General features: G+C 36.8%; 12 protein-coding genes across 20 annotated transcripts in view; 3 read left to right on the plus strand and 9 right to left on the minus strand.

Moving 5' to 3' along the window:
- The first annotated feature begins 12078 nt into the window (after positions 1 to 12078).
- Positions 12079 to 72288, plus strand: mcama (melanoma cell adhesion molecule a). Of its 2 annotated transcripts, none has more exons than XM_084413079.1 (16): positions 12079 to 12191; positions 51964 to 52088; positions 53300 to 53525; positions 53637 to 53707; positions 53804 to 53891; positions 56924 to 57103; positions 58274 to 58401; positions 60573 to 60720; positions 61643 to 61758; positions 61871 to 62012; positions 64158 to 64288; positions 64378 to 64519; positions 65236 to 65274; positions 66169 to 66298; positions 67799 to 67928; positions 68041 to 72288. In XM_084413079.1, the coding sequence occupies exons 1-16, from the start codon at positions 12110 to 12112 to the stop codon at positions 68059 to 68061; spliced, it is 1899 nt and encodes a 632-aa protein (XP_084269205.1). In that variant the 5' UTR covers positions 12079 to 12109; the 3' UTR covers positions 68062 to 72288. The 2 variants fall into 2 exon arrangements, with proteins under 2 accessions (XP_084269205.1, XP_084269206.1); XM_084413080.1 differs by having other exon boundaries at positions 67814 to 67928.
- Positions 72289 to 75886: 3598 nt separating this feature from the next.
- Positions 75887 to 80215, plus strand: tlcd5b (TLC domain containing 5b). The gene is made up of 3 exons (XM_084415094.1): positions 75887 to 76094; positions 77119 to 77321; positions 79451 to 80215. The coding sequence occupies exons 2-3, from the start codon at positions 77126 to 77128 to the stop codon at positions 79981 to 79983; spliced, it is 729 nt and encodes a 242-aa protein (XP_084271220.1). The 5' UTR covers positions 75887 to 76094; positions 77119 to 77125; the 3' UTR covers positions 79984 to 80215.
- Positions 80216 to 82569: 2354 nt separating this feature from the next.
- arhgef12b (Rho guanine nucleotide exchange factor (GEF) 12b) lies at positions 82570 to 165652 on the plus strand. 3 transcript variants are annotated; one of them, XM_084414020.1, is made up of 39 exons: positions 82583 to 84053; positions 117274 to 117294; positions 120261 to 120355; positions 131458 to 131556; positions 131918 to 131967; positions 133296 to 133353; positions 133483 to 133676; positions 135421 to 135540; positions 137239 to 137373; positions 137461 to 137586; positions 137663 to 137755; positions 139829 to 139939; positions 140126 to 140218; positions 140305 to 140347; positions 141395 to 141527; positions 141641 to 141778; positions 144714 to 144746; positions 145889 to 146006; positions 146100 to 146205; positions 147101 to 147307; positions 148873 to 149017; positions 150221 to 150256; positions 151012 to 151166; positions 151674 to 151820; positions 151915 to 152000; positions 152391 to 152516; positions 152653 to 152767; positions 154302 to 154402; positions 154481 to 154558; positions 154676 to 154751; positions 156012 to 156179; positions 156334 to 156421; positions 158910 to 158987; positions 159065 to 159159; positions 159463 to 159750; positions 160907 to 161149; positions 162229 to 162455; positions 163977 to 164052; positions 164170 to 165652. In XM_084414020.1, the coding sequence occupies exons 1-39, from the start codon at positions 84022 to 84024 to the stop codon at positions 164178 to 164180; spliced, it is 4344 nt and encodes a 1447-aa protein (XP_084270146.1). In that variant the 5' UTR covers positions 82583 to 84021; the 3' UTR covers positions 164181 to 165652. The 3 variants fall into 3 exon arrangements, with proteins under 3 accessions (XP_084270145.1, XP_084270146.1, XP_084270144.1); XM_084414018.1 differs by having other exon boundaries at positions 164213 to 165484; XM_084414019.1 differs by lacking the exon at positions 117274 to 117294 and having other exon boundaries at positions 82570 to 84053; positions 164213 to 165484.
- Positions 165623 to 173391, minus strand: cenatac (centrosomal AT-AC splicing factor). Of its 3 annotated transcripts, XM_084414024.1 has the most exons (12): positions 173355 to 173391; positions 172564 to 172728; positions 171327 to 171490; positions 171155 to 171253; positions 170966 to 171032; positions 170814 to 170876; positions 170537 to 170598; positions 168926 to 169046; positions 168801 to 168831; positions 168109 to 168192; positions 166039 to 166171; positions 165623 to 165958 (listed from the first exon to the last, which is right to left on the minus strand). In XM_084414024.1, the coding sequence occupies exons 2-12, from the start codon at positions 172678 to 172680 to the stop codon at positions 165853 to 165855; spliced, it is 1047 nt and encodes a 348-aa protein (XP_084270150.1). In that variant the 5' UTR covers positions 172681 to 172728; positions 173355 to 173391; the 3' UTR covers positions 165623 to 165852. The 3 variants fall into 3 exon arrangements, with proteins under 3 accessions (XP_084270150.1, XP_084270149.1, XP_084270148.1); XM_084414023.1 differs by lacking the exon at positions 173355 to 173391 and having other exon boundaries at positions 168926 to 169043; positions 172564 to 172754; XM_084414022.1 differs by lacking the exon at positions 173355 to 173391 and having other exon boundaries at positions 172564 to 172736.
- A 3759-nt stretch (positions 173392 to 177150) lies between these two features.
- Positions 177151 to 185396, minus strand: foxr1 (forkhead box R1). Its single transcript, XM_084412791.1, has 6 exons — positions 185036 to 185396; positions 184831 to 184950; positions 180090 to 180319; positions 179742 to 180010; positions 177464 to 177696; positions 177151 to 177393 (listed from the first exon to the last, which is right to left on the minus strand). The coding sequence occupies exons 1-6, from the start codon at positions 185154 to 185156 to the stop codon at positions 177365 to 177367; spliced, it is 1002 nt and encodes a 333-aa protein (XP_084268917.1). The 5' UTR covers positions 185157 to 185396; the 3' UTR covers positions 177151 to 177364.
- Positions 185397 to 185776: 380 nt separating this feature from the next.
- upk2 (uroplakin 2) lies at positions 185777 to 189030 on the minus strand. The gene is made up of 5 exons (XM_084414279.1): positions 188925 to 189030; positions 188642 to 188791; positions 188478 to 188562; positions 186309 to 186367; positions 185777 to 186135 (listed from the first exon to the last, which is right to left on the minus strand). Exons 1-5 carry the CDS (start codon positions 188974 to 188976, stop codon positions 186002 to 186004), a joined length of 480 nt encoding a protein of 159 aa, XP_084270405.1. The 5' UTR covers positions 188977 to 189030; the 3' UTR covers positions 185777 to 186001.
- Positions 189031 to 192718: 3688 nt separating this feature from the next.
- Positions 192719 to 208619, minus strand: pou2f3 (POU class 2 homeobox 3). The gene is made up of 13 exons (XM_084414609.1): positions 208561 to 208619; positions 208117 to 208173; positions 206177 to 206211; positions 205577 to 205678; positions 204348 to 204453; positions 204152 to 204240; positions 201251 to 201424; positions 199375 to 199516; positions 199114 to 199247; positions 197503 to 197667; positions 195311 to 195353; positions 195104 to 195218; positions 192719 to 193691 (listed from the first exon to the last, which is right to left on the minus strand). The coding sequence occupies exons 2-13, from the start codon at positions 208163 to 208165 to the stop codon at positions 193652 to 193654; spliced, it is 1194 nt and encodes a 397-aa protein (XP_084270735.1). The 5' UTR covers positions 208166 to 208173; positions 208561 to 208619; the 3' UTR covers positions 192719 to 193651.
- A 7643-nt stretch (positions 208620 to 216262) lies between these two features.
- oafb (OAF homolog b) lies at positions 216263 to 227604 on the minus strand. Its single transcript, XM_084412827.1, has 4 exons — positions 227012 to 227604; positions 222143 to 222277; positions 221680 to 221860; positions 216263 to 218117 (listed from the first exon to the last, which is right to left on the minus strand). Exons 1-4 carry the CDS (start codon positions 227234 to 227236, stop codon positions 217855 to 217857), a joined length of 804 nt encoding a protein of 267 aa, XP_084268953.1. The 5' UTR covers positions 227237 to 227604; the 3' UTR covers positions 216263 to 217854.
- Positions 227605 to 232269: 4665 nt separating this feature from the next.
- pde9ab (phosphodiesterase 9ab) lies at positions 232270 to 245224 on the minus strand. The gene is made up of 20 exons (XM_084415511.1): positions 245166 to 245224; positions 244857 to 244988; positions 243310 to 243380; positions 242851 to 242928; positions 242698 to 242741; positions 242502 to 242556; positions 242304 to 242374; positions 242108 to 242195; positions 241945 to 242026; positions 241753 to 241827; positions 240270 to 240356; positions 240085 to 240189; positions 239910 to 239992; positions 235282 to 235438; positions 233863 to 233976; positions 233667 to 233771; positions 233231 to 233359; positions 233050 to 233145; positions 232883 to 232952; positions 232270 to 232576 (listed from the first exon to the last, which is right to left on the minus strand). The coding sequence occupies exons 2-19, from the start codon at positions 244923 to 244925 to the stop codon at positions 232902 to 232904; spliced, it is 1560 nt and encodes a 519-aa protein (XP_084271637.1). The 5' UTR covers positions 244926 to 244988; positions 245166 to 245224; the 3' UTR covers positions 232270 to 232576; positions 232883 to 232901.
- A 1677-nt stretch (positions 245225 to 246901) lies between these two features.
- Positions 246902 to 260072, minus strand: slc37a2 (solute carrier family 37 member 2). 2 transcript variants are annotated; one of them, XM_084414604.1, is made up of 18 exons: positions 259396 to 260072; positions 258606 to 258687; positions 258333 to 258423; positions 257740 to 257818; positions 257525 to 257660; positions 257015 to 257091; positions 255574 to 255740; positions 255433 to 255470; positions 253927 to 254064; positions 251662 to 251752; positions 251484 to 251546; positions 251320 to 251405; positions 250797 to 250845; positions 250293 to 250366; positions 250028 to 250106; positions 249722 to 249819; positions 249519 to 249583; positions 246902 to 247273 (listed from the first exon to the last, which is right to left on the minus strand). In XM_084414604.1, exons 1-18 carry the CDS (start codon positions 259449 to 259451, stop codon positions 247258 to 247260), a joined length of 1485 nt encoding a protein of 494 aa, XP_084270730.1. In that variant the 5' UTR covers positions 259452 to 260072; the 3' UTR covers positions 246902 to 247257. The 2 variants fall into 2 exon arrangements, with proteins under 2 accessions (XP_084270730.1, XP_084270731.1); XM_084414605.1 differs by having other exon boundaries at positions 249471 to 249583; positions 259396 to 260000.
- Positions 260073 to 262861: 2789 nt separating this feature from the next.
- On the minus strand, positions 262862 to 278620 carry ccdc15 (coiled-coil domain containing 15). Of its 2 annotated transcripts, none has more exons than XM_084413354.1 (10): positions 278127 to 278620; positions 277120 to 277269; positions 275913 to 276089; positions 275411 to 275527; positions 275146 to 275322; positions 270652 to 270756; positions 268002 to 268105; positions 266624 to 266818; positions 265272 to 265420; positions 262862 to 263176 (listed from the first exon to the last, which is right to left on the minus strand). In XM_084413354.1, the coding sequence occupies exons 1-10, from the start codon at positions 278328 to 278330 to the stop codon at positions 263058 to 263060; spliced, it is 1497 nt and encodes a 498-aa protein (XP_084269480.1). In that variant the 5' UTR covers positions 278331 to 278620; the 3' UTR covers positions 262862 to 263057. The 2 variants fall into 2 exon arrangements, with proteins under 2 accessions (XP_084269480.1, XP_084269479.1); XM_084413353.1 differs by having other exon boundaries at positions 275907 to 276089; positions 278127 to 278584.
- A 3090-nt stretch (positions 278621 to 281710) lies between these two features.
- hepacamb (hepatic and glial cell adhesion molecule b) overlaps positions 281711 to 288358 on the minus strand; it is a 10611-nt gene continuing 3963 nt past the window's right edge. Inside the window, exons 2-7 of one of the 2 annotated variants that reach the window (XM_084413758.1) lie at positions 286963 to 287304; positions 286578 to 286859; positions 286348 to 286441; positions 286168 to 286253; positions 282957 to 283027; positions 281711 to 282617 (exon numbers count right to left, since the gene is read on the minus strand). In XM_084413758.1, coding sequence (XP_084269884.1) covers positions 282288 to 282617; positions 282957 to 283027; positions 286168 to 286253; positions 286348 to 286441; positions 286578 to 286859; positions 286963 to 287304 — 1205 coding nt within the window. In that variant the 3' untranslated portion in view covers positions 281711 to 282287. The remainder of the gene's footprint in view (positions 282618 to 282956; positions 283028 to 286167; positions 286254 to 286347; positions 286442 to 286577; positions 286860 to 286962; positions 287305 to 288358) is intronic. The other variant, XM_084413759.1, reaches the window with a different exon arrangement.

Here is a 288358-nt window from a genome sequence, read left to right on the forward strand (position 1 = left end):
GCTTTACAGACATCATGAAATCAACATCATGAAAATGTCTGTTAGCTTTGAGGTCATCTATATGCTATTGTAATCCTAAAACCTGACAAATTTCACTTTAAGCAGAGATTATTTTACATTTTACAGACTTTTTTTCTGGCAAAACAAATCAAAATATTGATTGCTCATGCAGATGGTTGAAGGTTTGTTCACACCAACACGAATGTTCATCACAAAAATCACTCTCTGACAGTAGGTGGCGCTTATAGAAAAGCAGAAATACTTTAGTACACCGTTTCCGACACATACTCGTTACTGAGAAGTCCAACAGTATTTACATTATCATAGTTTTATGTAACGAGGCTCTTGTCATGTGACCAAAAGCGCAAATCGTATTGGTTGGCCAGCTTTATTCACACACACGCAAAAAAACATTGTCACGATGGAATGCGAATGTTCGTATTGGTTTGAATTAACAGATGCATTTCATTCATTTATTCAAATTAATGTTTATCACACTGAATTTTCCCACTGAACATTTGTCTTGGTGTGAACAGGCCTGTAATCTTAAATCTGTGTTATCTTGTTCCAAGCTTCACACTGTTCATACTGGGTTAGTAAAATAACCCTGGTCAAGTTTCAAGATTTTACACTTTAAATTTATAAAACAACATTCCTAATTGCATATTTAAAATGTAAAGAAAAAACATTATTTGGACAAGTAGCCTAATAATGATCAATAATCCACCTAGTTGCATTTAAGTGTTTTTGGATTGGATTTACGTGTTTGCATCAATTATTAATATTTTCAACTGTTTTTCTTAGACACTAACACTAAACACAGTGGATGAACGTTTCTGCAACTGTGCAAAATTACTGTATACAGCAATTTAGGATTAGCATTGCACAGTTAGCAGGGCTAGCATACAGCAGGCATTAACAAATAAACAGAATAGAGCTAATGGTTGTATTGAATTCTGTCATGTAGAGTTGAACTTTATTCTTTACATTTTTTATGCAGTCTCAAAGAGAAAATGGGAAAAAAGTTCAAGAATTTTACTACATGACATAAGCTCATGGTATGTTAGCCGTGAGCAGCGATATATGAAGAACCTGCTAACTGTGGCTTCGGCTGTTTGATATGCAGCCAGTGCCAAATTCTGCATTTGTAGTTTCATTGAGCCAGTCTAATTTATCTGAGCTCAGTCAGTAGTCTGAATGAGATTGAGTGTGTAGAGGTGCAGTTCACAAAGCCCAAAGCACAACGCACTAATGACCGCCAGTGCCTGCAGGCCCCTCTGCAGCACTTACAGCAATCTGACTGCTCCACACACTGTAATATTAGCCATATTTGTTTGCTGAATTTGTCATCTCCTGGGCTTTGTGGCAGACCATGTCCCCCGAACAGCTGAGCTCTAATTGCTTTTCTCGCTTGGTGCTCATGGCCCTCGCCGAAGGCAGGGTTCTGCTGATTTTGTTACCCTTGTCAATTGGGGAAATTGGGGACCTTGTCTCAAGCATCTCAGAGGAGCCCACGGGTTGACCTGTGCCTGCAGCTTTCTCCTTTTCTCCTCTAATGGGTTAAAGCAAGAGCTGTGCAGGACACCAGTCAGCATGTATGTACTGTACTGCACGCTGTGTTTTATAATTAAATGCTTTAGCTGTTTGAATCTTTATTTATTCATCAGTAATAACAATATTATTTTTAATTATTATTATATTTATTATTAGTAATTGTTATTTTTATTATTATTAACAACAATGTTATTTTTAATTATTTAACTATAATAATTAATGGTAAATTATTTATTAGTAGTAATAATAACAATAATATATATTTATTATATGTATTATTATTTTTAATGGTTTATTATTAATACAACTATTATTATTGAATACTATTAATACTACTATTATTTATCATCATTATATTATTTATTTATTATTTTTATTATTATTGATATTTATTTAGTTATAAATTCAATAATAACAGTATTATTTATATTATTACTATATTTATTATTAGTAATTGTTTATTTTATTATTATTATAATTATTAATGATAAATTATTTATTATTATTAATACTAATAACAATACTATTTATTTATTATATTTCTTATTGTTGTTAATAGTTAATCATTACTACTACTATTTATCATCATCATCATATTTATTTATTTGTTTATTTATTTGAATGAATTTTTATTAGTGGCTATGGCAAGCTCATACATTTACTCACCCTCATGTCGTTCCAAACCTATATGACAAACCTTATGAATCTTTCTTTTGCGTAACATAAAAGAAGACGTTTTGAAGAATGTTGGTAACCAAATAGTTTTTGTGACCATTGACTTCCATTATATGGACAAAACAACACTGAGACATTTCTCAAAGTACCCTCTTTTTTTCTTTTTCTTTTTTATAAACTTTTTTATTCATTACAAATTTGAAACCATATAAATACACCACAGACACACACACACAAAAAAATCATCGCCCCCACTTAAACTACACATATAATTGCATACAACATATACATATCAAACACTCTTTCCCACCCATGCCCAATAGGACCCTGTACACAAGGAGAAGAAAAATGATAATAATAATAATTCACAAACTCAAAGAAACAACTTAATTCCATCAATTAAGGTCAACTACACATTGACATTTTCTTCTTTTTCAAAGTACCTTCTTTTATGTACCATCTGGAAAATGAGGTATTTTTTTGGGTGAACTATCCATCTTGGGTGAACTATCCAACTATCCAAGCAAGCAGCACTCAAATTTTCTTCTGAAAAATCTAGTTATATAGTTGTGGCGGTTGTTGAGGCTTTTCTTGATGTCAGTGTTGTGATTACACAAGTGAAGGAAGGAGAATTGACAGCTACATCACTATAACAAATTTTGAGTAATGAAGCATGTCCTTTCTTTTGTACCCCAGCGTAGCATGGATAAGTGATTTGTATGAGTCTCAACGATCATAGAGAAACGTTTCCTCTTCTTACAAATCACCATTGTGAGAAATCAAGTGTGAGTTCAAGGTTATGGGAGACTACAGTAGTGAGGTGAATTTAAACTGTCCATCAACCCAGTGAAGATTAAAAGGTGCCAATACTCCTGTTTAATACTTCATATTGCCCTCTAAGTAGCCACCTGGGTCCCTATACAACATCCTGCCGTCAGTCTCAAGAAACCACCAGGACTCTAGGGTCTACCATTACCAATGCCCTGCCCACTTCCCTTTGTGGTTTTCTGCCTTCTGCCACATTCAACCAATCAGAAAGTAGCATGTCAGTGGTGGTCCTCCACAGTGATTCATTAGCCAAATATTGCCACTTCGGGGGATGCTATGGCAACGGCTGCTACAAGAGGTCAACCAACACCATCCTTTCCCTCCTAACACACACACACACACACACACACAGAAAAACCTCCAGAGACTGACTTTCACCCCTTTATCAGTCACACTTATATCTACTGAGATGCACTTATGTGGTCACAAGAAACATGGACTGTGACACTGTCAATAGAGGTTTGTTGAGAAGCAAAATGTCAGAGAGGAAATTTTAAATCAATATAGTTGATTACAAACAAAATGATCAAATCAATGCTGAATAGATTGCCTGCATATTGCTTATGGCGTACTAATATTATTTGTAAAAAATAGAATGTAAAAGAGTATACATTATGCAATGATACTCCTTTCAAACTGTAGTATGCATTGTTGTCACATGATGACCTCAGTATGCAAGAGGCATGGTTATCAATAAAAATGGTTATTTTGCATTTGTAATACAATTTTGTTTTAAAATATTACTATTAGTAGTATATTTGTATTTAGCCAATTTAGATATTTATTCAAAAAGAATACGTTTAAAATGGCGGTTGAACTTATAATCTGGTTCATTCCTCACATTGGAAATTGAAGGTCAATCAAGTTCATTGCATTGTGGGATACAGTATTCCCCACAGTGCACTTAAGCGACACACTTAGGCAAATGCTGTAGGTCATTCCTGAAAATTTGCATACTTCGCACAGTGAAAATACTGCATACTGCAGAAATAGTAACTATAGTAAATAGACACTAGTGCTCTGGTAACATTATTTGGAATGGCATATTGCCATTACCATACCATTAACACTAGCATATGAGAAAAATATGACTCATATTTTTTAACAGTTTTGTAGTTTTTCCCATTTTTCCATTCTTCCCGCTCTAAGCCTCTTACGAGTAGAAAAAGTATCCAGCAATTCCAACAATTCATAAGTATTTTGGCAAATTTAAATTAATTTGTACAATCGTACGTTTTTGTACGATTTGCTTATGCCCCACTGAGGGATAGGTTAAAGGATGGACCGTCATGCTTTCTTTAAAATCATATTTTTCCCTATGAGTCAAATCATACAAAATTAACATGAAATGGCCATTTTGTAAAATGGCTATGTTTTCTCATGAGATGTGGTTGGCACTTCTATAGCTTATGAATTGGAAGCTGTAAATAGATCAATTTCCTAAAGAACTCACCACCATAAGTCTAATGATCCAATCCACCACCTTTAGCCATAACACCATGGATTTTCCTTCATATCTTGCCTCAGCAAGCCATAAAATAGTAAATACAATCCTTACTGCTGCACAGAAACCCAGACATGAATACAAAAATAACCTTTTATACCTAGAGGTCATGGAGGAGGGGTTTGGGGCAGAATTGTTCTCTCTTGGTCAAACTCTCATATTTCCTCTTAACATTTGGCTGGGGTGAGTCTGACACCCCTGTTGTGACACGTACTGCTCTTCAGTCTGTGAAACTGGAGCTGGTGGGCATGACAGTCATGAGATGGAGAATAGCCAGTCTAATCACATTACCCACAATCACTGGCTTTTATCGGAAACGCTTGGTGTCGTGAAGTAATATGGCTGGATATTTTCTGGAGTAATGGTGTTACACCCATAACCTGCCCTATTGCCATGGCAGTGGCCAAATGCTTCTGTGAATAAGAAGAAAGAACGCTCTTTAACAATCAGATTGGTGTTCTGACCTATAAGGCAGCTACAGGCTTGGAAGGCAGAATGAAAAGAAAACGGAATATTTTTGACTTGGTGTCATTGAGAGATGATACCAGTAGATGTGATATTTGCACAAAGGGGTGGTGTTAGGTGACTGTATACCCAGGTTGGGACTGCAGGTGGCCGGTGGGCATGGAATCTAGTCTTTGTGAGGTCAAATTAGATTCCACACACACACACACACACACACACACACACACACACACACACACACACACACACACACACACACACACACACACACACACACACACACACACACACACACACACACACACACACACACACACACACACACACACACACACACACACACACACACACACACACACACACACACACACACACACACACACACACACACACACGCTCGCTGCATCATTACCATAACTGAACCAATGCAGTGGGAGGTCTCATTCAACCACATAAATCTTAAGAGATAATAATAAAAGCCTTGCTTGGTTCTGACTGCATACGTGATGAACCTGGATGATTTACAAAAAAAAAAAAAAAGATCTTCCACAGCTGTCTTATTTTTCTTTGTTGGGAACTGTGAAGACATTTAAAGGGCCAGTTCCTCCCAAAATGCAAATTCTGCCATAATTTACTCACCCTCATGTCGTTTCAAACCCACATGAATTTCGTGGAAATGTTTTGCAAGCTGTTCTTTTCCATAGTGAAAGTATGCAGTGATTTGCTGTCAAGCACCAAAAAGTAGAAAAAAAGCACGGCCTTAAATAGGGTCCATGCAACTTGTGCACTTGATCTAAAGTGCAAGCTCAGTCGTGACATGAGAATAACTACTAGCAAGAATGTGTAACTTACTGTCCTTGGCAAAGTAAACTGATGTTGAATAGATAGAATGTGCATACCTGTGGATCAGGGAAACCTCTCTTAACCCCAGATATCAGTCCAGCAGTGACAGCAGAGATCCAAATAACCCCCAGTAACTGCTTACACTATAGAATTACATACGTAAAATACATATAGTGGCCTCAAAAAGTGTTTGGACAAAAAAGATACACTTCAGATATCTTAATCTCAATGCATTAGATACAGAATATCAAACCAAATGAGCTGTCCTCAGAACTAACTTTACTTTTCTTTATATTTCTCAGTGACTTTTAATGAACTGGTCTGAATGTGGTTTTGTGGGCTAAACAATAATTTTTTTTTATTTAATTTTGAAGAGTATAATCATTTAAAACCGAACAAACTTCTTTTGGTGAATTGTTCTGCTTAAAATGTACTTGTACTATTTCTTTAAAATAAAAATAACTTTAACCTGTTAGCTGTTAGCCTGTTACAAATAGTATGTCACAAATTCTGTTTAATGAACAGAACTTAATTGAAAACCATCATCTTTTTAATATATTTTGTTATATAATGCAATTACATTAATAGTTCATTATGTGTGGCTTAAGTGTCCAAATACACAACTAAAAATCCATTGCATTCTATGTAAATGAATCCAGATAGTGCACAAAGTTTCGTTTGACTCTTCAGTCATGCTGCGACATGAAAAAACAGCATGCTGGCAAACAAAATGTTTTGATACAGACAAACAACAAGTTTTCATCACTTTATGCAAGACCTCTGACTCTATGTCATCATACAATTGTTGCTTGTTCAAGCTATAATCCTTAAAAAAAATTGTTTTGCAATGTTAGTTTGTGACATTTACATGTGTCTGTAGAAGATTGGAAGTAGTGGCACCTGTCTATTCATGGAGTCTTAAAGGGATAGTGCACCCCCCCCCCCCCCCCCCCCCCCAAAAAAAAAATCTGTTTTTTTTTTTAGTCAATGGATTCCAATTTTTTTATCTGCTTTTGTGTTCCAAAGAAGAAAGATGTGTGAAGATGATTACATTGACAGCATTTTCATTTCATCTCTTCAATATTGTTTCATATCTATTTCTTAAAATCAAGCTTTTAATGTTGTTTATATGTCTATGTGGTGTTTTTAATATGCTTTAAGACAAGCCATGTGCAAAGTCATAAATCAACACCATTGCTGAGTATTTTCTACTTAAAACTGCAGTGAACCAAAGACAGTCTCAAAAAAGCGGTTTGAAAACGCCCTTGTTCTCTATACGTCACAAATATGTAGTAACCAGTCCCACCAACATGCGGGCTTTAGCATATCATTACTATGCTGCGAAGCAGGGGTGACTCAAGAGAAGCCATACAGGTTATCCCTGTATATTTTTCTGTTGATATGAAAAATCAGGTACATTTAGCAAAATAGCGGGTCAATATATGTATATGATGTATATTGCGATGTTATATATGCCTTTCTCCACTGGCGTTCTAAGTTGGTCAAAGCGTTTCTAAGGATACTGATTTTTAGAAGACTGAGATGGTGAACGGAAACATGGTTTGTGTAACAATGACAACACATTATTAGCTGCTTGATAGCGTAGTCAAGGAAAAGGTTGATCATATTAATTACCGTAATGTGTGAGAGCGATACATAAAACGCACTTCCATTCTGAACCATTGACTTATAGACGAGCTTGTATAATTCCTTCTTCCGCTTCTTCTTCTGAATCAGTTTCTGGTTCAGACATATATGCTGAATAAAAACAGTATTTCCACTTGCCATTGTGCAACATTTACTACAGTAAAGTTAAGTGAGTGGATAAGGTAGTCCGAGCTGGTGTGAGTGAGTGGAGGCGGGGCTAATTTGCAGATTCATGAATCCCTGTATACTAAATGAAGCAAGGATGTAGAGTTACATTCAAGCTATTTTAAAGCAACACTAAATAACTTTTCCTCTTCGGTCGCCCTACAGGTTGGAAGCGGAATTGTTCATTACCGCTGTCGTAAATAATTTAGCTTACCGCAGCCTACTGTCGCACACACGCTCGCTGTTTATCCAGCAGCGGCTTTGGAATGAACGATGTCCACAGACAAGGTAGAGTATGTTGCATGATTTTTTGAAAGTATGATGTATTGCAACATCAGAAACGAAGAAAAACAAAATAATGACTATTGTAACACTTGCCGTAAAGCAAGTCAAATTTGTAAATTTGTCTCATTCGAACTACAGAAACGCTACCCGATCTGGCAAACTTGCATAGTGCGGTTATAGCAGATATAGGGCCGCAAAGTGAATGCAGAAGTACCTTTCACCCTGTTACGACTTGATTAACCACTGAAACGATTTTGGAAACATTATTTCAAGGTAAAAAAAAAAGGTCTTTAGTGTTGCTTTAAAGCATGAAGATTTTTTTTTTTTTTTTTTAATAATTTTCACAGGAAAAAAAAGGTTTAGATATGTAATTTTGGTGATCAAAGATGAGTTTTAAGGGATACAATTATTGACTAGGGGGACTTTAAGATATGTTAACTATCTCTTTAAGATATGTTTGTCAATAATATTTTCTCTGCGAATCAACCCACATCTTCTGTCTGCTGGAACCTGTTACACTGCTATGAGACACACAGATGCTGGTTAGATTAAGTAACTTGGACAAGATTTAAAGTCCCTGTGAACCGGAAGTTGCAAATGACTTTTCTCCAGTGTTGTGACGTATTTCCAAGTGAAACGGAATACTTTAGCGCTCCTCCTCTCCATCTCTGCTCATAGCAGGCTAACGGTTTGAGGGGAGTGGTTAAGCGTTTTCAACCCAAGCCGTCAAACTGACGTCATCAGAAAAGGAACGCCTTTCCAGACCGGAAGTAACTTTTCAGATTTTGATTAAAGATTACGACGGCAAACAATTTTTTTCTGTGTATTAACTTGCACGGATTAATTGTTCACCACAAGACTAGTAATATACCCTGGAAATCCAGTGTTCTCGCGAGAGAGTAATGATGCTCATTAAATATGCCCTTGGGCCCGAGCTGCACCAATCACATCGGGTTATCTGATATAGGCGGGCCAGAGACGAGCTAAACAGATGACGACAGCGCTGTGATGTAGAAGTCATTAGTAAACATTGCAAGATGGCTATGGATGAACAGCAGTTGTTTGAAATGGCTTTGGCCGCTACAATAAACGAGTTAGACTTGGCTTTTTATCTAAAAGGGGAACAGAAGACAGCGCTCAAATCGTTCCTTTGCAAGAAGGCCGTTTTTGCTGTTTTGCCGACCGGATACAGCAAGAGTCTAATCTACCAGTTAGCTCCGCTGGTAGCTTAGCGTATGGGGCTTGTTGTGATTGGTCGTAGTGTTATCCAATTGCGTGCAGTGAGATTTTCAAATGCATTAGTCAATGACAGACCATTAATCTTTCAGATTTAGGTCTGGATTTCCAGGCTACTAGTAATATGCGCTAACAAAGTAAATAGGGTCAATTTTGATTTCATGTCGACTTTAAAAGGAAATATGCAACAATTTAGGGGAGAGGGAACAGAGACATCCAGTGAAAGAATGCAGGGATTGTTTTAAGGATGAATAATGTATATATAAATGTGACAGTGAAATTGTATTTCTTCCTTTAGAGTGAAAGAGAATGATTGTGGACAAGAAGATGGAACGTAGAAGAGGGAAGGGAGGGAGCACAGAGAGAGAGAGAGAGAGAGAGATCTGAATTCTGAACATCAAAGCTGTACGATTCTCTTTTTTTCCCCTCTTTGGTCATATATGATTTCCTTCAGCGGCCTCAAAGCACACTTATAAGTGTGAGGGCTCCGTGTGTGGAGCCCCTCAATAATACTGACCTGGATTTGGTTCACTGCCAGCTTTTATTCTAATTGCAGCTCAAGTGCACTCTGTTAGTCTTAAAATATTTAAAAATAGAGAGACTTTTCAATTTTCAATTACATGAATGTTACACTTCACTCAAAATGAGATTATGCTCCAAGTTTTCAGATTTGATTAAAGGGATAATTCATCCAACACTGACATTTTTTGATATCATTTACTCACCCTCATGTTGAGGTGTCAAGAACCATCAAACCACCATAAAAGTAGTCCATATGATTTATGTGTAATATTACAAGTCTTCTACAGTTAGTAGCTTTGTGTGAGGAATATAACAAAATTCAAGCTGATTCATTCATAATCTTTCTCCGAAAAGGACATAAGCTTGAAAACACGAACCTCAAACGTAAACCTGACTGTTTTTTTGACCAAATGTCATGATTTTGATGTTCATCTTGCATTATTTGATTATGTATTCTGTGTGTGCTGATGTTGATAAATTGGTTTGATATGAAACGCTTATATTTCCTATTTATGTTCATAATACAGAGTGATTGTTTCGCTTCAGAACAACTGGGTTTGTTTCATGTTACCTTTATGTCCTTTTTGGAGCTTGAAAATTTCCATTGCCATAATATGGACAAAAACAGTTAAATCATTCTTCAAATAACATCTTTTGTCTTATACAGAAGAAAGAAAGTCAGGTTTGGATTGACATGAAAGTGAGTAAATCCCTTTTAATTACAGTGTTTCTTACACAAAGTTATGCATGACTTAAAATAATTTGGATTTTTTTATAACATGCCCTGATCACAATATGATTTCGTCGTTTGAAAAAAGCAGCGTGAACATGCAAAATGTCTCTGTGTTTTATTGAAGAACGGAGGTTATACAAGTATTGAACATCAGGCTAAGTAATGACAGAATTTTCATTTCATTTTTTAATCCATCTATCTCTTTAAAGGTTATTGAAGATCTTAATAAAAATGGGCTTTATTGCTGCTCCTTTTATGCTGCACTCTCATCTTCGAGCTCATATATATTGTCGAAAAAAGACAAATCTGTTTACCTTATTTCCCCTCAAGAACTAAATGAGCACTTGAGCTCATGAATGAATGTTGTGTTTTATGGCCCAGTTTTGAGTAAAAGGCGCATGGAATGATGGCAGGAGGCTGGGTAGACAGCTGGAGGGACAGCCCTCCTCTGGCCCGCTCCCTCTCTCTCTCTCTCTCTCTCTACACACACACACACACACACACACACACCCCTCCCTCCAGCAGCTGTTAGCTAAGGTGATAGAGGAGTGGTGATAGCAGTAGAGGTTGTTAACAACCTGCATGCTGACACATTGGGTTAGAAGTCCCTCTCCTAAACCAACACACAACCATCAGCAACACCTCCTTTCCAGAACAATGTGAACCATTTTTCTCTCTCTCATGGAGAGAAGTCTTTTTCATTAAATAATAATACAATTCTGGCTCCAGGAAAAATTCCTGACCAGAGACTTGCCAGAAAATGATCATTTAAATTATACAATTATTTTGTGTATTAGAAGTAGTTACACTATGGCTTTAAGTCATTGTTTAATCCAGTGGTCTCAAACTCGATTCCTGGAGGGCCACAGCTCTGCACAGTTTAGCTCCAACCAGCTCCAACTCACACCTGCAAGGAAGTTTCTAGTAATCCTGAAGACCTTGATTAGTTGGATCAGGTGTGTTTGATTAGGGTTGGAGCAAAACTGTGCAGAGCTGTGGCCCTCCAGGAATTGAGTTTGAGATCACTGGCTTAATCAGTCAAATGATTTTACAATCTGATATCAGAGCAGTATTAAATTATATCTATCAGAAATTGCACTACAATTATTCAAAACCAGTAGGCTATTATTCATGTAGCTACTACCAACGAGAACAAACACAAATAGCACATAATCAATTATATAAAGGCCCTCCTTACAAACAACTGTGTTTACCATGGTATCAGATGGCAATTATTAATACTGTGGTACTGACCAAAATACAATGGTATTTACTTTAACTAAAAAAACATGTCAATGTCAATACACATGCTATTAACACGGCACCATGTCCAAAACATTCAAGGAAGGCACTTTTTGCTAGGATATCACATATAAACATTAAGGCGTACACTAGCCTATTTCACGCGCGGGCAAACATAACCTATAATGAGACAAAAACATATGATTTAAACCAGATTTATTTTGTAGGGTGGGGAGCATTAATTGAATGTCCCAAATTTCCTCCCACTCGCAGTGGGACAGTAGCCTACAATAGTGAACAGAAAGGGAGCATTTGCAACTCGACTCCATCTCCCTCCCTCCCTCCCTCCCTCCCTCTCTCGCGCTCCTCCTGGCCAAAACTGCTGAGCCCCTCTAGTGCGCTTCATTCAGATGGATAACTTGAGAAACATGGCTCTGCCAAACACTTCACTTTTACTGTTTCTTCTTCAACTGTGCGCTATTGCGTGGCAAGGTAAGTCAATTTCACCTCATCTTTCCTTGCGGCGCTGTTTTTTGTTGTGGTTTAATTTCATGAGAAACTTTTGGAGCGTTACGACCGCGCGCGTTTGAATGGGATGCATGCGATTGTTTTAGGATGCTGCAGTTATACTGTACCACATTGTGCGGTGTTTAAAACATTCTGTTTGTAATAGCCTACAGGAATATCGTCTGTTTAAAGTTACTTAGATCACATTTGTAAAGCGTTTTTACCTTGGCTTTGGTATTCGCGTCAGAAAAGTCTGAAGTTTCTCATCAAAACACACCGCACGTGAGCTAATAAATACGTTAAGCTTGTTCAAACATAGAGAATTTATACTAAAAATACATAGTACTTGTTTGTACAGTAATACAATATTGCTTTTAAATGAGCAAAGTTCATTTTTCTCATTTTCCTTTCATTTTCGTATGCTGAATTTGCAGAAAACTGTACGTAAACTGTTAAAACTGGCATTGATACAAAACCAGCAGGTGGACTAAGTGCTTTAAAACAGTGATTTTTTTTTCTTTCTAAAACATCCTACGTTTGGCATTTCTTAAAATATTGAATCTTATTACCCTATTTCATCTAGTAATGCAAAGCAAATATGTATTTAACAAAGCAAATATTTAAAGAGGTTTCATGTTAATAACTAGCCAATTTGCAGTTTCCTCTGGTGTTATGAAGTGGTTCAGATCATGGGACTGGTCACAAATACAGGCTTTGTGTGTCTGTTCTCAGATACAGTCTGTGGAACTCATGTATAGAGGGCTCAAAAATCTGATGATATGAGAGATTCTCACAGTGATAAGTAAGCTGTTCACAATATGCTACTCAGTTGTATAATCATACGTTTGTAGACCTAGATCCTCAAAACATAAAGCTTATATCTGTGCAAATTGCCCTACATGACCTAGACGACTACCGAACCAGCCCTTCTCATTAGGGAACAGATGATGGACCCCCACTGCATAATCCTCTCCTTGTCCATCTATATCTATCCCCTGTTGTGTTATCCGACTACTTTTTTGTCCATCCTTTTACACTGTTTTCCGCCTTCGTCGCTTTTTCTCTTTCTCTCCCAACATATTTTGTTCAGTGGATCAGGACTCTCCTATAATGCTGGTTCTTGCAAAGATTCTTAACAAGCCCTTTTCCTACCTTCTGTTCACCCTTGTGTTAATAAGGTCCCTCCAGTTCCCCAGCAGATGAACCAAAGCTGTCTGTCCTGGGATTACTGAACACCCCGTCAGATAACTGCCCCTATGATTAAGAGGGGTCACCTTGCTCCCTCAATGTGAGGGGGTGATTTTTCATCTAAGAACTTGACATTGAAAGTGTCATCCTTGCAATTTATAGTGACTGATGTGGATGATAGAATATGTACTGAAAAAAGGCGTTGATTTAAAAAAAAAAAAAAAAACTTTTTTGTGTAGATTGTCACACGAATAACCATTTATTTTGATTACCGTAAGCATAAAAGACCCAATATTGAAACAATATCAAATGATAGTGTATATAATAACATTATATATTAATATCACTCACACACACACAGAAAAACCTCTGTGTGTATATATATATTAATAGTAGTCATAGTGTTAATAATATGAAATATTATTAGGTCAAAATTATTAAATTATAAAAATAATTATACATTTATTAGTCATTTAATTGTTTAATAGTATTTTTTTCCCTTTTGTGTAAACTGATAACCTGTTTATTTTAATGAACAGTATCAAATATCATATTATTAATATTCATTTTATAAAAATTTTAATACTATTTCTGTCATTATATTATTCATGAAACCGCCATATTGGTCTGCTTTCACGGCCACAGCAAAAGTCCAAGAGAAACATCTTCATATCAAGGCCCCGTCAATCAAAAGTGAAAACCGGAGCTCTAGTGAAAATCCTAATATAGGACATCCGCCAAAATATGCATTTTTATCCAGATGTCCGTACTCATTCCCTTAAGTTCGTGTGAGCTGCATTGTGTGCCAGTGACAAAGATGCCTTGCCTTAGACTTCCTGCTTCCCATAGCAGCCCGTGACCCACAGTAGTGGCGATACAATTGAGTGGCTGTTTGTGGTTTGAAGGGGTTTCTATGCCCACAATCTTGGGTTGAGCCCCTGTCTGTCACTCTTGACAGTGAATGTCATGTAAAAGCCTGTGGGCTTATTGTTTTGGCCTGGCAGAAGGTGGAAATCAGGGAAGACCTCTATAGGGATAATCTGCATTGTTGTTTTGCAGTTCAGCTTCAGTGAGCAACAACATGTGGATTAGATGAAGATTGAGACCCTTACATATTGGAGTTTAAACTGTCGGTATTTGCAACTATGTGGTGCTGAGTATATTGTTCATGCACAATTGTGTGTTATGGGTTTGGAATATGAAACATCCCTGATGCATATTGAATCTGATTGATGGGAAGGTTCATCTCAAGTTTAAGAGTTAATCTCTTATCTAATCTAATCACACTGAGCCTTTAATGATTCTTACCAGCAGGGGGCAGCAAGAAGGCAATTACCTGAACAAAACTAAACACTTGTGTTACTGAGTAAACATGTATGCATGCAACAAATATGCATTGTATTTGTAGAAGGTCTGTTTGATTGCATGCTTTGAATTGTGCACTTGTTTCTTACACCATAACTCACATTTACTGCACTATCACTGCACATATTTTCCTTTCGAAGTTCAGTTTGAGGTATGCAGTGCTAATTCATAGTGTTTAACTGTAGATTCTATCAGTATCACATTTAGTCAAAAAGACATTAGCGTGTACTTGGATTTACATCTAGTTTCCTTTACCTCAGTCAGATCATTTCTTCCTTATTGTGACATGATCATGACATGAAGTGAAACAGTTTATCGAAAAGAGAAATTTTAGGCCAGGGACTTGATTGGTTGAGGGAGTCGAATGTAAGAAAGGGGTGGGGTTTAAGAAGTCCAGCATACATCACCACAGAGAAGTCTGTTGTTTCACTGTTAGATCCAGTTATGATATTTTGATTAAAAATTACAAGGTCAAAACATTTTTATAATAATGAAACATATGTAAGCAGCGTGAATCAATTTTGTATTTTCTGTGCCACCAAATGGAATCGCAAAAATAATGACTGTTTTAATGCAGGTTTCCTGAACCGTCACCCTGTCTGCCATTGGTTGGCCAACATACAGTGGCTGAGTAATTGAAAGCCCTCATCTTAAGGAAGCCCTGCATAAATAGGCTGTTTAGACGACTTTGTTCGTGGGCGTTTGCATAAGATGTGTTATTACATTTAAACACAACTAGATCGAGTGCAACAGAATGGAACAGAATACATTTTTATAAAAATAGAGCTTTTTTTAATGTGACATGCCATGTTAAAATTACACAAGACCTGATGAGAAGTCCATCTCAATATTTCGCTGTACTGTAAAACAATTCTTACCAGGTAAATCACTAATACATTAACAAATTTTTAACAAATGAGACCTTATTGTAAAGTGTTACCATATAAAGTACTTGGATGCATCCAAACCGACACTAATGAGTCATTCATTAAAGGGATACTTCACTTTTTTTGGAAATAGGCTCATTTTACAACTCCCCCAGAGTTAAACAGTTGAGTTTTAACGTTTTCGAATCCATTCAGCCGATCTCCGGGTCTGGCGGTACCACTTTTAGCATAGCTTAGCATAGATCATTGAATCGGACAAGACCATTAGCATCTCTCTCAAAAAAATGACCAAAGAGTTTCGATATTTTTCCTATTTAAAACTTGACTCTTCTCTTTAAAACTTTGCTGCCGTACCATGAGTCCAGCAGGCGTAATGATATGACGCAGGGCCTGAAAATAGTCCCCAGCTCTGTAACTTCAACGTGACCGGGACTAAGTTTGTCTAACCTATTAGACCTATTTTCAGGCGCTGCGTCATATCATTACGCCTGCTGGACTCATGGTACGGCAGCAAAGTTTCTTGATTATTACACAGGAATGAGAGTATAGTTCCTAGCCATATCAGCCTAGAAAATTGCTACTTTTCATTTTCCGTCTGTCTTAGTACACGATGTAACTACAGAAGAGTCAAGTTTTAAATAGGAAAAATATTTTGAGAGATGCTAATGGTCTTGTCCGATTCAATGATCTATGCTAAGCTATGCTAAAAGTGGTACCGCCAGACCCGGAGATCGGCTGAATGGATTCGAAAACGGTAAAACTCAACTGTTTAACTCTGGGGGTGTTGTAAAATGAGCCTATTTCCAAAAAAAGTGGAGTATCCCTTTAATGTTCACCCTGGTAAACCACAAAAATTCACTGTATATGAATCACTGAAAGGTCAGGCAGTAACTATGGTGACCATTCAATATTTTACACCTGTTAACAAAAGAATCATCCCATCAAATCCACTAGACCCCTTCAGTGCTCAACCACAGAACAGCCTTTTACTTTCAAACATAATTCAGTATTTATCAAAATCTCTTTTGATCATATCCCTGAAGTCAAGGTTTTGATCCTTCTTCTAAGATTTCCCTGAAGTGATGAGCTGAGACAGGCTAGACGACAGCACCGCAGGCCAAATTCTTGAAGTCACCCGCTTTGAATTCAGCCAAAACAATGGCATGAGATTCCTCAGTTAAATGCCTGTATGTATCAGTAGTAGGAAGCAGAATGGGGGGATGGTAGTTGGAGGTGTACGTGAGATCCACAGGTGAGTTTACAGGGTTAGATCACTATCTGATAGAGGTTGCTCTTATCAAAGCCTTTTGCCTTGCCAATTGAGTCACTGAAAGGAAAAGCCTCTGTGTTTGTCATCTAGTCTTCATCTGAGCTGTATTTGAACAAGGAGATAGGCTACCTTTAAAGCAATGACTGTTTCAAGAATGAAGAAAACTTTGTCTAGTCATTTTGCGAAGGAATCCAGTCTGGCTGCTCCTCATTTTTTGTTGGCTTACTTTTTACAATATTAGTGTGGTCTGGGAAATGTGTCAAACTTGCTGTGGCCACGAGGCCGTCGGAGCTGCCAGCGGGTCTCATGTTACTTTATTCAATGATCTGTGTAGATTCTTGCATTTTCAGGGACGTTCAGAGTGGCACAATCTGCCATCGTAGCAACATTTTGATCCAACTAAAGAGTAGATGTGTAAAAACCCTGGACTTATAGTGATGGCATGTTTATCAGAGTCAGATGTGGAGACTGACCACATTAATGAAGCGTGAGAATGAATAACAATCATCCAAGTGCAACGAAGGGGGTGAAGAATTTACAGTGGACGGATGCCAGCTCTTTTTGCCCCTCTCCCTCACTTTCTCACAGAATGTGTTTTTATTTTTTATTTTAGAAAGCTGTAAAATGAATCCAAAATTAGATTGGTCACACTCAAATTGTCCCAGTTTTTTTTTTTTTTTTTTTTACAGGCTGTTCAGTATAAAAATAAAAAGAGCAATTTCTCTTAAAGGCATAGTTCAAATGAAACTTCTGTCACCATTTACACACTAATCTATTTGACTTACTTTATTTTGTTGTAACACAAAATGAGATATTTTGCTGAATGTCCAGGCTGCTGCTTTGCATAAAATGGAAGTGAATGAGGACGGATGACGTCAAGCTCCAGAAGCAAGAAAACACCATAAAGTGGGCCATATGACTTAGCCTGACTACGTCAGACTTCGTACTTCCGCTCAATTTCATTTCGCTTCTGTACTCAGTCTGAGACAGCGTCAGAGCTTTCTGTTTTACACCGGTCTGAAAACAGCCGGGCCAATCAACGAACAGAGGGCGGGCTGAGAGGCGTGACGTAGACGCTGATTGTACCGTGGTGGATGCGTAGATTTACTTCACATAATCTGCAAAAGTCGTTCACAGCCATGTTCACTCCGGTATTTCACTCGATGGTTTTGTTTTCGCATCATACATGTGTTTACAGTGGAAGTTAGATGCGGCTGAGCATGCGCATAACACACGCCATAACCAAACGTTATGTGATTGGCTTACGGGTAACCAATGATTTTAAACTTCAGACAAGCGCCCCCTAGCAAGAGAGAAAACACTTCTCTATTATGCCATTCCAGACTCTGTCTACGAAGCAAAGTGAAGTAGCAGAGTCTGGTATTACCAGGCTACATATGACTTGTCTATATACAGTATATGTAGTGGTCTGCTCCTTACACAAAGCTTTTAGAATATTATTCATGTAATATCATTAAATTTCTTGTCCGAAACCAAAAATTATGGACACTCTGGCATGAAAATCACCACTGAAAATGATTCTTTTAAATTATACTTCATTGGTATTTTCTACACAAATTGTAAAATTATAATATTTGTCTAAATTATTACAAGGTAAAATCACATTTGTGATGAATAAACTGAACAAGTGGTATGGATGCTTATGGTTATATGTTTTTTTGTTTTGTTTTTTTTGGAGCTTGACAAGTCTCTTCACCAACGTTAAAAAGTTTGGGTCAGTAGGATCCAAGGCTATTATAGTTTTGCATTTTTAAATTAGTTTTTATTTTAATATCATTTTCAAATTTCCTATAAATTTCAGTTTAGTTTTAGTTAGTTTCATTAATGGTTTTTTATTTTGTGAACACATTTCTATTTAGTTTTTATATATTTAGTTTCAGGTTTAGTTTAAGTAATTATAGTTTAGCAGAGTTAACAGAACACCTCCTGTTAAAGAAATGTAATTTCAGCAAAGTTTAGTGTTTGCAGTTTACAGTTAACTCTTGTGAAAACCTCTTAATAATACAAATAAAATAATTGTTTGAGGATGAACAAAGAACCAAACAAATGCAACTAAAAAGTCACAATTATTCATTCATACTCATTCATATTAAAAATGAAATCTTGTTAAACATGGTGTATGAAAAAGATATGCTATGATTATTATGATTATTAAAGGTTATTTCTATGATTAATCCTTTCAAACATGTATTGATCCATTTATGCTTTTTGTCTATTGCATCGTTTAAAATCATATACTCTAGTTATACTCATTCTCATACATTTAGTATACTTCTACTCTGACAACTGTACGTCTATTTCTGGGCTATAGACATGCTATTTGTTTTTTCCGTTTTCTGCTCAGTGTGGTATCTTGACTAATATGTGTGGTAGGCCTATCTTGTTTTGGCTAGTTTCACATTAGATGGTTATCTTACCTGGAATTAAGGTACAGCTATATTTGCATAAGGTCTAGACATAATACTTATTTGGCCATTTCTGCTTCTTAGGGCTGGTTCACACAGAAAGCGATTTTGCTTTGAAAAACGGAAAAAAGACGCGGGGAGTGGAATGGAGAAAAAGCGCAAGGTCTCGATACACGTCTTTTAAAAGTTAAGAACGTATTTTAACTTGAGTGGCGCATTTTTAGAACGTCGTGTCATGCACGTGATGCTGCAAAATACGCGAGACTCGAGCGCAACGGTCATACATTGAAAAATAAAATAGCGCAGTGGAATGGAAAAAGTGATTTTCCGGTACAGAATGAGAGCTTATTAATTACGAAAAGATTCATTATTTTTGCTAATTATTATTTTGTTTCAGTTGGTTTTTCAGTAACTGTTGTTAGTTTCGTTTAGTTTTAGTTTTTCATTTATGTTGCAATTTCTATTTTATTTCAGTTTACGAAAAGGTTTTTTGACCAATAGTTTTAGTCTTAGTTTCAGTTTTCGTTTACGAAAATAACCTTGGTAGGATCTTTACATTTATTCACCCATGCATTAAATTGATCAAAAGTGACAGTAAAGATATTTATAATGTTACCCAAAAATCGTACTTTCTAAATCATGGTTTCCACATAAATATTTAGCAGCACAACTGTTTTCAACATTGATAATAATAAGAAATGTTTCTTGAGCACCAAATCAGCATTTTAGAATTATTTCGGAAGGATCTTGTGACACTGAAGAAGACCGTGAGACATTAAAACTTTTGATGGTAGTGTACATGATTTTGTTTTATGGAAAAGAGCAGTTTGGACATTTTTTTTTAATATCTACTTTGTGTTTCACAGAAGAAAGGAAAGTCACACCAGTTTGAAATGACATGAGTAGATTCATTTCTAGGTGAACTATCCCTTTAACATTGAAAAATGTAATTATTAGACTGCTGACTATTACTTGCTCTGTTCTTTTATTTGAAATGGAAGGAGGACATTTTCCCCACCAATAACATTCATAAATAATCTCCTTTTGGATCAATAGCAATTATATGCTTCATGCAACAGTGTTAAGGACACAGCTGTAGACAGTTTTTTTAATGGCATTAAAATAAATGGGAAAAACAGTATGTACTGATAAAAGGCTTAATTTTGCACACCATGTCCCTTGTGATTCTGTGGCTTTATCTCATTATTATTCTCCAGACTTATAACCAGCTTAGCGCACCCTTCCAAAATGCACTATTTAATTGGTTGAACGCAGCCCGTCACTTTTGGAGAGCCCCATCTGTGGGACACGTCACTGGCCAGGAACCGATTCGGGATCTGGCAGAAATCCTCACAATGCAAATGGGATTTCGGAAGTCCTCGTATAATGTTTTCTCCAAAATCTCCCTCTAAATCACTGCCTCTCATCCACCCCTCTGCCTTTATCACTTTCCATCTCTCTTTCTCTCTCTGTTTACCATAAAATCCACAGACAGCTGCAAACACCTGGTGGCTAACTCATTCTTGAGGAGGCAGATGTGGATTTTTTTTTTTTCTGGATGCGTGTGAGTTAGTAGGTTGCTCATGTTACAGAAATCATACACCACAATAGTAGCACCTCGAGTCTTGCTGTCTGCCCCCATCCCCCACGATCTTGGACGCCTCCTCCCACATCTCCCTCATGCTCGCATGCCCTTCACTCAGGCTTGGCTACCGGCCCATTCAAAGGGAGCTAGGGGCTTCAGGCCCTTCATGTGTTTTACTTTCTCCAAAATCTTTATTGATTTTTGCAGGCATACCTGCAGTCGCTGTGTTTGTGTTTCAGGTGGTTTCAAGGTAATTCTCAGTGGTCCTGCCAAATAACCTATGAAGACTGTTTACTTTGAGTGATGTTATTAGTTAACTTGATTTTTGTATTTGTGGTATTTTGGAAGAAACTACGAGTGGGGTTTTGCCAGGCCATTGTTAAGCAGTTAAATGTTTTTTTTTAGTACGTTGGTGGCTGGTTGCTTGCCTTAAAGGGACAGTCAACCCCCAAAATGAAAATTCTGTCATGATTTACTCACTTTTTTTGTCCATATAATTGTAGTCAATGTGAAACCAAAACTATTTAGATATCATTTATGGGTGGACTATCTCTTTAAGAAGAACCACTTATGACTGTTTCCAAAAAAAAAACTTAAGTCTACAGAAGCCAATTAAATTTTTTTTTTTCATGACTGGACTTTTTTTTTTTAAACACATCTTCTATGATGAGCATTATTTTAAATTTGAGCATTAAAATGTGACAATTGTCAGGGGGATATACCTGTCCTGATATTATAATGAAGAAAAAAACGTCAGATTTATAAATGAAACTCTTAAATAAAACCTACTTTGGCAAACTTTGACCTGCAAATGCGACCATCAAATAAAAATAATGAGGATTTTATAAAAAAATCAACATGAAGTTGAAGTAGTAAGAAGGTGCATGTTTTTTAAACTGGACTTTTAAGTGGACACCCTTAATTTCTTCTGAAACAAACATTTTGCAGTTCTGTTTGGTGCTGTTATCGTGGCAGAAATTACACACCTTTAAATATATCATCATAAGCTCTTCAGGTGTTAGTGGCATGTGATCCTGCACACGTCCTATTATGTGGTAGAATGGCACAAGATGTATTTCAGTGCTTTTTGAAATTTGATCAAGCCATATGTCATCCTGCGTCTCTACACGAGTATCTTTCTTGACAAAAAAGCTGTCGAGACATTCATTGTGCTTTTCTGCTGATTACTGAAGGCAAAAATTCCTCAAGAACCACCACACCCTTTACATCTCTTTGTCCTCCAGCATGTTATACTCTGTTACCATCTTGTCCATACTTTCTTTCTTTCCTTCTCATTTATAAAACAAGTCTTCTAATTATTCCTAAGAAATATGCAGGAACGTGCAGAATTCTTAGTCAAACTTAATTGGAAAAAATTAAAAATATCTAAATTGAAGGAATACAAATAGTCCACAAAATCTGGGACATCTGACCAGATCTTCTAATAAAAGAAACCCCAAAAAATGTGCAGTCTTGTTTTTTGGCCCAGTTTGTCCAGAATTTCCACCTTTTGTTGTACAGTATTTATCAAGAATATTTATTTGAGTGCATCACTAATATAATGTGTTATCTTTTAACTTGTCTTTGCTTTTAAACATCTTGTATATATTCAGCACCATATGTTGTTGGAGACACCAGATTGTGTGGGCAAATTATCTTTTGGCTGAAGAGTGATGAGTCCACTGTCTGATAAATATCATAGTGGTAAAGGTTAGCGCTCACTTATTTCAGTCAAATCATTGAAACAGAAGTAAACAGAATGTTCTTCATCTTTGAAATGTCATCCAGAACCACACGAACAGTTTGCCCTTTCTCTCCAAGAGATGCATCTTGTTGGAGTTGGATTTTGGGGGGTGTGCAAGGGCACAAAAGTAGGCTTTCGTTTCATCAAATATATATTAATACAGATGTTCCCTGTCTGGGATAAACTGCTCTTTTCTGACCAGAACACTGTCATATTGAAAACCCAGATGCTCTGCAGCAGTTCAAACTTGCTGCTCTTTGAGACTAATTCATGCTCAGTTTCTCGTTTTCAAACTCTAAACAGCATTCTGTAGAAGAAACTGTGTAGCTGATCAGAGATCTGTTGAAGGGGTAATATCTCCCAACACCCACAGTGGTGGCACTGTGCCAACATTCTGCCATCAGCAGTCCTCTTTTCATTCTTTCCTCTACTCCCCGTAGATCTGATAATCAAGCATAGTGGGTTGATACTGGCAGATCCAGTACCTAGATATGAGTGTGTGCATATGCACATGCATATTCAATAATGTACTCCCACAATTCATAGCCCTACTCAAACCCTGCTGTTGTGCTAAAGCAGGTCTTTGTAGTTGCTCTCAGCTGGAAATATGACTGGTAATAAAGGCCTGTATGTAATTTGGTGCCATTGGACTGTAATTTATAGACATTCTTTAGGAACAAAGTCAATAAGCCTTTGCTTTACCCATTGTATGCGTTTGGACATAGTAAATATATACTAACAAATCTGTAACACCTTTTTTCAGATTCTGTTGTCAAATTTAAGCTGAAGCGTGCAATTTCTATCAGCAATTGGTTGGACAAACTAGTAAACAAAGCGTTTGTAAATGTAAACGTATGTAAGGTATTTTTCATAGCACCACGGAGCCATTTTTTTCACATTTCAGGAGTCACCCTACGAGTAGCTTACTTTTAGATGTATAGTTCGTCTTTAGAAATTGTTATTTTTTAGAAGATTTAGCTAACTATGGTAATGGTCGCAAGTTCCATCGTTACCAACAAAGTTGACCGATTTGGCGTTTCCAGAAACCATAATTCGAACAAACATTCGCAAATAGCGTCAAAACTTACGTGGTTGTAACTACAGCTCTCGAGCTGAGGATAGAAGCACAGTTTAGCCGCGTTTCCAGAAATTACCCAGAACAGTTTGTCCCAGGAACTCCCCCCCACCATCAGTGGCGTAACTTTGTTTTAAAAAGTTGGTGGGTCAATGCTAACACAATGCTAAATCATAAATCAGATGTATGTACAATAACATTACGATGTCCAGCAATCGATTTAAATAGTACATTGGGATTAATTTGTCGTTTAATGAGGTTCTAATCCATACTCGTATATATATATATATTTTTTTTTATCAAAACCGATTATGTTTATCAGTGGTTGTATATCAGGCAGGGACACGTTTGTGTGCATTTGGTTTTGTAATTTCACCGGAACGAATAGAGAGTCTCCACAACGGATTGAAGCGCGCGTCCGAGTGAAGACTGTGCGCGAGCCACAAGAGAACACAGTATCCGCGCCACTGATCGCAGCGGCAACGAGCACTTTGATCACTTGATTTAAAAAACAACACATTTCAGCGCTAGATCGCCTCTTATTTAACAAACGAACTAAATGAATGCTCTGCTAGTTAACTGGAGATGTTTTATTTATTTGTATTGGTACATTCGTGCCGTGAGATGTTTCAAAAGTGGTGGGGACAATATCGACCTTAGCAAAAAGTGGTGGGGACATGTCCCACCGGTCCCACCCGCAATTTACGCCTATGTCCCCCATACCTGTTGCTGTCAGGTTTCCATCGCAGTCTAAAGTACCGCGAAGATTAGGCAAATTAGTCCGGTGACATAGGACGGCGTGGTACTTTCCAGTTCGCGCTGGATTTCATCCTCTGAATTTAAGCTTAATAAAGCCTGAACCTTGTCGTTGGTCCATCGGTCGTATTTTTTAAACTGCATTGCTGATTCGAATAGCAGACAACTCTGACTGCAACATGACTTTTAAAAATGGTGGTTGAAATATAATGCTGCGTGGAGTCAACCAATCAAAATGCTGTGTGAACTCAACCAATCAGCATGTTCAGCACCCAGGTCCCACCCCTGAAAGTTTCTGAACTTTGAAAAAGTACTACCTCACCAGCAGGGACTTTCTGCGGGGGCATGTTTTTACCCGGAATGTTTTAGACCCTGGTTCCTGCGGTCGAAACACACCGAGTACCACCCCACAGTTCCTAGTTCCTGGGGAAAGTTCCTGCAGTGGAAACACGGCTAAATAGATTTTGCTCTTGGGTTTTCACAATAAATTCTGTCTACATATTGTGTAAAATTTTATTTGCGGTCATTAAATTATTGTGTTATTTTGTATTGTGTTCATCCAGATATTGGTCAATGGATGAACCAATATAAATAATAGCATTAAAACCCATAATAGCATTAAAACCCATTAAAGAACTCTAAGTGTGACTAAGTGCAACAGACATTTTGGTTTATTAGGGTTAGGGTTATTAAAGCCATTATTTTTTTATCTTGTTAACGTGGTATTTGGCGTAGTCTTTACTCACGTATAAATGCGGTTCATTTCATTCAGTCAGCAGTTTTCTCCACGTAACATAATTTTTCTCACATGCTGCTGTAACAAACTGAGAACCACTGTCGTTTTGCTTTAATTGTTGTTTGATTCATCGCAGGTTCCCTCATATGTCATACTCCGGGGTTCCCGTACGCATTTATGCACATGTGCAAACCTAAAAAATTACGCTGATTGTTGAAATGCTAAAATCTAAAAATATTAAAGTGTATATATAGGTATTTATACCATGGTCTGGGTGAATACTCGATTCTGATTGGCTGCAGGGTGTCCATTAAAAAGTGATAGAATACACCTAGTAAAGGAGTTCTGGTGAAACTGACTGTTTACCGTTCGAAATTAATAAATAAATGCGCTGGCTACATCAGCTGTGAGTAACCATAGCAACAGGCAGTCAAAGTATCCGTTTACAATTTATTGTATCAAAACAAACATCTAGTTAGCCGTTATACACTAGCCTACCTGTGTGTTTTAATTATAGGTTAAAAAAAACGAAAGTGTAACGCCCATGGCTAGACAAGCCTATAACTTACATGAAAAAAAATACGTTAACTTTCTGGCTCGTAAGTTAGCTAAACTGAAGGGTTCTACGAGCTGAGCGGACTATAAATATCTCCGGTTGCTAAATAAACTGCCAGGCGTAACCAGGGAAACCAAGTTATTGTTTGTAAAAACTTTAGATTTCGATTGTAAAACTAATTAAAATATAAACTAATGTTTTAAAAATGTGTTATTTGGCAAGTGACCATGGTATAAGCGGGTTAATGCCCTTCGAGGTGTCCATTGTCAGGTATTAATGGACGGTTGCCTCCACCGTCGTCCATTAATACCTGACAATGGACACCTCATCGGGCATTAACCCTTACTTGAAAGATATAGAATGTACTGAATGTTAGCTTTCTTATTGTGCCCAAGAGCACTATCTATTTGAGTCCACGTCATTTTAACAAGAAACTGTGCTTCTATCCACAGCTCGAGAGCTGTAGTTCCAACCACGTAAGTTTGCGACGTAACTATTGTTTTGGGAAATGCCAAATCATTCAACTAAGTTGGAAACAACGGCATTTGCGACTATGGTTGACTAATGATGTTTTTGGGAAACGCACCCCAGAATGTAACCTAAGTTGAATTTTCAGAATTTGCTATTGAATTTTACAAATAATTACAAAGAAATGGCATTTAATACATTAAATTAAATGTGAAATTTTGAAGTGGAAAGATTGAAATGATACTTTCTTGTAAAACCTACTTCTTAATCTTTGTTTTATTTTCAACTCTGAAGAATAATATTTTTTCAATATATTTTACAACATATTTGCTTGGAAACTAGTAGTGGCTAGTGGCAAAACTGTACTAGTACAAATGGTGGTTAATTCTGCATGGTGGATAAATGTAGTGAATGCACTGTGACCATCAGCTGTCTGAGTACATTTAAAAAGTACGCTAGCAGAAATCAGACAAAGACCAAAAGGATCATTAATGACAGAATGCCATATTTTACAGCAGCAACCTCAAACCGCCAAAAACTGGATGGTTGCAGCAAGCCTATATATCAATAGTTGACAGTGGCCATTTTACTTCCAAGGTTCCCCCTGGATTCTGGATGCAACTTTTGCTATTCGATCCTCTGTTGACATGATCATTTTATCTGGCACTGAAAGGTAACATTATACACCAAATATTTTACACTGAGGCCAGGGATGGTCTTTGTGGTGAGGTAATTTTTTAAACTATAGGAGATACACAAACGTTACGCAACAAATTTGGCAATTAGTGTGAACATACTATTCTGCTGGATGGATTCACTGTAATTTATTTAAACGCTGTGTACCTTAAAATTCCTGGCCTTTTGGATTGTTAATATGAACTAAAGTGCCATTTATAACAGAGAAAGACAGACAATGTTAACATTTCATAAGCTAGGCACCAGGCAGTATTACTCACATGGAAATGGTTACCAGTCAGAACAGCTGGATTCAGCCAAAGGAGACGTCTTACTCAAGCCTTTTATTCACTGTGAGCATATCAGACCAGACATGGCATGCAGAATTATGTCAAAGCCATTGCAAAGAATTGAGTTTCCATGTACAGATCAGACTGTTCAGATTGTTCTATCCAACTTATGCTGATCAAAACTGACAGCTCAGACATTTTAGCTTTGCTTCTAAGAAAGAAAAATCACAAATGAGATCTCTTTGTCTCAAATGAGACTACATGAAGAGCAGATTTAGATCGCATGAGTCTTCAGAAGAAAAATTGGAGTTTTCAATATGAACATACAAATTTGTCATCAAATTCTTCAAAGAACGAATGATCTGAGTTTTGCTATCCACATTTATTTTATAGCTCTATATTTCTCATAAGGATTTTTGGGAAAAAAACATCTGATGTTGACCTTTAACCTCTTTAACCATTGCTCTCACGTCTCTTGTTTTGCAGCTTCACGCGCATGACACAGCATTCTAAAAACACGGCACTCAAGTTAAAATAAGTTCAACTTTTAAAATACGCATTTCTATTTTAACTTTTTTGTTTCACTGACCTGCAGCTCGTGTTTTTAACACGTTCTTTGTGAACCGTCCCTAAGGCTGCATTTATTTGAGCAAAAATACAATTGAAAAGTTTCAGTTATGAATTCCCTTATGAACTGCTCAGTATATCAGTGCAAAAACCTGCATATTCATTAACCACCCACAATCCATTTTAACTAGGAGCTAAAGAGCAGCATTAAGTCAGTGTATCATTCCTTTCGAACATGCCTCCTTTTTATGGAAATGAGGCTTACGTTATTTAAAATACAGTTTGTTTGTTTACAGCAGCGTTTATTCATCAAATGGTGATCAAATGAAGGAGAAGAGCATTATATCCAGGAACTTCAAAGTTATATTTTTTCGTTTTTGCCTTTGATAGGGTAGTTCATGGAGAGGCAGAAAGCAATAAAAGAAAAGGGAGGGGAACAGAATCAGGAAAAGACTACAAATGGGACACGAACTTCAGCAACTGAAGGGCTTATGCACTATATGTCGAAACTTTGTCCACAAGGCTTAAAAGAGCATAATCAGCCGATTCCTTTTAAATGAACTCCATGAACATCAAACAAAAGTTAGATTAAGAAAGGTCATTGACAGAAGTGAAATTGAGTATTAGCAGAGGAGATGAATGACAAAAATCAACAGATGCAGCTGTCCCTCAGCTACCACGTGTTTCCCTCCTAAACCTTGAAGGAGACCCTTGTTTTTTGGACACTAATATACTGTTCATCTTTACGCTACCTCAACCAGGTGGTGTCGAAACACTCGTGGATGCATTTAAAGTATTCATGTCAGGCTTAATCAAATACATGACTGGATAACAGCAACAGGGAGCACTGAGTTGAGCTCACCCATGTTGACAGAATTCATTTTAGAAGAGTAACTCAGTAGAGCTGTGAATAGGTTATATGGGCTGGGAATATGTTACAGTAAAATAGGTCCATCAGTGGAATAGAGAGTTATATAAATCCTTGTTGATAGTGAATACGTGCAGTCGTTGAGAGTATATCCTTTCCCTCACAAATTATACAGACACCATGGCGCAGGACTTCCTAAAGTGGGAAGCCTTCTTGGTTGGTCTTGGGGCCTGTATTTATGTCTGATGTCTTTTGTCTTTAACCTATCACCCTATAAGTGTCTGCTTACTGAGTCGCTCTCATGGGCCTCTTTTTGTCCCTTAGGGGCCAGATTTATGATCTGCCTCAAAATTTGCCTCACGAGTCTGGACTCTTCCTTATTACATACACACTTTATGCTTGCAAAGGTTCAAGTAACTGGATTGAGTGCAGTGTGATTTTATTTTTCATAAAAACTTTGCAAAAAATAGCAGCTTTCAATAAAAAGGTCAATAGCATGTAAGACTGTATTATAAAGAATAAATTGTAAAAGAAAAATCTGGTTTAAATGTAGTTAAAAAAAACTAAAAATTTCTTTGAAAGTGCAATGACTTGAAAAGGTTACACAGTGTAACCATCAAGTCAAAAAGTAGTTATATATTTGCTTTATACCTTGGTAAAACAAATATATTGACCTTGGTATTTTTGATAAATGAAAAGATCCGAACAAAAAAATGAGCATGTGACATCATGTGACCCTCATATCGCCTGACACTCTATTACAACTTGAAAGTATGTGCATATTGTGTGTCTTGGCTGGAATATGACCTCACACCTTTACTATCAGGTACTGCTATCTGATGTGAAATATGATATGCTGGACAGAGCTGAATGGTTCTGCTCTCACAAAGGCAATAGATCTTTCATTTTGACATATTTCTTTAGTAAATGACAGGGTCCCATGTGTGTCATCATGGATGGGGTTGTTGTGATATCTGCCCTCTACAGACCAGCTATCCCATTCCCAATATAGTATCTATCATTGTGCTGGACTGAACACTTTTCCTCTTGGTTTGGTTGGAGCACTGCCACATGTACAGACCCAGAGGGTTATTGTGAAAACTTAACTGATCACAAATCAGCATGAAAGAGCAAAGTCTATTAAAACCTTCTCATCTGTTTTTTTTTTGAGGTTTTACCTTCTTTTTGTGCAAATGTTAAACAGGCTGTAACCTTTGTGGTCTGCATCCTATTTAATTTAATTAAGGTTGCTCATAAATGTAATTTATATGCGCTTAGACACTGAAACAAAGACTTTTAAGGGCTTTGAAATCCCATAATCAAATGGTTGCAAATTTCTGATGTGTAAATGAAAGAACAAATTAAACACTTTTTTATTGTTATTTGTTGTTGTATTAGCATTATGTTCGAATAAAAAGAGAAATTGTGGCGTTTAAATATTGCTGAAATCTTCAATGTTACTGCTACCCTTGACCCAATTGAAGGCAATATTGAATTATTCCAAAGACCGTCCCATAACCATTAATTCATTATAAAAGTCAACACAAACGGCTTGGATTCAAAGATTGATTACAATGATAATGTTATAGCAGCTGCATCTTTCTTGACTCAACTTGAAATCCACTCAGTGTTGTAGATTTATCTGAGTAAAGAGAGGAGATTGTTGTCACATACCCTCTCTCCAGCAAGACTATCTGCTAAATATGAATTGTATGAAGACTGAATTTTATTTAGTCCTGTAGGCCTACATGGAATCTGCGACAAAGTTCCACATATTTTCACAGAGCATGTCCACCAGACATTGTGTTTTATGTGTAATAATAATTTATAATTGAATAAAACCAGTTGTTTGTAGATGTTAACATTTCCCAGTGTATACCAGCACTCCAAACTCCACCAATCTACCATTAATCAGACAAATGATTGTCCCACCCCAGACTCCTGCCAAACAATGTTTAAAATTTCATTGAAATCAACCTGAATTGCTTATGTATAGTAGTCTCTGAATATTAAAAATAAATTGGTTTAATTTAATACAAAATAATTGTAATTACACAGTAATTATCATTAATTACACTGTTTTAAATAAATGTAAAATGATCATACTTTCAGCTACATTACTATAGTAGGTCAGCTTTTATTTTTGTTTAAAATATCCACAAATTTTTTTCCCACAATTAGTGCAAGAAGTGTTCAGATTTATTGTGGGCCTTAACATCAGTAACACTCAGCATCACTTAGCTAAGTGTATTGCTTTCTTTATGAATAAATCATTCAAAGTCTCATGCAGGCTCTGAAAAGCCTTGTTAAGACTGTCAAGTGTTACCATATTGACATAAGAGAGCACCCTCCATATGACATACATGATTAACACCTGATTAATTATTCATTTTTTCTGGAGGGAGCACAGCTAGTAGCTGCTGATCCCTGTCACATGAAGAATTTTATCCAGTGGTTGTTCGGACACAGCTTAGTGTTTTGTAAAAAAAAAAAATCATATCCATTTTTTTCTCTGTTAGAGAGTCTACGGAAGTGGAAATGAAGTCCTGAGCTAATTCTGATGCATGATCATAAAGACAAAAAGCCATTTTGTTATAGCCTGGGCCCTGGCGTATGGATTTCTGTAAAGGCCAACAAGTAGTTCAGGATGAGTCAGTGTGAGAGTACTCACAGCACAGCAAGCCGGCTCCGCCTCCAACCGACTGGCATCTGCTCTCACAGCTGACGCCAGGAACTCCAACACCAACATAACCAAAACAAACACACAACGTGATCAAGCATTTCATTATTGAGATGAGGGAAACAGGTACAGGACTCTCACTCTCCTGTGGGAAACTGGAGTGGAACCCATTTGAAGGAAAGCTAACTCTTTAGCTATTTAACTGTGCAAACTTCGCTGGATGTTCAGGGTTAGAAACAGCTCTATCATCTATAGCCTGCTCCCTGCTGTCTATTATTATTCTCTTATGTGCACCAAGGCTGCATTTATTTGTTTAAGAATACAGTAAAAAGTGAAAAAATTCAAAACTGATTTGGTTTTAATATATGGACAAAATTATTTATTCCTGTGATGGCAAAGCTCAGCCTTTACTCCAGTCTTCAGTGTCACATGATCCTTTGGAAATCATTCTAATATGCTGATTTGCAGCTCAAGAAACATTTCTTATGATTATCAATGTTGTTTTGCTGCTTAATATGTTTGTGGAAACCATAATACAATATTTGTTTAATAGAGATAACATTCAGAAGAACAGCATTTAATATAGTTTTTTTGTAACAGTGCATCCTTGTGGAGTAAAATTAATAATAATAATTAAAAAGTCTTTGACAACTGACAGCACACTTCTGAATGGCAGCGCGTGTAAATAGTGCATTTAATTGATAAGATTAACAATGAACATACATTATGGTGGTGATGCATAACTAAAATTTCATCCGTCTACAAAAGTAGTCCCACTTCAAAATGACAATGTAGGTAAAGTTAAAGCTCATAAACATAATTACTAAAGAATTCATGTGCTTTCCGCTATGCATCACTATGCAACACAAACTGAGTGATGGTTTTCTGTAGCAATTGTGAACAGGCCACAGATGCTGTTGATAGAGGTTACCTTAAATCTTTTTAGCTTGAAGCTTTGCTTTAAAATGAAAATCCCTTCCCTCATTTAAAGTCATTGGGCCTGTTTACACCTGGTCACTTCATGCATTTTCTCTGATTGGATAGCCATCCGATTGTTAAAAAAGACCAGGTGTAAATGCCCACCGAAACGCTTTCACGGCGGATTTAACTGCATTCACTCAAACCACTTCAGGAGGTGTAAGAGTAATGTAGAGTAAAGAGCGTGTTATGCCAGCTACCGGTCACATATATGACAGCAACATCCATCGTCACAGATATGACCTGCCACAGATGAGCATCTCTTCAGCAACACACTGTCGCAAATGAAACTGAAAGTTCCACATCGCATCCGGAAACTCAACACACAGTCAAATGCATTAAAAGTAGTAAGCGCTATATTCTCTCACCAGTGCTGATGCCGCTCTTTCTCCTATTGCAGTCTTTGATCTTGAAATTAGCTAATGATAAATAAAATACAGCTCATATCTGGTCCTTTTGTTGTGTGAAATCCATTCAATTTCCATATAGTACGGGAATTGATTATCGGATTTATATTCATTTTGCGGAGTTACATTTATGTGGCCAAGTGTAAATGGAGCAGTTTTAACAAATCAGATAGCTATCCGATAAAAAACAAACAAAAAAACGTATGAAGTAACCAGGTGTAAACAGAGATCCAGCAGGTTAAAATGTTCATTTTTGCAGTTAGAGGACTGTGCAGGCCCCATTGCACTACATTACAAACTTATTTTCCCTGATGGTTTCTTCGAACACATAACTCCCCGCTGCTGAATCACTAAAGCAAAAGCAACATCTTCTTCATGTCTGAATTTCAATGACCTGTTTAGAGTGAGTATTTGACTCTTTTTGATAAGCATTTGCCATTAAAACAAATCAGATTTCAGATGTATGGTTAGTGAACAATTAATCAAATGAATATAAATATACAGTAATTAAAATTCCAAAGTCCACAGGTCTTGGAGAATGAAACACTGAAGAAGAAAAAGATTTCTTTCAGCCAAATCCCAAACAGCTCTTTGGATCCACTCAATTTCAGCAGGGTGGCAAATGAATTTGACGCTGGGATTGACAGAGTCTAAATGAACTGGCGAGACTTCACAGGAAGACCTCCAAGACAAATGCCAGCCATATTTTATAATGGTTTTGAATGGCACCAAACCACATAGCTGAGGATATATATTGCAGGACTGTAGATGAGCCATTCTAATGCACCAGGTCTGGCACAGATACCACCAGAATTCCATGCTAATTTTTTTAGTTTCTCAGCAGCTTCTACCTTACGATCAGAATGGCTCTGCTCTTTAGAAAGACATCTGAATTTGAATTTTGAAGGACATTATTCCGCTTTCACCCCAGACAAAGGAACGATATGACGTGGAGTGCGGGTCGCTTTGGCCCACAGATCAAGGTGATTGGTGTTATCTTTGAACCTGACGTTTGAGAGAGATAACTAAATATCACATGCCTCTCCGTTCTCTCAGTATTAGCTGGTGTTAAAAGATCAGCTATTGAACGAAGTAACGTGAAATTGTTCAGAGTGCAAATGCTCAAACAATTCTATGCAAATGACTGTATTGTGATGTATGATATAATATAGAATAAAAATGTGTAGTTTTCTGTTTCTAAACGTACATAGTCTACAAAATGTGGTACCTTAACAACTAGAAGCTAAGGAAATCTGAAAAGTTATTTCATGTGCAAAACGTGCCACTAGTGCTGCTTCATTATGGCAAAAAATAAGCACGGTTATTTCGGTCAATATTGTAATCACGATTATTTAACACGATTAGTGTTGGTGAGATGAACAGTCTTAAACGAGTTTAAAAAAAAAGTCACAATAGCGATATAAAGTATATTTTGCTGGAAATAAGGTTGCTATGATATTAAACATTTAGATATCAGTGAAATTTCAAAATTCTAGATACCAATTTTGATGCAACAGCAGAAACTAATACTAGGCTAACTAATATAAGTAATATATTATTCTTTAAACAATTATTGAAGAAAAGTGAACAATACAATAAAAACAATAGGACAAATACAGTAGAAAAAAATGTTTAATAAGAAATTTAATAAAGTAGAATATATAAAACTAAGATATCATTATAATTTGACGAAGGATTTAGACTTAAAATAATTAAAAGTAGCATTCTGCGGTTGGAGAGTGTTGTGATATAAACTACATTAAATCATTAACAAGATTAACGATCGATCAAGCAACAAATTAAACTCAAATGAAAATTTCTGAAATTTCAGAACTTTTGTCGCATGACTCCCGTCGCTTGACACGCCTACATTCTGTCGCTAACGGTCACTGTCGCCGGAAGTCGCCAGCTCTCCTTTGAAAATGAATAGGATCATGTCGTTTTGTCGCTACTTGTCGCTGGCTCATTAATCGCTTTCATAATCGTTTAAAGACAAAATCGAAATTGAAGGTTGTTTGTTGCTATGGTGTTAAGGGTAGTTGCTAGGTTGCTGCTAGGATGTTCTGCGTGGTTGCTAGTGTGTTGTTACGAAGTTAAGGGTCATAGCAGGTGCTTTTCAAGATTTCTGTCTGGTTGCTAGGGCATTGCTAGGTTATTGCTATAGGGTGGTTTCTAGGGTGTTGCCAAGGTGTTGCTATAGAGTTTAGGGTGGTTACAAGGTTGTTGCTAGGATATGCTGGGTAGTTGCTTGGGCATTGCTAAGATGTTGCTATAGATTTAAGGGTGGTTGCAAGGTGTTGCTAGGATGTGCTGGGTGGTTGCTAAGGAGTTGTTATAGAATTAAGGTTGGTTTTCTGGTTATTTGCTTAATTTTATTCATCTATCTTCATGGGTGTTAAAAATAAGACAGCAGGTTTGTCATGTATGCTGTGCATATATTTTTAAATAAGAAATAAAAAATTATATATAAAAGTGTTAACGGGGGTTGCAAGGTTGTTGCTTGGATGTGCTGGGTGGTTGCCAGGGCGTTGCTCTGGTGTCGCTATAGAGTTATGGAAGTGGTTGCAGTGTTGTTGCTAGGGTGTTCTGGGTTGTTGCTAGGTCCTTGCAGAAGCTTTGCTATTAGGTTAAGAGCTATTGGGTTAAGGCAAGGTTGTTGCTTGGATGTGCGTGATGGTTGCTAGGGCATTTCTAAGGTGTTGCTATAGGGTTAAGGGTGGTTTCAATGTTGTTGCTAGGGTGTTCTGGGTTGATAAGGCATTGCTAAAGCTGTTACTGTTGAGTTATGGGTGGGTGCAATGTTTTTGTGGTTGCTAGGAGATTATAACATACCCCAAGCCCACCCTATGATGTTTTGATCTCAAGATATGCTTGGGGTTCCTCCTGCAATGTAAGTTGATGTTTGGATGTTTTATCCTTTGCCAGGTGAAACGATAAGGATCAAGCTAGAGCTTAAGTTTTCTGAATGTTTGGGAAAAAAAAGGAAGTGATTGACAATGAGATGTAATCAGTGTAATACAGGTAGAATGTACAAACAGCATTTACCAGTATCAACTCTGCTGTTTTTCCACGATGGTGCCACATCCAGTTAAGCAGGATGGAAACATGAGCTGGAGCGCAGCCAAATTGTTAAATCTTTGTTTCTAGTGCTAAAACACCTGCTGCCATGAGCCCAGTGGGGACACCGGGCAGTTCCGGATTCCAGGACAGCGGTGCCGTGAGAGAGACCATGAATGAGCTGGAGGTTTTCAAGCCTCCACTGCTCAGAAGACACATGAGTTTTCCTTTGGCTACAGCTTTGTAAGAGAAATAAAGATAAAAGCGGAAAATAGGGAACTGTGCTTGTCACTCATGGTGTGTGGTCCCACCCCCTGCCTGTCCACTGGCTTTCTCACCAATCCCACAAATCACTTGACAAATGGACAAGCAACAGGTGTCACAAGGGAAACTCCTTTTGCCCAGCTGTGACTGTCCTTTACATGGGAATCAGAAGGATGAGGCCATTGTTTGCCACTGTGTGTCATGTCAGGGTCACCCTTCCTCTGGTACTCAGAGCTTAAATGCAGTGTTTATCCGATAAACCTCTTTCACAGTGAGTCTGAAACGTAGTAAACACAGCAAAACCTGAACAGAAGCTTTTCTCAAGGCTATTGATGCCTCAGTGTGACAAGACAAGCACTGTTGATGTTAGTTATGATATTTCTTTTTATTTCACTATATAGGCCTATATTATGGGATATTATAAAACAAAAGAGTTCATATTTTGAGAAAATACTTTGTAAGAAATATTTTGACTTTTAAATTTGAGACCCCTGTTTAATTTCATTCTGTTGTGCTCTATTTATCAGTTAGAAGCGCTGTTTTTAAGCCCTGAAATGCATGTTATGTCTGTGTTTTTGAACAATGAGAATAGAGATGAGATTTCTGTGTAAGTCTGTGTTGTAATGAAAAACAGTGTGAGTTTGTTGTGAGTACAGATGGGGCTCTGCTCTTGTTTTATCAGTGTGTTTCTGAAGTCTGTTGCGCTCTGAGCTGGAGGGGACAAGAGTTCACAGTGTGGGCGTTTAATGAAATGAACTTAGCTCCGGGAAGAGCAGCATTAAGAAAAAAACAATCATTTATCTTGTTGCTCTCACCTTGGGGCACTGAGTTAATGTATAGAGATCACCCTGAAATCTCTGTTCGTCCAAGACAAACCTGCGGGGCACCGAGAGCAGAAGCCGGAAACAGCCGTAATGTATCCTGTTTCGACTGGTTTGTTTTTGTATGAATGTGACCACTGCATTGAGAACCCTCAGTGATTAACTTAATCACAAGTAGCCTACTCCCAATCCTGACTCTTCCCAGAGGCTATGGTTTGTCTGAACTTGCACTAGAAAATAACACAAAATCATGTTAGAATCATTTTTTTGTAATTGTTCTCATGGACAGAATAATGAAGCCATCTCAAACCAATTAAAATCACATAGAACTAGATATTTTATATTTCTAAAGACGTTGTAATTGGTGTTTGCTTGTGCAAAACTCGCAGCCATGATGATAAGGTGTTAGTCAGGTCGTTGCTGTGCAGCTGCAATGTTGTTTTTAGCTTGTCACTTCTCAAGTTAATTCTAGTGAGGACAGTTTCAAGAAGTAAGAAATGTAAATGGTCCTTGCATGTACAAACATTGTGCAATGAGTTATGTGCTGACTTTTAACTCCTTCCCCGTCGTCGTTTTTGAAAAAAGGTTGCCAGCCAGCGCCAGCATTTTTGATCATTTTCACAAAAATGTCATGGCCCTCAGAATATTTTGTTGTATGAATATCTGAACATGCAATACATCAAAAGAAAGAAGAGACCCTCTGCTTTAAAAGCAGGCAGCTTCATGCATTGTTTAAAAAACAAAACAATGAATGTGGGTAAGTTTCATAAAAACGCATCATTTTGAGCAAAAAGCTAAGAAAATTGCGTTTTTGTCAATGACTTCGTCTGGATTCAGAACGATGATCAAAAAATAGATGGAGCAGATCGAGTCCATCACCACTCACAGTCCTATAGCTCATGCTGGGTCGACATTTCATTCGTTAGTGGTATAATTGGTATATATATCACGTTATTATACTTATGAATCTGCTTACATATGCTATCGCTTGTGTCTGCTTCTTTTGTTCCAGAATATGCGCAATAGCGCCCCCTTCTGTATCAGTGAAAATACAGAAAGCTGTAAAATTCCGTCAATGGCGGGGAAGCGTTGTCTCATAAATGATGGAAAATTACATCAATGGTGGTAAAAGAGTTAATACTTGAGGTTAAAGGTCCTTGCACACTGAGTCTGAAATTCTCACACGTTAAAAAATAAATACGACCTCACGTTGTTTCAATGAAGTTTAGGCTACACACTGCCTCTGAAATTTTCGTCCGTCATAAAGAAATTCGGATCGGGTTCGATTTTCTGCGTTTTCCGCATCCATAGCAAGCATTTTCAAAGGTGTTTTGACAATTCAGAGCCGAATGACGAATACAATAAAACGCATATACGGAAATTTCGGACGCAGTGTGCAGGGACCTTAAGGGTTTTGAACAATTCCTAAGTATGAGTAATAATAACAGTCCATCAGGAACACAAACCACTGACGCTGTCGAACTCATTCTTTCAATTGTTCTGGATAAATTGGGCTGAACAAACTGAAGCCATGCAGCTCAAACCTATTAATATACAGTAACATGGAATGAAAGAGTAGAGTCAGAAGTGGTGAAGGAGACTCTGAATGAGAGGGTCTGGCAGGGCCGTGGGTGGGGTACGGCACGGAGGGTGGAGCAGGCAGCCGTGAGCTCATTAGAGACGGAGTGAACCTGTGATCACTCAGTAATTCTCTTTGAGGGCATTAGACTGGCTCTGCAGGGGGTGGCAGCAGCCCGGCACAGCGCCCGCCCGCTTCGGTACAGTTAAACCCCCATCCCGGCCGGAGCTCTCTGAAGGGTGTGATGAAAGGCATGATGGAATACGGATCTGTCTTTGTTGTGGGCTTGTTAATATTTGTCAGAATATTGAGGAGGATTGGGGGTTAACGCACACGCGATCGCCTTGATACCTCGAGCGACAGAGAGCCTAATGATTGACTGGGCTGATGTGTACAAGGACCCTAGTTGGCTCCAATTCCAAATTTCAGACAATTTTTTTATCTTCTAGTCACTTTCAACTTCATAATGCTGTTCCACATGAAAGCTGCAACTCATAAAAGTCGCACTAGGGTTGTTATGAAATATACAGTAGAGCAGAAGCATTGACTTTTTTTTTTCACGCTGTGAGCGTGGTATTCTGTTATTTTTGGACCGAATGTCTCTGCCAGTGGAGGGTTCCTCACACCCTTTTCCTTTCTTACTGCTTGCCAATCCATCACCCTTTTAAGCACACTCTTTCAGACAAGGCGGCCCTTTGTTAAAGTCCAGCTCATCACGAGAGTTGACGCGATACAGGGCCGCTATTTATAGAGCTGTAATAACAGAGGGTCAGAGCTGCAGATATAGGTTTTTGTCTTAAGTCTCATTTTACCTGACCTTCTCTGTTTAATGTCAGCAAAGCTTATCCTCCATGGTGTGATTTTTACGACAAGATAACATGAAAAACACCCCCACCTTTCCTCTGAAATGCCAAGTTTATTTTATTTTTTGAATGTCTTCACAGACCTGAATATACAACACTTCTATTTTGATGACTGCTTTTAGTATTTTTACTGTATTATATTCAAATAGCTAGCCCTGATTTCTATGTAAATGTTCAAAGAACTGTTCTTATATAGAAACTACACTATCACATTTAACCCCGAAATCAAAAAAAAAAAAAAAAAAAAAGATGTATAAGAAGAAATAATATTTTGCCTAAAGAAATTATAGAAACTAAACTACAGCTATATAAAGCTATATTTAAATTATTTATATTACTTTTCAAACGTTTGGAGTCAGTAAGATTTTTTTTATATGAAAGAAGTCTTTTATGTTCATCAAGGCTGCATTTATTGGATCAAAGATACTGTAAAAACAGTAATATTGTAAAATATTACTACAATTAGATATTTTTAATTATAATATTTGTTCTTGTGATGGCAAAACTGAATTTTCAGTGTCTTCAGTGTCACATGATCCTTCTGAAATCATTCTAACATGCTTCTAATATGCTGCTTAATGTTTTTGTGGATTCAGGATTCTTTGATGAATAGAAAGTTCAAAATTACATCATTTATTTGAAATTGAAATCTTTTACATTATAAATGTTTGTACTGTCACTTTTGATTAATTTAATGTCTTCTTGCTGAATAAAAGTATTAATTTCTTATAAATCTATAGTTATTCTATATATATATATATATATATATAGAGAGAGAGAGAGAGAGAGAGAGAGAGAGAGAGAGAGAGAGCATATGCTAATTATTGAATAATTATTGAATATATGGCAGCACGTTTTGTGTGTTTAAAAACCATCAATGTGTTCTTCAGAAAATTTAAAATATAGTTTTGCATCACATTGCTTTCTTCTTTCACATTGAATAAAGAAACATCGAGTCTAAATTGCTCACACTCGCGTCGTGGGACAGGAAAGTGGAAATGCATTTTAACATGGAATTCTCACTTGTGGTTCTACCCCATTGGGCAAATAGCTTCACCCTCATCAGGGGCTTGTAATAGAGCAGTTATTATTTAATGTGCCTGGGGGGTTATTCCTGATTGGCCCTCTTTGTTATGTTAATTAGGTTTTGATTGGCCTCTTGGGATCAGATGTGGCGTTCAACTGGATCAGCCTATAACGGCACAGAGCATCGCCCCAGAACCTGACACTGCACTGAATAATAGTGTGTAGAGATCACAAAGCATTCTGAAGCCAACTTGATTTTATCGTGCTTCAAGTGTTTTCACTGTAATGATTTTGGCTTGAATGCACAATTTTTACTGAATGCACCACCATCATAAATCTGCTATGTGTCTCGACGGACACTCAGTGGAGAGAATATTGATCCAGCAGCATATTTACAGTGTGTAGTCTGTAAATAAAACATTAATTTACCTCTTGAAGGGGCTTCAGCTTGCATACAGGCTGCTGAAATATTCATGAGGAGGCGTGCTGCACCAGAGGGAGTAATTTCGCGCTTTTAAAAAACAACGATCTCAGCAATGTTTGTGCAAAACTTGTCGTGACAAACAGCAAATTAGCGATGCATTAAGTCTGGCTTGTTATGACAGGAATTCAAAATGCTAATGATGATGAGGCAAACTGCCCTGTTGCTACTGTAAATGTTTCATTGATCTTTGTATATTAAAGGGACAGTTCACCCAAACAATTTAAATTCTTTCATTTTCAATACTTTATTTTGAGAAATGTCAATGGTCGCCAAAACTGTTTGGTGACCAACATTAAAAGACAGGTTTAATGGGTTGGGTGATTTATGATTTCACTTTTCGCTGTTTGAGCATAAACAACATCTGCAAAGTTACGAAGCTCAAAGTTCAAAGCAAATGGAGATATTTTCTTTTGAAGAAATTGCTTTTTAAGGACTCCAACAAACGGCTGGTAGGGACTACACGAGCTTCCTCCCGGGTTAGTGACATCACTAACCTTAAAATTTACATAAACTCCGCCCCCGGGAACGCGATTTATAGATTATCATGAAAGAATATGCTAATCAGTGACTAGAAGATAACTACACATAAGCTACATGAATTCATCAACAAACCATTCAGAAATGTTGTCTACATGTTGTCAATTCTTCTTGAGTCTCTCCATCATTGTCCGACTACGGTTTGAACATAAAAGGCAAAACGTTTTTTATATTTTCAGTGCTTGTCTGTGTGACGTAATCGGAGCTGCTGCTGGTAACACACAAACACACATGAGCTCTTGAAGCTCCGCCCTCTGTGCCGGAAGCAGCAGCTCATTTGCATTTTTGCTCACCCTCAAAAAGTAACAATTTTAACTGTGGGGTAAAAATATATGTGGGGCATTTTGAGCTAAAACTTCACATACACACTCTGGGGACATCAGAGACTTATTTTACATCTTGTGAAAAGGGCATTATACCACCCCTTTAAAGCAAAGTGTTTGTGTGACTGTGCACTTTTCAGATCTTTGATTTTTGCTTGTGCACGTAAACGTGAGCTGTGAAGTGATGCACTGCTCTGCAGGGTTTAGAGGATCTGGCCTGACAGTGGGCCGCTCAGACGGATTTGTGTGTTTGACCGAGGAGAGAGGCAGCAAACACTGAATGGCCGTCTCACTCTGGAAGCTCCATCGTGAAGGATTTGTGCCAGTTCCCGCTTCACAAAAAGAGATCAGTTTAGGAGGCCTCACAGCTCAATGTGTGTGCATACGTGCATGGGTGTGCATTGCATTGTGGGAAATTTGTTATATGTACTAATGTTAGATTTGAATGTGCGTGTTAGTATAAGATGCATCTTCAAGATATACATCGTTCATTGTGTTATAGTTGATGTGCGCTGGTGGAGATTGTGTGTTATACTTTATTTTAAGGTGATATAGTTATTTTACTATACTATTACTTTTAGTAATATTAATTAACTACATGTACTCACTATAGAGTTAGGGTTAGGGTTTGATTTAGGGTTGGTTACTTGTAATCATGCATAATTTACTGTTATTACTATAGTAAGTACATGTAGTAACGTGTTACTATGTCACTTTAAGATAAAGTGTTGCCCAACTATTTTCTTGTTATGAACAGTACCATGAATGGCTGATATTAAAATTCTGTAAGTTTGTCTAAATACACAAAAAATAAAACATTAAAAAGTAAAATCAGTCAAAATCAGAGTACATATAAGAGTGTTTTAAATTATTAGTTTACTTTAAAATGATAGTTCACCCAAAAATGACAACTCTGTCATTGTTTACTCACCCTCATGCCGTTCCAAACCTGTATGACTTACTCTCTTCTGCGGAACATAAAAGAAGATTGGAATGCATTAACTTCCACAATTTTGTGTTCCACAAAAAAAAGAAAGAAATTCATACAGGTTAAATTGTGGGTGAATAAATTTGAAATTTATTTGTAAATGGCAGTATCAGAGCTGAGGTCATTGGTCACATTACAATACCAACATGATGGTATAGTATGTCTGGATTGAATACATACTACATGCATGCATACTTATAAAACATAGTTTATTACCGTCAGGATGTTAGTTCTTCATCAAATGCAGTACATTGACAGTTTGTGATTTTGTTTGCATTTCCCCTGTTAAGTCATTGACTCAGTGTGCAGTGAGGCAGTAAATGCCCTGATATACTTCAAGCGAAATCGAAAAATGATATGACGTCATATCAAACAAAATCAGGCCAAAACGAAGTTAGTTTTGTTTTTGTTTCAGGAGTTCAAAGTGGAAAAGTTCATTTAGGCTGGTAAACGCCTTCAAACTACCATTGGCCCCTGGCGATTACGTAATAATAACGTGCGCCTTCTTTCACGTGGAACTCTTCTCTGGTTCATTTCTTCTGTTCAGTCCGTCAAGGTCACATGTCCGCGGGTAAAAACACGATAGTAGATAGTAGAAAAGTTGTACTTCTGATGAAATGAGACACTGACACTATTTTTCATGTTTAATACTGTAAAGCTGCATGCTTTTAAGCATTCTATTGTATAAAGTGCTATATAAATAAACGTGACGTGACTTTACGAGAGTGCCGAATTGCAGAGCTTGTGCAAACATATCCACGTTGCTATGATCAGATGCTTTTCTGAAACTTTCTTTAAAAAAAAAATGCTTGTTGTTTTCTGATTTTTGTTGTGTGTTTATTTTGTTATTGAGAGGAAAGCACGCAGCACATATTTACATATTCATCGCTGACCATCGCTGCGCACGTATTTCAAACTTCTTTTTACCTTTCGCCTTGAGTATATCGGGGCCTTAAGATAGTTAACCTTCGGTGTTGGACTCAGCCAGTGTGTGTGTTCTCTTTGATCCCAGGTGCATGTGGGGTGTGACAGGTGATTCCCTCCCTGCCACAGAGCTGGTCACGCTTGCCTTTCTCCAGCACTCTTCAACCTTTCTCTCGCAAAGCTTACGGATTCCCAACCCAACACACTTTAAAGAGGCAGATGAAAGATCCTTGATTTAGAAAGTCTGAAGGTATAGATTAGCAAACTTTACTCAGATTTTAAGATCAAACGCCAGCTATTGACACAGAGATAGTCCAAGATTAGTGAATCCTTCAATAGGCAGGTTATCTTTGAGAAAACAGTTGAATACAGAGGTTCATTTGGTGCCCAGTCATTCTAATGTGATCTATATGGGAGGTCTATTGTGACACATTAGTGCCAGAGGGGGAGGGTGGGCACCATGTTGAAAACCAGCCTGTTCACAGCTTGGCTAACAGAACACAACCCAGAGGTATAGTTAAATGGATAGTTCAGCCAAAAATGAAAATTCACTTTTATCCCAGCTAACGAAAATATGTTCTAAGAACGTTTTCTAACATTCCCAATGTTATTTCTGAACATTCAAAATGTCCATTTTATTAAATGTTTTTAAAAAATGTCTTGGTTATGTGAATTTGAAGGGAACGTTACTTTTGAATGTTCTCTGAACTTTCTGAAATAAATATTAACATTTAAAAAAACGTTTAAAAATCTCCAGGAACGATGTATAAATAATGTTTTTGTGCCAGCATTTTGAGAACATTAACTTTGAATGATGTTCTTCGTTACTGGAAGAGCGTTCGTTCATAACTTTGTGAGAACCTTGCCACAACATTATCTAAAGTTCTGAGAACTTTCCCCGTTAGCTGGGATGTCATTCCAAACATGTATGACTTTCTTTTTTCTGTGGAACACAAGAGTTTTACTGTTCTTTCCCATATAGTGAAATGGATGGTGATTGACACTCATATTCCAAGTCAGTCCCTCCAGTTTTTCGCGATTCCACGATCGCTGAATACAACGCAAAATCAATAAAATGTCGCATTTTTTTGCAATCCTGCATAATTCCCAATTTAACCACAAAATAATCACAAAAATGAAAAAGACCTCACAAAACATAAAATTATAATCACCCAATTGAAATATCTCTAGTTTAATTAAAGTTTCAATGCATTTTTACGTGGATACAGATGTTGCGGGAAAAGGGGAAACTCCTTTTCCTCGATTTACTGAAGCATTTTGCAGCTGCACAGCACAGCTAGCACAGTGAGTGTCTGGCTCACTCATTGGCTGTGCTGCGGCAACTGCACATCCAATGGCGCGGGCGCCAATGAGCTAGCATCATGCCATTACACGTCAGAGCCCGCCAAGGGGGCGCGGCCTTAGCCTAGCAGGTTTAACGACTGAAGCGACAACTTGCCAGGTTACTATAGTGCGGCCGGCTACGCAATACTCGTTCCCTACTCTCAGGGAACTGAGGTTACGATAGTAACCGAGTAGTTCCCTTTCGAACGGTCACTTCGTATTGCGTAGCTATACGCAGTGGGGACGCCATGCAAAACGCCGCACTATAAGTAACTGGTTGCCTACTGCAGCTCAGGACCCCTCAACTCAGGATTTACACACAGTTCTACAGTATAAATGACTACACCTGCTGTTAATATTTACATAGGTCAGGTAGAAAAATTGCCCATAGGTTGTTTTAAAAGTTAATTTGATGAGAATTTGATTAGACCAAAATAAACAGGCTTTATGCATTTTGTTTGTGATTTGTGTCATGTATGACTATTGTGCATCTGACATAATACTATTATGGTAAATGTGATGTCCTAATTATAAAATATAAAAATTGCAAATTTTTTCACAAATTTCTGGAAATTACCACCACAAAATCAGTCATTTTGATCGCAAAAATCACACAAAAAAATCGTGAAATCCTGGAGGGACTGCCAAGTCTCATGTTTCCATTGTTTCTTGTCTAGCTTTGTTCATGTAACTGCTATTTGTCCACCCATCCATCCATCCACCCATCCATCCACCCATCCATCCATCCATCCATCCATCCACCCATTCAATAACTCACCCACCGACCCATCCATCCATCCACCCACCCGCTTGTCCTTTTGACAAAAATTACAAAAATAAAAATGTATTTGTAATGGTCACTAAATATTGACATCAACTTTAATTTTAGGGTCAAATACTTCTTTAGCTATACTATTGTTTTGAAATGTTTATCACATTGGCAATACAAAGCCCTTTCTATTCAAAAGATAAGTAAGGCCCATTTACTTATCTCAGATCAATGAAGTCTGACTGACTCAAGACTCAAGAGGGAGGGAGTTTGTGTTTGCTTGCTGGGGTTTGCATTTGTCTTTAAGTTTAGGGAGTCACACTGCAATAATAAAAAACAGCTGGAGATGTAATTCATCTCAGCTGAGGCTGAAACAGTAGCTGATCCTCTTTGTTGCTTGAGCAGACAGACTGATGTTGTGACTACTGTCCACTTTTGTGTGGGTAACAGGGACACAATGTATATGTGGCAGTATTATATGGTGGTGAGCCCATTGTTAGGATAATATCTTGGTTTTTAGAGGAACTCAGTTTGAGCTTGTGACCCACAATTCCTTCAACCCTGTGTTCGTATACACAGACACACACACTAGCTAGTCATCATCCTGTGAAAACAATGTGGTTTCAGGCATCCTTACTCTTGTTATTTGAAACTCTGTCAGCACGTCCAAATATTCACCGGTGGTTTCCAGACGTGGGTTTGCGCGGGATAGGCCAACTGCCCCGATAGTTAATAACACAGCGCAGCGGTTTGACATACGTGGGCTTTAGGTATCTGTCTTTTCTCTGTCTCAGTGTTTCATTATATGACATGAAACATATTTTTTGATCCAGATCTGTTAATTGATTCAAAAATACATTCAGATTTCCTATATACAATAACTTTAACATTCTCTTCTATGATTTTGTAAACTGACCTCAAAAAGTAGCCTAGTTCAGCATAATCCTTTCTTTTTTTCTTTTTTTTAACAAAACACGTCATCAGAGAAAAGAAGAGATGTTGTTGCATGAGTGTGGGGAAGTTATTTTGATAGAATATTATTAGGTACATTAATTTTAACAAAATAATTGTGTGCAAGCAAAAAATCATTTATAATAAATACTGCAATATTCCATAAAATATTCATTTTGTTGATCCATCTCTGTATATTTTAGTACTATACTTTCATGTACTAAACTTATTACTTATATTTGATAATATTTTTAGTTTCGTTTTTTTATATAATTTTCCCACCCTGTTTGTATCATAAAAAAAGAAAGAAAAAAAAAGACAAGGCAAGGTTAGTTCAGGTTGTAACACTGTATGCATAAATTGTAATCATATTTATGAATGGATCATTTATGATATTTGTAAAAACCAGATGAATCCAACATGAATACAAAGAGTACATTCCTCAGAACTTAGAAGAAGATTTAAAAGGTTTTTTCTTTTTCTTTATTGTGGACACTCTTTCTCTCTCTCAGATTAGAAAACATCATGTAGGTCTTTGCCTCAAATCTCGTCTGACAAGATATTCTCCACCTTTGGTAATCTGATTATCTGGCCGTGACGTTTAAGGGAAAATCATTGTTAACCTGTTTGTGCCAGGCAATTTCAAAATGTTTGTTGGAGAAGATAAGGAAAGCACATCTTGAGGCACACAATGAACTTCTGTTCACCTTCATGTTTACCTGAAGACTTAAACAAGAACAAATGTGAGATATTTCAGGATGTTCAAAGCTTAGATAAGAGAGAAGAAGAGATTTGCGCCCCAGGTGTGGGAACAATGGCTTGTATCTGAAGGCCATGGGTGGATGGACGCAGTCGGGGGGCTCAGTGAAGCTGTGCTAAAGGACAGAGAGGTCTAAGCAAATAGGGCCAGCGTCTTGGTCACAATGAGTGGGGCGGCTGGTCTCGGTTGGGCTGGGGTGGGGTGGTGAGAGAGAAAGGCAGCAGCCCTGAAAATGGGGTGTGAATGCAGAATGGGACCAGCGGGATGTGACTGTGAGTTTAATAAGGCTTTGTGTGTGTGGAGGTTCACTTAGCTGTACCTTAGGGAACAAATTGTCGACAGAAGTTGGGAAAACCTGACAAAGCCCTCTTTGAAAACATCCACAAATGTTAAAATGCTTTACAAATGAAGGAAACACTATTTATTTTATTTAAACAATTTAAACATTCTTTTTTTTTAGGGGCAGGATGTGGGATTGGGTTAGTCTGTAGTGACTACGATCAGCGTTATATAGACTAAAATCTATGGTTATGGTATGTCTACATTTAGATATAACTAAACGTATGTGTAGCTCTTCAGATTTTTACTAAAATCATCCATATTATTGCAGACACAGTTTCTCACATTTTATGTTTTATGTAAACTGAGGTTTATGTTTTCATAGTTTTGTTGTGTCCTGTTAGTGACAACTGTGGCTATATTTCAGTCAGATCTAGTGTGAAATACCCCTCTATATATATATGATTTTTTTGCAAGCGACATATAAATCACGAATATTTCATAGTCAATATTTGTATTTAATTGAAAAGAATATTTCTGGGTTGCAACATAATTTACTGCTGAACTAGTACAATGCATCATTGCATAAATTAACTAGCTAGTTTTGTGACTGTTTCCCAAAACCAAGCACAGTAACAGGGTTGCATCTCCATCGTTTGAACCACATTAGTTCAATAATATAGGAAAGTCATTAATAACATCAAGCACAGGTGGTGGAGTAATAACTTCTGCTAATTAATTATTTCTAGATCACTTTTAATGTCAGCTTTAAATGCTTCAACATATAAACATATAGATCGAAATGTATTAAATGGGATGAAAGATATAGAATGTACTGCATGTTGGCTTGCTTATTGCGATCTATGCAAGTCCATATGTCATATTAACATGAAACTATATGCTTCTAACTACAGGTCCAAAGATGTAGTTCCAACCACAAAAGATTGCAATGGTGTTTGCAAATGGTGTTTAAAAACTATGGTTTCGTAAAATGCAGAATCGGTTAACTATGTTAGTAACGACGAAACTTGCAATCAAAGTTGGCTATCGATGCTTTTTGGGAAGGCAACCCCTGAAAAAGTTACTCAAACTGTGAACATGTTTAGCTAGCTATTTGAATAAAAAGAAACGCATAAAGACGCAAGCATTTGAAGGGAAATCTGTCGCCTCCTTGAGGTTTGTTACTAATGCAAGATTGCACATTAGTACGTACTTTGGCCAAACATTTGCATCTGAACTTGCCTAAACCTCGTTAAATTTAGTAATTCATTTTTATTGGACAAAGATACCGATTAATCGTAGGATTTTTGCAGTGTTGAGCTGAAACAAACCATAAGTCTCATCTATCACTCAATCACAAACACACACACACTCAACCCATCTTGGATGTTGTTGACACAGCTAGACCCCTTCCTTCACAGCAGTAGCTGTGCCACTGACCTCACACTGCTGAGGGGAGGGTTGTTGTGTAGCCGCTTCACCCCTGAACCCTCGCCAACGTCTCTCTCCTCCACCAGTCACTCGCCAAGGACGTGGAAATCCCATAATAGCCCGTCTCCACGGCACCCCACCAGTCCAGCTCCCTGCCTCCCAGATGTTTCCAATTAAAAAGGAGGCCTTTCAGTCCGAGCCTATTTTCTGCACGCTGAGAGAAAGAGCAAGAGAGCAGGTTGCAGAGAGATAGAAGGGCTGAAGGGAAGAAAAATGACTTTCTTCTAATACAAAAAGGCCGTTGAGGGCAGAGAGTGACATTTGAAAAGTCACAGTGGCCGGACGCTTGTTTTGAACGCAGATATCTGAGGAATGGAAGATGAGATGATGAATGGGTATCGCTCATGTCTGAGTCAGACAAAGATTGTCAGATTAAAACCAAGCCTGTGGTCACAAAATCTGGGCCTTGTTTTTTAAAAATGCTGTTCTTTCTCTCTGCTTCGCTTAGGGGTGTGCTGCCAAATATAATCATCACACACAAAAGACACATGGTCTGTATTTTTTCAGTTGGTGTGGTGGCAGCCGCCGGCAGGTCTGTGTTTGCCACTCGAAACCTCAATGTTGCCACAATAGAGACAGCCAGATTTTAAATATATGGTTCACCTAAAAATTCATCTACTCACCCTCGTATTTTGGTCTGTTCCTCACACTAAGCTATTGTCTGAGTTCAGAAGAATTGGAATATATTACATTTATTTAAGGTTTATTAATGTAAAAAAAAAAAGTTTTGTTCACCAAGGCTGCATTTATTTGATTAAAGTACAATAAAAACAGTAATTTTGTAAACTATTTTTATGGATTAAAATGCTAAATGTCAAGCTAAATTTTCAGCATTATTATTCCAGTATTCAGTGTCACATGATCCTTCGGAAATCATTCTAATACGGTGATAATAAGAAAACCTCTCTTATTATTATCGATGTTGAAAACAGCTTGATCATTTTGTGGGAACTATACGATGAAAAGAACAGCGTTTATTTGAAATACTTTACTTGCACTTCTAATTGAGTTGATGCAAGTATTATTTTCTTTAAAAAATGAATGAATAAATAAAATCTTACTGATCCCAAATATGTTAAAGTAATAAATGATTTTTATTACTTTAACATATTTTAACATATTTTTATAATTGAACAGGATTTTCAGAATTTTGGGGGGTGAACTATACATTTAAAGGTGAAAGCCACACAACTATTCAATACCTTTTGTCATACATTATAGTAATATATAGTATATTTGTAGTAATATATGTGGTATGTTTGTTGTCATTTAAATAATAAAAAACACCAATGTAATAGAGTAAAAATATATTTTTTTTATGTATTGGGTACATTACAGTAATAAGAATATGGAGGAAAATTAGCTTAAATGTGTTAAACATCACAATGTGACTATGTTCTAAAAAGTAGTTAATTCTGAATTATGCATGGTATTATTCAGTTTTTCATTCTTTTGATTATTGGGTAAAATTGACCAGCTGCATGGTAGAACCATTGCCACGATCAGCTTAGCTCACAATGCTTTTGAGAAACGCAGCAATGGACATGTTTTTGTGAAACAGCTTAAATGCATAATACTATTTTTTCATATAAGACAGTTCTCTTTATGTGTTATGAAGCAAGTTAATGGGCTATGTTTTATTTCTTGATTTCCATGACAATGCTTTTGAGAGCCATAACATGTAATAACTTGCATGGAGAATAACTTGTATGGAGTTAATGATTTTGCCCATTTTCCTATGATTCGGATTTGCTGATGTGGTATGGTGGCCTAGGGCATTCTTCAATCTAATATTGCCAGCCAAGTGAAGCTGTGCCATGTATGGTTTAACTTCCAAAGTCTGCAAGATCAATGAATCTACAAATGTGGGCCATCAGAAGGGCTGCGCCGAATCTGCCTGCAGAATTTAAACATTCTAGTTATGCCTCTCCCACCTATTATGCATTAGTTTACTAAAATATATATTGGCTAATTTGATTATGCTTTCAGCTATCAGTAGAGTATAGTACTCTCATTGTAACATTTTAAATCCATTTTGATAGATTTGCACTGGAATTACACTACACAAACAGTGCCGAAAATAGATGTGTGCGTTGTCTGTATATATCTTCAATCTCAACAGGATAGCATCAAAGACCGATGACTCATTGACTGTCTCATGTCCTCAGTTTGCCCGCATGCAATCTACAGTCATGGAATTCCGCAGAAGTCACATAGACTTATTATTTGTACACAACTAACTACGGAACAACTTTAAATCACTATGCCGCTGCGAAGATAAAAATATAAAACATGATAACATATTCAGCCTAACAACCTGAAAAAACGGAATCACTTGCAATACAGATAAATCACATAATTGACAAGCTTGTACACATCCGTCACCCCATCATGTTTGTTTATCTGCTTTGACTTGATTTCATTTTCAGTTCCGGATAGATGTATTCTTTGTACTCTTTTTATATCCATCCTAAATAATTCCGCCTCACAACAATCCACACAGAACATGCAAAAACGGTCCACAGATCCGGCAGGATCTAGCCATCATTTACAGTCTTCGAATGACCCTGAAGAGATTCAATAAAGAGAGTATTTTATGTTGTTGATCTCATTAATAGGAGTGTAATTGAGTTTTCTCTAAGGCTGTGGCCTAAACATTACTACACAATCTAAAATACATTAAATGCTTGTTAATGTGTTTTTTCATGTGTTGATAAAGCAGCCTTTGTTCTCGCATGGCCTCAAGCACACAGTCTCAATGAGTTTTCTTTGGCAGCATGGGCGGCAGTGGATCTGAGGATGGAGGACACTGTGGAGGTTTACATGGACGAGTCTGCAGAGATCCCTTGCCTGTACACCTTCACCGAGAAACCTGAGATGGTGATGGTGCAGTGGTTTGTGGTGAGTCCCGAAAGCTCTAACGCTCTTTCACAAAAAGTTGATTTACGAATGAAAATTCTTTCATCAGTTACTCACCTTTATGTTGTACCAAATCCATAAGACTTGCTCATCTTCAGAACATACATGCAAAAAGATTTCTGTCCATCCTTTAAAAGTCCACGAAACCAAAACTTTGACAATTCAAAAAGTTCACAAGGACAATATATCGCTTTGAATCGAGCGTTTAACCCAAGTTTTCTGAAGAGACACGATCGCTAAACATAGCTGATCGATGAACAGATTTAAAGGGATAGTTCACCCAAAAATGAAAATTTTGTCATTACTTACTCACCCTCAAGTTGTTCCAAACCATAATGAATTTCTTTCTTCTATTGAACACAAAAGATATTTGAAAAAATATTGGTAATCAGACAGTTGACGGCATCAATTGACTTCCATAGTAAGAAAAAAAAATAATACTATGGAAGTTAATGGGTGCCGTCAACTGTCTGGTTCTCAACATTCTTTCAAATATCTTCTTTTGTGTACAACTGAAGTTAGAAATTCAGACAGGTTTGGAACAACATGAGGATGATTAAAAATGTTGGGTGAACTATCCTTTCAATTTAGACTATTATTCACACATGAACACTGATCAACACACCTAGAGCACATCAAATATGGCAAACCAAAGCTCCGCCGTACTTGTTTGACGCTTGAGTACAAGCTTCATTGGTTCCTGCGGAAGCTCAGAAGTATTTGTGTGACATCACGTCATGCGTGTGAGATTCTATTGACCATATTTGATGCGCTTTATACGCATATCAATGTTTATATGTGAATAAAGCCTGCATTCAATTTGTTCCTCATATAAAGCAGTCGTATCTCTTTAGAAGACTTGGACCGCTCGATTCATAAGAATTACTTTTACAATGTCTTTTTGTACTTTTTAATGTGTGGAAGTTTTGGTTGAGCAGATTTTCAATGGATGGACAAAATCTGTGTTCTAAAGATCAATGATCTTATGGGCTTAGAATGATATGAGGGTCAGTAAATTATGATTTTTTTTATCCCTTTAATTGTGCTGGAAGTGTGCTGTTACTTTTTAAGTGCTCAGACTTTCACCTGGCTGACAATAAATTGAGTACAAATTCCCTTAGACTTACATTGAACGAGGGACTCGAGTCATATCCACAGACCATGTGCTAAGTTTTATTTTCCATCATCCTCAGCGGGAGCGTGAAGGGAATCGGGTGAGGATCTCCTACAGCGATCTGACCATGCAGAAGGTGGACGAGGACACGAGCTACAGTGACCGCATCAGTGTACAACCAAACAGTGATGGAGAAACTCTGATCATTCAGGACGTTAAGCTGTCTGATGAGAGAGAGTTTTTCTGTCAGGTCAGTGGGTTGGCAGCCGGCAATGGAGAGGGAAGGACTCTCCTGAAGGTTTTCGGTAAGTCTTTTCCTCATCTCAGTTGAATATCGTCACTAAATGGTTTAATATGGTTGCTTCTTATATATATATATATATATATATATATAAACGTTAACTTGCTGTTGTCAGATCCTCCAGAGCCTCCTGTCGTTGAAGGTGTCCTCTCTGGAGTCTCTGTGTCCAGTGACTCCCCAGCTAAGGTACATCATGCACTCAAATTCACCCTGTATGCATATGTAATGTTTGTAGCCATTATATATGCTGGGTTTAAGCTGACGCATCTCTTATTTGGTTAGATTGCATCTTGTGAGACCAGAGATGGCTTTCCCAAGCCAAACATCACATGGTACCGTGATCACATCCCCATCCACCCTGCTAATGGATGTGAGTAAGATTAATGTATCCTGTTCCCCATGTACATAACTGTACTGTGTATTTATTAAAGTTATTACAATAACTGGGAAATAACTAGGTACTAACAGTGAACCTAGTGTACCCCTAAATCTAACCTTAACCCATGTACTTACTGTACTTTATATTAACTTGAACTTTCTTAAGTACACTGTAAGTACACATAAGTGCACATGCTGTAAAATAAAGTTAAGTTTTAATATTAATATAATTTTAATATACATTTTTATACTACCGGTCAAAAGTTTGGATTCTGTATGTTTTTCCTATTCTCCTAAAAATTATCTTATGCTCATCAAGGCTGTATTTATTAAATAAAAATACATTACAAACAGAAAGAACATCATTTATTTGAAATCTAAATCTTTTGAAACAATGTAAAAGTCTTTACTGTCACTTTTGACCAATTTAATGTGTCCTTGCCACTTTTTAATGGTATGTACAGTGCTATGCATAAGTTTAGACACCCATGCTAAAGTTGACTAAAAAGAGGAATAAAAAATCATCTTTTGGAAATTGAACTTAATGCCTTAATTTAAAAAATTAGGAAAAATCCAACCTTTAAGGACACCAATTTTCTTTGTGAATAAATAATGTATCGTAAATAAATAAATGTTCTTCCTTAAAATACAGGGTGCATAAGTTTGGACACCCCTATGTTAAATTCCCATAGAGGCAGGCAGATTTTTATTTTTAAGTATTTTTAGTATTTATTTTTATTTTAAAGAAAATTTGTGTCCTTAAAGGTTGGATTTTTCCTAATTTTTTAAATTAAGGCATTAAGTTCAATTTCCAAAAGATGATTTTTTATTCCTCTTTTTAGTCAACTTTAGTATGGGTGTCTAAACTTATGCATAGCACTGTATATAAATATGGAAAATCTAGAAAATACTTAAAATAACGGACCTAATTTATTTTCTTAAAACACATTCCTGGTCTTATTGGCCCTCATTTATCATTCTTGCGTAGAAACGGGCGTATATATTGGCGTAAGATTATGCTTACACTCCTCTCATCGCCTGATTTATGAAGCTGTGCGTACCTTTGAAATCCAGGTGTACGCAATACCTGCCCTTGATAAATGCCGCGGCTGAAAACGAGCGTCATTAGAATAACACGCCCCTATATATTCAAGTCTCCGCTTCCCCCACGCCCTCATTTTACGCCATGGACACACGGAAGACGGCAAAGAAGAGAAACTTCTTTGAGAAAGAGAAAGCGAAACCAGGGAAGTGGAAAGAAACAAAATTGATTTCTAGATTTTTATTATTAATGACGCTTATTGTTATTTAGAAGAATGTCGTTATTATTATTATTATTATTATTATTTAAAAGAAGAAGAATGTCATTTTTATTATTTTGTCAGTCTGAATTTATTTATTTTTTGGTCATTGAAAGCCTTTCATTACTAAACCCTGTGCACACCTGCCGGGCCTAACCCTGGCCTAACCATCGTTTCAAAGAATAGTACAACGGCGAGCGCGTCGAATATAAACGCCTCGTCCGTTTGGGGAGGTGCGCGCGCAGTCTGCGGAGACTCGCGCTGCGGTGCCAGGCGAAAGTATAAACAAGGCTTGAAACGTCAGGTAAAGCGCACAGGCTCGCAACTTAAGGAATACATATGCCTACAATTCAAATGCTTTGGTAAAGTCACACAAATTAAACATTGAAGTCCATGTTGCACAAAAATAAACACTTAAGTTTATAATTACTATGTTGTTGTTTTTTTTTACAGTGGGTCATAATATATCATATCTTTTAGTTTGTCAGTGTGTTTTGTGGTGTTGGGAATTGTTTTTCTGCGCATTCCCGCACTCAAAACGTGCGTACACCACCTCCTGAGCTGGCGTAGGATTTGAGCGTGCCGTACGCCAACGTCCATATTGATAAATCTCAAAGTCACCGTGGTTTTGGGTGTACGCCAGGTGTACGCTGGAAATTTGGTGTACGCACTTTTGATAAATGAGGGCCATTGTGCTTATAAGTTTGAAAGTCCAAAAGATGAAGATGAGTCAAAAGGTTCCAATACGAATGTATTTAATAAAGAAATAAACTCAGATAATCCACGACGTAACAGCGTGTCTACACACAAACAATAACCGACAATGAACTGAGGAAACACAAGAACTTAAGGGTTAAGAGTTTACACGACAACGATATGCTTAAAACTGAGAAGTTTTTCCTTTGTTTTTTTCCTTTGGGTTTTCCATGTACAGACGACACCATTGTCAAAACGATCCTCAATCACACGAATCTGTGAAAATGACTAAAAACCCTGTATTCTGCTGCCAGGCCATTAGATGGCGATGAAACACTATAGACTGAACACGTAATACGCATGTGCACGTTTTTGTTGTTTACACGAAGACCGTTTTCAGAAACTTGCACTTTGAAACCCGTTTTCAAAAGTTTGCGTTTTGCAAAAACGCCATTGTCATGTAAATGAACGGTCAAAACGCAATTTTTTTAAACATTTTTTAGTTGAAAACGGTGTCACGTAAACAGCCGCTAAGTATACAATGATATCAAACTTAAATATGGACAGCTGTGATGATTAAATTAATTCATGGTAACAAACAAGTGGCGAGGAATGTGAACAAAGACAACAGAAAAATAATGACAAGCAAACTAAAAGTCCATGAAAATGAAACTAAACAGACAGATGACTAAATTTTACATTAAGTAATTTTACATTAAGATGCAATAACTTGCTCCAAACCTATAACACTATGCACAGATCTTGAAATTCTAGCTAATACTAATAAGCCCAATTTTTTTTTTTTTTTTTTTGTGGCTAACTATGAAATAGCAGATAAATAAATGGAAAATTTTGTGCCAAATTTCTTTTCTTGTCCGAATTAAAAATAAAAAGCTAAAATCAATCGCTTTACATGCTACAAATGAATTTAGGCATCACAACATTGTAATGTACAGTGTGAAAAATAGTTGCCACTAATGTGTCTGTATGTCTGGTTGTGTGTGTGTGTGTGTGTGTTTTTTCTCAGTGGTGAATGTGGTAACGCTAGTGACAAGAGAATCCAGTGGCCTATATACAGTGCAGAGTGATTTGCATTATAAGGTGACCAAGGAAGACAAAGATGCCCACTTTTCCTGTGAAGTCAGCTACTTTGTCCCAGCAGCTGTCAGGACATCCGAGTCCAAAGGCATCAATATTACAGTTCACTGTAAGTCATTTTATAATTGAGAGTTTCTTTTGATGAAATGGAATGCGATACATCCAATTTTTGTTCTAACCTCACTCTTAGAGAGAAAGGTTCAATGGGTTCTATATTCAATAGGTTTCTTTATTCTTGACCCAGTTTTAAAGAACGCTTTATGCCAAAGAGTTTCTATATAAGGAAAAATGTCTTAAATGATTGAATAATACTGTCACATTACGTGTAGGACAAAGCTCATGGAAACAAGGAATACGTAGAAATAACATTTAATAACCAAACTCTAAGGGAAAACACCAAACACTGACGATAACAGACAAAGACTGAACGAGAACACAAGGTATAAATACACGGACTAACAAGATAACTAATGAGGTGATTGACAATGCACAGGTGATAGGCATGACTAATTAGAACAATCATGGAACACTAGGACACAGGACTGAACCAAAAACACAATGAAGGGGGGAAACACAGATCATACATGTAACAAATACTTTCATGTTTAACGAGTTATTTCAATTTTACTAGTGATAAAGTATGTTTATGAGCTGTTTAGTTAATAAAATGTAATTAAAATGAAAAATAAATTAAAACTAAATACATAAAATGATCACATGATGGTAACCCCTAAAAGTTTCTATATATGAAATGCCTGACAGAACCCTTTAAGGTTCTATATAAAACAAGCTACACAACATTTTGTTGGTTGCTTGGTTTCTGTATCTGTTGCATCATGCTGGATAGCTCCGCCCACTGTGAAATCTCATTGGTCCAAAATCCCACTTTACATCCATGCATTTTAGACATCATATTTGACTTTACTGACATGATTTTATCATTACATGCAATTTTCAGTTTCATTGTAGACAAAACCTATATATGAATCTGATGACAATCTTTGTGCGAACACAAGGCTTAAAGACATGTCTGACATGGTTTTATATGAAAGGACCCATATTTTCCTGTTTCATGTTTTTAATATTTCAGATAGCGTCAGTACGTCACAGGTAATGATAAACTTTGAGTTGTGTTCGTCATGACACAGCTATGAAGGTCTGCTTTGTCAGATTTGACTAAATAATTGATTGTGAGAATTATTTTGCGTTGGTAAGATGCTTATGAATGGATTAAGATTCATGGCCCCTTGGTCTTTGTGTATGTTCGTGTGTCATATAGACCCAACAAGCAGCGTGGAGATATGGAAAGAATCGCCTGAGGGCTTGGTCAAAGAGGGGGACACAGTGGAGATCCGTTGCCAAGGCGATGGGAACCCCCCAGCACCCATCATTTTCAACCGAGAACAAGTGAGAATAGCCTCTTTTTTTCTCTTTTTATTCGGACCCGTTTTTCCTGAATGGGAGGCTGTAAAGCATTGAGAAGAAGCGGACGTAGCAGACGTCTAGCTCAGACAATGTGGTTGATATGCACAGACAGAACAGTGCCATTACTGACTTGCAGCTTTTTGTAAGTGTTATGTATGCATTTGCTTTAATGACACTGGGCCTCATTTATAAAACGCGCATACGCACAGATTTAGGGTACGTTTACACGACAACAATATGCTTAAAACGGAGAAGTTTTTCCTTTGAGTTTTCCGCGTTCAGACGGCACCAGTTTTCAAAACGATCCCCCATTCACACGGATCTGCCAAAACGAATAAAAACCCCTGTATTCTGCTGCCAGGCCATTAGATGGCGATGAAACACTATAGATTGAACACGTAATACGCATGTGCATTACGTCATCGTCTTCAGAGATTCGCGTTTTTTGTTGTTTACACAGAGACCGTTTTCAAAAAATTGCACTTTGAAACCCATTTTCAAAAGTTTGCGTTTTCAGGCAGCCAAAACGCCGTTGTCATGAAAACTAACGGCCAAAACACATAAAAAGTTTTACGTTTTTAGTTGAAAACGGTGTCGTGTAAACAGCCCCTCAATCTTAGGCCCTGTTTACACCTGGTATGAAGATGTGTTTTGGTCAATCGCTTCACAAGTGGACGGAGCTATATACAGGTGTGAACGGGGTCTAAAACGTTTTGAGCTTGTCCACTTTTGACCACTTCCAGAGGTAGTCGAAAACGCATTTGATGCAATTTCATTGCTTTCGTAGTGTAAACGCTCATGTGGTCGAATGCGGTTCAACAGCCACAAAAGACCGCCTTCTGACTTAATGCGTAAACATTATAGGATGCGTGCTAGCCAGACGGGATTCAAACTTTGTCGGCTGGAGACCCAAGTTTGGTTTAAAGATGAAAAATTTACCAAGCACAATGTTCTCTCACCATTCCTGATTTCTAACACACTTTTTCTGACAGTTCGGTGTGGTCTTGGGGCTGTCAGAGCAGAAACAAAAGCTGCTCTCCGTATGTTTTTCTATCGTCTCCTTGCGCATTCATGCAAATTGCACAAGCTTATTTTGTCTAGATCGAAAGATCTGAAAAAGAAAAAAAAAAGTACCCGCCAATAAACCCTCCCTTTGAAGAAATCAGGACAGAAGTGGTTCTGAGAGACATCGAGAGACATCATGGCTTGCAAACGAGCGAAGCATGGCAGTTGCTCAGTGTTTGCATGCACAAATGAACACAAAAGTATTTTTTTAGTTCCTTCATCCGAGCCTCTGAAGAACCAGTGGGGTTATGTGAAGTTCAGACAGATAATCTTTCTCTTAAAGTCGTTCAATACTGTTTATGCATCAGTAAATGAAGCCAGTGACTAAACGATCAACTTCACGTCGTTTCTCTTAGCAGGATGAAAATAATCTTATTTAAACTGTGATTAAAATATATACAGAAAGCGATCAAAGAACAATCCCTTTCCAATCGCCCAAGCTGTCAATCACACAGCGAGAGTTTATCTGGACACTTGCCAAAACTCGTTATGAAATCAATGATGCTGTTACGCTGCACAACGAAGCTCTTACTGTACTTACCTCATGTTTGCATTGGTGAAAGCATTAGTGAGAGTGCAGAAACTGCGTTGCAATGATAAGATCTTCATTCACGCGATCAACAGGCTGTCATCTGCTCAATGCTCATCACTGCAACCTTTTATGTGATGGGAATAGATCTAAATACTTAAAAAACTTCTCACGATTCGTTAATCCCGACAGCTGTAATAGTAAAAACGTATAATAGCTGTAATAGTAAAAGTTTTCGAGAGAGTTCCACGTGTAATGCGAGATGTTTCATATGCAAGCATGTCAGCCAATCACAGCAGTGGGCGTTTACACTGAAGTCTCACAGCAGACACGCCCCTTCAAACAGAGCGTTCAAATCAGAGGCTAAAATCAGGCTAGGAAATATGCCTTTTATTTCTAAATTATAACAACTTTTGATCTAAAAAGCATACTAACATTATAAGGGCACCCCAGGAAACATTCTAAAATAATCAAATAATCCATGCAATGGGACCTTTAAGGGAAATCTTTATCAGTATGATAGACATTCCCACTGTTCTCTGTGTCCTGCTCATAACAGTCAGATGTGGAGCTGGATTCCTATCATGGGCTGCTGGTTCTGAAGGAGGTGTCTCGAGCAGACAGTGATGTGTATGAATGTCACTCTCTGGACCTGGATGCAGTGAACCATGATGAGGTGGTGGACACCCTACAGCTCACTGTGCACTGTGAGTTCTGCTTCTCAATTTTACACACCCTGATTTTGAAACTAGAAATAAATTGCCCACCACCACAATATGATCATCCATTAGAACTAGTATCTTAATAATGTTGAATAACATTTACTATTCTGTTTTTTAAAGAAATTCATACTTTTATTCAGCAAGGATGCATTCAATTTATCAAACATGGCAGATTTGTACGTTATTACAAACAAATATATATTTCATATAAATATTTATCAAAGAATCCTGAAAAAAATAATCAGTTTCCACAAAAATATTAAGCAATAATCATTGACGCTTTCAACAATAATAATAATAATAATAAATGTTTCTTGAGCATCAAATCAACATATTAGAATGATTTCTGAAGAAATAACACTAAAGACTACAAGATATTCCACAACATTACTATTTTACTGTATTTTTGATCAAATAAATGCAGCCCTTTTGAGAATAAGAGAATTCTTTCAAAAAATATTAAAAAAATATTACCATCCCCATACTTTTGAACTGTAGTGTACATTTATCAATTTTGCAGATGCTTTAGTCCAAAGTGAATAACAAATTGGGAGAAAAAAAGCCAAATGTATTAGCAGTGAACTTTTTGTTGAAAAATGAAAAGTTATTCTCTTTATTTTTTTTTTTATTATTCATTTTATATATAATTTCTATATTGTAAAATACATATAGTATTCAAAAATAAATAAATAATAATAATAAAGTAATTATGTTTTGCTGGTGCAATATGAATAAAAATGAATTCTGTCAACACTTACTCACCCTCATTAAATGAAGCTGATATAATTCCTTTCAGTCAATTATTGACCGTTTACAGATGGTACTCAACCAGAACGCTTCATTTGCTGCGACAGGTACAGTTCACAGATGCCTAGGTTTATGTGTATGTGTGTGTGTGTGTGTGCAGATCTGGACCCAGCTGTGGTGATGCCCAAAGACTCCGAGGTCATGCTGAAAGGAGAGAGTCTGACAGCGACCTGCAATGCCCTGTCGTCTTTAGAGACCGCTACTGTGTGGTTTAAGGTAACACTGCAGTGTGGACACATTCATTTAGTCTTCCACATTCTGTTTAGAGCTTCTTTTCACCCCATCTGTTCCTCGCTAAATTTGTTTGCGTGAATTTGTTTGTGTGTAGGAAGGGATTGAGGTCGGAAGAGGACACATAATGCAGCTGCAGGACGCCACATTTGACACAGCTGGACAGTATGACTGTGAAGTGACTGTACCGTCTCTTCCAGGCCTGCTGACCAGCGGTTCTATCCATATCATCGTACAGGGTAAGGAAGAGCTCATCAAGTATTTAAAGGTGGAGTAGGTGATATCTGAAAAACGCTGTTTGAAAGTTGGTTGGACCAACATAACCAGACATGTAGCCAATCAGCATTTGGGGGCGTATTACAGTGGAGGAGAGAGAGCGAGCAAGAGGGAGATTTGAAGGAAGACTGTAGAAAGAGAGATGGCTGAGAGACATTACAAAAGAGAAAAGCTCATAAGAATATCACTGGAAACTGAAAGGATATGATCAGGAAAGAGCTTTAGGACCCGCGTTAATATTAGAAAAAAAGGTTTGTCTTCAAACTGCTGTGCTTTTGACATTTAACATGAACTCTTGTTTGTATTGTCTCTTGTGTATGTATGTCAATTTTTTGTGCTTTCTTGTCGTTCGTTCATCATCTTCGCTTTATTTTTCGTGAAGCCTTATTTCGTTGCGCTTCTGCTACGATAAATAGACAGCCACTCTTGCATTGCGTGTGTAACAGAGGCCAGCTAGTGAGAGTTGTGCAGACTGGTGACTGCTAGAGAATGCAGTGTTTACTGTTTGCTAGTGCACTTGCCTCGCATGCCAGCGATCAGGGTTCGAGACCAACTTGAAACAGGGCAGTTAGGATTGGAGGGTGCGCTTTGGAGGCGGAGCAATGAAGAGAGGCGTGTGTTTGTTTGGGTTGATTTCAAATATCAACAATGTTCAGCAACGACTTCGAGAAAGAACATACTGCACTTTTAGGCCCCGATCACACCTGACGCGTTTTTTGCAGTGAGAGGTGCCTTTTTTCAATTGGTTTACAATGGCAGTGAGGGTTCTGCGCGCTGTTTATGCGCCTGCTGCGCCTCGTGTTTTTGCAGTTGAATAAAAAGCAACTCCGAGCGGAAAAAGCGCCCGACGTCATCGTGTTTTTTTTCCACTGTCCAATCGAATGAATGGAGAGGCGGGCCTTCCATTTTAGTGATGAAAGCTACAGTTGCTTGAACGCCCGGAGAGTGCGATGATGGAGGATAAACATGTGGTGCTCTCGCGGGTTACCAGGAGCTTAACGACTTAAGGAAACGTAACTACCACAATGTTAACAGAAAGTAAATAAAGTTAATAAAAAGCTGATTTGACGTTTACTTGACTGACAGGACAGCTGTTTCAGTGGTTGCCTAGCAACATAAAAAACACAGCGCACTGCTCGTTCTGTGTGACGGGGCAGTGCTGTGCACCTCGTGTTTTCGAATCTGAAAAACGCGTTAGGTGTGATCGGGGCCTTAAGAAGGACCTTTTATGCTTTTTACATTTTCACTAATTTTCTTTAGTGTAACTTGCTGTTTGAGCATGATTTTTTTTTTTGCAAAGTAACAAAGCACAAAGAGTTCGGTCTAGTTTCTAGTTCTAGTTCTGGTTCTGTGTCAGGGTTCGGACGTTCATGCTCCATTTATTTGTCTTCTGTTGTAAGCGGCTAAGTGCACGGAATGAGCATCCAGCGTCAGGCCGTACGCTCTTCTGTCCATGTGTGTGTTTTGTTCTGTGTAGCACGTGGCTCGTGTTTCATCGGCCATGTGCTTTTATGTTGTCCTGTTTTGTGCGGATACACAGTCGGTGAGTGCTCTCATTGGCTGCGTGTTCGTGCCTTGTTTTGTTTCAGCACATGGCGTGTGATCGTGTCTAGCCCTGCGAAGCCTTGTCTTGCTGTTTCCAGCCCAGCCCTGCTGTCAGTCAAATTTCCCCCCTACGGGGTAGTTTCTCTTTAATTTTACAATTAAATAAAAAGCACATTATTTCTGCATCTTGAGTCCTCGCCTCATCCCTTAACCCAACCCTGACGGCCCAAGGCATTCGCAAAAAACTGGCGAGGCCTGGTTGAGTTGCATTAGTAGTGTGTTGAAACCATAGACTGTAAAAAAAAAACTTGAAACTCACAGTTATGGTAAGGGCGTGACATTTCCGAAACACGCTGGAAGCGGTTGACCAATCACAACACACTGGACTAGCTGACCAATGAGAGCACATTGCACTTTTCAGTAGGAGGGGCTTCACAGAGACAGGAACTTAACAGGACTGCATTTTACAGTGTAAAATATATAATTGAACATAATAAAGGGCATAATAAACTGCTGAAAAGAGCTGTACATTTCTAAAGTTGTTACTGGATCTGTTCCTCTAGGTGCGCCTCAGATGAAGGATGCGGAGAGGGAGATTGAGCTGACAGAGAAGGTCGGGGGGTGGTTAAATTTGAGCTGTGAGGTGAGAGGTCACCCTCGACCCGCCATCACTTGGAGCATCACTGGCAGCCAGGTAACACAGATTTCCTCTCAGTCCTCTGCTCGTGTTACACAGCGCTTGGATTGACGCTTTTGTCTTGTATGTGTGTGTTGTACTCTCAGAGCTGGCGTGAGGTTGTTAAAAGAGAGATGGAGGAGCAAGTCCACAGTGTTGTGATGCTTAAAGTTACCACTGACATTGTTGCTATCTGCAATTCAACAAATGACTTTGGAATAGAGACCAAGACCTACAACATCAGGAGCAGTAAGAGTCCATTTTCCTTGTTTACACTGAAAATCAGGAAACATAATCACTATAATTAATGAAAATGAAAATGATCAATTATGTTAAATATAGTATTTTTGATTATACATTCAATGAATTTAAATATAATTGACTAAATGTATTGTATAGTTATACATGTAATATTTATTTTAATATAGGTAGATGTAATATCTATACATACGATTACTGTGTACAATTTTATACATACATTATTAATTTTTTTATATTTTTTATATGATTTATTATTTAAAATTAAATGTATAAAATGACTACAATTATTTAATTTAATATTTGGGTATCTATTTAGATTAATATCATTTATTGGGGATCAAAATTTGTACATACACTACCGTTCAAAAGTTTGGGGTCAGTAAGAACTCTTCTGTTCTTCAAGGCTGCATTTATTTGATAAAAAAATACAGTAAAAACAGTATTATTGTGAAATATTATTACAATTTTAAAATAACTGTTTTCTATTTTAATATATTTTAAAATATTCAGCATCATTACTCCAGTCTTCAGTGTCACATCACCCTTCAGAAATCCTTCTAATATGCTTATTTGGTGCATTTCTTATGTTAAAAACAGATGTAACATAGTAATAAATGTTGCTTTACTGTCACTTGTTTGATTTCACTGGCGATACTGGCAGTTTGGAATCAAAAATGTTAATGTTGTTCTTTGTTTTCGCCCAGTTCCATTCTCCCAGACTCCAACGGCTAGAAAAACTTCAGGTAACATTTATTTTTTTCATCTTCTGTTCATAACACATCATAAGTTTTAAATCAACACCCGGTCCATTTAATCCCTACAAAATCCATCCCAACCAAACAATGAAAGATCATCTTATGTACTTGAATAATTCATAGATTTTATATGGCGAAGCCTCCACAGCAGCTCGGTTAGCTTGGCTCTTCGTGTCGGCCTCTGGGCATATTTAAAATTCTGTGTGAAGAAAAGTCATAGTGCAAAAAAAAGCTAGCAAAAATTGAAGCAGACATTACTTCAGATAGCAGGGGCAGATCTAGCGCTGAATGTTTTCCAAGATGAATGTATAATTAGTTCTATGCGAATATATTAACAAATGTTTTGAAGTGCTGGGCTGCAACTGAGACTGTTAAATTATTATGGTGAACATAGTGGTGGCAGCCTGCTGTTTTATTGAGTAGATTTAACTCATAAAATCCATTCCCAGACAATTGTTTGTCGTCTCTCAGTGTTTATTTATAGCATTTGATGACGCTTCCTCTAAATGGCACTCCTTAATTTTCTTTATTTGACTCTGAGGAATATGAGTCTCTTATTCCATTTTACTAAAACACTTTAATTATATGTTTCATATACCAAACTCGTCTCATTTACAAGGACGTGCGTCCTTAATGTCATGTGGCCCACGTTTTGAATCCAAATGTTCCAGCCATTGTTAAAAAGTGCAGTGTAACGTGCCCTTCAGTGTTCTTTTCGTGATCTGGTATGGGATTTCACTTTTGTATTTTGCCCGAAAGCACATTTATTGCATTTCAGCATGAATTAATCTAGTCTTAATTAGTCTTGTTGAAAGGGTAATTCATTGGTTATTATATGTCAGCCAGTCATGCTAATGTTGACGTCTCTTGTTCTCTTTGCAGTTGATAATAGTGGAGTGATTATTGTGGTGATTATTGTGAGCATCCTGTTGCTGGCCATCCTGGGCAGCGTCTTCTACTTCCTGTATAAAAAGGGCAAGTTACCCTGTGGACGCTCAGGCAAACAAGAAATGTATGTAATATTTATTTATTTCTCCATTCTATCCAGTTTATTCGTATACATTTGTACAGGGGTTTTCAAACTGGCTGCATTGGAGTGCGAGAGGGTCTGTGGATAAGTTTAGAGAAAAACATTTTTTTTTTTTAAACAAATAAATAATTATACAAATTATCATTAAATCAAATCAAATAAAAATTGAGCATTTAAAAAAACAAAAAACATTAATCCAAATAAATAAATAATTAATAAATCAGACAGTACGGTACTATAGTATGTAGAAACAAAAACATAATAATGTTATGTAATAAATACAAATATTTTCAAAATAATATTTTACTCATATTTATAATATAACATTTTTACTGTAAAAATTGGGTCTTTACACATGACAATACATAGCTCCATTTTAACAATAGTGGTCCTGCATGAGGATGGTCATATTTGGGGGTCTAAAAAACCCTGCATTATTATACAAGTTGATATGGTATTATCAAGTTTTTTGCATCTAAAGATGCCATGGTATTTTTTTTAAGTATCCTGCAGTACCACCATGTGAACTTTATGGTATATGACACATGAACTACCAGTTAAAAGTTTGGGCATCTCTAGTACTGTTTCATGAAAACATTGAATAATATGGTTTAATTAGGGTTCGTTTATATTAGGTGTCATGAGCTAAATGTTTTTACAGCATTTATTAATCTAGGTTAATGGTAATTTATAAATATATGCGTTCATTGTTAATTCATGTTCGTTCATACTACATTAATGTTAATTTATCCAACTTGAACTATTCAAAATGTATTAGTATAAACTACCTTTTAAAAGTTTGTTGTCGGCAATTTTTTTCATTTTATGAAAAAAGTATCTTCTATTCACCATTCACTATTTTTATCTTTTAATATCTAGTGATGCCAAAACAGTCATTACTTCAGTCTTCAGTGTCACATGATCCTTTAGAAATCATTCTAATATGCTGATTTGCTGCTCAAGAAACAATTCATAGTATTATTAATGTTGAAAACATTGCACATATTTTCAGGATTCTTTGATGAACGGAAAGTTCAAAAGAACAGCACTTATGTGAAACAGAAATCTTTTGTAACATTAAACTTGTATTACTGTAACTTTTTATCTAATTTAATGCATCCTTCCTGAATAAAAGTATTCATTTCTTTCAAAACCCCAAAACAAATCTTACTGACAAACTTTTGAATGCTAGTGTACATAAAAATGAACATGAACCAAGATGGAGAAGTATTATTATTACTATTGCATTTACTAACGTAGTGTATAGAACCATATCAAATGTTACTATTTTAGGAATGAAATTCATACAAAAACAAATTAAAGCAGGAACCATTAGATTTTAATAACACGACTTCACTATGGGACCACATAACCACATAAAAAAAAGTGATTATGATATCATTTTGAGTACAGTAAAACATCTGTGCAGCCAAATGGTGCAGTCTTGTGTATCGGTGTGTTATTGGTGTGTAATCTCTACAGCATTAATGCCTACAGCACCAAGGAGAAGACGAGCAAAGATGACATCGTCGTAGAGATGAAGGCAAAAAAGACGGAGGAGTCTGTCCTACTGAAGGGCGTCAATGGGGAAAAGAAACCTCTCAATGACCAGGTAACCGTGTATACTTAACTCTTATTCAAAGTACATAGCAATTATCAAGATGAGATGGCCATCAGGAACATCCATTTAACTTTATTATATGGCGCTTTTTCCTGAAATAAAGAACAACATCCTTAGCTCATAAACGGAGGATTGTCGTCGACTAAAGATGGAATTGTTACTCCCTGCTGACCCAACAACAAGTCTTAAGAGCTGGAGGCCGTCTTGTGGAGCAGCCACCTTTTCTGGATAAAGTGGACTGTACTTTTGTATCTCGTGTGTGAGCAGCAGTATTCATGCTTGGATAAATGGGACGTAAGCGAGTTGATCCATAAAGGAAGATTGTTCTCTATTTTCTACTGTTCTTCAATGTTTTTCTTCAACCAACGACCAATTCAAGACAGTGGACCTTTTCCATGAAAAACAAGCAAAATGAATTACAGAGCAAACTGGTTGAAAAAAAAACGGTCTACATTGATGCTGTCTACAATGGATGCAACGCTTTGTCTACGTTCACACTGTCAGTCCAAATCTGATTATTTGTGTATCCGATTGGAATCTGATCTAAAATTATTGACTGTCCACATTTTGTATCGCAACTGTTCAGGGGTGTGTTGGCCATCATTGGCCAACTATGATCGCAATTTCCATTGAACTCTATTGGTAACGACGGAACTTGCGACCATAGTTTGCTTTGGGAAATGCACCCCTGATCTGATTTGTGTGTCCCATGCCGCTCTTTTGTTTTCCGGAATATCTGCATTGTTTTTATGGCAATGATGTTGCGTTGGTAGGCATACGCCAAAAACAACAACAACAACAACTGCAATACTGCGAAGGGTTTGCAATACAGATGTTGTCTTATTTACAAAATGTAAATGTGTTGCCGCTGGAATGCGCGGCTTTATTCCGTACTGTAATCTCCACCAGTCTCAAAACATGTCTCCGTTATATATTCATTTTCTGCTCCTCCGGCATTTCGAAGCAACACAACCATGTTTCAGCAGCGACTTTTAGCATGTTTCCTATAACAACGTCTGACGTTTCCATTTTACATTTTAAAGTCACATAAACCACGCGAAATCTGATCAGTGGTGCGTTTCCCAAAAGCATCGTTAGCCAACTATGGTCGCAAGTTCCGGCATCGGTTATCGGCATAGTTCAACGAGTCGTGTTTCCCGAAACCATCGTTCCAACGAACATTCGCAAACAGCATCGCTAAGTTGTGTGGTTAGAACGACAGCTCTCGATCTGTGGTTAGAAACATCGTTTCTGGTTTGCATGACGTGGTCTCAATAAATCCTTATCTTGAGCAAAATAAGCAAGCTGACATTCAGTACAATCTGTATCTTTTATTTAGAATACATATTTATATATTAAATATACCTATGATTGAATCTGGAAATAAAGCAAAATAACTGAGAAAAATGAGAAATAGTCCTCAGATGCCATGATGTAATTTATAGCAAAACATCTAGCATTAATTCGATCTCAAACAGATTCATTAAAAGTAGTTATTACTCAACCACGTGCGTGACATCATTAACCAACGTGGTTGAACGACCAATTTGCGACAATACAGTTTTGGGAAACAGTCGTGACTAGCTAGTTGACTTCAACGATGCATCGTACTATTGTAGTTAAGCAGCGAGTTATATCATTGTGCGGGAAACGCACCCCAGAGTGGATTTCCAGAAATGCGATTTGAATAGGATTTCAAACCACATTTGATAGTAGCTCGAAACGGATTTGCAAAGATCGCATTTCATGTGATTTTTTTTTTTTGCCGTTCACACTTGCTAAATCTGGTCGTATTTCAATCGGATTTGCACAAAAAACAGATTTGGACTGACAGTCTGAACGAGGCTTTAGAGTCGCCGTCAGTAAACGGTTGGCCCGTTCTAGTGCTGACGTACTCCTTCCGATAGTTTCAACAACAGGACAAGTGGATTTGGCGCATCCAATGTGGACAGCCTCTCAAGCTTTGGCGATGCGACAGAACCGTGCAAATTGTGACATTGATTTGAATGTAAAAATGCTTTAACAGACTAAATTCATTCTGCTTGTTTAACGAATGAGACACAATGTCTTTTTTAAAGAGACTGTCCTCGCTGGAGCCTGTAGCGCGATGACGTACTGGATTAAATCCATTATGTAGTGGATGCCTGATTTTTTTCTCCCAAACCAGTTCAGCACAAAACTCCACCATGCAGCCGATTATAGATCCCATTAGTGATGTCAAGATTTAATTGCTGATGTCAATCACAGTGCTGATTGCCTACACACCACGTCAACAAATACACTCAAAACAACAAAAATGCTGGGTTGTTTCAACCCATGTTTGGGTCAAATATGGACAAACTCAACAGATGGGTTTGAAATTTAATTTACAAATTTAAAGTCCCCCTGTGGTGAAAATGAAGGTTTTAATATTGTTTATATATCTACGTGGTGTTTTTAATATGCTTTAAGACAAACCATGTGCAAATTCATTTTCTCTTTAAAACTGCAGCGAACCAAAGACAGTCTCAAAAACGCGGTTTGAAATCGCTTCGTTTCTGACGTCACAAACTACCTTGTAACCAATCACGCCAACATGTGATCATCAACGAGTGGATCTCTTAAATATGTAATTAAAACACTTAAATATGTCATTTTGGTGAATTTGAGTTTTAAGGGATGCAATGATTGACTACAGGGGGACTTTGAATCAATGGTTGGGTTGGTCCATATTTGACCCAAACATGGGTTGGAACAACCCGCCCTACACCCTAACCTTAACCTGGTTTGCATCCACTACCCATTGAATTTAATTCAGTTCATCAGCGCGATACAGACTGCAGTGTGGACATCTTGTTTTTAGACCACAAAAATGTATATATTATAAATATGTTTTATTGATCCTATTTGTGACCCAATTCGTTCCACTTGTGCTTTTCTAAGCTCCGTTCAGAAAAGATTTAGTTTTGCAATCCTTGCGTGATGCCGCAGAAAGCATACTTTGAAAAAACAAACAAAAAAACAGTTGATTTTCATATTTTGTTTTCTATGTACAGAACAGAACATTTTGTCATGTCTTCTGATATTCCAGTAAATCCCAATGGACCAAATAAAAAATGCAAATTCCGTTTCAAAAGGCTGTTACTTAAAAAACCCACGTAAAGTCATTGAGGATAACAGATGTGTACACACAGCCCTTCACAATATTAAGAAACCCCGTTCAACTTGGCAGTAAACCGAGGAAATGGATAAACATGACCAGGATTCAGCCAATAAAACAGAGCTGACACTTAATAGTGTGTGTACGGTCCAGCTCAAACTACTGCAGAGCTCATTTACTGTTTGTAAATAGTCGTAGGGAAGGAAATTGTAGCTCTTTGTGTTTCGACTGCTGAGGGGAATTGCAGCTCCCTCTGTTTTTTGCCTCAACTGCAGTGCCTGCGGAAATGTGTCTTCATTTCACATCAATGTTAGTTACACTGAAACCTTTGTGTCGTCTTGTTCGTTTTGCGCATGTCTCTGTATTTGGTGAGGGGAAAGTTTTTGTTGTTTTCGTAAACGCCATGAATAATTATACGTTTTATAAAAAGACGCTGTATGGTTTAGCCTGAAAACTTTTGGATCCTTAAATAATTTCGTTTTTGACTTTTGTTACTATCATTCAGTCGTCAATGTGATTTGTTCTAATGTACAGAGTTTTTCTTGTTTCATATTGTTGAATGTGGCTGACATGATGGCTTTGGCTTTTACATTTGTTCAAAAAGGACATGACACACATGTTATCTACATCAGTGTTGGAGGAAGCTGAACCTAATATCTTCAGGACTCTTTTCGCCATTCTAAACCACACTTGGACAATTCATATTTGATTATAGCTGTGCTCATGCATTCTTTTAGCCTCAATGTTATAGTTAAATACCATCAAAAAATCGAAAAAGTAGGCTGATGTTGTCCATTTTTCTTATTTTGCTCATTTAAAAAAGCTTTGCATTTATTGATGTAACAGAAACACAGGCATCTTTTTTTATATATTTGTGCAAATGTTGCATTTGAATAATATTTACACTCTCTAAATATAAGTGCGAGTCATTTGAGACTGTCAGAACACTGTCGAACCTCTGCATACTACACTGGCACCTTTTTCCTGCCTGTCCTTGTGAGGAAATTATGTTGTAATAGCGCAAACTATCATTCTCGTTGTAGATTGTTCGCAAACAGTTCCGCAATGTTTTATGTTTTGATTTCACTTATGGATGTAAATTAAGTACTTGTGGTTTGATGCGTTTGATGCTTGCATTTTTTTAAAATAAATTTTGGCCCAAAAAAATTCAAATAAAGATATGTTACATTCAATGTTTGCTTCCAGCTTCTTGGAAACCTTCAATTTTGATACATCATTTCCTCTAGCAGATCTGAATTCAACCGAAGAAGAGTCTCTGTCTGCTAAAGTGAAGCATTCGAAAATATCAGGCAGGTTTTATTTAAATCACAGTGATATCTGTTATTGAGATTACTAAGGGCACGTTTGCATACGTCATTCAGCCTCACTGAATATACTCTTCTTAATTACTGTGTTATTTCGAGTTTAATTCTCTAGTGCTGAATAAGACTGAAAACCTCCAGACACATAATTGTTATAATGAAATGATAAAAAAAAAAAAACACTTGCTTATAACAGTAATCAGAATTGTCTGAAAGACATCACCAAAGCAAAGAAATGTAATTCAACCTAATTTATCTTCCAGACTTGTACAGTTTTCAATTGGGAAAGTATGAAAGAAATATAGAGGAAGGCTGCCCTCTACAGTTTACTTAAATCACACACAGGGCTCAAGCTGTCCTGAATCAGGATTCATTTGTCTAACATTATGGAGACCTTTGTGCATTTGGGTCATTTCTGTTATGCTGTCCTTTTAAACTCTAACTTAATATATATATATATATATATATATATATAGGCCTACCTTTGTTGTAATTTAAAGAATTATTTACTATTTAAAGGGGTTCAACACCACAAAACATCACAGAATTCATAAAATCCAGTGTTTTTGCTTGTTTGGGCTACTGAACAAAATCGTCACAAACTATGTAACTTTCATGATGATTAAGGAGCTGGTTTTAGTAAAAGGGCAGTTACCATTCATCATATTGTCTAATTGTCTGCAGGCATTAGAGTTGTTTGAAATATTTTTTAATTCTCAAAACTTGTTTATATTTTCAATTTACTATTGCATTTCTACATACTTCTTCTATATACTACTATTTACTACTTCATTTTCCTCTTCTGTTTAATTTTGTTTCTCATTGTTATTTGTACAGCCTACCTGTCTGTATATTGTTTTGCGCATTAATAAAAAGAGATAAATAAATAAAAGGGCGTTTCAAAAGACTTACATGAAGGAAAGTGAAACTGACAATAGAAAAATCAACAACAAAATCAAATTGATGACCAACCAACCAACCACCAAGTCAGAAGTCAAAATGCCCGAGAGCATGCCAAATTACATCTTTAAAAATTTCAAGAGTTTAACGGGGCTATATAAAAACTGTAATGTATCGCTTTTCTGTTGCCAATGTGTGAACTGCTTGTAACGAAACTTAAAAAATGAGACCTTTCCCGACGTCCTAGGTAGGTTGCCTATGAAAGCCAGACTGACTTTTATGTGAAGAACTCGGGTCGTTTTTGCCGGGAAAATCAAAAGGATGTGTTTACGCGCGCTCCCGAGAGCCTCTCTCCAGTTCAATGACACATCAAATAAATTATTCAGGCGAAAGATCCATTCTTTCCTGTAAATTCTGTACTCAGTCTCACCCAGATAGTGTATAGTCTCAAATAGGCCAATAAGCCTACTTTAGCCTAAAATCAAATTATCTGCAGTGTAATTTTAATTACCTCGTCCGTCGACTTGCGTGATTACTTTGTTGTTGAGAGGAAAGTGCGCGAGCAGTGCAGACGTCTGCCAGCGTGGATGGCGTGAGGAAGCAGTATATGCTACAGCTGCAAAGGTATTTCCAACTACTTTTAACTTCTAACTTGAAGAACGAAAAAAAGAACTTCCATGTGAGAATATCGGGACCTTGAATCACGTTCAACCTCTTGTTCTTGAGTGCGAGCACAACGTTGCTGGCTGCAGTTCACATAACGGCCACTGGTGTCGCTAATAAAAAGGGTTTCTGAATTCTTTAATATTTTATCACGTTTTATCATATTTGCTTAAATAAATGTGGTATATGTGCATGAGAGCAGCAGAGAACAATCTTTATCCATATGTTTACAATTGTGAGTTTAATATTTTGATTATCATTATAGCATTTATGTCTCTCTGAACACTGCAGATACTTAATTAGTGTCCATGTATGAGAACAGAACACTGCTAACATAACATATTCAGTGCACACATATTTCTTTGTTTATAAATCGTTATAAAACTTCTTGGATGAACTTGAAAAGTGACCGCATCCTGATGTTTGTGTTTACATTATACAACCGAAACGTATGTGCGTTTCAGAATTGCAGGTTATTTCCTCCAGGTCTCTGTTGGGAGGTAATAACCTTGCTCTGTCTCAGATTATAGCTAAGCTGGATGTGAGTTAATGCTGGGACTCAGATACCCGTCCGCATCCTCAGGACATTCTTCAAGGGTAGAGGGAGGAGGATGATGGAAACGTGTGTTCTGATTATGGATAGACGTCTGTCAAAGTGTGTTAAAGTCACCATGAAATCAAAATCGACAGTTCTTGTTTCTTAAAGGTGCTGGGTGACATCACTTCTTGTTGACGTTCAAAGTATTGTCAAACAAAACGGAGGCTAGCTCGACCCTCCCTCCTCCTCATCCCGTCCCCTCCCCCTCCCTTCCGTGCTTTTCCTGATGTAAATTCGGGACTTTGCGCGTTCCTTCTTCTTTTCCCCTCTTCTTTGCTATTTGTTCATCGGAACACCGTCTCTTTGGTCGTGTGTCGGCCATATCAAAATTCAAGAGAATGTAATTCTAACGTTAGTCGTTGTCGTTGTCTAGGACATCTCTCCTCTTGCTAACTTCCCTCTTCATGCTTCTCTCTCCTCCTCTCCCCACACCCCCCTTCATGTGCATGCGCACTAACCCCCCAACCCCCACCCCCAAATCATTCTTGTCGGTTATTGGCTGGAACACTGTTTGTTATGTTTCGTGGTCCAGGTTGGGCCAGTTTGTTTTTGTTGCCGTTTGTGGAGCCTGGGCTGTCTACAGAGACCGTGTTTTTTTACAGTGTGTTCAGGGGACAGACAGCTAGTGGATAGTGAGGAGATGTTTACTGTATGTGACAAAAAATGTTTCGGCCTAAAAAACGAGTAATATTGCTTAGAGCACCTTTAATGGAATATTGCAGTATTATAAATAATTTTTCTGTGCAGCCACATCATTATTTTTTCATTCATGTGCCCGCATAATTTTTAATCAAAATAACTTTTGCAGCGACATCTCTTCTCTTCTCTGATGATGTGTTTACTGGCATGAGGGCGGGACAAACTGTCACTCACATGACATCACAACAATAGCAAATCACAACAATCCAATCAATTCCAGATGGACAAAAATCAAGTTCTGCCCTTCATTTTTTCTTGTTCGAGAAGCCGTTTCACTCATATATAGGCGTCACAATAAAGAAAGAAAAGACTAGCAGTCTCATTGGTTCATACTGTGACTCTCAAACTAATCCTGTGTCTTTTAATTGACATCATCCAAACACCTGGCATTAAAACGTTGCACAATACTTCCCTCATTGGCCCAATTCCCTTGTTACTACAGTACAGGTTGAATGAAATTAAAGTTGGAAGTTTACGAGGGCACAAATCATCACCCCACTGTTAGGTCATTGTATGGGCAGATGAATGGCTCAATGTAGTTTGGAATTTATCCCTGTGTATATTGGGAGTAAAGAGTCTAATCTCATAAGAGGCTCAGCCGCTTGAGGCCGCATGGAGAAGAGGAAGAGAGCGAACAGAAGCGTTGTAGTTTTACACTCTGATTGTGTCTGCCGTGTCACACCACTCTCGGGAGAGGAGGGATTTTTCTGTCGGACATGTCACTTGAGGTTGAACGTCCCAATGCATTGAGAATGCAGTGGGTTGAGGAGAGTCCTGGAGCTGCTTTCATGGATTTTCCAGGATGTTTAGGTTCATGCGCTTGAGTTGTATCTGAGGTTTGTACATGCAAAATGCATTTGAGCAGTTGTCACTCAATTTAGTTATTCATTAGACTTTTTTAAAATAACTTTATAATTAAATAAAAAAAAATAGAGAAAACAAATTCTGAAAGAAAGTGTTTTGGTTGTGTGCAGACCAGTTTTTAAGTACCACTGAAATGCTATTATAATAATTATTTAAAAAAATTGTTTTTATTTAAATGTGAATTAAAGTTTTATTAATTTTGTTGTGTGTTTTTATCATTTTTAATATGTATAAATTGTTTATTAATTTTTATTTCAATAAATTGTTTTAGTTATTTTAGTATATCAAGTTAAACTAAATGAAAATGAGGAATGCTGCCTTGGCAAAAGTATTGAATAAAATAATTTTTTAAATATTTTATTTCAGTTAATATTTTATTTTACAGAAATGTATTTTTATGGTTATAACTATAACTATAAACCGTAATGCAGACAGGCATTTCAAATATATTCACTAAACATTTTGTATATCTTAATATTTCTATCTGTTTTGTCTTATTTAAGGTGTAAAACACTGTCAAATTAAAAAATAGAGAAGAAATGTTCTGAAAGGAAGTGTCTTGATTGGATGCCAGATGAGTTGCTATTATAGTTCTTATTAATATTTTGAATTAGTTTTTATTTTCATATTTGCAGTTTTCAGTTTAATTTGAGTTTTTTTGTTGTTGTTGTTTTTGATAGGTTTTGTCATTTAAAATTTTCTTTTAAAAAGTATATATATATATATATTAATATATATATATAGGCCTAATACATATTATTATATACATTAAAAATATATACATTTATTAATTTCTATTTCAGTTTTAGCTACATCAAATAAAGCTAAATGAAAGCAAGGAATGCTGTCTTGCCAACTTGTTGGTTTTTTTCAGTTAAGGTTTATTTTATTTCAAGAAACAAAGTTTTAGTTAACTATAATAAACCCTATGCAGACAGGAATTTCTAATATTTGCTGAATATCTTATTCATCTTTGTATCTATTTTGTCTTTCCAGTGCAGAGATGGCCTGGTTGATTATTGAGACTAGCTGCAGCCTGATTGGCTGGTTCTTTCTGTACGTGTTGCTGTGTCACTTGAACAGTGTTGGAGATTATGAGTGGAACTGCAGGCTGGTAACTTTGATCCATGGCATCCTGAGCGTCTGTGTGACTGCCTACATTGGCTTCATTGCTGGGCCATGGCCTTTCACACACCCAGGTAAATTGTCCTGTCTTGTTTTGAAACCTTTTTTACTTCAGTATTGTGACGTATTTCCGAATGGAATGAAATGAAATATTGAATGAGAAAAAATAGAGGGCTTGATTGCAGCAGACTGATGATTGGAGGATAAGAATATTCTGTCCAAGCCGTCAAACTGACATCATCAGAAGAGGAACGTCCTTCCTGCATGAGGGGAAGCAAATGTTCAGATTTTAACCACAGATTACGAAGACATTTTCTTTTTCTTTAACTTGCACAGATTATTTGTTCACCACAAGACATGTGGTAACAAAATAAATAGGTTTAGTTTTTATTTCTTGCAGATTTTAACCGTAAAGCATGACTCATATAGTATTGGGTTAAAATTTTCAAGAGTGTTACCAGTGGTTATGTTTAGGGTTAAGGGTTAGGTCACGTTATATTAGAATATAATTTATATTATATTATATTATATTATTATTTAATGGGGTGGTTTTAAAGGCAAGCTGTTGTAGCTCCGACCTCTGTGCTGGGAGCAGCAGCTCATTTGCATTTAAAGGAACAGACACAAAACGGTACGTTTTTGCTCACTCTCAAAAATGGACAACTTTAACATGCTATATAAAAATATCTGTGGGGCATTTTTAACTAAAACTTCACATACACACTCTGGGGACATCAGAGACTTATTTTACATCTTGTGAAAAGGGCATTATACCACCCCTTTAAATGACCCTGTAAAGCATGACTTATGAAATAATTAAAAAATAGTTTTTTAAATCGGAACATTTGACTTAATTTTCACAACTTTTCCATGACATATTAAAATTGTATTAATTTCGACTACATATTAAGATTTTATTAATTTCCACAACTTTTTCATAACAAATTAAAATATAAATTTCCACAACTTTCGGAACAATGTATTGAATCTTTTGGAACAGTTTATTGAACCTTTAGACAAATGAATATTAAATATATATATAAATATATATATATATATATATATATATACAGTACAGGCCAAAAGTTTGGAAACATTACTATTTTTAATGTTTTTGAAAGAAGTTTCTTCTGCTCATCAAGCCTGCATTTATTTGATCAAAAATACAGAAAAAAAATTAAATAAATGTAATATTGTGATATATTATTACAATTTAAAATAATTGGTTTTCAATTTATTATACTTTAAATTATCATTTATTTCTGTGATGCAAAGCTGAATTTTCAGGATCATTACTCCAGTCTATCACATGATCCTTTAGAAATCATTCTAATATGATGATTCATTATCAAAGTTGGAAACAGTTCTGCTGCTTAATATTTTTTCATAACCTGTGGTACTTTTTTAGGATACTTTGATGAATAAAAAGTTTAAAAAAAAAAATCTTTTGTAACCACAATATACTGGTCAGTAATTTGGGGTCAGTAATTTTTTTTCTTTCTTTTTTTGAAATAAATCAATACTTTTATTCAGCAAGGATGTGTTAAACTGATAAAAAGTGATAGTAAAGAAGATTTATATTATTAGAATTTTTTTATTTATTTATTTTTTATAAATGCAGTTCTTTTTAACCTTTTATTCATCAAATATATTAGGCAGCAGAACTGTTTCCAATACTCATAATAAATCAGAATATTAGAATGATTTCTAAAGGATCATGTGATAGAATGCGTTGGGATGTCACATGTGACACTGAAGACTGGAGTAATGATCCTGAAAATTCAGCTTTGCATCACTGAAATAAATGATAATTTAAAGTATAATAAATTGAAAACTAATTATTTTAAATTGTAATAATATATCACAATATTACATATTTTTTTCTGTATTTTTGATCAAATAAATGCAGGCTTGATGAGCAGAAGAAACTTCTTTCAAAAACATTAAAAATAGTAATGTTTCCAAACTTTTGGCCTGTACTGTATATATATATACAAAAAAGTTTTTTTTTTTCGAAACAATTTTTGTTTTGAAACTGCAGCTTCCTGTATGACAGGATATACTCGATCCTATGAATGCAGCAACCAGCACCGTTGCTGATCCGCACAGTCAGATCATTTCTCCACATTGTGTCAAGTACAACTGTATGTCAAGCCTTTAAGAATGAATTAGATGTGACTTCTGACTCTCCTCTTGTTTCCAGGCACTGAAAACACATCTCTCCAGATCCTGGCTCTTGTTCTCAGCTTGGGATACTTCTTCTTCGACATGGCTTGGTGTGTGCATTTCCGCACCGAGGGTCCGGTGATGTTGGCCCACCACACCATGAGCATCTTTGGAATCCTGCTGGCGCTGGGACTCGGCGAGTCGGGCATCGAGACCTGCGCTGTCCTCTTCGGCAGTGAGATCACCAACCCGCTCCTGCAGGCCCGCTGGTTCCTCAAGCGCATGGGCCGCTACGACAGTTTAGCTGGAGATGTGGTGGACCTGCTCTTCATTCTTCTGTTTGCCTCTGTGAGGATCGGGGTTGGGAGCAGAATGCTGTACTGTGAATTAACCTCTCCAAAGCCATTGTTTATAGTGAAAGTTTGCGGGGTGGCTATTTACACTCTCTCCTGGATCTTCATGGTGGACATTGCACGTTTTGCCTGCAGGAAAACTCGCACCAAATACAGGCGATGGAAGGAACGGTGCAAGCTGGATGATTCTAATGGACATGCTGTTAAAGTGAAATAGACCATTCTGTGAACAAATGGCATATCTGCTGAAATATGTAGCTAGAAGGATTGCGTTAAAGGGATAGTTCAGCCAAAAATTAAAATTCAAAACTCCAAACCTGTATGAATATCTTTCTTCTACTAAACACAAAGGAAGATATTTTGAAGAATATGGGTAACCAAATAGTTGATGGACCCCATTGACTTCCATAGTATGAAAAAAAAAAAAAAAAATACTATGGAAATATGAAGAAATTCATACAGGTTTGGAACAACTTGAGGGTGAGTAAATGATGACAGAATTACAATTTTAGGGTGAACTATCGCTTTAACTTTACATGGTTTCTACACCTTTTCACTAATTCATTTCTATTAATTTTACTGGATACATTTACATAAAAGTTGAAAGATTTAAAACATATCAAAATGTATATTAATTAAGGCTATTTCCAATTCCTGACTTTCCCAAATTGTATTATTTACTTACCACACTTTTGTTTTTTCATGACATTAGGATTTTATTCATTTCTACCACGTATTAAGATTTTATTCATTTCCTCAACTTTTCCATGATGTATTAAGATAATAATTTTCAGGACTTTTTCTTGTTAATTAAGATTGTATATATTTTCATGAATTTTCTGACATATTAAGATATTAATTAATTTCCAAAACTTTTGCATGACATATTAAAATGTACATTTTCATGACTTTTCCATAAAATATGAATACATTATACATTTCCTTGACATATTAAGACTTTATTTATTTCCTCAACTTTTGCATGACATATCAAGATTTTAATTTTAATAACTTTTTCATGACATATTAAGATTTTATTAATTTACACAACTTTTAATGGTATATTAAGATATTAGGACTTACAATTTCATGACTTTTCTGTGACATATTACGATTTTATTCATTTCCATTACTTTTCCGTAACGTATTAATATATTTTATTCATTTCTGTGACATATTAAGATTTTATTCATTTTGATTACTTTTCCATGACATATTCATATTTTATGCATATTAATGACATTCCAAGGACTAGAAAACAACTTTAAAAATCCCACATAAATGTGAATTTTAATGACTGAGTGAACTGTGTTACGAACTCCAAACCAAAGTGCTCAAAAACACAACTACACATTAACATGAATGTGCAATCAAACAGAAAAGTACAATGACAATAAGAGTGCACTCATGTTTCACATCTGCTATTGCTATTGAGCCTGTGAACGAGAGAAGGTTTTCTTGTGCAACGTCATTGCCCGTTACTGCAAAAGCTGATACAGTATTTCCTCAGCAGACAGAAAGAGCCAATACTGCTTCAAATGTGTGATTTTCCTTCTTCTCAATGTCTGCTCTTCTGTGAAGCTTGTGGAATTAAACCCGCTCCACACTCTCTTCCAAGATAGTAATTGGTTTTACAGGTCTAATGACACAACTCAAATTCACCACTAACCTCTTGGTCTTGTGGATTTTCAAATGGTTTCTTGTCACACTGCAAAACAACCAACTTCGTTTAGGATTCATCTGTATATTCTTAAAGCTAAAGAAATGAGTTATGGTCATTGAATTTAAAAAGAAAAGACGTAAGCATCTGTTCTGTGATCTGTTTGGACTGGTATTTCTCTCTTTTATATAGACACTAAACAAGAGACGAGAAGATATATGTATGATAGGCCACTGTATCCAAACCACAGAAGAATCTTGAAATGTTTAAAATGGCAAACTATATTGATAATGCAAGAGGCCTGTTTTGAACGTAACATGTAGGCCTAGATTTTTTAGTATGTATGAGACGAGTCCACATAAATAAAGCCTCTCAACTACAACCTACAACTTTCGCAATAAAGATTTCACAACTGCATTTTCCCCCCATTTGTTTTATTTATTATAATTTGATTTTGATTTTCTTGTGACAGATGAGAAAACCCTGCCAATATCAGTATCCCTGTTCACACATGAGCTAAATTGTTTACAGATTATTGTTAAATGTTACTGTGGGATCAGAAACACTGGAAATATATCTGTTCATTGATATTATGTTCACAGATATCTATTAATTGTTTAAAACTTTTGAACCGCTAGGTGGCGCAAAAGATTGAAATATGCTCCTTATCGCTATTGACCAATAAATCACAGCTCTATTGTATCAGTGTCTTTCATTCCAAATGAATTATTTCTGTTTTATTTTCTCCTTATTTGGTATTTTATAGATTATAACTTACACATCAGCTCTAGGCCTATTTGTTTAACACAGCATGACCATGAATACAAGCCAGGTTCTTTTTGTTGATGTTGTTGTTGTTGAATATTACAATACAATTATATGATGAAAATGAATGTATATGAAAGTTACACATGCTTAATTGATTTCAGCATTCATTTAACTATGGATAGCCTATGCTTCTTTCGAATGTTTCATTAACATAGTGGCTTTGTTTATTCTTTGCCGTTTCTGGCTAATCTGTAAACCATCTAACTTGATTTATTGGTTTAAGTGAGTGAGTAATGTTCTTAATTTGCCACTGACAACAACTAGTAGGCTAGTCTACAACACTTGGGAGGCGATATTGCTGTTTGCGGAAGGATACGCAAAAGGAGGTGAAGCGTCGCAGGCTCGCAGCAGGCGTAGGAATCCGGGATGTGATTTTACTGAAAGTCAGGAATTATCTGGATTTTTGTGATTTTTTTCTTAATCGTTTTTAACCTTCGTACAGCGCGAAACTGACACACGTGACAACACATATGCGTGTGTTTTCTTCATTCGCGTTTGTATAGAGACTGAATTCTTGGTGCACAGATTCTGGTGGAAAAAGAACGGCTAAAAACTACTGAATTTTGGAAAACATGGAGACAAGAAGGGAAGGACCCGACTAAACCAAAGTTTCCAAACAAATTATTCCGGGAAAAGAGGGAATCCGTTCGCGAGAGGAAAATATGTGTAGCACATCCGTCAAGTGTGGATTGTATTTTATTGCCGCTTTGAAACGAAGCTTCTTTGAGCAGAATTCCTGAACTGGGAACTATACCGCTGCTCCTAGCACAAACATCAAACGATTTGTAAAGTTTTCTCCCGATTTTGTAGTGGAAAATGTGGGAATTCTGGAAGTTGGACTAGGTAGGAGAGGAATTACGATGAAAGGCTGAACCGTGTGGCTGTTTTAATCCATCGTTTGAGTGAATTTCCCCAGATTTCCACACATTGGAGTGGACAGGAAGGATAACTGTTACATACATTCTTATGGAGAAAAAGTCCATTCAGCGTGTAAGGGGCCTAAAAAGGATGTATATTTAGTTTACAAACTAACTTTACAGTGGCAATACAGTATAGCCTACTGCAAACGTACTTTTTTTTTTTCTTTTTTTTTTACAGTAGAGAAAATTCGCTTATGGGATTCGGTTCTGTTTAGGAATGCCGATTTGGAAGTATGTCGTGTTGGAAATGATAGAAAACCGCCGAGACGTACGAAGTAACAATTGGGACTGTAAAACGAGCCAAGAGCTTTTGGACTGACGTGAAATGCGACCGGACAGTCTCTTTCATTCGTAAGGCAACATTTTAACAAAAGATTGTTTATCTGAGTTTACTTCCAGTCGTGGTTTGGGATTGACAAAGGCGACTGTATCCAGACAGGGGCGAGGGGGAAGCCTGTCGGGCTGTGTGGTGGCATTTTGGCTGGGAAAATGATGAAGCGTCTCAGACAGACAGAAAGAGTTTTCCTCCATTGATCATCTGTGTTTGCTTTTAGCATCGATTTCCTTTACTAACTCTTTGATATCTGTAGAGCTACAGTCAAATGACACAGCATAGTAAAACCAACACAGTCAAACCGTGGAAATATAAAACATAAGCTTGTATCTCTCTTCCATTCAAGAGGAGACATTCCCGAAAACATCAAGACGGAACTGTCAAAATTCAAAAGTGCCACTCGGCTCTTGTTGATGTTTTTGTTTATTATTTTTCTTTCGAATACAAAGGTGTTTTACCATGGTAAAATGCTAATTGGATAAGAGCTGAAGAAAATCAAGAAAGGAAAGCCCAATGAGCGGCACACAGTCCACGCTTGCTGAGAGGTAAATGATGACATAATATTTACATGATTGTGTTTATGATAATGATAGTGACCTGTCTTAGGTTTATGACATTGTTTATACATATCCAAAACACTATATTGTTGATGTTGAGATGAATCTGGCAGCCTTCAACAAAATGTAGGCTACTTGTGGGAATACATAATAAATTACAAGTGTTTGGATGTTTACCTTAGTAATACCATGGTATTCTTATACATACTTTGGGGTACTATGTACAAACTTTGGTATTCATATAATTGTCATTAGCTACCATGGTTTATTAGCAAATTACCATGGTGTAACTGTACCTTGGGTGTTGTTTTAAAGGGATAGTTCACCCAAAAATGGAAATTTTGTCATTACTTCGCCTACTCACCCTCAAGTTTTTCCAAACCTGCATGAGTTTCCTCCTTCTGTTGAACACAAAACAATATTTTGAAGAATGTTGGAACCAGATAGTTGACGGCATCCATTGACTTCCATAGTAGAAAAAAAAAAAAGAGAATACTATGGAAGTTAATGGGTGCCGTCAACTGTCTGGTTACCAACATTTTTCAAAATATCTTCTTTTGTGTTCAATAGAAGAAACTCATTCAGGTTTGGAACAATATGTTGGTGTGCAAATGAATAATTGTTTTTTTGTTTTTTTTGGGGGGGAACTATCTCTTTAAAGAGCTCAAATATACACAGAAATGTACTATTTTTGGTACCATGGTAGTACCATGGTATTCTTCTAAATACCTTTGAGTACTATATAAATACCATCACATGAATATGCTAATCATTTAATATCAATACACCTCAACGTACCCTGGTACTGCCATAGTACTTTTTATGTAAGGCGAGTTAGTAAAGGGTGAGTATAAAATCTGAATAAGTATCCCCATACAAAACCCAAACCTAAGTCAATGTTCAGTGTCTTTTAAACCGATCTTAAAGAGCATGATGGGTAACATTGTCACAAGTGCGATGATCCAGTTTTTGGTTGAAGTTGTTCTCCCGGATGTTGTATGTGTGAGACTTGCAGTCGAACCTGTTTCTCTCAAAATTGTCAAGTTGATAAGAAAACTGGTGACCTTATGACCTTGCAGCTCAAATTTACTTGATTTATTCCCAGATAAACTTTCTAAGCAAAAACACTTTGGAACCACTAATTTATTGTGACAGTGTGTGGTTTGTGTGTTTGTATATTGTTTTGGTAGTGCACTAGTCACTCAGAATGAGAACTGTGAGATGCACAGTACAAGAAACATAATTGATTAGGCCTAATTCACCTTTTGACTCTGGTTCGAGTCGTTCCTTGCCACGTGAGAGGAATGAAAATGAACTAATTGTTCATGATCGACTCATCACTAAACCTGCGAGCCCACGGCTTGTGACAGGAAGGACTTAAGATGTACTGTCATCTCACTGTGTTCTGCTAATGCTGCTCTTAAGACTCGATGTGTCTCTTGTTGTGGTTTTACACCGTTTGAGTTGTTACCTGTGCTTGCTCGTGCTCGACCAGTCGGACACATTTCAGAGAACAAAACTCAGAAGATACTGAGAGCAAACTTGTTGTTGTCATCTTATCTGTGTGCGGAGTTGTGCCTTGGTGCATGTTGTGTGACATCTGTGTTTTGACACCTAGCCTATGCTTTATTTTTAAATGATATCCATCTTGCAAATTGCATGAGTACAGATGTAGTGCACAGCAGGGTCTAGCTGCTTTTGTAAGGTGATGTTCTATGATAGTCATCAGGAAAAACAGGTCGTTTCCTCAAAGGCAAGAACAGGGCACCTGCTTTCAGTAAACATTACCATCTACTATCAGGATTTCGCAGATTGACATTTGCTTTATTGCATATTTGAGACTTATTTATTTTGAAAAGGAAAGTTCAGATAAGCATCCGTGTTGCATGTGTTAAGAAAAAAAAGAAGCTTCCTTTAAAGGGTTAGTACTGTTAGTTAGGTTTCGTTCATCTTCGGAACGCAAATGAAGATATTTTTGATGAAATCTTCCGCTTTCTGTTCCTCTATTGACAGTCTGCACAACTACCACTTTGACGCTTTAAAAAGTTCATAAATAGATTGTAAAACTAATCATATGAATTGAGCGGTTTAGTCCAAATTTTCTGAAGAGACATGATCGCTTTATATTAGGAACAGATTGAATTTAGACATTTATTCACATATAAACATTAATCAATGAACATTTAAACTGAAGCTCAACTGAACCTGCTTGACGTGCGAGAACAAACCTGATTGGTTCTTGCGGAAGCTCAAACGTGCTGCGTAACAAACCTCATTGGTTCTCGCACGTCAAGTGAACATGCTTGAGCTTCCATTTACCAATGCGAGTGAGTTGATGAATGTTAATAATGTGAAGCCTAAATTCAATATTTTCATCATATAAAGCCATCCTGTCTCTTCAGAGAAAAATGGACTAAACCACTCAAATTCATACGGATTAGTTTTACATATTAGATTTGTGGTAGTTGCGTAGCTGTCAATAGAGGGACATAAAGCTCTCAGATTTCATCAAAAAGATCTTAATTTGTGTTCCGAAGATGAACAAAAGTCTTGCGGGTTTGGAACGACATGAGGGTGAGTAATTAATGACAGAATTTAAATTTTTTGGGTGAACCGTTACGCAACATTTGTTCCCACTGAAACTTTGTATTATATTTTCTGTAGTACTGTAAATTGAACTGGCTGCACAAATTCAGATTCACAAATTGAGTCTTTTAAAATGGGGGTGTGGTTTCAATTCCATTATCGAATTATTCAATGATCAATGTTTTTTTGTTATTTCCTTATAGTGCAGTCCTAATAATATATATTTTAATAAAATAATTTAAGTAGTATTACATAAATTGATGTTGATCTGTTTTATTATAAAAGCTTTATGCATAGCATAGCACCTTATTGGAATCGAAATTAGGAATCGATAAGAATAGGATTCAATAAGAATCGGAATTGAAAATTCACGCGATACCCAACCCTAATCTAGGATGCCTAAATGCTTTTCTACAAAACTCCATTATGTTGTTTTTGTTTGTGATGATCTGTTTTCAACATAAGAAATGTTACTTAAAGGTATAGCGGAGGATTGTCCCGAATTTTAGAAAAGAACCGCCCTCTCCACTTTTTGAAAAAATGCACATGCGCAACACTCTATCTGCTCCCGAGAGGGAACGCCTATTAAACGAGTGCACGAGAGAGCATGCACGAGCTAATCATAGCTTACATTAACTTTTACTAGCAGTGATTTTAAATGGATTTCTCCAAATAGCATGCCAAACTTTACCTGTCAAGTAGAAACTTCGCGACTGAGGCATCAGTGGGAAGCCCAACCTGTGTTTTGAGCGCACGCCATCGTGTGAATCGTGTGCACGAGCACGTACGACGGCCTTACGTAAACATATCACCAGAATGATTGACACTTAGGAGGACCAATAGTCTCGATGATCCACCCGGAAAAAGAAAATCCTCCGCTATACCTTTAAGCACAAAATCAGCATATTACAATGATTTCTGAAGGATCATATGACACTAAGGACTGGAGTAATGGATGCTGAAAATTCAGCTTTGCATCACAGGAATAGAATAGAATAATAGAAAACCATTTTATGATATTTCATACTATTACTGTTTTAACTGTATTGTAAATACACATAAATGCCTGGTGGTGTATAGTGTGTATATATTACGTTGTATAAATACGATGACCAAACCTATACATAATGGACAGACAGTGTCTCAATGGCTTTTATTTGCTGCATTTGTAGACTGTTTTTCTTCGCTGGGCAGCTGGAGATTTGGCAGTGAGTTCAGAGGGCACGTTGGCATTTTTAGTGGAGAATTATTCGTCCGGCTGTATTCTAGTTTCTCCAGGCTCTTTGAAGACGTCTCACCAAAGCAGAGCTCCGCTCACCTCTCATCATTTGTCTGAATAACTGTCTGGCAGTAGCGAGTGAGTCAGAAGCCTTCTTCTTCTGGAAAGCTTTTGTACGTCACCACACACCACTTTAATCTCAAGGCTTCACAAAAGCTTTTTGTGTTTTTAAAAATAGTGCAGATGTGAGAAAGCAACTCAAGTTATGTATCTGTTTGGTTTCATAGTAACACAACAGCTGTGTCCGAAACATAAGGCCACTGCCTTGATGACTTCACAGGTGGTGTTTTTGTGCGAAAACACCTAATAAGGAAACTAGGTTCAGGAACCGTAACTGCATGTCTAATGATCTAGAACAAATTAATGTAAAGAATTAGTCATATCCAAGACTACAATACTTATTTCTCACTAGAAATCGTGAAAAAAAGAAAACTTTTCAATTAACTATTTATTATTATTTAAAAAAGCATTTTCCTTGTGCCTTGGTATAGTCTTACTTTTGTTTACTGGCTGTGAAGACAGAATTTTTCTGGTTTTGGACAGCTAATTATGTGTGACATTATAGGCTAGCATAACGGCGCTTCGTACAGTATGCTTGTTTGATGGGGACATTCGTTTTTTATAACTTGTGAAATTCAGATGTTTACAGTATTCTGTACAGTAACATCAACTAAATAATATACGAAACATTACAATGCAAACATGATGAGCTTGGGTCCTCATAACCTCAGGCTCCCAGATAGTTATAGCTGAAATGATATATCTAACTAACATCAACTAAATAGACACCAAAAAAATGTTGTGTTCTTATCTGACTTCATGTGGCAAGAATCACTGCATTGAATGTTTGCCGAAGGCTGTATCGTGCAGCTTGCTCTTTGTCACAGCATTTCGCTGATCTGTGGTCTTTTTTTTTTTTTTAAACCCCCGAGGCCCTCTCGGGAAGTGGTGACATCACTAATAAACAATGTCTGTCAACTGGGCCAGGCCACAAGCTCTTCCTGACAGAGCTGCCAGCCACCAGCAGTGCATCATGGGAAGAAATTGAGTTGCTTTGTTACTTTATTTGTCACTTGGCCATTCTGTATGGATTCAGATAAGAGAACCATACAGGCAGTGGCAGTTTTAAATGGCTTATAGGCTGGTGGAGTGTTGTTTTTATGTACAGTATGTTTATAAATTGTTTAAAGAAAATGTTAAAAAAGTTAAAGCTGCATATGTAAAATAATTTAGTTATATGATCTATATCTATAAACAATTTAGTCTTTTAATAAAGAGACAATGAGTCTCATTACTAATAATTGCGTAGATTATTTCGTATTCGAAACATCTCCGCCTAATTCACAACACGTTCGTACGCACATGATTTTGTTCTTAACATCGTTCTGACAGGGTGGCCGCGGGTCCTTAAAAAGTCTTAAAATGTCTTAAATAAAGTTTTCCTAATAAAAGGCCTTAAAAAGTATTAAAATGTCTTAAATTCAGATTCGATAGGTCTTAAATATTTCTGGTCACGTAACCGCAAAAAATTCTCCAGTCTGACGGACCGTCAAATAACCAGTGAAGCATCGAATCGCGAGAATGATTCAGATTGTATTACATAAACAGCTATTGATAATGATAATGTAGGCTTTTTCTGGTAACGCTGTTTCGTTATTTCAAATGTAGGCGCGTTGCGCGTGGCAAGCGCGCTCATAATGTAAGAGACGCCGGCGCGACCACAACAGTGCCCAACATCAAATGGCAAACGTAATGCAAGCGGAACGAAACTGCTCGTTATTGTGTGGTTGAAGGACCGTTTATCAGTTTGGACCAGTGCAGCGCGAGCCGATCGTGATCATGCGACACTGTTACTACACAGCGCTAATAAGAGATGCAGTAAAGAAAGCATTTGAATTCGCCACTGAAGTAATAACATCGCTGCGAGATCTAGTGAGAAACATTCATATGTCTCCGTTATTAACGGATCAACAGCGCTGACATGGAAACCAGGAAGAAACATTGTGCCATGAATGAACTACCAGTGTCCACAGATCAGCAACATTCACCATGGATTTACTAACTGCAACCATGGACGTTTGGCAGGAATAGTAAGCTATAATGCCTTTAAGTAACACGTCGGTTTTATTTTGACATTATGAATACAATTGCTGCCCTCAAATGTTAATCTGAACTAAAATACCGGTAAACTTTTGTTTATGGGTCAATGACGTGACGCCTAAATTTTCTGTCCGGTTGCATTTTTTCAGGCAAAAATGGGTTTAAATGCATAAAAGGATACTGTATATTTATAGTACCTCTGCCATGTATGTACTCACTTTAACTTTTAAAAAACCTTTATATATTTGTTATTTTTTTTGTTATTTAAAGTGTCAAAACATCATGTGGTGCGACCGTCCGGCCATAACTTCTGTTTTGAAAACGTCTTTGAAATTACTCTGAATTTATTCAAATTTATTTTCTGCACTATTTGGCATGATTTCCAAAATGTTTTGTAATCCTTTAAAAAAATTCAAAGCAGTTGTATTTATATTTCCATCATAATATACAAACAAACTTTGTCCGATGATGTCCATTTTATGAAATATCATGTGGTGCGACCATCAAGGAACTACCATTTTGGGACTTATATGTTGAAAACTATTCAAACACAGTAAGTTACATCATAAACCAATTTACCAAGGACCCATGGAAGCAGCAAGCAGGTTTGTAATTCTCTCAAATTGGAAAAAAAATAAACCTTTGTAATGGTTGGTATGTAGTTGCCACATTTGGATGTCATGTGGTGTGACCTCAAAAAAAATATAATATTAAAGTTATTTCTACAAATATATATTTTTATTATAAATTTCATAGTGACCTTTTTTGGCAAACTAGCTTGTTTTGTTAAGGTGGCCAATTCTGTGCCTGTAAATTATGATTGAATTTGAAAATATCATGTGGTGCGACCAAATATCATGTGGTGCGACCACTGCAGACTGTTTTCCATGATAGATATATGTCCTAGATTGGCAGTTTTATGCTTTTATATTCAATTGACGGTTTATATAAAAAAAGTACTTTACTTTAGTATCATTTGGAATAGATTTTTATGCAATTTGGGATCTTTTTTTATAGATTTCAGACAGTTTGTGTTTACTCTTTGTACAATATGAGAAAAATGCAAAAAAAAAAAAAATTAGAGCATGTAATTTCAGTTTAGTAATAATGCATTTATTAGTAGTGTATTTATTATTGCCTATTTATTTATTTTAAACTATTTTAATCTATTTTACCAGATGCCACTGCCAAGCCAAAAAATTCTAACCCTGCAGCAAGAGAGTGAAATATTATTACAGTTTAAAATATCTGTTTTCTATGTGAATATATAGTAAACTGTAATTTATTCCTATGATCAAAGCTGAATTTTCAGCATCATTACTCCAGTTTTCAGTGTCACATGATCCTTCAGAAATAATTCTAATATGTAACCCAGACCACAAAACCACTCAATGGGTCAATGTCACATGGGTAAATTTTTTGAAATTGAGATTTATACATCATATGAAAGCTGAATAAATAAGCTTTCCATTGATGTATGATTTGTTAAGATAGAACAATATTTGGCCGATACAACTGAAAATCTAGATTCTGAGGGTGCTACAAAATCGAAACATTGAGAAAATCGCCTTTAAAGTTGTCCATTTATGTTTGCAATATTGCTATATTCACTCACAAAAAAAAATGTTTATAAATTTATGGTAGGACATTTACAAAATATAAAACATGATCTTTATTTAATATCCTAATGATTTTTTGGAATTAATAATAATAATTTTGACCCATACAATGTATTGTTGGCTATTGCCACAAATACCCCGTGCGACTTGTGACTGGTTTTGTGATCCAGGGTCACTAATGATTTGCTGCTCAAGAAACATTTCTGATTATTATCAATGTTCATATTTTTTGGGGAAACTGTGATACATTTTGGATTACTGTGATACATTTTATATGTCAGGATTATTTGATGAATATAAAGTTCAAAAGAACAGCAATTATTTGAAATAGAATCTTTCGGAACATTATAGCCTGCGCCTGAATGTGACACTGAATGTGTCCTTGATTAATAAAGTATTAATTACTTTTAAAAAACTATTGACCCCAAATGTTATCTGTATACAATACTTTTATGAAATAATTTATATCTATAACATTATTATTTGTTAGAAAGAAATTCTAAGTCAAGTTAAATTAAATGGTGCTTGTGAAGTGATTTTTTTTTATAAAAGTGAGTTTATAAAATGTTTATGTTCAGGAAAATTCTGTGAAATTTGTATAAAATCTGGTTTAAATAAAACATTTTGTATAAAATGTATTGTTCATTGATCTCTTTAAATAGATTTTTAACTATATAAGGTTTTCGTGTCATTTGGAGCGACCAATTATCATGTGGTGCGACCAATAAAAGCTATCACTGTATTAAATTTAAAATAAAATATCTTATTTCTGTGGCTGAAATATGAATCACTGATACAGTATGCTTTAGTAAATTATATTTTTAAAACATTTCTATCAGTTTTATGCAATTTACAGGAAAAATAAGTCTGTTAACTGCATTTTAGAAGGCGACTGAAATTGCAGAACAAAAATATGAGATCATTATATACAAAAACTCAAAAGAAATTCAAATACTCTGTTTTTAAACACTTTAATTACTGAGAACATGTAAAAAAAAATACATTTATGTTAAGGAAATTAATTAATTTTAAGATAAATCACGGTCGCCCCACATGACATTTTTTAAGCCTATGGACAATTCATCTAGATGAAAAAACACTAAAATCACTTAATACAAATTTTTTATTTGAATTTTTATGTACACAACATTCTTAATTATTGAACAATTGCAATATATATTGTTAATTTTCGTATTTTAAAATTGGCCTGTTGAAAATCCTTATACGTCATTGACCCTTATAACTACTACAATATGACATTTCATTTTTTCCAAGGAGCTGTTTTGTTTTATATGCTCCTAAGAAGAGTCAATTATAGCTCTAGAATTGCTCAAAGTAAAAAAATATATAATAATAATACTTTATGATGTTAGTTTTAATATAAAAAGAAGTAAATAAAAAAAGAATAAAAAATTTAAATCAAGGAAATTTCTCTGCCATTTATTTCTTTATGCTGTATCAAAAACGTACCGAACCGAACCATGACACAAGTGTATCGTATCGAACTGAACCGTGAATTTTGTGAACCGTTACACCCCTAATATATACGCATGTAATATAATGTGTATTTCCATCACAGGTTTGGTCTTAAATTTCATTCAAAGTGGCATTAAAAAGGTCTTAAAAAGTCTTAAATTTAACTTGTTCATATCTGTAGACACCCTGTCTGATGTTGGTGAATTTGGAGTATTCTAAATGAGCGGTCACGTGCACAAGGTTAGTCATTTGCATAAAACACCCACAAACCATCTCCATATAAGGGCTTTCTGCACACGATTTCCTTACAGCCTTTCGTCAAACTTGCCGCTGGTTTCAGACGCGCTCTCGCCCCAATCCTTGAGCAAGTGTGCCGTTCTCACCAGTTCTCACAATAAACCCTTTTTATACAGACCCAGATTACAGACCTCTCATTAGCCAGCTGTACATTCGCGTATATCTGTGTTGTTCAGAGAAACCTCGCAGCTGAAGGTTTAACACCGCTTTAACTTGGTATGATAGAATGTTTTTAAGATGAAATTAAATTGTAATATTTAATAATTTTATTATATATGGATGATGTAATACAATTAATGCAACATACTTCAATGTAATTATAGTTGTTTTAGGGTGAAATATAACTTCTTAACACGATTATAAGGCCGTACAGAGTAAGTGCTTTTTGCATACGCTGGTTTCAGGTGTTCCTATATTTTTCGTAAATTTTGAATTAGAATAACATTTTTGGTGAATCGTGATTTGTTCTTAAAATCGTTCTTACGGCATACTCATGCTTAGTGAATGAGACCCATTATTACTATTTTTTTTTTTTACTATATATTTGTTTCAAAATATTGGCATTACTTTTACCATAAATAAGGCCAAGAGGGAGATTTAGCTTTTAAATGCCTTAGAATGTTGAGGCTGTTTAATGTGCTCCTTGTGGCAATATAGATATTGGATTCATTCATTTATGATTAACTTCTGGTCTGAACAGGCCAATAAAACTGCTACATTAATCAAGTTAGAAGTGTCAACCTGCAAGCACTGTAAACATCCGCAGCCCACTGCATTTCATTATTAAAAAACAACAGTAAATCATAGGCCACCTCCACACAGCCATTAAATGACATCTTTAGTTATACAGAGAATAGCACAATTAATTGTTGTTTAGCGATTTAATCGAAAAGATCTTCATTTGTGTTTTGAAGATGAACGAAAGTCTTATGGGGTTGGAACGACATGAGATGGGAGTAATTTTTGGGTGAATTAACCCTTTAAACTGTGGGCTGTTGTTTTAATCAGGAAAAGAGGTTTTAGCTAAACCCAATTAACAATACTTTTGCTTGATAACCCCTTTTTTTCCACAAATAAACAACATTATTTGCATTTAAATGAACTTTGTTTGCATACATTTGCACACTTAAAACTCAAATGTTTTTATTCAAATTTAATTAAAAAAATTACAAATTAATTTGAGAATTGATTCAATAGTAGTAATGTATATATATATATTTTAAATAATATTGTTACATGACATTCTTGTACAAGACCTACAGGATTATGATCCTCACAAACCTGAATTTGACCCAGTATGACTGTCTGTTCTGATCTTTATCAGATGATAAGTCTAAGTTGTGACCAATACAACATTTTGGAAAAATAAATTGGAGGGGAGCCATATGTTTAGCTATGATTGTGAAAGATCAGACCCTCAGCACATGACATAGGATTGTGGGAAAGATACCATCAGGAACATCCTGCTACGATGACAGGTGCTTGCTCCATATAAAGTCACATTGACACTAATCTTGCAAGTCTGCTGGTACCTAGTGTCTGACAAATCAGTTTCAAGTTTTAGACCTGTTCATGTGACATCTTCCAACCAAACAGATCGATTTGACAGATTACAGGGAGTGTATTGTGATCTGAAACTGGTTGTTTTAGGAGGGCTCAATTATTTTCTAGATTTATGGATTACAAATTGCAGTGAATGGAGAAGATGTATGGAGCAGGGCGAACTGCTCAGATTTTCCCAGCTATGCTGGTTTTGTTGGTGGAAGGCAGGCTTTGCTCTGTTTGGTCAGCTGATGGTCAGCAGCCCTTGTCAGCATTTTATGTGCCGCTCTCATTGGCTGTGCAAAAAAATGCGTGCGAGCGTGTTTGTGTTTGTCTGTGAGAGATTGAGAAGTTCTTGAAAAAACAGATGTGCTGAATATTGCCGTAATTTTTAAATACCATGAGATCATCTTTTTCATTTTTCTTGTTCAGGCACCACAGGCATGAGTTATAGAGCTCTTGCTTGCTGTTTTTGATCTTATCTATTCTTCCACATTTATTCAAGCTTTTATTTGCAATGATCTAAGTTTACAGCCATTTATGCAATAGCTAATCAGAAACCTTAATGTCATTTTTATAAATGGGACCCAACTTTGGCTGTGTTGTTCAGTATGGAAAAGTAGTATACACTGCTCACTGCTTAGTGCTTACCAGTTAAGTGCAAACTCAACTCAAACACGTGGTAGGCAAATAGCACTGTGACTGACATTAGGGCTGCTCAAAAATCATGATTATTTTGCTCAATATTGAAAACACAATTATTTAACATGATTATTGGTGGGTGATATGATCATAGTCTTATTCTGTTGATATGATAGGATTAATTTTAAATGTCAGTGAAATTTCACAATTATCATTACTTCAGCAAAAACTGAGGTGTAACGATAGCCTCATGTCATGATTCGATACATATAGTTTAATGTAGTACTGACACTACACTCTGTAAACGTAAATTTTTTTTTTTCTCACACAGTAATTTTCATTTTGGGTGAACTAGACACAATATATATTGTCACTATCCACGATACATATTGTTGTATTGCAATATATTGTGACACCCCTAGCAAAAACTAATACTAGGTTAATTAATGAAAGTAAAAGTCCTCAAAACAGTTACAGAAGACAAGTAAAGAGTCAGCCATACAATTAAGAACAAATAAACTAAATTACGAACAAAGAAACTAAATTACAAACAAAACCGACAAAAAATACAACAGAACAAAAATACAAACTAAATAAACAGTGCTTTCTAACAGTGGTATTCAGCTAAGTAAAAGCCTACAACAGAAATTGAATAAAGTAATCAAAAGGAAATGTAAATCGTATATGAAACCGTATGCGTTATGCAATGAACAGTAGTATGCTACCAGTTTTCATCTTGGAAACAAAAAGTGTTATTTGTCTTTTTAATAATTTTTTTTGTTTTGAAATGATCAAATAATGAGTCAGTTTATGATAGGTTTAATCTGAGTGCATTGAATTGTGGGATACAAAATTGTATTGCTGAAAATACAGAATTCTGTACGGCACCGCTGTGCACAATATATTAATAGTAGGGCATTCTGAATATAGCTGTTACATCAGTGTATTGTAGGAGATAGCACTACCTGTAAGCAATGAGTACCCCAGCTGGGACTGTGTATGACCACATAAATGTAGACCTACATTCTTGAATATTTCACCTTCAGTAAATACAAATGATATGAGAAAGGATGAGTAATGTATGAGCAGATCCACATGGTAATTTTGGCCCATTTAATGAAATACCCCTTCTTAGTGTGTCTGACATGTCTCAGCTTGCTGAGTAGATAGAAGCCTGTACTAATCGTGGCCGACACCCCAGCGAGCCAGACACTGGAAGACAAGAGTTCACTAACAAATGCTTTTTATTTTTCATTTTTTAATTAAGAAAAAAAAGCTTTTGAGAGTACAAAGTACGATTGAGTAAACATGGGCTGTTGGAAAGAAATGGGAGAAATTAGAGAAATCTCACTCTCTCACTCTGGTCATAGTGAATCATGGTACAGAAGTAGAAGAGGAGGGGCGGAGCTTGAATACTCCAGGAAGTGACACATTGTCATGGCTTTAAAAGTTGTGTGATTTATACTATATTAAACTATATTAGACTATATTAATTCCAGGGATTTCTGATAAATGTCACAGCTCTTGAGTATTTATGTGTGATCAGTACTTCTCTCTGTTCTTGCAAAGCATTACTGTGATTTAAAGCCTGGTCACACCAATGATGATAACTATATCAATAATGGCATAACACACATTGACACGGCGCACAAAGATTTCACAACATTCCTTTACAGTCGTGTTTTATTATAATTTGATGTAGCCTATATGACCAATTTGTGCTGCAGATGCTGCATTTAACTTCTCTACCTTTTTGAAGTGATTCCAATCATATTTCAAGCAATTCAAAACCATTATGGCGAACAGCGCACATCTGAAGTGTCTCAGCTGAAGAAAATAATCCATTACCTATCGGCTTTAATATATCAGACTAAGTTTCATATCGGATTGATGATAATAGCATTAAAAATAGTGGTCGAAGTGAGTGAATGCGTACAGAAGATCAGCTTTGGTCTGCCATTCGGCCACCCTGCTCCAGGTATCCGCATCGGCCATCAAAAAAACACTAATTAAAAAGTACCATTCATCATTCCCATATCGATATATCGTGCATCCTTAATCTCAGTGTAATTAACATGAGTTTAATAACTAAAGTAGTAGGCCTGTTTAAATAGAAAGGACTGTAGGATGTTGAGCTCTTAAATGGCTTCGCTGCCTACAGTTCCCACAGGAAGTGTGGCTGGGGAGAGAGAGTGAACGAGAGAGACAGGGACGGGGTTATAGACCCGTGTTGAAAAAGTAGGAAGTGGCTGTGGGAGCCAGTCTGCTTTTGGAGGCTGGAGATATTGGGGCCAGAACAGCACACAGAGTCCTCGTGCTACACACACGTGACAGGCCCTTTGACTCTCCCAGCTGCGTCACCTTGGAAACTGCAAGTAATGTTGCTGCAGCTTTCCCATTCTCCTTTGCCAGACGAGCTGTTAGGAAAGAAATTGACCTCCTCAGATCCAACCTTTTGCCATGCTGACTGCCATCTATACAGCTCGACAACCTGCTGACATACTACAGTCCTCGGGATGAGGTGATTGTTGAAGTTTACTGCTGATCTGTGATCAGCTACACTTGGTCTTTGTGCTTTATAGTGAGGGTTGGGAAGGAAAAAGATCACTGCAAAAACTTTTTTTTAAATGTTTTTTTTACATGCACTCAAGCATTATCTTTATTTGTTCTCTTTGCTAATTTATTTTCAGTGATAATTCTTTGCATCATCTTTGCCTGTCATGCTTCAACTTTGTCTCATAATTGTGGTTTTCCCTCATGCCAGACGTGTGAAAGTTTAGTTACATCAGTCTTGTCAAAGCATAGACAACAGTGTGTCTCTTTTATAACAGATTGTGCATGTGCAAAAAAATGACAGAAAATTGAGCTTACGAGAAATGAGATTTAAATTGCCACTTTTTTTCTTTAGAAGCATCAGCCTCTGAGCCAGAGGATTTACGGATTGGCAAAGGTCATCCATGTTGTATGAGACCAAAGTGCAGACCAAAGCCAAGAGACTTTAGAGCCTCAAAATGCCACTATGAAGCCAAAATGAGTCATTACACTTACTGACTGCATTATGCCATTTTAGCTGTAATTTAATAGTTGAGGCCAAAACCTCAATTTTCTTGTGACCGAAGAGTTGAAGATCTCTGGTGAACACATGGTCCTAAAATGGTCCTTTCTCAAAGCAAAATATAGACTAGTTTCTTATTTTTTTACTTTTGATTTTGAGGTAAAATGAATTTTAAGCGGCCTGTTACATCAGACAATATAGAGGGGCAGTTGGTCCGGTTTCCACTTGAAGTGAACCAGCTCCTTGGTTTTTGCAAGTTGTTAATTAGTAATCTGTACTCTCACTCCTGCCTCACTCCCTTACTATGTATACCCCACAATCGCAGAGTTATTAAAGAAGCTGAAGATAGAATCGTCAAGCCAAACAGGGGTCGACCAGATATGCCTGACTGTACTTCTCTACTGTCATAATGTTAGAGTTCAGTGACGTTAGCTGTTGTTAACAGTGGGGTGCTTTGGTGTCTGGACCCAATATGTTGTTTTCCAGAGTACAAGGACACTTTCCAGGAAGGGACTAATGGTAACAGGTGCCTCTCAGTTCCCTCTGAACCTGGTCTACTGTGACGTTCAGCTTGAACTGAGTTGTCAGGATTGCCGGTGCATGTTGAGGTGTGAAAGTGTGACAGGTGCAGGGTTGTGAGTGAGACTGGCTGTTTCTTACTAGCTGAAGGCTCAGAGGGAATGGAGGCAAAAGGTATTTAGAGCTGTGAGGTCTCGGGGAGCCAGTGGCCATGGGTGGTTGGATGGTGAACCACAGAGGACCTTGAATCCATCCTGTTAAAGAACTGGTTCTGCTTGTTGGCCATCTCCATATTCTCCTGTGTTACTCCCACCAAAACTGTCCTCCACCTTATTGTCCTGCATCTGCACTCCTCCTTTCTCCTGTAGGAATCCGTGCTATTCCTCAACTTTGGTTTAAATTTTCTTTATATGCATTCATCCCCTCCCTATCCCCCTTCTTTAAGGGTCATTTGTATGACCAGGGTATGTTGTTGGGGAAGCTGCATACTTCACCGGTGGAGAAGGTGTTGTCAACACAGATGTTAATGTTACTGTTAGTAATACTGTCCGCCATGCCATCAAACAAGCATGTTACCAGAAGGTTGCCGGTTCAATCCCCACTAAAATTATTACCACTGTGCCCTTGAGTGAGGCCCTTCAGGTTTCTCCAGACAGGTTGCCACTGTAATAAGTTCACATTGCTGTTACATACAGACATTACATGATAGACGGATCATGGTTTCACAGACAGAAAAACTGGTTTCACAGACAGAAAAATGTTGTGCTTTTGCGCATTTTGGAGGTGTTGACGTACATATAATTTTAGGTGCACCTGATCATGTTGACAGCAGGTGTTGCATTCTAAAACCATTGTGTGTTGTACATCATGCAGGTAATTACCTTAGAAATGTGAAGCATTTTAATGGACTTAGTTCAGGGGTAGATTTCATATTTCATTTGACGTGAATGAAAAGATGACATGGACTTAGAGTCGGTTTAATGTTGCATTGGTGTGTACCTTAGTGTTGGTGGTTCAGTAGTCTCAGCCTCAGACGTCACGCCCACGGACCGTTGGCTGAACATCTGATGCATATGACACACTTATCTGGAAACACTTCAGGAGTTTCGAAGTCGCAATCTGATTGGTTGAATTCTACAGAATGTCCGCGAGACGTTGTGTTGCATTCCGCAGTCCGTCTGGAAACAAATGCCGTGACACCAAACTCCCTCATGGAAGAAGAACGCAGTCGTGTTTACAACTGTGACAATGAGCGCTTACCAGGATCAACTAAGCGCTGGATCTTCAAAAGTATATGAAATTCACGGCTCCGTTCTTGAATGAATAATTCATAAATGCACGCCTGTCTGGCATTGCAGGGACCATCGGCGTTACGTTTTCACGCCCCTAAACATGACGCGGAACAAACCGAACTGTGATTGGTTATGTTACATGTCAGTCAGACGTCCTCTTGGGCGGTCCTTGACCAATAAAAGCTGCGACAGAGTCCAGACCTTCTGCCGCCAGTCTTAAGGTCTGGCTATGCGAGACTAGTGGTTCAGTTGTCAAATACAGAGTTGAGAACACATCTTTCCAAAATATTTAAAGAGTGACCTAAAGTGCCACTCAAAAAGCATTTATATCATATTCAAGCATGCCCATTTTGGTTCTGAATCAACACCAGGTTTCATGTTGAACATTTTAAGGGTGTTTACATGACAGCGATGTACTAAAATTGGAAAAGTTTTTCGTTTACAGGTGACAGCTTTGTCAAAACAATCCCCATTCACACAGATTAGCAAAAACGACTAAAAATGCTATATTTTTAGTTAAAAGTCTGTGTCATGTAAACAGCCCCTAAGAAACACAATTTGGACATGCTTTAGTTTGGGTGAATCAGTTGTCAAAGAGGGAAAAATCTTTGAAGTAGGCTATCTCTGCTGTCAGTACCTGTGGTTGGGCCTGTAAATCTGTATTCCTGCATCCCGCTTTCTTCCCCCACCTCTCCAGTCTCCAGTCCAGTGGAGCGAATCTTAACATGAGGCGCACCCCGATCAGTATCTCTGCTCCACACAGCTGGCAACATCTGCTTCTGAAAGGGAGATAAGAAGGGCTTGGCAACTCCACCCTGCCACGTTCCACACAATGTCCGTGCCCGTCTGCTTCCTGCTCCAACAGACCATTACCAAACCCAGCCACAGAACCATGGCACGTCTGCCTTTTCCGTATCTGCAGGACTCTCCCATGACTCAGGGATTCAACATCTGCCTGTACATCATGATGCATTATGAATCTCTGCTCTCGATCTGAGCAGCTTTCGCGGTTTCATGTTCATGGGATGTGAGTTTAAAAGTGCATTTAAAAGTTAAGTGGAATGAAACATAAATTCACTGTTTCATGGCAGAGTACAAAAAGCAACATTATGAGTTTTCTCCTTCTGAAATTCAATATAGCGTTGAATTACTTTTGGAATGTGATAAAGATCCTTGAATGATAGATTTAGGACCTGTGAGACTTTGATTTAGGAACTACACTCTGAACTATGTTCGCTGTAGATGTTCAGCTCTAGCAAACAGGATGAACATTTGCAAAATGGGATCAAATGCTGAGTGATTGAACTCTATTTATTGAGGGCAGTTGGGGAATTTAAAATGAAATAGATTCTTAGTTCTTAGGCTTAGGGCTAGGATTAGGTATTTAAACAACATTCGTAATGATATCAGGGCAGGTGTGTCCAATCCTGCTACTGGAGCGGCCAGGTAACTGTGTCTTGAAAGGTGTCCTGAACAGTTCAGCTCCAACCTGCCTAAAATCACTTGCCTGGATTTATAATCATCCTGAAGACTTTTAACAGCTGGTTCAGGTGTGTTAGATAAGTATTGGACCAAATCTCTGCAGGATAATGGTCCTCCAGGAGGTTTTGGGATTAGGGTTGTTGTTTGGCAAAGATCTTCATCCAGGAACATACAGCATTGCTTTGGGATTTGCATTACTAGTTATATTAGAATCATGTTAAAGCTATTTCTAAACAATATGTAATCCAAGTAGTGATCAGACTTGTGGCTGTGGGTAAAATTACTTCCCTTTATGTTCACCAAATGTCGTATAATCAAGGGGACATGTGATCCTTGTCATCATACATGGCAGATAGCAGAGAGAGTGAGTGGTACGTTGTTATACCTGAATAGGCCCCAGCTGTAGGGCCTGTTAAAATTTCAGTGTACTAAGTAACCAGTGACAAAAGCAACTGCTGAGCCCAGCCTTTTGTTTTTGTTCTCCCAACAAAGTGCACAAGCCAACCTCCCCCGGTGTTACAGCACTGGGGACATGCCTGCGCTACTGAAATCCATCAACTAGGCAGAGGCTACTGACAGACCCGGGAGTTGCCTGGAAACTACTTCATAGCCGAGACGTGAACTGGGAGATTTTGGTATTCAGCATAGCTCTCGTTGTTCACAGTCTCATTCCTGCTGCAGTGCTTATCTTGCCTTGAAAGCATTCTTTCCTCCTGTGCTCAAATCGTTCCCTCTTTTATCCATCCATACTTAAATTTTCATCCACTCAAATCGAGTTGTTTTATTGGTTGCTGAAAGTTTTCAAAGGCATTTTTGTTTTGGAGGAAGCTGTAGTGATTTATGAGACAGGGATGACTAAATTTTTTAAGGTCTTACATTCCCTGAGATCCTAAAACTTAGTCAGCTGCTTTGCTTTTTGCTGCCTCCAAGCATAAAGACAGCACACACAAAATAGGGGAATATTGATTCTTAGTATTGCATGAAATTAAAGTCTACATTTCTCTTGGCTGCTCTCTTGGAATATTTCTTGTTTTCACTACTTTTTGCAATGCATTCTTGGATGGCCTTCTCTGTGAAAGATAAGTGATTCTGCTTTAGAACTTGGACAAAATAAAGTTACTTAAGTCAGCACATGTTTGCTGCCTACTGTTTGGAACAACTTGTGGTGCTTTATTTGGTGTCTACCTACAGCTCACTAGGATTTGGAGCAGAGCTAATGGGAGCTGTTTTGAGAAGTCAAGGATGTGTTTTAGGATTAGTTTATTTATTAGGAGATGTGCCATACTAGTTTTCTCTAACTAATGGTAACAGGGTGATTTATCAGTGTTAGACTTGAGTAGATAAAACCAGATGACTCAAGCACCAGGCTGTGAAAGGCCAGCGCTTGAATCACCCCTCAGGAATTGTCTGGTATTTTTGGCATTCAAGACGTGAGAGTATTGTTGTTGTGCCTTTATTTTCTTTTTCGTAATCAAGCTGCTATAAATAGAGCAGTGTCCTGGACACTCCCAGAGACTTTTGGAGTATTTAACTACTGGCTTCTCAGTGTGTAAGTTGAAACAGTTGAAAATTCTGACATCAAAACTGGTATGGCTGCTTTAAATGGTTACAAAGGTCATCTTTTTTTCCTATTCTTTGAATGACAAGTCCAAACCTCACAGCTTTTGTATTTAAATCGCCCCACCACTAACCAAAATAACAACTGTAAAGATTAAATTTACCACTGTGGGAAACTGGAGCCCTTGTTCATTCTTTGTTCGACTGGTCATATCGCAGCAAGACGCAGGTACACACAGTTATAAAACATGCATACTTCTATGACTACTACCAAAATCTGTTTTATCCTACAACTCACAAAACACAGTTCTTACGCTGACATTGCCAGGGAAACATGTCATGCTCATCTCTACACTAAAAGACAAAAAAACAGCCATCTGATGTAGCTAGTAAAGGATTATGTTCTTTTTAGTATTTACCATGAATCTGAGTGCTCTCCAGTGAAGTCTCTGTTGAGTTGTGCTAGCTGTGAGCATCTATCATAATCTCTCTTTCTACAGTCTTTCTTTAAATCTCCTCCTTGCTCACTCTCCCTCCTCCCCCATCATGAGTGTCAACACCCCCTGCTGCTGATTGGCTACGAGTGTGTTGTGTCACACGGTCCGATCCACTTTCAACAGCGTTTCTCAGAAATTGCTTACTGCACCTTACATTTTGCTTGATTTTTCTTAAAGCAAAGCATCATTTCTCATTTCTCTCTTTTGATTATGTTGGCCTGGATATGTTCTGGGCATGTTCTTGAATGGCCATTAACAGTAACATTTGAATAGAGTTTTCTCTTCTGAGGTATTAATTTTTCAGGAATTAATGTGTGTATTGTAGAGTTGATATGGAGTTCTGGCTATATATACTGTGGATATATCTTTGGATTGGCTCTAAACGATATATTGAGCTCTTTGTCCTTCTGGTTACTGGTATCAAATTATTTCCCTGCTGGACGCTTAATTGTTGGCTTGTCCATTTGGTTAAATGAACCGTCTGGTTCAGTAGGTTTGAGGCAGATATAATTGAGCTGGTGTAATTGGAGCATGCTTGAAATATTGATCTGTGAGATGATGTGGGGAATCCCACACACTGCTGCCAAACAACAGACACTGACAGCAACACCGTTGTGACAGAGCCAGTAAAGATGGGAGCACTGTCTCTTTCTCGTCTTTCTCACGTATTTCATCATTGTATCAGCTTAGTGAAATTGCAATATGTATATGAGCTGTCTCTGTTATGTTATAAAATAGGTTCAATTGCATCATAAACAGTTGTGAAACAAGAAGGATTGGGGCTCAGCGATTATATTGAAAACTGACAAGTGTTGTTTTTAACTTAATTTAATAAAACAGAAGCAAACCTTTTTTTTTTTTTTTACTGAAGCATTTTCTTTTTTCCGCTTAGATTCAAAACTGAGCAACAAGGTTCCTTTTAAATCCAATTTAGAGCGAGTGCATATTAATTAGGTGTGTAATGTATATATGCATTCTGTCTTTCCAATACGTTACAACAACGATGTAAAAAAAAAAAAAAAAAAAAACGTGGACAAAAGTCACTCTTTGTAAACTTCAATAGATTTGCTGAATGCTCTAATATAACCAGTCATTTACACTGTTAATACCCTGATGTTGACCGTGCGAGAGCACAGGTGAGGTCTGAACAGCACACGTTGCTATCTGTGTTTAAATTAAACTCATTTAAGCCTTGCCAATTTAAACCTTCAAGCGCAAGAAGACACGAAAGAGAACTCTCGCGTAGGGCTGGGCGATATATCGCATGACATTATCGCATTAATTATCGCAGCCGATACGTCCGTGATAATTAATGCGATATGGCTCAGCTTGTCAGTGAACTACGGCTCTGTGTAGTAAATGCCGCTCCATCTGAAAGCAGGTGATGGCGATTTACTACTAATCAAGGAACCGGCTTTACTGACGAGATGCGCATAACAATGTCATGCGATATATCGCCCAGCCCTACTCTCGCGCACACGCTGATTTGTGTGTCCTCTCATCTGAAGCACGCAAGCCGCTTCTCAGACTACACGCAAATAGTGAGTTCTCTTCCAAGTCTTGCGCTTGAACGGACAAATTCACACAAAAATTGTCAACATGCCCATCTTGGCGAGTATCCTAGCAAACATAGTAGGTAAACAATCGAGAAAGACAACGTATGTGTACCAGAATCAGTATTTTGGATCCGTGCATTGTCTTAGTGACAGCAGCCTAATATTCCTGCTGTCTATTAAACAACACAAGACAAGGAAATCACTCACTGCTCTTGACTGGATAGGTTTTGTAGCTTTAAAGGTGCAATGGATGATCTGGGAAATGGTAGCCTGCTAGCATTGAAAGCATACAATCCCACCCTCCCTGCAAGAAGCGATTGCTTGCATACATAAGTATGTGATTCTGAAATGACTCCAGTTCAGAAGTTGACCTGTTGAAATAAAGGAAAGAATGCACTGTATTTCTGCTTTATTCATATGCGATTTCAGGACATATCGGCAACACAGTCGAATCTCACTGACGCAGTGGAATGCAAACACATTTTGACTGACAGGGAACAGTGGTATAATTTTTTTGGACTAAATGCAATGATTGAACAAACATTTTATGGTCCTATGCATCCACACACAATAAAATACATTAAGACCACTTAACATAGTGATTGCTATCAGGATAGACTTTCAACCAGAACAAAAAAAATTATAATTCTGTTATTAATTTATACAGTGAGGATTAAATGTAATGCTATTTTACATTTGATTTTATTAAATTTCTGTACCTGAAAATTACTGTTAGATGCCAAAATCACCTGAAAAGGAGTTTATATATTTGCTCTGTTGCATTTATTTGTGCTGGTGCTTGTAGTTTGATTATTTCTTATTTTCTTCATTTTTCCCTGGACATAGCATATGCCGAACCGTAAAGAAACCGTGACCCTAAAACTGTGATAAAAACCAAACCGTGAGAAATTTAAAACCGTTACACCTCTAATATTAATTTATATCAAATAACATCAAAAGGATTTAGTTTAACAATAGATAAATCGATTTTTTTTTTTTTTTTTTACTGTGCTACAGGTAGTTGCGTGATCGTTTCTGCATATTTTAAAATGCTCCAATGAACACTGATGCTTTTCAGTTGTAAAAAGCTAAACAACCAGCTTCTAGACGCATAGAAATTCTTTGACCATTATTACGTCTGGCCTCAATTATATACTTGCCAGTAATGATTTAAGTGACATGATCTCGTCTTAGTATACGTTAATGCCATTAGTTTTCAATGACTAACAGTAGCCTGGGGCTGACATGCAGAGTGGCACACAGAGCAAGTCTTGACTCATGTCAAGCGTGTTTCATGCATTTACACTGTCAATTGTAGACTTGATCGAGGCTCGAAGGGATTGCCCTGAGGAAACTGCCGCATCTGTCATAAACTCTGAGCTTTCTACACTCACACAACCTCATCAGTCTCTCTCACACCGCTGTGACCAGACTGTAGCTTCTGAAGTGTAAATCATGTTTGTTTTAGAGCCCTGGGGCCATTTTTGCACTCGTTTTTTAAATGATTAAAGTGAGGAATCGTGTGAGTGAAGTGGGTTCGTGATCAGAGTAGAAATGCTGTTGTCTGGAGGCAGAATCTCATGTCTGGGACTGCACTGCTATGCAGCCGATGGGCAGCTCAGTTCAGCTGCTGGGGAATCAGCTGTTGCCTCGGCTTGTGTTCCACCAGATTATTTGACCTTTGACCCCTGACCTGCCATTAGACTTGTGTATTTTTTTTTATGTTAAAATGCATTAAAATGCTGTTCGCAGTTTAGTATGCGGAGTCAATCATAAGTGAGCCATTCGCAGGTTGATTTCGAAGACGCACAACTTCGAATTAGTGTTGTCAAAAGTACCGACTTCGGGTACTGATCTTTTCGAGCGCTGTTGAACGGATTCTTACACACCTCTGATTGGCCATTGTGTTCACGCACTCAACATATGTCTCTGATTGGCCATTGTGTTCACGCGCTCAAAATATGTCTCTGATTGGCCATTGTGTTCACGTGCTCAAAATATGTCTCTGATTGGCCATTGTGTTCACGTGCTCAAAATATTTGTCTGTGATTGGTTACAATGATCAACGCTTCAAAAACATGTTGTAAATAGACATCTTTGACGCTCTTCACCAAGCGCTTACACAGATACACACGAGAGCGTTTGAAAGCAGGTGTCTATCAGGGGATATATTAGGGATCCGCTGATAGATGCTTGCTTTCAAATGCTCCCTTTTGTATTTAAGCACTCGGTGAAAAGTGTCAAAGATGTCTATAGAGGGTATGCATTAACATAATTTTCCCTCCAGACAACGCCCTCTCATCCGGACTGAGTGGCAAAAAAGCTGCTGCATGACTGGATTTAATGGGGGAAACTGAGAAAACGCGAGTAAATCAAACCATTATTTGTTTAAATTACAATAACAAGTGTTGACATGTAGCCAGGAATCGTGTTTCCTGACATTTAAACGTGCCTGATTACGACGCCGGGGAAATACATAAAGCAAATTTGCTTGTGAATGCTTTATATAAATACAATATAAGTAGGTCTAAATCCGGGTGATCACTTATCAGTGTTATAAACAATAATATTTTGATAATTGGTCAAAAAATGTATCCGTTAAATCTGATTGTTGCATATAACTGAATTAAGAATAATTTATTGATATATTATTTTAATACATTACTCTTTTGGTGTGTTACTTTAAAATAAAAGTGTTCTTTTATTTTATTGGCTTGTATTTTTTAAGTTCAGATTCCATAAAATTATTTAATTTCATTAAAAAGTCAAATATTAATATACAAAACTAATTTGAGAAATTAGTAATTAAGAAAGTTTCGGTTTTCGGCCAAGTGCATCCAGAATTTTCATTTCGTTGCATCCGTATTTCATACATTGCATCATTAAAGAAAAGTAAACAGTCAGTAATAAAATATGAACAAATAAACAAATTAGCAGTAGCACAAATAAATACAACTGAACAAAGTTCAGGTACAGAAATTTAATCAAATGTAAAATAAAACTGCATAGTTTTCTTTTTATACATACAATGTATATTAATCCTTATTAAAGTTACAAAAGTTTCTTTTGTTCATTGATTATCATAAAAGACAGACGGCAACAGGTTGATTGGCTGCTGTCATTAAAGGGATACTCCACTTTTTGGTGGACGCAGCGCCTGAAAATAGTCCCCAGCTCAGTAACTTCCAACGTGACCGGGACGAAGTTTGTCTAACCTATTAGACCTATTTTCAGGCGCTGCGTCATATCATTACGCCTGCTGGACTCATGGTACTGCAGCAAAGTTTCTTGATTATTACGCAGGAATGAGAGTAGTTCCTAGCCATATCAGCCTAGAAAATCGCAACTTTACATTTTCCGTCGGTCTTAGTACACGATGTAACTACAGAAGAGTCAAGTTTTAAATAGGAAAAATATCGAAACTCTTTGGTCATTTTTTTTGCGAGAGATGCTAATGGTCTTGTCCGATTCAATGATCTATGCTAAGCTATGCTAAAAGTGGTACTGCCAGACCCGGAGATCGGCTGAATGGATCCGAAAACGGTAAAACTCAACTGTTTAACTCTGGGGGAGTTGTAAAATGAGCCTATTTCCAAAAAAAGTGGAGTATCCCTTTAAGACCGAATGCACAGATCCAATATACTGTACGCGTTTTCTTTCTCACTTGTTTACGTTCACTTAAGACAAAACTGACTCTTACGAGGATATTTTGACATCATTTTGTGTGTAATTGTCCATTCAAACACAATAAGACGCGAAAGAGAACTCCATTCAGTATATGAGCGGCTTATTTTTGTTCACATGCTTTGGATGTGTGCGCAGCACAGAAAACGCTGCACAAGTGCCAAATTGAGTTATTTTGCGTCTTTTCACGCTTGAATGGTCACATTAAAATGCGCACACAGAAAGCAATAAGCAGAATTGGACAATGAATCAATGAAACTATGAATTTTCCTGAATTGGACATGGGTTATTTAACAGAGGTGTAAACGGCTCATTTTGTCAAAATTCACTGCTCTGAAAAGCACATTTGTTCACCTATGTGATTCGTGTAGACCTGAAGTGCTTGACTACAATAGCGGCTAGTGAGCCTGGCAATCCTGTTTCTGAATGTATTTATTGTTATATTTCAAATATTTTAAATTAAAATGAAATATTATAAAGTTATTTTGGGAACTTTGATTGTTCAGACTTTTGCTAAGAACTAGACTTTTTGAAACTTTAATTGAGTAATTATGCTCTGTGATTAAGTTCGTAGTGTTTGATTTATTCTCATTCTGCTTGTTTAAACCTTGAGAATGTTGAAGTGCTGCTCCATATTCAGCTTCACACTCGTGTCTGCCTTCACACTGTCATAATGGATGAACATTAGTTTTCTGCAGTTAGAGATTCCTTTAAGGTTTCTTGAAATGTATAATCTCAGCTTCACCCTCTATGGGCTGTCCATTGTGTTTATTTAAAATATCTTTGCTATTGTTTAAAGTCTGTTTCTTTGGACGTGTTTTAGTCACAGACCGCTGCATTTGCATGTGTTGTTGACAATGGCAACAAAGGAACTAGACAGAAAAAGCACTGGAGTCTCCCTTTAATCACAGTTCAGTTCTCAAACATCTGTCGTGAACGCATATCTGCATTCACAAACAGTCAGTATCATGCCTATTAGATGTTCTCTTGCCCATTGTACGTTTATGAAATTCTATAATCATCTGAGCTTCTTCAGAGCAGAATCAAAAGAGAACGCGAGTTTTTCGTGTTTTAGCTAAATAAACTATTTTGGAATCGCTTTAATTTAATGATTTAATAGTTCTGCATAGACTTTTAATTATTTTCATAAAGTCTCATCCACTCTGCAGCATTTTGGTCAAGCTCCACCCTCTAAAGACAGGAAGCGGACATATTAAACAACAATCACAGTTGTTTTTTGCTTCCAGATCCTAAATTTTCAATTGTGGAGAAGTCAGCCAGTCATATTGGAGCTTGTAACCAATGTTCCCTCTATGCTGCGCACATGTGCGCCTGAGCACTTCTGATGTCGCGCCGCACAGAAAAAATAAAATGGCGCGCAGAGGACAGACACGTGTGGGGAAAGTCATTGTAAATGAGAAATAATTGCAGTGTTCTGGTCAAGCGCTGTAGAGTTAGTGTCGCTATAGTGTTAGAACCGGTGACGACGGTTTACAGGTTTCCTAAAGAGAATGATGTGAGGCAAATCAGGATTATTATAATGATTGTGGACGAAATAGATCAATGTGAGAGGCAACGCAAATGCATAGTCGTGAAATAAAACATCAACATGATTTAATGAAGTGGCTTGTTTAAGTGGTGGAAATAACAGATGATGTGCACAGCACGGTAACAAAACTCTCTTACAATTACACACCCAGCACAGGTGTAGCGTGCAAACTCAAAATACCTCAGTTAAAAATGTCAGTTTAAATAGGTTTGTGTGTGGGTTTTAGGGATGTAAAAAAAAAAGAAAAAAAAAAAGAATTTGCATATTTATGTTTCTTGAACATATTTAGCTAAATGCTTCGTTTTTTTATATTATATTATATTATATTATATTATATTATATTATATTATATTATATTATATTATATTATATTATATTATATTATATTATATTATAAAGCCTAATAAAGGGGCCTCAAAAAGGGGATTTTTTTTAGGGTGCCTTGGCATTTAAAAAGTTTGAAAACCCCCTGATATAGAGAATCTTGCAAATTAATAAGCAATAAATAAACTTTTCAATTTGATTGATTAATGATGTCTGTAGCCAATAATTGAGCGTACAAAAACACATTGTTTGTCCCAAAACATCTTAATTTAAAAATTTTTCATATATTTATATTGTTATAATATTATTAATATTATTATTAATAATAATATTATTATTATTATTTCTATTCTATTATTATTATTATTATATAAAGACTTCTGAAAAAAAAAAAACCTTCTGCATGAGATTTTTTTTTTATTTTTTTTTATGATTTTTAAATTAACAAAATTAACAAAGCATAAAGCTTGCGATTATTGGATGGGAGGCGTGCTACAACTAATCATCAACTGAAGTGTTCTTCAAAATGATGATCGATTCAATTATGCTCATAAAATTATTTATTGTTAATAGTAAAAGTCCGACAATTCATCATCAGCACCAAATTTCCTGATCATGGCAGCTCTGTTTGTGTTGCTGGGATTGTTTTTCCCCCTGTGTGTTTAATGTAGGTTCACGTTTGTACTGTACTGTACTGTACTGTGTTTGGATCTTCTGGGGAAGTGAGAGAACAGGATTCCCTCTAGTTTCAACGAATGTATGTTCCTCTCACCCTCTCTCCTGCCCCCACCAGCCCATCCTAATCATAATAAAACGTGAAGAGACAGTCTAGCGTGAAGAAATGTGCGTCCCCGAGCACACTCGTTCTGTCGCTCTCATCGGGTTTATTGGGGCAGAAGGAGAGGTTGCGCTGGAGATGAGACCCCATCCTTCAAGCACTTGAAGAGAGAGTGAAAGGGGGCAATAGGACAGAAGGTGTGGCCGCTGTTACTATCAGGCTTGAGGCATGTTCTGCTGTGATCATACATATTTTAAGACTTGCCAGCCAATAGGATTCAAGATAAGTGTCACACGCAAAATGGATGGAAACAACGAAGACTATAAACAAATGGACAAATGTATACATCGTGTTTGGTTAAAGTCCAGTCTCGCACTAATAAGCTTAACAGCTCAGTGAGGCAAAGACGCTCAAATCATTTCAAATACTCCAAAACCCCACAAATGGCTCTTTAATCCAGGCTGCTGTTGGCCATCGAATGCAGGAAAATTAGGTGCTAAATGTTCTCTGAGCAGCTTAGCATAATCATTATTCCCTCTGTTACAATGGCATCATATTACAGATCTGCTGCTGTTACAGAGTCATTAACACTGCTGCTTGTAAATCAGCATGCTAATGTTGTCTTTGAGAGACGTGGCCTGGGAACCGTCTCTTGTTTGACTGAAATGACATTAGTAATAGTTTAATTGATTGATGTTTTGATAAAATCCATGTAGTTCTGTAGTTTTAGTTAATCTGAAATGGTTTTATGACAGGGGTAACTTGCACTGACTGAACAGTGTTACAGGTGTAGTTAACACAAAAATGTACTTTGTCGTCGTTTATTGACACTTGTGTTGTTTCAAACAACTTTCCAGAATGTCCAAGCTGCTCTTTTCCATGCACTGAAAGTTGACTGCCTTCCAAAAACAGAAAAAAGCACCATTAAAATAGTTGGGCTGCATTTTCCAGAACTTAAAGTTGGCACGAAATGGAAACTGACCCTATTTCCTAAATGCATATTTATGATTTTATTGCGAACAATTCATCCTTTCATGTGTTCAGCATTCCAGTTGTTCAATCAATGGCACTATCCACACCAAGTTCATGGGTTCGAATGCATGAACTGATAGTAATGTTTCCTCTTTTATTTTTCCGGTGAAATGACAGACTTCTCCCTGGCAACGTATGCTGGACTTCTCCAATTCTTATCACAAACCTTTCTTACAATGGTCTTCAAACTCTCATTTAGATCTGCCTCCATCCAATCAACAACTGGTGAATTGTATGTTAACATACATAAGAAATAATTTGTCGTTACTTCCGTTACATCGTGTCTTTAAAGGGATACATCAGGATTTAGCATTAAACTTTGTATCAGTAGAAAACCTGTAGTATTTTCAAATTACCGTGCTTCCCTCCCTCATATCCCCCCGAGACGAGAGATTTAAGGTTTTTTTTTTTTTTGTCTGTAAAAAATCCTCAGATGACGCAAAAATCGTCATTTTGCGTCATCAGAGGATTTTTTGGCCAGAGGCTAGAAACTACAGCCAGTAGTAGGAGCTGTTCTGCATGTTTTCAACCCGCCCATAGAGGGTGGGATCTCTCTCACAGAATGTACAAATAGTGTCAATCAGCCATCTTTTATTTGGAAGCTAAGCTAACAGGTTCTTATTCTGTGGAGAAAGCTGAGTAGTAGGGGTTACCATCCTCTTTTGTCCGTCGAGATCGTCCAAAATGACCGGGATTCTGCTTTTGCTTTCTGCAGTCGCCATTCATTGTTTACATGCACACCTTTTGTTTCAATCTAACTGAATTAATTCCGATTGGTGAATCTGAATGTAATGTTTACATGAACGCTAAACAAGTGATGGGTTTATGTGCGTTTTAACATTGCTAAGAAAATTCCCGCTCCTCGGTGAGTGATAGCCTACGAGACCGGCCTGGCGTCTCACAGGTGTCGCTCATCAGTAATCACGCCACCGGCCTTGCGTTGTTCTCCCGCGGCCCTCAGTCTCGTCCTGCTCGCCACAGTAAACATAATGAATGGCGAAGTAGAACGCAAAAGCCGAATCCCGGACATTTTTGGCGATCTTGAAATCCCGAGCAGACTTGTCACAGAGACTCACTAGTAGCCTAGCCTTGTTGTTTAATTGCGCTCTTACCAGTAGGCGTGGCTTGGGAGTGGCAAGTGCATTCTGGGAGTTGTTGTCTTTCATCCACATGAGCCACAAATACATTTTCTGGCTTTTCTCAGTCTAGAAGGCTCCAAATTCTAAAATAATTTCACATTTCTACTACATAAATGACCCATTTTAAATACACATTCATCTTTACAGAGGAAAAGACCAAATTTAAGTTGTTATTCACTGATAATTGTCATTGAATTATTATGTCAATGACAATTGGTGTCTATTATGACATTTGTCTCTGTGATGTCAGCTTCTGCACACAGACTGTGCACAGACCTGCGACATTCATTGCTCTGTAGAAATCTCTTCAGTGGACTCAGCCCTGCTGTTGAGTCTGTTGTTTGTCGATACCAACAAACATCATTTTTAATAGTATTTTGTGCTGGAGTGCAAATAAAAAAATAATACTGAAAGAGATTACCAAGTCAACCATTTTTCATCAATCAAGTCTTATTTTTCTTATAACTGTTTAGATTCAGAACCAGCAATGCCCAAACACATATGAATCACTTTTCGGATCGGTTCTTTTTATAATGAAACGGTGAATCAGGTTAACAAAACAGTTGGTTTGATTCACTCAGACAGTTCAGTAAGAAAAGTAACCAAAGTACCATGACATTAATTCTCTTTTCCTCTCTCTAATCTCTTGTGAACTGGATTATGAGGCTTTTCCTGTTTCCACAAAAGCTCACAAGATAATTACAGTTTTTTCCCCTCTTTTTTTCGAAAAAAGAGGCCAGAGTGAATCAGATTTTCGAACTCTTTTCTCTCGAGTCCATATATATATATTTTTTTTTCAATTTCACTTAGCATTAAGGGGAAAAAAACTCTCCTTGATTTCCTTGAGGATTGATGTTCTCAGTTTATCTCCGCTTTGATTGTTGTGGCCTGGATCGGCAGCGCTTGAGAATTTTTAAGCTGCGATTTTGTTTTTTGACCACTGAAAGCTTAAAGACAGTTTTCCAGAGAAGGAGAGCGCTGTGCCTTGGAAAAGAGAGAGAAGTAGGAAGCGTGAGGGAGCAAAGCCCTGAGAATTTTTATTTTGGCCCAGTCCTGCCCCCTGCCTTCACTCTTAGCCACCCCAAACGCCCCCTTCCCCCTCCCTCCCTCCCTCATTCACACATTCAGGAAACAGGGGACCCTGCCAGAAGCCCTTTCTGTTTCCGGGAATCAGGCCCACAGGGCTGCTGTGTAGTGGGCCGGCTCTGACGTGAAGGCTATTGTTCCCGTGCGGAGCTCCATTGTGGAGGGGAAGGAACAGCAGCAAAAACAAAAAACACCCGCGGAAGGAGCTGAGAGGGAGGGAGGACAAGATGTCTGAGCTATTTCTGTAAAGAGGCTCCTTCCCAAAGTGAGGTCCGCTCGCTGATGAGATACGGCGGCTCTTGCGTGTTCGGCTGCAGAGTTTATCTCTGTGATCTATCTCAGTACTCTGCCATGTTAAAGGATGACGCACAAATTCAAAAATACATGTGACTCATGAGAATGGAGGATCTGATGTCTGTGGAAACATGCAAACTTGTGTTAGATGAAAGCCTTACTGTACACAACCAATGTCTTTTCCGCTCTGTGGTCAAGGGCAGAAATCCCTGCTGGAAAAACCAGGTCACACCAGCTTAACATGTTCAGACTGCTTGAAGTGTAGTACAAAACTACATACTTTTGTTCTTGAATGAGACTTTCTATTTGTTTGGATACTTTAGGGGGCATTTACTTAAGACCATTTACACATTTTTACCTTTACAAGGTCGGGCACCGAAGGGAATACTTACAGCTGAATCTTATCCTTGTATAGTACATGAATCCATTTGCAAGACACATCAAACAGATTTTGGGCTGCACAACCGGCAGGGGAAAGTTTAGGGTGATGGAAAGTCAAACATAAATTCATTATGCAACACCACCAATAGCAGTGCACACAGTATATAGGCAGTTACAACATAATGGTGACATAAAGGAGAGAAAATTGAGACAGAACTGCAAAAATAATGATGTAATGATCCCAAGCAAACAAGACATAAAAATAATAATGCATAGCCTCTGTGGGCTTGTTTGGATATGTCTGGAAACGGTCATTAGTGGTGTTTGCTGAGGCAGTATGTCGACCAGTAGAGATTCCACTATACTGTTTACCTGTGCTACTAGATTATAACTCACTAGAATATCAGTAAATAGTAATTGGTTATGTAGTAGGCCTATATAAAATATCTCTGGGTTGAATTTCCTGCAGGAAGAGCTATTTGTTATATACACTCTCCATAATTTAACTGTCACATACCATGATGTAGATAGCATGGTTATTTTGCTCACCTCTTACTTTTACTTGATCATTTATAATATATTAATAAAATGACCTAGATATACATAAATTGTGGCATCGTGAGAGGGTGCGTCAAAGAAGGGAGGTATGTGCCGTCTAGGTGATTGCATAATATAATTTAGCTTATTCTTTAACTAATTATTTACTAAATGAATTATTTAAAATCAACTTTTATATTAACGTGTATAAATATTGTAGAGATTTGGGTGGTGGGCTCTTTCAACATGGGCTAGTTAGAAATTAGTAATTTTATGTTTAATGTTATCCTAAAATAATGTTCATGTTTATATCACACATTGTACATTGTACTACCTTTTAAAAGTTTGGGGTCAGTAAGATTTTTCTTTTTCTTGTGTTCAGCAATGATGCATTCAATTGATCAAAAGTGACGAATACATTTACATTGTTACAAAAGATTTCTATTTCAAATTTCTATTTTCTATTCATCTAAAAAATCCTGATTTATTTTTTTACAGCACAACTGTTTTCAACATTGATAATAATAAGAAATGTTTAGCTAAATCAGCATAATATAATGATTTCTGAAGGATAATGTCACTGAAGACTGGAGTAATGATACTGAAAATTCAGCTTTACCATCACAGAAAAAAAATAAAAATTTAAAATATATATTAAAATGGAAAACCGTTATTTTAAACTGTAATCATATTTAACAATGCTACTGGTTTTACTGTATTTTTGATTAAATAAATGCAGCCTTGGAGACTTTTCTTTCATTAAAAAGTCTAACCGATCTTATTGACATTAAATAAGTCTCACCGACCTTTGGAATGGTAGTTGTACCACTTTTGAAAAACAAATTGCTATTGTTAAACTTCTATTAGCCTTTTTTTTTTCTAAATATACGTTCTTTGTCTTCCAGGTTTCCCAAAAAAGCGAGCAGGTGAGTGCCGTTCCTCCTTCCTGTTGCTCTTTCCTAGTGAAACGCCCTCATAGTCCCAGAGAGAAGACAGACAGCTAATGGCGGTTTTCTGCAGACAGCGATATGGGCAGGTTGAGGGTAGACACAACACTGATGCTGCCGCTGATATGAACACAGTGACACAGAATGGAAATAAAACTCTCAGATTCACAGCATTAACTCAGGCGGTAACACTTACAGGCGGTCTCATTTGTTAACGTTAGTTAATGCAACATGAACTAACAATGAACAATACATTTGTTACAGTATTTATTCATCTTTGCTAATGTTAGTTAATACAAACCCAGCTGTTCATTTTAGCTTGCTTATTTGCTTGTGAGCAGGACCCAAAGCGTACACTCATCAAATGCAAATTAAATAATGGCAAAACTCACCAACTTCTAGGAATTACAACATATTTAAAATCAAGAATCATAAGAATCATTATTTGTGGCTGGTTGCATAAACTGCTTAGACTAGTCTTAAAAATTAGTATTCTAAATTGTTTTCTTTACGGCTGATCCTAACTTTTTAAAGTCAGTTACATAAAAAGGTAGATCGGTCCAATTTGAATTAGAAAAGTACGACTGATTACCTCTTAGTTAACTGCTAGTTGGCCAAACTAATTCTTAAAGGGATAGTTCACGCAAAAATGAAAATTTTGTCATTACTTACTCACCCTCATGTTGTTCCAAACCTGTATGAGTTTCTTCTGTTGAACACAAAAGAAGATATTTTAAAGAATGTTGGTAACCAGACAGTTGACAGCATCCATTGACTTCCATTTCGAGTAGGAAAGAAAAAATACTGTGGAAGTCAATGGCTTACGTCAGTGAGTAAATGATGACAGACTTTTCATTTTTGGGTGAACTATCCCTTTAAGGAAGTCTTAAAGGGTTAGTTCACCCAAAAATGAAAATTCAGTCAGTAATTACTCACCCTCATGTTGTTCCAACCCCGTAAGACCTTCGTTCATCTTCGGAACACAAATTAAGATATTTTTGATGAAATCTGAGAGCTGGCTCACTCCTCCATAGACTTCTAGGTGACCGAAACTGGCTGGCCCAGAAAAGTTATTAAAGAGATCGTTAATATAGTCCAAGTGACTACAGTGGCTCAATCTTAAGTTTATCAAGTGACGAGAATGCTTTTTGTGCGCAAAAAACAACAAAAATAACGACTTTATTCCACTATTCATTTCCTTCTCTCTGGGCCTCGAGTTAGTTCACGTAGTGTTTTTGCGCAGCGCGTCTGTGTTACACGTCACCACGTAGGCTCACTATTGGCCGACGCTGGTCATGTGTGTGATGCGTGTGACGTACAACACAGACGCGCTGCGCAAAAACACTACTTTTTTTTTTTTTTTTTTTTTTGGTTCCCCAAACAATCTTTCAGTCACCAGTTCGTAAAAGAACCATTTTAATGTAAAGAACATTTGAATGATCTGAAGAACCTTCTTCCACTATAAAGAACCTTTTTCATGGAACCACCAACGCTAATAAAGAACCTTTATTTTTTATTTTAAATCACTATAGTGGCTAAGTTTATGCAACTGGCCCCTGATCGTCTTCAACCAATTGTTTTTTTTTTTTTGAGGAAAATTTATCATAATTTGTATCTAAGAACTTTTTTCCCCTTCTGAAGGTTGGGGATGGTACGGTTTTTAAAAGAAGTCTCTTATACTCACCAGGGCTGCATTCTTCTTCTTTTTTTTCTTTTTTCAACAATACAGTAAAACAGTAATATTATGAATTACAATTTAAAATAACTTTTCTATTCTTACATATTTTTAAATGTTTTTTTTTTTTAAGCATTCTTTGATGTATAGAAAGTTCAAAAGAGCAGCATTTATTTGAAATTCAAGTCTTCTGTAACATCATACACTTTATATGAATGTGTTCTTGTTGAATAAAAGTATTCATTTCTTTAAAAAAAAAAATCTTACTGACCCCTAACGTTTTAATTAATATGGAGCCCCTCGAGGGACTTTGTGGGGGAGGAAAAAATATATTTTTAAATGGTTTTGCGGTTTCTCGCAAAACGTTTGCATTCCCACAAGAAACTTTGCGGTCACTCGCAAAGAACTCAAAAAGTTTCTGGGGGGAACGCAAACATTTTGTGAGTGAATGCAAAGTTTCTCGTGGAGCGCAAAACATGTGCGAGATTTACGTCATTTTTTTTGAAGATTTACCTTCCTGCAAAGTTCAGCTCAAGCCCTGATCAAACACAACTAAACCAACTAATTACGATCTTCAGGAGCACGTGATAATTACAGACAGGTGTGTTGGATCAGGGTTGGATCTGAACTCTGCTGGTAGGTAGATGTCTAGGAACAGGATTTGGCACCCCTGCTTTAGGGGCTTCGTAAATTAAAGTAACATCAAACCAAAATTAAGAGGAAAAAAAATCGCAATGTGTCTTTCTTTTTTTGTGACCGGTGGGAAGATGGAGACTTAAATGGAATACGATGAGCTTTGCTGTTTGTTACAAGTGTGCAAAACAGCTAAATAATTGCAGTCATAGAGACAAAAAAATTATTTTAATTAAAATAAATGCAAAGTACAAATTTATTTTCTCAATTTACCCGGACAATATGCTAAAACCCACTCTGGGAAGTGCCATCTATAAATGTATCCCCTTTAAAGTACCATATTAAAGCTCAACTCAGAATTCACTTAATGGATGACTACGCAACCATCCTGACCCATCAACATGATGGCTCTTTTGTAATTGGTGAATTCACAGTGAACAGTAGTTTGCATTGTGTTGGTCAGAAATGTTTTGTCTGCTCTCTCTGGGCCTGTTTTTGGACATGGGGCATGAGTGTGACCTTTTGTAAGTGGATCCAAATTTCCTGTCTAGTTTTTGTGTGCTGCTGGATAAGAATAGCATGATGTGGCGGTGATGGTGACCCTTTTTCCCGTTTTTGTGTGTGTGTGTGCGCACAGGACAGGAAGTATTCTCAGCAAGGACCATCCCCCAGACAAAAAGCCCAAAAGCGACAAGGCGTCAGTCCCCCCCTCGCATGAGTTTGACCCCACAGGTAAGAACCCGCCTGTTTGTCTCCTCTTGAAAGACATGTAAATAATGCATAACTGTCTCGCTTTCTCGTTTTCTTCATTTCAAGAATATTTTGTGGTGCAAAACAAGAGGTTTCAGTGTTTAAGTTATTTAGTTTGAAAGCTAACAGTAACTGACGAAGTTAATCAGGTTATTTGTAATGAAATGCATATATCTGGGTTGTGACAGCTTGGATATTGTGCAGATATACTGCACATTGCTCTAAAGAGCAGTGAACTTGCATGTCTGTAGATTTATTGTTTGAGAGATTGAATGCAGACCCAACTTGTGCTGCTGGACTGCCTCAGTCTGTATAAAGATAATTACAGCAGGAACATGTCAAGCTGTGACATCAGAGGGACCACAGGGACCTCAATCATCATTTAAATGCTGGAGTAGCACCTTGTTTAAAGGTTTAACACTGACTTTGACTTTTGGCCACCGCTGAGTAATGTGACTCAGTGCAACACTTAAAGGGGTAGTTTACCCATAAACAATAAAACCTGTCATTAAACATTATATTATTGGCTTATCTGCAACATGCACTACCGTTTAAAAGTTTGGGGTCTGTACTTTTTTTAATATAAATGCTGTTTCTATTCTGAATTAAACAGCAACTGTTTTTAACATTTATAGTAATAAGAAATGTTTATTGAGCACCAAATCAGCATATCCAGGGGCCTCATTTATAAACGTTGCGTACGCACAAAAGAAGGCGTACGCCGCTCTCTACGCAATAATTGGTATTTATAAAAAGCAAACTTGACAGGAAAATGTGCACGCAAACTCTGACCCAGGCGTACGCACAAAAACGGGTGAAATGAGAAATGGCGACACCGTCGGCAGATGGAAGAAACACGTGAAAGTGTATGAAATTGTGTGAAACTGTAGACCGTTGTGTAAAAGAAATGGCAATACTGCCTCTCATAAATAACATGAAGACTTCACAAAGCAAGTCTTACAATTAACAGCCTACACGAACACCCGTTTGATCGAGCTGCAGTGTAAAACAAACCAAAGCAAACGAAGAGTACAACAGAAATGCAAATTAACACATATTTGCAAAAAGAAAAGTGAAATATGTTCTGCAATAATATTGGCATGTTATGCAATTCATCCTCATAACACATCTGTAGCTTGTCAGATGCAATCAAATGGATGGTAATAAAATGCCATGATGCCATCACAATGCGTAATGACGCACAATGGCTGATTTTGCGCTCTTAGAAGATGTGGCAAATGGAAGGATTCGAAGTGAACGCATCTTCAGACAGCAAGAAGACTTTGATGTCCGACCATTTCTTTTTTATTTCGGCCACGGTCCGAGGTTGTGAGGCTGCAGCATTAAAGGCGTCTGCAACCTTTTGCCACTCAAGTGCCTTTTTGGCATTAGTAATGGCCACACTGTGCCCTCCAAACAACATTTTACTCCTCTTTTCCACCTCGCCAAGGATCATTTCTACTTCACATTAAGTGAAGTTACGTTTCTTGGTTTTCCTCTCTGTGTTTGCCATGATTTCGCAATCGATGAATATTAACTTGTGGGCGTTTCACGGACTATTTATGGGCAACTATGGGCGTGACATGAAGCCGCAAAAGCTGCGCTACATTCAGAATCGATTGTGATTTATTAAGGGAAAACTGTGTAGGATGTGCGTGCGCACGGTTTTATAAATCCGAATATTTCTGTGCGTACGCACGTCCTATGTTTCATCCGTACGCCACTTCTGACGCAAATCTTACGCAAAGTTTTATAAATGAGGCCCCAGGGCTCTAGACTGCGTCTAAATGCTCGTATTTTGCGAACTTTTTTACTGTTGATGCGACTGAATTTTGTTAGAGGTCACACTGATGGCACTACCAATTTGCCTAACTAGTAAGCGCTGCTGTTCTGTTGCTCATAACATTCGATGACAAATGCACCAAAAGCAGAACGAACAGCATTACTCATTTGAACTGCGCCACGCGGACCATTGATCAGCTCGGCCCAAAAGACAGCGAGTTTTCCGATACGAAGCACAAATGTCTCGTGATTTTCAAATAGTTTGATAAAACAGCACTGACTTTCTCAACAAAACTGCTGCTAAAAACAGGATAAATATTGTGCCACAGCGATCCAGTTAGAAGGCTTTTCGATCCACAAATTGGATTTATTGTACACTAACTATAACCGTGGTGTTGTGGCAGAAAGGTGGGATATTCATATAGAATGCAGACAAGTATTTAAGGTAGTTTAAGGAGTAGTAGAACATAATTACAGTATTTTATAGTTTTTGTGCATTCGTATTTACAAATTGCATTTTGGCTACCGGTTTTCATAACAAATACCACAGACCAATTGCCAATTTTAATAGGAGTAGAGTCTTAACTCAAACAGTCAGAATATTTAAAGTTTACTGTGTAAAAATGTAAGAAATATAAGAAAGTGTTAACAGTTATGTGTTTTATTTTATTTTATAAAAATACATTTATATCCACATCTCAACTCAAGCTACTGTCAAATGTGGATTTCCAAGAGAGAAAATTATTAAATAGGATTAAAATTACAGTGCTATGGGCAGGTTGAGGGTAGACACACAACACTGATGCTGCCGCTGATATGAACACAGTGACTAGGAAATCAGGTGCTGGTGCCACTATATGTAAAACTTTGTGTCACCGGTGCCACTGCTCTCAAATGTCAACCTGGAGCCCTGATATTAGAAAGATTTCTGAAGGATCATGTGACACTGAAAACTGGAGTAAGGGGTTTTTCTATTCCACTGCACTACTTTTCCATTGTTTTTCGATGTAAAAGCGCTAGACGTTTTTTTCCCGCTTCTCTGACCTGTTTTTTTTTTTAACCACACAAACGCGCTTTGTGTGAATGGCCCCTATTGGCTGCTGAAAATGCAACGTTTTCCATCACAGGAGTAAATAACATTTGAAAACGTGTTAAAATAGAAAAAAGCTATTTTAAATAGAAAAAAAAGTTTCACAATATTACTGTTTTTACTATATCAAATGAATATAGCCATCATGAGGGACTTTCAAAAACATTACAAATTCTTACCGACCCCAAACTTTTCAACTCTGAATTACACTGGAAACATATAAAAGGTAACGTTAAATATTTGCTAAAATTTCTAACATTTTAAGTGCATATGGAACTCGACCCAGTTGTGTCAGTTTTGGCCAACATGACATTTTTAACAAATAGCCTTCTTGAAAACTGACATTTTTACTTTCATTATATAATTGACACTTTTCTCAAACTATGTGTGTGGTGAGGTTGCAGTGTAGTTTTATTTTGACTGTGGTGGTCACAAACGGCCAAATGTTTACACAGCACTTTTCCATACATTGAAAATGAATGAGAACTGAGTATGTCAAGCCTAAAAATAAAGTCTACAAGACTTGCCTGCTCTCATACGATAGCTTTGTGAAGGGACTAACATTTAAATTCACAAAAAATCTTCTCCTTCACCACAGATCCACAAACCTTTCAAATCTATTGCAGGTTTGAAATCAGAAATATGTGAAATTTAAATGTTTAAGTGCAAATGAGAGACACTTTTCATTTTTGACTGAACTATTTTAAACATTCTCATTTTGTCAACAGTTGGTTGTCATTTCACTACTTCTTTTCACTCAGTTTACCCTCATGGAGTTAATGTTACTTTTACTCGGCATACATCAATATCAAATGATGGTTCCAGACACGTGAACCAAAAGTGAGGAATAAAAAAAATGGCTTATTGGACAAATGCAAAATGCGCATGTTCACACTCGATTGGAAGAGATCCGTGGGAATGTATAATTTCTTTAACCATTGAAAATTTGCTCTTTGTATACTTTTCTCTACTCCTCACACATCTGTGTTTCAAACCTGGATTTGAAGTCCTGACTCATTTATAATCTTTCTTGGGATTAACTAGACATGACTGAAGTGATCAAATCAAGCACATCAGAGCCCATGTTGCCATGCAGCATGGAAGTTTAACTCTTTCATTCCCAGAGCTTTGGACTTGATATCGTTTTAGCAGCCTGGTTATGCCATTATGCAGGAGGCCCATCTCATCACAAGTTCCGGATGTTGTCACAGGCCTGTAATCCCTCTCGCTCTTCCTGCTGCAGAGACGCACAGCTGTGCGGCCATCGGAGAGGGAAATCTCATTTCATGATGACAGTTTATTTTAGTAAGGGATCTAGCTGAGTCATCAAGGAGGATATACAGGGTGTGTCTGAGATGGGGTTTGAGTCATCGTTTTATAAATGATTTGGGAGGAAAGGGAAGCATTGTCTGTTGGTCATGGATAAACTGACTGTTTGACAACCATTATTTAACCTACACCTTTATTTTTGTGCATTAAACCTTCAATAAGTTTACATTGGTTTTTTTCTTCTTCTAAATTTAGGTTAAAATGTATGTAACACTTTGTGTTCTTGTTATACATGTTCTAACTGTAGTAATAATAGTAAATTATGCATAATTAACTAACCCTAAACCAAACCCTATTCTTAACCCTACAGTAAATTAGTGTTATTATTTTAACATATTAATTAATTATGTTAATATATTATAATATTACTCACTATTTAAAGGGATACTTCACCACTGGCAAAATGAGCTTTCAATAAAACTCGGCTGCCTATACAGTAGAAAGGCGAATTATTATTATTATTATTATTATTATTATTTTTTTTTTTTTTTGGTTTAAATCGGTGATACCTGATAGAGAAAACCGAGAGAAAAAGCTGTTGTCTTCCCATTTGCCAAATAGGTAGGAAAACTTCAACACCCATAATGTACTGGGCTTGTTGTTGTCCAAGGCCACTCTCACCAGTCTGCTATGGATGCGCTTACTACCTCAAATACTGCCTTGCTTTAGTAGGAAATACTTCTTAGCAAACATTGTCATAATGGTGCTGACTTTTATCCTTCCGGGGTGCAAGAATCCGAAGAGTAAACGTTTAGAGGGAGTGAGATACTTTCAGTCTCCAGTGAAGGATCTAGCACATTGTATTCGGTTGCTAAAGGCTGCAAACTTCAAAGAATCGTAAATATTTAGAGATTTTCCAAATGAAAAAGTTCCGGACAACCACCCTAAGCAAAACATCGTCCTGTATAAGTAAGAAAGCTATTGCCATGGTGTTCCGTTTTTACCATGATTCAGTTTAAAGAGTAAACACAGTACGATACTGTTTTCAGTGATAAACCTACCCCTTACAATAATATTTTACGCTAATAACTAGGGCTGGGCGATTTAAATCGTGAGATTGTTATGCGCATCCCGTCAGTAAAGCCGGTTCCTTGATTAGTAGCAGGTGATGGTGATTTACTACTAATCAAGGAACCGGCTTTACTGACGAGATGCGCATAACAATCTCACGATTTAAATCGCCCAGCCCTACTAATAACCCTCTGTCGATCCGACTGTCCGTTGACGGGGATACAAAAATGTGGAAGTATAATCTGTAGTTTTCACAAAAGCCCTGGAGCTGTCAAAATAAATGTGAATTTCTCAGTCCACGTAACTTGGAGAACGAGTAAACAAACTACGACATTGTAACCATACAAAGCGGGTTAAAAATCGGTGAAGGTACACTGCAACAAAGACACCTTAAAATAAAGTGTATCCATAAATTTATAACCGACTCAAAATGTCCTGATGGAAATATGGATTGTGTTAATACAAATGAATACAAAATGTATAAATCAATACAATTTATACACTACCCTTCAGAAGTTCGGGGCTTCTTCAGAAGCCTTTCTAATATGCTAAATAAGGAATATATGTTGTTAATGTTGAAAGCAGTTGTGACCATTTTTTTTTTCTCAGGAATATTTGATGAATGAATTTCAAAGGAACAGCATTTATCTGAAATATAATTTTTGGGATAAACTGTCTCAAATCTGGTAAAAGTGTGACTTGTTTTAAAAACTGAAGCGATACTTGGAATAAGAAAAATTTTGATGTATTCTTGTATTATTATTTAATAATTTATTATTCAAATTGTATTTTAAAAATTTGCTCTTTTTATAAAAAAATTTTTTATACCCTTTTCCCCCTTATATGTAGTTTAAAAACTCAAATGTGATAAATTTGGCTGAACTCCACAAATTTCCTCCATACAAAACTTATATATCAGTTACTTTTTCTTCTTTTAATGAGATTTTTGTTGCATAATCGTATTATTTCTCTTGCTGTTTTCTGCTGTTTGTGTGTGTGTGTGTGTGTGTGTGTGTGCCGCATGTTTTCTGCTGTCAGAACTGCCTGTTCAGAGTGTAGTAGCCGACGGAAGGCCAGAGTCTTGCGGTAAGAGTCACTGGGTCACTGCCGCTGCTCTGGAGTTTTGCTGTGGTGTGTGTGTGTGTGTGTGTGTGTGTGTGAGAGCCTCATTCTTTCCCTTTTGTGCCCGCCGGACTATCAGACTCAACCTGCAACAATCCTTTAGCATGTCTTGGTGTCGGGCTATAAATTGGTGGATTTGGATTTACTCAAAGACCTGTTTAATCGTCAACAATCTTGGTCCTTTTGCATTATCGAGGTAACGTGCTGTGCCTTTTCCTCAAACACCTTAGCCTTTTTGCAACAGTCTTTCTCTGTTACACGTTGGCCGTTTTATTTATCTATTATATAGTGAGTTCATGCCTTTAGTTTTCTTTTAATCTTACTTCATAGCCATCTGCTTGATCTAAGTGAACAGAATGAATGAGCAGATGCTTGAAACATTTTATTTAGCCAATTCTTTGTGGTTAGTTGACCAAGTGCACCCAGCTCAAGTTGTTCATTAAGAATTTAATTTAAAATAAGCACATCATTTTCATACAGTATTTTGACAATCTACTTACTAGTTTTCTCACATGGGGGTCTCGTCCACTAACCACGCATTCATGCCTATTTTTGCGCATTAAACCTGTGCGAATGTTTTCATGCATCAGTTTACTTTTTCTCAAAATTTAGGATAAAAATTGTATAACCAACTCAGATTACATGTACACAACATTTTTAGAAATATGTTTTTGTGTTAAGACAAAATTTATATTTAAATTTAATGTACAAAATGAACAAAAATTGCACATATAATACAACCAATAAAACAAAAGATATGAATAATAATGCATGAGAACGAGGAGTAATCTTTCTAACAACTTCCAAGTGGATTTAAAGACGCATCTAGGACAGATGCCACATCCATAAAGCAATACAATTCCAAAGGCGGGTCGTCTAGTCCTGTTTTATTGAGTGTGGTTGTCACAAATTTGGAGTGCATAGGTATATCAAGTCCAATATAATGGCTACACTCAGCCCGAGTGTTTGCGAGTGCATGTGTGTTTTTGTGTTAGCAGCACAAATGGAGAAATCCGCTTTGTAGCCATCACACATGAATGGCTTATGAGCTGCACCAAACACTTCATGTAAACACATTGCAGGCTGATCCAGTCTGGTGAGATACTTGTTATCTGACGTGTTTTTTTGTTTTTTTACACTTCCACTCTTCACAAAAGCAGCGGCCATGTAAAAACTGTTAAAACACACCAGTCCGCTAAGGCATAAAACATTCTGTAGTTTCTGTAGGCTACTATACATTTGCATTGGCAGATCCGGAATAACAGTATGCTTACACACTGAAATATTCAAATTTAAACAAAAAATAAATAATTATCTGGGCTGAATAAATCTTAATTTGTGTAGTTGGTGCACAAGTGTTTTGTATGTTCACAACTCTTTCTTGCTGTATTATGATTTATTTCATAATTATTTATTTGTAAGTGCTTATAGTTTTTATCTCATTATTATAAAGCATTTTTTGCACTTCATTGGGTCTTAATTTATGATCTGTACAAAAAGTATATAATACAGTATATAATTTTCATAGTATTGTAAGGTTATGCCAGTTTGAAATCAAAATTGACCCCATTTACTTTATTAATACACCTTTCTGATATGAATGAAAATTTTGTACACAATTTTTGTAGTCTTTCATCGTAATGCAATAACTTGCTCCTACTCTGACACAAATTAAACCCTCTGATATATTCTATTAATATTAATTGAAAATAATGACTTTTTTTCTTGTTGAATATTTAGTTTCTCTTGGAAATACTTCTTAATACAAAAGTAAAATGGGTTGCAGACTCTTTCATCTTGACTTTGATATCTAAAATCTTTCCTATTTCTCCTTGAGCGTATTTTCCACATATTCACACATACTGGTCAAAAGTTTGGGGTCAGTACAGTGGCCCTCATTTATCAAAAGTGCGTACACCAAATTTCCAGCGTACACCTGGCGTACACCCAAAACCACGGTGACTTTGAGATTTATCAATATGGACGTTGGCGTACGGCACGCTCAAATCCTACGCCAGCTCAGGAGGTGGTGTACGCACGTTTTGAGTGCGGGAATGCGCAGAAAAACAATTCCTAACACCGCAAAACGCACTGACAAACTAAAAGATATGATATATTATGAGCCACTGTAAAAAAACAACAACAACATAGTAATTATAAACTTCAGTGTTTATTTTTTGTGCAACATGGACTTCAATGTTTAATTTGTGTGATTTTACCAAAGCATTTCATTTGTAGGCATATGTATTCCTTCAGTTGCGAGCCTGTGCGCTTTACCTGACGTTTCAAGCCTTGTTTATACTTTCGCCTGGCTCCGCAGCGCGAGTCTCCGCAGACTGCGCGCGCACCTCCCCAAACGGACGAGGCGTTTATATTCGACGCGCTCGCCGTTGTACTATTCTTTGAAACGATGGTTAGGCCAGGGTTAGGTCCGGCAGATGTGCACGGACTGGGTTTAGTAATGAAAGGCTTTCAATGACCAAAAAAATCATTCAGACTGACAAAATAACAAAAATGACATTCTTCTTCTTTTAAATAATAATAATAATACAAATAATAATAACGACATTCTTCTTCTAAATAACAATAAACGTCATTAATAATAAAAATCTAGAAATCAATTTTGTTTCTTTCCACTTCCCTGGTTTCGCTTTCTCTTTCTCAAAGAAGTTTCTCTTCTTTGCCGTCTTCCGTGTGTCCATGGCGTAAAATGAGGGCGTGGGGGGAGCGGAGACTTGAATATATAGGGGCGTGTTATTCTAATGACGATCGTTTTCAGCCGCGGCATTTATCAAGGGCAGGTATTGCGTACACCTGGATTTCAGAGGTACGCACAGCTTCATAAATCAGGCGATGAGAGGAGTGTAAGCATAATCTTACGCCAATATATACGCCCGTTTCTACGCAAGAATGATAAATGAGGGCCAATGTTTTTAACAGAAGTCTCTTATGCTCACAAAGGCTGCATTTACATGAAACCGTAATATTGTGAAATAGTATTACAGTTTAAAAAAACTGTACTCTATTTTAATAGATTTTAAAATGCAATTGTAATATGCTGATTTGGTGCTCAAGAAACATTGAAAACAGTTATTCTGTTTCTTTTTGAAACCATTTTTTGGGGTATTCTTTGATGAATAGAAAGAACAGAAGAACCGCATTTATTTGAACAGCGTTTTTTTTTTGGGAGTAATATAAATGTCTTGTCACTTTTGATCAAATGAATGCATAATTGCTGAATTAAATAATTCATTTAATAATAATAATAATAAAAAATGTACTGATTCCAAACTTTTGAACAGTAGGGGAGAGCCGGGACGATTGAAACGCGGGACGGATGAAACACTGAGATTCCCTTGAAAACCACTAACGTCATGTACGTCAAATTTTGTTAGCACGTACAGCACGCAATGCCTACCATACCCGCGAAAACATTTCTTCTTTACGTCGTGCCGTTTTAAAGTTAAAGCCGCAAAGCTGTTTTTGAGTGCGGTAAGTGAATTCTTTAGTGCGGTACTTTTTTTTGACTGACAAGTTGTATTTATTGTTTCATGTGCCATTGTAATGATAATACGGCAGGTGTATTAGTACTGAAACACACCCTTAAGTGTGCATTATCAGAGTTTTTTAGTTTAAGGGCAAAATAAGTTTAAATGACAGGAGGCGCTGTCGGGATGGTTGAAACAAGCGAAATTGCCCGTTAAACCTGGTCATAGCCTATATTGTTCATAGATTCATATACTGTTCCTAGACTTGTGTTTCTTTTAATGCAAATTCATTTTCAATTACGCAACACATGTTATCTCTTTAATAATCATCAATTGTCCAATCTGTAATCTTCAATAAATTTCATTTATCGTCTTCCGGTTGACCTTGTTTTCTTCATAATAACAGGCTATTCAACTAGCAAACACTCGTATGACTCAAGGAAGAAATGTAAGAAAATTAATTGTAAACGGATTTGTCTGTCTTCGTCAAAATAGTATATTAGAAAGATTACAAAATGCAGGCTTATCGTCTATTGTTTATTGGGTGACTGAACATAAATGATTAATATGAACCTTTAAATTAAAATAAATTACAAAATATGTTTGTAACAAGATGTACATAAGTTACTTGTCAGGTATTGTTCACAAAAACAAGCATAAGATGAATAGTTGCCGTTAAAACTGTTATGTTTCATCCGTCCCATCCCTGTGAAACAAAGCACAACTACCGTTCAAAGTCAAATTTTACTTAAATCATTCTATATTTGTACCGAATAACACGTGATACTAAGAGAACACATATGTGAGTTGTTGATCACAAAAAAATTAAAAATCTATCTGTAACCTTATCTTAGAAAACGACATTTATCTGAAAAGTGTTTCAACTGTCCTGGCTCTCCCCTAGTGTATGTTTGCGTTTACAAGTCATTTTCTCACATAGACTTCCTATGAAGTCCCTGGCATGCCGGAAAAGAAACAGGTTTTTGTTGTTTGTGTCGTTTCTAAAGCTCTTTTATGACTGAGTGCATCTGGCATGCTCAAGGCCTTTTAAGAAATCATTTCCGGTGCGTTCACCTACAGTCTCTCAACCGTTTGGTCTGGTTTTACATACACAACCACTATACTGTATGTGACCAGGAATAACACACTCTACTTTATACAGCTCCTTGAGTGCTACTTACCAAGTCCTCATCCTTTCTCCTGCACCCTCCATATCTTTCCATTCCTTTATCCCCCTATCTTTCTGTCTGTTTGTCTCTTAGGGCTTGTGCAGCGTTGTGTCATCATCCAGAAAGATGAGAATGGCTTTGGGCTGACAGTGAGCGGCGATAACCCTGTGTTTGTACAGCTTGTAAAAGAGGGTAAGAAAGACACAAACAGTGTTGTTCGTTGTCCTTGTTTTGCCCTCCATAGCATGCACATGCAGAGCAGTTTCACGAGTGACTTAAACACACACTTGTCTCTTTTAACTACCCAGCCTTAGATAATTATCCAGTTGTGTTACACAGTACGGTATAATTACGACACTGACAGTGCTAAATACATAGTTGCTTTTACCAGTAACTACAGCGAGGCAGTGGAAATGTGTATTCAAGCTACTTGTGATCATTCTTACACTGTAATGTGGCGATATTATGGCACAATGACGGTTTCAGATCAAGGAACTTATATTTTTCATTCCAGCAGACTGCATGATCTCTCTTTCTCTTCTTTTGCATGTAGATGGAGCTGCCATGCGAGCTGGTGTTCAGACAGGCGACCGGATCATAAAGGTGCTGATGACCATCAGGGGCTCCACTGTGATGAAGTTCAGATTTATTAGTAGATTGTAATATAACTTCTTGAGATTCAGTTAAAAATGAGTGTAGAATCCTCATATGACCAACCCCAGAAACTGTTATTTGGGCTTGTGACTTTAGGCAAGGCAAAAGGCAAGTTTATTTATATAGCACATTTCATACACTGTGGCAATTCAAAGTGCTTCACATAGAAAGGAATAAAAATAATCACAAAATAAAAGCAAGGAAAATTAAACCAGTTATTCAAAATGCTTTACATAGAGGGGAATTGATATTTCGCACTATGGCAATTCAAAGTGCTTTGCATAGAAAATAAGCTCAAAATAAAAGCAGTTATAAAATCTTTAAGCCCTGAGGTTACGATACAAAAAAGCTCTCCAGACGGGCTCACCTGATGTCGGCAGGATGCCTCGGGTGCCGTGTTCTGCCTCCTGCTGGCGGAACAAAGAAGAGTAGATGTATATATTTCTCTGGTCATACTTAAGAGTTCAGAAATCTTAACATGTCATAAATATGATGTGACGTGCGCTACCGTTCAAAAGTTTGGGCTCGGTAAGTGAAGTAGTCTCTTGTGCTCACCCAAGGCTGCATTTATTTGATCAAAAATATAGTAAAAACAGTATTATTGTAAAATACTATTACAAATTAATATACCTGTTTGAACATATTTTAAAATGTAATTTATTCATGTGATGACAAAGATGAGTTTTCAGCATTATTACCCCTCAGAAATCATTCTAATATGCTGATTCGGTGCTCAAGAAACTCTTCTTATTATTATCCATGATGAAAACAGTTGTGTTTTTATATTGTGAATCATTTTTCAGGATTTTTTTTTTAAAATCTTTCGTTACATTATAAATGACTTTACTGTCATTAATGACTTAAATAATGACTTAAATATTATTTGTTTAAAAAAGTCTTACTTTTGAACATCAGTTCTGTCAGAATAAAATGGACACATTGGGCCTTTTTATATTTCTTCTCATTTCCACTACCCAACAAAGACAGGAAGCTTTAGTGGAGCATTGGTGTATCTAAAGGATGTTATGTTTGGTTTGTAATTTATGCTTTATCTGTGTGTGTGTATATATATAATTATCATGCTGTCACAGAGAATAATGGGAAATGTAGTTTGGTCGTGCAAAACTCATAAACAAGCTAAATAAAAAGCATTTTTGGCACTATTTTTGTTGCTGGTGCAGAAATAGACAAAGTAACTGGCAGTATTGCTCTTAATGTTGAGTATCATTATGAATTTAATCAGTTTTGTGTTTTTTTTTTTTTTTTTTTTCATGCAGGTCAATGGGACATTAGTTACACATTCAAATCATGTAGAAGTTGTAAAGCTAATAAAATGTAAGTAGCCTGTGGCTTTCACTTTAATCATTTTACTCAAGTTATTCACATTTAAAGTAAACAATTCTGTGCAGTTGTTGGTTTCTCTGTACAGATAACCTATTTGTGTGTGTGTGTGTTTGTTTACAGCGGGCTCCTATGTGGCCCTAACCGTGCTGGGGAGACCGCCAGGCCTGCCTCAGATCCCCCTCTCAGACGGCGAGGTGGAGGAGGGGTCTCTCTTCTCGCTCACTTCCCCTCACTCCCCGGGGCCCATCGGTCCAGACCGCTCCTCTTCTTCCCCCAGCCCCTCGGAGCGCAAACCCACCCCTCTGCCTGTATGGGTAAGAACTCAGTCTTGTCCTCAGATCACCGAAAAACAGCCTTGATCTCCATCAGCCCTCGTTCTTTTTCTATCATAGAACTGTAAGCCTTTTACTACAGTAACTCATTGTGTGTTTGAGGCATCACAGCAGCAAAAATACAACAGCAGTCACATGCTTTCATACATGTGTTTCGGACAGATAACAGAGCTGTGGCTCTACACAAAAATAATTTCTGGGTTGCTAGATTGAGTATTTCCTCATAACCATTTAAAGGATACACTACAGTTTGAAAGTTTGGTATCAGATTTACTTTTTTTCAGCAAGAACACTTTAAATTGATCACAAGCGACAGAAAACACTTTTGACACTGGTAATGTTACAAAATATTTCTACTTCAACTTTATATTCATCAAATACTGAAAAATGAAATTGTATAACTGTTTGCACAAAATTTTTAAATGGCACATCTGTTTTCTGTTTCTTGAGCACCAAATCAGCATATTAGAATTATTTCTGTTATGTGACACTTAAATTCAGCTTTGCCATCACAGAAATAAATTACACTTTAAAATATATTAGAAAATAAATAAAAATAATATTGTAATAATATTTAACACAGTATTTTTGATCAAATAAATGCAATCTTGGTGAGCATAAGATGATACTTTTTTTAAATGTTTTAAATCTGGTTACACTTTATTTTGGTGGTCCACTTTAGACATTATACTAACTTATTAAGAATCTTTGCATCTACATGTCATATAACTCTCATTAGTGTGTATTAGTAGACTGTTAGTCGACTGTTAGGTTCGGGTTAGTAGAATAAGGCCCTGTCCCAAATGGCACCCTAAGCACTCGTGGTCTTCCTACGAGTCCGCACTTTCGTGGCGTAATGCCGCTTTGACTGTCGGGAAGAAGTCTGATGCGGAGTCCGCATCAGTGCAGGCTCGGCAAAAGTGCGCATTGAGGGCGCATTTCGACCGCAAAGGGGGCGCTCACGAGCACCCTTCTGAGGCCTAAAATGACAAATGGGACACCCTACGGTCTCACTGACCTAACGGACACGCACACGCGAAAGTGCATGAAGTGTGCCATTTGGGACAGGGCCTAATTTGAAGTAGTTGCAAAGTTACTTAGTCAGTTGAATGTCTGTTGGTGGATCATCAAATTAAAGTGTTAGCAGATACTAAGCACAAAGCCTACTAAAACTCTAATGAGAGTTAGTTGACAAGTAGTTGCAAAGTTACTTATAGTTAGTAGAATGTCTAAAGTTTTACCAAAAATCTTACCAACCACAAACTTTTAAACGGTAGTGTACATTGGTTATTGTGAGTGGACTATTAAAATCTACAAAAGATGTGTATTATAATTTTTTTATTTAATCTATTATTTTGTTTCTTCAAGACATGTATTTTATTATTATAAAAGATTGTGTGATTTAAGCTGATTAAGACTACTTGCAGTGCTGCTGCCACAGTTGCTTAACACACGCAGTGTCCGCTCTGCAACCTGTTAATATTTGTAGACCTATGTAGCACACATTTGGTTTTGAACCATGGGAAAGTAATGTCTTAATTTGCAGAACTGAAGCTATTATTATAGGCTGACTCATGTGTGGGTAGGACTGTCATTGAGCTCATACACATAAGTGTACATTTATCAACCACGTGATGTTGTGACAGAGTCTGTCTTCATTCTCACATCCTCTCTAACAAGAGATGTGTGAATGATCAGAGCTGCTGTGATGTTTGATAAATTACAGGCCATGACGGAGGAGTACAGCAGGAACCCTACACCTAAACTACTGAAGGAAAACCAGGACGCCAAGAAGCACATTCCACAGCACCAGGAGCAGCTCAGCAAGCCCACTGGGACTGGACAGGTACAGACTCATATACGTGCGCACACACACACACACACACACACACACCCACACACTCTGATTCAGAGAAATTCTTGATTTTAAAACCTCAACAAAAAATTTATTAAGATATGTAGATGTTAATTTAATATTAAAAATGATTGTGTCTGGACATTATGAATCACATTTTTTTCGTGTGAGGTGAAATATGACCGAGGCTTTTCTTCATGAGATTCACACAATCACTTTTTTCCCCTAAATGTAAAAATAAGTGACGTGAAATTTGATTCATCAGTAAAACACGTGGAATGCATGACAACAAGTAGCACACATGGAAAATCTCTGGTTGAGCTTCAATTGAACATTTAGTTAATGTTGTCCAGAATATGTATCATTAACTAAAACCAAAACCATAAACATTTTTTTTGGAAATAAAATAAACATTAACAAAAAAAACAAAAAAACTATTTTATTTCAGCTAGTTGCCAAGGCAACATTTCTCATTTTTGTTTAGTTTTAAGCCGGCATGAAACAGAAGTGCTCCCTATTGTTTCCCTATTGTGTTTCATATTCCAGTGAAACGGCTTCTTAAAAAAAAAATCTTTGATTTTGATCGTTGTGGTTTGCTATTGCTGTGATGTATTGTGAGTGACAGATTGTCCTGACCTCGCACCGAAAAACATTAAAACAGAAAAGAGAAGAGATGTCGTTGCAAGAGGGAGGGGAAGTTATTTTGAAAGATTATGAGGGCACATGAATTAAAAAATAAATAAATAATGATATGCACAGAAAAATCATTTATAACTGCAATATTTAATACAAAAAAATAAGAATGGCCAAATTTGGTTTCATGGTGAATTTAAGTGAAGTACTAAAATAACTAAATAAACTAAAACAATAAAAACTATACAGACAATCATATTTTAAAATTAATAATAATGATAAAACCATCCAACAAAATTACTAAAACTTTAACTAAAATTAAATGTAATTCCAACTATTAACACAAACTAGTATATCAATATAATCATAGCATCAATGATACTAAAATAACACTGATGTAGTCTTACACCATGCATTAACCAGACACGATAAGATTACAATGATAATCAATTTGTCTGTCCACGCCAGATGCGACACAGCTACAAGATGCTGCAAACTCAATTACAAATCTCAGCCAATCAGAAGAGCATGAGCATTGAGCAAGAGTCTCTCTCTGCAAGCACACTGCTGTCTCGCAGCGAAATTGAAAATACATAATAAAATTACTGAAAAATGGCAAATTATCAGTAACGGAACGCCATAGAAACCATTAAAAAATAGAATCAATATTTTCCTGTTATCACTGTTAAGCTGCTTTGAAACAATCTGTTGTATAATGTTATATGTGTGTATGATTTCTGCAAGGTTGGTGAGACCAAATGAAATGCCAGTGTTTACAAACATACAGTGGTTTTCTTGCTCAGTATTTCTGTTTTACTTATTTTTCTTGTGATCTGGATGTAAAACTATTCTGAGAAAAGTTACACATACATGAACTTTTTACATGAAAACTTGGCAAAATAAAATAAAATAATGCCTTAGCCTCTGAGGGCTTCAGTTACAGTCATTATTTTGTTTGATGCTATTCAGTACCATTAGTGGTGTGGAAACTACACTTCACGTTCTAACAAAACGTCATGATGTTACAATCATAATGAGAGTTTGTGTATATTGTAGGATGGCTCCATATCTCCAAGGCCAGGTGAAGGAGAGCTGGAGGATGGAGGGGGAGATTTGGATCGACCCCCTTCCTGGCAGGGTGATGCTCTTGCTGGAACGGAGCCATTGTGGACCAACAATATCACGACCCCTGTCAGTACACCTCCCGAACACATTACTTGAATGAAGATCTGTGGTTCCTCTGTGTAATTGACATTTGCTCTCAATTGCTCCATGCAGGTCACTCCTAGTCCTGTCCCGGAGAGCCCATGCCAAAGAGAGACCCCCTGCCACAGCCCAAAGACCACACCCCGAGACAGCCTCAACTCCTGTCCTTCACCGGACGCCGAAGACACACCTGATCTTGTGAGTGACCTCTTGACCTCATGGCTTTATATGTAGTTTCTTAGAGCTGTGCAAAAATTGTGCGTTTCTCATTTAGGATTCTCAGTCGAGTATGGGGAGCCCCTCCACTCGTCCGGTTGCACACATTATTGGTGCTGAGGACGAAGACTTTGACACAGAGCAGGAACAGGTAGGGGTGACTGTGGCTTGGTGGTTGTGCCAATTTGTATTTTTGTACTTGTGGGCTCTCCTCCAAACACTAGTGACTAAGGCCCCGATATAGTCATGCCGTAGTTCTTGTTTCTTCTTCGTTTAGGAGTAAAAATAAGTTTTACTCCTTTTCAGCTCTAGACTGTTAGCGAACAGTCTGTTGGGAGCGGTGTTTAGGTGAATATGTAAATATATGCTGAGCACTGTCCTCGCCTTTTCTGGTATTATTGATTTTCTCAGAGAAGAAGGATGATTAAAACATAGAACGAGTAGATTGAGTCCATCAACACCCCCAAAGCTTCACAGTCCTATATCTCTTGCTGGGTCGATATTTCATTCAGTAACATTATGCAGTTTTGATTTATATGGTGTTGAATGTTTGATGATTGCGCCAGCTTCCGTATGTATAAGCAAAGCTTTTTTCGCTTGTTTCTGTTTCTGTTTCGCTTATTTTTGCATCTAGAGATTCTGTACTCTTTCAGAAGATGAGTAATAGCGCCCCCCTACCGTATAAGTGAAAACATTGATTGGCAGAAAATTCCGTCAATGGTGGGGAAAGAGTTAAACATGAAAAAACTTTCAATTAGATTTTCAACTTCAATTTCTACTATAAAGAAACTCTCCAATATGTTCATGCTTTTACTCACATCTGACCTCGATGGACTGAATAGAAGGAATGAAATGAAAAAGGAAGAGCCACAGAGCACATCTACTTATTATCTATGGACCGATTGTAGTACGAATGTTTTTACCAGCTGCAGTGAACTTTTCCGTAGTTTGCTTTGACAAGCTGTATCGAACTTTCGAAATAAACTTCTTTTTTTTTCTATATTATGTCACACCAATTCAAGTTCAATTTCGCTTGAAGTATATCGGGGCCCCTACATAGCATTTTTAGGCATCATAGGTGAGCTTCTGATATGAAGGCTGTACTAAACAGTACTCAGTATGTTTATTCCATTGTCTATTGGCAATAGTGTACTAATGCATGAATCACCGCTAATAAGTCACTTAATCCTTGTTCTGTCCAAATCATCTGATTGGAATCCGATCATATTTAGAAAGTCTGAAAGGCAAAAAAATCACATCAGATGACAATAACATTTTTACAAATCCATTTGAAGCTAAGTTCATAATGTGGTTTGAAATCCTGGTCTACACACCTTTTGGAATTTTGAGACCGACGGAGAAGGCAGCATGGAACAAAGCCACACACATAGTAGTCAAGCGCTACAGCTACACATGTTCATGTTTTAAGACAACAACTGTATTGTAAGTCCCTCCATGTTGCGGTTTTTTTTTTTTTTTTCATAGACATACCAACGCAACATTGTCATAAAAACCCAGTGCAGCAGATATTCCGGAAAACAAACGATTGCCACACACAAATCAAATAAACAAATAATTGGGTTTGGACTGATAGTGTGAACATAGCCTTTAATTTCTGTTGGTCAACGTGTCGAATCAGTGTTACCAACTTGAACCTGTTGTGAAATCTGCACTGGGAAATCTTTCGACCTCACGCAAAATTCCCAATCACGTGCATTTCTGTTTTGTTTGGAAAATTTTACTTTATGCTCAAATACAGGTAGCTTTAGAAAAAAAAAATCATATTTCAGGTTGGTCTACCCAATGCACATGTGCAGTACTAAGCGCTAGTCTCTGGACACTACCAGTTTCTATGAGAACCGAAGCAGTGACACAATGTTTGGCTCTTTTATTTAGAAGGTGGAACTTATTCCACCATATAGCGCGTTGCAGTTTCTCCCATTCATAGTAATATGAGTCAACTGTTTTGGGATATATAGGCAACGCTGTTTATGAGGCTTCCTTTCAGGATAGATGTTGCCTTAGAAGATAAGACTATGTAGACAGTTTATAATGAGGAAGCTCACTAGACTTTGGAATAGCATTTATTCATGGTAAATAGCAAAAACCTTTACACAGTTACATTCACAATACCACATTTAAGTTTGCCATTAAATCATAAAGTTTAATAATATAAGAATTTGTGCTTTCCTTGTACTGTAAATAACTCTCTCTCTGTCTCCAGATAAATGGCCAGTGTAGCTGTTTTCAGAGCATAGACCTCCTGAAATCTCGGCCTGCTCACCTGGCAGCTTTTATCCATCATGTGGTCTCTCAGTTTGACCCTGCGCCTTTGGTGAGATCGATCACCCCTCTTACCAACAAACCCTCTCACACAAACCTGGAATTTCCAGGCATCTAACAAAATGTTTATAAAGGACTTTCCATGTTCCATGAATCTCTCTTGCATGCTTATAGTTTGGTCTCAGATCAGATGAGTCACATCACTAAAGCGCCTCTCATTTCCCTTCTCACTTCACAGCTGTGCTACCTCTATGCTGAACTTTACAAACAGACCAGCTCCAAAGAGACACGACGAATCCTCATGGATACCTTCTTCATAGACAAAACAGCTGTGAGGGACCTTACAACAGGCTCACATTCTTTAGCTTGTCATAGATGATGTGATCTCTGACTAAGCTGTATTTTGTTTTTAAACAGAGCTTGAAAGTAACAGTACCTGAATCCATCATCACTGATCTGGGTTAGTTCAAACCTCTAAAAATCTAAACACATTGTTTAATCACTTTGTTTTAGCATTCATGGAAATGATAGTTATGAAATGATTGGCTGATAAAAATGTTGTGCAAACCCCGACCTTCAACTTAAAATCTCATTGTTTCATTGAAATGTTTTAGAACCAACAAGAAAGTTGATCCAGTAATAGTTCCTACTTGGATAAATCATATTAAACATGGGGTTTGTCTGACTAAGTGGGGCATTGCTTATTCAGATGTTATGTTGATATCTGTAATTAATCTAGGATGTTACCAATACATTCCTCTATCATAGGGATGAACTGATGTTCTACATGATACTGATAAGTCAATGATTATTTTCCTGTTATGACTGATAACCTATAAATGACCAATATTATAACGGTAACACATTACAATAAGGTTTCATTAGTTAACATAAACTTCTATAGTATTTATTAATATTAGTTAATGTTAATTTCAACATTTACTAATAATAAAATCAAAAGTTGTATTTGTTAACATTAGTTGATGCACTGTGAACTAACATGAACAAGAATGAAGAAGAATGAACAGCTGGATTTTTTTAACTAACATTAACAAAGATTAATAAATACTGTAACAAATGTATTGTTCATTGTTAGTTCATGTTAGTTAATACATTAATGTTAACAAGTGAGACCTTATTGTAAAGTGTTACCATTAGATCGCATATCTTTTAACAAAAATAAACAAAAATCTAACAAAAATAAAGCTGCAAGTGAATTTATACATAATATCTTTCTGCATAGGTTAGTGCTAGATATTGAAAGTAATTTAAATCTTAAAATAGGCAGAAGGCATTAAATCCTGTATGTTCAATATGTGCACCACCACCATTTTTTTTTTTTTTATCATCATTGTCGGCAGATATTGGATATTTATTGACTAGTATTGGATGGTTTATTGATAAACCAATATGCATTACCAATATGATGCTGATATATTGTGTATCTTTTATTTTTTTTAAAGTCACCCATCTCATTTGAATTATTTATGCATTTGCGTGAATATAGAGCGTACTGCACACTCAATTAATGCAGAACGGAAGAGGCCAGAGCCCATCTCAGAGGATGTCCACCGACAGTACGTGCAGCAGCTGCAGGACACACTTCTACCTGACATTCAGAAGAACCTAGAAGACTTCAGGTAAAATGCACTCATCTAATCCACACACTCTACGACTCCAATGTATCAGCACAAGTGTCAGTGGAAACCTTCTCCTCCAGTATGTTCTCTCATGTATTAATTATATGTTTCAGGCAAAAGCGCAGTATGGGTCTGACGCTGGCTGAAGCGGAACTAGCCCGTCTGGATACGGAGAGAATGAGAGACCGCGTGGCTCCAGAAAAAGAACGGTCCTGTGCAGAGCACATCATCACCAAGATAGAGGATGTACTGTAAGTGCACATATCGTTGCTGAGGGTGTCCCACAGGGCTCTATTCTTGGTCCTCTTCTTTTCAATATTTACTTGTTACCCCATGGTCATATATTCTGCTGTCATAGTCTCAGCTACCATTGTTATGCTGATGACCTACAACAAATTTGCTTATTTGCTTATTCTGCCGCAGCTCTTCCTCTTCGTTTTATATACAGTGAGGAAAATAAGTATTTGAACACCCTGCTATTTTGCAAGTTCTCCCACTTGGAAATCATGGAGGGGTCTGAAATTGTCATCGTAGGTGCATGTCCACTGTGAGAGACATAATCTAAAAAAAAAAATCCAGAAATCACAATAAATGATTTTTAAACTATTTATTTGTGTGATACAGCTGCAAATAAGTATTTGAACACCTGTCTATCAGCTAGAATTCTGACCCTCAAAGACCTGACTTGACTTAGTCTGCCTTTAAAATGTCCACCTCCACTCCATTTATTATCCTAAATTAGATGCACCTGTTTGAGGTCGTTAGCTGCATAAAGACACCTGGCCACCCCATACAATCAGTAAGAATCCAACTACTAACATGGCCAAGACCAAAGAGCTGTCCAAAGACACTAGAGACAAAATTGTACACCTCCACAAGGCTGGAAAGGGCTACGGGGAAATTGCCAAGCAGCTTGGTGAAAAAAGGTCCACTGTTGGAGCAATCATTAGAAAATGGACGAAGCTAAACATGACTGTCAATCTCCCTCGGACTGGGGCTCCATGCAAGATCTCACCTCGTTGGGTCTCAATGATCCTAAGAAAGGTGAGAAATCAGCCCAGAACTACACGGGAGGAGCTGGTCAATGACCTGAAAAGAGCTGGGACCACCGTTTCCAAGGTTACTGTTGGTAATACACTAAGACATCATGGTTTGAAATCATGCATGGCACGGAAGGTTCCCCTGCTTAAACCAGCACATGTCAAGGCCCGTCTTAAGTTTGCCAATGACCATTTGGATGATCCAGAGGAGTCATGGGAGAAAGTCATGTGGTCAGATGAGACCAAAATAGAACTTTTTGGTCATAATTCCACTAAACGTGTTTGGAGGAAGAAGAATGATGAGTACCATCCCAAGAACACCATCCCTACTGTGAAGCATGGGGGTGGTAGCATCATGCTTTGGGGGTGTTTTTCTGCACATGGGACAGGGCGACTGCACTGTATTAAGGAGAGGATGACCGGGGCCATGTATTGCGAGATTTTGGGGAACAACCTCCTTCCCTCAGTTAGAGCATTGAAGATGGGTCGAGGCTGTGTCTTCCAACATGACAATGACCCGAAGCACACAGCCAGGATAACCAAGGAGTGGCTCTGTAAGAAGCATATCAATCTTCTGGCGTGGCCTAGCCAGTCTCCAGACCTAAACCCAATAGAGAATCTTTGGAGGGAGCTCAAACTCCGTGTTTCTCAGCGACAGCCCAGAAACCTGACTGATCTAGAGAAGATCTGTGTGGAGGAGTGGGCCAAAATCCCTCCTGCAGTGTGTGCAAACCTGGTGAAAAACTACAGGAAACGTTTGACCTCTGTAATTGCAAACAAAGGCTACTGTACCAAATATTAACATTTATCAGGTGTTCAAATACTTATTTGCAGCTGTATCATACAAATAAATAGTTAAACAAATCATACATTGTGATTTCTGGATTTTTTTTTTTAGATTATGTCTCTTACAGTGGACATGCACCTGCGATGACAATTTCAGACCCCTCCATGATTTCTAAGTGGGAGAACTTAAAAAATAGCAGGGTGTTCAAATACTTATTTTCCTCACTGTATTTATAAAGTAACTTAGCACAGAATAGACTTCCCCTTTGTTTTCTTTAAATGTGAAAGCCATGTGGGTAAACTTGTAGACAAACTTTTTACAGGAAAAAGAGCCATTGTTGTTCCTCTTATTGTTAATGGCTTCAAGCAGTTCATGATTAGTTAAAAAATTCTCCCGAAAAATTCTGTTTGAGTTTAATGTGAGACCAAATATTCACTATAGGGTTTAAATCTGGACTTTTTGACCAGGCCAAAACATGAGCCTGATGGACTTTCTAAAGCCACTTCTTGGTGGCTAAACAATTTGGGCTGGAGCATTGTCTTGTTGAAAAATAACATTTGATCATTCTTCTTTACATATCAACTTTTCAATTGTTTGTGGGAAGCATTTATTATTCAATTTCTCGCCAGATATTCAAAGACATTGCTCTGGAGCATCACCATGCAACTCGTGTTACATTGTGATTCATCAATGAATCCACACAACTCTGCTGAACCACTCTGAATCTAACTTCCAATATTCTGCCAACAATGTTGGAAAAACGTGCTTGGCCTATTTTTCTTTTTTTGCTTTTGTAGCAGTTCAATTATGTAAACTTAGCAGAACTGTATATGTCATTAGTAAGATAGTTCTTGACACTTCAAGGAACTTATTAGAACAAGAGAAATTCATTCTGGTATTATGCTGGTTTTTGGCATGGTTTACAAAATCATCACAACTGGGTTGACATTTTAAGCCTGTTCCTGATTGATAAATATAACAAAAATAAAGATAAAGTTAAAAAAATAAGCATTTATTTATCTTATCTGAGTTCACTTCCTAAATGAATAGTGATGTCATTTTGACCAAATTTTTTGGAATGGTAGATTATTTTAAGAAGGCTTCACATATGGCATATTCGTTGTTGGTCATTATTTACACTTATATTGGACACAACAGGATCCCATTTGACCCAAAGATTGACTAAGATTAAACCTAGACTAAAATGATAGCATTGACATTAAACTAATTGTTATAATATCTTTAGATTTAAACCAAAATGGGTGAATAATTTTTACACAAGATACTATTCAAATGAGATGTAAAACTGAGAGTTGTCTCTCTCACACTTCAATAAATGCAACTTATTTTTTGTTTCAGACTGACGTCGCAGGCCACAGAGGAAGATAAGTGGTAAGGGGAATTCTCATGTCCTCTCTCTTCCATGAACGACATATTACATCACCCTAAATTAACCCCCGAAGCACTGTCCAGACTCATAGGCTGAATCTAAATCCAACGTCACACTAAAAGAGTAAAAAAACAGTACAGTTTTACATTATTTCATAAAGCAGTATACTGAAAACTTCAAGTATTAAAAGGTATTAATAAGCTTTTAAAGGCAAAACTAGCTACAAAACACACTAGCTCTATAGTTTCCTTCCCACCAGTTTTAGCTGCAATCTTGTGAGTGGTGTGTAGTTGCAGCATATGATCGGTCAGGAGCACATATGGGTGGCAGCAGCAGGGACTGAGGCGTTGTGTGTCCGCCCAGATGGCTCACAAGAGACTGGAGCCTCATGAAGCCTCTGACAGGAGCTTGTGAGGGCTATTTCTGCTCTGGCACTGACTGCAGTTACGCATTGTACAAGTCATCTGTTTGGCTTGTAAGTGTTTGTGAGAACAGCTTTGTAAGTTCTTCGGCTGGGGTCCTAGCTGTCAGAATAATTTTCTGCGCACTGTAAAGTATTTCAACATGGACTGAACCGAGCACTTGCTCCCCCTGCTGGAAATGACAGTCAGTTTTAAACTACAATGTTTAAGTCAAAGGATTGATTAGAACAACAACATTAGCTAGTGAGTTTTGGCTGAACTGATCCAACACCTGGGTATTTATACAGATATAATAACGTAACATGAAAAATCTGTCCTCATTTACTCACCCCATGTAGTTCCAAACCTTTAAGACTTTTGTTCATCTTTGGACCACAAATGAAGATATTTTTAATTAAATCTGAGATTTCGGTCCCTCCGTTGACAGCTACGCAACTACCACTTTGACGCTTTAAAAAGTTCATAAAGAGATTGTAAAACGAATCCAAATGATTTGAGCAGTTTAGTCCAAATTTTCTGAAGAGACACCTTCACTTGATATGATGAACAGATATTGAATTTAGGCTTTAGTTCCGTGGACTGTCAAGGGAGAGTCAGAAATCTCTTAGATTTAAAAATGTCTTCATTTGCATTCTGAAGAAGAACGAAAGTCTTACAGATTTGGAACGACATGAGAGAACTATCCCTTTAAATTGATCTCATTCTGTTATTCTCTCTCGCAGTAGCACCATGCAGTTTGTCATACTGTCATATATGAAGCAGCTCGGTGTAAAAGGGAAGGAGTCTACTCGAGGGCTGGAGCACAAGCCCAAGCTAATGAATCTTTTCCCTAAGATAAAGGTACAATCTCTCAGCAAAAAATCATCACTTGATCTCCAAATGACTCCATGAAACCAAATAAACTAAACCAGTGTCTCTTTGCTCCTTAATCAGAAAAGTATAAAGCCTGAGAAAGATGGAAGTGAGGAGAAATCAAAGAAAACAAGGTTTCCTAACGTTTTTCCTCAGAGACGGCCGAGCAGGATTGATGCTTCATCGCGTAAGTTGATGGTTAATTTAATGAATGGTCACACCAGTGGTTCTCAACCTTTTTGACTCAAAGGCCCACCATTGTCCAACACAAATATTTGCAGGCCTCCCATTTTGACTAAGATATTTCCTCTGTTATTTCTGCTCTAATTGAGACAGACTTTTTTATTATTATTAACAGAGTGTTGATATATTTTAAATTAACCATTCATTTTGTTATTCCAGAAATACAATATTAGTGTACATCTTGAATATTATAAGTGAACTTAAAAGGGCAAAAAAAAAAAAAAATTCTATCATCATTTCCCAGAATTTTTTTTATTTGTTTCAGTTTTTGTTATGGTGAAATTTGTGTGTGGTATAATTCAGTTCCTTGTGAAGTTATTGTGGGTTTATTTAACTTCCCTATTTGTGACCATTTTTAAAGGCAACTACCTATTTGAAGAGACTTGAAGAAACACCATTTAGGATTGGATTATTTTACTATTGCTGTATAGTTTTTGTTTGTTGTTGGTACAACACTAACATTTTAGATACCTGTGAAATTTCACAATTCTCAGTTCCATTTTTAATACCATAGCAAAAATTCCTAGCACAACTATTATAAAGTTTAAACACAAGAATAAACAGTCAGTAATAAACAAATCACAAGCAATAGTACAAATAAATACAATAGAACAAATAGAATTAATAAGTTTTTCAGGTAGGACTAACAGTAGTATTGAGGTAAGAAATACTACAGAAATTAAATAGACTGCATATTCTTCACTGAATTAAATATATTTCTCTTATTATATATATATTTTGTCCCAACTCTTTACATCCACTTAAGACAATTCTGTCAGCTGTCCTTATCGTCGAGCGCTGACACTGATTTTGTTCTCTCTCTGTCTCTCGCCCTGCAGTCAGCAAGGCTCTGGAGCCGAGGCAGCGTCAGACAAAGCCTCAGCTGCCGCTGGGCACTGGAGAGCAGACAGACGGGTCGTCTCTTCCCATACGGGGCAGTCAGTCCAGTGAGGGCTCAGATGGCAGCGCTGCCCTGGTCACGTCACCTCCTTACAGCGCTCCAGCAGCACAGGGCACAGACGGCATCATCCGAGAGTCTGAAACTGGTGAGAGACGCTTCTCGAATCATTGCTGTCAAGTGTCTTTGGTCCACTATCAGATTTAAATCAAAGAAAGTAAAATCAATTACATGATATGCAAAATTAATAACCAAGCTGACCATGTAAATGTAAGTATCGGATGAGAAAAGCTGCCCACTGAAAATCAACCATATTTATTTTCTTGGTAACACTTTACAATAAGGTTCCATTTGTTAACATTAGTTAACTTGAACAAATCAAAAGTTGCATCTGTTAAAGGGATAGTTCACCCAAAAATGAAAATTCTGTCATCATTTACTCTCCCTCAAGTTGTTCCAAACCTGTATGATTTCCTTTCTTCTGCTAAACACAAAAGAAGATATTTTAAAGAAGGTTGGTAATTAATCAGTTGCTGGTCCCCATTGACATCCATAGTATTTTTTTTTTCCTACTATGGAAGTCAATGGGGTCCATCAGTCGTTTGGTAACCGACTTTCTTCAAAATATCTTCTTTTGTGTTCAGCAGAAGAAGGAAAGTCATACAGGTTTGGAACAACTTGAGGGAGAGTAAATGATGACAGAATTTTCATTTTTGGGTGAACTATCCCTTTAATGTTATTTAATGGACCCCTGGCAGCTAACAATGAACGGTTGAATGTTTTATTTATGTGAGCCATCTTTGTTACCAAAGATTAATAAATTCTGTAACAAATGTATTTCTTACTACGTCAGTTGATGCATTAACTAATAGGACCTTGATGTCAATTTTAGTCTCTTCTATTTTTTCTCTCTACTGTTCTCGTCCCTTTCATTATCTGCCCTGAATGGTTTCTCTTCCTCTCATTTCTTCAGTATTTCTCCAGAAGCTGTATTACAGAAACATCTTATCTTAATTCCTGATTTAAGATTTGAAAAAGTTACTAAGTGAAGTTACTATGATTACTTAACAGATAGGATAGGATTCTTAGTTAGGATGTTTATGTAATACAGCCCCAGGTTTGTATTTAGATGTTTTTATCTGTTTTCTTTGTCTGAGCTCTCCTGGGTTATCAGGGTCACGGCTCAGATCTGCTGACTAACCCTTTTCAGAAAATAATTGGCCTGTTCTTCTTAAATTGTCAAATTGTGCCCACATTTATAGAGAAGAATTTTTCCTGTGTGTGCCTTTCATTGTCTGCGTAATTTGACAAAATTATAAGACGTATGTCTTTAAGAAGCTCCTTTGGCTACACTTTATTTCAGTGGTCCACTTTAGACATTCTGCTATCTACAAGTAACTTTGCAACTACATGTCAACTGTAGCAGACGATTAGGGTTAGGTGTTAGGGTTTGGGTTAGTAGAATACGTTGACATCTAGTTGCAAAGATACTTATAGTCAGTAGAATGTCTTTTGTGGGAGCATCACAATAAAGTGTTAGCAGATATTACACAGACAGTCTACTAATACTCTACTCTAACTGCTAGTTAACATGGAGTTGCAAACTTACTAATTGTTAGTAGAATCTCTGAAGTGGATCATCTTCAATTTAGCACTGATTTCATGAGCATTTCTTTTTCTGACACATTGTGCGTCTCTCTGACTGTGGATTAGGTGGACTTCCCTCTTCTGCACTGGTCAGAATGGGAGAGGGTTCCACCCCAGGAGATTCGCAAGACTCCTCCTCTTCAAACACTCACTTTGACTTCAGCCCCTGCACACTGGAGCATCTACAGGAAGAGGATGCTGAGACCGACAAGTGAGTCAAACGATCACCATCCAGGCTCATTTTAATAAAATATATATTTTTAAACTAGACAATTCAAATTGATCAAATTTCATCCGTGTTCCTTTTGCTCAGTCAGTATCTTGTATGTCCTCCTCAGTTAAAGCGTGTCCTCCTCAACATGAAGCGTGTGACGCTGAATATAATTTGCAAAAGAGGAAAAATCTGGTATTTCATACTGACTGGATTTCCAAAAATATATATTTTTTTTTTGGGGATAAAACCACATTTACATATTTTTTAGACTACAAAAACTGAAACAGCTTTGGTTCTGAACTACACTACCGTTCAAAACACTACCGTCAGTTTTATTTCTTCTTTTTTTATTATTATTATTACTTTTATTCAGCAAGGACACATTAAATTGATCAAAAGTGTATGTAAAGACATTAATAATGTTACAAAAGACTTGCTGTTCTTTTGAACTCTCTATTCATCAAAGAATCCTAAAAAAAAAAAGTTTCCACAAAAATATTAGGCAGCACAACTGTTTTCAACACTGATAATAACAAGGAATGTTTCTTAAGCACCAAATCAGCATATTAGAATGATTTCCAAAGGATCACGTGACACTGAAGACTGGAGTAATGATGCTGAATATCCAGATTTGACATCACAGGAATAAGTTACCTTTTAAAATGTGTTAAAACAGAAATAATTTAAAATTATTATAAAATTAAAATAATTAAAAAAATATTATTTCCTGAAATTACTGCTTTGATTTTTGATCAAATAAATGTAGACTTATAAAACATAGAGACTTCTGTCAAAAACATCCTACCAACCCCAAACTTTTGAATAGTAGTGTCTATAACCCTTAAATATACATCCCTGTGCTTTGCAGAATTATCACTCCAAAATATTTATTTGCATTGAATTTGGATTTCCGTTAAAAGCCGAGCAGTCGTTGTCTTATAATCAGGCTGTTTACAGGCCTCACAGCTATTTTTGTTCCTTATGTCTCCGTTGTGACGATGCACATGTAACGTTTGAACAAAGCATTGCTCTGTGGTGCTCTCCTCTGTAAATGATCTTATTGGGACAGACACAGAGAATTAAGCTTGTGCCTCATGACTGGGGCTCCTGAGGATAGAAAGGGAATGCTGACGACATGTGGTTTTGGTATGTTGGGATTGTTACTATTGTAGGGTAATTGGAATGTGATTTACCTTACAGGACGCAGGACACCGGCACCCCCAGGCCCGACCGGAGGTAAGTGCTCTTTGCTTTTGTGGTCGACCAGTGTGGGTTTTTCAGTGGTTAATAATGATATCTTCTCTTGGCCATTAATAACAATAACATGAACAACATGTGCAACAAACTGACTATTCACATATATAATATGTAAATAAAACATAAAAAATTCTGAGACCACTAGTGTTTTTTTCTTTTTCTGTGTCATAATTCAGCACTTGCGGCTATTTCATTAGAATGAAATAAAATAATGTGAATTTAAGTAATTGTAACAAAGTTCAAGTTCAGGGAAGTAGGAGGCGAACATTAAACGTAACTTTAATCATAAAGTAAAGAAACGAAAGGAGTGGCAGCGGCCGACTGCGGCATATAAGCATAATAAACATCAACGTAAAATGTCCAAAGCTCTCGGCCCCAGACCTGCTTCAGAAATGTTTTCATTTTGAAAAAAGAGCACTTTGCAATGTTTGTTGTAAAGGAATTGTTATATTTTCATTTGATTACATTTAAAAAGATTGATTTAAATTGTAAAAAAAATATTAATTAATTTGAATACGCCTGTTTTTGATGATAAATTGGCAATGAATCATAAAACACAGAATCCAGTAGAATTACATCAGACAACACAGGATGTAGGAAAAAATTAAATAGATTTTGGGGGGAAAGCCTATTATTGTTAACATTTTAATAAATGATTAATTTGTTAAAGTTTTATTTATTGAATTGATTAGACATGCATTTGATGAACATGTTTTGTCATTGTGTTTGTACAGCAGGGTGGATCCGCTGGGCTCTGGAGAAGTGCAGAGTGAGGATGATCAGTGTGTTGAGGTGGAGCTGGAGCCTTCTAACTGGCAGACGCTGGTGAGCAGAGACGTCCTGTCCACACTTACCCCTCAGGAAATCAAGAGACAAGAAGTCATCAACGGTGAGCGAAAAGTGTGGTGTACTGTATGAGCAGTGTTGGGGAAGTTGCTTCCTAAAGTAATCACTGATTTTTATTACTTTTCATACATTTAAATCAAGCTATATGATATGGACGAATGATGAACACTGTTTTTTATTAAATATCAGATAAATTACAGTTATACAGTTCAAGACATAAGTCACCTTCTGTTATGCGACGTGGATCTCTTGCCATTAGTTTCATCCTATTATTACTTTTTATTACTTCGCTACTTCTTCGTATACTACTTCGTTAATGTTTCTACCATTATAAATGAAAACTGTATATGCAACACAAGATTATGAATGTATTTTTAGATAAGGTGGGCGGAGTCAGTGTAAATAGCCTCTGCCAACGAGGCGTGCTATTTGCACCGGTGTAAATAGACACTGAAAATGTATTTCCGCTTTTTTACTTGCTCAGGGGCAATTTACCAGTGCAAACCATCCTGTGTGACCGCTTTTCTCCTCTACGAAATTGCTTTCACAGAGTTGTTCTACACTGAGAGAGCACACGTTCGAATGATGAAGGTTCTGGAGAATTTGTTTTACCAGCCGCTGATCAGAGACTCCATCCTGCCTTCTGCAGACATCAAAAGCATCTTCAGCAACCTTGAGGAGATCGTTCAGCTGCACAGTAAATCTCATAACTTCATAGACCTGTTAAATCCTTCAAAACCCTTGAAAAAGCATGCCTTCTAAACACTGTCTTCCTTGTTTTCTCACTTTAGTGTCTCTAACGGAACAAATGGCCGCTGTTCGGAAGAAGAATGAGACGGCGCTCATTGACTTATTAGGAGACGATCTGCTTTCCTGGGTAAGAGACACAGTGGCAGGTAGTTTGAAACGGGGCACAGTAGCATGAAAATGTGAAAAGTGAAAGCTGTCATGCAGACCCGACTACCTGTAGTTCGGCTGCACTGGAACTGTGGTGATGATTTACCTTGAATATGGGCGATGAGAGTGAGTGTGCAGTGCAAAACCAGGTTGTACTAGTCTAAGGCAGTCAAGCTGTTTTTTGGAAAATGGTAGCTGGTTTGTTGCAGTTTCAAAGTGGCTGATCTAACCAACTAAACCAACTTGATCAAGCTAACGACCAATTCGACCATGAATGAGTAGCTTTGGCCAGCTAGGAACCATCTTAAACCAGTTACCATTAGATTTTCCAAGAAGGAAATTTCACATTAGCTTGTGTCTTTACCCACAGTTCAGTGGGGAAGAAGAGGCGAAGATCAAGAGAGCTGCGGGCACGTACTGCAGTAATCAGCCTTTCGCCCTGGAACTCATCAAGAGCAAACAGAAGAAAGACCAGCGCTTCAACTCCTTCATTCAGGTCAATGGCTTACTAGTCCAGTGGTTGCTTTCATAATTGTTGGTAACTCTACTTGCTTTCGGTCGTGTGTGTGTTTCATATCTGGCTGTTGCCAGATGGTAAATGTCATTTTCATGTTGAAGTGTTTGTATTGCAGGAGGCGGAGAGTAACCGTAATTGTCGCAGGCTGCAGTTAAAGGACATTATTCCTGTGGAGACTCAGAGACTCACAAAGTATCCCCTTCTGCTAGAGAACATCGCCAAATACACAGGTACAGCAGCCTCTTTTAATAATAATATGTTAAATATTAAAATATCTGCAAATCTAACAAATATTATTTACCATGTTATGTCCTTTTCATTAGCTAAACTACACAATATTAAACTTACTACTATCTTAAATATTAAAGGTATAGCGGAGGATTTTCCCGAATTTTAGAAAAGAACCGCCCTCTCCACTTTTTGAAAAAATGCACATGCGCAACATCTACCTGCTCCCGAGAGGGAACGCCTATTAAACGAGTGCACGAGAGAGCATGCACGAGCTAATCATAGCTTACATTAACTTTTACTAGCAGTGATTTTAAATGGATTTCTCCAAATAGCATGCCAAACTTTACCTGTCAAGTAGAAACATCGCGACTGAGGCATCAGTGGGAAGCCCAACCTGTGTTTTGAGCGCACGCCATCGTGTGAATCGTGTGCACGAGCACGTACGACGGCCTTACGTAAACATATCACCAGAATGATTGACACTTAGGAGGACCAATAGTCTTGATGATCCACCCGGAAAAAGAAAATCCTCCGCTATACCTTAGATAAGATATCTGCAAATCTGACAAATATTCTATAACATGTTATGTTCTTATCATTAGCGAAAATACATGGTAACTCTTTACAATAAGGTTTCATTAGTTTAACATTAGTTAACTACTTATGGACTAAGATTGAACTTCTACAGCATTTATTAATCTTAGTTAATGTTAATTTCATAATTTACTACTACATTATTGAAATAGAAAGTTGTATTTCTTAACATTAGTGAATGCATTGTGAGATAACAAACAATGAATGACTGTATTTTATTAACTAACATTAACAAATATTAATAAATACTGTAAAATGTATTGCTCATTGTTGGTTCATGTTAGTTAATGCATTAACTAATGTTAACAAATTTGACCTTATTGTAAAATGTTTACCAAATACATAATGTTATAATTAATATTAATATCTTAAATATTAAGAGATCTGCAAATCTGACAAGTATTCTTTACCATGTTATGTCCTTTTCATTAGGAAAAATACATATTTTAATTAATAATAATATTTTAAGTTCTAACATGTCTGCAAATCTGACAAATATTATTTACCGTGTTATGTCCTTTTCATCAGCAAAAATACATATTATAATGATAATATTTTAAATATTAAAATATCTTCTAATCTTCTTTTTTGTCCGTTTCATTGGCAAAAATAAATGTTGCTATATTGCCACTGTGTTTGTCTGTGACTCAGATGTGGCGAGGTCTGTTTTTGTTTAGAGCGTTCACATATGAGCCCTGTTACACACATCCTGCATCTGTGTAACATCAGCAGCAGAATGATGTAGTGCTATCACATTAACTGCATTTCTGCTACAGCTCAATTCAGGAAATTATGACATAAAATAGCAGCCATAAATTATAAAATGGCCATTTGAAGTTGGCCAGTAATTATTACAAACTAAGTTGTCATGAAATGTAAATTTTGGATGGGGTAAAGCAAATCACATTGCAAGACATGTCAAATTCTCACATATTACAGAGGACCCTGAGGAGAGAAGTAAAGTGAAACGGGCTGGCGAATGCTGTCGAAAGATTCTCACTCACGTCAATCAGGAGGTGAAAGAAGCCGAGAACAAACAGGTGAGTAAATAACACAGTGGGTGCCTGACCTCAGATCAGACCATATTGAACTGATCCCTGATCATCTGCCGTCCCCAGAGGTTGGAGGACTACCAGAGACGACTGGACCTGTCCTCACTGAAACAGAGCGAGAACCCCATGATAGCGGAGTTTAAGGTGAGACCTCGTATTTATCTAATTGAAATCCATTTTACCAACACAACAAAAAAACAGGAGCTGTATAGCAAATTATCACTCGCTATCAACAAAATGATGATTTTACTCTCTATCTAGAACTTGGACTTGACTAAGAGGAAGATGGTGCATGAGGGACCACTATCCTGGAAGGTCAACAAAGATAAAACTATTGGTAGGTGTGGCTTGTCACAGAATTCACCCTTGACCAAACTGCATCTACGGGTGATATCATGGAAAATATGATTTTATACCATTATCAGATGGTCATTTACTTAAAGATCTCTTAAAGGTGCAGTAGCGTAAATAGCCGTTAATTCTGTATAGAAAAATGGTCTTGAAAACCTAAATTATGACTTGTGTTTGGTGCAAGACAGCTTGACTAACATTATAAGTGTACATCAGGGCAAAAATGTAATGCTGCAAAAGTGTATAATACGGCATTTTTTAAAGTTCCCCTAATATGCTTTTTCAAAAGGGGCTTTCGCACTGAAGGAACATTTCATAGTTCCTAGAACTATTAGTGGAAGTGCCCGCTTTCTTGGTATGTTCGCACCGCAGGAACGTGGAACGTATAGGAACACTTTTTGGGGAAATTAAATTAGCTCCTACCTCAGAGTAGGGTCTAACACAGCACAAAAGGAACTACCAGAAGCGTAAGTTGAAGGTCAAAGTAGACGTTGTTCGCAGACAGTCAATGAAAACCGTAGGCTGGAATTATGCACATTTGTTACAAACCTATGTAGGTTTGTGCTGACTGGAATTACTGATAATGCATTTCAGGCAGTTCAGAATCTTCTTTTGGGAAACAATAACTATTTTATTGTGCACTTTGATCTTTGAAAATTTGGGTTCGTACAAGGTGCTTAAAGTGCTTGAAGTACTTGAATTTGACTTTTTGAAATTAAGTCCTGGAAAACCCTTGAAAACAGCCATATTTTTGAAGAGGTACTTGAAAAGTGCTTGAATTATTGAAAAATAATAATAATAATAATCTTTTCCCACAAAATTAACACGGCAGCCGATCTGAGATATAGAGCTATTTTGCATGGCTATGAGCATGCTATTAAGTTAATAAGTATATAATACAACTTTCATTCTTCAGGTCAATCATATATTCATGGAAAAAAAAATCAGTTTGAATAAGGAAGGCAATATCTTTGTCATAGTATCCTATGTCATTTGTCATATGTAATTTGAGTGAAAAAAAACCCCAAATAAAATACATAAAAATAATAACGATATTGTTTGATAAGTGCTGATTGTAGTCCTTGAAAGTCCTGGAATTTAATTTTACAGAATCTGTACGAACCCTGTTACATACACAAACAGCTATCTAACACACTACATGAAAGTAGTGTCTGAAAAATCATAATGGGGCCACTTTAATGTAATATTATTGTGAAATGATTACATATGGTATGTGTGTGTTCAGAGCTGTACACATTGCTGCTGGAAGATATATTGGTGCTACTTCAGAGGCAAGATGAGAAGCTGATCTTAAAATGCCACAGTAAGAATCTGGCGGGCACCGCTGAGACCAAACACATCTTCAGCCCCATCATCAAACTCAGCACTGTGATGGTGCGCTCGGTCGCTACCGGTAAGACATTGTTTATGGACATTTATCAGATCATACTTTTGAACAATACCTCAAAAATCATGTCTTCCATAATCAAGGTGTTTAATGGCTTCTAGATTAAAATAAAAGCAGATTCAAGGGTAGGCTGAAATAACATTGTCTGAATGTATTACAGACAACAGGTCATTCTTTGTACTGTCGATGTCTGATAATGGAGCCCAGATCTATGAGCTGATGGCCCAGACTGTATCTGAGCAGAAGACGTGAGTACTGATCTTTTTACCTATAATTCCTTTTTGTCTGCCCTTTAGAGTGACCGTTAAAGGAGCATTTCACCCATGGGAACATTGATCTTTATTGAAAGTGGGTCATATATGTAGTCGAAATGTAAAATAAATTTTGAATTTGGTGCCTTCTTGACCGAGGAAAGAAAGAAAGTAACTTCAGGACGCATTTGTATGAAAGACAACAACTCCCACAATGCACCACATTGCACAGCTGCGCAAGCCACTCCCACTAATCCAGAACAGCATATGAATCACTCATCCGTCCATAAGGCTAGCCACCACCGGAGCTTGAAATTCATTTCACACAAAATGTCTAACGTTAGTCAGTTGGCGAACTCATTAATGAATTACTCCTCATTTGTATTTCTTTCGAAGTGGTGAATTATTGCATGGTTACGTTACCGGGATGTTCAGTCAGATGCGGTGCGAAACTAGGATGGTTCACAACACAAACGTCCGTGTCCTCGTCTGATTCAGAGATTTCGTCCAGGAGAAATTGGCATCGTTTAAATTCTTTGCAGCAGACGGACTCTATCTCTGTGTTCGTAGCGGTTCGTAGTTGCATAGTGAGATCACCGGCGCCACCAGTCCGCCCCCAGCTCGAGCCAGTCTGGGCTTCTCGTCCGCGACAGGCAGGTCTTCTGCCTCGGCTGCTCTTCGCTATGCGGCTTGTAAAGGTAGCCACAAACACCTGATTCGAGCATCAGACTTCCGAAATCCTCTTCTTCTACATCATATTGAGTAACGTTACCCTCCGCTATTGTCATATCTTCACAGCTTGCTCCACAGTGCCTGTTAGCTTAGCTTCCAAACAAGATGGAGGATATTGCTTTTAGTTTCAGAAAGTGAAGTCCCACCCACTGATCTGTAATAGGCCTGTAGCGTGAGCGGGTCCCGCCCCCTGGAATAATGAGGAGCTAGTGTTTGTAGTCTCTACACTTTTCAATGAAATGTGACTTCCTGCTTATTATGACGCAAAATGATGATTTTTACGTCATAATAAGCAGGAAGTAAAACACTTAAATCCTTATTTCTCCCATCTCAGGGAAAAATTAATGAAAAATCCACGTTTATTATAATATATGACTGGGTTTCTAACAATACAAAGCTTAATGCAAATGGGTGAAGTGTCCCTTTAAGTGTTTGTTATTCAGTTTAAGTGAACAAAATTCACCTCAGTATGTTTAGCCTCTAAAACGGTGGACAAATGTTTGTGTTATTTACAATTCACAATTACATATATGAACAAAAAATACAGAGTAGGTACTGGTATCGGATAAAACCCAACCAATACCCAACCCTATTGTTGACAGACATTTCTGCGAGCGATAATTAACTCATTTGGGAAAAAAAAAAATTATGAATTGAATTACGATTTTTCTGATAAAAACTGTGACAAAATATATATATATATATATATATATATATATATATATATATATATATATATATATATATACATATACTATATACTATATATATATATATATATATATACATATACTATATACTATATATAGTATTTATTAATATTTTGAATTTTTATATATATATTTCTATATAGCTTTAATTTTAGCAAATTAATATATTTCAGTTAGTTGCCAAGACAACATCTATAATTTTAAGTTTTTCCATCTAATGTTTTTTCAGCCTTATTTGAGTTACCAAAAATGATTTTTAAACATTTTAGTTAACATTAAATGGGTCAGAAATTGCAAGAGGTAAAATGTAAAAATGTACTATAAAAACATCCTGTAAGTTTCAGAACTCAAAACTTCCTCATTAGTCCCAAAAACGGCTTTTATTGAAACCAAGCTCAGAAAATGACTTGTTTCGGATTTTGTCACATTGTTACACCTCATAGTGTGAAGAAAGACCACCTTTGCAGAAGAAAATCAATGCCTACTTGTACATCATTGTCTATTTAGCCCCGCCCACCAATTTACGCATGTCATGTAGTAGTAAACACGAGACCGACGCAAACACAGGATTACTCCAGCAACGAAATGATAGAGATGCCTCTGAGGATTACAAAACATTTTGAAGTGCCAAGTTGTGGAAAAACAGTTTTCTTTTTTTTTTTTAAAGGGTGAATAGCCTGTAAGAACCACAGTGCGACAAACAATGGTACATTCATTCATAGTTCTGTTTATACAAAACACCGTAAGTCATCCATTGTCAATTATAACTGTAGTAACTCCAAGTATGTACTTATTTCAATATACAAAAATATTACCCAATCATAGCAATGAGCTTTTATTTCCAAGTCTTAAATGCGATACATCCATCAAAATGGAGTGTTCGAAAGAGAGAGTCAAAAACAGGATCGAAAATAGCTTATTGCTTATAAATTAGGATGTAAAAATCATGACAACAATATAAGTGGACCTCAGAGAACATAACATTTTAAAAATGCAGCTCATGACCCCTACCTGTTTTGATTGTTTGATCTTCCAAACACTAGGTGGCAGTGTTTGATCACACAAAGAGCAGACTGCATGAAGACCAAACTACACAACATCATTCCATTACTTCAGACTGAGTAAGTTTAAGGTTTCTACATCATTTATATAGTTTTATAGGCAGCAAGTTAATGTGATAAAATGACATGTTTTGCAGCGTGGAGCGTGAAGAGGTCGAGCTGATCAACTCTGGTGTTCAGAAACTAAACAAAGACGCTGAGCCCATTTCTTTAGGGAGCATTCAGTCTCCAGGTAACCATTTTTTTTGTTTGTTTGTTATTTCATTTAATTCAACTCAGGATGTTGTGCAGTGCATTTACCTGTCTGGCATTCATTTGCTTCAGTAATTCATCTAAGTATCAGCATAAAGTCTGGTCTGCATTGCTCACTTAAACAGGAAGAGACCAATTTTTCATGCGAACCATGCTACTTTTCGAACTAAACTGCCAGTGTGAAAGCTCCCCAATAATCATGAATATCTAGTTTATTTGGCTAGGAGCCTCGTAAATATGTTTCAGAATTGTTTTCTTCAATTTTGTTGTATATTTTCCTTAGAAAAAGATGACACTGAGGTCATGTCTACTGAAGTCATGTCCACTGAGGTCATGTCAACCCCGCCATCTAGTACCAACCCGTTTGAGACCAAATCTGATGAGGAGGATGAAGAGGAAGAAAATTCAGTACCGGATCAGGCTGAAGATGATGAAGAGTTTGTGGTGGCTGATATGACCGATCGACTGACATTACTGAAGCAGCGCTCGAGACAGGGCATCGCCATAGATGAGGACGAGGCCGAGGCCTTTGAGCTCCAGCCACTCAGAGCTGATGAAGCTCTCAGAACACGTGAGTAGAAGACTCGACTGCTACGAGCCATCCCTCTCACGTAACTGAAAACTTCATTTGGATAGGGACAACTTAAATCCAGCAAATCAACTTCTGGGATTAACTGTAACCCTGTAAGTGTGTAGAGCTGTTACGACACGTCAATGTAATCGTTGACGTCGATTAGGAAAACGGATTGATTCGACACACCCGTGCTGAATGAAAGGAACCTCACTGGACAACTAGTTGCCTGCCAAGTCTTACATTGTGAGAGCCACAGTAAACTGCATAATTATGGGTTTAGTTTGAATTGCGTTCATCCAAAGAACCTCCGGAGTTGGGTGCGAGATGCGAGGCATTTAAAGTCGTCGTTGGTGGTTGTTTAACTCTTTCCCCGGCAGTGTTTTTAAAAAAAAGTTTCCAGCCACCGCCAGCATTAAAAAAATAAATCATTTTCACAAAACTTTCATGGCCCCCAGAATATTTTGTTGTATGAATATCTCAACATGCAAAAGAAAGAACACAGAACCTCTGCTTTAAAAGAAAACAACTTTATTCTAGCTTAATGCATTCTTTTTTTATCAACACTTGAATGTGGGTAAATGTTTTTTTTTTTTTTACCAACATTTTGAACAAAAAGCTGAGAAAATCACGTTTTTCTCAAAGATTACGTCCGGATCGGATTCAGAACGATGATCAAAACATAGATCGAGTCCATCAACACTCAGTCCTATAGCTCGTCCTGGGTCGACATTTCATTTGGTAATGTTTGGCAGTTTTGATTTATATGCTGTTTAATGTTGATGATCACGTTATTTTACATGAACATCTGCTTACATATGCTATCGCTTGTTTCTGCTTATTCTTTGCCTGTGTTTTGATCTGGAGATTCTGTACTCTTTCAGAAGATGTGTAATAGCGCCCCCTTACCGTATAACAGTGAAAACACGGAAAGCCGGAAAATTCCGTCGGTGGCAGGGAAGCGTCTCATAAATGATGGAAAATTCCGTTAATGCTGGGGAAAGAGTTGACTAAAGGATTAAGTGACTAATTAGAAAATAATCAATAGATTAATCGTAAAAAAAAAAAACTGAATGGATGAATCGATTTTCAAAATAATTGGCAGTTGCAGCCCTATTTATCTGTTGATTTCTCATCTCATTTCTGTGTTCTTTAGTGGCGACACTGAGGCAGCTCCTGATCAACCACATGTCCAGTCAGGAGGACACAGACAGAGACCCCGAGAGAGGAGAGCAACGGGAACACGTGGCGAGGATGGGTTCGCAGCAGGGGCCGGAGAACAGCGCTGCGATCGGGTCCACTGTTGAGAACGGCTCAGAGAGGGGCGAGAACAGAGGGGAGAACGCACAGGAACTGCCCTCCGGAGACACGGGCTTCTTTGAGACGTCTGAGGATTGTGGTGTGTATTTGTCCTGTTTTTTCAAAGTCATCAGGAGGGGCCTTTATAATTTTATGATAATGCGCAGCTGACCGCACATTATCCTGCTTATTACATGACTACGTAACACATTGAAAAGTAAATGGACAAGACTACAGAGTAAATCAAGAGACATGAAACTAGCACAGATATGTAGGACATTGATTGTATGGGACAAGCATCAATTATAAAGTTCAACAGTCATTATAGAAAAATTATTTCCCGCAAGAATTAAGACCAAACATGCTTAGTTATAGAATTATTAATTATTAACTGGTCATAAATAGTGGAGTTAGTTTATGTGATGTTTCATCCACACCAATAGGTGTCAGTATAAAGATGTATAAAAAATGTGTTTAGTATGAATGTAACCCGGGTGGACTAAATTGTCATTGTCATGTGACCTACCTGCGTCAGCCGTTTCCCTGCCATTCACAAATCCTCTCTTGTGGCCTCATGGGATCGAAAAGTATGTTGTATGCACACTTCAGAACCTCTCAGAATTTTATGAATACTTTGAAATCGGACATGCTTCTCTCTTCACCCAAACCACATATTACAGAAAATAAGTTGCACCAGGTCAAAATGACATTTACATTATATATTGAGGGGAAAGTTGCATCTGCTGTATGTGTCAAATTTTATTATTACATTTAGAAATAATGTAAAATACTGGTAAATGAATTTTTTTACAAATATTATAAATATGTATTTTAGTGAATACTAAACTGTATTTTACTACCAGCTTGTGGGAAATGTGCAGCTACACACATAATGTGTGTGTACCTTGAAATGCAATGCCAGTCGCTTTGAATAAAAGCATCTGCCAAATGCATAAATGTAATCATGGCCTCATGTACCACCTTCATTTGGCACAAATCCAAATGTGTGCACTTTGCATATGTTTTGCATATCTTGATTTATTCTTTGGAAAACACTGTTCTGTTTACACTAACTCTGTAAGTAGGCAAGTATGCACGTTTGGAAGCAGCCTACATTCTGCACTACATTTACATTTTCCGTTGACATAACCTGTAACCATTGGTCTCATTCTCTGCCAGTCTCTGCAGGCAGTTACATGGTGCTGGAGGTGTATGGAGGCTCAGGTGAGAGCAGCACAGATGATGACGTGCAGGGCAACAGCGCGGAGCCAGCGGCCGGGGGAGACTCAGGCATTGACTTGAAGAAGCTCCTCTCTTCCTCCTCTCAGAGCAGCGGAGGACCTAACCTCAACAGACAGATCATGACCCACATACGTCTACTACAGGCCAACCTGCAGCACCTGAAGGTGACAGCAAGAAAACCGGCCACGAATATACACATACTCAATGACCAAGAAGTATTTCGAGAGATGTGTCTCACTTAAAATGTATCAATTTGTATTATATAACATGCCAGAACCAAGTGGCATCTGCTAGATATTTTCTCAAAAGTAAGTTTACTTTTCAGGGACAATTATACTGTATTTTAAAGGTACACTTTGTAATGTGTGGCCCTCTAGCGGTTAAAAAAAAAACTGCATGGCATTTAAAATGCATTTTACAAGTTACATAGTCTACCTTTTTAATCAACTGGTGTTGGATGTGTGAAGTCAGTTCTCCTCAAGTTCACACAGAGTAACTACAGGTCACATTAACTATAGACATGTTGTTTAACAACCAGGAAGTGTCACAATACTATGGAAGCTTGTTTCCACCATGGTTTAAAAAAGGTAATTGGAAACAATTCAGACTTTTTTCTCAGTTTATATCTCACAATTCTGAGGGGGAAAAAAAACTGAATTGTGAGTTATAAACTTGAAATTGAGAGAAATAAAGTCTGAATTGTGAGATATAAATTCACAATTTTGAGAAAAAATGTATGTATTGTTAAGTCAAAATTTTTCTTCTTTTTTTTTAATTCTGTGGTAGAAACAAGCTTAATTACAATACTGTCTTTTACTTTCCTTTATATTGTTTTACTATTATTTAAAAACCTAACTTTATTTTCCAATCTGTAAAAAAAAAAAAAAAAAAAACGTTTTGGATATTTTGTTATCTAATTCAGTTTTCAAGGGAGATTCTAGGGGATCCCTGGAGAATTTGAGAGACTATGGTTTTACGAAAGTTATTTTAGCAATAATAATTAAAGAAATGAAAACTGCAAGGTTTTTGCTTTTGTTTTCTTAATATTTAAAAATACCAGTTCTATTTAATCTCCTTTCAATGTGCAAGCTAAGCACACTTACTAGTTCTATGGCTGTTTAGAAAATAAAAAATATATATATTTACTGAACATTGCTAAACAAATACATTTGAATTGAATTGATTTTAAAAAATAAATAATAATATCCCCTAAAAAATTGGCAAAGAAAACTAATATTCTGTAGATAAATAAATGCTGTAGTTTCTGTAAATGTCCAGATAATATTTTTGGCAGCGAAATGACCCCAGAAAAAAAAAGCCAAAAGTTGCATTTTTGATATAAACTTTTCATATACCATTTTTCTTGCAATATATAATTTGGCCGGTATTCCTAAGAATAAATGGCCGTCCTTATATTTAATGACTGAGGGCCCTTGCAAGGTGTTCATTTATATTGGGGTCCTTGAAATGAAGACAGTTTGAAAACCCCTGATTTAATGCTAGGAGATTCATACATTTTAAAGTCTGACTGAAGTGTCCAAATATTTTTTGGGGCCACTGCATGTTGGCAAATGATTTTTAGTCATTAAAAAGTAAACCATAATAATAAAACAGGTACATGCCTGTTTGGCTCAGGTCACAAATTTGAAGAAATACTCAATTCTTTTTTTTTTTTTTTTCTTCAGGATACAGAAATCAAGTATAACCAGCTATGCCAAAGGCTATCAGAGGAAACAGCTACTGACACAGAGGAAAACAAAGGTAGTGCATTTTCTGTCCTTCCTGCCGGTGGTTCGGTGTTGTGCTGTCATTATAAATGCCCTAAAAGAGCTTTCATTTCATAGTTCTCTTGTCTCTTTTTTTTTATCCTTCTTTCAGATAAAAGTTAGTGAAGTGGAGCTCTTTCTGTTTATTGAGACAGGAGGAGACACAGAGACACTGGGCTGCTCCAGCCCTGCTCCTCTTGAAACAATGCTCATGCACGAGACAGAATGAACAGGAGATCCGGAGATTCTGTTCACACTCACGCAACAGGACGACCCCAATCACTCGCTCCAAATCGCTGCACACCAGCAGAGACAAGCGCACGTCATGGTACTTTGAGAACGATTGCCATGCAAGGAAGTTTCATCACCTCTCACTCGACCATCTTTGAGGACAGAAGACAATTCGTTCCTTTAACAACCCTCCATCATTGTCAAAACCATGCTGTCCTGATGGAAAAGAAAACCACAAGATTTGATCTACAAAACGCCCCTAGGTTGCATGACATTTTTTCATTCGGCTAATATTGACTCATCCAATCAAAGTACAACTTGAATGGTCACATGATCTTTTACTCGGGTAGCTCCTCACTAGCATATGTGCTTAATAACGATGACAGTGTGATTAGTTCAGACAGATATTCACATAAACCGAATGCCTGACTTCTGTTTCAATCTGGCATGTGGTATGTGTGACGTAGAAACCATCAGCAGTGAGTGGCGTTGAAAACTTCAGATTGAAGTCCTGTAACACTAGCCGTCACGTGAGCCTAAAATGAGACGTCTCAAAGGGGAACGGGCAATGTTTGCTGACTGACGATGAATGCAAATGATATTAGTATGGAAATGAGTCTGAGGATGGGCTGACGATTGTGGTGGTGTCTCTCATTCCTCCTCTCTTAATAAACCACATGCTATTTAATGAAGCTACTGAAAGCGTTTTCTCTGGCTCGCGGCCATGGGAAAACCGGACCTTTCGTAATGTCGTCGGGTCGGGCTGACGCGACATATTTCCGGCAGCTTGGCCCGACCCATCTTTCGGATTTTCTTGGTTTTGAGAATGAAGTTAAATAGAAAGAAGCTTCAACGCAGGAACTTGATGAAGACCCTTAATGGTCCATTTTAAATGTAATGTATTGTACAATTATGACCAACACTGCATCTCTTACAGAGACTCGTTTTTTTTTTTTTTCTCTCTCTTCTTCTTTTGCATTCTAAAGCGTTCAGTCATGTATTATTTTAACAGAAACTACTAAAAAAAAGAAGAAAAATAAAAGACTGCAAGGTATCCTTTAATATTAATGTAATCTGTATTTTTATTATTCTGTCTAGACGTTTGAGGTATTTTATTATATTATTGAACATTAATATGGTCTTGGCTTTCCGTTGAGAACATGAAATAGCTCTAATAGATGAGATTCTATTAAATTTGACTGAACTGATGTATTGTTCCAAATGGAAAGAAGATATTGCACATTGTGTCTTCATTTTATCACATTTACCTTTTGAGGAGAGTGGGAAGGATATTTTGTTTTGGATTTATGACCAAAAAAGGAAATTACACAACATCTGTAGCAGAAATATATTCAATAAACTGGAAACACAAATGGTGCTGTTCATTTCTCGTACAAATTCTTCATAACGACTGTTTCACATTCACAAGCCGAAACAAACCATAATTGGTGTCCAATTGAAGCATGTTACTGCCTTTGCAGTTATTCTCAATATGAGAGAAGCAATATATACGCCATTTTTCACGTACTGTCCTGCTGGAGCCAGTGTAATTGGTGTACCCATTTCATAACTCTCCATTACTGAGGCCTTTTTGCTTCTTTGTTGCTTTCCCATCATCTTTCCACTTCCTCTTCCCCCTAGTGTTTGCCTCTTCTTCCCTGAACTGGTTCCTGAGGGGAGGGAAATGTGTCAGTAAGAACGACGAGAAGAATGAAATGAGCCTGTTATCTGTGCTGAAGTTAGCGCTCACCTAGACTGCCAGCGCCTGCCACTGTTCCACACGCGTCCAAAAGATGGCAGCCAGTTGGCGTCAGTGTGTGAGCTGTGGTCAAAGTTTGCCCCCACACGGTTGGGCGGAAGCTTCTTGAGCTTCTCTTGCTCCTCTGTGAATCAACATTTAAGATTCCTTATTCATAACATACACAGTAACAGTATATACAGAATACAACTTGCATTTGAACAGAAACCTGGTTAACTACTTAGACTGTGCTAATTATATAAAGAGTAAGATGAACAATGAAAAAAAAGTGCAATAAATAAGGATAACCATAGAAGGAAGATGATGTTTTTAATGTATATTTTTTTCCTCAGTTTTTTAATAGGGCTGTCGATATAACGCATTCATTAGTTATGAAAAATAACGCAATTAAAATTACATTTCATACAGTTGATTGGTGATGGACATGAAGCAGGCCAACAACTCACTGTGTGATATAATATATAATATTATAGAATGCTGTTAGAATGCCCCTAAAATGCAAGATATTGGGGCAAAAATGCCCCTGTATGAGACCAAACTGGTTTGGTCTGTAAATAAATCTAATTACTAATTCAGATGCAGCTTCTGAAAATAATCATGGCCCTTGTAGCCTAAAAGTTTATGTATTCTATGTTGAATCAAGCATTACAAAAAGCAGCTTAAAGGGATAGTTCACTTTGAAATTAATTTTTGATATGTTTTAGCTTACCTCAAGGGCATCCAAGATGTAGGTGTCTTTGTTTCCGCAGTAGTTTCAATTTTGATATTTAGGTCAAACCGTTCTTGTCTGTCAGTCATATAATGCAGGTCTATGGTCACTGTCTCAAAACACAAGCACAGAGTCCAAATTAAAACAATTCCCCATCGTCCAAATGAAACAATTCCCCATCATAAGTACACATTGATGGCCTAAGACACGAAACGAGCGGTTTGTGTGAGAAAACGAACAGTATTTATATCGTTGTTATCTCTTGAACACAGCACACGTCCAAATGATCTGACGGCGCGGGCGGGTATAGATATATACATAGATGTCGCCTTGGCTACGGTTTCGTTCCAATGAACTGCAGTAGAGAAGGCGGCATCTAGTGTATACATCTATACCCGCCCGCGGGCGGGTATAGATGTATACACTAGATGTCGCTTGGCTACGGTTTCGTTCCAATGAACTGCAGTAGCCAAGGCGACATCTATTTATATGTCTATACCTGCCCGCGCCGTCAGATCATTTGGACGTGTGCTGTGTTCAAGAGATAACAACGATATAAATACTGTTCGTTTTCTCACACAAACCGCTCGTTTCGTGTCTTAGGCCATCAATGTGTACTTAGGATGGGGAATTGTTTCATTTGGACGATGGGGAATTGTTTTAATTTGGACTCTGTGCTTGTGTTTTGAGACAGTGACCATAGACCTGCATTATATGACTGACAGACAAGAACGGTTTGACCTAAAAATATCAAAATTGAAACTACTGCGGAAACAAAGACACCTACATCTTGGATGCCCTTGAGGTAAGCTAAAACATACCAAAATTTTATTTCAAAGTGAACTATCCCTTTAAGAAATATGCTATTTTTCTCATTTAACAAAATAATGACTATCTTTTGGTAGTAATTTCTCTGCCAAATTTGATGCATTTATTTAGATTCATGTACATAGATAAAAAAAATAATCGCTTGACAGCCCTGGTTTTAATTACAATATATGTTCATAGAACTTTTGTGAAAAAAACGCATTCAAAGAAATGCACACATCACCGGGGGGTTCATTAATAAAGGCCTTCTGAAGTGAACCGATGCATTTGTGTAAGAAAAATTATAAAAGCAGTTATATAAGCCATTATAAAGCTTGGAAGAGCTATTGGTCTGAAAGAAGAATGTCATATACACCTAGGATGACTTGAGGGTGAGTAAATCATGGGCTAATTTCCATTTTTGGGTAAACTATCCCTTTAAGTATTACATTGGTGAAAGAAAGAAGTGTTTTGCACAGAGATCTTCTCTTTAATATAAACCCAGCCAAAAACAACAAGCATCACCATGAAAGTGAAGTACATACTGTGTTTGAGAAACTCCTGAATTGAGGGGCCCATTTCCTGCGGCCCTTCATCTGGCTCCTCCAATAGCCACGGCGGAACAGCGCCTACAAGTCAACACAGCATGGTCAGCATTACACCTGGGTATTGACGAAATTGTGATTCGATTCAATTCTGATCTTGATTGGGTTTGACATTGATTCATTTGGATATGTATATCAGGTACAGTACGTCAATGTTTCTCAAATTATTCTGAACTAATTCTGCAAACAATACAGGGAACCCTGTCTGTTGGTACATTGCTATAATAAAGGTTACAATGATTGCTTTGTATTCAATCACTTAAAGTCGGCATGAAACAGATGTTGCAATAGTCTTTGCTTCCCTATTGTGATTGTTCCAAACCAATCTGACTTCTGACCTCTATAATGCTGCCTGAATCATGATCATACACTGTTCGCTCATTGGCCAGAGGAGAACTGCCCTTTCTTCTGGAAACAAACTTTTTTGCATTGGTTTCCTGTTATCTCTGTAAAGCTGCTTTGAAACAATCTGTACTGTAAAAAGCGCTACATAAATAAATGCGACTTGACAGAGTGAAACAGCTTCTCAAAATAGAAAAAATGTCGGGCGGGACTTGATTTTGTCCATAAGGAGAATTGATTGGATGGTAGTGTTTGCTACTGCTGTGATATCATGTTGCCGCTTTACTCACCAGTATGAACATTTCCACTGCTGGACGAGTTCTGCAAATACAGACAACAAACCAAAGGTGATGTCTGACATCGTTTATTACTCTAATCAATAATTGTTGCATGTATATAGTATAAGACAAAATACCTGGTAACCAATGAAAGTTAAGCCAAATCCTGGATCACTCCGATGACAGTGTGAGGCGAGATCCTCATGGCTCGGCCCGGGCTGTGAATCCTCCATTTCATAAGATCGACTGTGGGAACTTCTTATCAAACATCAAAACTCATGCTTTAGGCATTACAAACTCCCATTCTGATCATCAAATAACACTAAACCAGCTATTTCTATTCCGTCAATGCTGGAAAATGCATATTACACAAACTTTTAACTGGTGTTAGTCAAAAGTTTGGACACTCATTATTTATTATCATCATCATCATCGTTTTCCACATTTTATTATAATAGTACAGTCATCAAAACTATTAAATACATTTAAATATGGGAATTATGTAGTGTTGAAAAATGTTAAAGAAAATTAAATCCATAAAAGAAAAACTAAATTCATATATGTTTGTCTACAAAACCGTCCAAACTTTTGACTACTATTGTATATAATGTATAAAGATTATGGATGCACCAATCAATCTGCAGCAATATTTCTAGTGACACTTATATTATGTAGAAAACTACCCCTAAAGACAGAAGCATCATAAGTACATTTTAAACCATTTGCTTTGTACTCTTCTCGGTTCAATGACAATAAAGTTGAATATAATCTTACGTACAACCAATGTAATCCGTTATACTCCCCTTCCCTTGAGTTATCTGTTTATCCGTTTCGCAATATCTGCATAAACTGCGTCACACCTAACATATACAATACCTATCAAGATTTTGGGGTCATATGATTTTTTTGAATGTTTTTGAAAGTCTCTTATGGTCACCAATATGGAAGGAAGCTTGTTTCCACAACAGAATAAATAAAAAAAAAATGTAAAAGATTTCCTTTCTCTGAATTGTGATATATAAAGTCGCAATTGCAAGTTATAAGTCCAATTCTGAGGGAATCATAATTCTGACATTTTCTTACAATTGCAAGTTTATATCTCACAATTCTGACTTTATAACACGCAATTGCGAGTTTATATCATGCAATTCTGAGAAAAAAAAAATAAAAAAAAATCACAAATACCTTTTTTATTTGTTAGTGGCGGAAACAAGCTTCAATAGACCAAGACTGCTTTTTTCTATCGAAAATACAGTAAAATCAGTAATATCATGAAGTATTATTACAATTTAAAATAACTGTTGTATTCAAATATATTTTAAAATGTAATTTAATCCTGTGATGGCAAATCTGAATTTTCAGCATTATGACTCTTCAATACAGTCTTCAGTGTCACATGATCCTTCAGAAATCATTCTAATTTGCTGATTTGTGCTCAAGAAACATTTCTTATTAATTATAAAAATATTAAACAGTACAATTGTTTAAATTGTATTAATATGTTAGAAACTTTTTTTAACATTTGATTAATAGAAAGTATTTACTCGCAACAGACATCTTTTGTAACATTATAAATGACTTTAATGCATCCATGCTGAATAAAAGTATTCTTTTTATTTTTTTTAAATGACCTTTAACTTTTGAACTCAAGAGTATTGGAATGGATATAGGCTGTATTGGAGCATTTTGGTAAATGAGTATTGGTGCATCCCTCACGTTTCAGAATAACACTGGTCATAATATTTTACCTGGCTGTTGGTTTATTGCTGTAATGGTCCAGTTCAGCACGCTGTCGCAGTTCTGGATCCGGCTAAGTTTGATTCAGGAAAAGTCAATAGTAATGGCCCATCGTCTCTTTAACATCATTTTCCCAACAAAGGAATTACTTTGACAAATGCATGCTGTTTTTAAAAATGATCATTAACACTGGGGTTTGAAAAAGTCAAAGTTAATATTTTCATTACACAAACAGAACAGACGAGTACTGAGATATGGATACGCTTGGAGCATCCCAGGAAAACAAACCTCTGATAACGACTGAAGGACCTCCAGTCTGTGCTGCTCCTGAGATCGGATCACTGCAGCTTGCTGAGGACGAAAGAAGAGAAGAAAAAAAAACTTAGATGTGGTTCAACTAACCATTAACAACACAAAGAACCTGTATAAAATGTCTTTACCTGTTTAATAAACACATCCTCTTTTTCCTCAAACTGTTCAAGAGCCTTGGAAACCTCAGACTTGAATCTACAATAAAGGCATTCTTCGTTTATTTCATCTGAAAAACTTTTACAGTATCAGTATACTTATGTTCTAAATGCTAACATGATCACAGCCATTTCCAAACCACAAATAAGCAAGAAAGCTACCTCTCAGTTTCCTCTTCTGTTATGATAAACTTGTCTCGTAGTTTGAGATCTGCTTTATTGTCCCACCAGAACTTGTGCGTGTTTTTCCTGTGCTCTGGGCTGAAACGAAAAGCGCTCTGTGAATTGCATTGCATTACATGCGTATCTCAAATGTTGTTGTGTGTGATCTTACGTGCTCATGTGCTCCAGCAGTCCTCCATACAGCACAGTGATGTTACTGTCAGTCACGTGTTTCTGCACCTCCAGCGCGCAGCAGTAACACCAGAACTTAACGTCATGATGGGGACTGTATTTCTCCACCTGAGGATTTTTGATGGTCCTCCGTGCTTCTTTGACCTGTAATAACATATGGGAGTGTTATATATGTGCAGACGCAGAGATGAGCTCGTTTATTTCAGGTAGTGACTCCAAATAGTACTTCGACACTTAAGGCATACAGGGTATGCTACTTGTTGTCATTGCTGTATAGACCTTATTCACAGCAGCGCCATCTTTGATTTTCAAAGGGAATGAAAGCGAGGCTGTGAGGGATAGACGTACAGTATCTCTTCAGTGGGTTGTACTGTTAGTTTGTGTGTTTTTGGATTGTTCTGCTTATGATACACTGTAAAACTATATTTTCGAGAAATTTCAGTAGACAAAAAAACTTCAAACGTGAGCTGTGGAAAGTTAAAACTGATCTAGGAGCTTTATTACACTCACTCCTAGATGCCATTGAAAACACGGTATCTCTCACAGCCTCGCTGTCATGGCGCTGCTCTGAATAAGGTCTATGGAAACTTTTACCTTTTAAAGGTAATTGTCACTTTTTCTCTCACAATTATGACTTTTTTCTCAAAAACAGAGAACTGTGAGATATAAATGAACAATAAAAAAGTAACGGTCACTTTCTAACAATTATTATTATTATTATTATTTTATTGGTAATTCCTTATTTGTATCTCACAATTCTAAGAAAAATGTTAAAATTGCGACTGGAATCGTGAGAGATAAAGTCAGAATAGCTGACTAGTTTTTGCAATTAATTACGAACTAATTATGACTTTCTCAGAATTGTGATATTAAAAATTCGCAATTACCGTTTTTTTTAATTATTGTTCCTTGGCGGAAACAAGCTACCATACATTGCAAAATGAAAAAGTACTGCTATTATATTTTATTTTTTAAGAAGACATTTTGTGGTTATCTGCAATCAGCACACCCATTCATAGATATTGATGTTAACAATGAACTGAACTGACTTCATACAGCCACTAAAATCGCTTTGGCTTGATTAAAATGAATTTCAAAAATGGCTCACTCTTTTTGGATGTTTTGTTATTTAATACAATCAAATTCAAACATTATCCGATTGTGACTTAAGTGCCTAAATCAGTATCGTCAGCTAGTTGTTTAGTTAGCACACTTACCTTATCCATGAATTTGACAAGAATCACTTTAAGTTTACTCTGGTGGCTTTTCCCATGAATGTGTCCTTTTCCAGAAAAATCAGTTTTTCCGCAGATCGAGCAATAAAATGCCCCCATTTGACAGCTTTGGGTTTGTTTCTTCAGCCACTGCAAGCAAGCGCTAGCATGATGTCAGAGCCCGTCTACGGAGAGCCTGTCCACTCCCTATTAAGCCCTATTGTACCGAATTTTGGTTGTAGTTCCACCAGAGTTCCACTGGGGGGCGCTCGCCATGAGTGCAAAATGAATGGGAGTCAATGGGGCTAGACGGCTAAATTTGTCTCTTTCACCCGATTGCCGTTGAGAAATCTCAGATGTGATTGTAGATTTTGCAAGTTCAACATGGGTTTTAGGTCGAAAGTTGAATGAACGAGTACTTATGTCGTTTTGATTTCTTACAGGTTGAGTTGTTGTTGCCCATAACACGCTAGCATTCTGCTAATGACGTCAGCATTCTGACGTCATTGACATTTTGAAAGACTTTTTTAAAGCAAATAAGTGACTCTAAAAAATCTAACACCCAGCAATGTGTAATTTCTTTGCATCTCCTTTCGAATACAACATTCAAATTACTAGACAAAAAATTATATCCTGAGAAAAGTGGATTTTGAGGGGTATACCGCCATTGACCTCCATTCATTCTGCACTCGTCCTGTGAGCGCCCTCATATGGAATCAGAGTGGAACTGCAACCAGTTCAGAAGCCGGAAGTGTAGTGAGAGTGAAACTTCTCGCCATATTAGACATTCTCTGATGATGTTTTCGTCTTCTTTCTTCTTCTTTTGTGTTTTGACGGTTGGCAAACCAGCTTGAGGTGCATTTCCGCCACCTACTGGGATGGAGAGTGAAGCCTCGTATACCTTTCTAATCAAATCTGTATCTCTTAAACATTTAAAAAGAATATCGTACACCCTTAACTGTTTCTGTGCATTCTGAAATATACTCTGAACTGTAATGACATTGATTTCCAAATCTCTTAATTTTTCAACATGCTGATTTCTTTCTCTTTTATATGCCTACAGTGTAAAATAACCTGTTCAACTGTTTCTGATTTTCCACAATAAATGCAGCAGTCTGTCTAACATGTTCCTATAATATGCAGTGAATAATGAAGGTTAGTGTGTCCTATATGGAGCCTGGTCATAATAGTAGGCCTATCTTCTCTTCTGTTTCCATATACTGTACTCTTCTATCAATCTACTTTAGGTTGAATGCTGAATAGGTGTCTCCCTTTTGACTCTTTATTCCATTCTTCTTGCTACATATTTCCAACTACTGTTTTAATAATACATTTTACTTCTGGTGTACTTAATGGAATTTCTATATCAACCTCCTCTCTTCCCAATGCTGACTTGGCCAAAAATTCTACTCTTACTCCTGTTTGATTAATTCTATATAAATTCTGTAAGATTTCACATAAAATATCCTGTCTTGAATCTGATTTCCCACTATTTAAACAGTCTAATGCTGAATATGAGTCTGAATATACTACAACATTAGTAAGATTTCTTCCACCCACTGCATAGCCAACAGAATTGCCATCTTTTCTGTTGTGAATACATATGTGATTTGATAATCTCTTAGCAATGCTATATCTTAAAAAAGGAATAAATATAGCTGATGCAGTAAAACCAGAATCTGGGTTTTTTGACCCATCAGTATAGATTTATACTATTAAAATAATCTTGTTTCAAATATTTATCCACTATTATTAATTATTTTGGCATACATCTTTCCTTTTCATTTAACGTGCAACTTAAGATCTACTATTGGCATTTGGAACAGCCAAGGGGGGGTATTAGGTATTATATACTGTTGAGCTTATTTTTATGTCATCAATTCCTAACTTCTTGGAATCTGTTTCAGCATAATTATAATTTACATTTTCATGTTTCCAATTTTTTTGTAATACTTCTTTGATGGGTTTCAACATGCCCCCTTATAGAACACCAGTATGCCATCTTTAACTCAAGTCTCCGAAGGTCTAAAGGCAACTCCGCCATTTCCACCTGCATCGCTGAGGCTGGCGGTGTCCTAAAAGCTCCACTTCCTATTCTTAGTGCTTGAGACTGAATACCACTCATTTTCTTTAACAGAGATACTGATGCCGAACTATACTATGCTGCCGTAATCTATCATTGTATACAGTATATTCTTTTTTTAATGCCTGTCTATCTTAAAATACTGATTCCTTTTTACATCTATCCGTTGCTTTCTTTATATGTGATGGAAAAGTTAGTTTTGAATCCATCCATACTCCAAGGAACCTAATTTCTGAAACCTGTTCTAACATTTGACCATAAAGCTGTATTTTGATATTTGGAGATTTCTTCTTTTTTGAGAAGCATATCGCTTTAGTTTTTTCCACTCACAGTCTAACACTCCACTTATTTACCCATTTTTCCACTTCATTAACTGCTTTCTGCATACTACTTTCCACATACGCTACATTTCTTCCCCTTTTCCATAACGCACTGTCATCCGCATATAAAGAGTTACCTATTCCTTGTCCAATCATTGTAAATATGTAATTTATCATTAAATTAAATAATACTGGGCTATACATATTTCCTTGTGGGGTCCCATTATCTATTCAATAAGTCCTAGACTAACTTGTTCTAACCCTTACTTGTATAGTTCCATTATAAAAAGTCCATTATAAATGTTTCCTTTAATTCCCATCTTATTTAATTTTATTAAAAGTCCCTCTTTCCAAATCAAAGAAAACCCTTACTAACACCTCTTTATTCACTACTGCCTTTCTAATTTCAGATTCTAAACATATTATTGAATCCATTGTATTACAGCCTTTTCTAAAGCCACTCTGATATGAACATAATAGCTTTTTTTTCCTTTCTATTACATAGTTTAATCTGGTTATTATCATTCTTTCCATCACTTTGCATAAATTAGATGTTAAAGCTGGTCTATAATTTGATGCTATTGAGTGGTCCTTTCCAGGCTTTGCAAATGGAATTATCACACCATGTTTCCAAGAAGTAGGGAGTTTTCCCAACTCCCAAATCTTATTAAAAAAAAAAACACTCTAAAAATAAAGTTCAGACATGCATCTTGAAGACGTTTTATCATTTCATAACATATTTCGTCTTTTTCTGAAGATGCATGTTTCACCCCTTGTAACACCTGCTTCAGTTCATACACTGTAAAATCTGTGTCCGATGCATCCAGATGGCACTTTTCGATCCAATACATAAGGATTGCATGACGGTTTGTGTAGTCAAATATGCAGCATCGCCCTCTTGTGTTTGGGGTGTATAAATAAACTTTTTTTTTAACCCTTATTAAATCTCTTTAAACAACAAACAGACATTATCACTGATAAACATAATAAACCCAAGCAGCAAACATAGAAATAGATGTTCTCAATGCTGCATTCTGATCAGAAATGTATAATAGTATTCTGACTATTAACAACAAACATTTCTTGTCATTACTGTGATTGTAAAGTGGCACATGATCCTTCAGAAATCACAATATGATTTTGTGCTCAAGAAACATTTCTTATCAATGTTTAATCAGTTTGAGAAAGAACCGTTCTTTTAACCCTAAAACTGGCCATGTGATCTGGGTGTAACATAGTTTTTGTCGTCTTTTTTGGGGCGTAAGAATGATTTTTTCATCAAATCCTTTTATCATTTATCACAGCCTGGTCTGTCTTGAGTATGCTGGTCACATGATTTGTAAAAAAAAAAAAAAAAAAAAGTGTGATTAATTAGCTATATGGATACTATGTTAATTAGTCAGCCTGACCTAAATCCAACATGGCTGCCAATGGTGCAGGACATTCAGATTTTGAGATAAGTAAATATATATTAAACTTACTTTTCTTTTGAAAAAATAAAATAAAATACTAACACTGCTAACATTAATTATGAACATTGTCTTAAGGTGCTGAAAAAGAAAATGTATAAAATGTTATTCATGTTGATATTTAGCACGGTTTGAAATATATGTTACACCTGAGTCACATTGCCACTTTTGGGTATAAAAAAGGGATTAACTTTGTATTCATTTTTGTAACAATCTTTGTATTCTGATTTCTGAGGTTGTTGTTTTTTTACAAATTATAAAATGTACAGGTTAAACTGATACAGCCTGTCTGTCTTGAGTATGCTGGTCACATGATTTGCTTCAAGTTATCTGTGATCAATTAGTCAGCCTGACCTAAATCCAAATTTTTTTACCATTTTACCAATTTTTTTTTACCATTTACTGCAAGGTCCGATTTGTCAACATTATATGAGTTGAAGTATAGGATATAATTGTTTTAAACATGCAATGGCAGTTACAGTTATAGATTTGGTCCTTTTTATATACCCTAAACAGGCAATGTGATCTGGGAGTCACAACTCATAAAATCCAAAATACATAACATTTTTCAAAAATTCTTTTGGATATGATTTACTCAAGTCCAGATGATATAAAAAAATGACATGAAATTATTTGCTTATTTTCTACTCTTGCCTGTTTAAGGACTAAACTACTATTAGTAGTTCTTTTCGTGTTAAGTAATTCCTTTTTTCAGCTGCTTTAAGGAAATAAAGAAACACAACATGGATTTGTTTATTTAATAAGGCACAATGAGTAATTTGAGGAAAATGGCACACAAAAACAAAACAATTACATAAATAAAATGAAAGAAAGAAAAGCGGGTGACATTCACAAGTTCATAAAGAAGAATAAATCATAGCAGGTCTTGCCGTCCACCCTGATGATCTCATTTTTCAGGAGTCAAAGTGGAATTACAGCTCTAACAACGCTTGAATCATATCTGTGATAGACGACATTAAGAGTGAGATCAGATCAACAGAATGCTGCTTATTTCAGCGCTCGACCCTCACCTGGATAGTTCATGCTCCTCTTCAGCAATCTGAAGGAATCTCCCGTGAGTGTGTGGATCTCGTCTCTCAGTCTCTGCCGGCCGTCCAGCGTGAGATGCCACAGACACGACTTCCTCTTGCCATCTCCAGACACCTGCTGCGGGGTCTTTTTAAAACTGTTGCTGAAACACAGATTATGTCGGATTGTGTTTTTCCACCCGTCCGGAGCGGTGATGAAAAAGGGGAAGTGCTCTCTAGAAAGACAGTAAAAGACGGGTTGACAATCACTGGAAAAAGTAAATAAAACAAATGAAGTGGTGAACAAATTGTGTGTTTGTGTGTGCGTGTGCATATATATATATATATATATACATAGTATCTGTCAAAAGTTTGGAAACATTACAATTTCTTTTGTTTTTGAAAGAATTCTTGAAATATTATAAATTATAACAACTGTTTTCTATTTGAATACATTTTAAAATGTCATTTACTTTGTCATATGATCCTTCGGTAATCATATGCGGATTTGAAAAACATTTCTTATTACGTCCACAACATTTGTGGAAATGGTGATACTTTTTCCAGGATTCTTTGACGAATAGAAAGTTCAGTGAACAGTTTTTATTAAATCTATCAAAGCTTTTATTAAATAGATGCAATTTAAATGCATCCTTGATGAATACAATTATTATTATTCTCTCTTTTTCAAATGTATTAAAATAGAAAACAACTATTTTAAATTGTAATAATATTTCACAATATTACAGTTTTACTCTATTTTTTTATTAAATAAATGCAGCCTTGGTGAGCATAAGACAAACACAATTGTAATATTTTCAAACTTTTGCCAGGTTTTCAATATGTTAGGGATGCACCGATATGAACATTTTGGCTGATACTGATAACCAATAATTATATATATATATATATACAGTGCTATGCATAAGTTTAGGCAACCATGCTAAAGTTGACTAAAAAGAGGAATAAAAAATCATATTTTGCTAATTTAACTTAATGCCTTATTTTAAAAAATTAGGAAAAATCCAACCTTTAAGGACACCAATTTTCTTTGTGAATGAATAATGTATCGTAAATAAATAAATGTTCTTCCTTAAAAAACAGGGTGCATAAGTTTGGGCACCACTATGTTAAATTCCCATAGAGGCAGGCAGATTTTTATTTTTAAGTATTTTTTTTTTTTTTTTTTTTAGGATACTATGCATCCTGATAAAGTTCCCTTGGCCTTTGGAATTTAAATAGCCCCACATCATCACATAGCCTTCACTATACCTAGAGATTGGCATGATTTTATTTCAGTTAGCCTAATAGCTAGTTTGATTTGCATTGAGAGATGATCTTATGGAAAGTACTCCATGCCAATCTCTAGGTATGGTGAAGGCTATGTGATGATGTGGGGCTATTTAAATTCCAAAGGCCAAGGGAACTTTATCAGGATGCATAGTATCCTAAAAAAAAAAAAAAAAAAAATACTTAAAAATAAAAATCTGCCTGCCTCTATGGGAATTTAACATAGTGGTGCCCAAACTTATGCACCCTGTTTTTTAAGGAAGAACATTTATTTATTTACGATACATTATTCATTCACAAAGAAAATTGGTGTCCTTAAAGGTTGGATTTTTCCTAATTTTTTAAAATAAGGCATTAAGTTAAATTTGCAAAATATGATTTTTTATTCCTCTTTTTAGTCAACTTTAGCATGGTTGCCTAAACTTATGCATAGCACTGTATATATATATATATATATATATATATATATATATATATATATATATATATATATATATATATATATATATATATATATATATATATATATATATATATATTCGAAAGCCGATAACCGATATATCGGCCGATAAATTTAAATCCAAATTTTTATATAATTTTTTGAGAGCCTGATTACGAAAACAAAAGTCATAAAAGCCATGACCCAAGCACACAATTACAATATTCTCATTACTTTTTTTTGTAGACAGACTTGTGCTGCACATGTTGCACTTAATTGCATATTTCAAGCTCTTCAAAACCATCACGGCGAACAGCGCGCATCTGAAGCGTCTCGGCTGAAGGAAATAATCCATTACCTATCGACTTTAAGATATCAGCCTAATTTTCCTATAGGGCCGATAAAGATAATATTAAAAATGAACAAATATCGGCCGATACTGATTTGGTGGCCGATATAACCAACCCCGATATAGATGTTATGCATCACCTATATACTTTTGGAGTTGGTTCAAATCCTTAACCCTATCCTTGTATAAAAGAGCATTGGGACCTGGTGAAGTTATAGATCTGCTGTACGTTGAGACTGCCGTGTCGGCTGCTGCTGAGAGCCATGGCGATGAGGATGCAGTAGTTCACAGGAGGCCGAGGCCATCCGCCACTCTTCAGGTTCAGGCTGTCCTGCAGTGCTCTCTGAAGCCTTCTGTTCTGAGTCAGACCCAGTTTGCGAGGGGACGCTTTAGGAGTCCTCCCCTTCCGAGCACCCTTCACCTTACGACAAACAGGCACGTCTACAGAGGAAGCGTCATCTTCATCGGTCAACTGGGACAAGGTGGAAACGGTCAGGTTATCAAGTATATTAACATAGCAAACAAAGCGTGTAATGCTGTTTTACTCATACCTGATACTCGCTGGAGAGGGAGGTGTCGTGTATTGACTCATTCAGGCAGGTCTCATCAGGCAGGATCACTCGACGCACACTTTTCTCCTGAGGTGTGGTGGTTCTTGGCGTCGTTGACAGCGCTGTTAGTTTTGGTGGTGTTGGGGCTTTTGGGTAATTAATAGGGTATTTTATGGGGCAGGCTAAACTGGGATTCACCATCAACCACAGATTAGGTTGTATTTCGGGCTCTTTAAAAGACGGAAACAATTATGTTTGAAGGGCACAGTGACAAGACTTTTGAAGAAAGTTGAAGAGTTGAGAAAAAAAAAAAACCTTAAAGGAATGTACACACGATTCTTATCAGAATGCCTTTCATAATTTGGAACCAATCCGAAAGGAGCCTCAATTAAGTATTTTCAGAGACTCAAACACTATTCTACAGGATAATCTGGAATTTTTACCCCTGTAATTTAAAGCAATCCGCACTGATGTTTCTTAAAATATGTCTGTGCCATTGTTTTGTCTCAAGATGCACACCAATGCGTTTTTCTAAGGGACATTTATAAAAGCTACTTAACCCCTTAACGCCTAGTGTCATAAATATGCGACAGACCGTTTGACTCAATCATCCAGCCGAGATAGCGTCTGCATTCCCCCAATGCCGGTTAGTGCATATTCGCTACGGACCTAGGAACCTTCGACAAGCACTTGTTTCTAGTGGGATCGCAAAGTGACATACTTATTCCCTGTTTACGCACGAGGATTACTCCGGTCGCAAATTTATGGATATGAGTCGGGAAAGTTTGATCCTGAGGTGTATATAAGGTAAGTTGTGCTAAGATAAAAAATACTCACCTGTTTATTGTGTGCTTATACACTCGACGTAATGAGGTGAAATATGTGTGAAAAGTATTTTTGAAGTTATTGTAATATTTAGCTTTGTAGCATATTAGCGACAGTAGGCCATAAGCCTAATGCTGACCGCTAACCAGCGCTATATAGAAATATATAAAAAAACGCTTTTCGTGACGGCTTATCTAGGTAATCCTTTGTATTTTGCTTATTTATTTTCAATAGTCTGTACACAGACACAATGCTGGGATATGAATACAAAAGCTATTTATTTTTATGCAGATCCGAATGAAACCTTCCGTGTTTTACGGCAAGCGCGTAAAAGCGCAAACTCACGTCAGGGCTCCCCCAGAGGAAAGTGAGGATAGTTGTCTCAGCGATAGTGCAGACAGCGATGAGGAATATGTTCCAAAGCCAGGTGATGAAGAGAGCTACAGTGAGAGCGACTGGAGCAGCAGTGATGAGGAAAATGTTGTCAAGTCAGGTGAATCAGGATTGAAAATTAGCACCAGCACCAGCCAAATGCTGGTTAATTTTTATGTTGGCTGGTACTAGATTTTAGACTGAATATGCTGATTTCCTATTGAATAGCTAGTGAATTTCGCCAGTTTATCCATAGATTATCCAAAGATTTTCATATTTCTAAAAGTTAATTTTGACCCCTGCAGGTGTGAGGAGCAGCCGCACTGAGGAGGAGGTTGATAGCACCAGTGCCCAAGCTGCAAGAAAGACACAAAAGAGACGAAACAAAGACAAAGTGGTGTGGAAGACGGTGAAACAGACTCAGAGCTCTGCAAAAAAAGTGCCAGTGTGGCAAGGTGCTCTGCCAGACAGTGACACAATCAGACAGCCTGTTGATTATTTCAGACAGTTTTTTGACACTGAACTTTTGGATCTTATTGTCAATCAGAGCAATCTGTACAGCACACAAGAAAATCCAAACCATGCCTTGAAATTAGATCGGAAAGAATTGGAGCAGTTCATTGGAACTGTTCTGTACATGAGTATTATCCGCTTACCTCGCTCTAGGATCTACTGGTCTAATGCATGTCGTATAGAGCAGGTGGCTGATGTGATGCCTCGTGATAGGTGGGAAGAAATTAAACATTCCCTTCATTTGAATGACAACTCGGCACCCAACAACAGTGACCGGCTGTTCAAAATTAGGCCACTAATTGATTCCCTGCTTCCAAAATTCCAAGCTCTGCCTCAAGATCAGATGCTGTCAATTGACGAACAAATGGTGCCATTCAAAGGCAGATCTGTTCTAAAACAGTACATCCCCAAAAAGCCGTACAAATGGGGATACAAAATCTTTGTTTTGTGTGACACAAAAGGCCTGGTGCACTCATTTGAGGTTTATGCAGGGAAATCTGATCCTCCACCAGGTTCACAAGACATAGGGGCAAGCGGGAACGTCGTGCTGAAACTTGTACAAGTTATTGAAGGCTCTGTCAACCACCTTCTGTACTTTGATAATTGGTTTTCCTCGCTCGATTTGTTTGTAGCTCTTGCAAACAGGGGGATACCAGCCCTTGCCACTGTGCGGCAAAATCGCCTGCGAGGCTGCAGTTTCAGCGGAGACGAAAAGCTCAAAAAGAAAGGAAGAGGGACATATGAGGAGCAACAGGCTGTTGTTGACCGTGTGGAGGTTAGGGCTGTCAAATGGTTTGACAACAGAGGGGTGATTGTAGCCAGCACTTTTGCAAGTGCCCAGCCTGTTTCCTTCATAGAGAGGTGGGACAGAAAGCAAAGGAAGAAAGTGTCTGTGGAATGTCCTAGCATCATCACCCTCTATAACAAATTCATGGGTGGTGTTGATGCACTTGATGCCCTAATCGCCTACTACCGCATCCACATCAGATCTAAGAAGTACTACCACCGATTCTTCTTTCACTTCGTGGACATGGTGGTTGTCAACGGCTGGTTGCTCTATCGGCGTGATTGTGACAATATGAATGTTCCACGGAAGAAGCAGAAGGACTTGCTGGCTTTCAAGCTTTCCATTGCACAGGCCCTTTGCATGCAAGGCAAAGATCTGTCAGCCAAAAAGAGGGGGCGGCCTTCGTCTGACGTGGAGCGAGAGTTCAAAAAGAAGCGCAGGGGACCAACTAAGGCTATTCCCACACAAGATGTCCGTGTTGATGCTGTGGGTCACTGGCCGCAAATCGACAGTGTGCGGCAACGCTGCAAATTCCCTACGTGCACGGGCCACACTTACTTCAAGTGTACAAAATGTGATGTTCACTTGTGCCTAAACAAGCACAAAAACTGCTTCTGTGCATTCCACGAGTGAGAAAAACATAGTTGTGTTACATTGTTGTGCATGCCTGAGTGTGTGTATGTATGTATGCATGTGTGTCCATGTGTGCGTGAATGCGTGCATGTGTCTGTTTGTATGTATGCATGTGTGTGTGTGCATGAGTAAATGTGTGTGTATGTATGTATGCATGTGTGTCCACGTGTGCGTGAATGCGTGTGTGTGCGTGTGTGTGTGTGTGTGTGTGTGTGTGGAGGTTAACCCTGGGGCTACCCAAGAGGTGTTTCACGGCCCCTGCTCCTTAAATAATTAAAGAGTGGAGTAGCATTGTTATGTTACATTGTTACATTGTTATAGTACAAAGAACTGCTTCTGTGCATTCCCTCTCATTCTTTCAGGTTCAGCAACATACATTTGAAAACTTAATTTACAATTCAAATCAATCTACAATTCAAATGAATGCAATGTTTCCTATAGCCTTAACAGTAACGTTTGTGTATATTGTGTTGGTGACATGAAAGTGGTCATAATTCTTTTTGAATACCTGCTGTTGCAGATTTATATAAATAAGTAAAAAAGGGTGAATGAATAAAAAAATGTCACTGTTATTTTACTGTGTTTTTGTTATCTTATTATTGACCATTATGCCTGCTGTTGCAAATTTGCAACATACCAAATTGACCCCAAATTGACCATTATGCCTGTTGTCGCAAATTTGCAACATACCAAAATTTCTGTTTATTTGTTGTGCAAAAGTGAAATTGATAATCTCAACATTATTTACCATCTACTAAAAGGCAAAAACACACATAAAACATTTTTTTATATACAGCTATATAAATTCAGGCGTTAAGGGGTTAAATGCCTTAATTGAACTAAGGCCTAATCCTGGTTTAGTTTAAGCCCTGTCTGTGAAACCTGGGGCCAGTTGCATAAACTTAGCCATTATGTTAAGACAGTGTCTTAAGATCTATTACCCACTAGTTAGTCAAGGGATGGTTAGTATACTTTTCGGTATCAAATTAGGCCCATGCACATTTTAATGTAACTGACTTAAAGACAGTTTTAAAGAAAAAAATTGATGACTAACTTCCTTGTAAAACTAGTCCAAGTGGTTTATGCAACCAGCCCAGGCTTTAGAGTCTTAATGGTGTACTATTTAGCAGTAATCCTACTTGTTTAAATGAAATAATATATTGCTATTGGGCAGGGGAAAAAACTGCCAACTGTCAAAGTAAGAATGCTAATTTCCAGATAATATTTGGATAAATTAAATATTATAAAAATAAACATGAAAATACATTTTATAAAATAAACTTGAAATGACATTTTAAATAAATACATAAACTTAAAATAAATATGAAATAAATAAATAAAATATATTTTAAATAAATTAATAAACTTGAAATGAAAAAAACACACAAAAAAAAACACAAAATGAAATTAAATATTATAAAAATAACCTTGAAATGACATTTAATAAAATAAACTTCAAAATACATTTTAAATAAATAGCCTACATAAACTTGAAATGTCATTCTAAATAAATCAAATAAACCTCTCATAGACTGGGAGATCTGTGTTTTGTTCCTATAAATGGTCTAGTAGGAGATTATATTATTGGTGATGTGACGGATGAACACACACCTCTGGCGCTGAGCGGGAGCTGGAAACTCCTGTGAGCTGCTACTGGTGTTACTGGTAATGATCTTCTGGAGATTCTGGCGTAGTGCCACTGCGCCAAATACTGGTCAGTCCGCTTGTCATCTGCCAAACCACGACACTTCAGTGATACTCAACAAACGGCCCTGTTTCGCAGACTCGAGTGAATTACTCACTGAAATTATATTACCGTGGTAAAACTGATCAGTCGTCGTCGTTAACTTGATTTCTTCGTTCATGTCCCAGTCATGTAAGCCGCTGGTTAAATGAAGGTCGAGAATTCTGCTTTTGGATTGAAGCTGTAAATACATTTTGTCGATGAGTTTAGAACAGCCAGCAAAACGAGTGTAAATAAAGCCCAGTAGGCTATCTTTTTTTATTCAAATAAATGTGTCGTTGTATCAATTAAGACTTCAACTGTGGCGATATCGTTCATTATAACAGGTGGGAATCATTAAGCTTATTAGGAATCAAGAGTGTTCAACAAGTTTCCATTGATCACTGGCGCCAGTTGTCATTCTAAAATCAGTTCGTCACTTCGTCTTTTATGCGCATACATTTTGACTACAAAAACGGTGTTAAACATTTCAGCACTGGGTTTGTTGACCAGGAAGAGATTACCTACAGTTCATTCAGCTTAACGCATGTTCACGTTTTGTGACAACATGCCCCGCTGTATTTATTGACACTGGTTTGAGTGGAATGCCATTATTTGAAATCTAATATATATATATATATATATATATATATATATATATATATATATATATATATATATTCCACAACATAAGTGATAAATGAGCTTGGCCTATATAAAACTAGAAACATGCCTATAAAACGTGGCAACTTGTGCTAACCTAATAATTCTGAAAAATACACCTCTCTTGAGAAGGTCCAAAAAAAAAAAAAAAAAAAACCTACACACATAAAACCATGTATTTAAGGAACAACATTTATTTGAAAAGCAATAAACCATTCAGTTTGAAATGATTGATAAATATAGTACTTTTGTGTAATTCCCTTTTACATCCAACACAATAGGTATACTGTTACTTAATATAGACTGACATTTTCTAAAGGTATCGAAAATGCGTTTGAATTATTTTTGAAGTTAAATAGATTTCATGAAGTGTTACTGAAGTGAATCACATTGAGCTCAGCCTGAAAAGAACACACTAATAATGAGTCCAGCCACAAGGGCCACCATAGCCAAAGACAGAATGACGGTGATGACCACCATGGCTCCACTGCGCGCGGGGAGACCACTGTTTATCTCTTGATAATCAATGACTGGAAAAAAAGATAAGAAAAACAAACAGACCTGATTACATAGTCATCTCACAATACAAGCTGGGGATTTATTCTTTACATTTTTTGATATGATAAAAGATATATCATGATAAAATTGGTACATGTATAATTTATTACAAGCAGCTTCACAGAAATCACAGAAAGTCTATTACCGGTGGTAGTTGTATCAGTCAAGACTGCGCTGGTCTCATTATCAATTTTGTACGTCATGCTGAAAGATAAAGACATTTATAATGAGATTTGATTTGCTTTGTGATGGTAATACACAGATACACGTTGGGTTTTCATGTTTTATGGGGAAATTCCAATACTGTACAAACTGTATAGTCTATCCCTTTATGCTAACCCTACTCATAAACCTTCCCATCACAGAAAACTTTCTGCATTTTTACATTTTTCCTCTTGGGGACCAGAACATTTCCCCACAAGGACAAGAATTCCAGATATTGCCATATTTGTGAGGACATATTGTCCCCAAAAGTGTACCTGAACCCATTTTTTTTCTTTTGTCAAATCAAAAAGTCACCTTCATTTATATTGTTAATATAGATTGGTTTAAAGCAGCTTTACAGTGATAATAGAAAATTAAAGTAACAGAGATTGTTTTGGCTTTACAGCAGCTCTAGAATAAAGTTATTGTCCAGCTAAAGTTAGTTTTTGATTGATTCACTTCCGTCGCAAATATCATTAGTTATTAACTTAGGGACTGCTTACACAACACTGTTTTAATTGAAAAGAGAAAACTTTTAATGTGTTCTGGCCGTTCATTTGGAACAGTCATTTGGAACAGTCATTTGGAACAGCACGACAACAGTGTTTGGTGGTTCAAGAACGCAAACTTTGAAATAGGTTCCAAGGTGCAAGTTTTGAAAAATTTAGAAAAACTTTATCTTCGTGTAAACTTCAAAAACTTGAATCTGTGCGTGCATGCATATTATGTGTTTAGTCTATAGGTATGTGCATTTGAATATATATGTGGGTTGGCGAGTAGCCTATTTTATAAAAGTGATCTCACCAAATTACTTGTCTGGCCTGCATAATACAGAATTAGTTGCTTCTGCGTATCCATGCGAACTGGAATAATTTTGACAATGTTTTATCTGTACAGAGGTAAAGGGAAGGAAGGAGGCATTTACAGGGGAGAGACTAGATGACACTTCAGGACTGCGTTGTCGTCGTGTCCAGACGCAGGTCCTTCATCAGATCTGAATACGGCCTGGATTTGGCAGACTGCGGTAAACCTCAGGATAAACAGACGCCACTCTTCTTATGATATAATGAGTACATCAGGATTTATGGGAAGTGTTCCCGGTTCCGGCTGACCTAGTTTATGCAGCCTAACATTGAATTATAGAAGTTGATAATGTGTTATTTATATGGTAGGTTAAAGAGATGTGCTTTACTCTGATTTACTCTAGTGTGTCTGCTTCCCGGACAATGTTAGGAAGACTGTTCCAAAGTTTTGGTGCAAAATAGGAAAAGGATCTACCACCAGCAGTCGATTTTGATATTCTAGGTATTATTAACTGGTCAGAATTTTGAGATCACAATAGACGTGAAGGTCTATAATGCGTTAAGAGCTCGCTCAAGTACTGGGGAGCCATTTAGTGCTTTGTAAGTAATCAGCTATATTTTAAAATGTATATGATGTTTAATAGGGAGCCAATGCAGTGTTGACAGAACTGGGCTAATATGGTCTTACTTCCTGGTTCTAGTAAGAACTCTAGCTGCTGTGTTTTGGACCAGCTGTAGTTTGTTTATTAAGCGTGCAGGGCAACCACCCATAAGAGCGTTACAATAGGTCATGAACGCATGAACTAATTGTTCCGCATTTGTCATTTAGAGCATATGTCGTAATTTAGATATATTTTTTAAATGGAAGAATGCGGTTTTACAGATGCTAGAAACGTGGCTTTCAAATGAAAGACTGGTATCAAAGAGCACACCAAGGTTCCTGACCGACGACGAAGACTTGACAGAGCAGCCATTTGTTAGACAGTTTTCTAGGTTATTACGTGCAGAGGTTTTTGGTCCAATAATTAGAATCTCTGTTTTTTCAGATAACATAATATTTGGAGTTTCTGTTGGTTAAACAAATCTCTTTGTATTAACTCGAATTTTAGTATTAATGAAGCAACCAGGTTTCTTTAAGTTAAACCATCACATCATTTTTATAGTTTGTGGGGTTTTATAACATTTGACTATTTACTGTAAAAATGATTTGTTGAAGCACACAAGCCTGTTGACATTATTAGATTTAAAGTAAAAGCTTATATATATCAGCCAAGCCTGTACACACACACACACACACACACACATACTTGTAAGTTGTTCCACTTTTTAGGCCTTTCAGAAGGTACCCTGGCAGACTGACAGGACAAGATGGAACCTTGAAAGTCTCTGTTTCTGCAAGACACACAAGTCATAATGCTTACTCTTCAGACAATGTCATGTAAACCAAATTCTGGATGAAAGCGATGCATACTGTTTTCAGTGCTGGGCAGTTCTATGTACAGCAGTTCAGCAGACTTGTTTCCATAAGTAGAGCAGTCAGGCAGTTTCAGTAGAAACGAGTTTGGGAATCTGCCCGCCAGCACCCCGTCTGTTTCAGAACTCAGCACTTTAATAGGGATTTCTAAAAAGCAAATAATAATCAAAGCCTTTGAATAAACACTTACTAAATGTATTTAAACACTTACTGGCAACAAATATTAAGCAACAGTAGTTTGTAGTGGTAATGTGAAGCTATAAAAAGTTATTATTTTTACCTGCAAAGTTTAGGGGACACAACGCCCCCAGGATGAAGAGCACAGTCAGCATATTGTCCTGTAGAGTTCAGGTGTGTGCACGACTCACAATGCTCTGGATAAAACTGTGGGATGGGAAATAAAAGGATAACAGTATATGGCTGAAAACCAGACAAGCAGGGCTGAACAGTATGATTGAGCCAATCAGTAACCACAGAGAACAGGTCTGTCCAGGTGTGTATAAAATAACAGCCCTTCCCTTCGATACACCTTAGGGAGGCCTTCAATCTGGAAGGCATGTTCTAACTGACACCATAAATCCTTTATTATATTGACTAGTTGAGGGACGATGACTAATATTCATTACGTCATGTTTTTCCAAACCCGTATGACTTTCTTTGTTATGTAGAACACAAAATGATGAATCTTCAAGCTTCGAAAGTACCATAAAAGTGGTCCATACAACCAGTGCACTATATTCCACATCACCTTCTGAAGTCATACGATAGCTTTGTGGAACAAACAGACCAAAATATTTATTTATTACTATTGCAAGCATGGCTTCTTGTGAAATCAATATTGATTCTTAAGAACATTTAATCTCTCTATTGCCTAATCGTTCTGTCATTTAAAGTCACCATGACATTAAAATGGATAATTCTTATTTTTTATGGAATGTTGCAGTATTTATTATAAATGATTTTTCCATTGTTATGAATTATTTTAATTGAAAAAAAGAAAAAGAAAAAAAAGATACCTGCTGTGACCATGGCGGAGCCGGCAGTTCAGGTACCTTAAGGCGGGCATACACTGTGCGATGTCTGTGCGATTTCAGCAAGGAACCTACTCACACTGAACGAGTAGATCGCATGCGATGTAAAGCCAAAGCTCAGGATTTATGTGCTCACACTGTACGGTCCGAACGTCGAGCTGCGACTTGACTGCTCACACTACGTGTGAAATATGCGCGAATCAGCGCGATAGATCCTCGTGCCGGGTTGCGCCTATGGACGATATCAGCCTATCCAGAGATATTGTCAAAACAAGCATCAGCTATCAATATCAAGAAGATTTAGCATTTCCAATTTATATATTAAATTATTAGTAGACTAGTAGGCCTATTATTGTATTATTATTATTATTATTATTATTAGGGAAGGCTACTTTTATTATTAAAGTGATAGGCTATTATAATTAAATTGCCACGCAACAATTTCATAGCGCATCACCGCATAACCAACGCGCTGTGAGGATAATAAAATATTACATAGAAGCTTACTTCTCCTCATTGAAAATTGTCTAAAACATTTAGGACGATTACAATGAATTATATACATATAATTAATTATTAACAGTCTATGTCCGACCACTGCAATAATTCATCAATGAAAATTAAAAACAGCTTTATTTCAAAAACATTTTTTAACAATAAAAGAGGCAAAGTGTAGGCTACATCGCAGGTGGCTTGGAAGAAGTGGGTAATGGTTAATCCATTTTGCAACACGAACTGGAGGTAAGCAACAGTTATTTGTAGCTTTGAACTACAGAACTTAAATAGGCCTATCTCCCTTTACTTTCTTTTTTTTTTTTTTTTTTTTTTTTTTTTGTTGTTGTTGTTGTTGTTGTTGCTGCAGATGAAACTTCTGTTTTCGCGCAGGCGCAGTGAGGGAAAAAACACTGCGTTTAGGGCAATCGGTTCGTAGCTCTGCTTCAACTGTGCGATATAGTCACGAGGAGCGACCAAAATTTCTAACATGCCAGAAATTCATCCGACCATCCGATTGCCGGTCGTGAGAGGTTAATCACCTCTCGTTTCCCCCTGTACACTGCACGACAAACGACGCACGACAAAGCTGAAAATCGGCCCGACCCGAAAAAGAGTCGCACGAGTCAGAATTCGGCTCAAAATCGGACGAAAATCGCACAGTGTATGCCCGCCTTAAGGAGGATCATTGTTTAGTAGCATTCTGTTCTTTGGGAAACCCAGGTGAAGTCATTGACTTTTGTTTTGTTAAAAAATTATGGCAAAAATCATTCAGTTATGATAACAAATATTTAATAACTTTATATTTCATAATTTAGACTTTTTATGTTATAATTTTGTCAACATAATTTCAAAAACATCTTAAAAGCAAACACATTCTCCCCACCTTCTCTCTGATCTTGGAGGCAGAAGTCTCCAAACTCTTCCTTTCCAATCACCCTACTACCTGTCCGCTTGATCCTATCCCAACTCATCTCCTTCAAGCCATTTCTTCCTCAGTTGTACCCGCACTTACTCACATCATCAACACCTCTCCCCACTCTGGTACCTTTCCCACAGCATTTAAGCAGGCTCGGATAACCCCACTGCTTAAGAAACCCACTCTAAACCCAGTACTTTTAGAAAATTACAGACTGGTATCCCTTCTTCCATTCATTGCTAAAACACTTGAACGAGTTGTGTTCTACAAAGTCTCTACATTCCACAAAACAATCTCCTGGACAACAACCAGTATGGACTCAAAAGCGGCCACTCAACTGAGACGGCCCTGATCTCATTATTGAAGCTCTGAGACTGGCAAGAGCAGCTTCCAAACCCTCAGTACTCATCTTGCTGGATCTGTCTGCTGCTTTTGACACAGTTAACTACCAGATCCTCCTGTCACTCCTCATGACGAAGGGCACCCCAGGAACCACACTCCAATGTTCTCAGGTAGGTCCTTCAGGGTGTCATGGAAGGGTGAGGTGTCTAAGTCGCAACATCTAGCTATAGGGTGCCTCAGGGCTCAGTGCTTGGACCACTTCTCTTCTCCATCTACTTGTCATCTCTAGGATCTGTCATTGACAAACATGTTTTTCCTATCACTGCTATGCTGATCATACTCTGAACTCTACCTCTCATGCCAGCCAGATGATCCGACGGTAGCTGTTCGGATCTTGGCCTGCCTGACAGACATTTCTTGCAAGATGAAGGACCACCACCTTCAGCTCAACCTTGCGAAGACAGAACTGCTTGTGGTCCAGGCCAACCCAACATTTCATTACAACTTCTCCATTCAGCTAGGTTCATCAACCATAACTCCATCTAGGACAGCCAGAAACCTTGGAGTTGTGGTTCATGATCAGTTCAACTTCACAGACCACATTGCTAGAACTACCCGGTCCTGCAGATTTGCCTTATACAACGTTAGGAGGATCAGGCTCTTCCCACCAGATCATGCTACACAACTCCTTGTCCAAGCTCTTGTTCTATCCAGACTGGACTATTGTGATTCTCCCTTGGTAGGCCTTCCAGCATGGACTGTCAAACCTCTGCAACTGATCCAGAATGCTGAGTGGTCTTTGATGAGCCGAAGAGAGCACACATCACACCTCTCCTCACAAAATTTGATTGCCTTTTGCCACTCGCATCATTCTGCAAGTGAACGGCGCCTTATGGTGCCATCCCAAAGAGGCACAAAATCACTTTCAAGGAATTTTACTTTGACTGTTCCCTGCTGGTGGAATGACCTGCCTTAATTCAATCCAAGCTGCTGAGTTTTTACCCATTTTCAAGAAATGGCTGAAGACGCATCTTTTTCGTCAACACTTGACCCATTAATACTTACTATTCTCTCTCTCTCTCTTTCTATATATATATAAACCTTGCTAACTGTGCTAGATAAACTGAGACTAGTCACAGCACTAGCATGTTGTTGCCCTATTGTTGGTTTGATTGCTGTTTATCTCATAATTAGGTTATCTCATAATTTTGACTTCTATCTTCTAATTATGACATAATTATATGCCCCCAAATGCATGTGTTGAATAGTATATAAAAAAGAGCCATATGTAAGTGCAAATTTTAATAACAGTCAAACAGTGAAATTGAAATATACAACAGTGTTATACAAATTTAAAAAAAAGCAAAGAACAACCAAACAATATCTAGATAATATTATTAATCATACAATAAATCTAAAATGTGAAACTCAAGGCACTTCAAATGCTTTGGACAATGCTGCATAAAAAAGAAATAGTGTGAAATGCTGATATTCCACACCAGGCATATAAATTGTTTTCCCTGCCAGAAATCCTTAGAAAAATTCAGAAACACAAAACTAGGTGCATGCCGAAAATATATTAAGAACTGTAAACTGTGCTGACCAATCAACTAAATGTTTTCTCAAAATAACTGCACATATCAGAGCCAGCAGTTCCAGTCTTGACCTAGCGTCTAAAATTGTCAATGAACCTTCAGCATTTAATTACACAACAGTGACACAAATTTCTGATAAAGAAATATGTAAACAAGGTATACAAATATCAGTGTGTTTTTTAAAAGTTTGTGTTTTGTTTTGTGCAGTTTATTCATCGTTATCAATACACATAAAGCCAGATTTGAACCTTCATCTCCAACAAAATTGGCACAGAGATTTTGCACAGAAAGTGAAATAAGGTTTCACGCACATTAAAAGCTCTCCTGAAAATGCAGAACATGTTTGTCATGCTCTTTGCAGCAAGTTTGCATATCTAAACAATGTGCCATTGCATATTAGTGCTTTTTTTCCCTTCAGTAATTAGCAGTGAAGCTCTATTCACAAGCATTTTGAACATTAGACCATGAGAAGCAGAATAGTGGTTCTCTGTGTTCTGCCTCCACGTTTAGTGCAGGTTGTAAACATTACAGAATGAATATTTCCTTTCTTTCACAGAGATCTCTCTCGTCTGGTAAGTTATGAAGTGAAGCTGTTGCCTCCGGATGTACTGGAGCTCTTCAGAGGTGCTCAGTGGTGGTATGACGTGGTGTTCCAGCGATACCAGGATCTGTAAAATTCATATCATATGTCAGTTTGACTGGTTCTTTAATAATTAAAGAGGCCATATGATGCTTTTGAATGTTTTCCTTTTCCTTTATTGTTTGTGCATGTATAAGATCTGCAAAACGCTCATATTCTCCTACAAAAAGATTTATTCTAAAAGAGAACATTGATCCAGACTTGCCTAAAATGCCTCGATCAAAGTCCAGATATTATTTACGTAAACGCATGACACAAATTTGAAATATTAGCATAATGCAAATGCGAAAAAAAAGACAAGGCTTCAGTAAATTGTAGTGTTGTGACCATGTTGTTGAGATGCTGTGTGTTTCTATATGAAAGCAAACCCCTTTCATTTGGCCTTCCAAAAATTGATGAAATTAGGAATCAGTGGTTACGGTTCCTGAGTAGTACAACCCAAAAGTAAGCTTGTGTAATGTGCATTTAATGGATGACAGCTTCCTGAACTTGGGAGAGTACAACTTTGGTTATACACAAGTCATGCTTGCAAAGTTGGTTCTGATCGATCTGCTTGATCATCCACATTTTTAGGGCGATTTCACACTTGGTTTGATTGCCTGGTGCCGATTGCGATGATGACACCTGAATTGTAGGCTACAACGCAAGTTAGCATAGAAGAATAAAATGTCATCAGCAAATGCTAGTGGTAAACAAATAGAGCAAGATGAATTGCACTTTGGCAATTGTGGTTTTTATGAGCACTGAAAAAAAAGGAAGCGAAAGAGGCCATTTGGCATGGCAGTTTTGCAAATGGAGGTTCGTAGTTTTATGTTTTAGCGTCATATCACATTGATCAATGCACCATTTCATGTTGCATTTTTATTGGCTAGTCAGTAGACGTAGGTCGTAGCAGCAAACACACTGTAAGATGATCATGCTAAATTTCTGACACTGTCAGAAAATTATCGCAAGCTATCTTTGGTCGCAAGAGCGTGACAACAGACGTCTTTTAACCTCTTTCACTGTTCGACGTAGGACCACCGTTTAGGAGCCACTACCACAGAAATCATCTGAAATCATCTTTCATCTGGCACAGCCCAAAATCGTACAATGTGTACCGGGCATTAGAAGCTGAAGCTTGCTATTATGGTAAGAGGCATTACGCTTCAGGTGTTTGGCCAAACACAATGCACTGGGTCAGCTGGCCAATCAGAGCACTCTGGGCTTTTCAGAAGGAGGGGCTTTGAAGAAACTGGAATTCAATCTGAGCCTTTCCGATAGACAGGGAATAGAGGTTCGGCAATATATATTTTTTTTACATTAAAGCATGTTAACTTATTCTCCTATCCCCAATAAACAAAACAATGACCTTTTAAAATAGCATCATGTGGTCTCTTTACACATAAGATGGCTGCATGTGTGAAGTAACTTAAGGGAAGGTATTTGATGTGGTTATACCCTGTGGTGTTGAACGTCTGGTTGACCCCCTGTGCCGTCAGTGGACTGGATGTGGTGGACAGAGCGTTGGGGGAAGAGCCTCGACTGGGGCTGTTGGGGGAGGAGCTTGATGACACTGCAAGAAAAATGTGTTCTAACATCAGAAAACACATTAAGGTTATAAATTATAAATACATTTTCCTACAATGGCAATAGCTCTGTACTTACCACCTCCAGAGGCGAGTGGACTGAATGAGCGTGAAGTTGAAGGCTGAAACAGGAAATGAATCAAATTAGTGGGAAACAAGGTGGAGAACATTTCTTTTAAGGAAAAACATACATCCCTTTGATCACAAACCCTCCAAAACACACACTTTGTGGAGGAAAATAAAGTTATAAACATGCCAACATAATTAATTTAAAGTTTATTATAAGATATTGTGGCTATCCATTTGTCCCATTTCGTTATGTAGAAATAAAAAAATACATGACCGGTCAAAAGTCTGGGGTAGTCTGTAATTTTGTCAAATATTATTACAATTCAACTATTTTCTATTTGAATATGTTTTAAAATGTAATTTAATCCCGTGATGACAAAGGTGAATTTTCAGCAGCCTTTACTTCAGTGTCACATGATCCTTCAGAAATCATTCTAAGGTGCTCAAGTAACATTCAACTATTATTCTTTCTTATTATTTTCACAGTTAAAAATGGTTAAAAAAAAAAAATTTATTTCACTTTTGATCAATTTGATGCATCCTTACTGTATAAAAGTATTACTTTTCTTTTAAACAATCGTACTGACCCCAAACCATAGAAAGGTATAATATAATATAACATATTATATAATTGTATTGAATATTATTATAAAATTGTTATTTGTTAGCTGTAGTAATCCCAGGGAGAAACCAAGAAGCACTACACACTATAACTAGAGATGCACCGATTACAATTTTCTGGGCCGATTCCGATTTCCGATTTTTCATTAAGTTTGACCTGCCGATACCGATTTTAGCCGATTCCGATTTCATTTTTTCTAACCACTTTACAGCACACACAAATATTTATTTTATATCTTTTCTGTAATAGAACATTTTACAATTTGCATAGTACATATTTTTTTGAACAGATAAACGCTATAAAATAGAACTATATAAATTACTCTAGGTGTGGGTAATTCACACACATCTGAAGTGCAGAGTTATGGAAGAACCATTTCCTTTTCACATTCAATATCCAATCATTTTTTTATATATGTATTTAGCAAACTAAACGTCTGTATGAAAACAGGGAATGGCAATAAAATAATATATAAATAAAAAATAAAATAAATATAGCCTTGCAGTATAAAGATATTTCTCAAAGCACACACACACAGGCCTATTGCAATCACTTGTACAAACTGAATAATAAAACAAGTTTAAATGGGTACATTTTCTATAAATATTAGTCTTCTTTTCTGACATGGCCTACTCCAGCTCTTGTTAAAACACGCAAATTCTGTGCATTTTGGGCACTTTTTTTGTGAAACCCTAATTAGGCTATTTTGTCTATCAAAAGTGTGCTTTCCCTTTAATTGAGCGTGAGCAGCGCAGCAAATAGACTCGGCGCCGAAACACGCGCTTCACTGTTCGCGACGCTCCTACTTGACGCTCACGCGCTGCTCCTGCTCCGTTGTGAATGCACTCATTGATTAACATGCACGGCGTAAAAAAATACGCGCTTGCGGTCTGAACAGACGTAATTCACGAGGTTTCCTACATGTGTATTCCGTGTGCACGTGTGATGCTAATGTTGCGCGATGTTAATCATGCGGCGCCCGAGTGCATTTGACTGGCATAAAATCGGCGTCGCCGGTCACGGCCGATCACGTGAAAATCGGCCAATTCCGGTCACCAGCCGATCAATCGGTGCATCTCTAACTATAACATAACGAAAACGATGACTAAAGAAAACTCAGGGCTTGAATACACAAGGAGGCTAATCAACAGAAGTAGAGACAGGTGCGTAACATAATCAGTAACCATAGAAACGAACAAGGATCGGGAACACAAGCAAACAGGAACAGAACCAAACCAAAACACAAAGAAACTAACATACTTGTGACAGTAATAGAATAGAATAGAATAGAAGAAACTTCCTTTTCTTCGATTCAAAACAAGATCTGCCTCTATCCATGTTGAACCAGAGATTATTAGTAATAAAACTTGATGGTCACCATTCAGGTTGTACTTTTATGACTGGGTGTGTCTAAAAAAGCATGCCACGAGCATAATGAATCATGTTCACTACCATTTTGCAAAATTTCAGGGGGAGCTTTTCAGCATGGACTGTTAATAATTTCCTCTGGACTAGATCAATCATTGCTAGAGGAAACAGACAGACCCCCATCTCAATCAATAATGATTTCTCGGACTCACCAGACGAGGGTTGTAGTTGTGAGACTTCATGGGTGAAGTGGAAATGGGGCAGTATATCCTCTTCTCTTTCTGCCGCCGGTTGCAGAACCAAACCCGCACTACTTCCTTCTCCATGGCTAGCTGCTCTGAGATGAGCGTAATCTCTTCAGAGTTGGGTTTTGGGTTCTAGATATAGGGAATAAAGTGTGTTTATGTATCGGCACTGAAAGAAAACTGATGCATTTTGTCATTGCTGAAAAGGACCTGTTACACTACTTGCTGAAGACAGTTCCCAACTTGCTCCTTTCTAACGTATGTGACATCTTATAGTTTTCTAAATCTTGGGATAGTTTAGGATTAAACCTCCACATGCTAATGCAGCACATAGTTAACTAAATTAACTACAAATGCAACAAAATTATACTATATTACTGTAAATGATAAATTAATTGTAACACTTTGAAATAAGGTTCAATTTGTTAACATTAGTTGACTATATTAGTAAACGTGAACTACCAATAAAGAATATATGTATTAATCTTAGTAAATGTTCATTTCAACATTTACACTACCGGTCAAAAGTTTGGAATAATTAAGATGTTTTTGTCTCTTATACTCACCGAGGCCGCATTTCTTTGATAAAAAAATACAGTGTTTATGAATATTTATGTAATTTATTCCTGTGATGTCAAATTTGAATTTTCAGCATCATTACTTCAGTGTCACATGATCATTCAGAAATAATTCTCATAATGCTGTTTTGTTGCTCAAGAAACATTTTTGTTATTATCAATGTTGAAAACTGTTGTGCCTCATATTATAGTGTCGAAACCGTGATGCACTATCATTCAAAAGTGTGAAGAAAAAAAACTTTTATTCAGCAAGGACACATTCATTTGATCAAAAAGGGCAGTAAAGACATTTATACTGATACAAAAGTTTTCTATTTAAAAAAAAATGCTGTTCTTTTGAGCTTCTTATTCATTAAAGAATCCTTAAAAATGTGTCATGGTTTCCACTTAAATATAACCAACAACATTGACAATTAGAACCGTCATTAATAACTGAGCACCAATAATAACAACTGAGCAGCAAATCAGCATATAATAATGATTTCTGAAGGATCATGTGACACTAAATACTGGAGTAATGTTCAGCTTTGCCATCACAGGAATAAATGACATTTTAAAACATATTAAAATAGAAAATAGTTACTTAAAATTGGAATAATATTTCACAATATTACCGTTTTTACTGTATTTTTCAAATAAATGCAGCCTTTGTGAGCATAAGACTTCTAAACATTGAAATACTGGGAAAATGTTTTTTTTTTATTCTTAATATCTGTTAATAATATTTAATGTACATGAGAAAACATGAACTAACAATGAACAGTTGTATTTTTATTAACTAATGTTTAAAAATATTAACAATCACTGTAACAAATGTGTTGCTCATTGTTAGTTAGGGTTAGACCTTATCGTAAACTGTTGTACTCTGTATAGCAAACTCTGTATGGACCAAACATTTTTATCATTCTTCTGTCATGCTCCCTACAATGAGAAATTCTTTCAAATTATGTTCATATGAGGGCCTGAAGCATCAAAAAAGGAGTAAAAATGGCAAACTCACATCTAAAAAGCGTTTCTCAAGTGTGAGCTTGATGTTAGTTTCAATGCTTGTTCTCTTTTTCCTCTTCCTTCCGTAACCCTCCAAAAGGGGTGGTAGGGTGGTGGGGTTGGTCATGGTGTCAGATGGCGAGTTCTCTGAGGTGATGTGAAGGGAAGGTTTAATATTGCAGGTATTTGAGTACAGTCCGCAAAACAAATACCAACTGATGCTTACAGAATTTTTTTTAAGTTCTGTCCACTAGAGGGCAGTAGCAGCACATACCTGCATCACTCAGCCACTTCTCTAGCAAGGGCTTGAGCTTGCACATGTTTTTGAAGCTAAGATTGAGAGCCTCGAAACGTGAAATGGTAGTCTGACTGAAGTCATTTCCATACAGCTTTCCCATGGCTAGACCCACGTCACCCTGCAAACACATCACAGGAGAGTTTGAGAATTGGATGACATCCTCAAAGGGAACATTGAGTAGCCTATTTAAAATGGGCTCCTTTTCCATTTAAATTTGAGTGGATATACCCACATGAAGTTAAACTGAAAAGACAATTGAAATGACAGGGAAAGAAATATACAAAATTGCAATAATAAAATACTACTACTACTACTACTAATAATAATAAAAACGACACTCACAATATATGTGGATTTCATTAGTCAAAAATACATAAATATTGACTAAGAATGCTTGTTTATTCACTGACATGTAAAACACAAAGCATTCTTATTTGAGCTTGAGAAACTTAATCAGAATAGCTTCAATATTTGACCACTGTTTATGATAAAACCTGGTTACAATGACAGCAATATCCTCATTTCTGTCAGGATTGCAAAATTTTAAATATCAATCGGTAGTTATTGATATTTTGAATAGAATATCTGTACGTATTCAATCGCGTCCACTCCCATTTATTTGTGATCACTAAACAATGTCCATTAGGGAGAAATATTGATATATTCACACGTTTACTTGATATGTCTTCAGATAGAATTGTTGTTTCTATTCTTTTATAATTAATTATGCAATCTGATGAGAATTTAGCGGCTTCAAACACAATCTGTGTCTCTCGCTTCTGGATGGACTACTTGCACTGAGCTTTGTGATGCACTTCCACTTTGAAATAGTACGATTCATTTTTTTCCGGTTATGTTACCTAGTCACCCAGTTGACTAAACACCACTTAAAATGAGTGTCTCCAAGACATTTTCAGAGACAGGAGAAGAGATATTCTGATAGGCTACTGTGTAAAGAATTTTCCAAACTCATCAGAAGCTGATGATATTTATAATGCACATGTAACGGACGTAGGCCCGCTAGAGACTGATTCTATTGGCTGCTGCGGTCTTTAGCTTCCTTGCTGAACAGCCATCTCCCATGCTGGAGACCCCTGTTCGAATCCCGCTCGGAGCAGGTTGAGTAGGACTGGTTACAATTGGTGCCGTGACCCGGATGTTAGTGAGGTTTAGGAGAGTGAGTGTAACTGTCGTAGGCCAGTAAGAGCTGTGCGTGTAAACCTCACTCCCCTGGCCTTAAGAGGCGCACTAGCGACTGACACTAGCGGCTTCTGTCTTTAGCGTCCTTGTTAGCGTGGCGACCTCCCACGCCGGAGACCCCTGTTCGAATCCAGCTCGGAGCAGGTCGAGTAGGATCGGTTACAATTGGTGCCGTGACCCGGATGTTAGTGAGGTTTAGGAGAGTGAGTGTAACTGTCGTAGGCCAGTAAGAGCTGTGCGTGTAAACCTCACTCCCCTGGCCTTAAGAGGCACACTAGCGGCTTCTGTCTTTAGCGTCCTTGTTAGCGAGGCGACCTCCCACGCCGGAGACCCCTGTTCGAATCCAGCTCGGAGCAGGTCGAGTAGGATCGGTTACAATTGGTGCTGTGACCCGGATGTTAGTGAGGTTTAGGAGAGTGAGTGTAACTGTCGTAGGCCAGTAAGAGCTGTGCTTGTAAACCTAACTCCCCTGATCTCAAGAAGCGCACTAGCAACTGATGCTAGAGGCTGCTGTCTTTAGCCTTTTTAGAGCACCCGCCTCCCACGCCGGAGACCCCTCGGAGGGGGTCGAGTAGGACTGGTTACTTATAGTCTGTTCAATACCATAAAATATACATCTAAAACAGTTATAAAACCAGGCGCAAAGTCTTACCTGAGTAAAGCCTAGTTTGATGCGTCTTTGTTTGAAGGCTTTAGCAAACTGCTCCAGCTCCTCCAGGTCATTAGGCTCATCTTGTGGTGGTCCCACATGTTTAGGGACCTGTAAGTGAGACATGTCCAGGTGTCCATCCATAGAGGAGCCAGCCAGCCCTGTCCTGCCCATTGCCTTAGGAGAAAATAAAGCTATTAAAGTCTAGGTAATCACTTGTTATCACCTTTGTTTGCTTACATGCTATTTGTATTATTGTTTTGATGTGTTTTAGTGTTTTCCTTTTCTCATGCCCTTAAAAAAGTACCCTGGTATTATGCATTACAGTAATAGTCTATGTCAATATGGCAATACCATGTTTTTCTCACTACCATGATGGAAATTCATTGAAAGACCTTACAGTGCCACTGTTAAAGGGATACTCCACTTTTTTTGGAAATAGGCTCATTTTACAACTCCCTCAGAGTTAAACAGTTGAGTTTTACCATTTTCGAATCCATTCAGCCGATCTCCGGGTCCCACTTTTAGCATAGCTTAGCATAATGAATTGAACCGGACAAGACCATTAGCATCTCTCTCAAAAAAATGAACAAAGAGTTTAGATATTTTTTCCTATTTAAAACTTGACTCTTCTGTAGTTACATCGTGTACTAAGACCGACGGAAAATGAAAAGTTGCGATTTTCTAGGCTGATATGGCTAGGAACTATACTCTCATTCCAGCGTAATAATCATTTTTTCATTTTCATTCCAACCTTTCATTTTCCGTCGGTCTTAGTACACGATGTAACTACAAAAGAGTCAAATTTTGAATAGGAAAAATATCGAAACTCTTTGTTAATTTTTTTGAGAGAGATGCTAATGGTCTTGTCCGGTTCAATTCATTATGCTAAGCTATGCTAAAAGTGGGACCCCCAGACCCGGAGATCAGCTGAATGGATTCGAAAACGGTAAAACTCAACTGTTTAACTCTGGGGGAGTTGTAAAATGAGCCTATTTCCAAAAAAATTGGAGTATCCCTTTAAATGTCAGTGTCCTGGTAGTGGAACACTTGCCATGCTTTTTTTTTCTTTCTTTTTTTTTTATCACCTATTTTAGAAATCATCATAAATTATCATTTGAAAGCTTAAAAAAAATCATCCTGTGAAACCTGTTTTGAAATTGGACATCGCGTTAGCATGGAAACTTTAAAACCTTTTAGCAGGATCCTCCCCCTAGTGGATGGTGTCATGTTTCAAAATTTACTGTATTATTAAATATTTTTCTAAACTTGATAAAAAAACACATCCTTGGAAAGGTCCGAGACTCAAGGTTCCATATTTGGCCATTGTTTTGTGATAGAAATGACATTGTGATAGAAATGTATTTAAAAAAGGTGTCAGGAACCTCAATTTTATGATATCAACAAATTGGGAAACACAAGCTTGGTTAGACACATGGCTTTGGTTTTCTAGCAATTTTAGAGTCCACATTGTTTTGTAAAATATATAAATAATCTGCTGCGTGTCCTCTTTAAAAAAGAGACCTTGAAAAGAGACCTTAGCTCTATATTCCATTCATGAATTACAACTATTTAAGTTTGGATGTGCATTTTTACGTCTATGATAAGGGGAGTAAAAGTTAATAGGTTTAAATATCATGGTAGATGAATATAATAACTAATATATGAACCGATGAATATATATAATCAAAGGTTTAGAGGCATTTGCCCAAATGTATGTTTCTTCTGAAAATAAAAATGGAAAAAGGGAGCAAGGCAATAAACAAGACAAAGGGTGAAAAAAAATGTACAGATAGGGTGAACTCCCATACTTTCATTTGTGTTCTTTCATAGTGTTGATGACTTATTTAATAAATGTAAAATAGTAACAGTGAAGAATAAACAGGTGTTTTGGTTACACTTTACAATGTTCAAGTTCTCATCTGTTAATGTTAGTTAATGCATTAAAGGGTTCACCCAAAAATGATAATTCTGTCATTAATTACTCACCCTCATGTCGTTCCAAACCCGTAAGACTTTAATTCATCTTCGGAACACAAATGAAACACTTTTTGATGAAATCTGAGACCTTTCTGTCACTCCATTGACTGTCTATGTAACTACCATTTTCAAGGTAGTAAAGACATCTTTAAAGTAATCCATGTGACTTGGATGTGGTTTAACCTCAATTGTATGAAGCAGCGAGAGTGCTTTGTTTGCGCAGATAAACAAAAACAAACATAATTGCACGCGTTACGGTGATGCGAGAGCAGACGCTGTTGCCTGAATGCGCGTCAGTGATTAATATTTAGTAAATAAAGTGGTAAATTATGTTGTTGGTTTTTTTGTGTGCAAACAAAGCACTCGCATCACTTCATAAAATTGAGGTTAAACCATTGGAGTCCCATGGATTACTTTAATGTCTCTTGAAAGTGGTAGTTGTGTAGCTGTCAATGGAGAGACAGAAAGTTCTCAGATTTCATCAAAAAGATCTTCATTTGTGTTCTGAAGTTGAACAAAAGACTTACTGGTTTGGAACGACATGAGGGAGAGTAATTAATGAGAGAATTTTCATTTCTGGGTGAACTAGCGCTTTAACTAGCATAATTTAACATTGAGCAATATGTTTTTACTGCATTTATTAACCTTTCTTAATGTTAATAAAAATGTTCATGTTCATGTGAGGTCACAGTTCATTAACTAATGTTAACAGATACAACTTTTGATCTTAAAAATGTATTGAGAATAACATTAACTAAGATGAATAAATGCTGTAAAAGTATTGTTCTTTGTTTGTTCATGCTAACTAATGTTAACAAATGAAACCTTAATGTAAAGTGTTTCTGGTGTTTGTTTGTTTTTAACACTTTTAAATGAATTATTTAGTTATTTCAAGTAATAATCCAACATTAGGCTCTGATGTACCTGAGGAGTGAGTGCGAGACCTGGCTGGTGTGGTAAGAGTCCTGTCTGGGACTGGGATGGCAAGGAAAGCAGATTGGGCTGCAGCAGTGCTGGAGGAAACAGCATTTAAACATGTATGTACTGTAGTTAAGTCAAACAAAAATAACTTTCTCAGTGAGCAACATCATCCCTAATATGATCCAGTACATCCACTGACCTTGGTGTCCTGATTGGGCCTGTGAGAGGAGAAATGATGATGGAGAGGACAGATGAGATCCAGGCATCAGGACGAGCTGGGGCAGAGAGTGCAGGGAGGGCAGCTCCTGAAAACACCAATCACCAGCCATTACATGCATGCCTTATCTTTCACCACAATTACACTTTGTGTGAACTTTCCAGCATTAAATCACACAAAACATTTTCAGGTCACATTGCATCCAAGAAGAAAAAAATAAGAAAAATATTTTGCTTAAAGTCTTATTAAGATATTTTGAATTCAGAAATCATTTTTAAGACAGTTAAAGGGATAGTTCACCTGAAAATAAAAATCATTTACTCACCCAGTTGTTCCAAACCTGTATGAGGTTATAAAAAACAAATACTTCTACCATCAATTGTTTGGTTACACACATTCTTCAAAATATCTTCTTTTATGTTCAACAGAAAAAAGAAACTCATACAGGTTTGGAACAGCTTGAGGGTGAGTAAATGATGACAGAATTTATGTTTGGGTGAACTATCCTTTTAAGCAGACTTTTCTCAAAAATGTCATTACCATAATGCTTTTCCCTTTTTTTATTTACATTATTTTCAGTGGCGATTCCTTTTACTGTATTATATAAAAAACTTGTTATAATAAGTCATTATAAATGAAAGGCATTTAACAAATGCTTCTGTGATTTATAAATACTTAAATAATAAAATAAATAATATATATATTTAATGTGTTCGTTTTTTCCTCATAAATACTTGAATAATAAAATAAATATTTAATATATAAAATGTTCTCACCTTACAGTAATGACATTTTTTTGCAGTTATGAGAATTGGGACTGAAACCCTCAAGTTGTTCCAAAACTGATGAACACATAAGAAGATATTTTGAAGAATGTCAGTAACCAAACAGTTGATGTACCCCATTGACTTCCATAGTATTTATTTTTTATACTGTGGAAGTCAATGGGGCTCATCAACTGTTTGGTTACCCATAGTCTTCAAAATATCTTCTTTTGTGTTCAGCAGTTTTGGAACAACTTGAGGGCGAGTAAATGATGGCAGAATTTTCATTTTGGGGTGAACTATCTTTTTAGCTGTTATTAAAAAAGTAACAATGCCAAAAGACCTAATGATCTAAATAGGCTTAATTTTCTTAATACAAAACATAAGTGTGTGTGTGTGTGTGTGTGTGTGCATGAGTTCTCATTGACTGTGTTGATAAAGACGTACCCCAGTAAGCTGGCCACCAGGCACAGGTGATCCCTGAGTTAAGTGGCATGTCTTGTGTGACGAACCAGAATGAGGTGAATCGTTCAGGTTCTCAGTCTTTATCTGTACGTGAAACAAATAATTTGTTAGATAACCCCAATTTGTTGTCAATGAACAAATTCACGATATGTACTGTTGTGCTTTGGCCTCAGGCATGTGTGTTTGTGTGCGTATACATGCACTCTTTGTGTGTACTCAGAGACCAGTAAGGCTGCAGGACTCGTTCTGCAGAGGGCCTTTAACAAACATTCCTTCCCTTCCCGCAGGCGCAGTATGCAAATGTCCATAGAAGCCTGAAGCTAGTTCCTGTGCACGAAAGTTTTCTCTGTCCTCACCACTAGATCATATGACAGGCTTATCTAAAAGACTAATGAAGCTTATTCGTAATGACTCAAATGTCTCACGTAGTGTAACACTAGAAAACGTTTGTAATCTTTCAGTCCGTTTCCACTTGAACTCCCAAAGAGTTTCACCTCATGAGAGGAGCAATGCGCTGCTCCGAATACCAAAACAGTACGTTTTCACATGATGAATATTAAGTAAAGCAAAGTTTCTACTTACTTGTCTGCTGAAGTCAATGCCATTTTGTTCAATGTCTGGAAAACAAAAAAGATAATCACACTTAGCATTAAAGTAAAGTTATGCATAAACATTCAGACTGTCTCCCAGCTGAGGGATCCAGATAATGTTACAAAACATTTTAGTTTTCATTTAAACTTGTATCATTATTTATTTCAAGGGGTTTTCATATTAAGACTTATAATGGACCATAAAAACAAACTCCCAAATGTTCCATTAAACTGAGCGAGGAGGGTTAGTCAGCAGTTCAAAGGTCGTCAATACCAGGTAATCTCTCTTCATTTGAAATTCAAATCTATCTCTATGAGGCCGTGGTTAGAACGGCACTCACTCACTCCACAATATGGAAATTTGCCTTCTCCTGAGCCAAACTTCCAGTATGGAAATCATCAGATCATGCAAATGAGTTTCCATGGCAACTTTCAGAAGCCTTCACATTTGAATACTTACAGACCTCCAGGTGCATCTCTTATCCACCCCCCCTCCCCCCTCCCTCTCTCGCTCACACACACACACACACACACACACACACACACACACACACACACACACACACACACACACACACACACACACACACACACACACACACACACACATTATTATGATTATAAAACCTGCCATGACCCATTTCCTCCATTTTGATTGCATTATACTTTGTTAAAATCCCTGCTTTTAAAGTCAGAATGGTTATAGTCATACGTGTTTGCACATAAACTGTGATGATACTTAATAGCAATTGTACAAGTCCAAAACAATAAAATGTCCTTATTACAAAACAGTGGAATTTTTTTTTGATTTAGATATACTTTCACTAGTTTTCATGTAGGCTCATATAAAGGTGTTTGTAAACATGAACGACATTTCTTTTGTACAATCCAAATATTTGTAGGTATCACATGACCTGATGGGACATGATAGGTCTAACCTGAACCCTAATCCATATCCAAACATTTCACACCACAGAGGTGATGGAACATAAATGAAATATATATTTAACAATGAGGGACAACACACTGCTCTCTCTGAATTCTCATTTCTCTCAGGTTCCTCATTTGAGCGAGATGGTTCCGTACAGAAGTCATTGTAACCAGACCAAGATTCAGTAGAGCCTGAGGCTATGAGCGCTTCACTGCAAACAAACCGCCACATACATCCTGGTAGACTTCACATCCATCAGCCTGCATGCATCACACACCTAGACGCCTAATGCACTCTGTACTCGGTATTCAACAATACATAAGAATGCCTTTTTTAAGTACAATCCCAATTTATGGGGTGACAAATAAAAAGTAAAAAGTAAGTGTACAGAAATAAATGCACTGAACGAAACTTACTTCTAAGGTTGGCACAAAGCCATTTGTACAAACTTGCCTGAGAGCGTGACCAGTGTCCCATCAACACAAAGAGTTAAACTTTTGGTCATAACCACAAACGGTTATTGTAAAGAAGCCCGATGGCAGTTCGTGAAATTATGATCCTCATTTCGAGTGAACGTAAAGGTGAATCACAAACACCAACCATTTAACATTTAACACATTTAACCACAGATAATAACGGCTCAATAACTGTAAATAGACAATTTGTAAGAAAATACCCAAAAGAAAATCACATTTGGACATAAAAGCAGTGAAATTATTTGAAATATTTAAGAAAATAATCAAATATGTTTGGTAATGTAGCACAGAATATTTTCAAATGTACATTTATGTCATATTTTATCTATTTTAAATATTGTAAACCTCACTTATAATAGTTTCGTGCCACAAATTGTTATTTTACAACTTAAAAAAAATATATAATTGGCGTATAATTTATTGACTTATATTTCCATTCAAATGTCACCATGCATTAGTTAAGAGGTAATTGTTCCATTTCAAGGCAATTGACAGTATTCCAGAGAGTGAGAGAAGGCTCCTTACCAGCTGGTTCATGCTGAGATTCTGTCTGTTCAACAGCCTCTGTGCTCATCTTAATATCTGTAATGATAAATACAGCTGATTTTCCTACAGGATCACAACTTTATGCAGACGCTGAGGCAATTCATGCCCGGGCCCAGCCAGTAAAATGATCTTGAGGTTTATTCTAATGTGTCCAGCTTTCAAATGGTCTCCTTTATGTAAAGGGCTTGTTGTAATATTCATAAGAGCAAGGGTATCCCCATTCACCATTCACCACAATCACTCTGTCTCTCCACCCTAATCTCTTCTAGTCAAAAACATTTAAATTTGTCAATATCTAGAGCTGTGTACAGGTACAATGCAAAACAATATGATTCCACAAAACGGTCTCCGCTTGAGAAGTAAGCAGGAATCTGGGAAATAAAGCATTTCTAAAAAAACTTTGAGAAGTACATCTACACTTACCTTATAAAAGCAAAGATCCACGGACACAGGCTCTGTAGATTAAATCCCTGCTTCTGTGGTGCTTTTCTCAGAGAAACACATTTAGCAAAGTGGGTTAGTAGAAGAGCATTCAACTCTCCAGTATCCCACACCAGCCGATAGACGTCATTTGCATAAGGCCCTGGTGTGTCCTATCCAGACTCTGACTTTTTGCATAAAACAACAATAGGCAGACAGCAAACTTCGAAAAGCTTGAGAATAAGAGCGTGCGTGCAGCTCTGCCTGTGTCTATGTACACTGGCAAACTTAAAGTGTGCCTGGTCTTTGATTGAACATGGCATAGCTCTATTTATTCAGATGTAGCACTATGCATAAAGGCTGGAATCATGATGCTTCTTTTACTAGGCTTTATAAGAGAATGGGTTTGACTGAATGAGTTATATAGGATATACAGTATCAAAAGTTTTTGAAATAAGTATCTTGTGCTCATCTTTTTTTTTTTTTTTTTTTTTTTTTACATACTCTATTATATAGGCTACTTTAAAATATAATTTATTTCTGTGATGTAAAGCTGAATTTTCAGCATCATTACTCCAGTCTTCAGTTTCACATGATCCTTCAGAATCATTCCAATATCCTGATTTGATACTCAGTTATTATCAATGTTGAAAATAGTTGTAGACCTACTGCTCAATTTTTTTGATACTTTTTTTCAGGATTCATTGGTTAATAAAAAGTTTAAAAGAACAGCATTTATTCAAATTAGAAATCTTTTCAAACAATATGATTCCAAACTATCACATTTTATCAATTTAACACTGGCCGGGTGTTTGGCTACAGTTCATTCCACAACAGAGATGAAGAAACTGTTTCTTTAGCCAGAGTTCTGTGGAAATATCTCTTTGAGGGGGGTGGGGTTCCCAGCCAAAATTCTGAGATCATGTAATTAAGTTTCTCATGAATTCGTGGTGTGCAGGGGTTTACTACTGTCTCTGATTAAGCTCGATTAATTTACAGCGCGAAACAGTTCTTTCGAACCGGTTCAAATAGTTTTCGTCACCCCGATAAACATTAATGTGTAGATAAAGACTGAACAAATAAAACTCACCAGGGAGTAACATCGGTTATAATGGACAGCTGCGTTTTGTTGATCACGGATGCCATAGCTTGTGTTTGTGCATATTTACACTTTGACTGGTAAAGTAAGACCCACTTCTACATTACATTGACTGACCCCGTTACGTTAATAAGTTGTAACTTTACCACCTAAAGATGAGTTTTACTGTCACACATCCAGACTGATAAACACAGAAAACTTACACAAGAGGGCAGCATTCAGTCTCTGTCAATTATTGAGGAGACATAATGCTGGCATAAAGCCATTTTTGACCATTTGCATGATTTTTACGTATGGTTGATTTTACAGTGGTGCATAGTTGAGAATTGTAGATCATAACAAAAGAGGCAAAAATAATAACAAACCCTGCTGAAAAATCCAGCATTGCTGGTCTCCAGCATAAGGTATTGTTTTGCACGCTGGGACCAGCATGGGATGCTGGTTACGGGTTTGCTGGTTCTCAGCATGGGATGCTGGTTACAGGTTTTCTGGTTCTCAGCATGGGAAGCGGGTGTGCTGGTGGGCCAGCATATGTTGTCTTTTGGGTGCTGGTATGATCCCAGCAAGACCACAACAAAACTCATGTGTTAAATATCATGTTTCTTAGTGTGTGTTTATTGAGACAATTTTAATAAATTATATAATAAAGAAAAACACATAATGCAGGTTACATTTTATGTGTACACAGCAAAATCCTCATAATAATATAATCATAACTAAACCAATAAAAAAATTAAGTTCTACTTTCCTCCAGTATGTGGAGTGTGACATGAAATGATTCTTGACATTGAACGTGGAGCCGCTGACAAGGGCGGAGTATGAGTGTGTGCTACAGCTTGTTGTTGGGTATGTGGTCACCATTAAAGGGTTGACTAAACTATTATCTCGTGTCAGCGATTCATTGCCTCCTCTACACACTGGCGTGGTGGCAGTGTTATCGTATTCACTCCCCAAAGAGAACGTGAGATGAGCTCATGTGAGATCAGTTCACACTATAGTCGTGCATAAATGAGCCGTGTTGTGAATTATCTCCACTGACGAAACTCGAGACTTAAGCTATGGCGAATACACACAGAGTACAATGGTGTCTCACAAAAGTTCGAGAACTGGTGTTAGAACCTTGTCTACACTTATCTTTGGACACTGAGTTAACTCCCTTTCTAAAGTTGACGGCGTGCACTGGGAAAAGAAGACGAGACTTCACCATTCAAAAACGTAACACGAAAAATCTCCATGAAAGAACCGCACCAACCTCCACCTCTGACGCATCGACCTCTAGCAAAAACTGACGAGAAATCAGGGGCAATAAGAATGGGAGCTAAAAAAATGCGTCTCTTGAGGATGGAAAAAGTAGCATCGGCTACTTTAGATCACCTGAACGTCGTCTTGGTGGAGGTCAAGGCGGTCAGAAGGACTAGCTGGCTGTAATTGTGAATAAAATGCCGGTAAAAATTGACAAAGCCCAGAAACCTCTGCAGGGCCTTACGGGAGTATGGGGTTGGCCAATCCACCACAGCCTGAATCTTATCGGGATCCATGCGCACTCCCTCAGATGGCATGATGTATCTTGCCAGACTATGCATGAAAAAACGCATTTCTCCGCCTTGACAAAAAGCCCATTCTCTAACAGCCTCTGAAGCACTCATCTGACATGCTGAACATGTTCCTGAAGAGAAAGAGAAAATATCAGATATTCAAAGTGCCCCCTGGGGGTATTGAAAGCAGTCTTCCACTCATCCCCCTCCCTGACATGGACCGCGTTGCGAAGGTCCAACTTGGAAGAGTACCGCAGTACTCCAGGGGCCAGGTACAGGAAATGCAGGCTCAATTCGACGTGCTAGAATCGCTAGGTGTTTTTCGAAAGCCCGAAGACATTGACGTCGCTGTTGAATATATCAGGCCATTGTTTTCTTATCAAAAAGCCTAATGGGGGGGGGTTCATCTTGTTACAACATTCGCCGATGTGGGCCGTTATAGCAAACCCCAGCCGTCACTTATGCCAAACGTGAAAAAGCAAGCTCCCTGCAACCCCTCGAAGGCTGAAGACATCAACGGCGAAGGATAGGTATTCTTAACCGTGATGCTGTTCAAATCTTGATAGTAAATACAAGGGTGCAGGGAACCATCTTTCTTCTCCATGAAGAAAAAACCCTCACCTGCAGGAGAAGAGGAAGGACGGATGAGTTTGGCTGCCAGAGAATCAGAAATATATTTCTCCATCGCCTCCTTTTCTGGAGCAGAAAGTGAATATAACCTGCCTTTAGGCGGAGACGAACCTGGTAACAAGTCATAGCACAGTCATAGGGACGATGAGGAGGGAGAGAAGCAGCTTGAGACTTTCTGAACACTTCCTTCAGGTCAAGGTACTCCTCCGGCACGTTAGACAGGTCCGCAGATTCATCCTGTAACACAGAACAAGACAGAAGATCACGCAGACACCAAACAAGAGGCATGACAATGATCGCTCCAAGACAAGACATTACTCTGACGCCAGTTGATGTGTGGGTTAAGGAGGGTAAGCCAGGGATGTCCAAGGACTGATGGAGCAAGGGAGAGTTAATTAACATGAAATAGATCTCTTTTATGTGGTTGCCTGAAGTGATGAGACTCACCGGCCAAGTGGAATGAGCGACGGATGGAAGCGCGTGACAGTTGTGATGAGAAGCAGCCCATGAAGTCTGACTAGGAGGAGAGTACGGATATGGAGGATTTCTCAAAAGCAATGCGATCTGGCCCGCAGCTCCACAGTAGACATAATCCCAATGTCCTTTCCGAAAGCGGGGCTGACCGTAGCATTGGAGATAGCGAAGAGCGAGCCTCCCTCTCAGGTACAAAGCTCTGCAGAGCACGTTAATCACACGTTGCAATTAAGCATCTAGTCTGATCACCAAGTCAATCAAAGCATCCAAGTCGGTGGGTAAATCCAAGGCAAATATCAATTTTTGAATATGGTTAGCCAACCTATGCAGGAACATTATCCCACTGTGCCTACTCGTTCCACTGGCAGCGTGCAAAACTCAATAGATTAATCCGTAACTGATCGGTTACATTTATGCAATTCAGACAGCACACATGCGCCGCTTCGTGACCAGCAACTGCAATGTCTAACACCTTGGATTGCTCGGTAGGAAATGCTTATGGCTGAAGAGCAAAAACCAAAGAGCACTTGGTCAAAAATGATCGACAGTTGTGGCTCACCAGTTTAAGTGGCTGGTGGCAGTAGTTGTGGTTCCGTGTTCCACACGATCGGTGTGGTCTCTGATGGGAGGAACAGGCCAGAAAACCAAAAAGACCTATTCAAACTAATGGTGACATTTTAAAATAAAACAAACTCAAAGCACTAAATAGATGTTTATCCTTTAATTCTAAAGGACAACCAATGTACACATCTCCATAATTCCCCATGTTTTGACCCAAACACACAAAATTAAACAATTCAAGTGCAAGTATTGGTATAATATTGGTATTACCCCAAGCCACGATGCTATACTCATGCTCAGTAATAGATTCAACAATGTGAGGTTCAAAGTGGAGGTTCCTTTATATCTTTAAAAATGCAAACACAAACTGTTAACCTACAGGTAATTACTGTATTACAGTATTTACATTTCATAAATGCATTCCATAATAAATAATGGAATATTATATTATTTATAAATATGAATCATCAAATCAAGTCAAAACAAGCTGCAACAGTCATAGAGGTAGTTAAAAAAAGGTGGAACTGTTCTGCTTCGAACGGTTTTGCAGAACTGAGAATCAGTTCTACCCGCACCAAACTTGACATTAGTTCTCACAGTTTAAAAATGTGTTGCTCATATCAAATCACTTAAAAGATGACTTTTTTTGTAATCTTAACTTGTTCTATGTTTTATCACTCTATGATAACCAGAGTGTCTAACAACAGCAAAAAAGACCACACTGAAGGATTTTTTTTACAGTGACAAACTTTGTGCATCAGTCATTTTAGTTTAATTTGTCAATTTCACAAGCTAAGAAACACATTTACTTTCTATGTTTAAGTAGGTTTTTGACAGGATACTTAGAGAGAGCATTTAATCTTATAACATTTTGACAGTAATTTCTCTGTTGATACAACTGCTTAAAATAAGTAACTGTTGCATTACTAATTGGAAACTGACTAACAAAGTTTAATGTTTAGTTCATGAAAATTTCAGGATAATGAGAATCACTGACACCAAATTACCACATGAACCAACTGGACTTCATTATGTGTGAAAAACTGCATCATCATAATCTTCAGAAACTGTTGTCCCATGTACTGTACCACTTTTCCAAACCATATTGTCCGATTTTACAGAACAGTAAGCAGGCCTTTTTAATCGCTTTTCCCAATACTGCAAAATCCTTACTAGGGATGATATTTCATCAATAAATTTCAGATTTTGTTAAATGATTGTCTTTAGTATTCTTTCTTCTGTGATTATTTACATGCAGTACCATAATGATAATACTTGTTTAAAATATATTGCGCTAGAATATTTAATGATTGTATGAACAACTATACAATTAAACTATCAGTGTCTTGTGGACAATCTAAATTAGTGTTGCTATGGTATATCACGCTAAGGTATTTGAACCAATGGTTCTCCAAGTTAAAGATATGAATGCACAATGCAATGTTTTGAACATTGGGCAGCCTGTGTTCCAAGTAAAGACCTTTTTGAGTCTAGTGTTGAAAAAGACATTAGGGTTCTGAAATTAGTGCTAAAGTACTAAAACAAACTGTATTTAAAAAACTATATATACAATAAATGTAAATACAAATACTGAGGTCTCTTTTGTTGTGAGGTAGTACACAGTGTTTGGGGTAACACATTACAAGTAATGTGAGTTACGTAATCAGATTACTTTTTTCATTTACTTCCCAGCAAGTAATTTTGTGTTTAAAAGACGTCTAATAGCCGTCCAACACAGCCCAGACGTCTAGGCTAAAGCAAGGCAAAATTTGGGCTGTCAGTAAAAATGTAATAGACGTCTAAACCATAGCCCAGGAATAGACTATAGTCATCAATTAGATAAAGAAATGAAATGAGTGAAGAAATTAAACCAAACCCCTTGTAATCACTGTTTACTTTGCTTACATGATGGAATATCATACAACTCGCAAGATATTTTGGCAAAAACGACATTCAACGCCAAATTCAAGGTTATTTTGGCTAGAAGTGGGTTATTTGGATAGATGTGGCTCATAGCCGGACTATATCGGGTCTATAGTTAACCTAGACGGTGAAATGACGACTTTTGCTTGGTGGGTTATTTCATTTCATTTTCATTTATTGACTGACACCTCATGTCCCCATGTAGAGAGCAATGAGGAGAGAAGTTATGAATGGCAGTGAGCTGGTAGGTCACATGATAATGACAACATGGCGAATGTAGTACTTCCAGATACAATCATACTACACACATTCATATAGAACATACTTTTTCAGCGCTCGTGAAGTAATTACTTATATACTTATAATAAGTACCTACTCAAGACAGTATGCGATTTCGGACGCAGTCATTGTGTAAACATGGTTACCATAGTTCTAGACTAAATGTGAGCATGCATTTACTCCTCTCTTACACAAATACAGATTCAGAATAATCAAAATGAATAAAAACAGTGAAATGCAAACCTGCAAAAATGAAACGTAAAATTACAAAAATGTACTTTATGTATTTAATCTCACTTTATTAACCAATGTCTTTGCAGCTGACCTTTTGGTTTTTATTGCAGAAGTAAGAGCGGGCCAGTCCAAATACCCACACTTGTAGTCTTGTCCACTTGAGAGCACGTGCATGCAAAAGGAATTAAGAGTGCAGGACTGTCAGTGCCCTTAACACACTAAACCCACATTCGAGGCCAAGCGTATCCCATCATGCATCATGTTCAGGAACTCATGTGCCCCGAAATCACGAGATTTCAAGGAAAACATTCCACTGTAAATTAAATTAATTCGATATTACTCATAATTTGGTAGTAAAACATTAAGTGTGACCCTGGACCACAAAACCAGTCACATGGGTCAAAAAAAATAAAAAAATAAAATTATATATATATTATAAATAAGCTTTCCATTGATGTTTGGTATGTTAGGATAGGACAATATTTGGCCAAGATACAACTATTTGAAATCTGGAATCTGAGGATGCAAAAAAAAAAAAAAAAAAAAAAAATTCGAAACATTGAGAAAATCGCCTTTAAAGTTTTATGTTCGCGATTGTGCTGCATTGACTCACAAAAATAAATGTTTATATATTTACGGTAGGAAATTTACAAAATATCTTCATGGAACATGATGTTTACTCAATATCCTAATGATTTTTGACATGAAGGAAAAATCGATCATTTTGATCCATAAAATGTATTGTTGGCTATTGCCACAAATATACCCGTGCGACTTATGACTGGTTTTGTGATCCATGGTCAATATTAATATTCAACAATAATATTGATCTGCCTGCATTGACACTATTATATGAGAACTGAACTGAGCTGGACGATGACATCACGGTTTTCTCCAGAGTGGCTATATATTAATGAACTAAATGAATAACTTTCTTTTACAACAAAATGAAACATCACTGAACTTACTTAAGAATGTGAATGTGACTCTCTTTTATTCTGGAAACAAACTTTGTTGCATTTTCCTGTTACTGTATTTCTGTAAAGCTACTTTGAAACAATCTGTATTGTAAAAAGTGCTATATAAATAAATGTGACTTGACTTGAACACATGGGCAAATTACAAAAAATATGCCATGCAAGTACACAAATAGTCAAATGCAAAGACAGCAAGTGTGGGTATTTAGACAGGCTTTACATTAGCGAAAAATATAACTTTTTTTGTTATAAAAAAAAAAAAAAAAAATCCCAGTCCAGATGAGAAAAGTAACACAAATGTAACGTAACACACTACTTTTCCAAAAAAGTAACTAAGTAATGCAGTTTGTCACACAATATCGTAATGCATTGCTTTTAAAAGTTACTTTCCGCAACACAACGCTTTACTTTTTTCTTCTGTTGGGTGGTACAGTTATGTTGAAATTATTTGGCACACAGAACAAAAATTAACCCATTACAAATATTTTCATACTACAATTAAAGAAACAGTCTGACCAGAAAAAGGTCTAAATCTGAGAAAATAGCAGACAACATCAAGATGAAGGCACAGGAGAGCAGAGAGCAGAGAACAAGAGATGAGAATACTGGGCCATATCTTCAGAATGCAAAGCCAGACCAACGCTTCATGTTGTATATCACAAACCAAAGCAAAAGACTCTTCATAAGACAGCTGCAATTGAAATGTAAATTAGAATTAGTCATGGCTATAGAGGGCAACTTAGCTGAGAATAAGAAATTTGGCATCTACTGAATAAATTTGCAATAAATAGACTTCACAATATGTTCAGAGACAATGTCTTAGCTACCACTTAGGCCTTTTGTTACAGCTTTGCACTCTTAGCTTCATAAACAGGAGAGAAAAAATGTGAATTGTTTTGAAAACGTGTATACATTATTGTAAGCAGTCAAATGTTATTTTGCAGCAGTCAAACTGTTGCAGATTATTGCATGACAAGACAATGCAGTAAGCAGAATCATAAGCTTATTAAACACAACATAAAGTGAAGGCAACATTTTACAACATTCAGACTTCATATTGTAAACATTTTGTACAATAGGATGTAAATATTTATCAAAGTACTCTCCTTTATACTAATTATATCCGACCTCAACTAAAAGAATGTTATGGAAAGCTAATACTTTAACATACAAATATTTTAACATGTAAAAAATTCAGTCAGCAATGTAAAAACTAAACGGAATGAAAACAAGAGCAACAAGACAGCTATCCTAAAGCAGAACTAAACATACAACTTAATCCATAAAACAGAATTTTCTGCCCTGAGGTATCATTGTAGTGATGCCCAAATGTGAAAAGACAAATGGCTTGACAATCCACTTCAAAATATCCATTCTTTCACTCAATGCATAAAAGTCAGAGAAAGTTCCCTGTTGAAACAAAATGTTTAGTTGCTTTCAATACCTTGAAGCGCACAAGTAATATCTAGATAATCTCATTATCAAAAATGTTCCTTGAGGTAAAAGTAAACTTCTGCTTTGTTGTAGAGTACCTTACAAAAGCATGTTTCCCATAAAAAAAAAGTTTCCTTTCTCTTAGGTGGTACTAAGTGTCCTCATCCCAAAGGCACAGGTGTTTATGGTGTGTGTAGAAGTCAAACCGGTAGCCTTTGCTGCAGCTCTTAATGCCACACTTGTAGGGGTTGGACCCCTGACCCCGGCAGTACTTCAGCTGGCAGGGGAACCACTCCAGGTTTAACCTGTAAGTGCAGGCGCAGGGCTGCCATGGGTCTGTTGTGGAGCTGCAGCTCTGCAAGCCACTTACATTCAGACTCTGGGGAAAGACCTCAAATATTGAACCTTCCACCCCTGTAAAGAAAAATGAAATGGGTTAAAAAAAAAAAAATGCAACAGAAAAAAAATGTGTTTCTTTGCACAAAGCAAATAAATGATTTTATTCAAAGCAAAAAAAAAAAAAAAAAAAATTGACTTTACCTAATATAGAGTGGTCATGGTATTTGAAGGTTAAGTGCATAATTATTCATTTTATTTTCATTTTAACAAATGCCATTTAAGATGGTGACTTAAGATGTAAAATACTCTTACACATCTGATTTTCTTCTGTTTACACTGTTTACAGACTGTGTTTATGTGAATACTTCACATGATGTGCATTTTGACATAATTGTGTGTATTAGACCATTCAAGTGTAATAAACTGTGAAAGAGAACTGGATTGCTGAATTGCTGCTTATTGTGATTACTAACACTTCAATGTGCCAATAACTTTAAGTAGTACAGCAAAGTTTAAGAAATCTAACACTTTTTAGAATATCGATTTTTACAATTTGTGAATCTATGCTAATCGCCATAAGATAGGATTGCGATTCATATGCGAATCAATTTTTCCCCCACCCCTAGGTTACGCCATTTATGGTGGCCACATGCAACAGCAAAGGCCATTGGAAAGATAGACATAGGCCCAATAAAACTGACTTCTCTCCATTAATTCATTGACAAACCTTTCTATGAATAAACATGCATATCCTTAGGAAATTATGTGTGTTGTTACTGTTTTGTATATTGTCATTTGTATTGTATACTGTTTTATGCATGTCTTATGATAGAACTACTAGTTAATGAAACCTCATCTATATCATGCTTGATATCAAAATAATGCTGTTTAGTATCTTACAGATTGGTTTCCATCACCTTCTCATAGCATGTATTGGATGCTTGTTTTATTAATTCAGAGAATGAAGGGACACAGAACTGCCAGCCCACTCTGATTATCCAAATGAATCAGCTTCTAAACAAAGGAACTTTTTCCCGCTTAAAAATTACACCTTTCTCAGTGGGTCAAGCCAAACTCGAGAGGTGTGACCTCTGTGGAAGTTAAAGTCCCCCTGTAGTCAATCATTTTATCCCTTAAAACTCATCTTACATATTTAAACGTTTTTTTCTTTAGTATACGCGGATCCATGAATATGCTAATTAGCCCCGCTTCCACTCATGCCAGCTCACGGATTCACTCGGCTAACTTACTGAGGTAAAAGCTACACAAAGGTATCACTCTTTACAATGTCGGACACATAACAGTAATTAATATTATAAGCCTTTTGCTTGACTATGTTATCAAACAGCTAATAATGTGTTGCTAATGTTACACAAACTATGTTCCCATTTGCCATCTCAGTCTGCCTTCTAAAAATCATCAGAAACGCTTTGAACAACTCCGAACGTCAGTGGAGAAAGGCATATTGTTCATCATAACATCGTAATAAACATCATACACCCGCTATATTGCTAAATCTACCCGATTTTTCATATCAACAAAAACAATATACCAGGATAACTTGGCATCTTGGCACCTGCTAGTTCGCTGTTAATGATATGCTAAAGCACGCCGGGACGTTGACGTGATTGGTTACAAGGTAGTTTGTGACGTCAGTAACTTGATTTCAAACCGCGTTTTTTTTTTACTGCAGTTTTAAGGAGAAAATACTTAGCAATTGTGTAGACTTATGAATTTGCACATGGTTTGTCTCAAAGCACATTAAAAACACTATATAGACATATAAACAACATTAAAAATTTGATTTTCACCACAGGACTTTAAACGGCACTATCTCGGTGACCTTCCCTCTCTTCCTGCTTCCTCTGGTTGCTGTTCGTGTGAAAAGACTGGAGACATCCGGTCTGACCGATTTGTTGTAACTTCCCTAATCTTAACAGGATTAGACTAACATCGTTTTCATTTTTATGCCTGCTACAGACTGTGCGATTTCGGCAATCCAATAAGATCATTACAAAACACACTGTATGACATGGATCTAATCAATTTGGGTATGACATGTATGCAGACTGTACGATGATGACACAATTTTGAATCATAGGCTACGACACAAGTTAGCAAAGAAGAACAAAACGTCATTAGCCTGCGCTAGTAGTAAACAAATAGAGCTAAATGAATTGCACTTTGGCACTTTCGCTGAGAATATGGAGAATAATAAAAGGAGAATATGGATGTGGTCATGGCTAGGTAAAAGAGGACACATTGGCATGCTAAATGGAACTTCAGGTTAGTAGTTTTAGGTTTTAGCACCATATCACGTTGATCAATACGCCATTTCATGTTGCATTTTTATTGGCTAGTCAATAGACGTAGCAGCAAACACACTGTGAGATGATCATGCTAAATTTCTGACAGTGTCAGAAAATTATCGCAAGCTATCTTTGGTCGCAAGACCATGACAATGGCCGTCTTTGAACCTCTTTCACTGTTCGACGTAGGACCACCATTTAGGAGCCACTACCACAGAAATCACCACAACTGGTCATCTTTGGACAGCCCAAAATTGCACAATGTGTACCAGACATTAAAGGTTGTATCAGCGATCTTTTCACCACCACTCAAAACCAAAATAAATCACAGACAGGGGTGGGTGTTGTGAGGTTTTGCGCTTGTGCACGGGTGCCTATGACGGCTGCACGCGAAAACCTCACAACACCCACCCCTGTCGGTGATTGGTTGGAACACTATATATTTTGGTTTTGAGTGGTGGTGAAACCAACTGTTTTTTGTGTGCAGATCTCAGAGCCTAGGCTGCCTACAGAGACGCGTTTTTTTGACGGCATGCTTATGAGGCGGGTAGCTAGCGGATCGTTAGGAAAGATTAGATGAATGTGATCATTTATGTTTGGGCCTGAAATCGCTGATACAACCTTTAAACCTGGAAGAACCTGTTGCAGCATCACCACTTTCTTCTGAGACTGAATATTCGGACGTTCGTTCAACGGCTAAGGGTTTGTGCAAGTATCGTACATTTAAACTAACTAAACAGAGATTTAGTATAAGCTCGTATAACCCTTTGTTACCAAGGTGCTGATGGTTCAGTTCAGTAACTAACTCTGACGTTTCCAAAGCCTCATTTCCTTGTTCCTGTTTCGGTTTCCTTCATTCATTTTCACTCTCCATGTACCCATGTATGCGTGATTGTCTGTATGCGTATGTTTAGACTAGCTATGTGTTCGTGATTTAGTTCAATCAAATTCTGTGATCACTGCTTGCAAAACAAAGTCCCCTTAATGATGCGATTACAGCTACATGCTCTTGAGTAGCACTGTACCCATAAGAAAGAGTTATTTTTCTCTGGCCACTAAATAACAATATAATAATAATATATGGTAATTATATTACCACATCTTACTCAGATATTTATTCTAAGTATAATTATTTGCTTAAAATTTCAGCTGTAAACTTACAGAAAGAAAAATGTTTCCTGAAATTTTCAGGCACAAATGACCCAGTTTATGAGAATGACCCAGTTATTGCTGAAAATTCTTAGCATGCATTGCAGGGGCTTAAAACATACATTTACAGCACTGCATCAACTGTGTAAGAACACACAGTGGTAACCCTCTCATCTAACCTTTGTCCAGCCAGTGTTTGACATCTTGCTGCCGTGTGTACACAAGGTCCCGTGCATCCCCGCAGACATTATGTATGTGAGTACTGAGGTGCCAGGAGCGACTCATGTTGAGCACCGCGTTCATAGTGAACTGTTCCTCACCACGTCTCTCCTCCGCACTCCGCACCAAATGAGGGTTTTTCTGTTGAGTTCAAACAACAATCATAAGAACGGTCATAAGTTTAATGCTTTGATAACAATACACAATACCTAAGAGTACTAACAATACACCATCAATGGTCCAATACTTGTGTAGCTTGTGGCTTTACTTTAAAATTAATGTGTATTCCTGCACAATGCCTTGTCCCTAGACTTTTTCATTTTTGGGGGATAAACTGTTCCTTTAAGTCTGGACCTGAGTTAGCCTAAGCTGGTCTTTTCAGCAAGGTGCCACAGAAGATTTATTTATCTTTTAAATTTGGACCTGTCTGAGTCTAGCCATGGCTTCACTGGGGATAATCTCTCCATGGTCCAAATGTAAGATGAAGCAGAGGGCCTGGTACTGTGATTGGCCCTTCTCTGGCTCCCCAAGCACCAGGGCACGAAAGATCTTCACACGCTATTAGAAAAAAACAATAAAGAAAATGTGAGCATAGACACAGTCACAAGACAAACCTACATTTTAAAGGAATAGTTCACTTCAAAATGAAAATTCTATCATCATTTACTCACCCTCAAGTTGTTTCAAACCTGTATGAAGTTCTTCTGCTGAACACAAAAGAAGATATTTTGAAGAATGCCGGTAACCAGACAGTTGATGTACTTGTACCCCAATCCATAATAGGAAAAAAACACAATGGAAGTCAATGGTATACATCAACTGTTTGGTTACCGACATTCTTCAAAATATCTTCTTTTGTGTTCAGCAGAAGAAATTCATGTGTGAGTAAATGATGACAGAATTTACATTCTGAGGTGAACTAATCCTTTAACAATGAATTAGGGGATATTATTATCATGATGTTTTTCCTATGAAACTCCAGGACATGCAAATTAGAAGAACAGGCAGGCATATATGTATAGACATACATTATTGTCCAGTAAAAATATATAATCCTTACACAATAATAATTTATTCGGGATCCGATGTATAAGAATATATCTTAACGTTAGTTTAAAAAAAAAATTAAGTATAAACCTCAAACCTATAAACTTTTCTTTTTTTTTTTTTGCCGTGCTGCCATACAGTCTTCCACTAAAGGTTCACATCAAGGACAATAACTGTAATGATAACGATAAAGACATAGTTCTAAAAATTGTTCTAAATATTAAAGAAAAGTAGAGTTCACACGACAACTATAACGATAATAGCACAGAGAAACAATAACGTTGGAAGCACTTTTTTTAGAGCCATTTTTTCCCATCTGATGAGCGATTCAAATATTGACAGCCAATCAGAATCCGTCCTGCTTTAAATAGCTCGAGCATTAAAAACGGCGGATGACAAAACTGCAGTGTGCGCTTAGAAAAAACAGAATGATATCATTTGCTGGTGTGGATGCTGAGAAAGTTATCATTATAGTTATCGTTCGTGGCGTGAACGGGCCTTAACACTGGTAACCTTGGTAAATACTGAGAAAAACAGGCTGGGGAAAACTTAATTGTAGTTTATAGACTGTTATTTAAAATAAAATAAAAACTACAAAAAACTAACAACTTAATTAAAGTAGATATTTTTTTATAAACCTTATAAATGTGTGCCGCAATTACTGGCACCCCTTTAATGTATTACTTTGTGCACCTTCCCTTTGCCAGATCTCCACTATCTTTATAATTATGTCACAATTTTATTTACTTTTATTTTTCTACTATTTTACTTCCATAAAAGGTTAGCTTTGCAAATATTTTTGATTAAATAAAAAATATATTTTTTGTCTTGGTCTTTTGCAGTTTTCAGATTTTACTATATTTTTGCAGTATACAGTATAAGTTCCACTGACGACGAATGAGGAATAATGAATGTGAACAATGCAATTTTGGACTGCAGGGAGAGGCAACCAAATGAAAAACATTTTTAAAAGCCTTCATTTCATGAGCACTAAAACAAAGAAGAGGCCCCTGTCTAACTATAAACAGACCAGCTCTTCAGAGAACATGCAACTGAGGCGTAACCTCTTACCACGACCCCGAGCATCAGCTGATCTACCAACTGCTCCCATATGCACATAACCAAGAATACAGCCTCTTTCATGACAACACTGCTTTTCTTTGCGACACTGAATACGACTGAAGCTATGTGAATGTCAGCCAGACTCACTTGCTCAAAATAACTTAAAAGAATTATCTTGTAGATTCTGTTACAGAGAGATATGAAATCATAGAGAAGGTGGCATAGAAAAGGTGGCATACAAAAAGTGGCATTATATTGATTAAAACAACCATTCATAATTTGGATTTGTCTCTCCTTAAAAAAAAAAAAACGTACAACAGAAGTTGAATAAGCTTATAATTCCATAAAAACTTTATATTATATGCTCAACGGCTACTTTATTAGGTACACTTGTTCAAACGCTTGTTAATGCAAACACTTAATTAACCAATCACATGGCAGCAACTGCATGCATTTAGGCATGTAGACATGGTCAAGACGCTCTGCTGAAGTTCAAATTGAACATCAGAACGGGGAAGAAAGTTGATTTAAGTGACTTTGATCTTTGCATGGTTGTTGGTGCCAGCATTTGAGTATTTCAGAAACTGCCGATCTACTGGGAATTTCATTTTTCGAAATATCCAGTGAGCGGCAGTTCTGAGGGCGAAAATACCTTGTTGATGCCAGAGGTCAGAGGAGAATGGCCAGACTAGTTCGAGCTGAGGCAACAGTAACTCAAATAACCACTCATTACAACCGAGGTCTGCAGAAGAGCATCTCTGAACGCACAACACGTCAAACATTAAAGCAGATGTTCTACAGCAGCAGAAGACACACCGGTGCCAGTCCTGTCAGATAAGAACAGGAATCTGAGGCTACTATTTACACAGGCTCACCAAAATTGGACAATAGAAAGTTGGAAAAATATTGCATGGTCTGATGAGTCGACATTCAGATGGTGGGGGCCGAATCTGGTGAAAACACCATGAAAGCATGGATCCATCCTGACTTGTATCAACACTTCAGGCTGCTGGTGGTGGGGTGATGGTGTGGGTATATTTTCTCAGCACACTTGGGTCCCCTTAGTACCAAATGAGTATTGTTTATATGCCACAGCCAACCTGAGTATTGTTGCTGACCATGTCCATCCCTTTATGCCCACAGTGTACCCATCTTCTGATGGCTACTTCCAGAAGGATAACCAGTAAGTGATATACTAATTTTCTTATCTTTATTTCAAAGCAAAATGTAACTATATCGTGGCTCAGCTCTTTACAAACAAGTATGTCTAACTTTTCCCACATATATCCTCAGTATAGATCTGCATTTATCCTCAACTTCTTGATTGCTTGTATTGCTGCAAAATGTAATCAACCAGCTCTAATCTGCTAAATGTGACTACAAGGAAAGATGTTAAGATATTAAAAACATTCACATCATGATTTTCAGTAAAGCTGCTTTTAATTTATTTATTTAGAAAAAGATGAAATGAAACAAATTTTGAGGTAATCACTATTTTGCCTTGGCGAGCTGCATGGTGTTTGGTGTTTTTAGCCCCCAACGGAAGGAGCCATTGGGGGCTAAAAACACCATCGAGCCAAATGCATCCGTATCATTGACTTTCATATCTAGGTAATTAGTGTGATTAATTAATGTACCACAAATGGTCAATTCATTCATTTATATTGTTGTATAATATATAATTATGAAGTCTATGATTCCCAGCTCCCACCCAGTTCCCAGCTCTGTGTTTCATTGCCTGCTTTGCATAATGCCTAATGTTGCCCAATACAGGCACAGCATGAATTTGGCTGCATGACTTTCTGGCAAATAACAGCTTGATATCCTCCAACTTTCCATGGATGAAAAAAAAATCAAATAGGAAAAAAATCCTGAAAAGTCTCTACATTTAAGTATGTCTAGTGGGAAGAAAAAAATGTTGTGAGTGATTAAAGTCTAACAACTGTTTTCATTTTATTTTATTAGACTCGTCTGTTAGAGAGTTCAATATCTAACACTGCCACTTTAAAGTTCTTTCAAACGTTTAAAATAACATTCATAAAGAGCTAATTACATGTGTATGATTCATTATGATCTGATCACGCTATGTAAAAAAGGACTAAGCTCAGTTCTTTAACCAAATCCTTTAACCAAGTAGTGCTATCGAATCACAAATGCTGTTTTATTAACAAAGTTTTGGAGAAGCACGTTCAGAACCCAATCAGCGCGAGGAGGCCTATATATAAATAGCCAACTCACCTCTGTACCAAGACAGTTTTCCAGCATCCCTCCTCACTCTTATTTGTTCCCATCCCAGTACTCTGGGTTCGGGTCACGTTCCAGGCTTGGAGCTGTCCCCATGCACGGACAGACCGCCAAATACGCATTATCTTTACTCAATCATATGCAAGTGTGAACTCGTGAAACAGTTTTTAAAGATCTAAAATATCACCATTAATTATGACTTTATAAGATGACAAATGTTATCTATTTTTATATATGGATGTTAGAAAGGGTAGTTTATACCTGTGACGTGTTTATGTGACAGAGAATGTTATATTACAGTATTTATTTATTTATTATTTATATTATGTTTTATCTCAGGACAGTGCAATACTCCTATATGGAGGTGATCATCTTTATTGTGTTTGTTTGTTGTAGGTTTATACTGTTCTTCATTTACTGTACCTTCTCAAAGTCTATTTATGGTAGTGATGCTATTTATGGTATAGCCTACTTTGATATTGTACCATGATAGAGAATTATGCTAAAGATTTTACCCTGATTTTAGATTTTACAAATTTGTTTACCCTGATACTAAAACAAACAAACAAACAAACAAAAAATGCTTCACTTACAAAAACTACCAAAAAGTATCATGGTACTACCATGTTGTTTAGAATGTATGATGGTATTTGGAAATACCTTGGTCTTTGCATGGAACAGGCATAACATGATACATAGTATGATGTAACATGAAAGTGAAATTCATATTGGCTACCATGAATGGTATTTACTCCAAGGTGCTTCCAAGAAGGTCTTACAATGGTGCACGTCCCAAAAAACACATAGGCCTAATTGTTACACTCTTGACTTCATGTTTTCTTCCCACACAGTGATCCCCTCCACTGGTATTTAATAGTGCATTATTTTCAGTTCATTTACAGCTGTGGTTGAATTCTGTTTAGTTGGATTTGTACTCACGCGCTTGAAATCAGACAGGAATGTGATGAGAGTCCCGTCTGCCTGCTTGAACTCCACTGTTATAATGTCCTTCTCACTATCCGCCTCTAACAGCTCCTCCGTTATTTGACCATCGTTAAGACGAACAAGAACCGTCAACTGTGAGCAAACACTTACCGATAATACCACAGTAAACACGACAAACGCTATCTGGACTGAAGCCGGTAGAGTCACTCTCGCGTTCATTACAAAAGGCACTAAGGATGCAAACTCATTTAACACAACAATGGGACATAGCGTCAAATTAAACGACTTTAAACAAAACTGCGGACAAGCGAATGCAAACTACTGTTTAAGAGAGAGGTAATGTCCGTTAATAAAATAAGCGAGTTGGTAAACTAGGCTACAGGCTGTGTACAGCTCGATGATGACCGCGAACAAATTGCGCTTCTATCAAAAATTTAATTTTCATCTTTTTTAGCCTAGATATTCGGAAAACAATTAATTATACACGAAAAGTTTTCTTCTAGAAATTCTTTACTGCGTATAGTTTTTTTTTTTTTTTTTTGTAACTCTTAAAGCTCCTGTATTCCCCGTCACTTCCTCTGAACTTCAGTAATTTGGCTGAAGGCTCCTCGGGCTCCCAACACTGCATGGGGCCACTTCTTAAAGACACAGGCTCAGATTTCAAGACTTGCCACCTCTAACTGGATTCACAAATGTGATGCATGCACATTGTATGCACATTGTTTTATATTGTAATAAAGCATCATTTTAAAATATTATTCTTTATTTCTTTATTTAGTTTAAATAAAGTCGGTTTTTCATTTCATTAATTTTTTTTCTTCTTTTTTTTTTGCATTTCACACTAAACAGTTCAATCAGTTAAGTTTTTAAGTTTATTAAGTGTTATTAAGTTTAGCATCCTGTAATAAGGGGACACAATGGGGAAATTTTGAATTTTTTCCTTAGAAGAACCCATTATGTTAAGCTTTTGTTTAATGAACAGACTCATTTAGTGCCATTATTCAGATTTCATAACCAGTAGAAGCTTGACCCTTACTAATAATAATATAATTATAATTATTTGTATTTTTTTATCAAGGTAATTAGCTCTTTTATCTATTAAAATAGCTATTTATTTTCCAATAACTTTTAAAATCATGATAAAAATAAATAAATCTAATTCACAGACTTGTCAACATTAAGCTTCATTCTTTATACCACTTACCACTTGCTCCAAAAACTATTAATTCTGTCTTAATTTACTCACCCTCATGTCATTCCAAACCCACAAGACTTTGGTTGATCTTCGAAACACAAATTAAGATATTTTAGGTTTCTGTCCCTCCATTAAAAGTCTAGGTAACCAAAACTGAGGCATTTTACACATAAAATGTAGGCTTGTATTCACATATACACACACATACATAGAGTGCATCACATATGGTAAACACAGAAGGCAGTGCGTTTCATATGCGTGCATCATTCACTAGAACAAACCTAGTTGGTGCTCGTGCATCACACACACGCACGTTTTAGCTTCCATGTTTACCATATCTGATGTGCTCGATGTATGTGTGTCAATCATTGTTTAGATGTAAAATAAAAGCCTAAATTAAATCTGTTTGCCATATAAAATTATCATATCTCTTCACAATACTTGGATTAATCCACTCGATTCATACGGATTCGTTTACGACGCCTTTATTACCTTTTTGGATCTTCTAATTTTTGGTTATCTGGACTTTCAGTGGAGGGACAGAAACCTCACAGGTTTAATTAAAAATGCTGTAATTTGTATTTTAAAGAATAGCCAAAGTCTTCTGGGTTTGGAATGACAAGAGTTTTTGGGGCACTATCCCTTTAAAGTCACCAAAGTTTTTTTTTTTTTTTGTGGTAATCTTTAATCAAAATCTGAAAATTTGCTTCTGCTCTGGAACGGCATTTCTTCACTGATGACATCAGTTTGACGGCTTGGGTTGAAAACGCTGAACCGCTCCCCTCCAAACACTCTAGAAGAAAGAAATGTTTTGAAATTAAAGTCCGAAACTTTTTTGGGGTTAAAAATTATCCAAAATAAATGTTTGAGCAAGTACATAACCAGCCAGTGTTCAAAACTATCTGCTTGCTGTAGCTCAATTCAAAATGGTAAGCTTGTAATAGCCGCGTTTCCACTGCGGCTAAATGATGTTTTTAATTCCAGTGGTACTGGTGGATTTCCGCGGGAAATTCGAGCATGTCTTTGCGTCATTTCGTCACATCTGCACACATAAAGAAGGAGTCTCGGCTAGTGGGCTATATTGCGTGTGAGGATGTTGGAGGTGGAGATTTATAGCCTTTTCTCACAGCACTTGATATAATTAAACTTTTCTATTTGATGGCGGATCCAGAAAGGTTTAAACGACAATCACCAGTGACAACTGGAGATTCACCCGTTGTAAAATGCAAAAGACTTTGGAGTGGCTACTGAAAAAGAGAGACTGCAACAAGTTATCCATGCGAAAACAAGGATAATATCGGAAGGGCTTTTGAAAGGTGGCGTGAACTCTGTGTTTTGAAGGGGTTCAAAACGGACACAGAGATGGCTTTTTTTCTGCTGGACAGGTAAGACATTTCAGCTGGTTCAATTATGTTACAGTAGCGCACTTGTTCGCTTAATTCATAAAGTTATGGAGTAGGCTACTGAACTACAGGTAGCCCTAATACACATTGAATGTAGTCATGCAATGCTGATGTTGTTAACATTAACAATTTGAGAACAAAGTAATTTGCACGGTTTGACGTGATATGATAAGCGATCGTTAGATTTTTTTCCCCTTAGTTGGTCAGAACAAAAGTGGATGTTACTTACTTGTTTCAGATGACATTTTCCGGTGAAAATTCTTATGTTGGTCATACTTCCAAAAAGTAGAATCTGTGATTCCGAATGACAGTATCCACATTCTCCTCAAAACATTGGATTCATCCGTGCTGTGCCGTGCCGACCCACAACCCACGTAAAGTTGATAATTCCGCGAATAACTGCAATTGCAGATTTCGAACAGAGATGGCGACAAAGAGGAAAAACTAGGGACTGCAGCTTTAAATGTTTTTTCACACTAGAAAAATATTTACTTAACTCTAACTTGTTAACATGGGCAACAACAAAATATGAATTTCTAGTGTTAAAAAGGCCTGAGCCTCACTTCAGATGTGGGTGGCAGCAGGATGCCAGAAGAACACAGACCCTGAACTTTAACCTTTTGATCTTCTCAACACTTCTTGTAAGCTTGCATTAAACACGCATTCCTGGAATGCACTATAATTCACTATAATAATGTGTAAGAAAACAGCAGCACACAACTGATTAAACACAACTGATTTAGCAAAACTGATTAAAATAAGATTTAAGATAAAACACAGAAAACTGACTAAACTTCAATGGAACCGTTGCAACACTAAGATAAAATAATGGCCATATATTTTTGGGGTCCAGTTTTGCAGAAAGCCAACTTTTATGAGGACTACAGCACGAGTGTGTGCGTGCGTGTGAGAGAGAGATTGTGTGTAAGTGTGAGAGAGTGTGAGTGCAAAAGTGAGTTTTGTTTCTACCCCTGCCGTTCCCGCACAAGGTTGCAATTCTTAAATGTGATCTAACAAAGGTAAAGAGAAAATATTAACCATATATGCTGTTTATATTGCTTGTAATTGGGATGAAGTAAACATCTGTTGAGTATTTTAACATACATTTTTTTATTATAACATTGGCTGAATAACAAAAATTTGAACACCACACAAGGGTTAAATCTGATTAATCTACAGCATACCTCTCTATTTATAACATAACATCATGATAACTAGAGCTGTGAAAACATGCCCTGGCTTGTAAAGTGCTCCCACTGAGCCACTTATGACCTGTGACCCCTGCAAACTGTGAGGTTTATGGAGATATTTACCCTCCCTCACTACAGCCTCATGAATTCGTGAATCTCCAGACTCTCTGGAGTCATTCGAAATGAGGTTCCCCTCAGAGCAGAGACCTTAACTGCTGGCAGGGGGTTCAGACAAGTGGCCTGAAACTAAAGGCATGTATCACTCATTGAAGAATGTAATTCTTCAGTTTATCCTATTCAAATGCTGTCTATTCTTAAAAAAAAAAAAAAATCCTCTTGAGGTGAGATACGGGTACAGGTTTGGTGATATGGTTAAGTTTAAGGGTGGGTGAAGGTGTAAGGGATGGTTCAACAGTGTAATTATAGATGTAAATAGAGAAATTAACTACAGCTGTAATTACATGCAGGCATTTTTAAATACAAGTAAAATGTAAAACATGTATGTACACAATAAGTGCAGTGTATCAATCTTAGTACATAGCATATAGTCAAAGACACTTAAAGTGGGACCGATATTTCTGATGGTTTTAGTAAATTTTTTTCCTAAAATCTAAGGCTTAAAAAACCCTTTTGTATAATCAGGTCTTTGACACGTCTTATATATTTAATTGGATTTCTTGTTTATTTTTCAAGGCAATAGGAAACATCATCATGAGTACAATATGTGAAAAGTATTTAATTGCTTCCTCCAATAACAAGTCAACACCATTGCGGAGTATTTTCTCTTTAAAACTGCAGTGGTCTAAAGACAGTCCCAAAAACACGGTTTGAAATCGCAGGTGTTTCTGATGTCACAAATAACCTTGTAGCCAGTCACACTAATTAGCATATTCATGTATCATGTATATTAAATGGAGCAAGAGTGTAGAGTTATATTCAAGCTATTTTAAGGCATGAAGACATTTTTTTTTTCACAGGAAAAAACTTTTAAATATGTAATTTTGGTGATCAAAGATGAGTTTTAAATTTTAAATGAGGGATGCATTTATATTGACTAGAGGGGGACTTTAAGTAAAGCTGTAAATCTGTGAATGACTCTAGCTGTGTAATAACTGTCACATCCAGATGCAGTGAGGATAGAGAGCAACAGACGTGTCTCTTGCACCTGCAGCCCTCAAAAACACCTGTCTTTAAACAGGCGTACTCAGCCTTAGTAAAGGCCTTTCTTGAAACATGCCTCACTTTTTTTTACGGATTAATTTCTTTTTAAAGATGCTCATCTAGAAATTAATTTTTAATACTTATCTCATTTGAATGCTGAACATTTTTACATTCCCATCAAAAAATAAAAACACAACACCAATTTAGACGAGTTTCAAGATGAATGTATATTTTATTGATTTGAAATGTTTTTTGTTCATTCTTTTGGAACAATGCTTTCCTGAGGTAATTATAATGGCTTTGGTGAAATCAGTTCCTGCAAAATTCACTCAGTGCCAGAATTAGAATTAGTCTAGCCTGTGACAATACATCAATATTTGAGGGTCAAGCACTTCATTTAAATAGTACAAACATATCTGTGAAGAATAATTAGACCACCAAAATCAACATAATCAGTCATTTTGACTCCCTCACTACAGGTGACTGCCTTTTCTGGACATTCTTGATGTCTCAATACATAGAAGGTGTCCAACACTCTCCTTCAGAAATAGGGTGCTTGGAGAGCCCAAACAGTTTCAGGAAACTGGGAGCTGGATCAGCCTGAGATCCCCTAGAGGAAGAGAATGGGATAGTGAGTCAACAAGGTCTCAGTTTTTTGTCCATGCAAACAGTCTGCTTCAGTATATGGACAAAAACAGTTGAAACACTTGTCAGATTATCTTTTTTTGTGTGTGTTCCAGACAAAATTTGGGACGCCATGAGGGTAAATGTGCAAATGATGACAGAATTTTCATTTTTGAGTTCCTATCCAATGAAGTTACACAAAAGCAGGTCAGGAATCTGATGCAAGAAAGACAATTTTCTGTTTTAATAAATGGCGAAAGTTCGAAAAAGATTGAAAGTTCGTCCTGCATACCATTAAAGAAGCAGATTGCCTATTTCTTCTTTCCACCCAAAGACATGCTCTCTGTTTTCTTCTTCTGTGCCTGATGCATCATACAAAGGCAAAATAATAGTTCATCTGATTTGCATTCTGAAGGCTGTTTCTAAAGTTTTAGGACTTCCTCTACATGCTCTTGTTACCTCCGACATGGCATCATCTATCTGCTTGAGCTCTTCATAGTGATCACGGGAGTCTCTTAAAGGTTGAACCATGATCTCCTCAATCTGTGGAAAGAGCTGAACACAGACACAGTCTCCATGTTATATCATTTCAGTTCAAAGTTCCAGTTCAAATGTCAGTGGGTATAATGGCTGTGCAAACCTTCATGACAGTCTCAAACATTGGGATGAGGACGAATTTAATGAAGCCAATTTGTGCCGTTGGTTTGGTGACTTTTTCACGATCCATAAACGGAGCCACAGGAAGACCTTCTGACTTTTCTCTGTCACTCTGCCAAAACAAACCAAAAAGCAAACTATAATGAGGCCCAAAAAAGTGAGTTTTGTGATTGCAAAGCAGAATTTTCAGCATCCTTACAATGCTTGTTTTATTTTGTTTTATTTCAGTTATTGTTTATTTTATTTCAATTAATGAATGTTTTTTTATGGTTTTAGTTTTAGTAAAGTAGTTATAATAAATAGTTTTAGTTTTACCTTGATAAAGGTATTCATTTCTTTAAAAAAAAGAAGCTTAATAAGCTTTTGACCACATTCATTTTCAAAGCACTTGGATGAAACGGCTCATATTAAAGAGATACCTGCATGAAGTACTCCTCCAGGAGACAGTCCAGCCACGGCTCTGCCACCTCAGTGGGTCTGACCTCGTTGGAGATGTCACAACACTTGATCAAGACCATCTTCAGCTGGAAAGACACAAAATTGAATATAGAGTATAAAGCCAATAAGTAGCCTACTTAGAAAGCTATTGAAATCATAATAGCAAGAAACACATACGCATTTAACATGCTCCTCATTTGTAAAGTCAAAGTTGTCCACTTTCTGTTTGAAGGAGTCCAGTATCTCTCCATGCCTGGCCATATCCGTCGCCAGAATAAGAGTAATGATCGCCTACAGCCGACACAGAAAATACATCCAGGATTGTTTGAAACGGTCAGCAGAATTTTGACTAAACTCTTTAAAATAAAGGTTCCAAAAGCTGGTTCCAAAATATCCATTTCGTAAAGAACATGTAAAGAACATTTTAATAATCTGAAGAACCTTTTTCCACTTTTGTGCAATGGAAATGTTTCATGGATGTTAAAGGTTCTTTAAGGAACTACTGATGCCAATGAAGAACCTTTATTTTAAATAATGTACAATGCAAAGAAGCAAATGTCTACAGATTGATTTAAAAGTGCTATACTGTGAATACTGTAGAGTGTAGACTGTCAGCAAATGTCCCATTTGTTATGTCCCAATTCCAATTTTAGAAGAAGTGTTAAAAACGAAGTTGATACTTAAATGAAAGATACACTATAGTTTGGGGTCAGTAAGACATTTTACTACTTTTTTTTGCTAAACAAAACATAATACCTTTTTACGCATGTGCTTAAAGGCCTTAAAGTGCTTGAACCCCAATAATTGCTGCTCGCAGAATACTTTTGTTCAGTGAGGATGCATTTTACTGATCAAAAGTGACAGTAAAGATTTTTACTTTGTTTCTAGAAAAATTATATTTCAAATAAATGCTGCTTGTTTGAACTTTTTATTCTTCAAAGAATCCTGAAAAAAATGAAACATGGTTTGGTATCCACCAAAGCAATTAACAGCACAATGTTTTCAACTGTGATAATAATAAGAAATGTTTCTTGAGCACCAAAACAACATATTAGAATAATTTCTGAAGAATGGAGTGAGAATGGTTATGATGCTGAAAATTCAGCTTAGCCATCACAGGAATAAATTAGCCTACATAAAAAAATAAAATAAAATGAATTGGAAACTGTTATTTTAAATGGTAATACTATTTCACAAAATGACTATAATTATATATTTTTTGATCAAATAAATGCAGCCTTGGTGAGCATCTTTCAAAAACATAAAAAAAATCTGCCAACACATTATTTCGACTGATAAGTACCTGCAATTACATGTAAACTTAACCTGAACCCAAATACCTAACCCTAACCAAACAATCTACTAATACTAATGAGAGTTAGTTGACATGTAGTTGCAAAGTTACTTCTAGTTAGTAGAACGTCTAAAGTGGACCATTTAAATAAAGTGTAACCGAAAATCTTACCAGACTTTTGAATAGCGGCGTAACTGGTTTCATGAAGCTATGAAAAAACAACCTTTGAGCAAAACATTGTTCCTCTGGATAGAAACTGCATCTGCAACATGATGTGGATGTGTATGTGGGATCAGAGGTACCTGTCGTAACTGTTTGAAGGAGTCAGGCTCTATATTGGCGAATATGTTGCACTCGGGCATGGAGAGGATCTGGAAGGCCACAGCACAATGATGGTTCTCCAGTGGAGAGATGTCATTATAGCGCACAGCCAGCTCAGTGCGAGCATTAATCTGATACCTGATTACAGAACCATAGAGGGCAAAACTTTTATCACTTCCTACTGTATATATATATAAAAAAAAAACACATTAAACTACCAAGCTAACTGGGAATGTTCTCAGAACTTTCGCTAACATTGTGGCAAGGCGCTCTCAAAGTTATAAACAAATGTACTTTGAGTAACGTTAATAAAACAATAGTTCAAAGTTATCTGGAGTATATATATATATATATATATATTTTAAATGTTAGCACAAAAACATTATTTATACATTGTTCATGGAGCGTTTTTACCTAAAATGTTAAGTTGGATGTTCGCCAAACGTTTTTTAAATGCTACTTGTTTCAGAATATTCAGAGAACATTCAAAAGTAACATTCCCATTACACTGTAAAAATCTTAACTCATCATATATGGGCCATTCTACAGAATTGGTGCAAACTGCTGTCCCTCATCCAAAAAACACATTTGAAAAGCATTTAATTATTAAAATCTTAGATGTTTACTAAGATCCTTCAATTATCTATTGAAACCCACAATAATATTTAAGATATCAGTAAGCTTTATATATATAAAATCATAATTTATGGGCTACTTTCAATTAGGAGGTGGCTGTCCCAAACCCTAACCCCTAAATTTCAACTTGTGAAAATGATATTGAAAAAATTTGTGCAAATTTTTCCATTCTTGTTTTAAAAAAAATATTTTTGTTTTTTTTAAAAAAATGAAGTTAAAAAAAATATTTATTTTATATTTTATATTTAAATCATGAAACTTTATCAAAAAAAACATGTCCCGCATTTTCATGTCACTACCAAAACAGTGAATGTTGTAGTCCATTGGCTGAGACTGATTTTAACCACACTCCTACATTTTTGATCAGGAAATATTCCTGTGTCCCTCTCTCTCATGTGCTATATGGTGAGTAGATTGATCCCATCATTTTGAGGTAAATGTGTTCTAAAGTCTAAAAATCTGTGTGTAACTTTAAGGAATGTCACTACCAAACTCATTTTTTCTGCTATTGAGAATTTTTTTTGGGATGTTATTCCATAAAATTTAGTTGTTATATGTGTTCAACTGTTCTGACCAGTGATTGCTAACCATGTGCTGATTAGCATCTTCGAGCTAGGCTCAAAAGTATCTAAAATTGTCACTACCAAAACAGTCACAACCGAAACATTTTCTTGAAGTTTCGGTTGTGACATTGTTTTGGTAGTGACAAAAGGGAACACATAATCCTTTATTTGGAGGAATAAACTACATTTTAGTACAGTTATGCAAATAATTACTACTGTAGTATGTTTTAGTAGTGTTTTAGTATGCAATATTCTGTTAAAATTCTGTAATGTAATGAGGTTACAATTACTTAAGGTTGCAGTCCATGATACTAGCTTAGGTGTAAGGTTGTTGTCAGTAATGTTAATTTATATGATTAACTTGACAGGGAGAATGACATAAAACACCAACATGCCTAAAAAAAATAGAAAAACTACAACAGAGAGACAGAGAGAATACAAACAAAGGTTGAGGGAAGACCCAGTGAAGTACGAGGAATACTTAAGGAAAGAAAGAGAAAGAAATAAGAAACGAAGGGAAGAAGGAAAGTTGAAGAGTATCAGTGAATTACCTGACAGGGAGCAAAGAGATGTCAGAAAAGCATGGAGGAAAAGACACAGGATGATGGTGAAAAGACAAAAAGAGGTGGAGACATTTTGCAGGGCTTCCACACCACCTAGTACTTCCAGTGAGGGTGATCAGACACCAGTACACACACACACACACACACACACACACACACACACACACACACACACACACACACACACAGTTCAGTGGTTCTGGAGATTTATCTGAATGAGGAAAATTATTCTGAAATTAATGTTTTATGTACACACACACACACACACACACACACACACACACACACACACACACACACACACACACACACACACACACACACACACACACACACACACACACACACACACACACACACACACACACACACACACACACAGTTCAGTGGTTCTGGAGATTTATCTGAATGACTCATAAACAAAATGTTTAAAATGTGCAAATAAAACAAAGTGGTTCTGAGTCTACATTGTAAGTTGTTGTTTTTTTGGGAAGAAAAATCTAGGAAAAATCTTCTCACTTGCACCTCAAGACCCAAAGTATAGAATAGCTCTAGGTGTTCTTATAAGATATTTACTGTCAGATGTGTGTCTGCTATATGTACTGACTGCATATGTGCATCATAGTTATTTATTTATATTAACATAAAATGTGGACAGTCTGATTCAGCCATGGCAAACTAATTATTGTGGTCACTACCAAAACATTACTGTCACTACCAAAAATGTGCAGTCACTACCGTAACATGGGATGTTTTGTCAAAAATAAAGTATATTGAATTGTCAACTAAGATGTTATGATAGTGTTTGGTTCAATGCATATTCAAACTAATGAATCCTTAACTTTGAAATCAGTACGATAAACTTTATGCCTTCTACAAAGAAAGATTGGGTTCAAAATACAACAAATCTCATAAATCACACTTAAAATATTATTAAAATTATAATCTTTATTGATTTCACCAGTAAAAATATTTTTTAAAAATAGAAAAAAATATATTTATAAGGTAGATGTAAACAAAATCTTAATAGGTCATTATAAGCCTTCTTAATAAATTATTTAATATTGTGTTTCGGTAGTGACAAATTTGGGGAGAAGGAAAATATTCCAGGATTTTCTAAAAATACAATATGAGAATTAACTGCACAATTACTAGAAAAGCGTACCTTGGATATTATACAATTTGCATACATGCAAAATTTGTGGGAAAAAACAAAAAAAATTCAAGATGTTTCCAACTCTGACTTTGCACCAATTCTGTAGAATGGCCCATATATATATATATATATATATATATATATATATATATATATATATTCAGAGAACATTCAAAAGTAACGTTCCCATTAACACTGTAAAAATCTTAACTCATCATATATATATATATATATATATATACTGTATGTATATATATATGCAGTGCTGGGTAGATTACTTACAAATTGTAGTCAGTTACTGATTCCAAATTGCATGACAAATATTGTATTTAGTAGTTTAATTACATTACATTGCACATTTAAAGGGGTGGTATAATGCCCTCTTCACAAGATGTAAAATATGCCTTTGATGTCCCCAGAGTGTGTATGTGAAGTTTTAGCTCAAAATACCCCACAGATATTTTTATATAGCATGTTAAAGTTGGCACTTTTTGAGGGTGAGCAAAACCACTGTTTTGTGTCTGTTCCTTTAAATGCAAATGAGCTGCTGCTCCCAGCACAAAATTTGGTTTCACCAACCACTCAAAACCAAAACAAATAGTGTTCCAACCAACCAATCACCGACAGGGGGAGGGTGTTGTGAGGTTTTGTGCTCGTGCACGGCTGCACGCGAAGTCGGAGCTGAAGAAGAAGCTGGCTCAAAACCTCACAACACCCACCCCTGTCTGTGATTGGTTGGAACACTATTTATTTTGGTTTTGAGTGGTTGGTGAAACCAACTGTTTTTGTGTGCAGATCTCAGAGCCTAGGCTGCCTACAGAGACGCGTTTTTTTGACGGCATGCTTATGGGGCGGGCAGCTAGCGGATCGTTAGGAAAGATTAGATGAATGTGATAAAAAAAAATGTTGGGCCTGAAATCACTGATACAACCTTTAACTAACATCAGAGAGCCGTGAAGTTAATTTTATTATTTATTGATTTATTATTGACTTAATTTTATTACTGACCTAACTTATTAACTTAATATATCTACTTCAAGTACCCCCTGAGATTTTATGTCAAAAAGGTTCAGCTGACAAAATATTTGGAGATTCCCTGCATTGCATGTAAATATGAAATGACGTAAATTTGTACATTTTAGTATGTTTGAAAGAAAAAAGCCTTCCAAAGACAGTAATGCATGGTTAAATGACTCACTGAGGGATTATTCAAATAATAATTCATGTGTTTGTCAAGAGCTGATTAGATATGCAATGGTTCAATGTTGAGAAAACACTTTGAACTGAAATGATTTCTCATTTGAAATTATCAAAAGCTGTCTGGGTCTTAGATTTCAGTGATAAGCATATGACTAGTGGCTGAAGTAGGGATAATCAATGAATAATTTACTGCCATTGTGAGAATAACATGCAATCATGTAATCAGTAAAAAAGTAACTGTAGTCTCATTATGAGTATTTTAAAATATAATATAATTACAAGTACTTTTTGGAATCTGATTACATGTAATCAGTTACTACCCAGCACTGTATGTATGTATGTATTTTTTTGCATGGGCTTTTTTAAGTTTAACTTACATACATTGGACAAATCAATTGATCAAACACAGTAAACTAAGTTTTTTACAGTTTACACAGAACAGTGTTGTCAGTGGTATTGTTCTCTGAGAGGGTGATATGTCAGTGACATACGTGTTGTTGTATCCCGGGTGGTCCAGGTCATGACACACTGCTGCAGTCACCAAAATACACATGTCTGTCATAGTCAGCCTCTCCTAGAGAACAAAAAACAAGTAGCATGTTGATCTGACAAACACACACAAGCACGGTCTCTATAGGACAGATACATGTGTCACCATGACCTCACCTTAAGGTTACACAGATGGATCATTCCATACATCATCTGGCTCACACAAAAACAGTGACGGAAGTTGTGGAAAGGGTTGTCGCGGTAGTTTTCTTGAATTGCCAGCTTTGATTGGGCAGAGACACAGCAGGTGAGTTTTGAGGCCTACTTCAGTTAATACACAGGTCACAGAAAGCTCATCTTACCAGCCATCTTTTGAGAGTTATGGGGTTCATGTTAAATTCCTTAACCAGCCCAAGGTCATGATACATATACTCCAGACAGCTAAGCATCTGCAAACAGCCAATGAACAAGCAAACAAACAAACACATCACTCCATGTGACCTGTAGGCCTATGTCTGATATAACAGCTAATACTGATAACCACAAACTTCATTTTTATTACAGACTATGACAAATTACAAATGAAATCTCATTTATATCTCAGTTGTTTTTACTAGAATGCACCCTTGTGATTGCATGTGCACTTGTAGTGTCCTTCTAATCTTAAACTGTAATTGCAGATAATATTAATTCAATAAAAGTGCACTTAAAAAGAGTACACTTTCACAACTATGTTTATTAATACATTTAAGCACACTTAAAATTGCACTGTCATAATGCTAAATAAAAAGTTTTACTTTAAAGTAGATTTCAAATCATTTTCAATAGAAATGACATTAAAGTATGTGGTTATACTTTATTGTAAGGTGTTTTTGTTACAGTGTAATTATATATGTAAGTTCTGAGTAATATTAATTAACAACATGTACTTATAGGATTAGGGTTTGGTTGAGGGTTAGTTGCATGTAATTATGCATACTTACTGTTATTACTATGGTAAGTACATATTACAAGGACACTATAAAATAAAGTATGATCTAGTTTACCATAAATGCATGTCAGTACATTCAACAGTACACTTCAACCATATTTAAAGACCAAAGACTAGAAGTAATTATGAGATTATATATAAAGATGTACTTAAGTGGGTCAAAAAACCCTCTAAAGTTGAGCTAATTACATTTAATATAAATTTAACTTATAATACATTTTCCTTTAATTGCAATAAACATGCAATTCAGTGGCAAAAAAAAATTAATTCCTTTAAGTACTGTATATTACAATAAGTCTTTATTGTATTCAAGCGTATTGCGAGTTCAGTCTATAGGCGTGTTTATGTTTACTGCCAACTACTGGCCTGGCATGCATAATACAGCGTTTTTAGTCGTTCACAGATCTATGTGAACGGAGATTGTTTTGACAGCGTTGTCTTCAAAAAAGGGGCAAAGGAAAAACTTTTCAGTTTCTAGTACATTGTTGTCGTGTAAATGTACCCTAAGTCTGTTTAATTGTGTTTTGGTTTTGTTTTGTTTTCATTCTGTTCCCTGTTCTGCATCGCCTGTGATCTGTTTGCTAGGTAGTTTCTATGGTTTCTGATTGGATTATGTTCACCTGTTGTTCATTATTTCCCTCATTATTATTTTGCTTATATTTGATGGTTGCTTTCTATGAGTTTCTCCTTGGATTTATTATTAAATGCGATTCGTCTCTCTGAATCTCCTGCGTCGTGCGTATTACTGCAGCCAAACGTTACATTTGTCCTATTCAGTTTGAATTTTTTTTAAAGAAAAACTGAACACTGAATTGTCAAAACAATGTATCTTAACACAAAAAAAGATGACAGACCTCATTGTGTTCCCAATGCCATACATCAAAGGTGGGCTTTTTCAGAGCCTCTATGGTTTCCTGAGAAAGAGTGTACTGCACAAACACATAAAAGAGTGATAAAACACAACATTGAAACATCATTACAATGATTTTACATGGTTGCACTATGTATGCCAAAATACAAATGGTATTTATTTAGTTTGTTTTTACCTTTGGGTAGCTTGGGACATCTCGTCTGGGAGAGAGTTTCTTCCCATCATCAGTAAAGTTGAATTTGCAATTGCAGTTCACTCTGGTTGCAAGAGATAAACAAACAAATATATTACTGCAAAAAAAAAAAAATATATATATATATAAAAAAAGGCGTCCATACCTTACTCCTCCTCTAGAGGTCATTTCATCTCTTAATTTCTTCAGATCGTTCTTACACTTCTCAATTTCCACCACTTTCAGTCCCTCGACTGTAATAATACAAAGACAATTAGTTTACAACATCAGGTTAGAGACCTTTCCCTCCACATCCAGATAAACAACACAGAGATTGCATTAGACCCCAGAGAATCACTCACGTTCCACTTTCTTCTCCAGCAGAGCCAGCCTGTTGGTCACTTCAGTCTTCAGCTCATTGATCCTGAAAGCCCTGAAAATTTGTTCACATTCGTGATAGTGCACACGTAATGTAATTAACACATTGATTTGAATCATCATAGCATTTACTTTACAGCAAATGCAGACAGTTTGACAGAATATGACGTGTCTTACTGTACCTGCTGAACTGCTCAGCCACTTGTGACAGGATGTTCTGGAACATGTCTTCCTTCTCTTTTAAAGGAAATAAAAAGTTGTGTATTTAGAGTGTATGCTACTGTCGGTTGCCTCAATTCTAATCTATTTTTAGACACATGTAATAGCCATTGCCTTTGACTAATTATGTAAAATTTCAAGAGTAAAACGTTTTCCAACCTCCTCCTTGGTTTGTGGAATGGGGCATAACCTTATACAAGTTGCTTGAAACAAACAAAGAAAGTAAAACACAAATTGCTTCTGAGTAACTGTAATATATAATTTATAGTCTTTATTAAAGTTGTCACCATTATCCCAATTTTGAATTCTTACTTTGGAGTGTTTGCAGGCATGGTAGGGTCAATAGATATCAATGCTCCTTCTGAGTCAATCAGAAGTATAGCTGTGTTTCTGAAGAGACATGAGCACAACATAATCCAGTCACTTTTGGGACAATAATCCGCACAAAAAATTTGATGGAAATTCATACACAAAAAATATGCTTGTTAAGTATTTTTTTGTCTTGTTTCCCATTAAAAATGTCTAGAAACTAAAATATTGAATCCAATATTTGGTGATAATATAGCATAAAATGATCCGAACACAACATGAAGGTGAAGAACACACTTGTTTTGATACATTTTTTCAGTAAACAAGACGTAATATCTAAAGTCATTTAGCTTCTCAAGCAAAAGCATCTTGATTTAAGAATGTTTCGATATTTGTACTGGAAAACAAGACAAAAATACTGAGTCAGAAAATCACTTTTTGCAGTGATACAATGAAACTGACCTGGCAATATTGGATGATGAACAAAGAAGCTCCTTAATGTCACATGGACTACAGTGTCGACTAAAAATCACCTAAACACATAAGGATTCATATTAAGGAAAAAGTAAAAGAATCAAAGAATATTATTTGTTTCCAACCCCATCAGTCATGTTAGCTGTGAGGTGATGATATATAATTTGCCCTCGGCAGGGGTCACACACGTGCCTATGTGTCAATGACCCTCAATATATATTTTTAACATAAGCAGGTTTAGTCAGTAAAGGTGCATTAAATTGATCAAAAGTGACAGTAAAAGACATTTATAATATCAAAAGATCTCTATTTAAAATATATGATAACAATAAGAAATGTTTCTTGTTCACCAAATCAGCATATTGGAAATGATTTCTGAAGGATCATGTGAGACTGAAGACTGGAGTAATGATGCTGAATATTCAGCTTTGCCATTACAGGAATAAATGACATTTTAACATATATTAAAATTGCTTATATTTCTGTTTTATTTCTCAATATAACTGTTTTGATCAAATAAATGCAGCCTTGGTGAGAACCTTGAAACGATATACAAACAGAAAACACATGATTTATTCTGCAGAGGTTGTTTACAGTGGACCTAAAAAAGGTATTTGGACACTTGAGCCATTTAAAAAAAAGTATTAGATACAAAAATATCAAACCAGTTATCTTAAAGCAGGACAGCAAGAATTCCATACACATATTTTTATACTGTGTAAAGGATAAAACAACAAACAGTGCTCAAAATGAAGGCAAAACGTGTTGTGACAATTTCTACATAGTTTATGTAATGAACTACACTTGGTTACTGAAGTTGAGGAGAACTGACTTCATACAGTACATCCACTATAAGTCATTGCCACGCTAGTCATTGCAAAACCGACTTCAAGAAGTGAAGTTAGCTCTGAGAAACTCTAGCATTCAACATTTTTCCATTTTCCATGACCTAATCTAAAGTGAGAATTATTTACAGTTAATAAGTTGTTATCTAAATCTTTACATATGAGCTAATTAAACTATAATAATTTGGTTAAGTACAGTGACAATGAATGAAGAACTCACTGTTTGTATAGTTTGTATGTAGACTACAATATTTTAACTATGAATTAGTTTGCAAATGATTTATAATACTTTATTGCTGTATAATTATTATAAAGTGTTACCACTTTGGGAAAAGCATCTTTTTTAATGTTAGATACAATTGCTCATTGTTTGTTCATGTTATTTCACAGTGCATTAACTAATGTTAACAGATAAAACTTTATTTTAATAATGCATGAACATGAACTAATATTAATAAATACTGCAAAAGTATTGTTTAGCGAATGTTAACAAATGAAACCTTATTGCAAAGTGTTACTGACTTTTCTAATACAATGACATTCACATATTTTTATGTGTGCCTCCAAATACTTTTTGACCTCACATGCAATTGAATATTTGATCATAAAATTAGCAATTGCATTAGCAAGTATAATGCATCTCATTATAATAGTATCTTAATCCTTTATGTTGAAAATCTTGAGACTCACCCGTTGCACCTTTCCATCCACATCCAGATAAACAGTTTTAGGGGCATAAGATGAGGAACTCGACCCCATGACCTCTGATGGTGATGATGGATTTGCAACAGACACACAATCTATCTATAGTTACCTCCTTCTCTGAACCAGAAAAAAACACTTAGAAACAAAATTTGAACATTAAAATGAACTCAGCGTTCTCTAAATTCACAAGTTACATGCACCAGCTGATTTCATAGGATATAAAGTGGATCCATGGCACTTAAACAGGCATTTGCAGAATATTTGACAGCACATAAATACAAGCTGTTGCCCTACCTCAACATGTGCCATCAGTTTCCTGCAGCCGCTCACTCAGAGATGCTGATGGAGGTGTTGGATGCGGTGGAGTCACAGCTCTGCTCTTTAAGTAGACTATCACTCACTCCCCTGCTCTCCAGCGTTGCCAAGGAACTGTTCCAGCTCTGAGCTGACTATGTACTCCATGTCATCTACTGCTTGGAGGCGACACACGTACCCATTACAACACTGCTCTTTTTCATGCTACACATGCAATATCTACCCAAACATACTCAAATAAAGAACGCTTTTGATGTTATTTTATAGACAAAATCTTCAGTCCCACTTTACATTACTGCAAGTGTCTTTAACTATGTGTACTACAAACCTAACCATACCACCAAACCTGCCCCTAATCTTACCCGTATCTTACCTCAATAGCAGCTAAAGTGTTTTGCATTACAACATGAACATTATAAGTAGATGTACCTAACTAACACTTTTATTTTATTTTAAATGATGTAAGTACATAGTAATTAAAGACACCTAATATAAAGTGGAACCTAATTTTCTACCTTATGCTTCATCAATTTTTATTTTTCGTTGGCATGAGAAACATACAGGGAAAACCCGGGGCAAGTTGTCACAAGGGCTGTATGTCAGAAGCTAGAAGGTTTTGGTCACTAGGGTGTCCTTGTTTCAGTGTAATTATACATTTAAGTACTGAGGAATATATATATATATAAAAAAAAAATACACGTACTTATATGGTCAGGGTTAGGATTAGGGTTTGCTCTATAGTGAAAAATAAATATACTTAACTGTTTTTGAAATATTTCTATAAGTATACTACAAATACATTTACATAATGTACTTAATATCCTGCAATTACACTTTTAGTACTAAAAAAGCTGATGTAACAACTAATTTTGAACTTAATGCACTTTAGTTATCCGGAAGTAATGCTGAGGTCTTACTAGTGCTAAAAACTTACGGACCGCAAATTAATGGTAATGTAGATTAAAAAAAAAAAAAAAAAAAAAAAAAAAAAAAAGGTTCATTTTCATAAATGTAAGGTTAGGGCAAATTGTACATTTTCACACAAATAATTATTTAATCTATTAATTAATTACAGAAATTATTGCAATTTATGTTGTCCAAAACAATGGTCTCATACGTTTGTATGTCATCTTGTGCATTTTCGCTGTTTAATACATTTTTTTTTTTTACTATTTAAATTTATGCAAAAAAAAAAAAAGCCGAACAGGCTGTTTGATGGTAGGTTGTATTGTGACAACTTACCGCATATAGTGTGAAATGACCTGCACATGAACTTAAAAAAAAAAGAGGCATAGTTTACTTTTAAACTAATGTGCAGTCAAGAATCATCAAAGTGTCCAGAAATGATTTATTACAGAGCATTATTCTGCAGCTATGACTGTTTGCCTTTCACACGCGGTTTCATTTTGACAAAAGCTGATAGTATCTGGACCCTAAAGCAAGAAAGCCTGCTAGCGTTCTTCCGCACACATGAAGCCTCAGGGAATAAAGCCGAGAGGTTCTCTTGGGATGCTCTGAGCTACAGTACCTGCTATTTTTACAAAGTTGAGAGATTAAGTGTGTACGTACATGATTACGACCTCAGTACCTACTGCAATACTTATTCAGGTCTTGTTCAAACACACACATACTGCAGGCGCGATTCAATTGCACGGAGAGCCAGGCCAATAACAAACATGAAGTGAGGTTATGAATAATCACAAACACCGCGCAGATAAAAGGACTGAGCACTGATGGCATATTTTAATGCAAGAAAAAAGGTACATTTGTATTAAGCATCAGTCACTAAAAACATCCTGTATTAAAATGAAGGAGCTTAGTGATTCTCTTGTGTTCATCTCGCTCAGGTGACGTGTGGACGAGGGAGTGTGTGACTCTCCTCCTCCTTCACTGCAGCAGATGAGCTTTGTTCCATTGTCAGTATAAAAGGATGAAAGTCTCATGTTACAATTTTCATATAAAATAACCCTGGGGCTTAAAAAGGCTTGGTGTGTTGGATCAATCCTGGGTCCCTTTTTTGTCGTTATGCTGCAGGTAATTTTCCGTCGCAGGTGTGATATTCACTTGTTCCTCAGATCTCTTTGAACCTGAAAGAAAAGAACAGATGAAACCACTGCAAACACATGGTGCAAAATTAAACGCTTCCCTAATAATCAGCAGATTCACTCAATGTAATAAAACAAAAACCAGATCAAATGGTCACCACCTGTGGATTTGACGAGTGTCAAAAGTGGCTATTGGAGACCATTAGTGGAATGAATGCATGTAGTAAAAAGCACAAAAAAGGCTTAGTTTAGCCTTTTTTGTTTTAATGGAAAATTCATTACCGGAAAAAAAAACTGACTGATAATTACAAGGGTGTTAGAGACATAATGATATTACAGTTGAAGTGCATACATCATTTTCCACCTCAACACACACATTTCTGCTAGTCATTTGGGAAAACAGTAAAAACTAACAGCTCCCAAGACGGGTTGCAACCTCTTGGAGTAATTGTGATTGCCTTGCAATCTCCAAAAATAGCCTTCACTGAATTATATGGAAAGCAGGAAGGCCCAATTAGTTCAAGCACAGAATTGCTTTGGTAATGACGATATGTATTTTGGGCAGCCACTAATATCAAGTACATGTAATGGCAATTAGCCCAAGCAGCATCATTCTGCAGATTTAAAGGCCACTAGCTAAATATTGATGGTTAAAAATAAACCTTAATAAAGTCATCTGCCAATGATGTCATAGCATGGAAGATTTAGAAAAAAAAATAAAAAAAAATAACAAAAACCTGTAAAAGTGCTAGTAAAGATGATGACCTCCTATTGAAGAATAATCAAAACATTTCTTAATCAGCCTATTAGAATGATCTCTGAAGGATCATGTGACACATGAAATTTAGCTTTGCCAACACAGGAAATAAATTACTTTTTAAAATATATTTAAATAGAAAACCACAACAACTTTATTTATACACTACAGGTCAAAATTTTTGAATAATTATAGAAGTGTCTATTAATGTATTTTTTATTAAATATTCAAATAAAATATTCAATATCTTCATTACAATCTTAAGGTGAAGAGAGGGCAAATGAAAAAATATATATAACAGAGAAATTCATGCACATATACATATATACACACATACACACACATATATACATATATATACACATATATATTTTAATTTGAATTAGGGCTGTCAACGTTAACGCATGCAATTAATTCAAAATCTATAGCAAGTTAAAATAATTTTACGCAAATAAATTAATGAAGCATGCAAAATTATGACATTAAAGTAATTTATGTCACGCAGTTAGATGATCTTAGAAGTAAGGAGTTTATCACACGCATCTACAATGCCGCAAGAACTTTCTATTCTAAACCTTTCGCTTCTCTGTTTCCAATCAGATCATTTTAAGCAGCAAAACACCAGGAAAGTTTTCAGTCCAGTTATCCAGTCCAAAAAAGCACTAATGCAAAGAAAATCAGTCTTAGGCTATAACATCTGAGATGGCAGAGAGAACAGTAACTCGCGGCCAGTTGTCCGTTTAGCTTTAAAACACGAACATATAGGACTCGTACAGTAAGTACGCGCGAGTCCGTTATATAGATGCTACAAAAAATGTGCACGTGCGCTTTTGGCACACTGATCGCACATTGTATTTATGCACAGACACATTTCAGTACATTTTATAACTGTCATGTGTATGTTGCTGTGTTTAGTAATTCTGAATGGATCCGTGTACAGGATTTTTTCCCCATGTGGTTCTGTTCAGTATCGAAACTTGACTAAAATTTCTAAAACGTAAACAAGCACTAAAAAGCTCTAAACAAGCTCTTTGCTGTTGCACTGTACACTGAATTCTGAAAAGTTTTGGTCTGAATTTTTTTCTTTCATGTGAGCTTTGGTGTGCATAAATGTATGAATTATATGGACTCCTTATATCATTTGGTTATTAGGTGTCATTTTGGAGTCTCTAAGGGTCCTTTTTTGGAAAGACACCTAAATTTACTTTGAAAAAAAGCTTGCAGAAAATACTGTTTTGTGAGAATCATCCTTCAGTCTGAGAGTTTACTTTACTGGATAGCAAATGCTGACAAAATAATCACGCTAAACAAGATAAATGATGTACGCTTAAATTTCACAATAAGTATGTAATTATGAACACAAAGGGTGCAAATGTTAATCTATTGACAGCCCTATATATATATATATATATATATATATATATATATATATATATATTATATACCAATACATTTACATGAATATATTCAGGATCTCCTTACATATTTCACCATAAATGCAAAGAACAAGAGTGAATTAGGGATATTCACCCTCTCTGCCTTGTAGTGTATCCGCACCATCCTCTGACCTCCTTATAGACGAGTCTGGACAACAGCTACAGAAATAAGAACAAGGGGAGACAGTGAGAAACTGGCTTGAAAACACACATCCTTCATGCTATTACACACTGGATAATATTACAGATAATATTGGAATAAACAATCATTATGATAAACAGCAACTGAAGTCTCACCAGGCAGGCCAGTACATCAGCAGTAATGAGCATATAGAAAACATTGTTCCAACCGGTGGGAGAGATCAGACCAGCCAACAGAGGCCCAACAGCGGCACCTAGAGGTCATTAAACATGTTACACAATATGTAACAATTGTGAAGTTTTCAAAACAAACATTTGTTTCTGAATGTTACATTTAAATTTACTGTCAATAGCCTTTTAAAAACATTGCTCGATTTTTAACTGCCAAGTACAAAACGTTTAAAATTCACTGCCAGATTATAACACAATAAATAGAAAAAAACCCTCACATTCCCTGCATACCTATTGATCCAGTGCCGTCAATAATGGCGGTCACAGTGGACAGTGCCCTAGAGTTCCCTCTCAGACACTCGTGGGTTCCCTAAAAGATAAGAAAAACATGAAATTTACAACACATAAAGCTTGATACATTACAAAACAGTTTATTGATCAGTTATTGACAGCGAGATTTTAAAGGTCAGTGTTGATAAATCTGTTTTGAGTCTTTATTTATTTTTTGAAACTTTACAAATGTCCATGTGAAGAGCACATGGAGGAAAACGCTTACTAAGTCAGCTGATACAGCAGTGGTGATGAGGGCGTAGGGTCCATTCACGAGAGCACCACACCACAGCAACATGCCTGCGGGTCAGAAAAGGGCATAGGTGGAGGTGCAGACACAAAAGAGACATGCTGTTATTTGTGGGAATCAATATTCACAAGATAATTGTTTAATTGATAATTAACAACATCATTGGACTGTTGTGGTGGATTCAAAGGCAAACTTAACTTTAATGCAATTTAAGTATTAGAAAAAAAAAAAAACAATCTTCAATTCTGATCATGCAGGCTGAAACGCATGCAAAAAAAAAAAAAAAAAAAAGTTCATGGTGGATTTCAAACCACCTATGCAAAAGAAAAAATATGTTTTTCTGACCAAAAAAAAAAAACAACAAAAAAAAACACAAAACCAACACAACATGCAAATAAACACAAACACACAAAACACAACCCCCCCCCCCCCAAAAAAACACAAAAAACACACACAAAAAGGTTGGTACTCCATACTCACCGATGGTGGTTGGCAAGCCATTCTGGCCGACCTTATTAAACAGGAACAGCTTGAGAAAGAAAAGCAAATATGAATAAGCAGTTCTCTAAGGAAAGATAAACCTGTCCATCCATTTAGAGAGGTTCACAGGTAAACTCGAGCTTGAAGGCGTTGTGTGTACAAGATTTCAGTAGTCTGTAAAAACTGTGAGCAAACTTTGACAACTTGTTGCGAGCTAGCCAGTTTGACACTTTTCTCTAGGAAGCACAATCTACTATGAGGAACATTTACAGACAGAATCAGTGTCGCTAGATATAAACATTGCACATTAAATCTGAACGAATACAAATTTGATGGTCCATAAAACGAATGGATTAGCTTTAGTTAATGGATAAGGGAACATTCAGTGCTTTTACATCCTCTTAATAGTTCAAATCAATTTGCAATACCTCGCTAAAACGCAAGTTTGCATTTCGTGTTTATTTTGTAGACATTTTGCTCAAAGTCTGGGAAAAAATAAGGCAAAAGAACAATTGAGACTCACCATAGGAGCAGCAATAATCAACATGGCACAGCAAGTCGTGGCTCGGCCCCCGCTGTAGTCAGATATCAATCCAGCCAGTATGCCACCTAACACAGAAAAGAAAAACACTTAGATATTTCTAATGGCTAAAATAAATCTAATATTTATCATATCCACTTGCTTACCCACGATTCCTCCAACATCAAATAATGTAGAAAGGTCCCCAGCTTCTTTAGGATCAAAATGAGCTAAGGAATAGAGCAGATTCTGTGATTTGTAGCAATCTATAGGGGATTTTTTGGACTGTTTATTTGTGCATAAGAGCCGAAAGAGATCTGAGAGCATCTGATGAAGGATTCTTACCAATATTAGAGATGTATAAAGGAAGCCAGTAGAGGAAGGTGTAGCTGACCAACTTGGCAAAGAGCAAACACAAGGAGAACTCCACCACACCCTGCAGAATGAAGACAGTACATTTTTCAACAATGACATTATGATATTTACTTCTGTCCTGGCAACAAATGAATGTAGCTGTTACTGTTCTGTACGAACTTGTACACATTTGCAACATCTTATTTCCTTATTTCTGATGTTCCTCAATAGGGTGAATTGCTTATTTCGTTGCATTTGTCATACAAGTTACTTTACGTGAAGCATCTGCTAAAGGTAAAGGAATAAATGTAAATCCAAAAATGGACTAAAAATGTTTGAAGACTTTTTATTTTAGCATTTTACACTGTAATACGTCTTATTTTCCACAAAAAATTTAGAAACATTTTTAAATCAAGATACACTATACACTAACATGAGAAGCAAAATTACTTAAGATATTTAAGTCTTGTTTGCTTGAAATTTGAGTTTAGAGGTAAGAAAAATAATCTTGATTTCCCTTTGAATAAATTTTTTTAAACATATTTTTTCTTGTTTTAAGCACAAACTCACTTAATTTTGATGATTTATCATTATTTTTATTTATTTTATTAAGTAGGGATGGCCACTACTACAGATATAAGTCAATTAACCAACTTTACTTGTCTTATAACAGCTTTGGATTGGCCATGCCGTGGTTTCCCACATACACTTATCTAAAGTAACATTAAATTAAAACACACCCAGATTTAGGTTGGTCAAGCAGCACTTTTGCTGCCCTATACAGAAATTCAGTTCTTGTCTTTGCAAAACACATACACTTGAATTAGTGCCAAATATTAGTCGTCATAAATATGACGCAAAAATTGCGGTAACATACGAATCCGTTTAATCCACTTGGGAAAACAATTTCAGAGTCAGTCGGAATAAAATCAAATGTAATGATTTATTATGCCAGGTAAATGTATCATGCCAATTTCATAATCAGTTCAGAGATAATAAATACAAAACATCAAATGCTCTGGAATAAAGAGCGAAGATGCGAACCTGACATTATAAAACACATGATGCGAAGTGTTTAGCATACACTCAGCATCACAGGCTCATTTGAGTTACAAATCGCCCTGAGCCTCTTGTTGCAATTCATTATATACCCAGACCAAGACAGAAACTTCTTTCACATGGAATCATTTGCTAACAATGGGAATTTGCATTCAGAGTTTACACCTTTTGAGAGCAGGAGGCCATTTGCCTGGAAGACGCACCCTCCTCTGTATGCAAGTTATCTAAACTCTTAAAAACTTTATTACCTTTTGTTTTACTTCTTTGGGAATGAGAAGTGTGCCAGTCACACTTAGTATCCACAGGAGTATATAAAAAAATTTTTTTTTTGAATGGGAGCTTATTCGGTGTGCGGATCTGTTACTTACTACTACATGCCAGTCACACTTAGACATTTCAAATGATACCAAACATGTATAATTACTTATTGTACACATTTAACATTGCATAGGTTTTTAGTGAGTTTTAGGTGAGAAGGAGAATCGGGGGAGTAGGGGGAGATGATGAGACTGTAAAAGTGAGGTGTGAGCTGCACTGTATGGTGCATCTTGGATGTTGCTGTTACATATGCAAGAGAGTGTTCAAATGTTAATTCTCAGGACAGCCTTTTGCTTTCTCGCGGGGTAGCCAGACTTACTGGCACCCGCCTTACACACTTTTGCAGGTTAAAAAAAAAACTCTGTTTTAAAGCTTGATGCTGGTCACTATTCACTGCCATTACATGGACGAGCATGAGTGGGGCATTTCTTTCTTTTTTTTTTCTTTTCTCCTTTTATAGTCTAAAAAAGATAGGTCATACGGCATTAGAACAACTCCAGGGTGAGTAAATTATGACATGATTTTCATGTTAGGGTCAACTATCCCTTTAAGTGGGATTTGTGTGGGATTTAACTTTCCCATTTTGCTTCCCCTGTAAATGTACATTGACTTAAGAATGTTTAAATATTTGTTTTATAGAAAACAAGACAAAAATACTAGCAAGAAAAACATTTTTCTTTCAGTGTACACTTTAGCAAAAAATATATATTTAGATTGGGAAAGCAAAAAGCATGATTTTTTTTTTTTTTTTACACTTGACAGAATTGGCTCATCTACAATGATGAACAGATCAGGTCAACTCCATCTCTTAAAAATACATTCTTTACATAGACTGACTAACAGCTGTGGGAGTAAAACTGTGAATAACAGGTCACTCACAGGAATCTTGAGCGCTCCGCTGAAGCTGATGGCTTCTGTGTGATCTTCCACCGGCTCCACGGCTGTGGAGGTGTGACTGCTGAAGATCTCCTCATTACTGGACGAGTTCCTCAAGAGAGGCTCCTGCTCCACACTCTCCTAAACACAATAGAGCCTTGTTAGTGTTATATAATGGAGGAAAAACTGTCTGTTAAAGGAAGAACAGTAAGAGACAATACTTAAAGTACATACTGTATACTTAATGGTGGAATACACTACATGACTTTTGCACAGCTTTTCCTCCTGATTTGCAGTTTGGAGGAGTCAATGCTAGTTGCTGGAAATTATAGCCACTCTGCAGATTTTGGTTAGACAGAGTTGACAGATTTCATAGAAAATCAGTGTATGATGGGCAGAGACTCCCATTTTTCTTTCTTAGCTTCAAACTATGATTCCTTCCAGTTGGAGGGTATCAAACATGTTTGATATTTTGAGCTGAATTTAGAACACATACTGTTTTTATTTGATCGTGAGTCTTTTAGCAATGAGGCACGTTTCTGTGTAGGTTTGTTGTGTTCGGCACAACTTGAAAAACTGGTAGTGTGTGAATCTCAGTCATTTAGTGTATGAGCTTTAGAAGCTTAGAGTATGACCAGTTTGTCCTATGTAACCATTTACAAAGTCAGCAAGTGTTCTTAAATGTTCAGATTTGAAAAGTCATGTAATGAATTCCAGCCACTGAGATCAACTTAAGGGGGCCGCACACCGGACGCGCAGCTCAGCGCCGCGCCCCGCCACGTCTAGGACAACTCTCACCTGAAAATCCGATAACATCAGCAATTTTCTGATTTCTGTAAATAAATATAAAACTAAATGTATATTGCAGCACAGGGTTAAGTCTGTATATACATTAACTACGATTTGAGACACATAAATGTAAATTTAATATAAAACTATGTAAATGGCGCTCTGTGGCGCGGCAGGATTTTGAACACGGTCCTGAGCCGTTGCTGGGTGCCGCGGACAGACACCGAAAGGCGCCGCCGGTGTGTGTACCCTCATAGAGAATAATGTGTTCGAATTTAAAAGACGCCGCGCCGCGCCGAGCTGCGCATCCGGTGTGCGACCCCCTTTAGTTAATAACACAGTTCAACAGACAGCTAAAACTCATCCAGATTGCATTACGAACTATTTTCTCTCTGTTCACGAGTGCTTTTTCTGCTTTCAATTCTCAGGTAATTTCTCAGCCAATTCACTAGTGCTGTGTACTATCTTGTTGCAAATGAGAGGCCAGAGGTAAAGCAAATACTTCAATTTGTCAAAAATGTTTTATCTGTTGTAAGCCTTTTTCACATTAGTTTGCAACTCAGCTCACATATGAAATGGCTGTGAGGGGAGAACTTCTGTTTGGCTGGTCATGCAAGTTAAGCAAATTTATGGTAGAGAACCTAGCTTTAAAGTTTCATTGAGTAGATACCTCGTCAAATATTTAGCAGCAGGAGAAAAGTCATTTTTAAATGAACTCACGTGGTGTTGTGGTGGAGTACAGTTCACATCTTCAGGTTCTGTAAAAGAGAAACCGCATGGTGTGATTCTGTTCCTGTCTTTTGTTGACAACATGGATGCAAAACATGCCAATTCCCCTCTGATATAACATGTGTGACTTACTTTCAACCAAGAAGAAAAAGCAGATGACTCCAGTGCAAGCGATGATGATACCAGGCACAATGAATGACAGGCCCCACGCGGATGACACATAGACCCCAGCAATAAGCGAACCAAGAATGTTTCCCACTGAGGTGTGAGAATTCCAGATTCCCATGATGAATCCACGCCTGCATGAACAGAGCATCAGGAGGACTGAATATACAGAGCAACCTGGCATTTTGACAATCTTAAGATTCAATTACCAATTAATTTGGAGTTATATTGATTTTGGAATTTCAAGGTCAACATGAAATCAAAAAGGACCCCATTTACTTTATTAATGCACTGCCTTTCAAAAGTGTGGTGTTAAGATCTTTGAATGTTTTTAAAAAGACTTTTCTGCTCAACAAGGCTGCGTTTATGTGGTCAAAAACACAGTAAAAACAGTAATATTTTAAAATATTATTAGAATTTTTTTTAATTTTTTTTATTGAATATATTTTGTAAAATGTAATTTAATCCTGTGATGGGAAACCTGGATTTTCAGCATCATTACTCCAGTCTTTGTTCTACTTCATATTTTTGTGTTAACCAGGATAAAAAAATTCTGGATTTTTTTAATTAATAGAAAGTTCAAACGGACAGCATTTATTTGAAACATAAATCTTTTGTAATATTATAAATGTCTGTACTGTCACTTACATAAAATAAAACATAAAAATAATAAAAATAATCGTACTGACCCAAAAATTATGAGAATAATATTTAAAGCATGAAAAAAAGCCTGGTAACGCTTTACAATAAGGTACCATTTGTTAACATTAGTTAATGCATTTACTTACATAAACTAACAGTGAGCATTATAATTTAGTTCACAGTGTGTTAACTAATGTTAACTGAACAGATAAAATGTTTGATTTTAATAATGTATTAGTAAATGTTGAGATTAACATTAACTAAGATTAATAAATGCTGCAGAAGTATTGTTCATTGTTAGTTTATGTTTACTAATGTAGTTAACTAATGTTAACAAATGAAACCTTTTTGTAAAGTGTTCCCAAAAGTTTTTAATCAAAATGTAATAACTTTGTCTGCCTCTGGCATAACTTAGGTCATGCAGGTTATTGGATAACGTTAATAAATAGCTTATAAATAGTTATTTGGAATAGTTTTACTAACTCAAATTCATATCTGGCTCTTTAAAAAAAAAAAAAAAAAAAAAAAACACTGTTCACCATCCAATCAATTCCTGATGGATAATGATGCATTCTCTTGTTTAATATCCTGTTTCACCCTGAAATGTGTCATATTTTTTTTTATGTTAGGCATTGTGGGATTGTAGCAGCAGGTATGGACTGTGGAGATCTGCATTTAGTTGTGTTAGTGGAAAATGCAGATACAATTCTGCACTGTCAACAACACATATACTGAGCAAGCAGCACAGAATTTGACAGTCACTTACTTTCCCTTCCCAAACCAGTTTCCAACACACGCCACCACTGCCGGCCAGCCTGTTGTCTGCACCAGACCATTTAAGGCCTGCAAAAGAAAAACGTATCAATCAGCAAACCTAATGAGCACATGGGACATGTTCAAGAAGCAGTGTAATCCGCATGGTTCGGTCATGTGCTAGCCGTGTGACTCGTACCAACATGACTCAAGGTTTACTGTGAAATAACTCTGGGCCAGTAAGACTGAACTAAGATAATGCTCAACCTGATACATTTCTGTCTGTCAAACACTTATAATGTTTTTAATTGACAATATGCCAAATGCTTTTAGTTTAATTTTGAAAAATCACTCCTGACTAGAAACGTGCCATTGGGGAAGAATCACTTCTGTTTTTTTGGTTTCGCAATGAGAAATTCTGGGACTCTTTCTCTCTCTGGCAAAGTTGAGATTTAGATGAATTTTTCACTAAGCAACACACCTTTATACATTGGTTTATATTTATAAAATATATCTAGCTTACCTGAACTAAGCAATAATACCACAAAGAGTGGATTCGCCAGTAAAATCCCAGGCCAAAAAGAGCGGTGAAAAGGCCACTGAGAAGCATCCCTGAGCTCAGGTAGTAACGCAAGGGCAGTCGCTCTCCAAACATCCCACTGTCAAAAATATTTCAAAAACAGATGTTATACCTCAAGCAAAACACACCAGTCTAACAAAGAAAATCCAATATCATACCTAAAGAACATGCCGATAGCATATGCAACGAGGAAGCAGTTGTCCAACACTCCAAATAGGTTCTGGTAATTGTTCTGGTCTGAATTGAACAGAGATTGATGCGTTAATACACACTACTGTTTAAAAGTTTTAAGGTCAGAAAGACCTTTTTTTTTTAGAAATGAATACTTTGATTCAGCAAGGACATTCTAATTGATCAAAAGTGACAAAAACACAATGTTTCAAAAGATTTATTTTTCAAATAAATGTTGTTCTTTTAAACGTACAATTCACAAAGAATGCTGAAAGAAAATCTCTGTTTCCACAAAAACATTAAGCAGCACAACAGTTTTCAACAGTTTCTTGAGCAATCAAAACACCATCTTTGAATGATTTCTGAAGGATCATGTGACACTGAAGACTGGAGTAATGATGCTGAAAATGCAACTTTGCCATGCATTGCTTTTTAAAATATGTAAAAATAGATATTGTAAGTTGTAATAATATTTCACAATATTTTTACTGCATTTTTAAGCAAATTAGCAAACTTTTCAAAGTGTATGGATGGAGGGATGAAGTGCAGATCTTACTTTATTCAAAAGAATCAAACTCACCAAAAGGAGCCCAATCACACCAGGTGTCATTGTCAGTGATGTTGAGGTCTGCTGGGTGAATAACATTAGAGCAGTTTCTGTGCAGCTGACTCTGTCAAAAAAAAAAAAAAAATTTTTTTTTTTATATATATATATGTATTATTTAACACATCTTACACATGCAACTGCAATCATGTGATTTATCTGTATAACAAAATCTGTTTGTTGCATGACCTACAGATCAGGCCTATCACTAGTTAATGTTTAGTTTCCAGGTCTATGAATTTTTATTACCTTGACAATACTGATAGGCTTTCGAGAGAGGTGGTAGCTGGTGTAGAAGACAAATGTTAGGATGAGGATGGAGAATCTGTACCTAATCAAAAGGAATAAATAAAAGGAACGTTTTTAAAAAATTTTTTTTACAATATTGGTGCAAGCAGAATGTGTTTGCCTTATTACATAAAACAGTCAGCAGTGATAGAAATGAAACCACATTTCGTGACGCACAGGAAGACACTTCACCTAAGGCAAACACATACACACACTGAATGATCTATATGAATTTTTTTACACATTTCCTGTGGGGGGGGGGGAGCATGGTTAACACAGTGTACATCAGTCTGAGGGCTATGCACACTGCAAAAGAGAAACCTCTCTGCTCTGTGGTTACTGATCAGGTACACACATATGAATAAGCAGGTTTAAACTGTGATGGAAGATTCTTAACAAATAAAACAAAACAAAAATAATAATTCGAAAAGAGTGTTTTGAGTAAGTAAATTAATTTATACGGTGCACTGCATACTTAAATTGTGGTTAGTGATTTTTAATCAGATAAAACAAATACATAAATTAAATAAAATTGTGTATTCAACACGTTGAGATGTACATTAGCACTAACTGAAAACATTACCGATGATTAACGAGGGACTTTTAAGCAGCGTCAAAAATCAATAACATTACCAAAAATCAATAATCACGTCTGCAACAATACAAAACCCACATGATGGGATAAATGTAACATCATAAAGCCTGTTATCTGTACACAAGTATGATGTGTTTACATAGGGCTGTTACTCACCAGCTGTCTCTGGAGAAAGAGGTAATGAGTTTAATGCCCGGGGCAAGAGATCTCATTTTTACAGGTTGTTGGTTTCGTTGTAAAAAAAAAATAGCTTTACTAAAGATTAACCGACGTTATAAACAATACATAAAAAATCCCATTTCTATTAAAATTCGTAAAAACGCAAACTTAAGATTAAAATCGTACCCGTAAAATCAAAAGCAAGTAACTTAACTTAGCCTAAAACAAACATACAACGAAACTAGCTGACTAATCGCGTTTTGTACCTCAGATCAGTTTGCGTTAATTTCTCACGACCTAAAACTACGAGTCCATCTAAACATGTTCATTGGAAGCCGGGAATCCTAAACCAGATGTAAATGTTGCCTTTAAAGTATCGGAGACGTACTGTCATTTCCTAATTCCAGAGGTGGAAAAACCTTAAAGCGCTCTGAATTTCCAAAGATTTCCATGGTTGCCTTGACTGGTGGTCCGTCTACGTTTTAAGCCGGGTGCTATTAATACCCGTTAGTCTGGTCTACAACATCACATGAGAATTCATTGATCTTTAGCTCAGGCAGTGCAGCTGAACCGTCGCCATTCCTGTTTTCAATTTCCATCCCGGATTTGCGGCACACACTGGACTCGATCTCACGGCGGAGTGAACACGTGATAGCCTACAGATTGACGTCATCACCTTAACCCTTCATTATTCGTTTAAACTGGCCCCATTGTCTTTATGGCAGGGATTCACAAACTTTTGTCAGCCGAACCACTTTGACCTGAAATATTGACTTAAGTATTTAGTGATTATGTATTAAAATGTTTTAAAATGTTCAATATTTCAATAATTTAGCAACATTGTCACATGTTCACGGTTCTCTGATGTCGGTCAATGGTCACATGACATGCATGTAAACAAATAAAATATTGTGTTTAATATATGTGCAAAAATATTTGAATTGTTATTATTTTCAAACTATTTATTCATTTAAATGTAACCTTTTATCAATTAATTATTATAGTTTAATTAATGTAAGAACCCCCTGCAGTTCCCACAGGAGCCGCCAGGGTTTTGCAGATCCCAGTTTGGGAAACTTTGGTCTATGGTTGTTTTGGTCTTGATTTTCAAAAATCAAAATGACAGAATTCAACAGCAAGTTCTTGACATTTCTTTTAAACATTTTCACATTTTGCAAGTATAAATTGAAACACACACACACACACACACACACACACACACACACACACACACACACACACACACACACACACACACACACACACACACACACACACACACACACACACACACACACACACACACACACACACACACACACACACACAAAAGGAACTTAAAATTAAAGGGCATCACAAACATAATGTTAAATTCATTTAGCAGGAATACAGTTCTTTGAGCTTTTCGATTTTTTTAAAAAATTCTAAATAAATTTTAGAAGGCTGTTCCTAATTATTTATTCCTAATTAAATTTTCCTAATTACAAAAACAAATCGATAAGTGTTAAAGCAATACACCAGTTACAGTGATTTTAGTAGGAGTAAATAAATAAAGTATAACCCCCCCCCCCCCCCCCCAAAAAAAAAAAACCTTAATTGTGATAAATTAATTGTGCATGGTCCTGCTTTCTTTCTTTTTTATTTAGGCAACAGTAATATGATATTTGACATTCAATACTTTATCAAAATAAAGTACAATAGTTCCTTATAGTTACAGTTTTACTCATTCACTCAGATTTAGGTATCAGATTTAAATAATTTTAATATTACAGTGTTTATTCAAAATATGTATGTTGCTCATCCTGCACATATCTTGAGCATAGGTTGCACTGACAATACAATTGAGTTATGTAATATGCCAAATAAACCCAAGATTGTATGTATCAAAACTAAACAACTTACATCTGACTAGAAATGAGGATGATGCTTTCTGGAATGGAAATAAATACTTCTTATTTCCATAGACACAGACAGAAAAAAATGTGACTGCTATTCATTTACTGACTTCTCAACCAGATATTTATTTGCATAATGGTTGAATAAGTGTATAAAGGTCACATACAATATATATTGCAATATAAAATATTTTTATAATAAAAAAAATATATATTTATTTATAACTATGTACCAGAGAACTGGCTTTTGTGTTGATCAGGAAAGAAAATATATATACACTATACATTTTCTGTCCAGGCAATAGTATATACTGTATACAGTGTACATATATAAAACAAAATAGAGATAAGCTATACAAATCTTATGTAATAAAGCAGCAGACCCAAAACACTATAGTCTTTTAGAGCTGTTTTACAATGGAATCAAAGTTTCCATAACTGACTCTGCTATTTTCCTGTTTATCACTGTTTTAACTCAACCTGTATTGTATAAAGCGCTATAGAAATAAAAGTGACTTGACTTGATATAAGGCACCTGAAGACTGACAAAAAGCATGCAACTTCAAAATACATTGAAATGTCTCAAAAACATTTAAAATAATCCGATGGCTTCTAAACTCACTGGAGGGTCTCACTGTCAGATTCAGCTGTGGCACAGGAATAATTATTTCATTTCTCAGAATGCAGTGATAAGGAGCAGTCAAAAAAAAAAAAAAAAAAAAAAAAAAGGACCTTCAATTATCTGTTTAATTGATTTCATTATTTTATCTTCAGTTACAAGTGAAAATGTCACAATTCTAGACGTACTGATCAATGGTGCTCACTGTCCCTTTGGGTGTTCGGTGTTTTTAGCCCCCAACGGCTCCTTCCAGGCAGTGAGGGGATGGGTAGGTTTAAGGTTGAGGTTAGGGTTAGCTGCCTGGAAGGAGCCATTGGGGGCTTAAAACACCATCGAGCGTCCCTTTGCGTCACCTGGTGGTGATTTTGCAAATGAGTTTCACATAGTTTCACATGTCATGCATGATCATTTTGACTTTATTTTCTTTAAGGTTTTTTTTTTTTTTAAGTTCACTACATAATTATACAATGTGAAAAATAGTAATAATGAGTACATGTTTCCAATTTATGCAGGTAAGGAATACATGAAGTGGATAAATATAGTAGAAAGATAGAGAGAGAAAAGTCTTTCCGACTCCAAGTGGAGGTTTATTATTCTCCATTTTTTCACTAAAGTTAGCTTCACCGGAGCAGTGCCAGGAAAGCATAATGTGCCCTTAGCGGTTTAAGATGTAGGGGCGTTTACATTTTAAAGAGACATGAAACAGACTTCAGTCACAAAAATGATTGTAAATAATTAATTCACGGAATTTACCGTATCCTAACTGCATGAATTTAATCAGATTTGTCTTTATCCCTACTAAAATAAAAATATATAGCAGAACCCCTAAGATCATTTTTTACTTTGTATGGGGGGGGTCCCTAATGCCTTATGGAGGGCTTCAATTCGAGCACTGCATTTAGGTGCTCTAAGAAAACCAACCTGTGACACAATAAACAATCAAATAATTGAATTTCTCAGTTCATTAAGGTTTATTAAAACAGTACAAATATTGGTCACATTGAGGTATGTCAGTTTATTTAAAACCATCCACGAGTACAATAAAAAAAGATCACACCATGTACTCATTAAGTTAATACAACATAACACTTCAGGCTGTCCAATCTTAAAACACGTTCAATAATGACTCTTAAGATGAAATACAATCACTTCCTTTGAGAACGGACATCCATAGAGGATGCCTTCCAGGTGGACAAATACTGTCCAAGACCTCCTTCCTTCAGATCACAGCTAAGCAAGACAGACTGCAGAGCCTGAGCATATGCTGCAAAAAAAAAGAGGAAAAAAGATAACATCACATTTATGCATTTAGCAGACACTTTTATCGAAAGAGACTTACAAATGAGGAACAAAGCAATTTGTCAAGAAGCCAACAATATTCTTAATGCCAGGTTTATAGTTTATTTAATCAAGTAAAATTCAACTTTTTAAAGTAAATTAAATAAAAGTAAATTAAATCATACCATTTTTTTTAATCACGCTTTTAAGAAGTTTTTTTTAATACTTTAAGAAGCATGTAAGCTTTTAAGACTTACATGTAAAGGACTTGTAGTGTTATTTGATATTACATTTAAAGTTAAAATTGCTTAAATACATTTTCTGAAACTATGGCTTCATTTCTCGAAACTCTACACACAAAACCACAAAACACACACAGTATGCAAACCGTCACACATCTTTTGCAAAAGCAAACACTTCATCCAAAACTATTTTAACTCTTCTAAATATGGTGTACACCGTTACACCGGTAACTCTACACACAAACCATCAAGTAACTAGCCATATACATGCCAAACTACACACGGATGTGAAAAATGTAAAACACAACTGTGTTTTTGCTTGATCAGTGTGCAATGGAGTGTACAGGAGTTTGTCACATGCATGTATGCGCACAAATACACTGTATACAACATGCATTGATAAACTCTACAGTTATTGAACTGAACTGAATTAACACTGAAGTGATTTGAACTGAATAATGACACTATTGGCTCGTTAAAGCTGCTTTATAGCAGAAGTTGAATTTGCTACTATTGTGAAGCTGCTTTGAAATAATCAAGTAATAAAGTGTAAATAACTATAGAAATAAAGGTGACTTGATTTACAAGCATATTCAGTATATATTTGCAAAATAAACAGATATGCAAGGATGAAAAATGCATTCATTTCTCAAAACATTGAGTTTTGAGTGATCAAATTAGGTATATTTACACTATAAACAGAAATACAAGGGGGTGAAAATACATTACTTCTTTCTCAAAACAACAAGTTTTGATTTCAGAGTGAACAAATTATATACAAGTGTTTTCATACATGATCACTGGGTGTAGGTAATCTGTAAATGAGTGTTAAATGGCAGTGTTTTCTAAATTAAACACAAGAGCTGTTAGTTTTGAACAGCATGAGTCTATTAATGTGTCTAATGTAGAGAAGCGTGTTTAGCATTTTGCAAAAGGTGAAAAGTGTAAAGCAGATAATGTGCTTGCTGTTTTTTTTGTGTGAAGATTAGCTAATTGAATGGTTTCACAGAGTGGGCTTCAAGTACCACTTTTTTAAAAACTGTAATATGTACTAAATTGCAACTTCATCATTACAAATGTTTACAAATATATTTAAATACATGACATATAAGTTTCAATAAAAATGCCATTAAAGTATATCTAAGTTTACAAGAAATGCTTGTCATTATATTTGGCAGTACACTTTAACCATATTTCAAAGACAAATTATGAGATAACGTAGATGTACCTAAAGTAACTTAAGTGGGTCAAAAAAGCACTCATAAGTACATTTAATTTCATTTAAATATAAATTTTACATTCCATTTAGTTATATAACCGTAAGTACCCTTTTAAAAAGTATGCCAAAGTGTACTTCTTTTTCATAAGGGTATTTAAAACTTGTTTTCATCTAGTTATATAAAGCTGTTCCTATGATTAACTAAATCCATGATTAAACTTCACACTGTCTGGTAAAATTATCTACAGTTATGACAGTCATGGAAAGTGGAAAAACAAAAGATGTCAGTTGTGACAGAGGGGCCACATGCACCATCCGTCAAGTCACGGTACTGTGAGTAAAACCATTTACTAACCAGGCACGATGTGACAAGGTTTCCTTTCCAGAAACACGATCACAACCAATCAGAACACTCCTGAATTTCGTTCTACAGTTATGAGGAAGCAGGATTTTGGACGAATGATGTTTCACTGTGGGTGGGGCTATCTCACACAACACCACAGATATAGGAACCAAGCAACCAACAACATGTTTTGTCACTTTGTCGCTTGTTCAAATTATTTTCATTTAAGGAGCAGTGAGATGTTCTATACTAAACGGATACAGAGTGAGCAGTTTACCTTTTGGATTGTTGTAGAAGATACAGTTGTTGGCGCAGGTATCAGGATGGCTGTCCCAGAAAGTGTCTCCACAGGAACACAGAGGAGGCAGCTCTACTTTGTCCTTCTCCAGTTTTTCCTTCAGCAGAGCCTGCATTGCCTCAATATACCTGTCACAGAATCATCACATGCCATGACAGCTCTTTACATGTTAACAACACAATTCTGATCTATTGAATGTGAAACAATAGATGTTATGGTGCATTTACGGTTAGTTTATGGTTGTTTTGCGTTTTTTAAGAAAGTACTTTTATTCAACAATGATGCATGAAATTGATCAAAAGTTACAGTAAAGACATTTATAATGTTACAAAAGATTTCTATTTCAAATAAAAACTATTTTTTTGAACTTTCTATTCATAGAGAATCCTGAAAAAAAAAAAAAAATTTCAACAACAGCCATGTTTCCATCCACCTATGTTTATGCCAATTTTGGGATATTACATAAAAAAATGTATGCGCTTAATTGAGTCATGAAGACATGCACATAAACTATGACGGAAACACATTTACAGAATAAATAACAAAACAAACAAACCAAATTCATGTGACTTTGCCTAAACAGAGGATGTGATTGGATAACTGGACTAAACAACGGATCAGTTATATTGAACAGCATCTCAAATGTTGTTTTAGTTATTCTAAAATGCCTGAACACAAGTCTGTCATCAAAATGATTTGGCATAATGACCATAATCACATGATTGCGTTCCCAAACATCAGGCATCCAAACGCAAGATGAATGACAGCATTTATTGCATTTCATCTGCACGATCTGAGGAGCAAGTCATTTATGATGGAGGGAAAAAAAAATCCGGTTGCAACCATTTCCATTTTCATTACAGATATTTTGAGTCAATTTCCAAGGAAGTGGCAATTTTGTTCTCTTGAAAACATGGCATGGAAACACTGCTTTATATCGCAAATGTTTTATGCGATATAAGTTACATTCACAGCTTTGTATGGAAACATAGCTAATGATGCTTGATCAGCAAATCAGCATATTTAAATGATTTCTGAAGGATCATGTGACATTGAAGACTGGAATAATGGCTGCTAAAAATTCTGATTTGCCAAAAGAGGATTCAATTTCATTTTCAAATATATTAAAAGAGAAAACAGTTATATTAAATGAATAATATTTCACAATATTTTGAATTTTACTGTATTGTTTGATTAAATAAATGAAGCCTTGGTGAGCATAAGACTTTTTTCAAAAAACAATAAAAAAATCTTACTGACCCCAAACTTTTGAACAGTAGTGTTTTTATGGTAATAATGAACATAGTCATGCATTTATTGGCAGTATGTACCGTTTGTTTTCTTTGATCCATATTGTTCTTTCTCGTCTCTCTACCTTCTCTGCTGCCTCCTCCTCATCAAGCCTCAATCGCTCCAAAATCAAATACTCCCTCTCAGCCATGTCTTTTCTTTCTTCCTCCAGCTGTCGCTGCCTTTCCATCTTCTTCTCTTCAGCTTTCCTGAGTTGTTCTTTTTCATTCTTAATCCTACACACAGCACAGAGTTCTCTGGGTTTATAAAAGAAAGTACAATATAGAGCGCAACATGAAGTCTTTTGTGTTCTTGGACAACTTAATGAAAAGAAAATTATGTGTGGTTACTTGCTTCAATAGAGCAAAAGACATGCAGTAAAGCGTAGGGACAGGTTTCTAAAAAAAAAAAAAAAAATGAAAAATCATTTTTAAATGATAATATTTTCATATGTGCACATACATATACATTTTGTTAGAATCTATTTACTTTTACCTAAATTCTATATCATCAATAGAAAACCTACATTTTGACAATGTATATGTTTTTTTCTGGGAATCAAAAGGAAACAGCATAATGGTTACTAGAAACTTTAAAATCTCTCCATTTGTTATGACAGTGACCTTTTAGAATATTAAATCATGTCTTTTTTACATTGGTCTTTGACACAAAGACATGGCAACCCACAGTCTTATTTTAAATTCAGTATTATTACTATTTTACATTAACTAATCAGTCATGTAAACTATTTCTAGTAGCCTGACTACAGGAGAGAAATGTAAGAAATTATAGTCTGCCTCATCCCAGATTACTCTCCAAAATACATGTTAGAAAGAACTCGTCCCCAAAATGGCTTTGTTATCATAGAGACAGTTTGCTCTGGTCTCAGTAATATGAGAATAGTACCACCGGAATAGTATCTAATCAGTTATTGCATGGAAGTGGCAGCAGGACATCAAGAACTATCCTGTGACAAAGTGACCGTGATTATCAATCATAAAGACAGATGTCTTTCTGAGTATAATCCTATCACACGACCCCTTTAGTGATCTCACCTTTACCAACATCTGTGATGTGGGTACGGAAGGTTATCACTTAATTTACATTTAAAACGAAACCTTGTTTACATGATGCAAGGGAGGACTAGTGTAGAAACAGTATAAAATGTTTGAGCCTGTATTGTTCAGGGTTCATTCTGACTCCATTTAACCCAAGGTGCTTCGTGTACTTTGTCACTGCTATGCTGGGAATAAACTGCTTAATCGAGATCATCATTTTTTCTTACAGAAACTAAAAGAGAAGTGAGCAACCATCACGCGGAAAGGAATGAAAATAGACATTCTTTTCAGTAGCAGTCAATATATGAACATGTAGCGCTGTTTTAGAAAAAAGACTTGTGAACATGTGGTGAGGTTCGACCTTGCAGTTCTCTTCAGATGTTTCCTGTGCCTTTGGTGCTCCTTCACTTGCTCTCGCTCAGTATCCATGAAGTGACGTCGATACATGAGGAACTGAGACTGCCTCTGAAACAATACAGTTAGCACTTTGAAGACTCCACTTAAATCAAGACTAAACGCTAAATACACTACAGTTAGAGTTGGTATCTGTTTTCTTTTAAAGAAATATTACTTTTATTCAGCAAGGATGCATTCAATTGATCAAAAGTGACATTAAAGGGTTAGTTCACCCAAAAATGAAAATTCTGTCAGTAATTACTCACCCTCATGTTGTTCCGACCCCGTAAGACCTTCGTTCATCTTCGGAACACAAATTAAGATATTTTTGATTAAATCTGAGAGCTGGCTCACTCCTCCATAGGCTTCTAAGGGACTGAAACTTGCTGGCCCAGAAAAGCTATTAAAGAGATCGTTAATATAGTCCAAGTCAGCCTTTCTCAAAGTGGGTGCCGCGGCACACTGGGGTGCCCCCTGACTGTGTCAGGGGTGCCGCCAAAAAATTATGTAGGCTAACAAATTTTTTTTTTTAAATCTGACATTTCATATATAAATATATTTGAATTTACATAAATACATTCTTCTTCTTTTTAACCCTTTCGCACGTGCGACGATAAATCTAGGCTGGTCCCTGGAGCACCGGTGTGATTAGAACGGTCAGTGCATGACGTGATCAACTGCTAAATTCAAATGTGCTTTCGCGCGTTGGCTGGAGCTGAGCCAGAGACAGGCGCGCTCAGCTGTCATATATCACAACTTTTCAGTGTTTTCATCCACATAATGTTTGTTTTAGGTTTCAGGCATAAGTACTAAAAAAACAATACATTTAGAGTTTGTAAAATACACACTGATGTCAAAGGAAGAGGCAATAATAATCCTTTCCATTATAATTAGTTTTATTCATATCAGATACACATTGTGTAAGTAACTTTAAAGTTTACTCTATTCTTCTCCCAGTTCACCTGCCACTTACTTTTATGTATTTCCGGGAGAAGTGGATGAATTCACTTGTTGTAAATCCAACAGATCCGATTCTCTGAACTGCATCTGCGGCACAAACTAACATGGCGGCGCCCATCGCTTCCACTTGCATATATTTGACAATCGGAATATCAGATATTTCATGCCATATCTAACAAATTTGTGAATATTTTGAATAAAAAAGGAAAAATGACATAAAAGCAGATCATCATTCATTCATCTCTGTTGTTGCTGCGGTGTGTCACGTGACAAGCAATGACGCGTCACCATGGAAACCATAAAGTGACACATTCTAAATAACGGTCACCTTGAAAAACTCACGCTGGGTGGTCAGCCAGAATATTTTAAATTTACTTGTGAAAGGGTTAAACATATGACCGGATTAATAAAATTGTAAATTCATTTTAGATAAATATATAAAATTTGCATTTACATTTGGGTTATGCAGTGTTTTTAAATTATATTTTACACTGGGGTGCCTTGAGATTTTATGCACTTTTGAAAGGTGCCCTGACTGAAAAAAGTTTGAGAAAGGCTGGTCCAAGTGACTCCAGTGGCTCAGTCTTAAGTTTATCAAGTGACGAGAATACTTTTTGTGCGCAAAAAAAACAAAAATAACGACTTTATTCCACTATTCATTTCCTTCTCTCTGGGCCTCGAGTTAGTTCATGTAGTGTTTTAGCACAGCGCTTCTGTGTTGTACGTCACACGCATCACACACATGACCAGCGTCGGCCAATAGTGAGCCTACGTGGTGACGTGCAACACAGACGCGCTGCGCTAAAACACTACGTGAACTAACTCGAGGCCAAAAAGTATTCTCGTCGCTTGATAAACTTAAGATTGAGCCACTGGAGTCAATTGGACTATATTAACGATGTCTTTAATAACTTTCAGTCCCTTAGAAGCCTATGGAGGAGTGAGACAGCTCTCAGATTTCATCAAAAATATCTTAATTTGTGTTCCGAAGATGAACGAAGGTCTTACGGGGTCGGAACAACATGAGGGTGAGTAATTACTGACAGAATTTTCATTTTTGGGTGAACTAACCCTTTAAAGACATTTATTCAATAATCAATATAATTTATAAATGTTAATCTTTTGAACTTTCTATTCATTAGAGAATCCTGAAAAAAATATATATCCGGTTTCACCTTAATATTAGGCAGCACAACTGTTTTCAACATTGATAATCATAAGAAACGTTTCTTGAACAGCAAATCGGCATATTATAATGATTTCTGAAGGATCATGTGACCCTAAAGACTGGAGTAATGGCTGAAAAAAATCTAGTTTTGACATCACTGGAATAAATTATATTTTAAAATATATTAAAATAAAAAAGTTATTTTAAATTGTAATAATATTTGATAAGTAACAGTTATTTACTGTATTTTTGAACAAATAAATGCATCCTTGGTCTGCATAATAGACTTCTTTCAAAAACATTAAAAAGATTTACTGACACACTTTTGAACTGTAGTGTACATTTGAATAATCGATATCTTTCAGTGTAATATGCTTACAATCAGACATTCAGTTTCATTGCCATGTTTATAAAAATCTACATTGATTTCCCTAATAAAAAGAGCCTAAAGAGGAGACTTTATTCAAAATAAATTGTGATTCCTCACCTGCCTCTTCAGCTCCTCCTGATTCTCATGAGGCCAAAGCACTTGAGAAGCTCTGTAGTCAGTAGTGAAGCCTGTGCAGGAAGCCGTGGGATCTGGCTCATAGACCTAAAGAGACATCAAAATATATACATGAAACAATAACATATTGTGTTGAAAATGTAATAAAAGGCCATTTGGTGTAAGACAGCTTGAACATTACAGATTCAGAAAGTATTCTAAAGCGTCCACTTAAAAACAGGCATATGGTAAAAAACACCAACCAGTTTTTAAGGAAAGGTGAAACTAAAAATTATATTACAATCATAATTAAGTATGCAACAAACTGGTAGCTGATTCCAAGATGCAAAAGTGTTTTGTCTAAAACATAAAGCAGCTATATATTCTCATGTATTAAAACACATTCATACTATGTGAGAAGAATACTATGTGTGATGATATTACAAAGACCAGAAAACTAAATCATTTGCTTTTATATTGTCATTGATGGGGGTCTGTCGCATCTAAAACATGTGATATAGATAAGAAAGAAACCATGTGTGTAAACTAAAAAATAAATAAATAACTTTTAACCATTTAACACTTATTTAATCAACATAGTGCACAAACAAAGCAGGCTATAATGTTGTTATCAATGATACCTTGTTTACTCTCCATCAGAGCCATAGAGAGAAAGAGTTGCGACACTCCCATAGACCTCCGTTGTAAATAATGGCGGCGCTTTTAACCGCCTACTTCCGGGATATGAAGAGCGGAATAGTTCCAAACACTAGCCCCGTTTACATGTAGCATTGTATTCCGATTATAACCAGTTTAAAAGTCCAATCAGAATGAAAATGCTCCATGTCAACACCTCAATCGGATTAAAAATGCTCAAACCGATTGGAATTTCAGTCGGATTGAAGGGGGTGGAATAAACCTTTTCATGAACCGATCAAACGAAAGATTACACCATGTAAACGAGCTGATCCGATTACTTTGAGTCTACGTCTTTCTGCGCATGCCTGGTTTTGCGCCAGATAATTCTGTCAGCTAACATTATGCCTTCTGTTTGTGATCCGTTGTGGATTCTGATCACCGTATAAGGTAGGAAATATTTATACCTGATGCAAAAAACTATGCGCGCTAACCAGTACCATAGTAAACATGGTAAATATGAACGTTTTAGAAATATCCTGTTTTTATTTTATCTCTTTATACTGGACTATCCTCTTTTAAATAACTGTATCCTTCTGGAAGAGAGTGCTAAAGCTCCTCAGGTCAAATTTCTGGTGGCATATTTGTAGAAATTATCATTCTTTCTAAATGTGATGTAAATGTCCTGTAGGCTACCAAATAAACAGAAACAGACGCGACTGAATAATTGTGTGTCCTCTTTCTTTTGTGAACGTTCACAAACGTCATAAATGGTAAACCACTTTATTTCTGTGTGACCACTTTTGAATAAGAAACAATATCAAGACTATAAAACTCGTCAAAAAACGCGCGCACACTCCAACCACCTGACTGCACTTTACATTTTTGACTTTATTGATTCTGCTTTTATTCGTAATGCAATGGACCGATCAATGGGACATAAATGAATCATTAAAGGATGGGACTTTATGGGACATTTGCACAAAAAGAATAAATAACTTACCGTAGCCTATTTTATAAGTCGCTCTGGTGACGCATAGGCTATCAGTCAAAAAATGCGCCACGAGGAAGAAAAAAACATATAGCCTAAGTCGCACTTTTTTAGAAACTTATTTCACAAAAAAATAAAATAATAATAATAATAATTAAAGACAGTTCTCCGTTACGGACGTGAGCGCTCTAAAGCGGCACTAAAAGAATGTTTTAAAACTTTCAAAGAGACCTCAAACTGAAAGCACAAAGCCTGTCTTTAAATTTAATTTCGTTTTGCATAAATTGTATCTTAATTTTAATCGATGTTTCATCAACAAATTGTTTTGATTTAATACGAAGTAGGCTAAATATAGGCTATTAGAAAATAGATAATCAGGACACAGAGGCGCTGGCGAACCTGGAGCTTGTCTCATAAATGAACCGAAACTCAGCGTAGGCCTATAAGGTAGCCTATTGCCTCACATAGGCTACCTGAGACATAGCCTATAGATAGCTTGAAATGTCTACTTTTAGGCAGAACAATTCAAAACGAAAGAAAGCAGACTGCGCAGCTTATGTAATTCGTATGAAATGTGCATTTCTCTCTGATGGCGCTGCGAAGATCTCGAGTCGTCAACTTCATATGTCTAGCTGACAGACACTGACATAAAAAACAACTGTTTTATTAGTAAACAATTAAAATGTCTCCTGCTATATTTTACATATTGCCTGTTCCTTAAAAACACTGACAGTGGGGTTTTTGAAGGTTTTTTTTTTTTTTTTTTTTTTGAGCAGCTGCGGACAAATTCTTTCGACATACACACACACACATTATTAACACTCTGCGCTTGTGTTTTAAAAAGATAATTTAACATATAAATAACAATTTTTAAATAGCCCACTTAAAGTGTTTATTACAAATGACTAAATGCTAAAAATTAATACATTTTAATGAACAAACATATGCGTTGCATTTACAATTCTGTGAAAACAGGCCCTGTTTCTTTCTGATTAGTTTTCTGATAAAACTTCCATTTTATTGGTGAAATGATGGGTTAGTGTGACGTTGTTTCAGAGAGGCGTGTTACGGGCGTGTTTTAGTGAAGCGGTGTGGAGCTTCTGGCCCGACAGTGGAAACGCAGCAGATTTTGGGCACGGTGCGAACGTTACTGACCAGAGGCTATTAGCCTGGCAAAGCCCGTTTAAAGCCCTGGCTCGCACTGGCCCGACATTGGAAACGCGGTTAATGCCTAACGTACAACTAACGCGACGATTAAGTGATGCACCATCTTGACAGGATTGAAAACGTGGGAAATAATGAGCTTCCAGATCGGCAGACAAGCTGTGTGCGCATGTCACAAAATGATTTCGATTGGAAGCGTCAGCACATGTAAACACCTGATCGGTTTAGATAACATCCCATGTAAACAGTCAACCGGAATCCGTCAATCAGAACGATCTCAATCAGAATAGCTAAAAAGTGTGCATGTAAACGGGGCTACTGTCATTTTGGCGTTGGACCCCATTCACTTACATTGCTGCGCGTCGAGTTGTTCCAGAGTTAAGTTGTTGAAATATCGACCTCTTTTGAATTGTCAACTGTCTATTTTGTATCAGAGGCCCTTTGCGATGCTTATACTGGTCTTCATTTGTACATGCACAGCGTAATTATTTATATTTTATGTTAGTTGTTTCAACCAATTTTCAAGCACTGCCTGCTAACATAGCTAGTTAGCTAGCGCGACTTCGTCAGTTAAGAGTTCGGTAATGAATCGCTGCCACCTTTATAGCAACTTTTATTTAATTTAATTTTTTGGGATATACTAACTTTTCATTATGTTTTATTGTCTTGAGTGAGGTGGCTTGTGAGAACAATGCTGGACCTCTAGGATTGTTATGGCCATCACCAGTCCTGTCTGTTTCATGGATCACCTGCCCCTGATTTTTGCTTTTCTTGTTCACACAAGCACACATTTTTGTTGTCTGTCATTGTTTAATAAAAATAGTTTATTTGAAAACCTTCATTTGTATCATCAATGCTTAAATTCGTTTTTAATCTGTTATAGTTTTGATAATGTGTATGGCTTAATATTAAAATAATATTCTTAGTCTTAACATGATAATGTTTCACGTTGTGGTCCTGGGGTGGCCACTTTCATCAGAAGAAGTGAGCTAGCTTAAGCGAACTCTGAACGGACCGCCACGGCAGACCTCTTTGCGTGATCACGAAGGTAGGCTAATGGCTGGATCAAAATTTATAAGCAAAATCACGGGAATCAATAGCCTAATACAGTCCAGTTGTGCTAAAATAAATATCATGAGACGTCCATCATCAGATGAATGATATGGAAAAGTTAAGTTAGAGCCGCTAAAGCCAGTGCTACTACCCATGCGAACATGAACACTAGCTTTTCCCTCCAAAAATATAGCCTAAAACTTGTCTCCAAATGCAAAACTGACATTAACAAAATGCAATAACAGCGGAAAAAGTACTTGGGGTGTGTTTTATTTTATATTTACCGTTCAATAATGCAATCGCTGCTGTCTGTCCCATAGAAGAACATGACAGCCAGCGTATGTTTTGGAACTATTGGGGCTTACATGAACCACGTGACAGCCATAGCGGCGACATCAAAGAGTGTCGCAACTCTTTCTCTCTATGGCTCTGCTCTCCATGTCTTCCTAAGATCCTATGCCACAAACCTCACAAACTTTGAAAAATACAGTTTTTTTCCTCAGAAGCACAAACTACAATGTAGCAGCACAGACTTTTGTGAGCAAAGCCTTGCTTTCCAGCGGACTGATAGGCAGGACTTTTTTACACGGTATGTCTATTAACGTAGGTGTGCCATCTGGGACTAAATTTAAGGCCAAACAAGATCTTCTCACCATATCGTTCTGAAAAGTTACAGCCTTGCTTCTGTGGCGATGCAAATGAAGAGGTTGATCATGTTGCCCCAACAGCATCTCATCTTCCGAGTCAACATCCTGCTCGTTTTCCTCTCCTCCATCATTTGAACCTTCAGTATAATCCTTCTGATCACTAAAAGTATGTGATTCAGGTTTCTGTATATAACAAATGTGAAGATATTAATACTACAACACTGAACGGTCAGGTCTCAGAAATGACCCAAATGCATCATGCATGACTCACATTTCTAGCTGGGGATATTTTCCATCTCCCACCAGGTAGCTGTGATAGTTCATCTCCATCTTGCACTATTTGACGAGCAGCTAGTCTGTGTCTCACCTGCTTCCTGACTTTACTGACCTGGAAAAAGTGTCCAGAAACACTCCCTTTACATGTACATCTAGATTCTGACAAAAACATGCAAGCAAAATGATCCAGATAGATGCAAAAGAATCATGCTCTGTAAATACGCACATTCTGATTTTGCAAAGTTAGACGAGTTCCTGGATCGACTTATTTTGTTGATCATGGAACAACATTCCAGTCTGAAAATGTAGTCCTCACCCAATCCCTATCCCTGAACCTTGCTCATAAGTTCTTCCTAAAATTCAATGTGGAAGCACTTAACCCTGGTAGTAAGCCTAAACTTGTCCCTCAGATCTGATTGGTTAATTGGAATGTTGCTCCAGGATCAACAAAGATGTTGCACTTGGTGAAATCAGGTTCTGCCTGTAAATACCCGTACATGATGTGTGTGCTGACTGGAAGAAATGGCCTCTGTCCCCTGAGCACTGACCAAGCGAGAGCTGGGACTGCAGATAACTCGCTGCCCATGTGTCCAGGAAGGGAATAAATTGGTTTGAGGTGTAAGGCGATGGGCTGCTTTGCTGGTTTGTTGCAATACTTTGTCCTCACATTCAACCTGAAAAAAAAAAAGAAGAAGAAAAGGTCACACAAATGACTATTTGAGCAATTGTTAGACTTTCCACACAGGAAACTTATGGTTGTTGGTGACAATAAAATACAAAAGGCACTTTTCACGAATATTTGATACGTTTAAAACTAGCTACTTTTTATGCCATGTTTACTACTGTTCGAAATGTTGGGGTCAGTAAGATTATAATTTTTTTTAATAATATTGTTAACTAAACTAAAATTATTAGAAATTGTTTTCGAAAAAGAAAAGTAAAGCTGAAATAGAATATTAATATTAGATGCAAAATGTTGTCTTGGCAACTTCCTGGGGAAAAAAAGTACTGAGGTTGAAGTACTAACTTTAGTCAAACTAAAACTGAAATAAGTATAAGTATAAATGAAAGCTAAATAAAAAAATGTTTTTATAAAATGGCAAAAGCGCAACAAAATTACAACATCAACTAAAATGAAAATGAAAACTGAAAAAGTACATATTAATAAATAATCTAACAGTATATAAATACTAAAATAATATTTTTATTCCGTAAAGATGCATTCAATTGTACAAAAATATGTTTTAATTAGCCTAAATCAATTTTGTCAAATCATCAGGAAGCATCAAACAGCATATTATAATGATTTATGAAGGATCGTGTGACACTGAAGACTGGAGTAATGATGCTGTTAAAAATTCAGCTTTGCCGTCACAGGAATAAATTATATTTTAAAATAGAAAATAGAAAACTCTTTTTTTGAAGACTAGCAAAAATATTTCACAATATTAATGTTTTTACTGTGTCTTTAATCGAATAAATGCAGCTTAAGTGAGCATAAGAGACCACTGAAACAAACATTAAAAATTACTCTACATTTTTTAACTAAAGTGTTAAGTTTATGCAATAGTTTAACATGGTTCTATTTCCAAAGAACACATGATTTGTGCCTTTAATTGCTTATAAAATAGTCAATGGACAAATTGTGCCCTACTCAGGGAAAAAAGTGCAATCCTTTGTTGCTCATTAACAGACATTTCTTACCGTCTCATATGATTTCAGTAGCTGCTGTTGTTTGCGCAGATGGACCTGCTGTGAAACACGTTTACGAACTGCATCCTGAAACCGGCGCAGACTCTCCTCTTTCTCTCGTCGGGTCTCCTCCAGAAGCTCTTCTGTAAGCAAAGCCCGGACCTGCCCCACACACAGGGTGAGATTTACGTTACATGACTGGCTAGTTGACACGTTCCACAAATAAGGTACAAAATAGGGCCCTAAAGTATTTTTTTTTCTTTTCTTCTTCTTCTTTAACCTCAAGAGGTCATTTGATGATCCCATGATTTCATGATCCCATTTATTTGGTGTTTGCAAGTTTTGCAACCCTTTTTTGAAAATTTGGAATGTGTCTAAAAACAGCTTAAAATAATAAATAATATATTATTTATTAAAAATCACATTATAAATAAATAAATAAAATAAATTCACATTATATATATATATAAATATATATATATATATATATATATATATATATATATATATATATATATATATATATATATATGTTTATAATTTTACATTTTACTATTAGTTTAAGTAACTTTATTGTGTGTTTGGCGTTTTAAAAAAGTCTATAGTTTTATTATTTTTTGTTTCAGTTTTAGATACTAAACAAAAATTCGAAATGCTGCATTGGCAATTAGCTTAGTTATATAATATAATACAATTATTATTATAATATAATAACCCTGGTATTATGGAAAGTTACAGGGGTTTGTAGCCAGAATTTAGATGTAACTCAGTGGCAGCTAGTTTGGGCCTAGAATTTGGTTTGTAGTTAGTTACTGTTATTTCTTTTCCAAATAAATGAAAGAAAAAAATGTGGGAGTGTTTCTTGACGCGTTTTCCAGGTCAGCAATGTGGGATTTGAGACAGATGTGAGATGTGAGAATGTGCGACACCAACGTGTATCGTATTAGTGCAAAGTGTCCGTCAATGAAGTCCGTTTTTAACTAAATCTCTACAGCTCTCAGATCAGTGTAAGTTCTTACCGCGGGATGTTCCTGACACTCATCTCCACTCTCCACCCAAACACCCACCGGCGCCACAGCTGGGTTCCTCTCGGCCAACACTCTCACACCTTTGGTCTTTCTTCTGTTTCCAGAGGTTATCCTTTTATTTTCTTTTAATACATTCTTTTGCGTTATCGAAGAGCACACTCTTTCTATAACGTTAGCTGTTCTTGCTTGATTCATTTTCGTATAACTTCTTCTGGAAACTTAGATATGAATGGGTATAACTAGCATGTATGGCTTTTCGGGAGTCACTGATGTTCTGACCTTATTAGCAAACACAACATTGATCCTTCGAGCTACTTTACTGGAGTCTTTTTAAAGGACAGCGATTCATAATATTGTTGCCGTCCTCATGCAAATAGCGTTACTATTTCAATTCCTGTAACTGACAGAATTAAAACTCCGTTGTCAATGACGCTAACAGAATCACAACCGCTTTAGACACGCCCATTTATGATGCTATTGGCCACAATTTTGTAAAGATATGATTTTATTTGTCGAAAATAACGCCGTTCAAAAGCTGTAGCGATTTGGTCACGCCCGATGTGTTCCTATATATACGTTCGATGGGAAACACTATCTACTCGTTTTAGTTCCACGCTACCTTTTCTCTAGAACTAACCGAATTTGCAGCGACTAAAATTAAATATAGTAGGTGTTACACAGAATTTCATAGCCCTGATTTTTGTTATTGGAAATCTAATGTATATTGTGTAGCAATTTAAAACAGAATATGTATGTATGTACGTACGTATGCATGATGTAGACTGTATTTATTTATTTACAACCTCACTGCAGACGTTTTATTTTAAGAAAATGGTAATTTTAGCATTTTAAATAGCCACTGTTGTCATGTGTCCTACTTATGCTTCTTTTAAAAATTTGTTTCACAGACAAGGCTTAGATTAAGTCAGGATTAGGCCCTAGTTCAGTTGGGGCATTTAAGTAGCTTTTTTTAATGTGCCATATATAAAAACAAAACAAAAAAACAACATGAAACCGGGAGGTAGTCTTTTAATATTCAACAATATTATTGATCTGACTGTACTGATGCTGTTGTATGAGAACTGAACTGAGCTCGATGATATAGCAACATCATTTTTTTTGCAGAAGTTCTTTATAGATTAACTAAATGAACACTGAAATGACTTGACAGCCGAAATGCATCATTTTCCTGTTATCACTGTAAAGCTGCTTTGAAACTAACTGTTATGTGTATTGTAAAAAGCGCAATATAAATACAAGTGAATTGACTTGACTTTTAAATACCTCAAACTATTTTAGAGTGATTGTTTTTCCACAGGGTAATCTATTTGCATTCTCTGTGCTTATTTGGGTTTCTGTTTCCAACTTATACATTTATGCATGGGTATGAATCAACACAACATCAGCCTGCTCCCTTTACAATGCCTGTTCTCAACGGCCGTGCCCATGCATAACAAGGAGCCTACTGTGTCTTTTGTGTGAATCAGCATGCACATTGTCTCTCCCTTTTCAGGGACAGAATGAACTTCAACGGGAGAGACACGATTACATAATGCTCAGATTATTAGCGGGTGAAACACTGTGCAAAGTCTCATCAAATATGTGAAAGATTGCATTTAGATCTTTCTCAATATTTTATTTAACATCTTCTTTACAGATCAACTCTACTTGTCATTTACATTCACCAAAATAAAAACAGGCCTGTTCATGTTCTTTAAGTGAATGAAGAAAAGAAAAAAGAAAGAAAAAAAGGAAAGAAAAACATTCACTGTTGGCTTGACAAAGCCTAGCCTGGAGTTTACAACAATTGTAAACAATTTATTCAATTAAGTAGTTTGAATGCAGATCTTGCTAGGTGGTTGCTAGGGTGTTCTGGGTGGTTTGTAGGTAATTGCTTGGGACATAGATATGTAGCTATATGTAGGATCCACATTTGACCGCGAGACACGTCACCGAGCCCGCCATCTTGCAACGCTCAGCGTGTTGTCACTCACAGTGAGAATCGATGATGCCACAACATTGCGCAGCTTATGGTTTTGAAACCGCAGAGATTTAAATTCCTGAAGAAATGGGATAAACTTTCTCAGGTGAGAATGTGTTGGTTTGTGTTTTTATATGTATTAACTCAATATTAGGCTACATGTTTTTACTTTTACTATGATAACTTTTTAACGTGTTAGCTGACGCCTTCGTCTTGTTGTATTGTGTTAGTTTAGCAAAATCATCTGCTAAAGTCTATTTCATATATAGATATTCATATATGCGTCTCACTACGGTTGCAGTCAGTCAGTCAACTTGCTCTCGAATGCTCACGGTATGGCTGATGGCTTACAAGTAGCAGCCCATGGAAACAGCCACCAATGTGAAATCTATGTAGATAGTTCTATGGCTTGGGAATTCTGGTTGGTTGCGAGAGTGTTGCTATGAGTGCTACGGTATAGACTTTAAGTCATTTTTATTATTGTGCCTTAGGAAAAAAAAAATTACTGGTGTGCATCTTGCGACAAAACATATTTTAAAATATATTTTATTTTACATATTTTATTCTGGGACTTAAGCCTAAGGTAAAGACTTTAGCAGATGATTTTACAGGTGACGTCAGAACCCGGAAGACTAATTCACCAGTGGTTCCTTCTAGATTTTCCAATGAGGTTTTATAATGTTTTTTTCATTTTGTGAGTAAAATAAAACCTGTGGTAACCAAAACTTGACGATATTTTGAGGTCTTGTTCTACAACGTTAACTACACACACTCACACCCCAAACTGTCTTATTTAGTTACTTATGAGAAACATACGTTTTCAAAAATAAACATAGCTGCTTCAAAATTCACATTTTCGGTGTGTGTAATTTACGTTGTAGAACAAAATGTCGAAGTATCGTCAAGTTATGTTGTCGGTTTTTTGCATCCCTATTGACCTCAACGCATATAATTCCCACACCCCCTTTCACATTGCAGTACCCAGACATCTCTGAGAGTGAAGAGACCTTGGGCCAGATTTACTAAACAGGACAAATTAGCATGAAAGAGTAATAAAATAAAATAAATAAAATAAAAAAACCCCGCAAAGTTCAAATGCATAAGACTTTTGTTCATCTTCAGAACACAAATAAAAATATTTTTGATGAAATCTGAGCTTTCTGTCCCTCCGTTGACAGCTACGCAACTACATTTTTGACACTTCAAAAAGGTCATAAAGAGATTGTAAAACAAATCCATATGAATTGAGGGTAGTCAAAATTTTCTGAAGAGACACGATCGCTTTATATGATGAATAGATTGAATTTAGGCTTTTATCGACATGGTAAACGGAAGCTCAAGCTTGTTCGCTTGACGTGCGAGGACTGATGAGGTTAATTCTCGTGTGTTACGCAGCACGTTTGAGCTTCTGCAAGAACCAATGAGTTTTGTTCTCCTGCATCAAGCAGGTTCGGTTGAGCTTCTGTTTATGTTCACTGATTAATGTTTAAATGTGTATAAAAGCCTAAATTAAATCAGTTTATCATATAAAGCGATCGAGTATCTTTAGAAAATATTGACTTAATTCATATGGATTAGTTTTACGATCTCTTTATGAACTTTTTGAAGTGTCAAAGGGGTAGTTGTGTATGGAGAGTACAGAAAGATCTTGATGACAAGATCTTTTCAGGTGATCTATCTCTTTAAATAATGGCGTAAATGTCAGTAAATTGACTAGCGCAAACCTTAGTATATAACACTGCTTGATTTACTTAAATACTCTACTCCCATAAATTTTGCGTCTGAAAGGGAAACTCCAACAAATGCATATGCAATTGGATCAGCCGCAAAAATAACCCTGTCCATGCCTTTCCAACACTAATTTTTCACTGCGTGTCTTTACTAAATCCTGACAATAGATTTTAAACGCTAAAAGAGTTTGCACTGGCACAAGCTGTTAGTAAATCTGGCCCATACATAGTGTGTTAGATCAACTCAACATTCACAATATGCTTTCAAATAAAATGTGTCTTAACATGATGAAGCTAAACAAGTTTGAAATGCAGAGTTTTGGAGCATAGACACATGTGTATTTACATATTTACATACATTAATGCAAAAGTATTTGTGCAGGTCATTATCTGACTTTTTGCAGCATGTGGGCTTGGCAGACGTGGTCAGTGCATCAACATCTATATTTTTGGGGAGCCTCTGGGTTCTTGTGGAGAGGTGGATATATCCTCAGGCCTTCTGGCTGGAGATGTGGACTCAGGGGACTGTGAGACTCGACTGGACTCTCGGATATGCGGCGAGGAAGGGGCTGGTGGGCTTTGACTGTGTCCCTTCCTCCGGCGATGGTGGGGTGGGGATTTGGTGGAAGTGCGAGGGTATCTGCGAGTGGAGCGAGCTGGAGGCTCAAGCAAGTCGGATGGAGGAGGTATTGAGCTGCAGTAGCTTGGAGGGCTGCCGCTAATGGAGCTGCATGTTTCACATGTTGACGCTGGTTCACCAGGAGGAGAATCCTGAGGATGTCAAGTACAGGAATTTACAGTCTTCACACGCCTACATCATTGCACTTTCATATTATCAAGACATGCAAAACATCTAGGCTATTCTTGTAACACAGGTGTGATAACATCATAACCTATTCTGTATATTAGAATATGTGGTGAAAACATGAATATTAATGTGTAATACAAAGAAATGTTTCTGAAGCAGTCAGGTGTTTGCGGGTTCAACCTTTGCTCTCTGACTCACAGACAGTTCTGCTGAGATAATGGACCACTCATCCACTTGAAAGACTATTTTTAACTATAAAGTGGGTGTGCTGGGAGAGGAAAATGATAATGATGTCATTATACCTTCTCTTTTAAGATGTAGAGTGATACAGGATTCCTCCGCTCATGATCAGTCATTATTGGGATGACATCATCTAGACATATAAATTAAAAATTTAACATGAAATATAATATAAAGTTAATGCTCCATCATTCGTGCGACCCTACGTAGGACAAACGATTTGGAGAATTAATGGATAATATAATATAATATAATATATTGCCCCAGCATCCTGTACTCATTATCAGCCATTATTGCTATGACATCATCATCTAAATATATAAATGGACAATCGCACATGGCATAAATCTAATCTAATCTAATAAATATAATATTGTCATGGTATCTTGCTGATAACAAAGAACACGATGTAGGAGATAGTTAAAATAGTCCTTAATTGTTGGTCCCACCAAGGAAACACACAGGAGATCACTTGAAGAAACAGAATAGTACACTCTAACACTGACAAGACAGGACCATGAACTGAACAAAACAGGAAGTACATATACTAGAACTAAACAAGGGAACTAATGAGTTAATTAATAAGGGCCAGGTGAATTAAATGAATCAAAGAAACACATGGGAAAACTGGGTCAACTGAAAACGTGCAAACAGAAGGGGAACAATGAAAACAAAGACAGAACAGACTCTAACAGTACTCCCCCTTCCCGGAAGGTGCGGCCTCACATCAAAACAATAAGGGAAAAAGAGTCCAGCGGGGGAGAGGGGATGAGCATCCTGGAGGCTGATGCAGGGCTGTAGCAGGGAATGACCAGGATGGCGCTGGCAGGATGTGAAGCCTCCAGGGCGGCGCTATTAGCATGGGGCGCCAGGAGGAGTTGGATGCTTAGGAAAACACCAGGGTAGCGCAGGTAGCTCAAGGAGCCAGGGAGGTGCAGGCAGTCCCGGGGGCCAGGGAGGTATCAGTAGTGCAGGGAGCCAGGGAGGTACTGGTAGTTCAGGGAGCCAGGGAGGTGCAGGTAGTCCCGGGGGCCAGGGAGGTATCAGTAGTGCAGGGAGCCAGGGAGGTACTGGTAGTTCAGGGAGCCAGGGAGGTGCAGGTAGTGCCGGGAGCCAGGGAGGTGCCGGTAGCTCAGGGAGTCAGGGAGGGTGCAGGTAGTCCTGGAGGCCAGGGAGGTACTGGCAGTGCCGGGAGCCAGGAAGGTGCTGGTAGCTCAGGGAGCCAGGGAGGTGCAGGCAATTCCGTGAGCCAAGGCGGTGCTGGTAGCTCAGGGAGCCAGGGAGGGTTCAGGCAATTCCGTGAGCCAGGGTGGTGCTGCTAGCTCAGGGAGCCAGGGAGGGTGCAGGTAGTCCTGGGGGCCAGGGAGGTAATGGCAGTGCAGGGAACCAGGGAGGTGCCGGTAGCTCAGGGAGCCAAGGAGGTACAGGTAATGCCGGGAGCCAGGAAGGCTCAGCCTCCGTGGCCTTGCCACGGGAGCTTGACTCTGCCACTATAGTTAGGGACATATAGCCCCGCCCCCCAAAACAAAATTTCTTGGGAGGAGCTATGGGGTTGTGAACCGGAGTGGACTCTGGAGTAGGCTCATGGACTGGAGCCATCACTGGACTCTGGCCAGGGGCTGGAGTGGATGTGTGTGTGGCCCAAACACACATAATAACGGCAACATAAATGGTAAGGACCACCTATTCAATTCCACCAGGGCAGACAGGAAGGGCTGGCTCCGGAATTTCACTCACTGGAACGGACAGGGGAAATTTCACTCACTGTAACGGACTCTGGGATTTCTCTCACTGGAACGGACTCGGAATTTCTCTCACTGGAACGGACTAGGGGATTTCTCTCACTGGAATGGACTTGGGGATTTCTCTCACTGGAAAAGACTCAGGAATTTCTCTCACTGAAAAGGACTTGGAACAGACAGTCTCAGGAATGGACTTGGGGGTGGACTCTGGAGTGGAGGTCCTGATGGTAAGGTCCGTGGAGGGCTTGGACGCAGGCTTGGGGTTTGCTGGAGTACCCAAACATTTTCGGGGTGGGACTGGATGACAGCTGGGAATGTCCTCATTCATTTCCTCAATAACGAAATCAGAACCATTCAACCAGAGGACATAATTAATATATTCAACCAAAAAAGAGCTGCTTTTACTTTTGTTCATCATCCAGTCCCTCCTGAAAACAAGCCTAGAGCATATGAGTGCTCCAGCTCACCAGATTGTAACAATGCAAAAACTCCTCCACATATTGTTCCAGGGGCCTACCGCTCTGTTGGAGGGAGAAGAGAAGGTGATCTTCAGCTAGACTCTGTAGCTCAGCCCATTTCCTTGTCTTTTGGTCCTGTTTTCTGTCACCGTATGTGGCTGATAACAAAGAGCACGACAAAGGAGATACTCAAAACAGTCTTTACTTGTTGATTCCACCAAGGAAACACACATGAGATCACTTGAAGAAACAGATTAGCACATTCTAACACTGACAAGACAGGACCATGAACAGAACAAAACAGGGAGCATTTATACTAGAACTAAGGCTACGTTTACACGTGGCCGGTTATTTTCAAAAACGGACATTTCACCCTCTCCGTTTTCAGAAAAGTGTTTGTTTACACAAACCCGTGTATATGCCGTCAAGAGCATGCCAAACCTGTAGGTGGCAGTGTAACGAGAAGCTCAAGCCCATGTTAGCCCATCAGAATCCCGAAAACATTGCCTGCGTCCCAATGTGCATACTATCCATCCTAAATAGTATGTGACATTAGTAATTGTCAATACTATTTAGGGCAGATAGGGTGGATAGGATGCACATTGGGACGCAGGGATAGGTTGCTCCTTTGACGCAGTGCAAGTTCTGTCGCATACTGTGACGTCGACTGCCTAAAACTCAGTTTTTCTCAGTTTACATGCAAACGTGCAACCAGAGTTTTCCAAAATCTCCACTCTGGCCGGAGTTTTTAGAAAGAATCGTTTTCAAAGGCGAATTCTCCGTTTGCGTGTAAACAAGGGGCACAACCGAAGGGAAATGTCTCTGTTTTTCAAAATAACCATGTACGTGTAAACGGGGCCTAAATGAGGGAACTAATGAGTTAATTAACAAGGGCCAGGTGAATGAGATGAATCAAAGAAACACATGGGAAAACTGGGTCAACTGAAAACGAGCAAAGAGAAGGTGAATCAGTAAAATAAGCTTGTTAGCCCAGGGTGCATTTACTCTGATGAACATTTGATATGGACAGCAAATCAATATTAAATAACAACATAATTACACTGAATACATACCCTCGGGCTTGACGTCATGATACCTGATGTGGTGGTTTTGTGGAATGGATCTTGGTATAATAGTTTTAGACTTCTGTTTTTTTGATCTGGCAATGAAAGGATTGATGGTGACATGTTAATTTACACTAATATTGTTAACTTAATGATGGATGAGTGAAAAAAAGAAAAATAGGTTTATACTTTTTTGATGGCCTCCAGCAAGCACACACAGTTACAAGGGTGACGAGGACGAATATGCCGACTGTAGACAGTATGATATAAAGGGAGCTCCTTTCTGGAGACGAGAACATTTTCAACCATTTTGTTTCTTAAAGAACTGCAAATATTACATAAACATATCTATAAAGTATATAATACAGTATCAATGTATTTAAAAATGAATCATTATGTTCAAATGTTCCCATTCTTACTGTAAACCGTGAGTTTCACTGGCAGACTTCTCATGCTACTAATTGGGTTCTCCACCATACAACTGTAGACATCATCATCAACCATCTGAACGCGTGTGATGGTCACGACCTTCTGGTCCGTTGACAGCACCAGACGGGTCTCATTTAATAATGGATGACCACCTTTTGCCCAGCTATAGGTAGTCTTTGTGCCCGTGTCATGGGTGCAATTTATCGTGAAATTCTCTGTCAGTTCCAGAACAGTGGAAGTGACCATGTGGACGAGTGGCTTAGAGATTGGCTCTGGTAAAACATCAACCAAGATTTTATTGGTATGATTTAATGAGATCATAATGATTCCCAAATATCTACAATGTCAGATTTTTTTCTTAAACTAGAGTCTTACCATCTACCGTCAGGTCGATGCTGCCCTCTCCAGTGAAGGTGTCATCGGTGATGGAGATCTCTACTTCATAAGTGCCCTCATCAGACAGCCTGAGGTTATGCAGCAGCAGTGTACCATTCTCAAACACAAGGATACGGTCTCTGTATTCCGGCCGCAGGTTACCGATGATCTCCGTGCCAATGGACTGAACCACTGTAACAGGTTTGTCCCTCTTCAGCTGCCATTTGATTACAGGAGGATCCAGACTTCTGCTTGAGTATCGGACAGAGAGCAGAGCTTCTCCACCTACTGTCCCTCTGATCAGCGTCTCAAAACTGGTAATGTTCACCCCCTGAACACATGCTGTGAAATGAACATCTATTAAACATCTGATTTATGAGATTAATGTTAGTTTGTCAAAATGTGACGAGATCAAGTCAGCTGCTGCGTCATCATTATCAAGTTCATAAACAGTCATTACCTGATCTTGTGCTGACTGCACTCAAAACATATTTATGTGTAAATTTAAGGTGGTTACACTTCATTTTAGGTGTTCTTGTTACAGTGTAAGCATATATTTAAGCACTGAGTAATATTAATTAACAATATGTACTTACTATAGAGTTAGTTTTAAGATTTGGGTTTGGTTTAGGGTTAGTTGCATGTAATTATGTTTAATTTACTGTTATTACTACAGTAAGTTCATGGGAAAATTTGCATATTTAACAAGCAAAATAAAGTGTTACCAGTAAAAAAAGTGTTTGAATTGCATATAAAATGTCCATTCATTTGGATTACACATTTATTACATAAACAAATAAATAAACTTAAATGTGATAGTTGTCAGTCATACACAAATGGAACAGGTAAGAAACAGGTTAAATTTCTACACAATAACCATGTTTATATATATTTATCTTTAGTAAATCTAATTAGTTTTTATTCATTTCAACTAATTGCATATTGCTTGTTCTACAGCTAGCATATTTTAACCATGTTCATACTTTTTAACTAAATAAATGTAATTGTATTCCCAATGAACAGATTTATGCTGATGATTCTCAGCAATTTGAATAAATGTATTTTAAAAATATGATTATTTAATTAAAATCAAATGGATGCAAATAGTTAACAATAAACTATGTTTTTTTTTTAGTGCAGAAATCTTACCTGTTTTATTTATGACTAACAAATATGCATCATATTAAGTGTATTAATTTGTTGTTAAAACTGTGTAACCCAAATGGATGGAAATCTCATGCGCAATTCAAATACAAAAATCTTAAATTTAAAGTGTTACTGTACTTGCATAGTGCTTTTTTAACTAAAAACAAAACAAAGACAAACCCACAAGTATTCTGTTCAATTATTCGAAACATTTTTGTTTCCCCCAACATGCATCACATGCCACAAACTT

This window comes from Rutilus rutilus, assembly GCF_951802725.1.
Source record: "Rutilus rutilus genome assembly, chromosome: 7".
NCBI classification, from domain to species: Eukaryota; Metazoa; Chordata; class Actinopteri; order Cypriniformes; family Leuciscidae; genus Rutilus; species Rutilus rutilus.

Excerpts from the sequence above, each read along its gene's own strand:
- mcama (XM_084413079.1), top strand. The coding sequence starts at position 12,110 with ATGGATAACTTGAGAAACATGGCTCTGCCAAACACTTCACTTTTACTG. Across the intron at positions 12,192-51,963 it reads GTGCGCTATTGCGTGGCAAG|CATGGGCGGCAGTGGATCTG; the intron begins GTAAGTCAATTT and ends TTTCTTTGGCAG. Across the intron at positions 66,299-67,798 it reads CGCTCAGGCAAACAAGAAAT|CATTAATGCCTACAGCACCA; the intron begins GTATGTAATATT and ends TAATCTCTACAG.
- tlcd5b (XM_084415094.1), top strand. The coding sequence starts at position 77,126 with ATGGCCTGGTTGATTATTGAGACTAGCTGCAGCCTGATTGGCTGGTTC. Across the intron at positions 77,322-79,450 it reads ATGGCCTTTCACACACCCAG|GCACTGAAAACACATCTCTC; the intron begins GTAAATTGTCCT and ends TCTTGTTTCCAG.
- arhgef12b (XM_084414018.1), top strand. The coding sequence starts at position 84,022 with ATGAGCGGCACACAGTCCACGCTTGCTGAGAG. Across the intron at positions 152,001-152,390 it reads GAGACGATCTGCTTTCCTGG|TTCAGTGGGGAAGAAGAGGC; the intron begins GTAAGAGACACA and ends CTTTACCCACAG. Across the intron at positions 159,751-160,906 it reads TGATGAAGCTCTCAGAACAC|TGGCGACACTGAGGCAGCTC; the intron begins GTGAGTAGAAGA and ends TGTGTTCTTTAG.
- cenatac (XM_084414024.1), bottom strand. The coding sequence starts at position 172,680 with ATGGGGGCATTTTATTGCTCGATCTGCGGAAAAACTGATTTTTCTGGA. Across the intron at positions 171,491-172,563 it reads TTGTCAAATTCATGGATAAG|GTCAAAGAAGCACGGAGGAC; the intron begins GTAAGTGTGCTA and ends ATGTTATTACAG. Across the intron at positions 171,033-171,154 it reads ACAGAAGAGGAAACTGAGAG|ATTCAAGTCTGAGGTTTCCA; the intron begins GTAGCTTTCTTG and ends CCTTTATTGTAG.
- foxr1 (XM_084412791.1), bottom strand. The coding sequence starts at position 185,156 with ATGTATTTACAGCTTCAATCCAAAAGCAGAATTCTCGACCTTCATTTA. Across the intron at positions 180,320-184,830 it reads GCTCCCGCTCAGCGCCAGAG|AGCCCGAAATACAACCTAAT; the intron begins GTGTGTGTTCAT and ends CGTCTTTTAAAG. Across the intron at positions 177,697-179,741 it reads CAGATCTATAACTTCACCAG|AGAGCACTTCCCCTTTTTCA; the intron begins GTCCCAATGCTC and ends CTGTCTTTCTAG.
- upk2 (XM_084414279.1), bottom strand. The coding sequence starts at position 188,976 with ATGCTGACTGTGCTCTTCATCCTGGGGGCGTTGTGTCCCCTAAACTTT. Across the intron at positions 188,792-188,924 it reads GTGTCCCCTAAACTTTGCAG|AAATCCCTATTAAAGTGCTG; the intron begins GTAAAAATAATA and ends TTTGCTTTTTAG. Across the intron at positions 188,563-188,641 it reads ACTGCCCAGCACTGAAAACA|AAACAGAGACTTTCAAGGTT; the intron begins GTATGCATCGCT and ends TGTGTCTTGCAG.
- pou2f3 (XM_084414609.1), bottom strand. The coding sequence starts at position 208,165 with ATGAGCACAGAGGCTGTTGAACAGACAGAATCTCAGCATGAACCAGCT. Across the intron at positions 206,212-208,116 it reads ATCTCAGCATGAACCAGCTG|ACATTGAACAAAATGGCATT; the intron begins GTAAGGAGCCTT and ends TTTGTTTTCCAG. Across the intron at positions 193,692-195,103 it reads CAGACGTTCAACACCACAGG|ATCCTGGTATCGCTGGAACA; the intron begins GTATAACCACAT and ends TGAATTTTACAG.
- oafb (XM_084412827.1), bottom strand. The coding sequence starts at position 227,236 with ATGAACGCGAGAGTGACTCTACCGGCTTCAGTCCAGATAGCGTTTGTC. Across the intron at positions 222,278-227,011 it reads TCCTGTCTGATTTCAAGCGC|CGTGTGAAGATCTTTCGTGC; the intron begins GTGAGTACAAAT and ends TTTTTCTAATAG. Across the intron at positions 221,861-222,142 it reads CCATGGCTAGACTCAGACAG|AAAAACCCTCATTTGGTGCG; the intron begins GTCCAAATTTAA and ends TGAACTCAACAG.
- pde9ab (XM_084415511.1), bottom strand. The coding sequence starts at position 244,925 with ATGGGGTCGAGTTCCTCATCTTATGCCCCTAAAACTGTTTATCTGGAT. Across the intron at positions 243,381-244,856 it reads TGGATGGAAAGGTGCAACGG|GTGATTTTTAGTCGACACTG; the intron begins GTGAGTCTCAAG and ends TTATGTGTTTAG. Across the intron at positions 242,375-242,501 it reads GTGGCTGAGCAGTTCAGCAG|GGCTTTCAGGATCAATGAGC; the intron begins GTACAGTAAGAC and ends ACAAATTTTCAG.
- slc37a2 (XM_084414604.1), bottom strand. The coding sequence starts at position 259,451 with ATGAGATCTCTTGCCCCGGGCATTAAACTCATTACCTCTTTCTCCAGA. Across the intron at positions 255,471-255,573 it reads CTTTTTCTTCTTGGTTGAAA|AACCTGAAGATGTGAACTGT; the intron begins GTAAGTCACACA and ends TCTCTTTTACAG. Across the intron at positions 250,846-251,319 it reads TGATTATTGCTGCTCCTATG|CTGTTCCTGTTTAATAAGGT; the intron begins GTGAGTCTCAAT and ends TTCTTTCTCAAG.
- ccdc15 (XM_084413353.1), bottom strand. The coding sequence starts at position 278,330 with ATGAATCAAGCAAGAACAGCTAACGTTATAGAAAGAGTGTGCTCTTCG. Across the intron at positions 268,106-270,651 it reads AGGAGGAGCTGAAGAGGCAG|AGGCAGTCTCAGTTCCTCAT; the intron begins GTGAGGAATCAC and ends GTATTGTTTCAG. Across the intron at positions 266,819-268,001 it reads CATCTGAAGAGAACTGCAAG|GATTAAGAATGAAAAAGAAC; the intron begins GTCGAACCTCAC and ends TGCTGTGTGTAG.